The sequence below is a fragment of the Natrix helvetica genome (assembly GCF_964273705.1).
Source record: "Natrix helvetica genome assembly, chromosome: 5".
Taxonomy (NCBI): domain Eukaryota; kingdom Metazoa; phylum Chordata; class Lepidosauria; order Squamata; family Natricidae; genus Natrix; species Natrix helvetica.
The window spans coordinates 150,505,424-150,750,895 of record NC_138551.1 but is presented as its reverse complement, the minus strand read 5'-3'; the positions used below and the strand labels follow the sequence as shown (position 1 = coordinate 150,750,895).

Below are 245,472 nucleotides of genomic sequence, written 5' to 3'. Positions count from 1 at the left end.
GAACTGACTGACAAACTGGTTGTTTAAGAGAGTCACTGACCTAAAGTCACCCAGCAGGCTTCGGTGCTTAAGGCAAGCAAAAATGACTTTTTTTTTCCTGCTGTTCCTCTTCTCCGACTCCCAATTCGGACAATTTCCCAGGCGGCCAGGTTGAAAAACAAGGGAGGAGCCCAATAACGTCCTATAATTCTGTAGCTCTGACTTCTTTTCTTTTTTTCCCGGTTGATTTTTCCACTTTTAATTCCACTTCTTTGGAGGGCAGAACTCAATGCGTCAAACGGCTTCTCAACGGGGGGGGGGGGGGGGGAGAGAACAAGGCCTCAAGGGAACCAAAGGTGTTTTAAGAAAAGGCAACTGGACTTTTCCCCCCCTCCCCTCCCCATTTAAAGACGTTTCATCCGAGAAGCTTCTTCGGGTCCGACTGAATGATGGGGAACGGGAGGATTTAAATGAAGGCTTTAAATTCAGTTTGATTTGACGGATTCCGATGAAATAAATTTAAATTTCAGGATCCAGACTTCGGTCAGAACCGAGGAAGCTTCTTGGAGAAGTGAAATGTCTTCAAGAAAAAAAAACACCAAGAAAGCCCATCTGCCTTTTGGAAAAGCAAATGGGAGAATATCAGTTCCATATATAAGATAAAAGGTTCCCCTCGCGCATATCGTGCTGGTCGTTCCCGACTCTAGGGGGCGGTGCTCATTTCCCTTTTCAAAGCCGAAGAGCCAGCGCTGTCCGAAGACGTCTCCGTGGTCATGTGGCCGGCATGACTCAATGCCGAAGGCGCACGGAACGCTGTTCCCTTCCCACCAAAGGGGGTCCCTATTTTTTCTACTTACATTTTTTACATGCTTTCGAACTGCTAGGTTGGCAGAAGCTGGGACAAGTCACGGGAGCTCCCTCCGTTATGCGGCACTAGGGATTAGAACCGCCGAACTCTCTGATCAACCACCGTGTCCCTATAGTTCCATATATCTATCTAGATTGATCTATCTCTCTATCATCTATCTATCTATCTATCTATCTATCTATCTATCTATCTATCTATCTATCTATCATCTATATCTCCTATCTATATCTTCTATCTCTAACTATCTACCTATCATCCATCTATCTATCTATCTATCTATCTATCTATCTATCTATCTATCTATCTATCATCTACCTACCTACCTACCTATCTATCATCTATCTATTTATCTATCTATCTATCTATCTATCTATCTATCTATCTATCTATCTACCTATCTACCTATCATCCATCTATCTATCTATCTATCTATCTATCTATCTATCTATCTATCTATCTACCTATCTACCTATCATCTATCTATCTATCTACCTATCTACCTATCATCTATCTATCTATCTATCTATCTATCTATCTATCTATCTATCTATCTATCTACCTACCTACCTACCTACCTACCTACCTATCATCTATCTATCTATCTATCTATCTATCTATCTATCTATCTATCATCTACCTACCTACCTACCTACCTACCTACCTACCTATCATCTATCTATCTATCTATCTATCTATCTATCTATCTATCTATCTATCTATCTATCATCTATCTATCTATCTATCTATCTACCTACCTACCTACCTATCATCTATCTATCTATCTATCTATCTATCTATCTATCTACCTACCTACCTACCTATCATCTGTCTGTCTGTCTGTCTGTCTGTCTGTCTATCTATCTATCTATCTATCTATCTATCTATCTATCTATCTATCTACCTATCATCTATCTATCTATCTATCTACCTATCATCTATCTATCTATCTATCTATCTATCTATCTATCTATCTATCTATCTATCTATCTACCTATCATCTATCTATCTATCTATCTATCTATCTATCTATCTATCTATCATCTATCTACCTACCTACCTACCTACCTACCTACCTACCTACCTACCTACCTATCATCTATCTATCATCTATCTATCTATCTATCTATCTATCTATCTATCTATCTATCTATCTATCTATCTATCTACCTACCTACCTACCTATCATCTGTCTGTCTGTCTGTCTGTCTGTCTGTCTGTCTGTCTGTCTGTCTATCTATCTATCTATCTATCTATCTATCTATCTATCTATCTATCTACCTATCATCTATCTATCTATCTATCTATCTATCTATCTATCTATCTATCTATCTATCTACCTATCATCCATCTATCTATCTATCTATCTATCTATCTATCTATCTACCTACCTACCTACCTACCTACCTACCTACCTACCTACCTATCATCTATCTATCATCTATCTATCTATCTATCTATCTATCTATCTATCTACCTACCTACCTACCTACCTACCTACCTCCCTACCTACCTATCATCTGTCTGTCTGTCTGTCTGTCTGTCTGTCTGTCTATCTATCTATCTATCTATCTATCTACTTACCTATCATCCATCTATCTATCTATCTATCTATCTATCTATCTATCTATCTACCTACCTACCTACCTACCTACCTACCGTCTGTCTGTCTGTCTGTCTGTCTGTCTATCTATCTATCTATCTATCTATCATCCATCCATCCATCCATCCATCCATCCATCCATCCATCCATCCATCTATTGCTATAATCAAGAGCATAGAGCCAAAGCTTGGAGCTCTACCCACTCTGCAACATCCTAGGTCACACACCAATTTCAGCACCGTATTTTCCCTCTGTTGTGTGTTGCTTTCCTTCACATGCCCAATCCTTGCGTGCACAGAACTCTGGTTATGAAAAGGGGGAGTTCCTAACTCCTCTGATTAAATCCTTTATCCAAATTCAGCTTCCAGCGTATCTTATCGTGGCGGTGCCCAGCTGCGAGGGCACTGAGCCCTGTGGCGAGATGCCTGAAGGCCACACGAGAATTATCTTAAGCCACCGAAATAGCTTTCCAGCTTGCAAGGCCAACGCTTCGAGGAGGCCCACGTCCCGGGATGGACGGTGACATCCAGCAGCCCCCAGACATCAGTGAGGGGACAAGCAAGCGGCAAATGCGTTCCTCCGATGCTCGGAGGAGTGTGGAAGACGCCAGAGGTTGCAAGAAGTGGGGGAAACTTTGCACAGAGTCCAGGATTCTGCTCAATGGAAGAGGGAATTCTGGGATTTGAAGTTCGCACGTGCTCAAGTTGAGAGAGAGAGAGAGAGAAAAAGGATTTTTCTAAAAAGCTACCTTCACCGTCTCTTCCTGCTGGGCTGTTATAGGAGTGTTAAGGGGACCTGGTGGCTCAGTGGTTAAGATCCCTACTAAGGACTACGTTCAAGCGTGAAAAGAGGATGCCAGAAGCTGTTACCCCCAAAAAATTATGGGTGGGGGCCAGGACCAAAAATTATTACGTTTCTTTCCAGTTCGCCCACACGGATGTGTTATTAAAATGAAGAAAAAGGAATTACTCTGGCCATGCATTTAAAGTAATTTCTCTCTCCCTGCCACAGTAAATGTTGTTATTTGGACAGTAATTTAGGGAAGACTCTGGGCGTGATTTTATTTATCTTCCTTTGTTGTTGTTAGTTGCGAAGTTGTGTCCGACCCATCGCGACCCCATGGACAATGTTCCTCCAGGCCTTCCTGTCTACCATCCTCTGGAGTCCATTGAAGCTCACGCCGACTGCTTCGGTGACTCCATCCAGCCACCTCATTCTCTGCCGTCCCCTTCTTCTTTTGCCCTCCAGCATGAGGCTCTTCTCCAGGGAGTCCTTCTTCCTTCTCATCAGGTGGCCAAAGTCTTTGAGTTTCCTCTTCAGGATCTGGCCTTCTAAAGAGCAGTCAGGGTGGATCTCCTCCAGGACTGACCGGTTGGATGGCCTTGCAGTCCAAGGCACTTGCAGGATGGATGGATGGATGGATGGATGGATGGATGGATGGATGGATGGATGGATGGATGGATGGATAGATAGATAGACAGACAGACAGACAGAGTACTAGTTGCTAGTTGTAAAGTTGTGTCCAACCCATCGTGACCCAATGGACAATGTTCCTCCAGGCCTTCCTGTCCTCTCCCATCCTCTGGAGTCCATTCAAGCTCACACCGACTGCTTGGGTGACTACATCCAGCCACCTCCTTCTCTGTCATCCCCTTCTTCTTCTTTTGCCCTCCATCTTTCCCAGCATGAGGCTCTTCTCCAGGGAGTCCTTCTTCCTTCTCATTAGGTGGTCAAAGTCTTTGAGTTTCCTCTCCAGGATCTGGCCTTCTAAAGGGCAGTCAGGGTTGATCTCCTCTAGGACTGACCGGTTGGATGGCCTTGCAGTCCAAGGGACTCAATGCAGGAGTCTTCTTCTACAGCACCTGAGTTCAAAGGCCTCCATTCTTTGGTGCTCAGCCTTCCTTGTGGTCCAACCTTCACAGCCATCCATTGCAACTGGGAAAACCATCGCCTTGACTATACATACTTTGTTGGCAGAGGGATGTCTCTGCTTTTTAGTAGGCTGCCTAGATTTGCCATCGCTTCCCTCCCCAGGAGCAAGCCTCTTTTAATTTCTTGGCTGCAGTCCCCATCTGCGGTGATCTTGGAGCCCAGGAAAATAAAATGACAGATTTTACTGTCATTTTAACATTTCTACCGCCATTTCTTCCCCATCTCTTTGCCAGGAGTTGAGAGGGCCGCATGCCATGATCTTAGCTTTCTTAATGTTGAGTTTGAAGCCAACTTTTGCACTCTCCTCCTCCCCCCGCATCAAGAGGCTCTATCTTCCTTACCCCACACTTCATTCTGAGCTAAAGAGCTCAGACTGCCACCACCTCTTGACGGGAAGTATGTTTTAAAATACAGTTATTCCCTTACTCGGTGAAAACATAACAAACAATTACTTTTTGGAAAACACATACACAATCTTCTCAAAGACAGAAAAATTAAAAACGCCAAGGAACCAAACGCCAAAGTTTTAAACCGTTAAAAAAAAGGGTTCAAAGCATTTCCTGAAATGCTTTAGTTTATGGAAAAGTCAAGAGCTTCCTTCGAGGCGAGACGTTTTCACGGCAAAGACGCGAATTCGAAAGAGGGCCCAGTCTGCTGCCATGGGAGAGATTTCCAGAGTTTGAACCCCGAGAAGGGTTCATCCTCAAATCCCACCGTAAGAAAAGGGTTGACAAGGAAACGTCAGCCTCCCTCAAGAGTGAGTGGAGTGAGTACGGGTACTTTTCACAACTGCGGGAATCTGGTAAGGGTCTTTTGGGAGCTAAAGGTAAAGGTTCCCCTCGCACATATGTGCTAGTCGTTCCTGACTCTAGGGGGCGATGCTCATCTCCATTTCAAAGCCGAAGAGCCAGCGCTATCCAAAGATGTCTCTGTGGTCATGTGGCCGGCATGGCTAAATGCCGAAGGCGCATGGAACACTGTTCCCTTCCCACCAAAGGTGTTTCCTATTTTTCTACTTGCACTTTTTACGTGCTTTCGAACTGCTAGGTTGGCAGAAGCTGGGACAAGTCACGGGGGCTCACTCCGTTACGCGGCGCTAGGGATTCGAACCGCCGAACTGCCGACCTTTCTGATCGACAAGCTCAGCGTCTTAGCCACTGAGCCACCACATTGGGAGCTATATGGCTCCCCAAATGTGGGGATTTCCCCCTTCTATAGCCTCTCTGGCTCAGAAGCCCAACTGCCATGACTGAAGTCTCAACCTACAGCTAGCATCACAACTGAGCCCAATGTTTTCCGTCGTTAAGTGAAACATGGGTCGACGGAGTTTCTGCCCCATCTTACCACCTGTCTGGCCTCCGCTGTTAAAGTCGATCGGCGCAGTTGATAAGTTACTAAGTCAGTCGCTAAGCGGATATGCCTTCCCCATGGAATTGGCTTGTCCGAAGGTCACAAAAGGGGGAATCACGTGCCCCCGGGGGACACTGCCACCGTCCTAAGTACAAGTCAGTTTCCAAGCATTTGAATTTCGATCGCGCGATCGTGGGGATTCTGCAGAAGGTCGTAATGATTGAAAAACGGATCCGAGTTGCTTTTTCCCCCCAGTTCCCATCGTAACTTTGAACGGCCACTAAATGAATCTTTGTCAATCGAGGACCACCTGTTATTATTAGACCTTATACACCAAGTTTCCTTCTCCCCCCCCCCCCCCTAGAAGTGTGCAGTTCAATTCTTCTTCTTTGGACCTCCTGAAGACAAGATTCTTCAAACTTTAAAAAAAGAAATGAAACTCTTTATCACAAGCCGGGCCGAGAAAAAACGTTATCGTCTTACCTCATCTCAACTTTGCGCTCTTTCTCTCTCTCTTCTCTTTGGGTTTCCAGGCAGTCCCAAGGAATGCCAGACTTCAGAAGGGATGGCTTTTCAGAAAGACAAGAAGAGGAGGAGGAGGAGGAGGAGGAGGAGGAGGAGGAGGAGGAGGAAGTGGTAGGCCTGGCCTCTTCCCTGCAGAGAGAAAGAAGGTAACAAGTTTAAAACGAAAGACTCCCAGCTCGGCAGAGTTCCTCTTGTCTCCAGCTTAAAGCGAACAGGGAAACAGGCAAAGCATTGGCAAAAGTCTAGTTAGGCGAGCAAGAAACGGCATGCATGAAATACCGAATCGACGAGACATCTCGGCGGGATGCTGTCTTCATGCTCTCGTTTGCTATCAGATCCGGAGCAAAGGAAGAGAGAGAGAGACACAGAGAGAGAGAGAGACAGAGAGAGAGTCAGAGAGAGACAAAGAGACCCAGAGAGAGAGACAGAGAAAGAGAGAGACAGAGAGAGACACACACACAGAAAGACAGAGAGAAAGAGAGACAGAGAGAGAGACAGAGAGAGACAGAGAGACACACAGAGAGAGACAGAGAAAGAGACACACACACAGAAAGACAGAGAGAAAGAGAGTGAGAGAGACAGAGAGAGACACAGAGAGAGAGACAGAGAGACACACAGAGAAAGAGACAGAGAAAGAGAGAGAGACAGAGAGACAGAGAGACACAGTGAGACAGAGAAAGAGACAGACAGAGAGAGACACACACACAGAAAGACAGAGAGAAAGAGAGTGAGAGAGACAGAGAGAGAGACAGAGAGAGAGAGAGACAGAGAGACACACAGAGAGAGACAGAGAAAGAGAGAGAGACAGAGAGACACACACAGAGAGAAAGACAGAGAGAAAGAGAGTCAGAGAGAGAGACAGAGAGACAGAAAGAGTCAGAGAAAGAGAGACAGGGAAAGAGAGAGTGAGAGAGACGGAAAGAGAGACACAGAGAGAGACAGAAAGAGAGAGAAAGAGAGAATCAGAGGCAGAGAGAGTCAGAGAGAGAGACAGAGACAGTGTCAGAGACAGAGAGTCAGAGAGACAGAAAGAGAGTGAGAGAGAGAGACAGAGACAGAAAGAGAGAGAGAGAGAGACAGAGAGACAGAGACAGAAAGAGAGAGAGAGGCAGAGAGAGGCAGAAGTAAAATGCTGTTACAACCTTCAAAAGCTGCAGAACTCTTCCTGTAGGAGCTTGTTGGAAGTTGCCCAACTCGCTTTGGCTTCAAAGCCAGGAAGAAGCCTTAGTCCTACAAAACCTAGGAGTCTGAGGAAGAAGAGGAGGAGGAGGAAGAAGAGGAGGAGGAGAAGGAGGAGGAAGAGTGGGAAAAGCAGGGAGGGAGCCTACCTCGAGTTTCCCAACTCTCTCGCCTCTCCCCTTGGACAGCTGCAACGTCTCTTGCCTTCCCCCCCCCCTCCTCCCCAAACCTCCGTCTGCCTGCCCAGTTTCTCCCATACAGAAATCTCCAAACGGCACAGCCCCTCCCAGCCGCGCGCGCTTTACATAATGACGGGGCCTCGAGATTACAGAGCGGGCTGGCCGTTTTCAGCCTCAGCTCCAAGGTAACAAGTTCAAAGGGAGGAGAGGCAGCCAGCCAGCGGCAGGGGAAGCCCGCTGGCCTAAGACGGACTTCTGTGTGTATCTTGTTTAAAACAAAAAACAAAAATCCCCCAAAAAACTTGTCCTTCAGGTTGGAAACACAAAGAAATCGATTTATTGCTGTGTTTTGCACACTCCCTGGTTTCCCCCCACCTTCTTTTTCTCTTGAACAGACCGCTGATAGGGAAAGGTAGGCTCAACGCAACGTACCTGCCCAACGCAGGTTAATTATTAGCGAGTCGAACTGCATCTCTTCGGGCTTCCGGGATGCCTCATCCTGTACCTGTTGCGGGGAAGGTAATGACCCAAAGTCTCCAAATCTGTCAGAGAGAGGAAAAAGAGGGTGCCGTAAGAGAAGGGGGTTGGACTAAATGACCTCCAGGCTCCCTTCCAGCTCTAGGGAGTCTAGGATTCCACACCAAGGCTTCATCTATTTTGCACGCAATGGAAATCTTTGGCAGGTCTGAGGCCAGACGTGGTATGGACCTCAACTTTGGATAATCAGGGGTGAAATCCAACAGTTTCTGAAGAATCGGCAGCGGAAATTTCGAGTAGTTCGGAGAACCGGTAGTGAAAATTTTGAGTAGTTTGGAGAACCGGTAGCGGAAATTTTAAGTAGTTCGGAGAGTAATTCTTTTATGCATTTCAGAGTTTCTCCTCTGGCTGCCCCACTGACAGCTGAAAATCCATGGCGTGGCAAAACACACATGGTCCAAATTTCACTTGACTTAGGTTCCCCTCGCACATATGTGCTAGTCGTTCCCCACTCTAGGGGGCGCTGCTCATCTCCGTTTCAAAGCCGAAGAGATAGCGCTGTCCGAAGACGTCTCCGTGGTCATGTGGCCGGCATAACTCAACGCCGAAGGCGCATGGAACGCTGTTCCCTTCCCACCAAAGGTGGTCCTTATTTTTCTACTTGCATGTTTTTACGTGTTTTCGAACGGCTAGGTTGGCAGAAGCTGGGACAAGTCACGGGAGCTCACTCCGTTACACGGCGCTAGGGATTCGAACTGCCAACGTTTCTGATCGACGAGCTCAGTGTCTTAGCCACTGAGCTACCGCATCCCTTACTTGACTTAATAGTGCCAAAAAAACCTGTGTTGTGTGTCTGGGGGAAGAGGATTGAAGTGGTCAGTCCTGGATGAGGTTTTTTTTAAACTCATTCAGACCTGGCCACTTCAATTTTCTCCCCTCCCCACCCCCACCCCCTTCCCCACATATTTTGATCATATGTGCAGAAGAATGCTGCCATGGTGATAAGTGTTACGGTGATGACATCATGGCTTCAAACAGTCCATTAAATGAACTGCTGTTAAGCCGAGGACCACAATTTAAAGGAAAATGGACAAAAACAATCATCACACCAATAACGTCCAAGTTTATCTCTTTCCACCCTGCAGTTCCCTGCAACACACATTCCAGATACAGAGAGAGAGGCAGGGAAAAACGAGTGGTGTGCATACGTTGCGCTTCGTGGATTTCCTATGGAAAAATCTGAACCATACGAATGTGGCCAAACAATACTGAGAATACTGTACAATATTGCACCACAAAACTCAAAATCGCACCGCAAAACTCAAAGAGATCACCAGGAAAAAGAACAATGTTCTTTTATTCCCCCAAGTTTCCCCACGCATTTTCTTCTGCAGGCAGTGTCTTGCCTACCAAACATCGGCTGCGAATTCTTAGAGCTTCAATCTAAATTCCAAAGTAAAACCCCGGGGCAGTCGAGGGAATACCGTGTTGGAGAAGGTATGATTTCTCAGAACTGTATATAAAGTACGGTGATATCTCGGTACTCCTCGTTTGCTGGTGGCAGGAGCTGCGACGAGTAGCGAAAACACCCGAGTACCAAACTAATTTTTCCCACGAGGAATAATGAAAGTGAACCACGAGACAGCTGACAGCGACAAGTTCTAGCTCGCGCGTCACGTACCAAACAAACGACGAGTACCGGGACCAAATTTTGTATCAAAATGCGTCGAATACCAGACTCAATGAGTTTCAAAGCAGTTGAGTACCACTGTACAGAGGATTTTGTTATTTTTCTGTTCAATCAGATACGCCCGGTCTTAATTCTCTGACGGCTTGTCAAGTTTTGCAGGAGAAGGTTGGACTTTCAGTCGTAGATTTAACCTCAATCTATATGTATATAAAAGGCAAATACCACTCATTCATCACGAAATCTCTAGAACCGTAAAGCCTACAAACTTGAAATTTGGCACGTTATGTTCCTCTTGGCTTCTAAGTGCTCGCTAAGAAAGGATTTCTCTGTCGTATCATTGTATTTCTTATACAGTAATTAACACGCTCTGATGCTAGGGAGTTCTACTCCCACTCCCCACCTGAAAAGAACTCTGTTCTGACTCCCAGTTGCCTCACATTCCGTTTCCTCAGTTCCAACTGGCAGACGTTGCACTCCTTCCCTCAGGAGTGGTCTGGGGCTCTTTACAGTACTAAATGCCGGTACCTCACCATAATGTCTACGCCTTCCACCTATGGAACTGCTTCCGGAATCAAGGCGGCAGAAACAATATTCCCTTCTGTGTTTCAATCACCGACGACCACTGAGCCAACGAATTGAACTGGAGTGAACCGGATTTCTCCTGCATTTCCTGATCACAAAGTTTCAACGGGTATCCAGATATATACATACATACATACTAAACATCATATGAGATCTTGAGATCTGCAGAATTAACCATGCAAAGTTTTCCACCCTCTTTAGAAGTGATAAAATTAAAGAGGAGGAGTCATTTTGCACTGTCTCCTTTGTGACAAGAGTACCTCCCTAAACTGGTTAAAAAGATATTATTTTCTCAGGAAACAACTCATCCTAATGGAATGGATCAAGGGAATGAACAGTCAAAATCTTTGGTTGTTCGGGTTTTCTCCCGCGTAGAATTGGAAGTATCTTCACGACGTTTCGATGAAGTCTCATTCATCATCTTCAGGCTGCTGCTTCCGGCTTGGTGCTTCCGGCTTGGTGCTTCCAGGAGCAATGTGAGATCTCAGCCGGTTCCTCTTTTTAACTGCCAGTGGGGGTTTGTGCTGATTGGGTGGGAGCTTGGCTGCATTCTGATTGGGTGGAGGTGTATTCTGATTGGTAGGGGGCTTGGCTGTGCTCTGATTGGATGGGAGTTTGGCTGTGCTCTGATTGGATGGGGGCGTGTTCTGTTTGGGTGGGGGCCTGGTTGTGCTTGTGTTAGTCTGAGTAGCAGAGGGATTTGAGCTGGTGAGCTGCGTTACTGTTGTTTGGCTTCGCGTTTGTGGTCATGCCACATCTCCGTGGTGGGCATCAGTTTGCTTCATGTATGGATTGGAGGGGTTTAAAGTGGCTAATAATGCAGCTGTGGTCTGGCTTCTGGTTTGTGGTCATTATCGGTGTGGGTTTGGGCTTGCTTTTTGCGTGGATGTGTGATAGTGACATCCTGTGTGGTTTTCGTGAGTGTGGGTCTGGTATCATTCTTAGTGTTAGGGACTCGTTTGTTAGTGAGGGCGGGTTTCCAAATGGCTGGTAGGCGGGAGGTATCATCTCGTTTATTCATGCTGTGTGATACCTCCATATATACCATATAAACCAGCATATATATATATATATATATATATATATATATATATATATATATATATATATATATATATTAATCTTAATCAACTCCAAGTTCAACAAAGCTGAAAAGCTCGTAAGAATTTGGCAAGGCTAATCCTAATAAATTGGCTCTTACGCTGTGCATCTGTCAATCCACTTGAGTTGGAGGAGAGGGGGAAAAAATCCCTCTATCACCATCAGTTTCTCTCCCTTTCTATTTTTTTTCCAGTCTGGAATCGCATTGCCTTTCACCCACTTTTCACATCTGGTGGTTGCACATTTTTAAGGCCCCGCAAAAAAAAAAATGTGTCTTGCTTTTGGAGCTTGGCTTTTAATGTGCTGGGTTGTTTTCTTCCTGCAAGCAACTTTCTCTCATGTGCTACATTCTTAGATTTCGATGTGCACCAACATGTTATGGTGGTGTTACATTTTTCTCTAATTTAAACTCTTTTCTAGGCATCCTTTTCGACTGAGATGCTGAGCCCCTGAAGCCCACTCCTCATAAGGTCTGTTTTATTCACATTTTGGTTCAAGGAGGAGGAAGAGAATCAGCTGTAAGATTCAAACAATGTACTGCAAAACCCTCCATCCATCCACCTGGCGTTCCCCATCCTTGGCTTTCCCGCCATCGCAAAGCTACGAAGCGTGAGTTGTTAGCACAGGCGGCGTTCAGCCGGTAGCGGAAATTTTTGGCTCATTTTTGCCCTCCCCAGCCCCCAGGAGCGCTCTACAAGTCTCCCAAACCCTCTGCATGTCAATTTTTGTGAAGGGCGAGGGGTTTCAGGAGGCCAAAAATACTGTATTCAGTATATAAGACACGCCCAAGTTTTCATGCTTCTTTTTTGGGGGGGGAAGGTGCGTCTTATACTCCGAAAAATACGGTAAGTCAAAATCAACACGAAGCACCCTGAAGGCTTGGTCCCACGTACGAAGCCACAATTGCAGGCTGAAGCTCTGAAGCAGCCGCGTGGTTGGCCGCCGTGGCTCCGTTTCAAACTCTGCGAAATGTGGCCAATGAGTAATTTTTTTACTCACTGGCTTTTGCAGGAGAGGTGGAGGATGTGGTTAAGGAACACCCTGAGCCCAAAACCTGTTTCCTTGGAAGCTTTGTCCTTCAAAAGGCAACTTTTAATCACACCTCGCACCTTTGTTGAAAACAGTCTGCAAAAGTGCGAGGAGACAACATCTGCAATGCCCCAGCAGGGCTCCCCGTTCCAATCCCTTGGCACCATCTGGATTGGCCAGTGATGGAGTAGCCACAACGTCTGGGGGCCAGGAGTTCCACTGATTAATTGTTCTCACGGCCAGGAAGTTTTCTCCTTAGTTACAGGAGGGATCCTTCTCTGACTTAATCCCCAGCCAGCATGCTTTAAGATGGTTGAATATAGAATCTTAGAACTAGAAGGGACCTTGGAGGTCTTCTAGTCCAACCCCCACCTGCCTGCTTAGGCAAGAGACGCTACAGCATTTCAGGCTATCCAGTCTCTTTTTTTTTCTTAAGTCTAATACATCTTATTCTTTTAACTTTAACATACAAGCTTTAAACTTCAATATTGCATTGAGCTCCCTCCGCCCAAACTATCCTTATAGAATATTTTTTTTTGTATAAACATATTTTTTAACATATAGAGTTTTTCTTTAAACTGATACCTCATTGTCTTTTACTTTCTCTTAATAGAAGGTGTCAGGGGTTGCCCCAAAGAAGAGGGAGTCAAACTATTCTCCAAGGCACCTGAGGGCAGGACAAGAAGCAATGGGTGGAAACTAATCAAGGAGAGAAGCAACTGAGGAAGAATTTCCTGACAGTGAGAACAATTGACCAGTGGAACAGAATTTGCCTCCAGAAGTTGTGAATGCCCCAATGCTGGAAGTCTTTAAGAAGATGCTGGATAGTCATTTGTCTGAAACGGTATAGGGTTTCCTGCCTAGGCAGGGGGTTGGACTAGAAGACCTCCAAGGTCCCTTCCAACTCTGCTATTGTATTGTATTAAGGTAATTCTCAAATACATTTTCAGTAAGTTCTACCTACTTTAAGAGTTGCATTATACATACATACATACATACATACATACATACATACGTGTAAAAAAAAATACATTTGCAAATTTTCAATTCAGTTGCACATCTGAAGCAAAGAAAACGACATCCTGATTCCAGTTAACTCCTTACGTTTAAATCACACCTGGCTGCCCAGTCTCTTCTTAAAAACCTCCCGTGATAAAAGCACCCACAACTTCTGGTGGAAAGCTGTTCCACTGGTTAATTGTTTTCACTGTCAGGAAAGTTCTCCTTAGTTCTAAGTTGCTTCTCTCCTTGATTAGTTTCTACCCATTGCTTCTTGTTCTACCCTCAGGTGCCTTGGAGGATAGCTTGACTCCCTCTTCTTTGGGGCAGCCCCTGAGATATTGGAAGACTGCTATCATGTCTCCCTTGGCCCATCTTTTCATTAAACTAGACATACCCAGTTCCTGCAACCGTTCTTCATATGTTTTAGCCTCCAATCTCCTAATCAACTCTTCTCTGCACTCTTTCTAGAGTCTTTATTTTTTAAATGCTGGATTAAAGGGAAAGGAGATTTTAGGTTCTAATTTGCCCCTGAGCCATTGGCGCCTCCAGAGGTGACTTTGGGCCAGTCCCTCGCTCGTTCTCGGTCCAACCTGCCAATCAAAATAGAAAGAAGTTGTGCTGTGCTTGTGTTACCTGGACCTCAGGTACAAAAGCCGGAAAACAAATCCAAGAAGCACTTTTTATTTTAATGATGCGCTCTCCAAGATCGCTGTCGCACACACTTTTGACTTCGGCGGCAATTAACAGCAGGGATTCGCACAGTGGGTTCTGAGATGCGTGTGTGTGTACATCACAGATAATTAAAGTCAGTTAACCGGGTTTGCCCCTACTGGCGCTGCTCTTTATTTTGGCTGCACAAGCCCTGGGGGTCCGGGTTCGAGGACTGCATTCGTACCTATCCTTGTGATTAAAAATCCGTGCTATTTTTTCCTTTCTTCTGCAGCCCCCAAGCCATTGTTAGATTGGTAGCGAAATTCTCAGAAAACGAAGCGGTTCAGAGCTTGTGATTTGAGGCAGGCCTGCCACCTAGTGAGATATTTATATATTTTGGAAGGTAGGTAGCGAATTGTCTGCGGAAATTCTCAACCATCCAAGTCACCGTTGTCTCAAAGATGCTTCCCCCCACTCCAAAAAAAAGGCAACTAGACTTTCTTGGTGGGTTTCTTTTTTTCTTTGAAAACATTTCGCTTCTTGGTAATTTTCCATTTGTGCACCTAAATGAGGGGAGTGGGATATGAAACTGGCGGGCAAATGCCAAACACAACTCCCCCAGAAGATATCCAGGGATAACCGCGCTTTTGATAGATGGGTGGGTTTCGTGGTTTGAAATGAAAAAGAAGTACCCGTCATGCCTGCAAGCCATCATTCCTTTTTGGGCTTCAGGCCTGCCGCTCTTTCTACTGTGGGAAAACGGGAGTCGGGTGATAGGTAGCCATAACAACATTCTTCTTAGAAACTCAAGGTCATCTTTGCCTTTGCACCTGGCTGAATCTGGATGGGAGGAATCTTGTCTTCGTGGCAGTGGGAGATTGGACCGTGGGATGGACTTGTGGGTGTGGGGGGGCAAGATCTTGAACTTTCAACTGAGTGGAAGCTTTCAGATTCGGGTTTTCCCAGATGTGCCAACATGGCTCTCTCAATAAATTGGAATTTTGAGGAACCTTTTGCCTCGGATTTCTTATTTCATCTTGGATGCTATTTGGAACCCTGACAGTGCTACTAGTAATAGCAGATTTATATACCGCTTTACAGTTACTCATTGAATGGATGTATTACTTGGAATCCTGACATGCAGTTCTCGCTAAGCGGTTTAGAGAGTCAGGATATTGCCCCCACCCCCACCCACCCCAACAACCAGGATCCTCATTTTACGGACTTTGGAAGGATGGAAGGGGCTGAGTCAACCTTGAGCTGATCAGAATCGAACTGCTGGCAGTTGGCAGAGTCAACCTGCAATACTGGAATCTAACCACTGCGCCACCACAAATTGCATTAAACTCCGTTCAAATTAAATTAAATGTTTACCTGGCCTCACCATTTTTTTTTTTTTAATAATACATGCAACGACTTAAATTCCAAGTTTCAGGAGGACCATTGGGACATAATAAGTGGAAATTGCCTCCTGCTTCTTGTCGTTACGGATAGTCCTTTAGAGTGTGTTTTTCAACTTGATAACTTTAAGATGCCTTCAGAAATCGTGGGCACTCCATCACTGGAGGCTTTTAACAAGAGACTAAGAGTGTCACTTGTCTGAAATAGCAATAGCACTTAGACTTATATACCGCTTCATAGTGCTTTTACAGCCCTCTCTAAGTGGTTTACAGTGTCAGACTCTTTCCCCCAACAATCCGGGTCCTCATTTTACCCACCGCAGAAGGACGGGAGGCTGAGTCAACCTTGAGCCTGGTGAGATTCGAACTGCCAAATTGCAGTCAGGAGAAGGAGCCGACCGTACTGCACTCTAACCACTGTGCCACAGAGGCTCATAAATGGTATCGTTCTCCTTGAGCAGGGGGCTGGACTAGAAGGCTTCCAAGGTCCCTTCCAGATTCTATTCTATTCCATTACATTCCTCTATTAAATTCCATTCAAATATCTATTCTATTGCATTCTATGCTGTTTTCTATTCTATTCTATTCTGTTTTCTATTCTATTCTATTCTGCATTCTATGTTCTGTTCTATTCTATTCTTACTCTATTCTATTCAAGACCTGGTGGCTAAGGAATTATGTGAGTTGCCAAGGTCAAGTAACGCCGCTTTGGAGTTTCAAAACAAGGTATTTTTACAAAGAGGAAGTGCTAAATCTGATAGGGGTGCAGTGGCCTAGAGGTTGGAGCTCTCGCCTGACAATCAGGAGGCTGTCAGTTCGATCCTAGTTAGAAGCAGATATTTCTCTCTCTGGGCACAATGAGAATATATCTGCTGGGGAAAAAAAAACTCCGCTCTGGCAACAGGAAGGGCATCGGGCCAGTAAAACCCTCAGCTCCACTCAGTTGCCCAGACTCCACCCTGGTGCAAGGGATTATGGGGTCGTTAAAAGAGGATGAGGATGAAGTGCTACATCTGAAAAGGCATGCCGCTGCTTGATCGCGTTATAGCAGAACAGAGACTGGGTGCCGCCTGCCTGGCAGCGTGAATTCTAGCTTCTCCTTCAATATCCCAATTATATCCAGCCTTGAGAGCATTAGACTGGTCTTTAATTGCTTGAATGAGCCTTTTTTTTTTTGGCCTCACATAAGGTCGAGAGGGAAGGATTTTGAAGCTGCCTTCCTGGAAGGGAAGCGTGTCCCTTCCTACCTGCAACTGTTCAGGTCAACAGGGACCTCATCAAAGCCAACAAATCGCCAACAGTTCGATGTAGCGTCTCCGATCTCGCAGGACTCTGGGATCCAGCATGCATAAACTGAGGATTTAAGGTGTGTGTGAGAAAGGTAAGTTTATTAGGTCTGACTGTGTTACTGTATCTATAAAACAAGGGGGTGATGTGATAGCAGCCTTCCGATATCTCAGGGGCTGCCCCAAAGAAGAGGGAGTCAAGCTATTCTCCAAGGCACCTGAAGGCAGGGCAAGAAGCAATGGGTGGAAACTAATCAAGGAGAGAAGCAACGTGGAATTAAGAGGGAAATTTCCTGATGCTGAAAACAATTAATCAGCGGAACAGAAGTTGCCTCCAGAAGTTGTGAATGCTCCAACACTGGAAGTCTTTAAGAAGATGCCGGACAACTGTTTTGTGTGAAATGGTACAGAGTTTCCTGCCTAAGCAGGGGGTCGGACTAGAAGACCTCCAAGGCCCCTTCCAACTCTGTATATTCCACTCTGTTCAAAAACTACCTTTGAGAATTTGCTTTTATCAGGAGCTATTTTGAAGGATGCACAAGATTTTTTTAAAAAATAGAATTCCACAACTGGAAGGTATGGAATAAGACACCTAATTTGGATTTTATTCCTTTTCTCCAACAACCAGCTCACGTTAGCTTTCCGACACTAAACTCTAACCCTTCAAATAACTCCTGTCTTCATATGACACGCCCGCTTCGGTCCCTCCCTCCTCTCCCCACACAGAAGGGCGAGATGAAATCCATATACAGCCATACTTTGCTTGCATCTAAAAATCATATCGCATTCAGGTTTGGTGACCACAATGTAGAAAAGATGTTTGAGACTCTGGAAAGAGTGCAGAGAAGAGCAACAAAGAGGGACTGGAGACTAAAACACATGAAGAACTGTTGCAGGAACTGGGTATGTCTAGTTTAATAGAAAGAAGGACTAGGGGAACATGATAGCAGTCTCCCAATATCTCAGGGGTTGCCACACAAAGAGGGAGTCAAGCTATTCTCCAGGGCACCTGAGGGCAGAACAAGAAGCAATGGGTGGAAACTAATCAAGCAGAGAAGCAACTTAGAACTGGGGAGAAATTTCCTGACAGTTAGAACAATTAATCAGTGGAACAGCTCACTTCCTGGAGTTGTGGCTACTTCGTCACTTGAGTTTTTCAAAAGTAGACTAGGCAACCCTTTGTGGTTTGCAGGTTTGCAGATTTACAGAATTGGAAGGGACCTTGTAGGTCATCTAGTCCAACCCCGCCCAAACAGGAGACCTCCTGCCTTCAGCCCTATGATACTTTATTCAATCCAAGTCTTTGTATTTTCTAAATTGGGAGAATCAGTTACCAGATGACGACATTAGAGTGGTGCAGTGGCCTCGAGGCAGAGCTCTGGCCTCACCATCAGGAGGCTGTGAGTTCAATCCTAGGTAGAGGCAGACATTTCTCTCTCTCTCTCTCTCTCTGGGCGCAATGAAAATATATCTGCTGAACAAAACTCCGTATCGGCGACAGGAAGGGAATCTGGCCGTTAAAACGCTCCGGCAGCTCCATTTTATTGCTCAGACTCCACCCCGCAAGGGATTGTGGGGTCGTTAAATGATGATGAGTTACTAGATGACATTTCGCCTTGAATTGCACTGGATAAAGTTCTGAGTTTCTAAGAAGGTAGCAAAAGCACCCCTGAGTGCAATTTCTCACTGCCACATTGCGGTCATAATAGAAACACACACAAGCACACACCAGCAAAAACCTTGTTCTATACTTAATTATAAAGGCAATCCCTTTTCCCCCCACAACGGTGACACGAACTCTGTCAATGCAAGCGCTTCGCCCTGCACTTTTATCTGAGGCTGAATAAAATTCTTTGGCGTTTTATCAGGAGAGGGGAAGGGGAGGGAAAAACACACACACACGCACACACCACTCCATTCACCAGGACTTAATTTCCATCTAATAAACATGCTGAGGACTGCAGCCCAAAACATAAAGGAATCCTATCCAAAGCCTGGGAGCACTAAAGCGAGCCTATTCACCGAGAGCGGGCTTCGTCCTTTCGTTTATTCTTTTCTTAGCTTCGGGAACAAGTTGTGCCTCTTTTCTCCCTCTCCTTTGTCAAGTGTTCCTAGCATTTTAATTCTTTGGACATGCACTCAGATGTCTTACTGAGCTGAAGCGAGCCAGCCACAGCTACCTTGCCTGAAAGGTTAGGGGGTTGTTGTTGTTTTTGGCTTGGTGCGGTTTCATTTTGCCCTTCAGCCAGGATGCGAAGATATCACCCAGCTTTTTTTTGAAAACACTTTTGCCACTTTGCCTGGATTACTTCAAAAATCAAATTACTCATCTCGGGCATGTGAGAGTGATTTAACGGGCTTTCCCCCCCTTTCTTTCACTCTCGCTGAATAAAAAGGTAAGAAGAAAAGAGGAGGAGGAGGAGGAGGACATAATTGCGAAGTGTGAATCAGCTGGGAAGGATAATTAATTCAGCCTTGGAAAGAAACCCACAGCATTAACTAACCTGGGGGTTTTTCCTCTCCCCCCCCCTCCCGCAAAAAAGGAAAAATAGTAAATTTCTAAGACTTGGTAAGGAGATCAGAAATTCTGCAGGCTATCCTTTTCATCCATTCAAGAAATCTGACTTCCATTAGGAAAAAAATCCAAGTCTCTAAATCAGGAGGGAAAAAAATGCACAATCACTCAATTGGTTTGAAGCTAATGTCTAAATCCTTTCTGAATTAAGGTAAAGGAAAAGGTTCTAGCCGTTCCCGACTCTAGGGGGCGGTGCTCATCTCTGTTTCAAAGCCGAAGAGCCAGCGCTGTCCAAAGACGTCTCCGTGGTCATGAGGCTGGCATGACTCAACTCCGGAAGGCGCACAGAACGCTGTTCCCTTCCCACCAAAGGTGGCTCCTATTTTTCTACTTGCATTTTTTACATGCTTTCGAGCTGCTAGGTTGGCAGAAGCTGGGAGAAGTCACGGGAGGTCATTCCGTTACGCGGCGCTAGGGATCCAAACCGACGAACTACCAACCTTTCTGATCGACAAGCTCAGCATCTTAGCCGCTGAGCCATCACGTCCCTTCCGAATTGCAACCCCCTAAATCCTGTGCAAGGAGTCTCGTACGGTCACGAACCAATGAAGCGAACGAATTGTCTCCTGCAAACTCCACTCCCCCGTCGCTCCCCTTTTATTTCCTCTGGGAGAGGCCATTCACTGTCCACCTGTGGCCTTCCTCCCAAGTCGACCCGTTCTTTAGCTCTTCCCTTCGTCTGTCCACTCTGTGCATGCACATGGGAACAGGGTCCAGCTGTTCTTCTGCCTCACTGATGTCTGACTCCTAAGGCAGCTGATAACTGGCATAAGGCTCTGGCCCCCTCTCTGCCTCCGACACAGAGCCCTCATCAAGCCTTCCCCAGACTCCAGGATTGGCCCATCTCCCTCCCCAACCTCCTCACTGTCCGAATCTGCTGCCAGCTCCGCAGGCCACTGGCGGGCCACCACAAATACCAAGCAGAAATCTTACCCAAAATTTGAAGTAGAACAGGCTTCTCCTCGGGCATTCACACCCTCGACCTTGCTTCATCTTTCAGGGCAATCAAAGATGTGCTTTTGTTATTTTTGTGTTTGTTTCTTTCTCCTCCTGCCACTGATTATGTTGCTGTTCCATCACTGAGAAAAAGAAAGGCAAGCACGTTTTCCAAATTATCACTGTGAAAAGGCGAGAGGTGTGCTGTGTTGTGCAATTAATTCAGGGGGAACTATAAAAAGGGTTTCCGCAAAACTATCCTGTTACAGGGAGTCCTCGACTTACAAGAGTTCATTTAGTGACCATTCAAAGTTATAGTGGCACTGAAAAAAGTGACCAGCTTTCGTACTTACCACCGTTGTAACATTTCCCAGGGACATGTGATTAAAATTCAGACGCTTGGCAACTGACTCATATTTATGACGGTTGCAGTGTCGTGTGTGTGTGCTGTGACACGATCCCCTTTTTGCAACCTTCTGACAAGCGGAAGCCCGATTCACTAATTTCACAACTACACTGATTAATTTAACATCCGTGGCAAGGAAGGTCGTAAAATGAGCCAAACTCACTGAACCAATGTTTCACTTAGCAGCAGAAAATTTGGGCTTGATTTTTGTCATAAGTCAAGGACTATCTGTAATTTTTTTAAAAAAAATGCTTTGAAAGCTCATTATTCATGGATCATTAAAGCGTTGCTATTAATACAATTGTCACCTCTTCTCTTTTTTAACCCATTGGGACGTTTCATGAGCCCATGTAATGAATCAGTTTGGTGTAGTGATTAAGGTAGTGGTTTAGAAACCAGGAGATGCGAGTTCTAATCCCAGCTCAGTCATGAAAGCCAGCTGGGTGGTTTTGAGCAACTGTCCAACCCCACCTCACAGGTTTGTGGTTGGGGGAAAAGAGAAGGAAGGAGTACAGGTATTCTTCAACTTACAGCCACAGTTGAAGCCAAAATTTATGTTGCTAAGCGAGACATCTGTTAAGAGAGTTTTCCCCATTTTATGACCTTTTTGCCACAGTTGTTAAGTGAATCGCTCCATTGGCTTTGCCTGTCAGAAGGTCACAAAAGGGGATCCCCCTGACCCCATGACGCTCTGACGATTCATAAATACGAAACCAGTTGCTAAACATCTGAGTTTTGTATAACACTTCCAATGTTAATATAAATAGTATCGGGGAGAGTGGGCATTGTGTGCCTTTTTATATTAAAATTCTCCATATAATCCCCATTGACTATTACTTTTGCTCTTTGCTTATAATATATTGTCTTAATCATGTTTACTTCTCCCCAAAATTCATATATTCTAACTGCCGTGTCATGAATTGCCAATTTACACTGTCAAAGGCTTTCTGTGCATCTAAAAAGATCAACGCCATTTGCTTTCCCAGGTGTGCTTCATAATATTCCAACGTGTCCAGAATAAATCTTACGTTATTTTTGTCTTTTTGGTAGAAATCCATTTTGATCCGGGGGAAACGAATTCATTCAGAAATCTTTTTCATCTCTCTGCCATTCTCGATGCAAAAATTTTACCATCTGCTTTATCGGTCCTAAGAGTAAAAAACGGTCATGAGTCACTTTTCCCAGCGCTGTTGTAACGTCAGTCGCTAAACGAACTGTTGTACGTCGAGGACCAACTGCATGACCTGTAATAAAGGCAGGATTAAAAATCTAATCAATAAATAATAAAGGAATAAAGGCAGGATAAAGGGAAATGCAAATAAGTACATCAGTTCAAGGTAGCTTCCATGGGGGTTTTAGCCCCAAGGACCCCATGAGGTCAGCATGACTGCCAGGAAGCACCTCCACATAAATTCTCTTTTTTATGACTTTCCATAGGCGTGGCTGAACTTGAATCCAAGCCTCCCTATTCTTAAATAAACATTTTTAGCCCTTAACACCAAACTGGCTCTCAGACTGACCCAACTAACTCCATTTTGCTGGCTTCCCAGGTCCCTGAAGCCCAGATAAAGCAACATTCAGCAAACCTGCATTCCCACTAACCAGGGTTAGTTGGTTAACCCAGTTTAAAGCCTTCCACAAGCCCAACTCCAAGGAAAGGAGACAAAAGGCCTTCTGCTTCAACCTGCCTCTTATAATTACCCCCCAAAGGGTGAAAACGACAGCCCACCACCTTGGCAGCCATTTGTTTTACAGGCCCCAAATGAATAAACACTCAAAACACTTCCATAAATAAAAATTTGGAGGGAAAAGGATATCCCACATTTCTGTAGTACTGGTGAAACTCCGCCAACTTGTCGCTCTTAAATTTCCTCCCTTTCTAATTTTATTTTATTCGCATTGACCCACGTCGCGCCTCCTTCGCCTCGCGTAGGCCTTAAATTGGCGGGAAATTTTCAGGTTGCCATGGCAATGAAGCCAACGCGCGAGTGCGCAGGCGCCTAGCGGTCGCCGTGGCGGCCAAGCTAAAAAGGAATCATTTTCGTGAGTTAGGCCGAAGAGGGCGCGCTTTTCTTTAAAGTCGACGACGGCTGCGCGTTCTGATTACGTTTTTAGCACGATAGATTTAAGAAAATAATTGAGTAGAACAGTTTCTATAATCATATTCCGAGTTCACTCAAGGATTTTTTTTTTGTTACCATCGCAGAGTTTTCGCGCTGAGATTAGTATACTGGTCTGTACATTATGAGGATTATATGTCATGTAAAGCTTCTGGAGGTCAATGGTACAAGTCGTTTGAACGCGAGACCCAATTATTATTATTAATAATAATAAAAATAATTCTTTATTATCAGTGTACAACATTATTCGAAGTTAGAGGGGATTTTCCGGAATGTATCTATCTATGGGGTCGGGAAAACTCTACACCGGCTTGATGGGCCATAATCCAGCAATTAATTTCCTAACAGACAGACGTGCAATTGATCTGCAGTAGAAGAACGCTACAAACGACGTTCTTTGCTCGTAGGAAAAAAAAATTCACTCCTGACCCCGGAAGTCATTTCTCTGAGCATTTCTCTACTTTCGTCATTCTATAAAGGGGAAACCGCTTCTGATGACGTCAGGAGCCGCGCCGCGGCGGCAGCGGATGACGTCTGAATCCGAGCGACGATGACAGAGGCGAAGCAGCTCTCCGAGGCGTCGCGATGCCGCTGGAAGCCGGGCCGGCTCGCCTGGTCCGCTCGGCCCAGAAGGACGAGCTCTACCGGGGAGCGCTGAAAAACAGGGCCGGCGCCGTCTTGTCCGGCTTGGCGGGTGAGGGAGCGCTGAAAAACAGGCCCTCCGCCTACTCTCCTCCCCCATCCCGAAGCCTTTTCTGGGCGTTTTGCCTTAAAATTCAAATTTAAATGGAAATAAATAAATACTTATACGTGTTTTAATAAGATGCCAGGTTGGTTTATGAAACAACATTCAATAACTTCATGTGAGAAGGAAGAAGCGAGCTGTTTTCAAAGCTGCATATTTTGTCATTTATCAGTAACACACACACACACACACACACACACACACACACACCACACACACATATATGTTTTCGTAGATTTATATATAAATGTATATGTATAAATTTATATATATATGTGCAGGGGGTTTTTTCCCCTTGTAAGATTGACAGTATCATATATACACACACATATACACATACACACACACGTACCCACACATATATACATATATACATACACACACACATGCACATGCACACACATATACATACATACAATATATATATCTATATCTATATACACACACACATATATACACACACATATATACACACATACACTATATTTATCAGCACAAATACAACATTATATATGTATGTATGTATGTATGTATGTATTTGTGTTACAACCCCTGGTATGCCTAAATATGGGAGGAAGGTCACTACTCCCTCATTTTCTGTCCTTTGGCTTATCACAGAAGACCATGCAGGCAGAAAACCATATTTTTATTTTTAATGTTGCCTTTTTATATTTGTGTTGTATTTGTACTGATAAATAAATAAAGGGAGACTAATATAGATCTATTTCGAGCTAATTAGCTCTCATCAGCTAGCCATACCCTTACTGGGATTTGAACCTGGGCTGTATTATATCTCAGGCAGGAGTCTTAGCCACTAAGCCACAGGCTCGCCTCCTCATCAGTTGAGCCAGGGAAATAGGTATGTATTTGTGTTACAACCCCTGGTATGCCTAAATATGGGAGGAAGGTCATACATACATACATACATACATACATACATACACACACACACACATACACACACACACATATACACACACATACTAATATATATATATATATATATATATATATATATATATATATATATATATATATATATATATATATATAATAATAAGTAATTCAAGGGGGTGAAACATATACACACACATACATACTATGTATATATATATATATTATAAGTAATTCAAGGGGGTGAAACATATCAGACACGCTATTCTTTTTTTTTTTTTGTGTAATCCACAAGAACAACAGGTGGGCTGGGCTGAGAGTGTGTGACTGGGCCAAAATCTGGCTTTCGTGCCTAAGTTAACCACTAGACCAAACTGGCTCTGTTGTTGTTATTATTTATCATACTATTTACCTGTTATTAGCCAACGTGTAAAAAGCTGTATTAAAAAGTTGCATACGTTCTACTAAGGTTTATATATATAAAAATATATGTATGTGTGTGGAGAGAGACAGACAGACAGACAGATGTACCATATATGTATGTATGTATGTATGTATGTATGTATGTGTGTATGTACACACATATACACACACACACATATTCTGAAGGGATGGTGGTAGTCATTTTAATGATAGAAATATGCTACCTGACTCTCCTTTCAAGTGTCACGTCGGATAAAAATGGAGCAGTGTTGCTTTTTCTTCTCGTGTAATTCCATCTATTCTGGCTCCTTTAGGTGCTAAACTTTGGCTGGGATGGCAGAAAGAGATCGAGCTGCTCGCCGACATTGCCTATTTCACCCTTACTACCCTTTCAGGTAATCATTCTACCCAAATTTGCGCTAAATTCCTGATCATTTGAAGTTTACTGAAAATTAGAGGGGGCCGTCACGTCTGACCCTGCGCTTGGGGCAGGAATCTAAGATTAAAGCGGTTGGAATAGATGATTGTCCAGCCAAAACTGGTTCCAACTTTGGATCCTAATTCGAAGCAACTTAGGAACTGAGGAGAAATTTCCCGACAGTGAGAAGAATTAGACAGTGGAACAACTTGCCTCAGAAGTTGTGAATGCTCCAACACGGGAAGTTTTTCAGAAGATGTTGGACAACCATTTGTCTGAAGTTGTGTGGGGTTTCCTGCCTAAGAAAGGGGTTGGACTAGAAGATCTCCAAGGTCCCTTCCAATTCTCCATTTCTATTATTTCTCTTCTATTCTAAAGCTGTGTTTGTAATCATCTCTTCGGGGTTTCTATCATTGATTGCCTCCCCCCCCCCCCCATCCACCTTTTTCAGGTTATCAAACCCTTGGTGAAGAATACGTCAACGTGATCCAAGTAGACCCGTCGAAGAGGAAGGTCCCTTCATTAAGACGCCGGGCCGTTTTGGTTGCTCTGCACACCCTCTTGCCTTACTTGTTAGACAAGGGACTGACTACGCTTGAGCGGGAGCTCGAGGCAGTCTCCAGCGGGTTACAGACTCTGCCCGGCCGAAATTTAAGCGGGTTGCAACGCCGGGCGCTCCTACGAAACTGGCTGCAGAAACGGGTCAGGCGTCTAACCGAGCGGCAGAGATCGTTTCTCGCTCAGGCTGTTCATATCGTCAAGCAAAGCATCCCGTTTGTCCGGAGGCTGCATTTAGCTGTCTTTTATATGAAGGGCATCTTCTACCATTTCTCTAAACGGACCACAGGGATCACGTATGTGAGTGGCTTCCCGTGTGCTTCTAAATTGGGCACCGTCAGAAATGTGTAGAATAGTGATGACTAACCTTTTTGTCCTCGCCCGCGTCCACCCACAATGCAACGCGCCCTGCCACCTTGCGAATGTGTCTGCAGCCTCCTCTCTGCATGACCTACTCGGCCTCCTGGACCTCGCCCGGGGGGGGGGGACACATTTTCCCACTCCCCAGGTTTTCCTTGAGCCTCCGGGATGGTGAAAATGGCCTCACCCCAGACTCTGGAGGCTCTCCCTGAAGCCTCTTGGCACCAAAATTAGAGCGTGGGGAGGAGGATGCACCGGGAAAGCTCCCACATCACTAAACGAATCTTCTGGCATAAAAATTATCGAGGGATGATTTGGAGAGCCAGTTTGGTGTAGTGGTTAAGGTGCCTGCTGATCTAGAAACTAGGAGACTGGGAATTCTAGTCCCGCTTTACAGATGAGAGCCCATCTAGGTGACTTTGGGAAGAGTCTCTTTCGCCTCAGCCCACCTCACAAGGGTGGTGTCGGGTTTCCGAAAAATGCCCTAATTGATTCATGAGTATCGAGCCAAGTTTCAAAAGAAAACTAGTCATTTATTAGGAGCAAGACTTTTTTTGCAGTCAGATCTGAGCCTCATTTGAATTATAGCTGAACTTTACCCATTCCTAACCTCCCCTCAGTCTGTGGAGAAGGCAGTGTCATAAATCACATTTCCCCAACGAGGTGCACCTCTCCCAAGCCTGCTGTAGTAATCTGAGATCCGACTCTAGCCAAAAGTATGCATGGAATGCGCTCCCTCCCCTCCCCCTTTCCTTACCTTGCAACTTTATGAGTTGACAAGCAGTTGTGGGGAAAAGAGGAGAAGCGAGGAGTATTAGTTATGTTTTCATCATCTTCATTTCATCACTTGGGTGGAGTGTGGGCAACTGAATGGAGCTAGCAGTGTTGAATGGCCAGATGCCTTTCTTGTCACCAGGGCGGAGTTTTGTTCGGCAGATATATTCTCATTGTGCCCAGAGAGAGAGAAATATCTGCCCCTACCTCGGATGGAACTCACAGCCTCCTGATTGTGAGCTGAGAGCTCCACCACTAGGCCACCCCACCACTCCCTAATATTAGGTATGTTTGCTACCCTCTGAAAAAAATAATGAAGGGATAAAACTCGAATAAATAAAAATAACAAACATTTCCTTTATTGGAGGCATTCTACAAGATGAAACCGAACACCCCAAAGCACTTACCTTTCTGCAGGCGGCTCGTGATTTTAAAAAGATATCCTTTCTCACACGCGAGAGACACTTGATCAGAACTCCTTCGGTGACAACATCTTGAGGCATTTTATTATTAATTTACCTTCCTTTGATGGGCTCTGCTTGATTCTTCTCTTCTCCAGTTACGCTCGACGGGTTTCACCGAAGACGACCAAAGCATTCGGTCCAGTTACAAGCTTCTTGGCATCGTTTCCTTCCTGCACCTGGGGCTGACGCTTGGCATCGACGCGTACAACCTCCGACATCGGCAGAGGACGCAAAAAGAATGGACGCTACACCGTAACCTCTCCCATCAGATGTATAAACTCTGGGTTTTCTTTTATTTAGAGCAGGGGTGTCCAAACTTGGCAACTTTAAGACTTGTGGACTTCAACTCCCAGAATTCCCCAGCCAGCATGGCTGGCTGGGGAATTCTGGGGGTTGAAGTCCACAAGTCTTAAAGTTGCCAAGTTTGGACACCCCTGATTTAGAGGGAAAGAGAATTGAGGGTCAACACGTGGCACCTCAGCGGCATTTGAAATTTAGCTTTTCACTAAATTAAGAGTAAGGTGGTATTAAGAACATTAAAAATGACTAAAACATACACCCCAGAAATATAGGTTTGTAGGTATTTGTTTAAGGCTTCCTTAAAAGCAAGAAGCAGAGTTTTGGTCCGGGCAAAACCTCTTTTTATTTACACGGCTATGAATTCCTTTCATTCACAGTCAGCCAGGCTTAGCAAACAATCTTTCAAAGGAATGTTTATCAACACGAACCTTATCTCGCTTGGCGAGATGCCAGATAACTCGTTTCCAAACATAGGGCAAGGCCACACTTGGCACAGAGTCTCTTATCGTCACAAACAGAACTTTCCACTCTTGAAAGGGCCAAAGGAATGAATTGTTTCCTGCAAAAGCCCCCTCCCCCTATGCTCCTCTTTTGTTTCCCATGGGAGGGGTCATTCACCTCCAAGGTGTGGCTTTACTCCCAAGTCGACCCTGCTTTCTGAGTTGTTCTTGTCTTCCGGCAGCTCTGCGCATGCACACACTGTGAACAGGCTCCAGCTGTTCTTCTGCCTCACTGCTGTCTATCTCCCTCTCTGCCTCCGACACAGAGCCCTCGTCTGAGCTTTCCTCGGCCCCCAGGACCAGCCCATGTTCCTCCCCCAGCCTCCTCACTGTCCGACTCTGCTGCCAGCTTTGCTGGTCACCAGCAGGCCACAATACTTTAAAAAGTATTTAAGTATTAAATACTTAAGTATTTAAAAATACTTTAAAATATATTATTCCAAAAGGCTTTTATTGTGGCGCACAACCTGAGCTTTTGGCCTATGGAATAGTGAGCTTTAAAGCAGTAAAAATATATGACCAAAACACATAATGTAAGACCAGAAAAAAATAGAAATGGCTATATTTATATATGACCATGATTGTAGATTCTGAGTGGAGGGAGATTCGTAGTTTCCTAAAACTTATTTCTTGCAAAGATCAGTCTCTTTTTTGGAGTGGTGCAGTGGCCTAGAGGCGCAGCTCTCACCTCGCAATCAGGAGGCTGTGAGTTTGATCCTAGGTAGAGGGAGATATTTCTCTCTCTGGGCACACTGGGAATATATCTGCCGAACAAAACTCCGTGCTGGCAACACGAAGGACATCCGGCCAGTAAATGCTCTGCTAGCTCCATTCAGTTGTCCAGACTCCACCCCGCAAGGGATTCAGGGGTCGTTAAACGACGACTATCAATCTCTCTCTTGGAATCGCCTTTCTCGCCGCAGAAGAGTAACTGTGTCTCATGTCGTTTCCTTCAGAAGCCAACCCGAAGAGAAGATACTTAGCCGCAACTCACGTTGCTCGTTGTGTTTAGAAGAACGCCGACATGCCACAGCCACGCCCTGCGGGCACCTCTTCTGCTGGGAATGCATCACTGCGTGGTGCAACACCAAGGTGTGTGTTGCCTCCCTCAAACTTTGCCCAAAGTCTGCACGCAAATTTTTTCTTACCGTTGCAAATTTCGACAGCATCGTATATTACAGGGGTTAGAATTCGGCTTTTAGAAACTCTCTTAAGTAAAATAATTTGATAGGTGAGATATTTTTTACATGCAGAGTTTTGATTCTCCCCAAATCTACAGCTCAAGCTTGCAAAGTAGTTCTGAACAGCTTTGCAAGACCAGTTTTATAATTTTATTATGCTTGAAACCCGAGAGTCACCCTGGTTTATACATTAACTCGTGTCAAAAAAAAAGTGGATTATTTTATGCTGCCTTAAAAGACAGGGATGGGTTTTTTTTAATAAAGAAGTTGTTTTTTTTAAAATTCTCTTACATACCATTGTAAGTATACATTCCCATAATTGTTATTCTTTTTTACATTTGTCTTTTTATACATTTGTTATTCCATTTAATAGGTTATAATGTACAATTTGGGTTGCTTTATTTACCATCCCTTCCACCTGTTGTAGCACCCCCTTATTTTCCCTTTCTTTTCTCCTTCCCTCACTCCCTTTTCTACTTCCTTCCTTCCTCTCCTTCCTTCCTTCTTCCCTTACCTCTCCCCTACTCTTCCTCTTTCCCTTCCTACCCTCTCTCCTTCTTTCCCTCCCTTCCTCTCCTTTCCTTTCTTCCTTCCCTCCTCTTCCTCTCATCCTCTCCTCTCTCCCTTTCTTTTTCTGTTGTTATAGGTGTCTCTTTCAAATCTCAATTTGTGTTTTCTTGGGATGGTATTTCCGCAAACCCAAATATAGTTTAATATCATTTCTTATTCCCTTACCTTGGTTAATCTATCCTATGCTTTTTCCCCCCTTTTATATCTCGTTCTTGAATATATATTTGTATATTTACAAATTCTTTTCTGTTTTTCCCCCTCTTCCCCACCCCTTCCTCATTTTATAGTGTAACATCTGGGTTCTGTATCTTATTTATTTATTTATTTATTTTATTTACTGAGCGCTTATAGACCGCCCCCTCTCCCGAAAGGGACTCCCCTTACTTTCCCTTACTTCCCCTTACTTTCTTTTCTAGCTTAGGCAGGGATGGTTTTTAAAGGAATTTTATATGTTTACATTTCCTAATACTGATTTTTTTTTCCTTCCCACAGACCGAATGTCCTCTGTGTAGAGAGAAATTTCATCCCCAGAAGCTGATTTATCTCCGACACTTCCGGTAAATGGATGCCGGCTGGATTGTGAACTGCGACAAGCCAAACGAAAACGCAAGCTTTGAACGAGTGCGAGATTTTGTTTTGATAAATAAATTGCTGCGATCAAACGGAAGCCAAAGCATTTTTGACTTTCAATGCCTCTACAAGAAGATGCAAATTTACATCCGTTTAAAACAAACCGTAGCTTATCCACTTTTATCTGAGAGGTTTGAGACTTGGTTGGTTTTAAAATTCAGTCCCTCGGCGCCTCTGAAGCAGGGGCAGCCCCCTCAAATGTCACTTGGCAAAGCCCAAAGAGCAGATTCAACAACTGGTACCGAAGTTTACAGGTCCATCGGTCTTACTGTATTGCCAGCTTCCGAGCTTAATGCGCCTTAAGCTGGATAGAGGGACACGCAGGGTGGCTTAATGGCTAAGACGCTGAGCTTGTCGATCGCAAAGTCGGCAGTTCGAATCCCTAGCGCCGCGTAACGGAGTGAGCTCCTGCTACTCGTCCCAGCTTCTGCCAGCCTAGCCGTTCAAAAGCAGGTAAAAAATGCAGGTAGAAAAATAGGGACCACCTTTGGTGGGAAGGGAACAGCCTTTCATGCGTTGAGTCATGCTGGCCACATGACCACGGAGACATCTTCAGACAGCGCTGGCTCTTTGGCTTTGAAACGGAGATGAGCACCGGCCCCTAGAGTCGGGAACGACTAGCACATATGCGCAAGGGGAACCTTTACCTTTAAGCTGGATAGAGCTTGAGAGGCAAATATTGATATTAAGACATCATAAAAGTGCAGCTTTCTACAGATACTTGTGACGTACAGCCCTGGGCAGTTAAGGTGCGATCTTGAAAATTCAGTTGGAAGGCCACACCTGAGGTTCCAACACAGCCCAGCCCAATTAAAAAAAAAAAACCCACAACATCGGTGAATTATGTTCAAATGTGTTAAAGCTTATACCCAGATGGTATAATCAACCTAGGATCTATTGTGTGTCTCAGTCTGGTTTCAACGTTTACTTCCAAGAGCTTTTTCAAGACCCTTATTTTTAAATGATGGGAGGGGGGCATTGGCACTGTGCTGGGAATGAGGTGAAAGGATGGATGGAAGGAGATGGGAATCGGAGGGCAAGGAGGGTGGGAAGGAGATGGGAATGAGGGGGGAGGGGAGGAAGGAAGGTGAATGAAAGAAGGGGAAGAAGGAAGGAGATGAGTATGAGAGGGGAGGGAGGAAGGAAAAGAAGGAGCTGGGAATGATATGGAAGGAAGGAGATGGGAATAAGAGGGAAGGAGAGGAAGGAAGTGAGTGAAAGGGAAGAGGAGGAAGGAAGGAGAGGGGAATGAGATGGAAGGCAGGAGATGAGTATGAGAGGGGAGAGAAAAAGGAAAAGGAGCTGGGAATGATATGGAAGGATGGAGATGGGAATAAGAGGGAAGGAGAGGAAGGAAGTGAGTGAAAGGGAAGAGGAGGAAGGAAGGAGAGGGGAATGAGATGGAAGGCAGGAGATGAGTATGAGAGGGGAGAGAAAAAGGAAAAGGAGCTGGGAATGATATGGAAGGAAGGCGATGGGAATGAGGGGAGGGGAGAAAGGAAGATGAATGAAAGGGAAGGGGAGGAAGGAAGGAAGGAGGGGAATGAGGGAAGGAAGGAAGGTAGGAGCTGGGAATGAGATGAAGGGGGGGGGAAGCTGGGAAGAGAGACAATTTTAAAAGGAAGCAGAATTTCCTATTCCCATAAAGAGCGCACAAAAATATATAATGCTGTGAAGGAGAAATGGACTTCTATGGCCCAGAATCTGTTATGTTATCCCTCTGCCAAATAAAATGTAAATATTAAACTGGTCAACAGCTATTTTTCCTTCCAGATAATGTGGGGTCACAACTGTGCAAAGGGCCGCTTTTATTGAGACAGCGAAAATACAATATATGCGTTTGAAGAGGGCAGGGCGGAGAGAAAACTTTCAACCCTAATACACCACTGTTTACATTTGTTTGATAAAAGACAGCTGAGCCCAAGAGCGGGACAAGGTCTTCGTTTTTAATGAAACTTCTTTTGGGGGGGAGGGGGGAATTTAAAAAGCCGCTTCATAAAAACTGCAGGTAGCTCGATCGCATCGAAAATTGATTTTTTACACCCAGGTTTTTTTAAAAAAAGATTTCTCTCTGTAGAAAATTAAAAGCTAAAATTAAAATTCAGCCTGCTAAGTCCAATCTAATTGGCATTTTTGGAAAGGGCTGTGAAGGAAACTTTTTAACATCAACAAAAAAACCCTTTATCAGAGAAATGTGTCAAAATATCATCTGTACGTAATTTTTATTCCAGGCTTTTTCCAAAATTAAAAAAAAAAAGGAATTATTACAAAACAACTGACGACGGAAAACCTCAATACACACACACACACACACACACACACACACACATATACCACCCAGTCCATCTTCCACCTCTTCGTTCTGAAAGCCAGGCTTGATTCTGTCCGTCAATCAAGCCAGGTTTAATCCGAAACACCCGTTTAAAAACGAGGAGGTATAGATGGCTCAAATCTGAATGCCGATCACCGCATCCCATTCTCCTCTTCCTGTGATGGCGAACCTATGAGACACGCGGGGCCGTCCGCTCCGGGGCGCGTGGGCAATGCCGGCTTTTGGCTGAACTTCCGGTACTTCTATTTCCGGAGGAAATACCAAGCTCAGCTTGGAGGCGAGCAATGCGGTGTGCGCGCGGGGTGGGGGGGTGGCTGTTTGCGCATGCACCTGTAGGAGCGTGCTTTGCATTATGGGTGCCGGCACGCGCTTGCCCTTTTGGCGGCCAACAACAAAAAGCCTAGCCATCCCTGTCCTGTTGCAATTCTCTCAGCAAGGTACAGCGGGTTGGAGAATTAAAAGAAAGAAAGAACAGATGTCCTTTCCATACTAGCTGTCGGTCTTCCCGAAGAGTATTCCGATTTTAAATTCCCTACCGCAGCGGTTCTCAACCTGTGGGTCGGGACCCCTTTTGGAGATTGAACAGCCCTTTTCACTGGGGTCGCCAAAGACCTTCGGAAAACACGTATTTTGGGGGAAAATACGGAAAACATAAAAATAATTTTATGGTTGGGGGCGGGGTCACCACCACATTAAAGGGTCGCGGCATTAGGAGACCCGCTGGCCTACCAGTTTTGTCCCGCGTGGGAATCCACACGCAGAGACTCACGTACCTAGGTGTAAAAACATGGGATAACTGCCAAAGGGGAGCGGGTGGTGTGGGGTGGGTGGGAATAAAACAAAAAAGGGGGGAGGGAAAGAGGCTGTGGACGGATAAAAAACAGCCTTGTTCCCACAGATAAAAACGAAAAAAAAAAAAAAATCAAAACCCCAGAAGACGCGGTCAAAAAGGCAGAATTCTGCGGCGGACACGGAAAAGCGTTAGGGAGCCAGACACACACAAACACGCACCTCTCCAATCCGTACACGAATCCTCCGGATCGCTGGCGGACGCCCGATTAGGAAGGACACAGGCGTCGTTACAATGGCTCAAAACCAATCTTTTTAATTATAACGCTGGGGGGGAGGGACGGGAGGGGGGGGAGAGAAAGGTTGGTCAGCAAAGGTTTGAGAGGGAAGGATTCTAGCTAGCAAAAGTTTTCCCTGGGTCTTCTTTCCCTTTATATCTCCTCTTGCCGTGGGTGAACGGTATATATCGGTATTTTATCATATGCTGGAACGGAAAAAACAAAAACGACAAGAAAGAAAACAGGTCTTAGGACGAGGACGCCTCCATTTCGTTCCCCCTCCTCCCCCGTCTCTCCCAAAGTTTTCCGAGCACCGGACGAGGGTCATAAATTAAGCCGCAATCCTTGGGCTTTACCGTGCGTGAACGGTATATATCGGTATTTTATCATATGCTGGAACGAAAAAACAAAAACGACAACAAAACAGGTCTTAGGACGAGGACGCCTCCATTTCGTTCCTCCTCCAGCTCTCCCAAAGTTTTCCGAGCACCGGACGAGGGTCATAAATTAAGCCGCAATCCTTGGGCTTTACGTGCCTCTAGGGGACGTGGGTAAATAAATAAAGGCTCGCCCAACAAGATCGAGGTTACGACGATCGGCGGCTTGGCAAAGGGTGAGGAGCAGCTCCAAACAAGCCACCTTTTCGTGATGGTGGTTATCACCCTTTGGGCAATGAAGCTTGATCCGCACGGCGTGGAAGCCTAAATGTTGTCCCTTTTGATATAATCCACCTCTGGCTGCATTCGCACCTTCCTTAAAACAGGACAATTGCACTTGAGTGTGCCAATAAATACAACTGACCTGGTTAGTTGTATTTATTTTGCTTCCCAGGGCCCCCAAAGGGGTGAATTCAGTGACCAATTCTAACACTGGCTGGGATTGCAGCATCTCCACTGTCCCCCCCCCCCCGGCCGCCCACCTGATTTCAGGGTCAAAAGCAGTGGTGTCCCACCTTGGCCATGACTGGTAGACTTCAATTCCCAGAATTCCCCAGCCGGCACACGGTTGGCTAGGGAATCCTGGGAGCTGGAAGTCCACAGGTCTTGGAAAGCTGCCAAGGCTGGACCTCCTGGTCCCTGAAAGCCTTCTCCACTCACCTTGATTTGCCTCTTCATCGTGATGCAGAAGAGCATAATGAAATACATCACCAGGATTGGCCAAAAAACTGGAACATTGAAAGCTTCAAAGAATGTACAGGTCATGGCAACCAAGATGCCCTTCGTGGCAGAATGCCTGTGGGGAAGGAAGCAGAATGGGGGTGAACAGCGTTGGAAGGGACTTTGTAGGCCATCTAGTCCAACCCCCTGTCCAAGCAGGAGACCCTACACCGCTTCTGACCGATGGCATCCCGATATTCTCTTGAAAGCCTCCAGGGATGAAGCTCCCACAACTTCCGAAGGCAACTTCTGTTCCATGGGTGGATTGCTCTCACTGTCTCCTTATTTCTAGGTTGAATCTCTCCTGGGTCAGTTTCCATCTATTGTTCCTTGTTTGGCCTTTGTGGAAAATAGCTTGACCCCTTTCTCCTCTCTGGGGCAGCCCCTCAAACATTGGAAGGCTGCTCTACTGTCTCCTCTGGTCCTTCTCTTCCCTAGACTAGCCAGGCCCAGTTCCTGCAACCGTCCATCGTATGTTTTAGCCTCCAGTCCCCTCATCATCCTGGTTGCTCTTCTCTGCACTCTTTCTAGAGTCTCAACATCCTTTTTATAATGTGGTGACCAAAGCTGAATGCAATATTCTAGGTGTGGCCTTTATAGGGTGGTATTAGCACCTCCCTTGATCTTGATTGTATCCCTCTGTTAATGCAGTTTAAGACTGCATTGGCTTTTTTGGCTGCCGCTGCACACGGCTGGCTCCTATTTAGCTGGTTGTCCACTAACACTCCAAGATCCCCGTCGCAGTCCCTGCTATTAAGCCTGGTTTCACCGAGTCTATATGTGTCCTTCTGTTTTTTCTTGCCTAAGGGTTAAGACTTTACTTTTCTCTACGTTGAATTTCATTTTGTTAGATAAATTAACGGGTAGAGACAATTGCACCCCAGTCTCTAATCTTAATCTTTTACGAAAAGCTGCTGTACATGTATGTCAGAAGAGGGAAGGAAGGAAGGAAGGAAGGAAGGAAGGAAGGAAGGAAGGAAGGAAGGAAGGAAGGAAGGAAGGAAGGAAAGGGAGGGAAGAAGGAAGGAAGGAGAGGAAGGGAGGAAAGAAGGAAGGAAAGAAGAACGGTTGCAGGAACTGGGTAGGTCTAGTTTAATGAAAAGAAGGACTAGGGGAGACATGATAGCAGTGTTCCAATATCTCAGGGGTTGCCACAAAGAAGAGGGAGTCAAACTATTCTCCAAGGCACCTGCGGGCAGGACAAGAAGCAATGGGTGGAAACTAATTAAGGAGAGAAGCAACTTAGAACTGAGGAGACATTTTCTGACAGGGAGAACAATTAATCAGTGGAACAGAAGTTGCCTCCAGAAATTGTGAATGCCCCAACACTGGAAGTCTTTAAGAAGATGTTGGATAGCCATTTGTCTGAAATGGTATAGGGTTTCCTGCCTAAGCAGGGGGTTGGACTAGAAGACCTCCAAGGCCCCTTCCAACTCTGCTACTATATTGCATAAGAAGGAAGGAAGGAACTAAAGAAGGAAAGAAGGAAGGAAGGGAGGGAGGGAGTTGATCTGAATTCAACTCACCAGAACTTGAATTCTGGCAGCCTCCGGATAAATGGCCGGAATTCTTCATTCTGTTTTGTCGGTAATGAAGGACCTTCATCTACAAAGAGGAAAAGAAATTATTTGCTAATTTAGGAATTTTAAAACAATTGCAGCTTGCTGACATGGCCCATTCAAGGCAGACAAAGGGTCTGGTTTCAGAACCTGAATTTCTTTTATTGCTTTGTAGAACGTACGTTGCAAGTCCCGGGACACCCCTCCCCCCCTCAAAAGGATATCCATGGCGCTTCTCAAGGACGACCCTCATACAAAGGGGGGAGTCGTCCTATTTACGACCACAATGGAGCCTCAAAGGGCTGCAGTTGCTTCGTAACACGGTTGTTAGGTGAATTTAGCGTCCTCGTCGACTTTTGGCTCGTCGGAAGGTCGCAAAAATGGATTGCCTTAAACCCGGGACGTGGCAACCGTCATAAATACGAGACAGTTGGCAAAGAGTCTGGATCTCCATCACGGGTTATCAGTGTGGAAAAACAGTCCCTTTCTTCAACGCCACTGTCACTAAACCAATAGTTGTGAGGCCAAGGACCACACCTGCAAATTGGCCCGTAATCTACGGAACAAGGGCGCATAGAATCAAGCACGAGCGGCTGTGATTATACAGGAGACTAAGCCATAAACCAGGAATTAGCAACCTGTGTGGCTCTGGAGCCGCGTGTGGCTCTTTCATCCCTCTGCTGCGGCTCCCCCTATCGCTCAAAATACATGCGCCACAATCGCCAATGCGCGACACCCGCTGGCATGTGATTTATTGAGCTTTTCCAACCATGGGTATAAATCCAAGGAAAGAAAAGTTTCAGAAGAAAACAGAACGTTGAATTCAACTACATATACTAATTTTGCGGCCGCTCAGGAAATACCGTATTTCTCGGAGTATAAGACTCACCAAGATTTTGAAGAGGCAAATAAAAAAGGTTCTGCACTCTGCAGACCTCCCCAAAATGACCTGTTTTCTGCAAAAACGAGCACGGTGTTTTGTTTTTAAAAAGGGCATGGATAGCCTTTAGGCGGCTTATAGAGTGCTCCTGCAAAACGAGCAAAAAACGGCCCTTTTCTTGCTCATTTCTGCCCTCCCAAGCCCCCAGGAGCACTCTACAAACCTCCTAAAGGCTATGCATGGCCATTTAGGTGAAGGGAGCGGGGTTTCGGGAGCCAAAAAGGCTGTATTCAGTGTATAAGACATTCCCAGATTTTCAGCCTCTTTTTTGAGGGAAAAGGGTGCGTCTTATACTCCGAAAAATACGGTAGTCAGCATGAAAAGAGTTTTTGTAGCTCCCGCTGTTTTCTTTTTGGTGGGAAACGGTCCAAATGGCTCTTTGAGCGCTTAAGGTTGCCGACCCCTGCCGTAAAATCCAAGCACAGGGGTACGCACAAGATACTTAAAAACACAATGCCAAAGAAAAATCACCTTGGACGAGGCGCGTACCCAAACCACCCGGCCGAGGTATGAGCAAGATTTCTAAATTTAATCCAACCCATTCCTAAAAACCAACGGCCTCTGGGGTAGAAAGAGGCAAGCACGTTGACCCAAATTCCATCTTTCATATACCTGAATCTTCCATGAGCGAGGGATCGACCTTTGGCGACAAGAAAGCTATGAACAGGTTTAGGTGGTAGATACCCAAGGCGTACGTCACGATATACCAACCCTGGGGACGAGAAGAGAGAGTCAAGAACCAGGAGGTCAGAGGGGAATTTAAGTTTTTTTTTTTAAAAAAAGAACAGGAATTACAAACTCTGAGGATCCATCATTAGCAATGCACAGGGGATTAATCAGAAGTCAGGAGAGGGCCTACAAGCAGCATGGTTGCACGAGCCATACTCCAAAATATTGGGAGTGTCACTACGTTAAAAAGTTTGCTAGACATGAACTGACTGAACTGACACTGAAGAGTTAAACTGAGAAAGAGTTATTGCGCAGGTCATAAAAGTTCTTATCTGACAATGATTTATTGCGCATGTCTTCACACATTCCAGAAGAAGGAGAGAGAAAGAGAAAGCTACTGCTGAACTTTTGTCCGCCTGCCAGAAAGCTGGCAGACGGAACCTTTATTATCAAAATGTAACAATTAGTTAGTTTTGTTTTATTTCCATTTATTATTTTTGTATTAAAGTTTGTTTATTAATTAGAATATGCTTCTCAAGACTTTTTATTCTTTTTCTTCACATCTTAATGCATATGCTGTTGGGAATCAGCCCGATCCTAAACCTCACTTTCTTCAGGGTGAAATTTTTTCCCTGACAGGGAGCCCGTGAACCAGGAAAGAACGGGTAATAGTGTTGCGGTCTATCAGCCACCGATCCCTCCAGTGGCTGAATCGGAGGAGGAGGAGGTGTGGGAGTGAGGGTCAGCCTCAAGGCAACCTGAGAGCTCCGAGGGGGACGAGGGAATGGAGCTCGCAGAGACAGAGCGTGGGCCGTCCGTCAGCCCTCCGATGGAGGGTCAACAGCCCCCAGGTCTGGAGGTGGCTGATGAGGAAGAGGAGGAACAGTGCCTGACGCGCGGCTGTGCAGAAAGCAGAAGAGAGGAGAACAATGGAAATCTATGGGCCGGTCCTTGGGACAGAAGAGCCATCGCTGCTAGCAAAGCCTCACCCTAGCTCTGGGAATCAAAGGCAGGGGGCGGAGATGAATAGGAGTGGCAGGCAACTATTCGTCTCCCTGCCGGACAGACTTGTTAGCCTGCGGTGAGAGAGAAACTTTTCGCCGGGGTTGGAATCTTTGATTTAACTACAGATGCTTTGTTGTGTTTGGGCCAGAACCAATAGCCGGAGATAACAGAAGAACCAAGAGGGAAAATGTCTATGGAGATTCTCCATCATCCAGGTCGTGGTTGTCCCAAAAGGGACTTTTTCCCAAAAGCAACTGGTTTTTCTTTCTTTCTTCGAAGAGGTTTCACTTCTCATCCAAGAAGCTTCTTCAGTTCTATCTTCTCATCCAAGCTTCCCGGATGAGAAACGAAACGCGTTCCATGTTTATAAAGAAAAAAGAAAGTCTAGTGGTCTTTTTTTCGGGGGGGGGGGGGGGGAAACCAAATCTTTGGGACAACCCACAGGGCAATGTTTCTCAGCCTTGGCAACTCGAAGACGCGTGGACTTCAATTCCCAGAATTCCCCAGTCAACAAAGCAAGCTAAGGATAAACGGCCTAGGAAGAAGGAGTGTGATTTACAAACCCAACTTCAAGCCACAGGCAGTAAATTCTCCATAGCAAGATAAACCAAGAAAATTCTTTGTGGACTATTTTGGGGCTAATTTTCCTCAGCTTTAAATAATTTTTTTGGGGGGGGGGTTGGGGGCAAGTGCCAAAGATTGAAGCTGAAAAACACCTTTTAACTGGCTAAGATAAAAGAATAAACATAATGGGTATAGCAAGAGGCTGCCAATAATTGGCAGTGTGTTCATTACTGGCAGGGTTTTTTTCCTTACCTGCAGTAAATAAACTCTAATCATGTAGATAAAACTTAAACCCAATGTTACGACCCATCGGATTGTTGTGTACGGAGTAGATTTGTCTAGCCAGGACTGGTAAATCTAAGAGAGACACAAGATTTTCAGCATATTAAGTGAGGGTTGAACATGGTGAGCCTGCAACTGGAATACAGCTAGAAGAAAGAAAGAAAGAAAGAAAGAAAGAAAGAAAGAAAGAAAGAAAGAAAGAAAGAAAGAAAGAAAGGAAGGAAGGAAGGAAGGAAGGGAAAATGGCAAAGAAGGGAGGGTGAGAGAAGGGAGGGAGGAAGAAGGAAGGGGCAGAGAGAAAGAAAGGGAGGGAAGGAAGGAGGGAGGGAAGGAAGGAGAAAGCAGGAGAGAGAGAGAGAGGATGTGAGCGAGGAATGAGGGAAGGAAGGAAAAAATGGCAAAGAAGATAGGGAGGAATGAAGGGAGGGAAGGACAGTGAGAAAGAAAGGAAAGGAAGGAAGGAAGGAGAAAGCAGGAGAGAGGGAGGGAGGATGTGAGTGACAAAATAGGGAAGGAGGGAGGGAGGGAAGGAAGGAAAAATGGCAAAGAAGGAAGGGGGAGAGAAGTGAGGGAGGAAGAAGGAAGGGAGAGAGAGAAAGGGAGGGAAGGAAGGAAGGAGAAAGCAGGAGAGAGGGAGGGAGGATATGAGTGAGGAAAGAGGGAAGGAAGGAAAAATGGCAAAGAAGATAGGGAGGAATGAAGGGAGGGAGGGACAGTGAGAAAGGAAGGAAAGGAAGGAAGGAAAAAGCAGGAGAGAGGGAGGGAGGATGTGAGCAACCGAACAGAGAAGGGGGGAGGGAGGGAAGGAAGGAAGGAGAAAGCAGGAGAGAGGGAGGGAGGATGTGAGTGAGGAAAGAGGGAAGGAAGGAAAAATGGCAAAGGAGGGACGGGAAGAGGAGGGAGGGAGGAATGAAGGGAGGGAGAGACAGAGAGAAAGAAAGGGAGGGAAGGAAAGGAAGGAAGAAGGAAGCAGGAGAGAGGGAGGGAGGAGGATGTCAGCAAGGAAGGATATTTTTTTATAATTAAATAAAATTAAGCCACAGCTAGTGGGATTCATCCAACACACTCCTTCCCACTTCCCAGCAGAGGCAAGAGAAATCACTTTTTAAATTCCAACTGTTTTAATCAGACCTGATGAAATACTAATTTAATTGGAGATGCACCAACGCTCCCCCACCCCGGGAGAGGTTCAGGGATCCGTTCGCCACAGGCGTGAAACTCACCTGTCCAAATCTGGTGAAAAATCTGTAGACCACGGAGGTTTTGCCATGGATTGACTCACCGCTACTGTCCCCTTCTGACATTGTGGCTGTAGGATGGGAGGAAAAAAACATGAAGAATTCAGCACACCACCCTTGCAGTACAAGCTCCTAGGACATGTCCCTTGCCCGACGTGACGTTATGATTCATTTAGTGACCGCTTGAAGTTACAACAGCATTGAAAAACAGCGACTTGTGAAGGTGTTTTTTTTTAAAAAAACTTTACAACCCTTGCCACATCCCCGTCATCACGGGGTCAAAATTCAGACGCTTGGCGACCGACTCGCATTTACGATGGTCGCCGTGTCCCGGGGGGAGGGGCTCAAGGGGTCCCCTTTTTATGACCTTCTGACAAGCCACGGGGGAGGACCGCCAGATGGTTTTGACTTAACTTCACGGCCGCAGCGATTCGCCGAACCACCGTGGCAAGAGAGGTGGTAAAACGGGACGCAATTCGTCCCACTCCGCCGCGGAAACGTCGGGCTCGATCGTGGTCGTAAGCCGAGGACTACCCCATAAAAAAGTGTTCCCACTTTGTAGAATTGGCGTGGATTGATGCTGGGGGAGGAGTTGGGATTGCAAGACTGGGTGGAAAAGCCTTTTAATAAATCCTGCTCAATTCCCACTGGGGTTTCGCAGACCAGGTGAAACTCACTAACACCTTACACCAAATTTTCTATTGCCGGCTCTATATTTTACTCAGAGGTGTGTTTGTAGTCTGCTTCCTCTTTGGAGGAAGGCTTCAAAGCAAAAAAATAAAAAAATCCCCTTTTCATTCCACAGGGGGATGAAACTTGATCTACCGACTCTCCTTTCTTACAGAAGAAAAAGAATCTTCAATAACTTAAGTCTTCTTGGCCCACAAATGAACAAGAAAGGCTTAGAAGGACTTTCTACAGGGGTTCTTTTGGTGAAAAGCTTGCATTTCTCTTTAAGCCTCTCAGGGGAATGAATAGCTGGAGCTGCTGCCCTGCCACATCAGCGAAAGCATGACACAATTTCCTGGTACGCCAGGAGGGCGGGGAAAAATGGAAATTCACTTTTTTTTTTCCTTCCAGGAACAGGGAAGCGAAGAGGGATTTTGGCAGGACAGTGGGTGAAGTGCTGCTTGCAAAGAAAATAACAACCGGGAAATCAGGAAGGGGAGGGAAACAACCTTTTGACCAGGAATTTAGAATCTGTTGGAAGGTCAAAGAAGAATATTAGCCTAAGGAAATAGTCAAAAGATTTTCAGCAAAGGTGAACTCAAGTTTTGTGATTTTTAAGGCACCCCCTGACAAATTCCCACGCTGGGCATCGGTGAGAATATTCTCAGCATAAAACGGCGAGGAGGAAGCACAAGGCGGGGGGGGGGGGAGAAAGAAAGAACTGATAAACCGCCACAATAATAACCGAAAGTTGAATATAGTTGATCTCGCCTTGATATCCAGTGAAATCAACCAAGCCTCAAAAGTCACACATCCCTCCAAATTACAATTTTAACACTGGCTCTTAGGTCCACCCGCCATCACTTCAATGAGTTTTAAACCGAAGCTAAAAGAGTAAGTTTTAGCAGAGTGGGAAGTCACTAAAGGATGAGAATAAAAAAACGGAGATGCTATTGGGTTAATCTGGGATCATCTTAAATTTTAATTCGATCCCAAGGACTTTTCTGGATGTTACTTTTGACGCCACATTGGAAAATCCAAGTCAAATCCCAGTAGGACATATAAGGCAGCTGGGTTTGGGGGGGGGGGGGGAGGAAGCAGGAAGGAAACAAAACCTAGAATTTCTCTCCAGAAAGTTCCACTTTTCAAACAAACCGAACTAAAAGCTGGAAGGGCTACATACAAAGGGGTTAGCTTTCAAGGAAGCTGTTGGTTCACTAAAACACTTGTAACAAGGGTGCACAATTTTGGCAACTTTAAAACCTAGGGACTTCCATTCATTTCATGGCTAGGTGGGGGAATTCTGGGATTTGAACTCTTGGCTTAAAATAGCCAAGCCTGGCCACCCACCTTTAGTCTTTGCATGCTATCCTTTCCAGTCCAAGGGAAGTCCAGTTTCCCATATTGATTTTAGAGGCAAATTCCAGCCAGTGAAACTAACCGTGTTTCAGTGTTGCGAACTCTTTTATTATAACCCGTGCCAAAAATTATAATTTATTTCTTCCCTGCCAGACAAGCAAGCGGCAGAAATTGCAATTCGCCGATTCTACAAAACCGAGACTAGAACGACAAATCCCTAACGACAGAATAACAGAGCTGGAAGGGACCTTGGAGGTCTTCTAGTCCACCCCACCCCTGCTCAAGGATGGAGACCCCATGCCATTGCCGACAAGTGGCTTCTCCGGTCTCTCCTGCGACGGAGCGCCCGCAATTTTGGGAGGCAAGTTCTCAAGAGAAGCCAAGCGGGGACAAGAATCCTAATTTACAAACGTCGCGAGGGAAAAAGATTCCGCTTGGCGCAGGGTTTCAAGCCTGAGGTTTGTTTCATACCATATTCAAAGCAATTATTTAAAGTTTATGAATGCCAGTGGCTGCATTTTCACCTAAAAGCGGATTTAAAAAAAAAAAACTTTAATTACGGCTTAGGCTGTTACGTGAACAGAACTGCCAAGGTTTACTAAAGGGGAGCAAAGCAGAAAGGATGATTGACACTTAACTAGGCGCGCCTTGAATAAAAATTCAAGGGGGGGGGAACCGAAATGTCTCCTGGCTGATGCCTGTCATTCAGCTATTTGATTAAAGGAGATATATTATTATTTTTTGAATAATTATGTCCCAAGTTCAACCAACTTCTGAATTTTCTCCCGTGAAACTGGTGGGAAAATGAGGATTTTCTCAAGCCATCTGGGTCATCACACCCAAGAAGGATAGAGATGTAGTAGCTACACCCCTAATCTTAAATTAATGGTTTATCTCAGTCCTTGCAAACCACGAATGTTGGCTCAGTTCCTCCCTTGGGCTAAGCCATGATTGAAGGAAAAGGCACCACCAGGTGAGCGAAAGGCAGAGGATTGGGTTGTGAATGGGGATGATCTTGAATGAAGGGGAGGAGGAGGAGAAGGTTCCAATCTCCCCATTAGAAACTTAAGGGTGGATCTGGGTGCGAATCTTCACGCCGTCGTAAAGCTCCTTGACCAACCTCACAAGGGCGTTGTAGGATAAAAATGAGGGACCACCCCAACCCCAAAATAGATCGGCCAGAGGTCGAAGAGGCGAAAACGGGGCACACGTCCCACCGTACAGCTAGTCCTCAACGAGACCAACACTTCCCTTGCTAAGCGAGGGTCGCCCCATTTTACGACCTCTCTCTCGCCTCAGCTGTTAAACGAACCGCTGCCGTTGCAAAGTTGGCCACGCGTTTGTTAAGCGAATCTGGTTTCCCCCCCTTCCCCCGGTTGATTTTGCTGATCCCAAGGTCGCAAAAGGGAGGGGGGAGTCCCGCGATTCCGGGGAACCCTGCAACTGTCATAAGTACAAGTCAGTTGCCAAGCGTCTGGATTCCGATCACGTGACCCCGGGGGAATGCTGCAAACAGTTGTCCAATGTGAAAAGGGGGTCCCAAATCAGCCCCCCCGCCTTTTCTCCCCCAGCGCGGCTGTCACTTTGAACAGTCACTAAACGAACCGGTCACTAAAAGGACCGTTGTCAAGGACCACCTGCACCATGGGTAGGCAGCTCCCTAATTCCAAACCAGCACTCTGAGTACATCCCCCCCACCCCAGCCCCTCCTCTAGTTCCGGACTACAGTTCCCATTCTCCTGCCTGGGGATGATGGGAGGTCGGAGTGCAAGAGAATTTGATGGAAGCAAGGCCTCCTTATGCCCAAAAAAGGGGGGATGCAGAGCCCATCCTCCACCATCCCCCAAATGGGGGGGACTCCATTGGGGAAAACAGGGGAGGGGGCATTAGAGGCCCATTGGACGACCCTCCCCCCCAAACACACACCCGCCCTGAGGCCAGTAATTCAAGTTGGGGTCCTCCCAAGCACCGCCCCCCCATGTCTCTTCCGACCTGGAAGGCCTGGTTGCCAAGGCAACGGCCAGGCCGCGGCCTAGTCGGGCCGGGGGCAACTCACCAGGCCGCGCCGGGTGTCCCCTCCTTCCGCTTCCCGCCCCGCCTGAACAGGCAGAGGAGCCGCCGCCGACTCCTCCTCCTCCTCCACCTTCCGAGATGGCGGAACCGCGCGGCCGGCAGGAGAGCTTCCGCTACCGGGGCGAAGAGGAGGAGGAGGAGGGTGGATGGAAGAAGGGCAAGCAGCCGGGAAGCCCCCGCGGGACAAAAGGCCTGCTGGATTGGAGGAAGCCTGGCCTCGGTTAGAAGGCCCTCAAGTTCGGGGAACTACAGCTCCCAGAATGCCTCCGCTTAGCTACTCGCCCCGCCGCGTTCGCCAAGCAAGGGAAATTACCGCTCTCAGAATGCCTCACAGCCACCCCAGCCTTGGCGCGCCGCCAAGGTGGGGAAACTAACGCTCCCAGAAGGCCTCAGGCAGCCGCGCCGCTTGAGGCATTCTGGGAGTGGTAGTTCCCTGCACGCAGAGTTCGTTGGATTCTGTATTATGCCCTAGGGATGGGCGAGCCCAGCGGACTGCAGACCTTTGGCCCAGCTGGCACGAGGGTGGGGCGGAGTTATCCCCGGCCGGACTTCCTGCTGCGGCTTAGGGGATATGTAGTCCCCCAGTTTGCCAGCAGCAGATTGTCCATTCTTACCGGGGTGGGGAGTAGGACAGATAGATCAAAGGGTTGATTGATGGATTGATTGATTGACACAGCCTGCATTTCTCGGCCCAGGACGCAGCCACCACAGCCTCTCTGGCAGGGATGTTATTTTTTTAAAGGGTCGTCTTCTCCACCCGGCCTACCTCTCAGGGCTGTTGTGTCGATAAAGCGAATTATACAGAGATAACAGTTTTAACTACTCGGGCATCCAGCTTGCTTTCAACCACGTGCCACGGCCCAGACTGGGTGGGGTAGGGACTGCAGATCCCATCATCCCCAGCCCCTATGGTTAAAAGTCAACTAACAGGAGTTGGAAAGGACCTTGGAGGTCATCTAGTCCTGCCCCCTGCTGGCTCAACAAGCCATGATGTTTTATATAGCCTTTATGTGTAAAATCCATCCTGCGTTAGAGATTCCAATCTCCGCGAACTCCCCGGACCCTGCGGACTGGGGATCATGGGATCTGCAGTGCCTCTCCGACTCCTAAGCATTAAAACCACCTCTAGTGGCTTCTCTTATCCCAGGGAAACGCAAGCCTGCCCGCGCATGCGCGCAACGCAGAAGCCCGAACCTCTTACCTCTCTCCCCTCCGAGGGGGGAACCCCCCCCCCACAAGAAGCCTCGCCTCCTAGCAACGCGACAGCCAATCAGCGGCGCGATCCGATGGCGGCAAAAACAGCGTCCCTTGAGGGGAAAATGGCGGCTGAGGGAGCCGCTTACTGTGGGGAGATGAAGGACCAGCGGAGGAACGGTGAGGGGGGTCACGGCTTTCGTGAAGGGTTGGCTGAGACGACGGGGGGAAAAGGAGGCCGGGAGAGAGGCGTGTCCGCGCGAAAGGGGGCTCGGTTGGCTCCAAGTGGAGCCTCCTGAGGCAGGAGCAGTCTACCGGAATGCGCGTCCGAAGGCTGGAGGGACAAGGCTGTGGTTGGCAGGTGTTGCCCTGGAGGAATTGGATGTTCTCGGAATCCCCTGTCCCTCTTGTTGTTGTTGTTGTTATTGATTGTTATTATATACATGAAACTCAGTCAACTGAACATTAAAAATGCATCGCAAATACCATTGGTTGGCGCTGAGGATAATTTCTCGATGGTCTTCGGTTGTTCTGGCTTCTTCTTCTTCTTGTTGTTATTATTATTATTATTATTATTATTATTATTATTATTATTATTATTATTATTATTATTATTATTATTATTATTATTTACTTTATTCATGAAACATGGAACTCAGTCAACTGAACATTTAAAAAATGCATCGTAAATACCATTGGCTGGCGCTGAGGATGATTTCTCGATGGTCTTTGGTTGTCCTGGTTGTTTATTATTATGTGGTTAACCTTTGGTGAGATTCACAGCCTTTGGGGCTGGTTGGTAAGCCACCTCTTTCAATTATCTGGCCTGGCTCAACCGTAAACTTTTCTTACTCCTCCTGACAGTTCTTTTAAATTTTAAAAACCTTAAATTTTAAATTGTGTTTTACAATTGGGGTATTTTTAATGGTGACTTTTAATTGTCCAATGTGATGTAATTTGTTACCTCCTCCGTGTATGTATGTCCTGTATATATGTATGTTTATGTGTTGTATATGTTTTATATGCTCCACTGTACGCCGCCCCGAGTCCTGTCTGGAAAGGGAGCGGCTAATAAATTTAAATTTATTATTATTATTATTATTATTATAAGAGCTGGAGTCCTAACCAAGGACCTAGGAACTCTTAAGGTAACGTTGAAGGATATAAGCTGTTAGGTGTGGCTCCAAGGACTCCAATTAACAATTGGGATAACACTCAATTTCTTTTTCCACAGTCGCTCAACCTCAATTTGTAAGTCCCGGTACTTTGTGATTTTTTCTTGTTGCTTATCTTCAATTCGTGCATCACCAGGTATTGCAATGTCAATGAATCATACTTTTTTCTTTTCAATTTTTGTTATGTCAGGTATATTGTAGGCCAGGTGCCTGTCAGTCTGGATTCTGAAATCCCACAAGATCTTGACTTTCTCATTCTCTAAAACCTTCTCAACCTGATGGTCCCAGTGGCTTTTGGTGTACTCAAATCCAAACTTTTGGCACAATTTCCAGGGAATGATCTTAGCAACGCGGTCATGGCCTTGTAGGTAGTCAGTTTGTGAAATTTTGCTGCACCCGCTGATCAAGTAGGTCGACTGTCTCATCTTTCTCATTACAGAGGTGACATTTGCTGTTGGTGGTAACATGTTGAATTTTTGCCTTCAAGCAGTTTGTGGCTAAGGCTTGTTCTTGAGCTGCCAACATAAAGCCTTCTGTTTCTTTTTTCAGTACTCCTGATCTTAACCAGTTCCAAGTTAGTTTTTGGTCAGCTTTGCTTTCAATACTTTTCAAGTATTGGCCATGCATAGCTTTGCTTTTCCAATTTTCAGTTTGCTTCTCAATTACAATACAATACAATAATAGAGTTGGAAGGGACCTTGGAGGTCTTCTAGTCCAACCCCCTGCCTAGGCAGGAAACCCTATACCGTTTCAGACAAATAGCTATCCAACATCTTCTTAAAGACTTCCAGTGTTGGGGCATTCACAACTCCTGGAGGCAAGTTGTTCCACTGATTAATTGGTCTAACTGTCAGGAAATTTCTCCTCAGTTCTAAGTTGCTTCTCTCCTTGATTAGTTTCCACCCATTGCTTCTTGTTCTACCCTCAGGTGCCTTGGAGAATAGTTTGACTCCCTCTTCTTTGTGGCAACCCCTGAGATATTGGAAGACTGCTATCATGTCTCCCTTAGTCCTTCTTTCTCTTAAGCTAAACATACCCAGTTCCTGCAACCGTTCTTCATATGTTTTAGTCTCCAGTCCCCTAATCATCTTTCTTGCTCTTCTCTGCACTCTTTCTAGAGTCTCCACATCTTTTTTACATCGTGGCGACCAGAACTGAATGCAGGATTCCAAGTGTGGCCTTACCAAGGCCTTATAAAGTGGTATTAACCCTTCACGTGATCTTGATTCTATCCCTCTGTTGATGCAGCCTAGGACTGTGTTGGCTTTTTTCGCAGCTGCTGCCCACGGCTGGCTCATATTTAGATGGTTGTCCACTAGGACTCCAAGATCCCTTTCACAGATCCCTTTTTACTTCTTTCTTATATTCAGCTTTTAACTTGGTTGTCTTCAAAAGGCCTCCTTTATTTGCTTCCTTAATCATTGGTTCTTCACTTTTCTGGATGTAATCATTCAAGCTGTGTCTTTCTTCTTCCACAGTCTGCTTTACTTGTAGGAGTCCTCGACCACCTTCTGCTCTTGGTAGATACAATCGGTCAACATCACTTTTAGGGTGCAAAGCATGATTCATTGTCATAAGCTTCCTTGTTTTTCTGTCCACATTGTTCAGCTCCATCTGGGTCCAGTCAATTATTCCCGCAGAGTATCGAATTACAGGTATAGCTCAGGTATTTACGGCTTTTATGATATTTCCTCCACTCAGTTTGGACTTTAATATCTTGCGAATTCATCGAATGTACTTGGCTGAGGTTAATTCCTTGACTTTATTATGCATTAAGTCAGAGGCCTCTAAAATCCACAAGTACTTGTAGCCTTCTTCTGGTTTTACTGCCTTTTTATCATTTCTTCATTCTCAAGTTGTATTCCATCATCTTCTAGGACCTTGCCTGCCTTGGTTGCCATTGTTGCACATTTGTCAATTCCAAACTGCACACCAATGTCTTGGCTAAATTCTTTTGTGCTTTCAATTAATAAATTCAATTCAGCTTTTGTTTTACCAAACAGCTTCAAATCATCCCTGTACACCAAGTGTGAAATTTTCAGTCCTTTCCTTGCAAGTTCATATCCACAGTTCACCTTCTTCAAAATGGTTGTCAGTGGTAGCATTGAGAGTATAAAAAGTAGGGGTGAAAGGGAATCCATTGGTCCATTAGCCTTTGTTCACTGATATCACAGTCCGTGTGGTTCACCTTCCAAATCTGATACATTCGTTTTTTGAAATCCACGTTTTTCTGGCTCAGACTGATAGTAAGCTTCCATAATAGAGATGTTTTCTTCCCTAGTCCAGATTTTTCGCTTTTTTGCTTTTTCTTCCAGTAGCTTGTCAGCTCCATGCCCTGGTTGCCTAGCAGAGGGAGCTGAGCCCTCTAGCTCATTTTGCGCAGAATGCCCAGGAGCCATAGCATCCATCATCATCATCATCATCATCATTATTATTATTATTATTATTATTATTATTTACTTTATTCATGAAACATGGAACTCAGTCAACTGAACATTTAAAAATGCATTGCAAATACCATTGGCTGGCGCTGAGGATGATTTCTCGATGGTCTTTGGTTGTCCAGGTTTTTAATTTTTATTATTATTATATACTTTATTCATGAAACATGAAACTCAGTTAACTGAACATTAAAAAATGTGTCACAAATACCATTGGCTGGTGCTAACGGTTGATACGGGTTGCTGGAAGCCAACTGGGGATGTCACCGACGGTGGTCACATGATCACAGGACTCTGCAACCAGGGTAAGGACATGTCAGTTGGATTTTGATCACATGACCATGTTGATGCTCTGATGGTCATAAGTGTGAGGACCGGTCATAAGACACTTGTTTCAGTGCTTGTTTTAACTTAACTGGGAAACTTGCTAGGTTATTTTAATCAAATCGTCGTCCTTTCACGATTGTATTTTTAATATTTTTGACTTCTCTTTCCTTTAGGTTATGGACTTTACATTTACCCCAATGCCTTTTTCAAGTACGAAGGACAGTGGAAACGAGGGAAAAAACATGGTAAGGAACCAAAAGGTTTCTTTCCTCGTGTTTTATTCAGCAAGTACTTCGGTTATTTTGTATTTTTAAATAAATAAATTTATCCCGCCTTTCGTTGTTTTTATAAATAACCCAAGGCAGCAAACATACCTAAGATTCTTTCTTCCTCCTATTTTCACCACAATACAAACTCTGTGAAATGAATTGTTATGTCGAGAAATAGCATCTTAGCTAAGGTCAGCCAATACACCGATTGGCTGAAACACATTTCTAGACTCCCAAGCAGGTCTTTGAATATTAATTGCATATTAATCTGCATTTATACTCTTGTTATTAAATACAGGTAGTCCTTGACTTACGACCACAATTGATTATGGGGATTTTGCAAAGTCATAACTGAAAAACGGTCGTAAGTCACTTCTTTCAGTCCCATTGTAACTAAATGAACTGTTGTAAGTTGAGTGCCACCTGTAATTAATACATTTTTAATTATTTAATTAAAAAATATGGAGAAGGAGCAGCAGATTAAGAAAAAAAACACTGAAAAGACTGCTAAAAACATTCTGGTTTCTCTGTATAATATCTTTCATCTTTAGTATAATCACTTTTTTGCAGTTGATCAAGATTCCAAATGCCTGTTTGATCCTCAAAAAGGAAGCAAAGAATGACCCGGTTTTGTCATTCAATATTTCCAAAATAAAATGTATTTGACGGAATATATTTTTACTCTTGTCCATTAGATGGCATCAGAGTGATAACTTTTCCCACCTACAGTATTTCATAATCTACAGTAATGGGCTAAGATAGTTTTTAAAAGGCTACAAAACTTTTTTTTCCCCCAATAGGCTAATTTGACCTCCTTGCTGGAAATATGGAAAGCAGGTCCATGCAGTATAAAGTATGAAGTATCAACCCCCCTCCTCTCTGTGGCAGCCCCTCAAATATTGGAAGCCTGCTATCATCTCATTCCTAGTCTTTTTGGTCGTTAGACTAGATATCCCCAATTCCAACAACCGTTCTTCCTGTGTTTTAGCCTCCAGTCCCCTAATCATCTTTGTTGCTCTTCTCTGCACCCTTTCTAGAGTCTCCCCATCTTTTTTTGTCTCATGGTGACTAAAACGGGACGCAATATTCGAAGTGCGGTCTCACCAGCCCAGTATAAAAGGGTACTACTAACCCTTTCAACTTTCTATCTTTATTAACCATCAGCTATCAGCTTTATTAGCGGCTTCATTCCCAGAAACCTTTCTGAAGATTCTCCTTTGCAAAGAGAGCTCAATAAATTTTAAGGTTTCAAACCCATCAAAGGTTCTTCTTTTTACCCAGAATGCATTTAATTGATCTTTTTTTTTTTTTTTTTTTTTTTGCAGGACATGGGAAATTGCTCTTCAAAGATGGAAGTTATTACGAAGGTGAATTTGCGGATGGCGAAATTGTTGGCCATGGACTCAGATACTGGGCATCAACGGGTTAGTTTTGTGATCGGTGCCTGTTACAAAACAATAACAAAAAAACAACACAATCTGTTTCTGTTAGTGTTCCATTCGGTGTCTCCAACCCCACCTTGGTCTGTTTTGTTCCATTCTCCCCTTTTATCGGTTTTCTATTTCTTACCCTCTTGGTCAGCCAACATAAGCATGTTTTAACCCATATCCAACGTTTTGGAGTCTTTTCTGCCGTGTTTATTGTTGCCCTAATTTTTGGCATTCTGCTGAGGAAGTCAACATTCCCCTCTTGAAGGAACGATATGATGTGGGGCTGGGGGTGGGGGCCTCTTTTATTGGAGGGGCTAAAGCATATGAAGAACGGTTGCAGGAACTGGGTATGTCTAGTTGAATGAAAAGAAGGACTAGGCGGAGACATGATAGCAGCATTCCAATATCTCAGGGGTTGCCACAAAGAAGAGGGAGTCAAACTATTCTCCAAGGCACCTGAGGGTAGAACAAGAAGCAATGGGTGGAAACTAATCAAGGAGAGAAGCAACTTAGAACTGAGGAGAAACTTCCTGACAGTGAGACCAATTAATCAGTGGAACAGAAGTTGCCTCCAGAAGTTGTGAATGCCCCAACACTGGAAGTGTTTAAGAAGATGTTGGACAACCCTTTGTCTGAAGTGGTGTAGGGTTTCCTGCCTGAGCAGGAGGGTTGGACTAGAAGACCTCCAAGATCCCTTCCAACTCTGTTATTCTGTATTCTGTTGCATCCAATGGATAGGATTATGTGTGATAAGAACCTTCCCTCCAGGTGTGAGAGCTAGAACTGGTAGGACATGCAGACCGACACAACTTGGGGAAGCCTGACTTATACGATACAATGCAATACAATAGCAGAGTTGGAAGGGACCTTGGAGATCTTCTAGTCCAACCCCCTGCCTAGACAGGAAACCCTATACTGCAGACAAATGGTTATCCAACATCTTCTTAAAAACTTCCGGTGTTAGAGCATTCACAACTTCTGCAGGCAACTTCTGTTCCACTGATTGATTGTTCTAACTGTCAGGAAATTTCTCCTCAGTTCTAAGTTGCTTCTCTCCTTGATTAGTTTCCACCCATTGCTTCTTGTCCTGCCTTCAGGTGCTTTGGAGTATAGCTTAGCCCTCCTCTTCTTTGTGGCAACCCCTGAGATATTGGAAGACTGCTATCCTGTCTCCCCTAGTCCTTCTTTCTATTAAACGAGACACCCCCAGTTCCTGCAACCGTTCTTCATATGTTTTAGTCCCCTAATCATCTTTGTTCCTCTTCTCTGCACTCTTTCTGGAGTCTCCACATCTTTTCTTATAGAAAAGGACTTCAGAGTAAGAGGTTCCGTTGCTGTGAGCTAACAATAAGCGTTGAAGCACACCATCCTTCCCCATGTATTCATGTTTGTTCAAAACCAAAACTGAGCCTAGACCTCAGAAAGTCCTGGACCTCTCACACCGAAGACTCAATTTTGTTGCTTTTTAGCTAGAAAGGTGAATGTATACTTAGTCCTTGACATTTGGCGACCATTCAGAGGCAATGAAAAAAAAGTGACTTATATCCTGTCCTCACACTTACGACCATTGTGGCGTCCTCACAGTTGATCAGAATTCAGGTGCTCGGCAACCGGCATGTTAATATAACAGTTGAAGCATCCTGGGGTCACGTGATCGCCATTTGCTAGCTCGTGGATCAGAAAAGGTCGGCAGTTCAGCAGTTCGAATCCCTAGCACCGCGTAACGGAGGGGACCCCCGTGACTTGTCCCAGCTTCTGCCAACCCAGCAGTTCGAAAGCACGTAAAAAAATGCAAGTATGCAAGGGAACAGCATTCCATGTGCCTTTGGCCTTTAGTCATGCCAGCCACATGATGCAGACTGAAGACGGCATTTCACTTCGTTGTACGCAGTGCAATGACAATAAAGTGAAACTACCGACTATGTGAAGTGGCTAAAACGCCACCTCATCCTTGGTAGAATTACCTTGAGAGGCACTTTTGCTTTGTCCCGAAAGATTTAGGATTCTCTTTTAATTATATTCAGCCTACCTCCCCCTCTGTAAAGAATTTTGAGTGAACGTACGCCATCAAAAAGCTGTTAAGTTGTCTATGAAATAAAAGTACTTCTTCATCTCCTGAACCATTTAATAAAAAAAAACAATCTCTGAAATCTCTTTTGTTCTTTTCCTCCCCCCTCCTCTTCCCCCCCCCCCCAACCGCAGTAGCAGTAACATCTTTTTAAGGTACCTCAGTATCAAAGACCTGAAGGAATAGCGGCTCTGATTCCATTAGTTTGTAAGATAAAGACCTAATGAACGCTTCCTTTGTTCTTGAAGCTGTCCTGATAATAATAATATAAAAAATAAAACAGCTGGTAATTATTCAGTTGGAATGTCTCATGCTGAGAAAGGCACCATCAAAATCTTTATGGGAATAGCAAGGATTATTAAACGGCGTTTGCCACAGCCTCCCCCTGAGTTTTACCGTATTGTATTTTTTCCAATTCAAGGGAATACTTATTCCGGCCAATTCCTCTTCGGTGAACTTCACGGGCACGGTGTTTTTCATTACGGCAACGGTGGCAAATACGAAGGAGAATTCTCCTACGGCATGCGAGAAGGTAAAATGGGATCTAGGGTGGAGATTCATATATCAAGGGCTTTATTTTAACATGTTTGCTCAACAAGCTGTAGTTTGCACACACGGGGAAGCCATTCAAAAATTGGCACATGCCACCAATGACATTTGACACACCCTGCGAAAGCCCGTTCCAGTGGCGTGAACCCAAATTAACTGAAGTGGGAAAACCCTGTTGGTCGATCTGCAAGACAAAATAGTTTCGGCCTAGGAGCATTGCATTAGCGCTCTAGTCTGCTCAAGATTTGTGATCAGGGTAGATAAAAATAAATGATTTTTTTAAAAAAAGAAATGAAAATAAATAAAAATCGGATTGTTGCTTTTAATTCAAATCAGATTTTTTTTTCCATTCAAACTGGATTTTTCAAAATCAAATTTATTTTAATAAAATGCTTTTGCGGTAAAAAAAAATCTATCTAAAGGTAGTTTTCTATTTAAGGCGCATTAATCATTTAGTTTATTCAGCATGAAATGGAGCTTAGTCATGTAGCATGAGGCTGTACATTCTGCAATATTTACATTTTTGGGGTACACTCATTCAAGGAATCCAAGCTCTGCAAGCTGAGAGAACATGCACTGTGTTGATGCCTTTGTAGAATTTCACAGTAGCCGTGACATCAATCATAAAACAAAGTTCAGTTTAGATTTGTTTTTGCAAATCTAAATCGACTTGATTTTTAAATCAAACCATCCTGAAGGGAACACATGTGTGAAGCAGAACAGCAGAGCTGGAAGGGACCTTGGAGGTCTTCTAGTCCAACCCCCTGCTCAAGCATACTTCCCAGATTTGATCATCCCTTCCACAAGTGTTAAGACAAAAGACAGCACTGTCTGTCCCAAAGTGGAAGGACAGCAAAACAGTGACACAAGGACAGTGTTTTGATGCAAGCGCATAAGTCGTGGCCTTTTCCCTTACGGTGTCATGGGCATGCCCCACCTTTGCACTGTCCAGAGGGGTACAGTTACTGCTGTCCATCTGTGTTTGGGATCAGTTCAGCCGCCTAGTTAGTGTTTTCTCGTGGTCAGCACAAATGCCTACAATTCACCAGAGCAAGTCATTTTCTTCCAGCAACAAAACATAAAACAATCAGCATAAAACAGTCCGTTTTCTTTACTCTCCTTTTCCCCAACAGCTTTTAGTTTTAGCTTTCAAATCAGCCAAAAATATCACAGTGTTTATGCAGGAATTTGTGATTTAAAAAATAAATAAATCATCTTTTGGCATTGTTTTTCTCTATATATAACGCAAAGTCTTCTTCATAGGCCATGGGTCACTGACGGAAAAGGATGGCGAGACTTACGAAGGAAGCTTTCATAACAACAAAAAACACGGAGGAGGAAAAATGACGTTCCCGTGAGTTTCTCTTGATGATTTCCTTGGGCCTTTAGTTGGATTCAGCCTAGCAGACTTTTTCAGGAAGGAGCAATAACCAAGATCCGTAATGAGTCACAGAGCCCTGGAAGAGCCAAAGCAGAAGTCCATGCACCAAGTCACCTAAAATTATTCTCTTTCTTTTTAGAAATGGAGATAAATTTGTAGGGGACTGGATCCTGGATCAAAGGCAAGGCCACGGAGTACTTCAATGCCCGGATGGGACCGTGTTTGAGGTATAAGAACGTCTCTCTTGGTTTTCCTTTAAGTCTCCTAGCTATTTAGACCCTCTTCCCAGTGGCTCCATTGACACAGCATAAACTCCCAGGCACAACTGAATATAGCTACAGTATTTGCGATCCTGCGATGTGCTAAAAAGCTGGAACATTGAGTCCATTCACCACGATTCAGCTTGATAGGGACTAGCCTGATTCATGAAAGCAACAATGGCTTAATCTGCTTTGTGCTTACTTTTAAACTGAACTCCTTGTGGCCCCCTTTTCCTTCCAAAAAGCTTGAGGGAAAACTCACTTAAATCCCTTCAAAACCATCACACCATTTGTCTTTCTGAGCCATAAATGAACTGTCTATCTAAGTTTTTGCACGTAGGTTGTTTTGATTCCTAGAATTTGCTAGAAGGTTGTGTGTAGGTAATGATACATTTTTATCTATCGATCTTACTCTATCATCTATCTATCTATATTACCTATCTATCTATCTATCTATCTATCTATCTATCTATCTATCTATCTATCTCTATCTATCAATCTATCTTTCTGTCTATGTCTATCATCCATCCATCTCACTCTTATCTATATCCTATCTATCTGTCTGTCTGTCTATCCCATCCATCCATCTATCTCTATCATCCATCCATCCCATCCATCCATCTATCTCTATCATCCATCCATCCCATCCATCCATCTATCTAACCCATTCATTTATCTATCTATCTATCTATCTATCTATCTATCTATCTATCTATCTATCTATCTATCTCTCTATCATCCATCTATCTATCCATCCATCCATCCATCTATCCATCCCAGAGTTCCATTGGTTAAATGGGCAATTGGGCACATTTATTGATCAAACCATCAATGAATTCCCTTGGCTGATGCTGTAAAACTGATGCTTCAGCTGTAATCGAATCTATCTGGTATCTCAACGCCGAAATTCTGATACTTTTAACAATTGCGTTTACCTGGACTTGGAATATTATCTGGTTTGGGATACTAGTGGATTCCTGTTATGTAGGCAGCTCTCCTTATTGTAACCGAGGCTGTTTCAAGTGTTTATGCTTGAGTTGGGCCACTCCATGTTCTTGCCAGGTTTTGGACTACAACACCCCATCTTCCTGTGCCATTCATCCTGCTGTGTGGATCTGTTGTGAGCTGGAGACCAAAGTTTCCTGTTTAGTGCCGAGTGATCCAGAAATTGCCATTTATTTTGTGTGTGTGTGTGAGAGAGAGAGAGATTAAGATGCCTTTTCTTTGGCATCCCCTTGCAACACATGGCTTGTCCGGTCTCATTATTCGGAAAGTGCATAAATGGCAATCAGGCGTAATAATGCAGGAAATTAAAAAATAGGCTCCCACTGATGATCTGTCTGCTAAGATATCAGATGCTTTCAGACCAACGCTTCCAAGGCCGGCTGAGTAGCCATCGATCTAAGACGACAGAATTTCACAGCTTGTCGTAAACCTTTGCCAAAACGGAAGGGTTTACTCCAACTGATTCGCAGCCCTTCTCCAAATTGCCCCCCAAAAACCGGATTGACAAGGAAGCTGCTTTTCTCCCTGACTCCCTGAAAGACAGGCTGAATAAATATGACAAGACAATTGAGGCTTTCTTAGAGCAAGGCCTCCCAACTGCTGGTCCGTATACCGGCATCCGTCTGCGGAATGCCGGAAACTGGTCCATGCAACGAAGTGAAGCCCCATCCGCGGGCAACTGTTGTGATGTCAGGATGCTGGTGTTGGACTAGGTAGAATAGGAAAACCAGATTCTACTTTGTTTGTTTGTTTGTTGGATTTATATGCCGCCCTTCTCCCAAAGGACTCAGGGCGGCGTACAACATTTTAAAAAAAACACATATTACAAAAGTTAAAAAGGAAATTAGATAGAGTATCCAACAAACCCAATTAGTATGAACAATAACATTTTTAAAATTGGATTAAAATTAACAATTAAATCAAGCATTTATTTTATTTTGTTCAGGCCAGGCCGGCTTGCTGGAAAAGCCAACTTTTTAGGGTGCGTCAGATGGACCGGAGGTCGGGGATTATGCGAAGCTCCGGGGGCAGCTCATTCCAGAGGGAAGGCGCTCCCACAGAGAAGGCTCTCCCCTCGGGGGTCGCCAGCCGACTGTCTGGCCGACAGCACCCTGAGGAGGCCAACTCTGTGGAATTGCACTGGACGGTGGGAGGCTACTGGTGGCAGTAGGTGGTCTCGCAGGTACCCTGGGCCTAAGCCATGGAGTGCTTTAAAGGTCATAATTAATACCTTGAATCGTACCCGGAAAACAACCGGCAACCAGTGCATGCCGCCTAAAAGGGGTGTAACATGGGAGCACCTAGGTACCCCCATGACAACCCGTGCGGCCGCATTCTGGACCAGCTGAAGCCTCCGGGTGCTCTTCAAGGGCAGCCCCATGTAGAGAGCGTTGCAGTAGTCCAGGCGAGAAAGGACGAGGGCATGAGTGACTGTGCACAGAGCATCCCGATCCAGGAAGGGGCGCAACTGGCGTACCAGGCGAACCTGGTAAAAGGCCCCCCTGGTCACGGCCGTCAGGTGTTCTTCTAAACTAAGCCGCGTATCCAGGAGGACTCCCAGATTGCGAGCCTTCTCTGAGGGGGCTAAAATTTCTCACCCTATCGTCAAAGATGGGACAAGATGTATAAATCGGGATGACGGAAACCACAGCCACTCAGTCTTGGTTAACTCGAAGACTTTGACGCAGCTTTCCACCTTGCAGGGATGCTGCTATGGGGAAAAAGGGGAGTCCTATGGCAATGCAGGTTTTGCGTTCAATGTACCCAGCCAGCCACTGAGGCTCCCTATAAAAGCAAAATACTTAACTTTTTCTGTCCTCCAAAACGGAGCCTGTTTGGCTCGTAACAGTCTTCAGATCTTAATTCAGGAAATCAATACGTTGCGTCTGTCAGAAATCTAAGGAAAATGTTCTGGGTGAAACATTTCTTTGCCTTGCCAAGGAAAAAGTTTTCAAGGAAGTTGGGAGAAGTCAAAGAGCAACGCCCAATCTCACAAGCTTCACACTGTGGTTTTTGTTGTTGTCTGGCTTAATTCAATATCTGAATCAGTCAGTTGTGATATACTGTGTTTCCCCCAAAATAAGACAGGATCTTGTTTTCTTTTGACAACACCTCCCCCCCCCCCACCGAAATAAGTGCTTGGCCTTATTTTTGGGGAAGTCTTATTAACCTAGAGAAGGCCACTAAGAGAAGGGGCGCGGTAGCTAGGGTTTGCGGGTGCAGCCTCCGCGAGGCCGGTCTGCGTGGATGGCAGGTACATGTGGGTGCATGAGGCTTGCCCCCCCACAGGAAATGATGGGGACCAGGTGCGCATGCATTTAAATATTTTCAGGGAGGGCTTATTTTAGCGCATGCGCTCAAAAGCCCGATTGGGCTTATTATCCGGGGAGGTCTTATTTTCGAGGAAGCAGGGTGTAAGCCGTGATTTAACATTCAGCGTGTTGTCTGAAAGGGTTAGAGGAAGTTTCCACACTAAAGGGCAAATCAAACCCTTGACCTCAGTTGTGGCAATGTGAAAATATTACACTGCTCCTGCCTCTGCGCCTGATTAGGCACTGAAGCTGAAGTCATATTTCGTTAAAACTTACTTTTTCTAGCGTTCCGGGCTTCTTCCTGAGCTCCTCGCGCTTCTTGTAAATTCTCAGACCAAACACCGCCAGTAATTATAGATCTGCCCTTGCGAGATCAATCTACTGACATTTCTTAAGAGGCTGCAACATTTTCCAGTTGTCGCTCTTCCCGCCATAAGCTGTTAGCTACGCATGGGAATGAATCCGGTTTCGACTCTTGTTTTCTACTTACCCTTATGAATCCTGGACGTCCCTGCCTTTGGCTTTTATCTTTTTAATTTTAAGGTAACATCATCAAACGCTGCAGATGATTGTTGGATCTTTTTCACAGCCACCCTCGGTGTAAGTAAGCTAAGCTTGGCTCTGTTTATAGCTACGGCTGTTTCTTTTTTCCAGTGAGCGACTGAAAGTTTCAGTGCCATCGTTCTGGATTTTGGCAGTTTAGGAATAATAAGTAAATAAGAAGAGGCTGAGGTTAGGCGTCAGGAGGAATTTCCTGATTGTATAGGACAGGGGTCAGCAACCTGTGTGGCTCCGGAGCCGCATGTGGCTCTTTCGTCCCTCTGCTGCGGCTCCCTGTTGCCGGTGGGCTCCACAATGGATAGGGCTTTCGGTTAGGGCAGGTAGAGGAAAAAGGGCGCCGTGCTAAGAGGAGACTCTATGGTGGAGGAACCGGACTTCCGGTCAGGAGAGGAAAAAGGACGCCGCGCTAGGAGGAGACTCTATGGTGGGGGAACCGGACTTCCGGTCAGGAGAGGAAAAAGGACGCCGTGCTAGGAGGAGACTCTATGGTGGGGGAACCGGACTTCCGGTCAGGAGAGGAAAAAGGACGCCGCGCTAGGAGGAGACTCTAAGGTGGGGGAACCGGACTTCTGGTCAGGAGAGGAAAAAGGACACTGCGCTAGGAGGAGACTCTATGGTGGGGGAACCGGACTTCCGGTCAGGAGAGGAAAAAGGACACTGCGCTAGGAGGAGACTCTATGGTGGGGGAACCGGACTTCCGGTCAGGAGAGGAAAAAGGACGCCGTGCTAGGAGGAGACTCTATGGTGGGGGAACCGGACTTCCGGTCAGGAGAGGAAAAAGGACGCCGCGCTAGGAGGAGACTCTAAGGTGGGGGAACCGGACTTCTGGTCAGGAGAGGAAAAAGGACACTGCGCTAGGAGGAGACTCTATGGTGGGGGAACCGGACTTCCGGTCAGGAGAGGAAAAAGGACACTGCGCTAGGAGGAGACTCTATGGTGGGGGAACCGGACTTCCAGTCAGGAGAGGAAAAAGGACACTGCGCTAGGAGGAGACTCTATGGTGGGGGAACCGGACTTCCGGTCAGGAGAGGAAAAAGGACACTGCGCTAGGAGGAGACTATGGTGGGGGAACCGGACTTCCGGTCGGCTCCAGAATTGAACGGGGGCGTTTCCAGTTAGGACCTTTATGGCTCTTTGAGTGTTTAAGGTTGCCGACCCCTGGTATAGAGACTGTTAGTCAGTGGAACGGGCTGCCACAAGACATAGGGAGGCCTCCTTTGCTACAGATCCGTAGGGAGCGATGTCCTGATTGATTTTAGACTACGCAGGGGGAGAGTCAAGATGACCTCTAGCTTCTCTTCCTGCTTTATTTAACTTATTAGATTTTTAATTCCACCATTATTACCGTATAAGTAACTCAAGTGTGCCGAATATTCCTCCTTTCTCCCCATTTTCCCCACAACAACAATTCTGCGAGGCGAGTTGGGCTGAGAGGAAATGAGTGGCCCAATGTCACCCGGCAAGCTTTTCATGCCTCAGGCGGAACTAGAACTCACTGTCACCTAGTTTTTAGCCCAGCACCTTAACCATTAACTAGACCTACCCTTCTGTGCACTTCTAACTCAGTGTGTTTTTTCAAATTTGGAAGCTTTAAAAGATGTGTGGACTTCAGTTTCCAGAATCTCCCAGTCATCATGTTGAGAAACCCTGCTCCAAATCTTTTTTATTTATTTATTTATTTTCTGTTCCTAGCCTTTTAAATATAACGTCGTGTGGATGGGATTTTTTTTTTGTGTGTGTGTGAAAGCGTCACTTATGTTTCTATTTTTTAAAAAAAAAACCACTTTTCTACATTCTTGTTTTCACGGCAGCCTTAATATTGACAGATGTTTCCACCCCCTGTTGGCCTTGTACTACTGACGTACCATATTTTGTACCCAAACAAGGATCGTAATCCTTATAATCTAGTGAGGATGAGTTTTTTTGCCAACTTGAATTCTTGGAAAGACATAATAAAAATAATTTAAAGAATAATAAACAAAGAAAGGGATAACGATTCCCTTGAACGCAGTTTTGTGTTTGCGTGTAGTACAGTCCTGGCGACATCTTATTTACTGAAATACTGAGTTGGCAGCGAATAAATTTAATTCATAAATAATGTTGAAGCATTGCTAAATGGCAATGGGGCAACCCGGTTTTAAACTATCCCCTAGCGTTGCTGTCTTGTTTTCTACCACTTGGTGTCTCCCTTACAATTTGTTTAAAAGTTTTTGAATAGAGCCTTCCCCCCCCCCCCCCCCCACACACACACACACACAAAATGCCATATCTAAATTCCTGGGATCTTTCTGCATTTGAAACTGAGACTGGAGGCAGGTAAGGCCAGGGGAAAAGAAAAGAAAAGAAGAATTATCTTCTTTTCAGAGAGCTATCTTAAATTACTACATAGCTTCCTACAATTCGAAACCAAAATGAATGGCTAGTGGAGGAAAGTTACATCAAAGAAAGAGAGAACTCTGGGCAATGAATTTTGTTTTTCCTCTAAAGAGCTCGGGAAGGCAGGGCAAATCTTTTCCTTTGGCATCTATTTACCGCTCATAACAATTCCGTGACATAAGTTTTGGCCAATTCCAGGAGCAGAAGAGAGACTGGCTAAGAAAAACCTTTTCAACTTTGCTCTCTCTCTCTCTCTCACTGCCTTTGGGCATCATCTTAGGGTGAACACGAGGGGGGGGGAAATAGCCAAGTTCACTTCCAAAAGTCTATCTACCCCCCCTCCTCCCAAAGGCCACCAAGGTCGTATGGCTTTTAAAACTGTGAATTCCCACGAGTTCTTCCTGATCTGTATCCGTAGTACTGCACGTCACTGCAAGCGAGCGCAAGGTAGTAGATAGGCTGCTAACCCCTCTGAGGTATATGGTCCTCCATTTTCGGAAAATGGAAGAGAGGTTTTTGGCAGGTGGACTGACCGGGTACAATTTCGAGGCCAAGATCTAGCCCTCTTTTGGCTGAACGAGCTGGAGAGGCCCAGTCTGCCAGAAGACTCTCTTCCCATAAACCACCGCCTAAAGTGACCTAGTGCCCCATCCTCCACATCCAGTAGATAAAGGGGGAGCATTGATGCTGGTAGGATAATAGCTGTCGACCCTGAAGATGACATAGCAGACTTTTAAAGAAAAATGGATGCCTTGGACTTTTATTCTGGGGACGTATTACTTGGAAACTTGACAATAGCAGCATAAAACCCAACGATCCGTTAGAGAAAGAACACTCAATTTAAAAACCACTGGAGAACTTCCCAAACTGTTATTTTATCCCATTGATGAGTTCTGTCACATCGGAATGTATGTAAGCTAACTCTGCCAGCAGGAATACTTGGAGGATTGCTCACGGGGAGGGGCAGGAGAGAGAGAGAAAGGTCTTACCCCAGTCTGTTCCTTGAATTCAAAGTCCATAGGAGGGCAAGCAAGCGGGGGACCCCAGCAAGACTGTCCCAAAGATGCAGTATTTCTCAACATTGGCAACTCTTAAGACGTGTGGACTTTAGCTCCCAGAATTCTCCAGCCAGTGGTGAAAACAGGCAGTGTAAACTCTGAGTACATCAGGTGAGGGGAACCCGTCACTTCGCCAGATAAAATTTCTCAGTTCCTTCCAATCCTCATTACAGGAACTTAGTTTCCAGTCTCCTGCTTATATATAGGGGGTATGCATGTATGTATGTATGTATGTATGTATGTATGTATGTATGTGCCAAATACCACTCACTCATCACAAAATCTCCAGAACCGTAAAGCCTACAAACTTGAAATTTGGCATGCATGTTCCTCTTGGCTTCTAGGTGCTCACTAAGAAAGGATTTTTCAAAATGACCATTGGATCATTAATATTTCTTATACAGTAATTAATACACTGATGCTAAGGAGTTCTACTCCCCCTCCCCACCTGAAAAGAACTCTGTTTCAACTGCCAGTTGCCTCACATTCCATTACCTCAGTTCAAATTGGCAGGAGTTCCACTCCTTCCCTCAGGAGCGGTTTGGGGCTCCTTACAGTACCTCACCAAAATGTCTACGCCTTCCACCTATGGAACTGCTTCCGGACTCAAGGTGGCGTGAGTGATATTCCCTTATGTGTTTCAATCACCGACCACCACTGAGCCAACAGATTGAACCGGAGTGAACCAGATTTCTCCTGCATTGCCCGATCAACTAGTTTTGTCATGAAGCACCAGTATCCAACTAGTATTAATATAAGGCAGTTAGTTTCCAGTCTCCTGCTTATGTATAGGACATATATACATAAGATAGTTAGCGTGTGTGTTTTTAATATATAAATATATACTGCGTATACACAGAGAGAGAGAGAGAGAGAGAGAGAAATGCCTATAAGTAGACAAAATTTTCAAGGACAACCTTCTATATCTGAAGAGAAAAGTTTTTGATTTGTATGCGCTCTAACTTATGCCGGCGAAACATGGACACTAACCTCACAATCCATACAAAAACTACGAGTGCCACAAAGAGCTCTGGAAAGATTTATCTTCAGCATCACAAGGCCAGATAGAAAGACCTGTGTGTCGATTAGACAAACAAGCGAAAGTATATGATGCCATCCAAAGAGTAAAAGGATTGAAAGGGAACTGGGCCGGTCACATGAGAAGAGCCAAGGGTAGGTGGAGCCAGCGGTGTCACAGAATGGATCCCACCTGATCAAAAGCACGTAAATAAAGCAAGATGGAGTATTTGGCCATATTCACGCGGGGGAATTCCCTGGAGGAAGCAATTTAGGTTGGGAAGAGTTACCGGCGAAAGGATACCAATCCGTCAAAGAAGACGGTGGCGGGACAGAATATTGAGCGAGTCAAAGAAATGAGAAGACAGAAGACTCAAAGGATCAGAAGATGTAGAGACACCCATCACCCATAGAATCACCAAGAGTTGGACCCAACTGAATGGATCATATCCACATCATCATCATTTATGGAATCCATCTGGAGACGATGAATTGGACGAATTGATTGGAGGCAGAATTTCCCAACAATTTTGAGAAATGTTGTTTCAACTGCCGTTGGCTTTCCTTACCGCCATGCCTCACTCTTGGCTGTAGCTTTCCCAGATCCTTTTTTTTTGCAACTAGCAAAATAACCTCACACCTCCATCACACCAGCTGTTCGGTTCTGCAGATACAGGCCCGTCTCTTCCAGCGCTCCCCGTCGTCAACATCAAGCGCCGTTGCTTCGATTACTATTAGCACATTTTTCCAGATGTGTTTGAAGTGGCGGAGGAGTGTTGCTCCGTTAGAAACCTCGCCCTTGTTTGCATTTATTTACGTTTTTGAGAGATGAGCCATTTCCAGCTCTCTTAGTCATGCCCCTTGATGTCTTCTTCTACCGTCTGGAAGTGTGATCTACAGCTCGGAAAGGCGGCCAAGCGCACTAGCTGTTTGGGATAGCGGAGGGAGGGAAATTCTTCTCTTTTGGAAATCAGCGTTCGTGTCACTGGAGAGACTTGAGGAACGGGGCGAGTCGGGGTTTCGTGCACGTCCAGATTGTTGGTTTCGCTTCTTTGTAGCCTTCGCAGCTTGGAATCCGCTCTAGAGGACAGGCCTCCTGTGGGATGTTTATTTAAAAATATATCTGGCATCTTTCTGATCCACTTGGCTGGGCGGAGGTGGGGAAGATGGGAGTACATCGGTTTGAACCTAACCCAGCATTTTGGCAGGTAGAGAGTGTACTTGGTTCAGTCTAAAGCACATTTTTCAACCTGGGCAAGGTTAAGAGGTGTGGACGTCAACTCCCAGAATCCCCCAGCCAGCATGCTGGTCTAAAGCATCTCTTGTTCAAAGCACTTGGGGCAGATAGCAGAGATCTTTCCCTGCCGAAGACCGAGATAAAAATGGAATCTAGCGTTCTATACTTTCTTCTTTTTCTCTTCCAAGAGTCATGCTCGTAGCTTACCCCTCCCATTTGCCTTCCCAAAGACCCCGAGGTAGACTATGCTGGGCACGGAAGGACTGAACGAGTCCGAAGGCAGCCAGGTTGGGGAGCATAAAGTGGTATGGATCAATGACCCTGACTTATAATGCAGTTTGTTTGCCTTTAGCCTAGTTTAATGCATGACGTTAGCCCCTGGATTTTTCTCCACACTACCAGTTTTGTTTCCTTAAACCACAGTTTAATAATAACTGGTTTGTTTTATTTTTAAATTCTCCTTTTTCGGAAATGTAACTTTAATTACCGTACTTTTTGAAATATAAGACACACTTCCCCCCCCTCCCAAAAGAGGATGGAAAATGTCGATGCATCTTAAACACTGAATATAGACTTTTTTGGCCTCCTGAAACCCTGCCCTGTGCATCCATTTTCACCAAAAACAGACCCGTTTTTTGCAGAAACAGGGTGTGCAGAGGATTTGGGGGGCGTGCAGAGTGCTCCCAGGGGCTGGGGAGGGCAAAAACTGTATTTTCTTCCCATGTTTTCCTCTTCAAAGTCTTGGTGCGTCTTATACTCCGGTGCGTCTTATACTCCGAAAAATACGGTACTGGGGCTTGTTTAACAAAGCAGAATTAAGCCAGCCAGGCCTTTAGCATAGTACATAAACCAGCAATTTCTTACATTCCTGATTTTCCACTAGCAGAATTTAAACAGCGTTTTTCAAAGCTTTTCCAAATTCCATTTCTCTCAGCGGCTGTTTCCTTCCGCAGAACAAGTGTCGGGACATTCCTCCTCCATCCCCCCCCTCCCTCCTTATTTTCTGACAACATTTCTCTCCTTGCAGGTGGGGAAAAAGCCCATAAGGTGACCCACCTGTTTTGGTGTTGCTAACAGGTGTCTTAAGCAGCAGGTCTTCCTTTGGGAGGAGGATTTTTTTTTTTTAAAAAAAAAGACAAACGTGGCCTAGCCAAAACACACAAAGATGTACAAATACCACAAAAGAAGCCAGCAAATAGGAAAATGCCCCCAAGCATTTGCTAACAGAGAATTGCCCGCCGAAGCCAGCGATGAGGACAATACTCTCAGGCAGGGGGACAGAGAGGTTGACAAAACCCACTAATTTTAGGAACAGGGCACCTGCTTCTGAATTATGTCCCCGCTGTCTCCAAGCCTCTTGAGGTCTCGGGGAAGAACTGACAAGTTGAAAAGCGAGGATGGAAATTACAGGCTTGCCGCTTCCACGCACCCGGAAAGCAGCCGGAGAGAGGGCAGACTTTCAGGCCTGCCCGTTTCACCTCAAACCCCCCCCCCCCGCCCGCTTGTCAGCAGAGTCTTTTTTTGGGGGGGCAAAAGCGAAGATGTGTGACGGGGTCGCAGCCAGTTAATGGCGCCTTGTTTGTGCGCAGGATCAATCCCGAGCGAGCTTATGGAAATGATACGCCCTCGGAGGCTTCCGACGAATGACCCGAAAATGAATGGCAATAAGAGGTATAATGGCTGCTAAGGCTAAGGAACAGAAACGCCATCAATTAACGGGAAAATTGCTCCCTCAAAAGATCAATGCATGTTTCTTGCCTTTTCATTTCACACCTTTTTCTTATTTATAAGCAAGGGAGGCTCCCTAGCTGCTATGCACAGTGCACAGTGCACAGTTCTGAAAGATAGCAGTGTGTGTGTGTGTGTGTGTGTGTGTGTGTGTGTGTGTCTCTCTATCTAATCTCTATCTAATCTCTACCTATTTAATCTTTATCTATCTATCTATCTATCTATCTATCTATCTATCTATCTATCTAATCTTTATCTATCTATTATCTATCTATCTATCTATCTCTATCTATCTATCTATCTATCTATCTATCTATCTATCTATCTATCTATCTATCTAATCTTTATCTATCTAATATCTAACTCTAATCTATCTACCTATCTAATCTTTGTCGGTCTATCTATCTATCTAATATCTTTCTATCTAATCTTTGTCTATCTATCTATTTATTAACTATCTAATCTATCTATCTAATACCTATCTAATCTTTCTCTCTATCTATCTATCTATCTCTCTATCTAATCTTTGTCTATCTATCTATTATCTAACTATCTAATCTATCTACCTATCTAATCTTTGTCTGTCTATCTATCTATCTATCTATCTATCTATCTATCTATCTAATATCTTTCTATCTAATCTTTGTCTATCTATCTATTTATTAACTATCTATCTAATCTATCTATCTAATACCTATCTAATCTTTGTCTCTATCTATCTATCTATCTATCTATCTATCTATCTATCTATCTATCTATCTATCTAATCTTTGTCTATCTATATTATCTAACTATCTAATCTATCTACCTATCTAATCTTTGTCTGTCTGTCTATCTATCTAATATCTTTCTTTCTATCTTTCTATCTATCTAATCTTTATCTATCTATTATCTAACTATATATCTAATCTATCTATCTATGTAATCTTTGTCTATCTAGATATATATTATCTATCTAATCTATCTATCTATCTAATCTCTATCTTTCTGTGCCTGTGTGTATTAGATATTTCACACGCATTTTACCCATCAGAACGGGGGGGGGGGGGGGGGGAGGAATCAGTATAATTGCCCCAAATACAATACCGTACAGCTGCCTTTCAATAAGGCAGCGTAATAGTTTCCCATTCATGGCTCTTAATGCAGTTAGTTGTAAATATGTATTTATATCTCCATTTAAGGATTCGAAAGCAGAACTAACCAAGGCAGCTGGCCATCTTTTTTTTAAAAAAAAATTAAAAAAAAGATTACATATATTTGAAACAAAGGAAAATGGCTGCTTTAAGAAAAATGGAAAAGAAAGCTGGAGGCATTTGTCTCTGCCCAATTGGGTAAGATTTAGGCAGGTGAAGGCATCCCATGTCCTAATGCATCCAATAGATTAGGTTCCAATAGATCCCAGTACATCCAAGCCAGGTCATAAACATTTACCTGCATTGGAAAGCAGATCTTCCCTTTTGCAGCACCAGCCCTCTACAGATAGGATTCCTCCTCTCTCATTGGCTCCCACCCTAATGATGTCCCCAAAGTCTGAGAAACTCAGTCTGTTCTTCCGGGCCTTGGGGTAGCCTGGTTTTAAACTCCCATGGATGTTTTTATCTTATTTTATTTTTACTTGAAGTGTATGATCTTTTTCCCTTGTGGGTTTGGCGCATTCCGTTTTTCTGTTTTAGAATGTCCTCCTTTCCAAAGCCAGCTAGAGTGGTACAGAGCTGAGCAGCTTCTAAATCATCATTTAATGACCCCATAATCCCTTGCGGGGCAGAGTGTGGGCAACTGAATGGAGCTAGCAGCGCGTTGAATGGCCAGATGCCCTACCTGTCGCCAATGCGGAGTCTTTTTTTCAGCAGATATATTCTCATTGTGCCCAGAGAGGGAAATATCTGCCTCTACCTAGCTGTTCATTTTGGTTCATCTTGTGTCAATAAAGGCACCGAGAGACCGAAGCGATAGAGGGGATCCCTGTGATTTAACTGGTTCCAGATGTTGGCAGCATTCCCGTCCTAAGAGCAGGAGAAGGACGGGGGCCTGGTTGGTTGGGCCCAAGCTGCATTGGTTAGGTAGTCAGAGTGCGGAGAAGGGCAACAGAGATGATGAAGTGCATGGAAAGCGGTATGTCTACCTCCCTAGTGAAGAGATGGATTAAGGATGACTTGATAGCTGTCTTCCAATACTTGAGCAGCTGTCGCATAGATGAGGGGTTCGACTTATTCTCCAAAACCCCTGAGGGTAGGACGAGAAGCAACAGATGGAAACTAATCAAGGAGAGAAGCAACCTAGAACTGAGGAGAAATTTCCTGACAGTGAGAACAATTAATCAGTGGAACAGAAATTGCCTCCAGAGCAATTGTGAATGCCCCAAGGTTGTGAAGATTTTAAGAAGATGTTGGATATCCATTTGTTCAGGATGGTATAAGGATTCCTGCCTTGGGCAACGGGTTTGACTAGAAGACCTTCAAGGTCCCTTCCAGCCCTGTGACTCTATGTTCTGGTTGAGTCTACATAATTCCCATTCCCAAGTGGGATTCTGTCCCAGGTTCAGATCCCGAGATCTTTTGACATCACCTCTGGTTTTGTGCTCTTCGATTAGATGTGTGTGTGTGTGTGTGTGTGTGTGTTGGGGGGGGAAGGGGGGCTAGAAACATGCTTTGGAGGCCAGCCCCAAGCGGATAGCAGCGTGCCTAGAGCCTTTGCTTGACCTTTAATTGGTGTTGGGAAAGACCAGATGGAAACCAACAATTGATTGACTTTAATTGGAAATCCGCAGCGGGAGATTGGCCAGCTAAACAAAAAGGTTGCAGCGGCTGCTGCTTCGCTGATTCTTTTTTTTTTTCCCCACTCCTCTTTTTCTTTCTGTCCGGAGAGAGTGAGGGGCTTAAACCACAAACCCCACCTTGCCCCAAGGGGGTCTTTTGTGCGCTGCGTGGTTATTTAGTACGTTCAGCGCCCTTCTCCCCACCCTCCCCACGCACACGCTTGGAGGAATTTCAGCCTTCCAGACGTCTCCCTGTGTTGCATTGCTAAGCAACTTTTGGAAACATTTACAACCTCCCCCCCCCCCCCCGCCCTCTACCCACCCATCCTTCTCGCCACCTGGAAAAAGAAGACGACGGGGTGGATTTAACGGAGAAGGAAGCCACGTTGTACGTCGGGGGAGCAGCCCGTGATTCAACTAATATATAAACGTGTGAAGACGTTGCAAAGTCAAACTGGTTGTTTTTTTTTTCTTCTTCAAAGAACGATGAAAGGCTTATGACGAAAAGAACACCGGCGATGCACCACTTGGCTCTTTTGCCCACCGGCGGTCTGTCGCCGATGGGCGCGCATCCTCCAGTCTCAAATGGCCGGCTCGTGAGGACGCAGCTGCCTTCCTTTTCAGTGGGCTAAGGACCAAACTGCAAGGAGGGTCTCATCTCAGGACGGATTGGGACACAAGCCTCCAGAACCTCTTCCCCAACCCCCACCCCTCCGTCATTCCAGGATTGCCTCTTCCTAAAGGAGGCCTTGGACTACACGTCCCCTCGTCCCCAGCCAGAAATCCCGCCCCATAAGCCATCCATGTTTGCGAGACTGTCTGGACGGAATGGGAGATTGTCTGGCTTGCATTGCTGATGTAAAAAACCCATTTCTAGGTGGGAGGCAGAGGTGAGCTACTACCGTTTCGGTGGAAATGGCGACTGGGTCTCCAAAACAGTGAGGACAGCGTGCTCGCCACGCTCCCAGACCTCTTCCCCCCAACATCTTTTTTTTTTTTTTTTTTGACCTTTGCACGGAGCAAAATCGCCTGCATACCGAACCGGTGGTAATGCCTGGCGGGAGGGATGTAGCTTAATTCCTCGACCCGGGTTTCCGCAGACAGCCATTCGGCCTGATTCTTGAACTAACCCCCATCCTGGGGTCCTCCAGCATATCGATTCTTAAACTAGCATGCGAAGGAGGATGCTTGACCAAGATGAGTAAAGTTTGAAAGTCTCCGGTACTTTGGCATTTTTTTTTTAAAATTCACGGCCCTCCCACGGGGGGGAAACGAAGGGACTGGCCAAAGATGAGCTACTTTATATCAGGATTGCTTAACCATTTTTGCCCCCTTCTGACCTTTGTTTTCCTCCTGGGGCCGGGTCTCATTGCAAGATGTAGGGCTGAAACAGCGGCGTTTGCGGTGCAGAGACACAATAGTATTTTACAGCATAATATAACTTATTTATGAAACTAAGGGAGCCAAAATGGACTGCGGGGGGGGGGGGTGAGGGCAAGCCCCCAAGATGCAATGCAATTCGCCATCCCGGTTCTAGGACCTTCAGAGAAGGGGAGACCCACAGCTTACTCTTCACAGCAGGCTTGTGAGTGATTTCTTTGGAAGGCTGACGGAAGAGCGATGGGGCTTGGGGGGGAGAGTGCGGAAGGAGCCCACTTGCTGAATCTTCTGCCCCCCCCCGCCCCCCCCACCCCCAGTGTCTGCTTTTCAATGGCTTGGGCAGCTGCTCCCCCTCCTCTCCCCGCGGCATTTCCTCCCTGCCTCCCCCTCCCACTATTTTGGGAGACAACTTGTTGTGAGCGTCAAGGAGAGAGCGCGGGTGGCAGAATGTTTTTTTTTTTTTTTTTTGAGTCTTTTGGATCCATCTGGGATTTGCTGGCAGCTCGGATAAATTTAGAGTCGTAGTAGCACTTCGTTCCACACGAGAGCCACCCTTCCGTCAGTCGTTCAGCGCCTGCATCCCGGCTGTCACTCTCTCCTGCCCACCCACCCATGCGCCAGCACCGCCCCGCCGGTCTTGAAGTTGCCACATGCCGTTGCCGGAGAGCCTTTGCCTTGCCGCCCCTCTTCTGACTAGTAAAGCGACTCGCCCACGGGAGGCGAAGAGGGAATCGTCTCCCACGCTCAGATTTTTCTAGCTAGCCGTTCCCGACTCTAGGGGGCGGTGCTCCTCTCCGTTTCAAAGCCGAAGAGCCAGCGCTGCCCGAAGACTCCGTGGTCATGTGGCCGGCATGACCCAACTCCCGAAGCCGCATGGAACGCTGTTCCCTTCCCACCAAAATAAGTGGTCCCTATTTTCCTACTTTCATTTTTTACATGCTTTCGAACGGCTAGGTTGGCAGAAGCTGGGACAAGTCACGGGAGCTCACTCCGTTACGCAGCACTAGGGATTCGAACCGCCGAACTGCCGACCTTTTCTGATCAACAAGCTCAGCGTCTTTAGCCACTGAGCCACTTCTCTGGGCTTTTGCAATTTGCAACCCAGTCTTAAGTGGCCTGAAGTTCTCAAGAGTCATAACCTCCGAGGACAAGCTCTGGCCCTCTGCGAGAGCCACCCTAAATTGCAGGGTCAAACCAGGGGAGTCCTTTTCCCTGGCCCTACCTGCCCCTAAAGCAGCCTGTCCCTCAATGCTGCCCCTTCCCTTTTGGAGCCCAGAAAGCAGCTTCTCCCCCAAGAATAGAGGAACATTGTTCCTCTTCGCTGCCCCTGTCCCATCGACCTCATCATCCTGGGTGTTTCTTTGGGTGGTCTTTCCCCACATGCCCCTCCCCCACTTCCTCACCTGCTTTTCCCAGTTGAAGATTTTCACCCACCCAAACCTCCCCCTCTCCAGGCTTTTCCATAGCCACCCACTTGCACATGTTTGGCTTACCATATTTTTTGGAGTATAAGACGCACCTTCCCCCCCCCCCCCCGCCAAAAAAGAGGGCGAAAATCTGGGTGCGTTTTATACACTGAATACAGCATTTTTGGCCTCCCAAAAGCATCCCGTTTTTCACAAAAGCGGACGTGCGTAGGCTTTGGGAGGCTTGTAGAGTGCTCCTGGGGCTGGAGTGGGGGGGCAAAAACGAGCAAAAAACTGGCCGTTTTTTCCTCGTTTTTGCCCAGCCCCCAGGAGCACTTTGCAGGCCTCTCAAACACTCTTTGTGCCCCGTTTTTCACCAAAAACGAGGCGCGCAGAGGGTTTGGGAGGCCTGCAGAGTGCTGAACCTTCTTTTTTTTTTAAATTACCTCTTCAAAATCTCGGTGCGTCTTATACTCCGGTGCGTCTTAAAGTGCGAAAAATACAGTAATTATATTTTCTTCTTCCTCTAGAGTTACCAGCCAAGTTTGAAACCCGATGCTCGCTTTCTTTCTTTTGTCCTGTTTTCATTCATTCCTTCCTCCTCTTCTCCCCTCCCCCCCACCCTCCCCTTTTATCTGTTCGAAGGGACAATGGAGAAACGATATGTTCAATGGGCAAGGCAGCATGATCCATTGTTCGGGCGTCATCTATGATGGCCTCTGGCATAACGGCTCTCCTCTCGGTACGTGCTTGGGATTCAGTTACAGTTCGGTTCATCATGAGACACACACACACACGGAATAATGCCCTGCCTTTCCCCTTGATTTGCTTTGACTAGTGCCGGCCTCAATTCTGCTCTCCGAACTTGTCAGGCCAAAGAGTTGAAGAACAGCAGCGAATCCGCGGTGGGGCTGGGGAGAATTCTCTAGGCCGGGGAGAGGAAGTTGTTTGCAGCATACTGGGGTGGGGCGTGGGGAGTCCCCCTTTCACAGATGTTCCCCCTTCCTGCCATGGGAAAAGGAAAGGAAAGTTTAGGAAAATTGCCAGGAGTTTGTGGTGGTCTCAGCTGGGGAGCCCTTTGGTGGGCAGTAATGTAGGGTAGGTGGGTAGGTAGATACATAGAGAGGGATGGATGGACGGACGGACGGACAGATGGCTATAGATGATGATAGATAGATAGATAGATAGATAGATAGATGATAGATAGATAGATAGATAGATAGATAGATGGATGATGATAGATGATGATAGATAGATAGATAGATGATAGATAGATAGATAGATAGATAGATAGATAGATAGATAGATAGATAGATAGATGATAGATAGATAGATAGATAGATAGATAGATAGATAGATAGATAGATAGATAGATAGATAGATAGATAGATAGGAAAAGGTGGATGGGTGGATATGGATAAATAGAGTGGGTAAGCAGAAAAGATGGATGGATGGACAGATGGACAGATATATAAGCATAGACTAGATAGGGATGGATGGATGGATGGGCAGAGGTATATATCCATAGATAGGGATGGACGGACAGATGGACAGAGATATATTTTTGCATAGATAGGGAAAGATGGATGGGTGGATATGGATAAATAGAGTGAGTAAGCAGAGAAGGTGGATGGATGGATGGACAGAGATATATATGCATAGATAGGGAAAGATGGATGGTAGGATATGGACAAATAGAGTGGGTAAGCAGAGAAGATGGATGAATGGATGGAAGGAAGGAAGGAAGGAAGGAAGGAAGGAAGGAAGGAAGGAAGGAAGGAAGGAAGGAAGACTGACAGATTTGCCCAACGGGCTGCCATCACGCTGTGCCAAAGTTCAACCACCACCACCCTTATTTTATTTCACGCATGTTTCTTTATAACTGAAAGGTTCCTAAGAACGGCTTGATAAACAATTAATACAAATGAATTAGGTCGGATGCTCCCTGTGGATTTTGGGGCCTCACACAGAGGGACGAGGTAATAAAGGAAATGGGATGTAAGAAAAGAAAATGCAGGCTCTAGTTTTTAATGCTGTGTTTCTCAGCCATGGCTACTTTAAGATGCTGGCTGGGGAATTCTGGGAGTTGGAAGTCCAGAGATTTTTAAAGGGACCAAGGTTGAGAAACGTCATCAGAATGTCGCAACCAAAGAATCCAGTGTGGGTTTTGAGGGGAGGCCCAGTTGGTCAATTAACCGTCACACGCGCATCCAGTGATGGCGGTGATTCTTACAATACCGCTGACTTCAGCCCATCTAAAACCAGCAGCGAACAGCAATGGGGGGGGGGGGGGCGGAAACCTCCTTATTATCTCCGAGGATGCAGAACTGATGACTTAGCAGCTGCTTCTGAGCTGTAAGACCATCCTAGCTAGTGCTGAAGAATGATGGCAGTCGCGGGTCACAACACCTGCAGGGCCAATGCTTCGTCTTCCTGCCCTGGAAGGAGGACGGAATAGGAAAGAAAGGCCTTGTGAAGTAAAGCCTTCTACTACCAGAAGGAATCGGCACGTCAAAGATATTGGCGGGAAGTCAGCTTCAGAAGGATACGAACTTGAGACCTAAAGGTTCCCTTGTTGGGTTATCATAAAGGCATAGGACGAGATCTTCACTTAGTGTCCTGACTGAGGCTTCCCAGGAGCATGAAGCAAACTCCTTGTTGTCCCAACAAAAAACCCTTTTATTCATTGACTGTGAATTCTGCTCCTTCACATCCAGCAAAGTCGTTCGAGGGAGGATTTACAGTCACAGACCTTATCTGGTTTGGAGAGCTGCCAGGCCGATCTCTGCAGAACTTGGCCAGGAGTTTTGGAGAGTCAGGAACCAATTAAGCGAAATAATTGTCTCCTGCAAGCTCCACTCCCCCTTTGCTCCGTTCCTCTTTTATTTCCTCTGGGAGGGGCCATTCATCGTCCACCTGTGCTTTTACTCTCCAGTCGACCCTTGTTTCTTAGCTGTTCCCTTCGTCTGGCAACTCTGCACATGCGCACACTGGGAACAGGCTCCAGCTGTTCTTCTGCCTCACTGATGTCTGACTCTGAAGGCAGCTGATAACTGTCATACGGCCCTGGCCTCCTCTCTGCCTCCGACACAGAGCCCTCGTCCGAGCCTCCCCCAGACTCCAGGACTGGCCCAGGTTCTTCCCCAACCTCCTCACTCTCCGAATCTACTACCAGCTCCACTGGTGGGCCACAACACGTAGTGTAACAGGGAAACCTACTAAGGTTTGCCAAGGTACTTTTGGTCTAAAAAAAAAAAGATTTCCACATCTGGTGGAAGCTGCTATGAAACTAATTTCATTTCCTTCCCTAAACTTAGAAAATCGAAACTTTTTTTGAAGTAGAGCAGAATAGACAACGCTGCATACCTTTGCTACAAAATATGCTCTATTAATTGCCCGTGTTTCGAGGCCCCCACTTGTGGGAAACATTTTGCCAATGTCCCGTCCCAGACCCCTACTTTTAGAAAAGAGAATGATGTTTAAGTGTTTAAAAGATAAAGCTTGTCTTTTGAAGAGGGGTAACCCTCAAGTTCTGTTGATCATTTTGCAGGGCAAGCAAAGACAATGGTGATTATAGGACCAGAGGTGATTGACCTGAGTCTAGGATCGGTTCTTACTTTTCACGTCCAGCTTCAGACCGATAATGGAGAAGTTTCTAAAAGTAAGAATCCTATTTTTTAAAGCTTTGCGGCACTCCGTAAAATAATTTCTATGGGTGATAAGAAAAAATAGCCCTTTTCATTTCTGTACTATTTCAGACAAATGGCTATCCAACATCTTCTTAAAAACTTCCAGTGTTGGGGCATTCACAAGCTCTGGAGGCAACTTCTGTTCCACTGATTAATTGTTCTCACTGTCAGGAAATTTCTCCTTAGTTCTAGGTTGCTTCTCTCCTTGATTAGTTTCCACCTGTAGCTTCTTGTCCTGCCTTCAGATGTTTTGGTAAATAGTTTGCCTTCTTTGGGGCAGCCCCTCAAATACTGGAAGACTGCTATCATATCTCCCCTAGTCCTTCTTCTCACTAGACTAAAGGTAAAAGTTCCCCTTGCACGTATGTGCTAGTCGTCCCTGACTCTAGGGGGCGGTGCACTGTCCGAAGACGTCTCCATGGTCATGTGGTCAGCATGACTCAATGCCGAAGGCGCACGGAACGCTGTTCCCTTCCCACCAAAGGTGTTCCCTATTTTTCTACTTGCCTTTTTATGTGCTTTTGAACGGCTAGGTTGGCAGAAGCTGGGACAAGTCACGGGAGCTCACTCCGTTACGTTGCGCTAGGGATTCGAACTGCCGAACTGCAGACCTTTCTGATCGACAAGCTCAGCGTCTTAGCCACTGAGCCACCTAGCCCTTTCACTAGACTAGACATACCCAATTTCTGCAACCGTTCTTCATCTGTCTTCATGAAAGTTGTAAAGTGTGCCCAAGTTGTCAAACCCATGAATAAAAAGTATTCTAACCCCCATCTCCAATCTGTGATCTCCGACATCCATTCCCGAGGCAAGAATGCAAAAGGGTAGCTTTGTGGGACATTGCAGCAGGAGTACTTTAATGTGGGATGCAGTGCCTAACATGCTGAGCTTCTTGGTCAAAAAGGTTGGCAGCTCGGCGATTCAAATCCCTAGCACGGCCTAATGAAGTGAGCTCCTGTTACTTGCCTCAGCTTCTGCCAACCTAGCAGTTCGAAAGCACATAAAAATGCAAATAGAAAAATAGGGACCACCTTTGGTGGGAAGGGAACAGCTTTCCGTGCGTCTTCGGGCGTTGAGTCATGCCGGCCACATGACCACGGAGACGTCTTCAGACAGCGCTGGCTCTTTGGCTTTGAAACGGAGATGAGCACTGCCCCCTAGAGTCGGGAATGCCTGGCACATATATGCGAGGGGAACCTTTTCCTTTGTCTTCCTTTAATGTGGTCTGCCATTTGAATTCAAACCTTTTTAGACCGATGGGCCGTTCAGTCCCAGGAGCATCCAGCTTTTTAGATACAAATTCCTCCTTTCCCATGTCTTGTTTCCTGCCCAAGTTTCATTCTTGACACAGGTAACAATTCCACAGCTTTCCACTTCCTAAAATCGGAGCAACTATGAGCTTGTGTACAAACTAGCAGATTAGACACTGGGCCAATTCAAATCCAAAATCATCCTAGATCATCTTCTTTTTAAACAGAAAACAAGGTTCTCATTTTTCTTGCGAGAGGCTCCAGAGAACCAATCCTGCTCCCACTCAGCACCTAAGCAACCCCTTTTCTTAAAGCCTCTTTGTTAGGATCCCCTGGTGGTTTATCCTCTGGGCTTCCTCATCATATTGCTAATTTCCTCTTAATCCCAGCTAACCACAGCCACACGTGTTCCTGAGTTTCCTTCTTAGCTCTTTGCTAATTATTGATTGCAATAAAAAACAGGAGAGGTGGGGTGGGGGAGAAAGAAAGAGCCTTTTTAAAGCTGCAAGGGGAAGCCTTGATTTTAGAAAAGTTTTCTGTCGATGGCAGAAGACTTGCGTGGACCTCCTAAGCCGTTTTGTTTCAAATGACCGCCGGAGAAGTCAAGGCCGCCTGTAGCAGGTGGCAGTAATTAAATGATTGTTAGCTGCCTACGTGGTTCCGGGTGACGCCTGTGTTTGTGGGCTTATCGTGGAATGTGCTGTTTGTGTTGCTGCTTCTCCTCTCTTCTCCCCGTTTCGAAATAAAAATCGGACCACGTTCTGATTTCGTCCCGTGGGGAAACAATCTTCTTCCATCTTTGGCTGCAGCGCTTGACATAGAAATATGGACATGCGACAAAGAAAATCTCTATAAAATGTTTTGTGGATGGCATTTGCCTCCACTTGAACCCAGAACCTCTGTTGCCCTTGAGACAGGCCACTCAATGAATTTTGCTGCATTTTGCGTCCTTTCTTGCCACAGCTGTTAAGTGAATCACGGCGGTTGTTGAGTGAATGGACTCTGCTTGCCGGAAGGTCGCAAAAGGGGACACTGTGACCGTCATAAATATGAACCACTTGCCCTGCATTTAAATATTGATCCCGTGACTACGGGGATGCTACAATGGTGGTAAGTTGTAAGGTTGAAAATGGCGCTAAGCCATTTTTTTTCCAGGGACGTCGTAACTTGGAACCGTCACTAAATGAGCTGTTGTAAGTTGAGGACTACCTGTACATACAAATATTCTAAAGGTGGACGTCTTTACACAGTCGTGGCTCTCGAAGAGACAGTTAACCTTCTACTCACACTTAGTCCTAAATAGGAGGCTCCAGAAATCTTTGCTTCTTTGTAGAACCTAACCTTGATCCAGGTGTGGAGCAGGAGATGAAATCATGGTTTCTCTTGCCTTGTTCTTTGATTTCCTAGACGAAAAGGGTCGATTGCTGAGGATTACGGCCAGAAAGATCACCTCTTCGGAAGGCTGCTCCCAGGAATCGTTGGCGGCAACTGAGAAGCAACATGTTTTGTAAGTGGCAGGGAGAACGTCAGCGTTTGCCTCTTCTCGGAGCCTCCAGTTTCGTTTCGTTTCTTGTCGGCGCATTCTAGATGTCCAGGACTGTCAAGCCATGTGTTGTGGCCCGCTAGCAGAGCTGGAAGCAAGATTCGGAGAGTGAGGAGGTTGGGGAGGGAGATGGGCCAGTCCTGGAGTCTGGGGAAGGCTCAGATGAGGGCTCTGTGTCAGAGGCAGAGAGGGGGTCAGAGCAATATGCCAGTTATCAGCTGCCTTCAGAGTCAGACATCAGTGAGGCAGAAGAACAGTTGGAGCCTGTTCCCAGTGTGCACATGGCCAGAGCTGCCAGACGAAGGGAAGAGCTAAAGAACAGGAGTCGACGGGAGGAAGGCCACAGGTGGACGATGAAGGGCCCCTCCCAAGGGAAATAAAAGAGGAGCAAAAGGGGAGTGGAGTTTGCAGGAGAAAATTAGTTCGCTTAATTGGTTCGGGACTCTCCGAGACTCCTGGCCAAGTTCTGCAGTTCTCGGCCTGGCAGCTCTCCAAGCCAGATAAGGTCTGTGACTGTAAATCCTACTTTGAAAGACTTTGAAAGTACTGGACATTCTAGATGTCCAGGACTTTCAAGCCATGTGTTGTGGCCCGCCAGTGGAGCTGGTAGTAGATTCGGAGAGTGAGGAGGTTGGGGAGGAACATGAACCAGTCCTGGAGTCTGGGGAAGGCTCTGAGGAGGGCTCTGTGTCGGAGGCAGAGTGGTGGCTGAGGCCTTATGCCAGTTATCAGCTGCCTTCAGACATCAGTGAGGCAGAAGAACAGCTGGAGCCTGTTCCCAGTGTGCTCATGCGCAGAGTTGCCAGACGAAGGGAACAGCCAAACAGGGGTCGACTTGGGAGTAAGGCCACAGGTGGACGATGAATGGCCCCTCCCAGAGGAAATAAACGAGGAGTGAAAGGGGAGGGGAGTTTGCAGGAGACCATTAGTTCATTCCTGCATTCTTGCCACGTATTGCGGCGGAGTCTGAAAGATATCAGCCTGGCCACTCTCCCAGCCTGATAAAGGTCGATGATTGTGAACTCTCTTGAAAGACTGTGGGAGAGGAAAGACTTTGCTGGAGAGGAATTCACTGTCAATTCAATAAAAGAGGTTTCTCGGGACGAGGACTCGGCTTCGTGCTGCTGGGGAAGCCTAGGTCAGAGCACTATGTTATGCTTAATCAGAGTTGGGTGTATACGGCACAGATGATTAATTCAGTGAAGCCTTGCACTGTGATTGGCAAACTTCAGTCAATGGGTTCAAGTCAACCTGAGCAATGCCATCGCATGAGGAAAGGCGCCCATCTGGACCTCTGCAATAGGATCAGAGTGGGTTACCACATCTCCTCAAAACACTCCTTCATACCCATGTTAAAGTACTGCCCTGTTTATTGAAATTTAACAGAATGACAGAGATGGAGGGCACCTTGGAGGTCTTCTAGTCCAACCCCCTGCTCAACAGGGGACCCTGTAGTATTCCAGACAAATGGCTATCTAATCTCTTCTTAAAAACCTCCAGTGCTGGAGCATTCACAACTTCTGGAGGCAAGTCGTTCCACTGGTTAATTGTTCTCACTGTCTGGAAATTCCTCCTTAGTTCTAGGTTGCTTCTCTCCTTGATTAATGGAGAATAGCTTGACTCCCTCTTCTTTGGGGCAGCCCCTGAGATATTGGAAGACTGCTATCATGTCTCCCCTGGTCCTTCTTTTCATCAAACTAGACACCCCCAGTTCCTGCAACCGTTCTTCCTATGTTTTAGTCTCCCGTTTGGGGCGTAGCTCAACCTTATGGCGTGTAAGCTATGGTTGATGGCTTAGCTTCTGTATGAACATAGATTGCTGTCACTTTGCCAACAGGCCACTCCTAAAACTAACCATAGCTTTCCACAGGGTAGGCAGCCTGGTGCCCACGAGCCTCAGGTTGCTCTGGTCTCTCCTGCCTGCCTGCCTTTTAAAAACCTTTTGGAAATTAAAATAATTAAACAACTGGAACAGTGCCAAGCAGTGCACTATATTCTCTGGCAATATTTGTTTCCAGGAATGTTTTCTGGCAGGTAGCTGGGAACTATGCTCACTGTGATGGATATTTTATGAATAGAAACTTCTCCCTTGGCAGCACTTTGGGTCTGTGCTCTCTCTCTCTCTCTTTCACACACACACACACACACACACACACACATCCATGCTTTCCAAATTCTGAATGTGCTCTCAGTCCAGAGGACGGACTACTTTGGCCCAATTGACCTATTATCTGAGTTTCCTTTGCCACGGCCAGCTTGCAATTCTCTCCTACGATCAGAGCCACTTTGGATTGGGGCCTTTGTTTCTCTGAGCGGGATTTGGAAGCCACTTTCCTGCTACCCAGAGGGGTGAAGCTGAAAACCTGCAGAGGCTGTAACCCCGGAGAGATAGTATACTTCGATGCTTTCCCGGAAAAAAAAAACCCTTCAACTGGACTGCCCGCTCATCAAGTAGGTAAAGGTTCCCCTCGCACATATGTGCTAGTCGTTCCCGACTCTAGGGGGAGGTGCTCATCTCCGTTTCAAAGCCGAAGAGCCAGCGCTGTCGGAAGACATCTCCGTGGTCATGTGGCCGGCATGAATCAATGCCAAACGCGCAAGGAACGCTGTTCCCTTCCCACCAAAGGTGGTTCCTATTTTTTCTACTTGCCTTTTTTACGTGCTTTTGAACGGCTAGGTTGGCAGAAGCTGGGACAAGTCACGGGAGCTCACTCCGTTAGGCGGCGCTAGGGATTCAAACTGCCAAACTGCAGACCTTTCTGATCGACAAGCTCAGCATCTGAGCCACTGTGTCCTTCAAGGCTGTAAAAACCCTGAGGGGACAGTCTGTTTTCCAAAGCACCTGAAGGCAGGACAAGAAGCAATGGATAGAAACTCATCAAGGAGAGAAACAACCTGGAATTAAGGAGTAATTTCCTGACAGTTAAAACAATTAACCGGTGGAACAGCTTGCCACCAGACGTTGTGGGTGCTTTATCATTGCAGGATTTTAAGAAGAGACTGGACAACCATTTGTCTAGAATGGTAATAGGGTCTCCTGCTTGAGCAGGGAGATGGAGTAGAAGACCTCCAAGGCTCCTTCCAATTCTGTTAGTCTTTTAAGGCAGTACTCTACTCCATGGAGTAGATGGCCCTACCAGAATGACGGGAATTGTGTGTGTGTGTGTGTGTGTATTTTAACAGTTTATTTATATATTTTCACCTTACATACCTAGGTGCTTAGTGAAAAGCATATTGTCTGGATCGTTTCATTTATATATAATAATACTCTTCCCCTCGCCTAATTTCTACCTCTACAACCATTTGTAAAACAAGTCCCACGTTCAAAAATACTCAGTGTCTTCTTTTTCTTTTAATTTGAGCGTCAGTTTGTCCATTTCTCCACAATCTAAAGCATTTTTTCTATTACAATTGTGTTTTTATGGGGAATACCTGGAGAAGGGTTTGGTTTAACAAGGTTCTCACAATTGTTCCTCTGTCCCTCTCTGCCTACCTGTAGGGATTGCCCATCTCACTCAGAACAACAATACTTTAGCCCAGGGGTCGGCAACCTTAAACACTCAAAGAGCCACGAAGGTCCTTACCGGAAGCCCCCCCCCCCCCCCCCCCCGCTCAATTCTGGAGCTGACCGGAAGTCTGGCTCCCCCACCATAGAGTCTCCTCCTAGCGCGGCGTCCTTTTTCCCGTACCTGTCCTAACCGAAAGCCCTGTCCATTGTGGAGTCAACCAGCGACAGGGAGCCGCAGCAGAAGGAGGAAAGAGCCACATGCGGCTCCAGAGCCACACAGGTTGCTGACCCCTGCTTTACCCAACAAAATTGGATCTTTTTGCACAAGAGACCAGTTAGCCCAGCCGGCCTGTTTGAGCCGCCTACTGTCAGCGTTCCAAATATCATCCAGGATTAAATCAGAGTCCAAGGCAGAGCTTTCCTCAAAGTTCCAATTTAATGAGAGAGACGTGTTGGCTCATCTGTGGAAATGAAATCACCATCCCTTCGCCTTCCAAGCCAAGCTCCAAGTACCCGAAACGGGGGAGGAAGGGGAAGTTGAAACGGTCGCGGACACCGGTTGTACTCGCTATTGGGTTGTCTTCGGCATTTTCCTCCTCCGAGGCCCCCCCCCTTGGTAGGACTCTTCGTCACCTTAGGCTGGGGATCCTCTTTCTGAGGTTGTTGGCCCAGGCGACTCTTTTCCGCTGGCTGGTTTGAATTCCCCATTTTGATAGGGAAATCTGTCTTCATCTCAGCCAGCAGTAAAGAGAAGGCCCCAGAGGCCACCAGAAAAGAGTCGCCTGGGCCAACAACCTCAGAAAGAGGATCCCCAACCTAAGGTGACGAAGAGTCCTATGAAGGGGGAGGCCACGGAGGAGGAAAATGCCGAAGACAACCCAGTAGTGAGTGCAACCGGTGTCCACGACCGCTTCAACTTCCTCTTCCACGGCTCTCGATCCGTAACTGTTGTCCCTTGTTTTCACAAATCCTTCTTGAGGCAGCAGCATTTGCCCTCGGCTCGTTTTACTCACAAAGAGGCCACCACCAGCCAGTGAGAACGTCGTCCTACTTCTTTTGGATTACCGTTTACTGAGAAAACCTCTCTTGGCGCTGGCCAGCCTCCCTTTTCCATCACAGGGAACATTGAAGCTTTCACATCCTATCAGCTGCCTTTGCCTCTGTGGCTTGCAAACCCGTTAACATCTGCGCCCGAGTCAATCTTGGTTCTGTTTTTCCTCTTTTCTTTTGGCAGGAAGCATGGGGGTCCAAGTTCCCCTTTGATGACGGTCACGTCTGCAAGCCAACTCCCGCAAGGCGTTCCCTCGGCTGTCAGCAAATCAACACACGCCAGGCCCGAAGCGGTAACCTCCCACGAAAAAAAGCTGGGCCTTGAAACAAAGGACAGTAAGTAACCAGGATGAAGTCGGTTTGAGCGCAAGGTTTAAGAAACCGGGGGCGGGGGGGATAAAACTTGTGGAGCCCTTTGTACGCTAATGGACAGTTGTGAGAACATTGGAAGGGCGCCTGTGAAGTTTGCACTGGCATCCTTCAGAAGAAATTAGTTTGATTTCCAAATTCCTCAGGGGCAGGGGGGGGGGAACCATGTATTAAACAGCTTCGTGGCAGGGGAGGGATGGAGTTCTTGGATCAATCTTAGCCTGCTTTTGAGACGGAGAGAAGTGCTCGGTGGTTGCATTTCAGCTGCTCTTTTTGCCAAACAACGATGCCCCGTCTTTCAAAAGGAGAGAGAGAGAGAGAATAAAAACCACTTAGGAGGAGAGAAAAGTGGCATTACCAGGTCGCTGACACTTGAGTTGCAAGCTAAGGCATGACAGTTTCTAGACCCAACCCTATCCTGTTTTGGCAGTCTCCTAAGCTTTGTGTCACTCAAACTCTGCCGCGGTGTTCTGAGCTAGGCTTCCCAAGAGCATGAAACAAACTCCCGACAAAAAACCTTTTTATTAATTGACTGTGAATTCTGCTCCTTCACATTCAGCAAAGTCTTTTGAGGGAGGACTTACAGTCACAGAACTTATCTGGCTTGGAGAGCTGCCAGGCCCATATCTGCAAAACTTGGCCAGGAGTCTCGGAGAGTCCCGAACCAATTAAATGAACTAATTATCTCCTGCAAACTCCACTCCCCTTTCACTCCTCTTTTATTCCCTCTGGGAGGGGCCATTCATCGCCCACTTGTGGCCTTACTCCCAAGTCGACCCCTGTTCTTTGACTGTTCCCTTCGTCTGGCCACTCACACTGGGAACAGGCTCCAGCTGTTCTTCTGCCCCACTGATGTCTGACTCCGAAGGCAGCTGGTAACTGTCAGATGGCCCTGGGCCCCTCTCTGCCTCCGACACAGAGCCCCCCTCCTTCCCCAGACTCCAGGACTAGCCCATCTTCCTCCCCAACCTCCTCACTGTCCGAATCTCCTGCCAGCTCTGCTGTTGGGTCACAACACGCGGCCTGGGTCCTTGTCACCGAAGGAGGCAAGACGTCGATAGGGTAAAACCTTCCTTTCACTCCCTTTGTACCTCCGCTCGGCTGCTAGATGCTCAAAACCTTCTCAAGGACCTGCTTGATAAGATCAGGGCGCAGGAAACCACTGTACGTGCCTTTTTAATCTTCCAGGACTTGAATCCAGGCCAAAGGAAGGTTCACTCGAACGCATATCAGATGGAATTAATTAGCCAGTGGAACAACTTGCCTCCAGAAGTTGTGAATGCTCCAACACTGGAGGTTTTTAAGAGGAGATTGGATATCCATTTGTCTGAAGGGGTGTTGAGTTTCCTGCCTAAGCAGGGGGTTGGACTAGAAGACCTCCAAGGTCCCTTCCAACTCTTGTTATTTTATAACTAATGGAACAAGAATTCAGCCTGCGCGAAAAGGAGCTGACATGAGATTTTTTTAGATTTGGCCCCGAGTTTGAAGACTGCCTTTTAGCAGGGGCTTCATGAGCTTTGTACAGCTAGTCCTCAACATACAACAGTTCATTTAGCGACCATCCAAAGTTACAACAGCACTGAAAAAAGTGACTTCTGGCTGTTTTTCACACTTACAACCACTGCAGCATCCCTGTAGTCATGTGATCAAAACTTGGCAACTGATTCATATTTATGACGGTTGCAATATCCCAGGGTTGTGTGTTCAGCTTCTGACGAGCACAATCAGAGGGGAAACCAGATCCACTTAACCACGGTGTTATTAACCTTACAACTGCAGCAATTCGCTTAGCAACTGTGGCAAGAAAGCTTGCAAAACTCACTGAAGAAGTGCCTCGCTTAGTGAGATCACTTTGCGGCTCAATCCCGGTCGTAAATCAAGGACTACCTGGATTATTAAACCATTTTACTGAACTGACTAGACTGTCAGGTCTGGGAGAGAGTCTCTGAACTGAGATTAAACTAAGTTCAGCAGATGTGACTATGTCTCAAATTCTGTTGGGCCTCCTTTATAACCCAATTGGATCTAACAAATTTAATGTTTTCCTGAGGGAGTTGATGGTTCTGGTTCTGGTTCGAATTGGAGAGAGAAAGAGTGGTGCAGTGGCCTAAGAGGTGGAGCTCTCGCCTCACCATCAGCGGGCTGTGAGTTCGATCCGAGGTAGAAGCAGATCTTTCTCTCTCTGGGAACCGTGAGAATATATCTGCCGAACAAAACTCCGCCCTGGCGACAAGAAAGGCATCTGGCCATTCAACACTGCTAGCTCCATTCAATTGCCCACACTCCACCCCGCAAGGGATGATGGGGGTCGTTTGATGATGATGATGGTTCAAACTGGAGAGAAAAAGCTGTGTAATCCCTATATTATTCCATTTTTGGTTTTAAGTGGAATACAAGAAAAGAATTGCAGAGGAAAAGGGGAAGCAATTTTGGAAAAGTGAGCTCTCTCTGCTTTCCCATCCCCTGGCCAAGTTGGTTGTCTCCACCTCGTAGGGGCCTCTCTTTCTCTCTCTCTCTCTCTTCCTTTCTCTCCACCTACTCAGAGCTGTGTCTCAAGGTTTAATCTAATCCCAATGAGTCAAAACTGCCAACTCATCCTTTGTATAAATATACATTCACTACCTATATATTGTTATTTTGGCTTCCTCTAAAGGGCTATGCTGACAGATGAGCTGACGCTTTTTGTCCCCCCCCCCCCCTTTCATTAAAAAAAAAAATACCCGGGTATCGTTTTACAGGCCACTGATTGATGGAAATTATTCAATGGAAACCCCGAACATTTGAAATCTTGGGAGTTGAATCTGAGTCGAATCACTTCTGGGTTTATTGTGAGCCCTAATATCCCCCCAAAAAACCATATCACTTGATACATTTGCAAATATACAATCTGAATCTTAATTTGCTCGGCTCGCTAGACAGTTTAGCGGGGCTGGGGGGGGGAAGCCTAGCGGTTGTAAATACAACCTCTCTATTGGCGCTCCGGGAAAGTTTATTTTGATAGCCCCAATGTACGCAAAATACTTCGTTTGTCCTTTGTTTTTGTTTTTCCCCCCTGTTTTGGTTTGTATTAAATTTAGTTAGACTTTTTTTGGGGGGGGGGTTGTTTCCACTCTTCCAAGCAAAATATGTTTATAAGGGCCCTTACGTAACACCTGACCTCCCCCCCCTTGCTTTAAGTCACCAGAAGATTTAGGAATAGTAAATAAACAAACCTCTTTTGGGGAGTTTTTCCCCTTTCGGGAGAGTTTCTGTTGTAATATTCCTGCGTTTGAACGGAAAAGAGATTGGAGAAAAAAATAGGTTGAAAGCAAGCCAAAATGGGTCAGATTCCCTCATCCAGCTGGTACTACAGTAAAATGACATTTGGGGAACAGAGGGGCCTGTAATGAATACTTGAGCTCCGGCTTGTTGTAGCAGTGAAGTAGCTGGGCCAGAAACAGGGTTGAGTGAGTTATAGTCCTCCTTGAGGTGAGAAAGTCCACCAAGAGGAAGAGTCGTTCTCTCTCAATGCAATCCACCTTCACAGGGTGTTGCTGTTGTTGTGGGGGGGAACAGGAGAAGGGAGCATTAAGTACATTAGTAAGGTCATATACACATCTGATAGTAATAGTAGTAATTCTAACAGCTCCAAAAATTTCAGCCAGTATGGTCCATAATGGTCCTGATGACATCTGAAGAGCATCAGGTTGAAGAAGGCGGCGGTTTTGATGTTAGAATGAGACTTTGATTAGCTGATAAAATGTTATAGCTGTCCCTTCCTTCCTTCCTTCTCTCCCTCCCTCCCTCCATCCATCCATCCATCCATCAACACCCTGCCTTCCTTTCTTCCTTCCTTCATCCCTCCCTCTCTCACTCCTTTGACTCTCTGCCTTCCTCCCTCCCTCTCCTTCCTCCCTTCTCTCTCTCCCCTCCTTCCCTCCCTTCCTCTCTCTCATTACTTCCTTCCCTCTCTCCTCCCTCTCTCCCTCTCTTTCCTTCCCTCCCTCTCTCTCATTCCTCCCTCCCTCTCCTTCCTTCCCTCCCCCCCTCCCCTTCCTTCCCTCCCTCTCTCTCCTCCCTCCCCTTCCTTCCCTCCCTCTCTTTCCTCCCTCCCCTTCCTTCCCTCCCTCTCTCCTCCCTCCCTCTGTCTCCTTCCTTTCCTCTCTCCCTCCCTCTCCTTCCTTCCTCCTCTCCCTCTTTCTCCATCCATCCATCCATCCATCCTTTTTCCAGCAAAGTTTTGTGGCTGGCTGCTTGAGCAAAAGGTTGGCCCAGGATCAAAACACCTCAGGAATAAGTTCTGCTGATGGGTAAATGACTGAGGTCCTTGAGGCTTTTGCTTCTCCCCCTCCCCTCCTCTTCTTTTAACATGGCAGTAATAACCCAATGATGGAAAGGTACCCAGTCCTATGAACTATTGATGAAGAGCCAGCCAAATGGAATTCTGAGAGCTGCTTGGGGCATTTTCCCTTTCAGAAGTAGATGCGCTCGGCTCTCTGGTTTTGAAGCCGGCGTAATGACATCGGAAGCCGGATTAAAAGTCACTTCAGGGGAAGCTCCTCCTCCCTTCTTAGCAGCAATTGACCGCTTGCTTCTTTCAGAAGAGGGAGATTTTCCAACAAAGGCAAATAATCTTTTCCTTCTCTCCGTATTTTCCATTAGCATCTTTGTGATGCCAAGTGACACAGCAGAGGCCCAGGACCACTCACGGTTTAATTTAACTTGGACCGGTGTTGGCAAACCTTTTCGGCACCGAGTGCCGAAACAGGAGCGCGCATACGGGGGAGACCCAGAAACCGGAAGAGCAGTTCCCTGGCGCGCATGTGTGCGCCGGGAAGCTGAGCGTCTGGTTTCCAACGAGCGCAGGCACGCCAGTCGCCTGGTCTTCCTGTTTCTGGCATGCATGTGTGCCAGGGAGCTGCTCTTCCATTTTCCGGTGCTCCCACGTGTGTGCAGGCCAGCTGGAGGTTGCGCCGGAACCTGGAAGAGCAATGGGTGGTGTTCCCGCTAGGCTCACCATCACGGCCTTAGACCCTCATACTTACCCGCAACGATTGTTCCTGCAGGTGCCTCCAGATTGGACTAAAATACCAATCCAGCTGGGATACACCAGGATATAATCAGGAGCGCTTGGCACTGTGGAATCCAAAGGCAGGGACAACTCTTTTAGAAAATAGCTGGCAGGCAGCCCTGACCATCCAAAGAGGAAGATGGCTTCCGGGCCTGACAAATGGCTTTAATAAGAGAACAAAATTTGCAATAAATAAGAGAACGATAGCTTTAATAACAATAGTTTGACAATAGGCGGCTCAGCGGTCAGAGTGCAGTACTGCAGGCTCCTTCTGCTGACTGCCAGCCGCCTGCAGTTTGGCAGTTCGAATCTCGCCCAGGCTCAAAGTTGACTCAGCCTTGCCTCCTTCCGAGGTAGGTCAAATGCGGACCCAGATTGTTGGGGGCAAGAGGCTGACTCTGTAAACCGCTTAGAGAGGGCTGTAAAAGTCCTGTAAAGCGGTATATAAGTATTAAGTACTATTCCTTCCTTCCTTCCTTCCTTCCTTCCTTCCTTCCTTCCTTCCTTCCTTCCTTCCTTCCTTCCTTCCTTCCTTCCCAATGGTTAGAATACATTATTTCAGGCTAACACTGCCTACTGCCAGCAGTTCGATCCTGATCAACTGGCTCAAAATTGACTCAGCCTCTCGTCCTTCCGAGGTGGGTCAAATGAGGACCCAGATTGTTGGGGGCAAGAGGCTGACTCTGTAAACCGCTTACAGAGGCCTGTAAAAGTCCTGTGAAGCAGTATATAAGTATTAAGTACTATTGCTACCTTCCTTCCTTCCTTCCTTCCCAATGGTTAGAATACATTATTTCAGGCTAACACTGCCTACTGCCAGCAGTTCGATCCTGATCAACTGGCTCAAAGTTGACTCAGCCTTGCATCCTTCCGAGGTGGGTCAAATGAGGACCCAGATTGTTTGGGGACAAGAGGCTGACTCTGTAAACCGCTTAGAGAGGGCTGTAAAAGCCCTGTGAAGCGGTATATAAGTTTAAGTGCTCTTGCTATTTAATAAGGCAACCAAGATTTTTCTCCCTGGAAAGTTGATATCCTGGGCTATTGAATTTCTGCATTGGGCATCTAGATGCCTTGCAAGACTTCAGCCCATGCTGGGTATAAATTCTCCAATTCCCCAGCATTTCTGCATCCTTTCTGATCAACGCTTAACCACCGGCCAATTTTAAGTAAAGCTTCTTAACGTCTGGACTCGGAGCAACAATGCAGGCGTATCTGGCTTAGCCTGACATCGCTCCTGTGGAATGAGACGCCTGTTCCGCCATGGCTGATTTCCCCCATGCGGCCTTTGTGTTTTTGCACCGCAAAGTACAACAACTCAGCCCGTTTCCAATCACTGACAATAGCAACCTCGTTGTTATTGGCTGCCCGGTTCCTCCTCCGTCCATCTGTTTTAAAAGTTTGCTTCCTATCGTCCCGTGTTTTTTTTTCTGCCGCTTCAGCTCAAATGCTTCTCATTCTTCTGGGCAAGAAGTTGGCTCTTTCGTTACATGTCTCAAACTGGGTGGAATTTATGAGATGGGGAAATAAAAGCTCAGTGGGAATCAGGCCTTCGAAACATGCGTAGATTCAAAATCCCCCTTTGAGCTGGATTTTGCAGACGGTTTTTAAAGGCAGGCAGTTTGGGAAACGTTTCCAAAGAACTAAACACCCTCCAGATGGGCCCTGAGCGATATCAACCATGATGGCTTGGTCCTTCTAGCTTCTTAAAAGTCACAGGAGCATTCCCCCCCCCCCAGTCTCAAACGGGGTAATCAATGAGCTCCACCACCCTAAAAACAGCTTGCCAAGTTTGAGAAGACATCTGGAATGGCAAGAGTTTTGGTGACCTTGAATGCGGGTGGTCCTCGACTTAACAACAGTTCATTCAGTGACTGAAGTTACAATAGCACTGGGGGAGGAAAAGTGACTCGTGTTCCTTGTTCAGATTTACGATCATTGTAGGATCCCCACGGTCACATGATCAAAATTTGGACACTGGGCGACTGACTACGACGGTCATGCTCTTGGCGTTGACAGCAGGCTGGGTTTTCCCAGGTCAAGGAAAGAATAACTGGCAAGGAAAGAATAGCTGGCAGGTTTTTCACAATGCGCTGAGCTTAGCAAGCTTCAACCTTCAGTTGGACTTTTTGGCAGCTTAGCCCTCAGTTCAGGAACCAGCAAAACCCATGAGGCAAATGGCGCTATAATGTCTGAATTGCCCGCACAGTATTTGTTTCCAGAGAGTAAGTCATCTGTGTACTGAGTTTGGTTGAAATTGCTCGAGGCGTTCCAGGGTTATGCTGGAAGGAGAAGAGGAGGAGGAGGAAGAAGAACGAGGAGGAGGAGGAGGAGGAGGAGGAGGAAGGGGAAGAAGAAGGAGAGGAGGAGGAGGAGGAAGGGGAAGAAGAAGAGAAGGAAGAAGGAGAGGAGGAGGAGGAGGAGGAAGAAGAAAAGGAGGAAGAAGAAGAAGGGGAAGAGGAGGAGGAGGAAGGGGAAGAAGGAGAGGAGGAAGGGGAAGAAGAAAAGGAGGAAGAAGAGGAGGAGGAGGAAGGGGAAGAAGAAGAAAAGGAAGAAGGAGAGGAGGAGGAGGAAGGGGAAGAAGAAGAAAAGGAAGAAGGAGAGGAGGAGGAAGGGGAAGAAGAAGAGGAGAAAGGGGAAGAAGAAGAGGAGAAAGGGGAAGAAGAAGAGGAAGGAGAGGAGGAAGAGGAAGAAGAGGAGGAAGGGGAAGAAGAAGAAAAGGAAGAAGGAGAGGAGGAGGAAGGGGAAGAAGAAGAGGAGGAGAAAGGGGAAGAAGAAGAGGAAGAAGAAGGAGGGGAGGAAGGGGAGGAGGAAGGGAAGAAGAAGAAGAAGAAAGAAGATGATGATTGAGTGTTGGAGAACTCATTGAATTCCTGGGACTCCTAAGGAAAAAAAACCCAAGTGGGCAAGGCTCCAAAGACCAGATGGAGACATTTTGGGGGATTCGGCCTCCTTCCAGATCCTTCTGTGGACTCCTCCATTGGGGGGGAACCACGACGGGATCAGCTTCTGAAAAAAAAGCACCCTACAGTCGCGGAATGAAACATCTGGATGGCGCTCGTACATGCGCAGGACTTGGAAACTGATGACTTTCTTCCCCATTTGGCCACTCGAACCTCGACATGTCCCTCGCCCGCCTTTGCATCCCGTTTAATGGGTGGCACAACCTCTTCCTCCATCCCCTGCCTTGAATCTAATGCGAATATTTGGCCGTTGGAGGTCTGGAGCCCAGGCTGCCTTCATCCCAGGCGGCCTCGTTGTGTCTAAGCCTCCGTCCCTGCCCGTCCGTCTGCCTTTCTTATGTTTCTTTTTCCCTTCAGCCCATTCGAGGGTTAAGAAGTTCAGCTGCCATCTGCGATTTTCTTGGCGATGACGTTGATTTAAGTCGGGGAGGGCAGCATCATCATCGTGCCGGGAAACCTCTCCATAGCAGGGAAGCCATCTGCCCGAAAAGGGAAAGGCATGGAGGTTTCGGTCTCGAATAGGCCAGAGGTCGCGGGGTGGTTCCGTCCTTCTCTTGCTGAACTGTCTGAAGGGATTAAACCTGGTGAGGCCCAGCGTGGTTCTCACAACACTTGTGGTTGGGCTCGCCTGCGCTTTTCCCTTTCGTTTGACGAGAGACGTCTAAACAAGCTTTGCAAGAGTTCCCCAGCCTTCAGCCTTTGATCTGTTTGAGTGACCTCCTTCCCCCCCCCCCCACCCCTTCACCACCACCGAAACAATGCCAGAGAGAGAAGGGGGGGAGGGAGAGAGGAATCGTTTTCCTAATTTTCATAATGAAGACCATGGGACGCGGGGGCTCAGTGGCTAAGACGCTAAGTGGCTAAAGCACATACGATCCAGACAATACGCTTTTCACTAAGCACCTGGGTATGTAATGCGAAAATATATAAATAAACTGTTAATACACACACACACACACAATTCCCGTCATTCTGGCAGGGCCTCTACTCCATAGAGTGCTGCCTTAAAAGACTTAACAGAATTGGAGGTCTTCTAGTCCATCCCCCCTGCTCAAGCAGGAGACCTCATTACCATTCCAGACGAACGGTTCTCCAGTCTCTCACTGTGATTGGCAAACTTCAGTCAATGGGTTCAAGTCAACCTGAGCAATGCCATCGCATGAGGAAAGGTGCCCATCTGGACCTCTGCAATAGGATCAGAGTGGGTTACCACATCTCCTCAAAACACTCCTTCATACCCATGTTAAAGTACTGCCCTGTTTATTGAGATTTAACAGAATGACAGAGATGGAGGGCACCTTGGAGGTCTTCTAGTCCAACCCCCTGCTCAACAGGGGACCCTGTAGTATTCCAGACAAATGGCTATCTAATCTCTTCTTAAAAACCTCCAGTGCTGGGGCATTCACAACTTCTGGAGGCAACTTCTGTTCCCCTGGTTAATTGTTCTCACTGCCGGGAAATTCCTCCTTAGTTCTAGGTTGCTTCTCTCCTTGACGGGTTTCCATCCATTGCTTCTTGCCCTGCCTTCAGCTGCTTTGGAGAATAAGACTTTCCCCTCAGGGTTTTTACAGCCCAGTCTACTTGAGGGACACGATGGCTCAGTGACTAAGACGCTGAGCTTGTCGATCAGAAAGTTCGGCGGTTCGAATCCCTAGCGCCGCGTAATGGAGTGATCTCCCGTTTCTCGTCCCAGCTTCTGCCAACCTAGCCGTTCGAAAATGCAAGTAGAAAAATAGGAACCATCTTTGGCGGGAAGGTAACAGCGCTCCGTGTGCTTTCGGCATCGAGTCATGCCGGCCACATGACCACGGAGACGTCTTTGGACAGCACTGGCTCCTCGGCTTTGAAACAGGGTTGAGCACCGCCCTCTAGAGTCGGGAACGACTAGCAACCTACGTGCAAGGGGAACCTTTATCTAAAATCATGTTGCTCAGACTGGCTTTGTTTTAGGCTGGCTTGACTCTCGTGGCAGAGAAACGTACAGTGGTTGCAGGACTGGGAACCCGAGATATAAGCAGGACATTCATGTTAAGCTGCCCTTGTTTAAACCCGGGGTGAGGTTGGCACTGCTGCGGGTGAATCCAGCCAGTTGGGCTACTTTGTGTTCCAAAACACTGGATGCCGATAGCTTAACCCTAAACCCAAGGTAGCAAAACAATGCCCACAGCAGAACAGTGCCCACAGAACATGCTAAGGCAAGAGCTGAATTTCCCACCGCACACAAACTACCAAATCCTACTTAATCCCTAAGTCTAGTGAGCCAAACCCTCCCCCCCCCCAAAAAAAAATAGGTATTTAGAATACTAAACTAACCTGCTAAATGGCCTTTACTGGTAGCATAACATGATCTAAATGGCCTTTACTGGTAGCATAACATGATCTAAATGGCCTTTACTGGTAGCATAACATTAAGAACCTCACTCAGCTTTTTGAGATGGGATTCGGGCGGATGGTCAGTTCGGACGCGTTCTTCCTTTCTCTGGGCGACTTCTGAAACACAGAGGCAGGAATGCTCGCAATCCGCCGAGCCAAGAGATAGCTTGTTTGTGGCTGATTTGTCATTTATTCACTAAACCACAGTTAAACAACCCGGGGCTTTAATGCATTGCTCGTACGCGGTCTATTGCCTGCAGAAAGCCGAATTAATTTAAAAGATCTTGCATTGTTTGTCCTTAGCGGCAGTTCCCAGATCTCCTGCATAAAGGACTTCCAAGTTAAGCCTTCCTATTTTTCGGGTGCCCCAAGACTGACCAGAAGAATGATGTTGTTGTTTTAAGTTGCAAAGTTGTGTCCGAGCCATAGCGACCCCATGGACCACGTTCCTCCAGGCCTTCCTGCCCTCTACCATCCTCTGGAGTCCATTGAAGCTCACGCCTACTGCTTTGGTGACTCCATCCAGCCACCTCCTTCTCTGCCGTCCCCTTCTTCTTCTTTTGCCCTCCATCGTTCCCAGCATGAGGTCTTCTCCAAAGGGTCCTTCTTCCTTCTCATCAGGTGGCCAAAGTCTTTGAGTTTCCTCTTCAGGATCTGGCCTTCTAAAGAGCAGTCAGGGTTGATCTCCTCTAGGACTGACCGGTTGGCTGGCCTTCCAGTCCAAGGGACTCAGTGCAGGAGTCTTCTTCTCCAGCACCATCCTTCAAAGGCCTCCATTCTTTGGCACTCAGCCTTCCTTATGTCCAACCTTCACAGCCATCCATGGCAACTGGAAAAACCATCGCCTTGGCTAGACGCCCTTTTGTTGGCAGGGGGATGTCTCTGCTTTTTAGCAGGCTGCCTAGATTTGCCATATAGCTTCCCTCCCCAGGAGCAAGCCTCTTTTAATTTCTCGGCTGCAGTCCCCATTTGCGATCATGTTGGAGCCCAGGAAAGTAAATCTGTCACTACCTCCATTTCTTCCCCATCTATTTGCCAGGAATGGAGAGGGCCGGATGCCACGATCTTCGTTTTCCTAATGTTGAGTTTCAAGCCAACATATGTAAAAGTTCCATTCTACAAGCGCTCATATCTTTTTGCCCTTTGGTTTTCGTGGCAAAGATACTGAAGTGGGTTGCCATTTCCTTCTCCACTCGATCACACTTTGATCACGTTGGAGAGTTGGGGAAGATCAAATAATCCGGGAGGATCGAGTAATCTCTTAGCTTTGTTCCAAAGTTGACGGGAACATAAAGGAGAGGTTTTGTTTTTTTTAATGATTCAGAGTGTGTAATTCCTCTCCCTGCTATTTCAAACCAGAACCTAAATCTTAACCTTGAGTTAAGAAAGAATCGAGTTGGGGGGTGAGGGCGGGATGTGGGGGGGGGGTGAGGGCGGCTGGCAGCGCTTATCTTTCCTTTGAGACGAGAGTTAACATGAAACACATCTGGGCTGGAGCCCAGGCAGTGTTGCCAACATCTCTGCAAAAAACACACACACACACACACAAAACCCCACGCCTTCGGAATTTAATGCCTCAATGCCTCCCACATCTGGCGCAGATCGGGTGGGTGGGTTGCGCATATTTGTGCCACCCTCAGCCTTACTCAGATGTGCGTGCGTGTCTCTCTCTCTCTCTCTCTCTCTCCTACCAGTCAGAGTGTGTGCACTTTGCTCCAACCCAGAGGAAGAAGTTAATGGCGCACCAATCAATTCTTCCTTTTTTTCTTTTCTTTTCCAAGCAGGGTTATTATAAATAACGTCGGAGAGGATGGGATAGTTGCTGCCAGCATTATGGGAAGAACCTCCGCCCGAAAAATCCTAAATAAACAGGATGTGATAGGACAACGATGAAGATTAATTAGCTTATCTCCTCTTTCTCTCTCTCTCTCTCTCTCTCTCTCTGTCTCTCTCTCTGTCTCTCTCCCTCCCTCCCTCCCTCCCTCCCTTTTCGGGCAGAGGTTCGTTCTCCAATTGGTTCTCCTACATCTGGATCCTCTCCAGATATTTTTTTTTAAAACCCTATTTGGTTAAATTACAGTACCCGGGTTTCTTTTTTTTCCTCCCCCTAACAAAACGCATTGATTTGATATTCAGAAACATTTTTATATTTAGTCTGTTAACCTTTTTGTAATTCCCACCCACTGCTTTTAAACTGCAGAATGTGGTAGGGCTTTTCTTTCCCCCCCCCCTTCTTTTTTCTTTAATGCTAATTGTTGTCAGTAGGGTATCAGCCACGAGCCCTTTAGCAATTTAAACGCATTGAATTGTAATGCAGGTGCCTTTAATTGGAAGGCTGCTATTGTTTTCCTGGCAATAGTGAATATGTTTCAAACAATTCCTTGCAAATTGGATTTGAGACCATTTTTGTTTTCAAAGAAAGAGAGAGAGTGGGGGGGGGGGGGAGAGTTTAAAGATAACTTTAGCTTCCAATTTAGCCCGGAAAAGGAGAAGCAAACTGCAGGAGAGGCTTTGTCTCTCCCGTTTAGGCCGTATGGGGGGAACCCGCAGTGGCATCTTTCAAGCCACAATGGCAGTACTTGCACGGGTGCAAATTTGCACGCTCCCACTAGCGCGGACCTCATGTCGGAACGGTTAGCCAAATCACCAGCTTGTGTAGATGAGATGGGCACCGTAGTGGGAAACCCGAATCGGTGGTGCAACGCACATCCAGTCGAGTTACGTCCTATGTTTCCACAAAGAAGGATTTTTTAAAAAATTAAAAATTCTATTTTTGCAGTTCCTTCCATCAGATGCACAGGGCAAAACCCGAGGCCTTTTGGTTAAACGCAGCCAGAATAGCTGCTAGTAGACTTCTAATTGTTTGCTCCTGAAGTTGCAGGGAGGTCCGTTATTGGCTTCATTTAAAATCATCTTAATTGAAACTGGAGGTATTTATGGTGGGAACTCAAGTCTCCTCTCTTGCCAGAGATGCCATAACTACAAAGGGAAAATGATTCATTTAGCAATAGCACTTAGACTTCTATCCCGCTTCCCAGCCCTCTCTAAGTGGATTACAGAGTCAGCATCTCTTGCCCCCGACAATCTGGGTCCTCATTTTACCCACCTCGGAAGGACAGAAGGCTGAGTCCACCTTCAGCCAGTTGATCAGGATCGAACTGCTGGCAGTGGGCAGAGTTAGCCTGCAATACTGCATTCTAACCACTAGGAAAGAAGGAAGGAAGATAGCAATAGTACTTGAGACTTATATACCGCTTCACAGTGCTTCACAGCCCTGTCTAAGCGGTTTACAGAGTCAGCCTTTTGCCCCCAACAATCTGGCTCCTCATTTGACCCACCTCGGAAGGACGGGAGGCCGAGTCAACCTTGAGCCTGCTGAGATTCGAATTGCCAAATCGCAGGCAGCCGGCAGAAGTAGCCTGCAGTGCTGCACTCTAACCACTGCGCCACCACGGCTCATTTAAATTTAAAAAGATTAAACATTGTAATTAAAAACATACAACTCAACGACCGCGACCTGAGCCCAACATTCATGTTATACTAAGTGAGAAATTTGTTCGGTGAATTTTTGCCCCGTTTTTACTTGCCAGTTTTGTTAAGCGAATCGCCTCAGTGGTTAAATTAGTCACACGGTCATTCAAGTGAATCTGGTCTCCCCCCCACGGACTTGGCTTGTCAGACGGTCGCAAAAGGGAATCGCACGACCCCGGGATGTTACAACCGTCCTAAATGTGAGTCCGTTGCAAAGCATCTTGAACGCAAATCGCAAGGCCACAGGGATGCTGAAAAGTGTGAAAAATCTTCATAAGCCACCGTTGCTCTTACCGTTGCTACCGGTACGCTGCTCATAGGGCCGCATGTCCTGTTTGGGCCCATGCACAATCCACCGCCCCTGCGACACCCAGCTGCTTGTTGGGGCTCGCGCAGGCGCTGCACCCTGGCCGGTTGCTTTATAAGCAAGTATAGAACGCGGGCGGGCAGGTGGCCCAAATGTCAACTGCTCCTGGCTACTACCGGTACGGTCTTACCGGACTGGGAGGAACCCACCACTGCACTCTTGTAACTTCGAGCGGTCACTAACCAAGCCGTTATAGGTCAAGGACTACCCGTATATCTGTACCCTGAGCTCATGGGACTATCCTAACTTGGAAATGAAAAGAGAAACAGAATTGTGGGCTGGCCAAATTCAGACTGGCTGGAAAGAGGCACTCTGAAAATGGCAGGGGCGTTGCTATTTGCTGGGAAAGGCTTCCCACGGTGATGGAGCTGATCGGCCAAAAGTAAAAAGGCTAGATTGAAAAACGGGGAGGAGAAAATGAAACAAAAGCAAAAACTGGAGCATAAGTGATCCTAATTGCCCGTCAGGAGAACTGAAAGACTTGGCAATCGGATAAGGCATTGAAGAGAGCAGCAAGCCGTTCTCTGGGAGTAAATCTCTTTTATATTAATAAATGGGAACCGGCTAGCCTTGGGGATCAAGCGGGATTTTGTTTGTTGTTTTCATAGTAGTTTCAATAAACATTGCAGATTTTTTTTAAAAAAAGAAACTAATGCAAAGACATGAAAGGAGAAAAATAATAATAGTGTAGAAAAGAAAACCTTAGTAGAAAAAATAGAAAAAGAAAGCAAAATAAGAATATGTCAGAGAAAAAGGAAAGAAAGATATCTATATCTATATTTATATCTATGTATCGCCATCTATCTCAATTATCTAGCTATTTATAGCACTCTACCTACCTACATACCTATCTATTTATCTATCCTTATCTATATCTATCACTATCTATATATGTATATCTATATTATCTATCTAGCTATCCATCCCTATTTCTATCGCTATCTATATTAGCTATCTAGCTATCTACCTACCTACCTATTTATCTGTCTATCATCTATATCACTATCACTATAGATAGATAGCTAATATAGATATATCGCTATCTATATTAGCTATCTAGTTATCTATAGCTATCTACCTCCTATCTATCTACTACCTACCTATTATTTATCTATCTATCCTATCTATCTATCTATCTACTACCATCTATCTATCTATCTATCTATCTATCTACCTACCGTATTTTCCGGCGTATAAGATGACTTTTTAACCCCAAAAAATATTTTAAAAATCCAGGGTCATCTTATACACCAGGTATAAGAAGGGCCATACCAAAAAACCAAAACAAAAGAAAAAGCAATGCCGCCAAACAAAAAGCCGCGCCACCAGTGCAGACGCCAGCCTTTCAATCGATAACCTCTGCGCTCCTCGCCTGGGCACATGGATGGATGAGCGCTGGGATGGCTTAGTAAGATCTGGCTGGCGGTCTGGAAGAGGAAGGCGCTGAGCTCAAACTACGAAAGCCCGGCAGCGCAGAGGCCTTCAGCCTGCTCGCGGGCACCTGAAAGTAGGGGGTCGTTTTATACGCCCAGTTGCCTTATACGCCGGAAAATATGGTATCTTATCTATGATTTCAATGAGGGGAAGGCGATTTAGATGAAGGGATAGATGGGGGATTCATTAAATTTGCAGATGACACCAAGCTGGCAGGAATAGCCAACACTCCAGAAGACAGGCTTAATATATAGGTGGCACCTGGCTCAATAGCAGTAACTGCGAGAGGGATCTTGGGAGTCCTAGTGGGGAAAGAATTCATTTACAGTAAAAAAAAATTTTTTTAAAAAAGATTACAATTTTAATTTATACAGTTCTACTCCAACGCCGGGTGGAGATACCCAGCTGTCCTTTGCTGGGGCATCTAATATCCAAGATCAGTCTGACCCACAAGGTTTTAACCTTCTTCGCTGTAGCTGCAGAATGACAGGCCTGTATTAGGTTAAAGGCTGATCCAATGCGGCTGGACATTTTAAAAGTGCGGTGATCTCCCAGATCCCTAGAGCTGGCAGAGATCTCATTACTCCGAGGGTGTGTGCGTAAAGAGAGCCTTGCCTCTTTTTCAATCAAGCAGTTGCTTTTTTAAAAAAAAATCCTTTCTCCAGATGTGGGAAGATTGCAGGGTGAACACATTCTTGCAGAAGAGCCAAATTTCTGCATTAAAAAAAAAAAAACTAGCAAGTCAGCAAAAAGCTTTCTCCTGGCCATTGGAGGTTTTAATATGATTCTTTCTTTCTTTCTTTCCTTCTTTCTTTCTTGATTAACCATTTGGAAAGTGTTGATTTAATCTCTTCCCACCTGGGCATTGGAGGTTTTAATATGCTTCTTTCTTCCTTCCTTCCTCCCTCCCTCCCTCCTTCCTTCCTTCTTTCCTTCCTTCCTTCCTTCTTTCTTTCTTGACCATTTGGAAAGTGTTGATTTAATCTCTTCCCACCTGGGCATTGGAGGTTTTAATATGCTTCTTTCTTCCTTCCTTCCTCCCTCCCTCCCTCCTTCCTTCCTTCTTTCCTTCCTTCCTTCCTTCTTTCTTTCTTGACCATTTGGAAAGTGTTGATTTAATCTCTTTCCACCTGGGCATCGGAGGTTTTAATATGCTTCTTCCTTCCTTCCTCCCTCCCTCCCTCCCTCCCTCCCTCCCTCCTTCCTTCCTTCTTTCTTGACCATTTGGAAAGTGTTGATTTAATCTCTTTCCACCTGGGTATTGGAGGTTTTAATATGCTTCTTCCTTCCTTCCTTCCTTCTTCCCTCCCTCCTTCCTTCCTTCCGTCCTTCCTTCTTTCTTTCTTGACCATTTGGAAAGTGTTGATTTAATCTCTTCCCACCTGGGCATTGGAGGTTTTAATATGCTTCTGCCTTCTTTCCTTCCTTCCTTCCTTCCTTCCTTCCTTCCTTTCTTGATTGACCATATAGAACGTGTTGCTTTAATCTCTCTCCACCTTTGCTTGCAACCTAGCATGTTAAATACAGGGGTGGGATTCAGCCAGTTCTGACCGGTTCGGGTGAACTGGTAGCTCCAACGATCAGCTGGGGAGAGAACCAGTTCGCTCTGATGATGAGGTGGGCCTGTCCACCTGCCCCTGCATTTTACTTCCCTATATCCTCTCCGCTGATTCGCGCGGCAGAGCAGATGCTGAGCCTCATCTGTATTACTCCCCAGAAGTAGCATGGAAGATAACTTTCACTAAAACTGTGCGTGTGCGTGGAGCCGGCATCAGGCGCGCGCAAAGCACACGATCACCGAACCGGTGTAGGATCCCACCACTGGTTATATATGCTTCTTCGTTGAAGTCTGCCAATTGTACATCCTTCATTTGCGATAGATTTCTTTGCCTCCAGTGGTTTCCAATGTCCATATGTTCATTAAGATCCATGCAGACCGAACATTTGAGGATGGAATCAGAAGCATTAGCCGTTCCTGTTCTCTCTCTCTCTCTCTTTCTCTCTTTCTCTCTTTCTCTCTCTCTCCTAGAAATGGGGCTGCTCCTTCACTCCGATACACCCCCGAGGCTTCGTTTTAAGTTTACAGATGTCAGCTTGAATGGATGCCGGCATATTTCTAGAAGGACATTAGACTGATATCTTGGCCTTCTTTGCTTTGTGGGGGTTTTTTCCAGCCAGCAGTGACAAACCAAGGATTAGTTAAATCCTTACTCTCTATATACCGTATTTTTTGGACTATAAGACACACCTAGATTTAGAGGAGCAAAACAAGAAAAAAAAAGTTTTTCGCCTCCACGTGTCCGGTTTTCGCCCTCCCCAGAAGCACTTTAGGGGCCCATTTTTGCCCTCCCCAAACCCTTCTGTGCATCCCGTTTTCATCAACAACGCGCCCGTTTTTGGCCTGCTTCAGGGGGACAGGGAGGATGAAAACGGGATGCGTGGAAAGTTCGGGAGACCAAAATGGGCCATGAGGAGCACTGCAGAGAGCTTCTGGGGGCCGGGAAGGGAGAAAACATGACATGCAGAGGGTTTTGGGAGCCCCAAAACAGGCCCATAAGACTCACATAAATTTTCACCACTTTTAGGGGGGGGAGCAGTGGTGGGATATGACCGGTACACCCCAGACCTGGGAGCACCAGGTACAGTTTCGGTACGGTGCTCCGGAGGGTCCGCCCGCCCTCCTGACCTGTATTTGAGCCAATCAGGACTTACACACACGGACCGTACGGCGCTTGCACAATGCTCCGCCAAGCAGCTGGAGCATCGTAGAGCATTGTGGGCGGTAAGTATGCATGAGTGCGCCGGACGCCCTGCCCCATTGCACCATACCAGTTGCAACGGGATCCGGAACCCACCACTGGCCGGGAGTGCGTCTTATACGCCGAAAAATACGGTATTGTTACATAAAGGGGAAGGTTAGGCTTTCCCATCTGGAAACTTGGGTTTCCTTCACGTAGAGCTTTGCTGTTTTGCTTCAACCGTCCTTCATTAGGGGGATTACAAACACAACTTGTAACCATATGTTCTGGCCATCCTCACCGCCTGGAGTGTCGATCTCTTCATGGCTTCCCCAGGAAGTTCCTTTCCATCTCATTAAACATTAGGACAGTGGGTTTTCTTCCTCCCCTCTCCCCAATGGAGGCCAAATATTTCGTGGCTTCTGGTATGTCAAGTTTTGATGGAGCTTTGTATCGTTGTGCGTGTCTCCTTTGGCGGCCTCAGAGTCGGCGTTCTCCGAGGGAGCATTTGCCGTTTTTAGGTTCATTGTTGTTATTTTGATGTCAGGCTAAAATTCATCCAGCCCTCTTTCCCCAGATATATATTGCGTTTACCAACTTTAGCATTTTTCCAGATGAGATGAATGGAAACCAAAAAGACAGCTACCTCAATTTATTCCTTATTCTGAGGAAGGGTGAGCCAGCACATTCCCTCCCCAATCTGGGGCCAGCCAGAGGTGGCATTTGCTGGTTCTCCGAACTACTCAAAATTTCCGCTACCGGTTCTCCAGAACCTGCAGGATTTCACCCCTGGCTTTTGCGGGAGAGGCTGTACAAAGTTCATACCCAATGAAATGAAATAAGAGCTCCCTGAAAGACTCCATAAGGGTATTCACGGCCATTTTGGTGAAGGGGGCCGGGCTTTGGGAGGCAAAAAATGCTCTATTCGATGTATAAGACGCACCCAGATTTTCAGCCTCTTTTTTGAGGATAAGAGGTGCGTCTTATACTCCGAAAAATACGATATCTTAGAAAGAAAAGATTTCTCCAGGTTGTGCTTGCTTCAAGGGTCGCCTTTTAATCTCGGTGGCATCGTGGCATCGTAAGGGCTGAGATGAAGAGGTCTTGAGGGAGTCAGCATTGCAGTTGGGCTCTAACATCAGATCTCTCTCTCTCTCTCTCTCTCTCCCTCCCTCCCTCTCTCTCTCTCTCTCTTTTCCCTTGGGGAAAACTTATCTGTAGGGACCGGAGCCAGAGGGCAAATCTGTTCTCTTTTGCGGAAGGAGGGGTTTTAAAAATCGCTCCGCATAAAAGATCTGGTGTTTTCCCCTCTCCTCCCCCCTTTCTCGGGCACCGGTCAATTTTTAAAGATTTTTTTTTGTGTGTGTGCTTTGAAACTAGTAGGAGAAGTCCTCGATTTAACAACAGTCCGTTTAGCGACCGTTCCAAGTTACATCGGCACTGGAAAAAAAAGGGACTTACGACCGTTTTTCACACAACCGTTGCGGCATCCCTCCCGCGGTTATGTGATCAAAATTCAGACGCTTGGCCACAGACTCGGATTTATGACCGTCGCGGTGTCCCGGGTCACTCAATCCCTTTTGCGACCGTCTTGATGAGCCAAGTCAGATGGGGGAACTCGATTCACTTAACAGCTGTGGCAGGAAAGGTTCTAAAGTGAGGTGAAGCTCACTTGACTGTCTCGCTTAGCCACAGAAATCCAGGGCTTGGTTGTAAGTCGAGGACTACCTGCTGCCACCTGATTGCTCCCAGGAGGGAAGCACAGACCATCCCGTTTCATTCCTGTGGATGTCTTGGCTGTGTGGAGTCTCAGCACCTTCCCCACACTTGCCTTATTAATTACTGACATTTATTGGTAATTGAATTGAGCATTAAAAGCTAATGAATGGTGTCTGGTCACCTTTACAGGGGAATACCGCTGGCAGAGCTGAAGGCGCCCCAAGCAATTTTTTTCTTCTTTTTTTTATGAAGAGAGAAGCCGGTTTTCTGGCGCCGAGGTCAGCCAGGATGGGCCCATAACTCTTTGTGCCCATGATTAGAAGCCCAGCCTGTAGACTGACAATAATCCCCCTTTGTCATTCTCGGTTGCAGGTGCTTACTTACGGCTGTTTTTTCCCTTCCTCTCTTTTTTTCTTCTTGGCAGTGCCCTACACAGGCGATTAGCGCGTGTCGTAATTGAGCTGCTTGTAAAAAAAAAAAAAAAGAAAGATAATTAATTGGCATTTCACTCCTCCGGAGGAGGTCAAACTGCCCCCATCTTCGGTTATTACCCAACTAGTCATCCCCGCTCCAGACTGCCGTGTTCTTTCCCCAAGGTGACAAGATGATCTTTATCTTTGCTGATCAAGAATAACATTGCTGTCCTAATTAAACGAGACACGGAGGGAGGATTTGAGGGGTGACGCCCGAGTGGCAGGATTGATTAGATCCCAGTGCCTGAGCTGATATAAAAAATAAAAAAAAAGACCCACTACAAGTAGAACCACAATTGAATCCAAAATTTCTGTGGTTAAGCGAGATATTTCTTGAGTTTTGCTCCGTTTTACCTCCTTTCTTGCTCTTTGGTTGTTACGTTCGTCACGTGATCAACCATTAAGCGAATCTGCCTTCCCCGTTGACTTCGCTTATCGGAAGGTCGCAAAAAGGGATCGCATGACCCGAGGACGCAGCCATGTTCCTAGCAATAGCCCTTAGACTTATATACCGCTACACAGGGCTCTCTAAGCAGTTTATAGAGTCAGCCACTTGCCCCCAACAATTCGGCTCCTCGTGTTACCGACTTCAGAAGGAAGCAGATATGAATTGTGACCAACCATCTGAATTTTGATCCCCTGATCACGAGGATGCTGCCAAGATCGTAGCTTTGAGAAACAGTCCCAAGTCCCTTTTATTCATGCCGTAGTAACTTTGAATGGTTACCAAACAAATTGTCGTAAGTTGAGGACCACCTGAATTAACCATCGTACGGGAGAGCTACAACACATGTCAGGATTCCAAGTAATACACTCATAGCAAGCAGAACTCCGAGGCAAGTAGATTGCTTAAAAAACAGTTTTATTGGACATATATTGGCACAGACTGGTGAAAACCGACTCTAACGATTCCCGTGGTTTTCACATTTAAAAGTAAAAGTTTTTCCCCCTTTCCCAACTCATCAGTCACACGGCCCAATCAAGATGCTGTCCAGTTGTTTGGAAACTTCACTCCTCCTCTCTTCAGCCACCTGTGGGAATGACCTTGGTTCTCAGGGGAAACTATTTTGCTTTGGCTACAAAACCCCAGCTATCTCTATTCCCCCCCTCCCTAATCCCTCAGCACCAGTGTGTCAACGCTGAAGGGCTCCAAGATGGCCTCATTCAGGCCAGCTTCAGAGTTGACCCCGTGATTTGACTCCATATGAAACGGCGGAAAAAAAGCTGCAGCAGCAACTCGGAAAGAAATCTTGGATTCTGCAGTTTGGAGGTCGGCCTTTGCGGGCGGTGAGTGGGCTGGGAGAACGTCGATGGAGCTGTCCATCCGAGGTCACAAAACACCCCGGAAATTCCCCTGTGTCGACATGCACTTTCCGTGCCCTCACAGGTCAGCCCTCGGCAGCTGCAGTGTCATTATTGAAAACTATTAGTGCATTAAGAGATTGGAAATGATGCTATAAGCAGCAATTTGCTTCCCCTTCGAACGCGCCAGTGCAGCAAAAGCTAATGAAGAGAGAGAGAGAGAGAGAGAGAGAGAGAGAGAGACGGGTGTTAAGAACTCACGTCCTTTGTCCAGGGCCCAAGGCCGACTTGCTCAGCAGAAGGCCGTTTTCACCATCCAACAGAAAGTGCCAGAGGAAAGAAGCACAGCTCCAGGCAAACACCGTTGTCTTTATGTCGCGAGCAGTCCTTGACTTAACAGACTTTCGTTTAGTGGCCGTTCGAAGTTAGGCCGGCACCCCCCAAAAAAAACCGACATGATGACCATTTTTCACATTTAATACCGTTGCGGCATTCCCCCAATGGTGACATGAATGAACCTCGGCAGCTGACTCGTATTTATGACAACGGCAGTGTGACGGCAGTGTCCCCTTTTGGGACCTTCTGACCCGCAGAGTCAACGGGGAAACCACTTAACGACCAAGTTACTAACTTAATTTAAGAACTGTGGCGAGAAAGGTCATAAAATAAAGCTAAACTCACCACCACCCCGACAATCTGTCTTGTTTAGCAACATGCCGTATTTTTCGGAGCATAAGATGCACCAAGGTTTTGCACTCTTCCAAAAATGGGCAGGTTTTTTTTTCAAACAAAAAGGCAGGAGGCTTGTAGAGTGATCCTGGGAGGTGGGGGTGGGCAAAAACGAGCAAAAAGCAACCCGTTTTGCGAAAACGGGCCTGGTTTTTGTCAAAAAAAAAGGGCATGTATAGCCTTTAGGAGGCTTATAGAGTGCTCCTGAGGGGCTGGGGGGCAAAAAAACACCCCATTTTTCACTCATTTCTGCCCTCCCCAGCCCCCAGGAGCTCTCTGAAAGCTTCCTAAAGGCTATGCAAGGCCATTTTGGTGAAGGGGGCGGGGGTTTCGGGAGGCAACAAATGCTGTATTCAGTGTATAAAACGCACCCAGATTTTCAGCCTCTTTTTTGAGGGAAAAAGGAGTGCCTTACACTCCAAAAAATGCGGTAAATCATCATCTCCTTTTAACAACCCCATAATCGCTTGCGGGGTGTAGTCTGGGCAACTGAATGGTAAACTGAGTGTTTACTGGCCCGATGCCCTTCCTGTCAACAGAGCGGAGGTTTTTTTTCCCAGCAGATATATTCTCATTATGCCCAGAGAGAGAAGGAAATACCTGCCTCTACCTAGGATCGAACTCACAGCCCCCTGATTGTGAGGCGAGAACTCCACCTCTAGGTCACCGCACCACTTTGCTTAGCAACATAAATGTTGGGCTCCATTGTGGTCGTACATCGAGGACTACCTGTAATGGGAGGCGATCTAGGTAAACATTGCAGTGGAGACCTGGGCCTTTTTCCAAACGTAGCTCTGAATGTTTGCTTACTGGGCAGTTATGACCAACATAAGATAATCGGTCTTGGCCCCAAGGAGGTTACAATTCTCCTGTTCTTCCTATTCAGAGACCCCAAAGAGAAGGAGGGAAGGAAATAGTAGAAGCAGCCTGCGTTTGCAAGATAGTGCCCATACATACCTCCTCAGAAATGTGGTTTACTCAGAGGTAGGGTTAGGATTGTGCAATGGTCATGAAACAGACACAAACTTCAGAGGATAATCAGAACTGCAGAAAAACAATTATTACCAACCTGCCTTCCATCGAGAACCTGTATGCTGCACAAGTCAAAAAGAGGGCTGTGAAAATAACTACAGACCCCTCTCATCCCAGACGTAAATTGTTTCAACTCCTACCCTCAAAACGATGCTATGGAGCACTGCACACCAGAATAACTAGACACAAGGACAGTTTTTCCCCCCAAATGCCATCACTCTGCTAAACAAATAATTCCCTCACCACTCTCAAACCATTCACTAAGGCTGCATTACTACTAGTCTTCTCATCGTTCCTATCGCCCACCTCCCACTTATGACTGCAGGACTGTAACTTCGTTGCTTGTATCCTTACGATTTATATTGATATTGATTGTTTCCTGATTGCTTATTTGTATCCTATGACTGTCACTAAGTGTTGTATCTTATGATTCTTGACGAATGTATCTTGTCTTTTTATGTACACTGAGAGCATCTGCGCCAAAGACAAATTCCTTGTGTGTCTTATCACACTTGGCCAAAAACAATTCTGTTCTATTCTATTCCATTCCATTCTACATTCTATTCTATATTCTATTCCATTCTATATTCTATTCCATTCCATTCTATATTCTATTCTATTCCATTCCATTCTATATTCCATTCTATATTCTATTCTATTCCATTCCATTCTATATTCTATTCTATTCCATTCTATATTCTATTCTACTCCATTCCATTCTATATTCTATTCTATTCCATTCCATTCTCTATTCTATTCTATTCCATTCCATTCTATATCCTATTCTATTCCATTCCATTCTATATCCTATTCTATTCCATTCCATTCTATATTCTATTCTATTCCATTCTATATTCTATTCTACTCCATTCCATTCTATATTCTATTCTATTCCATTCCATTCTATATCCTATTCCATTCCATATTCTATTCTATTCCATTCCATTCTATATCCTATTCTATTCCATTCCATTCTATACCTTATTCTATTCCAATCCATTCTATAATATATTCTATTCCATTCCATTCTATATTCTACTCTACTCCATTCCATTCTATATTCTATTCTATTCCATTCCATTGTATATCCTATTCCATTCCATATTCTATTCTATTCCATTCCATTCTATATTCTATTCTATTCCATTCCATTCTATATCCTATTCTATTCCATTCCATTCTATATCCTATTCCATTCCATATTCTATTCTATTCCATTCCATTCTATATCCTATTCTATTCCATTCCATTCTATATCCTATTCTATTCCATTCCATTCTATATCCTATTCCATTCCATATTCTATTCTATTCCATTCCATTCTATATCTTATTCCATTCCATTCCATTCTATACCTTATTCTATTCCAATCCATTCTATAATCTATTCTATTCCATTCCATTCTATATTCTACTCTACTCCATTCCATTCTATATTCTATTCTATTCTATTCCATTCCATATTCTATTCTACTCCATTCCATTCTATATTCTATTCTATTCCATTCCATTCTATATTCTATTCTATTCCATTCTATAATCTATTCTATTCCATTCCATTCTATATTCTATTCTATTCCATTCCATTCTATATTCTATTCTATTCCATTCTATATTCTATTCTATTCCATTCCATTCTATATTCTATTCTATTCCATTCCATTCTATATTCTATTCTATTCCATTCTATATTCTATTCTATTCCATTCCATTCTATATTCTATTCCATTCCATTCCATTCTATATCCTATTCTATTCCATTCCATTCTATATTCTATTCTATTCCATTCTATATTCTATTCTACTCCATTCCATTCTCTATTCTATTCTATTCCATTCCATTCTATATCCTATTCTATTCCATTCCATTCTATATCCTATTCTATTCTATTCCATTCTATATTCTATTCTACTCCATTCCATTCTCTATTCTATTCTATTCCATTCCATTCTATATCCTATTCTATTCCATTCCATTCTATATCCTATTCTATTCCATTCCATTCTATATCCTATTCCATTCCATATTCTATTCTATTCCATTCCATTCTATATCCTATTCTATTCCATTCCATTCTATACCTTATTCTATTCCAATCCATTCTATAATCTATTCTATTCCATTCCATTCTATATTCTACTCTACTCCATTCCATTCTATATTCTATTCTATTCCATTTCATTCTATATTCTATTCTATTCCATTCCATTCTATATCCTATTCCATTCCATATTCTATTCTATTCCATTCCATTCTATATCCTATTCTATTCCATTCCATTCTATATCCTATTCTATTCCATTCCATTCTATATCCTATTCCATTCCATATTCTATTCTATTCCATTCCATTCTATATCCTATTCTATTCCATTCCATTCTATATCCTATTCCATTCCATTCTATATCCTATTCCATTCCATATTCTATTCTATTCCATTCCATTCTATATCCTATTCTATTCCATTCCATTCTATACCTTATTCTATTCCAATCCATTCTATAACCTATTCTATTCCATTCCATTCTATATTCTACTCTACTCCATTCCATTCTATATTCTATTCTATTCTATTCCATTCTATATCCCATTCTATTCCATTCCATTCTATATTCTATTCTATTCCATTCCATTCTATATTCTATTCTATTCCATTCCATTCTATATTCTATTCTATTCCATTCTATATTCTATTCTACTCCATTCCATTCTATATTCTATTCTATTCCATTCCATTCTCTATTCTATTCTATTCCATTCCATTCTATATCCTATTCTATTCCATTCCATTCTATATCCTATTCTATTCCATTCCATTCTATATCCTATTCTATTCCATTCCATTCTATATCCTATTCCATTCCATATTCTATTCTATTCCATTCCATTCTATATTCTATTCTATTCCATTCTATATTCTATTCTACTCCATTCCATTCTATATCCTATTCCATTCCATATTCTATTCTATTCCATTCCATTCTATATTCTATTCTATTCCATTCCATTCTACATCCTATTCTATTCCATTCCATTCTATATCCTATTCTATTCCATTCCATTCTATATTCTATTCTATTCCATTCTATATTCTATTCTACTCCATTCCATTCTATATTCTATTCTATTCCATTCCATTCTCTATTCTATTCTATTCCATTCCATTCTATATCCTATTCTATTCCATTCCATTCTATATCCTATTCTATTCCATTCCATTCTATATCCTATTCTATTCCATTCCATTCTATATCCTATTCCATTCCATATTCTATTCTATTCCATTCCATTCTATATTCTATTCCATTCTATATTCTATTCTACTCCATTCCATTCTATATTCTATTCTATTCCATTCCATTCCATATTCTATTCTATTCCATTCCATTCTATATTCTATTCTATTCCATTCCATTCTATATTCTATTCTATTCCATTCCATTCTATATTCTATTCTATTCCATTCTATATTCTACTCTACTCCATTCCATTCTATATTCTATTCTATTCCATTCCATTCTCTATTCTATTCTATTCCATTCCATTCTATATCCTATTCTATTCCATTCCATTCTATATCCTATTCCATTCCATATTCTATTCTATTCCATTCCATTCTATATCCTATTCTATTCCATTCCATTCTATTCTATACCTTATTCTATTCCAATCCATTCTATAATCTATTCTATTCCATTCCATTCTATATTCTACTCTACTCCATTCCATTCTATATTCTATTCTATTCCATTCCATTCTATATCCTATTCTATTCCATTCCATTCTATATTCTATTCTATTCCATTCCATTCTATATTCTATTCTATTCCATTCTATATTCTATTCAACTCCATTCCATTCTATATTCTATTCTATTCCATTCCATTCTCTATTCTATTCTATTCCATTCCATTCTATATCCTATTCCATTCCATATTCTATTCTATTCCATTCCATTCTATATTCTATTCTATTCCATTCCATTCTATATTCTATTCTATTCCATTCCATTCTATATCCTATTCTGTTCCATTCCATTCTATATCCTATTCTGTTCCATTCCATTCTATATCCTATTCTATTCCATTCCATTCTATATTCTATTCTATTCCATTCTATATTCTATTCTACTCCATTCCATTCTATATTCTATTCTATTCCATTCCATTCTATATTCTATTCTATTCCATTCCATTCTATATCCTATTCTATTCCATTCCATTCTATATCCTATTCTATTCCATTCCATTCTATATCCTATTCCATTCCATATTCTATTCTATTCCATTCCATTCTCTATTCTATTCCATTCCATTCTATATTCTATTCTATTCCATTCTCTATTCTATTCTACTCCATTCCATTCTATATCCTATTCCATTCCATATTCTATTCCATTCCATTCCATTCTATATCCTATTCTATTCCATTCCATTCTATATTCTATTCTATTCCATTCTATATTCTATTCTACTCCATTCCATTCTCTATTCTATTCTATTCCATTCCATTCTCTATTCCATTCTATTCCATTCCATTCTCTATTCTATTCTATTCCATTCCATTCTATATCCTATTCTATTCCATTCCATTCTATATCCTATTCTATTCCATTCCATTCTATATCCTATTCCATTCCATATTCTATTCTATTCCATTCCATTCTATATTCTATTCTATTCCATTCCATTCTATATCCTATTCTATTCCATTCCATTCTATATCCTATTCCATTCCATATTTTATTCTATTCCATTCCATTCTATATTCTATTCTATTCCATTCCATTCTCTATTCTATTCTATTCCATTCCCTATTCTATTCTATTCCATTCCATTCTATATCCTATTCTATTCCATTCCATTCTATATCCTATTCTATTCCATTCCATTCTATATCCTATTCTATTCCATTCCATTCTATATCCTATTCTATTCCATTCCATTCTATATCCTATTCCATTCCATATTCTATTCTATTCCATTCCATTCTATATTCTATTCTATTCCATTCCATTCTATATCCTATTCTATTCCATTCCATTCTCTATTCTATTCTATTCCATTCCCTATTCTATTCTATTCCATTCCATTCTATATCCTATTCTATTCCATTCCATTCTATATCCTATTCTATTCCATTCCATTCTATATCCTATTCTATTCCATTCCATTCTATATCCTATTCTATTCCATTCCATTCTATATCCTATTCCATTCCATATTCTATTCTATTCCATTCCATTCTATATTCTATTCTATTCCATTCCATTCTATATCCTATTCTATTCCATTCCATTCTATATCCTATTCCATTCCATATTTTATTCTATTCCATTCCATTCTATATTCTATTCTATTCCATTCCATTCTCTATTCTATTCTATTCCATTCCATATTCTATTCTATTCCATTCCATTCTATATCCTATTCTATTCCATTCCATTCTATACCTTATTCTATTCCAATCCATTCTATAATCTATTCTATTCCATTCCATTCTATATTCTACTCTACTCCATTCCATTCTATATTCTATTCCATTCTATATCCCATTCTATTCCATTCCATTCTATATTCTATTCTATTCCATTCCATTCTATATTCTATTCCATTCCATTCCATTCTATATCCTATTCTATTCCATTCCATTCTATATCCTATTCTATTCCATTCCATTCCCTTCTATGTTCTATTCCATTCCATTCTATATTCTATTCTATTCTAAACAAGATCGGAGAGATGCTTTAACTACAGATGATGATGTTTTTTTTCCACAGAAGGAAGCCATAGCTTCGGTCTCCCCCATCTTCAAAGGAGCAAGCATGGCCTGGTCACTTTCAGAAACATCCCCCTCGCCTCTCTTCTGGTTGATCCGCACCCTGATCCACAGACTGGCCAGCTGCCTGTAAGAAAAGACCACATATTCAAGGGGGCAGGGCATGGACCCCCTTTGGGGGGGTGGGGGGAGAAAAGCACTTTCCCCTTTTCTCACCTCCCTGAATGTCCCTTGAGATTTTCTGCTTGGAAGGGAGAAGCCTTTCCTCCACCCTTCTCTCCTCCTGGTTACATCCCTGCCAGGATCCTCTCCAAGATGCGTAAGGAGGATCTGATGGCTTAGAAACTCCCCCAATCCAACATCCTCATAAGTCTCAATCCGGCCAGTTTCTGGCACCTGCCCTCAGTCATCCTGTATCATGAAACAAAAAAGATTTCTGTACTAGAATTGCCAACATCTGGAATGCTCAACTGGAATGATCCAGTTGTCTCAGCTACAAATTTTCACCATTTCAATCCCAAGTTGACTTCCGTGGACCTTAAGTTCATACATAAGTGGCCAGTACTGGGGGCGTGCATAAGTTTACTAATGTGCCTAACGTCCCTGTGATTGTATTTTTCTTTTCTTTTATTGTTGCTCTCATTTTTGTTTGACAAATTCTAATAAATAAATAAAATAATTTTGCTCCATGTGATGTGGATGGGCCAAGGTCTCATTTCTCCAGAGTATCAGAGAATACCGAGATGTAAAGGCGTCTGAAGGCCAAACCATATGATGAACAGTTAGATACAGATACAGAGTTGGAAGGGACCTTGTGGGTCATCTAGTCCAACCCCCGCCCAAACAGAAGTCCCTACACTATTTCTTTTTTTTTTAATTGAAAAAGTTTTATACAAACAAATTTTCCCCCTTTTAACCCCCCCACCATACAGTATAAATCTCATACAGATACTATGCCCCCTCCCCTCCCCCCACCCCCACCCCCAAATTCTCATTCAAATATTATACCAAATACTTTACCCCCTCCCCTCCCCCCGTCTTAAAGTAAATTACTCATTCACCTATTGTACCCCCTCTCCTCCCAACAATCACAATATAAGTTTCTCTTAAAGTAATAATAGCCCATTAATCCCATCTTCTAAGCTAATTTAACATATATAAATCATAATATAAATTTCTCTTAAAATAACAATATTTCATTAATCCCATCTTCTAGTTTATTTATACATATATATTGCCCCACCCTTCACCCTAACCCACCCCCACCTCCCACTCAACCCCCCCCCCCCGACTTCCGCTATACACCACTCTAACAATTCCAAGCATCCCATGTATTGTTTACTCTGATCAACTATCAGTCTAAACATTCTTATCTAAAGGCTACATAATACCTCCTAGTCTGGTATTTATTCTGTATATAATCAATCCATTTTACCCATTCCTACACTATTTCTGACAAATGGCAGTCCAGTCTCTTCTTGAAAGCCTCCAGTTGTAAGTGTAGTTAAGGGAACTAGCTATCTTTAGCCTAATGATTAGAAGGCTCAGGGGAGACATGACTGTAGCCTTCCAGTACTTGAGGGACAGCCATGGAGAAGAGGGGGTAGGCTTATTCTCCGAAGCACCTGAGGGCAGGACAAGAAAGAACAGATGGAAGATCGTTAAAGAGAGATCCAACTAAGGAGAAATTACCTGACAGTGAGGACAATTAATCATTGGGACAGCTTACCTCCCAGAGTTGTGAATGCTCCATCACTAATTTCAAAGTAATTGGACCACCATGTATCTGGGATGGGTATAAAGTCTTCTGCCTTAGCCAAGGGGTTGGACTAGAAGACCTCCAAGGTCCCTTCCAGCCCTGTGATGATACAAATCTCCAGACCTAATCAATCAGTTAACGGATGCACCCTTTTTTTTAAAAAAAAAACTGCATTGTATTCCAGTACCTCTTTAATACCGATCTACTGTTTTTCTTCCTCGCGTCTCCCATCCCTACAGAGAGAAGTTGAAAAGCAAAGTCCCAGGGCCTCCACAGAGCAAATGGAAGCTTCCCCCACTCTTACGCCCAGACGTAGCAGGTACGTTCATCTTACCTCTTTCTTAAAAATTGGAGCCGGCCCTGCTTTTAAGGCAAACGGGCTTGGGTGGGAAGGAGGTGCAAATTTGGCTGAAATATGAAAGGACCAAAATATACTTTTAACTTATTATTAAAGCTTACTTCCTTACCATTTTTTAAAAAATTATTTTTTTTTTATGCTTGGTGAGTCATCCTGTGTTTATTGGTTTCTATAATAAGAGTGTCTTTTATCCACCTTTCCAACTTCTTGGAAAGGTCAAGTGGGATTCTTGTGAAGTGTGTTTGTGACATTTCTCCATCTTTGTAATCTCTTTTTCTTTCTTTCTCCCTCTCTCCTTCCTACATTTTTTTTCCTTTTTTGGCCGACAAGCTTGTTGTCACTCCAGTCATATTGATGATTAAATACTGGGTATGCTTTTGTTAACATTTTCACCTGAAATCTCAGCTTCCACACACGAAGCACAACCTTCACCTCTTCTTCGCCATGGGACCTTTTGTGCTCGTCATCCCGAGAGCTGTGAAATTTTTGCCAGAAACAAGAAAAACTGTCTGGGGAAAGAGTGAAAAAAAATGCGATGATAGCAAAAGAGACTGACTCTGGTTCTCAACAAGCAAACACGTGACACAAGGTAGCTGCCAGCAGCACAATTAACTTCGGGAGTTAATTGGCACCTTTGCAGAAGTTACATAGTCAGATGTTCGACCCGTTTTAGGATCTTCTGCACGACAGTCAGAATTCTTTCCCTAACCAGAGATACTTTCCCATTGAACAGAGAAACCTGGGCTATTCCAGAACGGAATTACCTATTTTGTTTGGCCGCAGTTTTCCAGCATTTCTGAGAAACGCCATTCCCATTGTCAGGGTTCCAAGTAATACACCTGTAGCAAGCAAAGCTCTGAGGCAGGTAGATCTCTCAAAGAATAGCTTTACTGGGTATACCATATTGGCACAGTTCTGGTGAAAATCAACTCTGAAGGTTCCCACGGTTTTCACCTAATTAAAAGTTTTTTCCTAGGGGTGAAATCCAGCAGGTTCTGACAGGTTCTGGAGAACCGGTAGCGGAAATTTTGAGTAGTTCGGAGAACCGGCAAATGCCACCTCTGGCTGGCCCCCAGAGTGGGGTGGGAATGGAGACTTTGCGGTATCCTTCCACTGGAATGGGGTGGGAATGTAGATTTTGCAGTATCCTTCCCCTGCCACGCCCACCAAGTCACACCACGCCCACCAAGCCACACCCACAGAATTGACTTCACTCCTCCTCTCTTTCTCTGGCCACCTGTGGGAATGTCCTTGATTCCCAAGAGAAAGTATTTTGCTTTGGCTACAAACCCGCAGCTATCTTCATTTCCTCCCCCCCCCTCCTCCATCTCCACCATGACAGCGCTGGAGCTTCAAAATGGCTGGGAACTGGGAAGCATCTGTTGGCATTCGCGGACACGGACCCCCCCCACCCACCCCCGTGATGATATTGTGCCCTCTCCCCGGGGTCAGTAGACCACAGGTTGAGAACCACCGTCCTGCACCATCCTTACAAACTAGTTTTTTCTCAAATTCTGCCCGTTTGTCCTAGCGATGCTCATTTTTTGGATTGTGGACCCATCGCAATGGAAAATCCCTTCGTTTTTGTTTCCAGTCTCGCGCTTAGGGGCATCACGCAGAATTCTCTCCTCCTCCTCCTGACAAGTTAATCTTCTAAACGGAGGGCGATTCATTCCTTTATCACATGAAGATGCATCCTGCCAGGGATACCTTACAGCAGGTGGAACTCTCTGGAGACCCTGGGGCTGGAGAGGCCTACACACACACACACCCTCCCCACCAATCTTTCCTTGAGTCCCGTCGCACACTGCCAGGAGCATCTAACTGAACTAGGAAGAGAGAAACAAGTATTTCTTACCAAAGCACTTTTCAGCAGCAGCCTCGTCGTCTTTTTGATCCCGATACCCACAGGAATGCTGCCTCGCGGCCCTGCAGCCACGCCAGCAGATACTGAGAGCGACTGGTTTAGAGGGGCAAGAAAACAGCAGGAAGATTAGCCATTACGGCTCACTTTGGGAGGAAGAGAATGAGTGACCGGTGTGGCTGGAAGAAAGAGAGGTGAACCACCAGGGAGAGCTAATTGGTTTTTCATCTGAGTGACAGGTGCTGTTGGAGAGGCCTCGCTTTGGCACAAGCAAAGCCAGTAGTTTGGGTGCTCAGCCTGTCGGTGTGTGTGTGTGGAAGAGAGGCCCACCACCTCTGCTGCGATAAAGGGAAGGTGGTTGTGTCAGGGTTCCAAAAGTACACCAGAGTCTAGAAAAGATGGCCTGACAGGTTGGTTGGTTGGTTGGCTTCTTTATTAATTTAGCGTACGGCCTATCATACTGTTCTGACCGAGGCTTCCTGAGAGCCTGAAGCAAACTCCTGGTCCCGACAAAAAACACTTATATTAATTTCCTGTGAATTCCTCTCCTTCACATCCAGCAAAGTCTTTCAAGGGAGGATTTACAGTCACAGACCTTCTCTGGCTTGGAGAGCTGACAGGCCGAGATCTGCACAACTTGGCCAGGAGTCTTGGAGAGTCACGAACCAATGAAGGGAACGAATGGTCTCCTGCAAACTCCACTCCCCTGTCGCTCCTCTTTTATTCCCTCTGGGAGGGGCCATTCATCATCCACCTGTGGCCTTCCTCCCAAGTCGACCCCTGTTCTTTAGCTGTTTGTCTGGCAGCTCTGCGCATGCGCACACTGGGAACAGGCTCCAGCTGTTCTTCTGCCCCACTGATGTCTGACTCTGAAGGCAGCTGATAACTGGCATACGGCCCTGGCCCCCTCTCTGCCTCCAACACAGAGCCCTCATCCGAGCCTTCCCCAGACTCTAGGACTGGCCCATCTTCCTCCCCAACCTCCTGACTGTCCGAATTTGCTACCTGCTCCACTAGCCGCCGATGGGCCACAAGAAGCAGTGGACTAGACTAGAAAACCTCCAAGATCCCTTCCAGTTCTATTCTATTGATCTTATGTGAATCAAGCTACTTGTGGCTTACAACCCTCGTCATTGCTTGTCACATGCAATACTAGTGCAGGCTTCTCCCAGGAGCTTGACAGAACGGAGGACCCATAGGCCATCACCCAAGAGTTGTGGCCGCTGGAATACAAGGCGGTTCCGCTTCGTAATAACGTTAAACAAACTATGAGGCATAAGCCCCAATTTGAGCCTTTAAATCTGCTTGGCTGAGGTAATGCTCAACAGCTGGGGAAGAAATGGAGAATCCCTGCAGTAGAGGAAATGGCCAAACCCACGATCTCTCCGGACCATCAGAGAGAGGAAGAAATCAAGTTTGCAAGGGAATCTGGCCAAGATAAAAAAAAATCACTGGAAGAGTGATCACCGGCTTTTTTTTATTATTATTATTGCATGTAGATTATCCCACAATGGTTTAAAAGTATAAAAACGCGCACACACAAGCTACAGGTTGGAAGATGAATTGGGAGAGCATAAATAAATGAGAAAAAGCAGAACCGTCACTAAGAGCAAGAATGCTATTTAAACTTTTTTTTTTTTTATAAAAAAAGGAGGAATGTCAAACATTAGGAAGTTTAGACAAGCTTGAGTCAACTTTCTTCTCTGTCAAGAGTTGGTCTTTATTTTGTTTTATTTTATTTCTTTGGATGCTCTTCAGGACTCAGCAGGTGTAGGGGTGCTGTTCACCTTTATAAATCGGGCTTCATTTAATAATTTGTCCTTTCATATCTTAAAGTCCCTGTCTCGGTCTCTCAAAGACCCATCTGTCAAGGGTCACTAGTTCAGCAACATTATACCAGTATTCCTCAACGTCCGACCGCAATGGTGCCCAAAATCTTCTGTGGCTAAGCGAGACGGTTGTTAAGTCAGTTTTGCCCTATTTTGTCACCTTTCTTGCCACGGTTGTTAAGTGAATCTCCGTGGTTGTTAAGTTAGTCACACGGTTGTTCAGTGAAACCGGCTTCTGTCAAGAGTTTGTTGCAAAAATCAAATCCCGAAAGCACACAGGGAGAACCGATTCAGCAGGATCCATTCACTTCTTTATATACATAAGAACACATGAATAAATGGACAATACCAACAGCAGATTCGTCCAACGTGGTAGAGAGGAAAGATTGTAAGCAGGTTCAAACACAGACAGGCTACACAGAGAATGAGTTTGTTGTAGTTTCAGTTCAGAGCTAAGCCACACCCGGACTCCAAACTGTTTCAGCTCCCATTGGCTGACTTTGTTACTAAGCCTTATTCATTGGCTGACCTTGTTACCATGTCTCTGCCGGTTCATGAATATTCTGACAGCTTCCCATTGGTCACAAGCACAGGGACGCTGCAACTGTCATAAACGTGAGTCAGTTTCCAAGAATTTTGATCGCGAGACCACGGGGGTTCCATAAGTCACTTTTTTTTCTGCGCCACTGTAACTGAACGAATTGCTCGTTATAAGTCGAGGAGGACCTGCATTGCTGTTGAGCCGGGAAACTATCGCCAAATACCGTAAAGAAACATGAGAAGTCCGCCAGCGCCAGCGGGGCAACATGCTGGAAAAGTCAATGAAAGCAACTCGGCTTGGCTGGAACTGATGACCTCAATAAGGTCAAGGATCCCAACAGAGAAAGGGGGAAAAGAAGAAAAAGCTTTTGAAAGCGGGCCAGCTTCCCGAAAGCAGGCTCGCTTTCAGCGCACACCCACTTTTTCCGGTCCCCGTTTGGAAAAGCAGGCACCGTTCTAACGTCGGTCACAGATGACTGGGCCGTTGGCATCGAACCGTCTCCCCTTCCCCATCGGCTCTTCAAAATAAAATAAAAAAAATATGTATTTCTGGATGGGAAGAAGCTTGGGGAATTCCCACCCCATTCCCCCCCACCCCTCCATATATTGTTTTAAGAAAATTGGATGCAGCTGTGGCAGCTGAGGGCATTTGTTGTTTTTTCCATCACAACGATCACTAAGCATCAGCTTTGCGAAACGGGGAGCCAATAAAAAACCCCGAGGCATGGGGCTCAAGCTTTACGCTGCCACCTTATTGTGCCTGAAAATGTGATCTATCTCCCTCCTCTCCCCCCCTCTCTCTTTCTCTCTTCCCCCCCCCCTCCCCCCATACAGACATCAAGCACTCTGTGGAATTTTTGAAACGTGATCAAGATCCCAGCGAGTTCCTGAACAATGTTCGGGGAGCAGCTGCAGCGGCTGTTCCGAAGATGATTTAATGAGCCAGACTTGGGGGAGTGAGGGGGAGATGGTGGCACATCCCCCTCCGCTTCTCATCTCAACCTGGTTTATCAAGCCTTCCTGGATAGACAGTGCACCTGCATTTGAACCCATTGGTATCCTCCAGTCTCAAAAGACGATGGTATCGTACTCTGGAAAGAGGTCAAAGCTGGAGTGTCCTCGCCAGAGCACGAGGCCTAGGTAGATTACCGTAGTTTTTGGAGTATAAGACGCACCTTTTTCCCTCAAAAAAGAGGGAAGAAGAGCTGAAAATCTGGGTGCATTTTTTGCCTCCTGAAACCCCGCCCCTTCACCAAAACGGCCATGCATAGCTTGTAGGAAGCTTTTAGAGAGCTCCCTGGGGTCTGGGGAGAGCTCCCTGGGGTCTGGGGAGAGCATGGCTGCATAAACAACTATCTGACAAACTGAAAGACAAAAAAAGTAAGTATAAAAAGTGGAAGGAGGGGGACATAACTAAGGCAGAATATCAGCAAATAGCCCGAGCCTGTAAAGATGAAGTGAGGAAAGCTAAGGCTCACAATGAAGAAAGGCTTGCCACAAAAGTAAAAATTAACAAAAAAAGCTTCTTCCAACATGTTAAAAACAAGAAAAAAGTTAAGGAAACAATTGGTCCATTGCTAGGAGAAAGTGGCAAGAAGGTGACAAGCAACAGGGAGAAAGCAGAACTATTTAACTCATGTTTTGCATCTGTCTTTACACAAAGGGATAAAACAGTCCAACCTATCAAAAGCAGCACCACAAAATTAGGAACACAAATTGAAATAGGGAAGAAAATGGTAAGTGAGCACCTGTCTACCCTAGATGAGTTCAAATCACCAGGACCGGATGGATTACACCCCAGAGTTCTGAAGGAACTAGCAGACGAGATCTCAGAACCACTGAATTATATCTTTCAGAGATCCTGGAACACCGGGGAACTACCAGAGGACTGGAAAAGAGCTGATGTGGTTCCCATCTTCAAAAAAGGGAAAAAATTAGATCCAGGAAACTACAGACCTATCAGCCTAACCTCAATACCAGGAAAGATTCTGGAAAAAATAATCAAGCAACGAATTTGCGAACACCTAGAAGCAAACAAAGTAATAGCCAAAAGCCAACATGGATTTGTCAAAAACAGATCATGCCAGACTAATCTTATTGCATTCTTTGATAATGTGACAAAATTAGTGGACCAGAGGAATGCCGTTGATATAGTTTACTTGGACTTCAGTAAGGCTTTTGATAAGGTAGACCATAACCTACTACTAGATAAAGTAGAAGAATGTGGGTTAGACAGCATCACCACCAGATGGATTGGTAACTGGCTGACCAACCGCACTCAACGTGTAGTTCTCAATGGAACTGCATCTACATGGAGGGAAGTATGCAGTGGAGTACCCCAAGGCTCTGTTTTAGGCCCAGTACTCTTCAACATCTTCATCAATGATTTGGATGAGGGAATAAATGGGGAACTCATCAAATTTGCAGATGATACCAAGCTGGCAGGAATAGCCAACACTCCAGAAGATAGGCTTAAGATACAGAAGGATCTTGACAAACTTGAACATTGGGCACTATCTAATAAAATGAAATTCAATGGTGAAAAGAGTAAGGTTCTACATTTAGGCAACAAAAACGGAATGCACAGGTACAGTATAGGTGATACCATACTCAGTAGTAGTAACTGTGAAAGGGATCTTGGAGTCCTAGTGGACAACCATTTAAATATGAGCCAGCAGTGTGCAGCAGCTGCCAAAAAAGCCAACACAGTTCTAGGCTGCATCAACAGAGGGATAGAATCAAGATCACGTGAAGTGTTAATACCACTTTATAATGCCTTGGTAAGGCCACACTTGGAATACGGCATTCAGTTCTGGTCGCCACGATGTAAAAAAGATGTGGAGACTCTAGAAAGAGTGCAGAGAAGAGCAACAAAGATGATTAGGGGACTGGAGACTAAAACATATGAAGAACGGTTGCAGGAACTGGGTATGTTTAGCTTAAGAGAAAGAAGGACTAGGGGAGACATGATAGCATTATTCCAATATCTCAGAGGTTGCCACAAAGAAGAGGGAGTCAAACTATTCTCCAAAGCACCTGAGGGTAGAACAAGAAGCAATGGGTGGAAACTAATCAAGGAGAGAAGCAATTTAGAACTGAGGAGGAATTTCCTGACAGTGAGAACAATTAATCAGTGGAACAGCTTGCCTCCAGAAGTTGTGAATGCCCCAACACTGGAAGTCTTTAAGAAGATGTTGGATAGCTATTTGTCTGAAACGGTATAGGGTTTCCTGCCTAGGCAGGGGGTTGGACTAGAAGACCTCCAAGGTCCCTTCCAACTCTATTATTGTATTATTAGTATTATTAGAAATGAGCAAAAAACGGCCCGTTTTTTGCTCAATTTTGCCCCCCCCCCCGCCCCCAGGAGCACTCTATAAGCTTCCTAATGCCTTTTTTGACAAAAATGGCCCCGTTTTCACGAAAAATGGGCCAATTTTTGCTCGTCCCCCCCCCCAAACACTCCACAAGCCTCCTAAGGTCTATTCATGCCCTTTTTTGGAAAAATAACGGGCCCGTTTTCATGAAAAATGGGCCTTTTGGGGAGGTTTGCAGAGTGCAAAACCTTTTTTTTTAAATTTGCCTCTTCAAAACCTTGGTGCGTCTTATATTCCGGTGCGTCTTATATTCCGGTGCGTCTTATACTCCGAAAAATGCGGTAATATGGAGGATAGACTGTTACCCAAGTGGCAGGTCCCCCCCCTCTTCACATCGCTGAAATAGTCTAATGGAACCGCAGAGCCGATACGATGGGTTCCAGCTGTATCACAGGAGTTACCAGATCGTGGTTGTACACAGTCACGAACTGCTTCCGGGTCTCCGGCTCCGGATTTTGCCTTGAGGTTGACTCCTGAAGCCAGGGGTGGGGAACTGTGGCTCTTTTGCGACTTGTGGACTTCAACTCCCAGAATTCCTGAGGCAGCTATGTTGGTTCTGGAATTCTGGGAGTTGAAGTCCACAAGTCGCAAAAGAGCCACAGTTCCCCACCCCTGCCTGAAGCCTTTTCCAGTAGTGGATAGAGCCACAAGGCAGTGGAGGTTTGTAATCCGAGTTTCCCTTCTCCTAGAACATGGTTCTGCCTCTTCCATCTTCAAAACCGTTGGCCGTCTTCTCCTGTAATCCTGGAAAGGGGCCCTTATGAGGTGCTACCAGCTGGACTAAGGTTTTTTTAAGGAGGTATTACTCCTCCATCACTCACCCTTTATCCCGGATTGTGACAGGCAGAGCCTGGCTTCCCAAACATTGGGCCCAGGATGGCGGGTTTGTATTTGAACCCAGGCCCAGCTAAAATGGGTTGGTGTGTGTGGAGGCTAGATCTGGGTGTCAACTCTGAAGCGAAGGTGGCTGGGGCCGTTTTGGAGGCTTCCGGGTTGCCACAATGCGAAGAAGGCATAAGGAGTGAGTGGGAAAGTAGCTAGATGGGGATTTTGTCAGCCAAAACAAAATAGTTTCCCATGGGAACCAAGGACATTCCAACAGGTGGCTGGAGAGAGGAGGAGCACAGTAACCAGGCAACCAGGCTGCGCCTTGATTGGTATCGTGCGACTGATTGTTTGGGGAAAGGGGGAACTTTCGCTTTTTAATCCAGTGAAAACCGCGGGAACTTTCAGAGCCAGTTTTCACCTGTCTGTGCCAAATATGTTATCTCCGAAAGAATCTTTCTTTGAGGAATCTGCCTGCCTCGGAGTTCTGCCTTCTATGGGTGTATATTACTTGGAACCCTGATGCTGGGTTTCCATCCTTCTCCCATCTGGTCCTCCCTGGTCTCCCCTGCTGCCTTCGGTGCCTTATCAGGGCAAGGCGGGAGCCCTTGTGGGTCTTCTTGAAGTGGCTTTTGTGAGAGGCGACGAGACGTGGGTTGTGCGTTTCCTGTGCTTGTTGTTGACACCCTGGGAGGCGGAAGAGCAGCCGCGAAAAGCCGGGATGAGTCCTGAGCAAGGATACGGTCCCTTGCCAAGGTTCAACGCAAAGTCCTCCTTTGGCCTCTGCGTTATCCTCTCCGTTGTTACTGCCGCACTACAGTGGCTCTTTCTATGGGGAGCTTTAGAGGTAGTCCTCGACGAGAAACGGTTTGTTTAGTGACCGTTCGAAGTTACAACGGCGCTGAAAAAAGCGGCTCAGGACCGTTTTCCTGAGCTTACGACTATTGCAGCATCCTGGTTGGTTGACCTGATCAAAATTCGGACGCTTGGATTTATGACTGTGGCAGTGTCCCGGGGTTGCGTGATCCCCTTTTACGACCTTCTGACAAGCAAAGACAATGGGGAAGCCAGATTCACTTAACAACTGTGTTGGATAGGATAGGATAGGATAGGATAGGATAGGGAATAGAATTCAAAATAATAGGACAGGGTAGAGTAGGATAGGATAGGATAGAGGATAGAATTCAAAATAATAGGATAGAATTCAAAATGATAGGATAGAATTCAAAATAATAGGGGTAGGGTAGGGTAGGATAGGGAATAGAATTCAAAATAATAGGATAGGATAGGATAAAATGCAAAATAAAATAGGATAGGATAGAATAAGGAAAAGAATTCAATAGAATGGAATGGAATAGAATGGAATGGAATGGAATGGAATGCAAGATAGGATAGAATAGGATAGGATAAGGAATAGAATTCAAAATAATAGGATAGAATGGAATAGAACAGAGCAGAACAGAATAGTTGGAGGGGACCTTGGAGGTCTTCTAGTCCAACCCCCTGCTCAGGCAGGAAACCCTATACATTTCAGGCAAATGGTTGTCCAATCTCTTCTTGGAAACTTCCAGTGTTGGTACATTCGCAACTTCTGGAAGCTAACTGACTAAATCAATAGCTGCAGTGATTCCCTCAACAGCTGCGGCAAGAAAGATTGTAAAACGGAGCAAAAGCTCCCTGTAACAACTGTCTCGCTTAGCCACAGAACCGTTGGGCTCCATGGTGGCCGTAAGTCGAGGACTGCCCGTCTCCTCGTGACTTATTCTAGCCCGCTCGACACATTCGCCCCTTTCCTGAGGATTTATCCGTTTACCGATTACCAGCCAGATTCCCTTGACATGCGGAGCCCCAGGCATCTCGTCCTCCCTCCCGCCAAGATCCACCCGCGCAAAGCTTAGCTGGTCCTTCCAAGGGCTTATCCCTAATCCTGACCTGTTCCGCGTGTTGTGTGAACACCGCCAGGGAGAAGGGGGCTTTTGAAGATAGCTCGCCCAAGGGCACCTCCTATCTCTTCTCCCGCTAGCTTCACATCAAACCTTGGCAAGGACAGCCGTCTTTCCCAAGGCTGTAGGGCCAGCTGGCTCTCGACAGCCCCGGAGGATTTGCTCGTCCTTGGCAGACTCCGATTACCTATTTTGACTAGGGAAGGAGGGGGCTGTCTTTTGCAGCACCCCCAGAATCTCATCCAGCCTGCTGACCCGCCTCCCTTCGCGGTCTCAAAGCAAAATCCAGAAAACAACCTTGCGTGGAAACGACTGGTGATTATCACTGCGTGTGACGCCGAAGAAATCTAACACACAGCGTGTAAGGCGTTATTAATAAATGCTTTCCTCTCCTTCGTCCTTTTCACCCCTTCCCCAGACTCTTTTTTGCTCAGGGAGAAGAAGAAAAAAATTAATTAAGACTTTCTTGATTAGGCATTTAATCAGTCCTTAAATCAATACAGATGGAGTCAATTAGATGGCTGTGCTTTTTTTTCCCTTTCTTTTTTGAACTTTTGAATAGATACTTGATGCTACCCTCTCTCTCTCTCTTTCTCTCTCTCCCTCTCCCTCCCTCCCTCCTGCTTGAGTCTCAGCTGTTAGGCTGGAAGGAACAGAACAAGAATTTCTGCTCCGAATTGCTGAACTGAAGTCTTTATTTTAAAGCCGTCATCCATCTGAGACCGGATCAATTGATGTGTTTATATTAATGGTCTCACCCTAAAGAGCTTTGTTCCACATTCCCTGTACTTATTGGCCAGCTCTTTCTTCCAGAAATAGAATAACAAAGTTGGAAGCCACCTTGGAGGTCTTCTAGTCCAATTCCCTACTCAAGCAGGAATTCCTATACCATCCTGGTCAAATGGTTGTCTAATCCAGGGGTCACCAACCTTCCGGACTTCAGGGACCACTAAATTCATAATTTCAAATCCCGTGCACCACTAATATGTATTAGTGACATGATGGGGTCCTTCAGGAACTTAGCTTGACCGCCTCTTAGTGGAGAGAAGCGCCTGGGGTCAACCCTAGGTTTGCTGCCCATTGCATTTAGGAATCTCAAATATGGCCAAGAATGAATGTTTGTCTTATAGCCAGCCCAGGCGCTAGATTGGCCCCCTGCAAACTCTGTCTTCCGTGGAGTCCGGCCGAAGTTTCGCGTGCTGCTCACTGAAGCGCCTGGACTCTTAGAGAGGGAAGGCCTGGAGCTACTAAACAGGCAGCCAAACTAAGTGCCTGAAGGACCCCATCCTGTCAGCGAGCGGGAGTAATGACCTCAGTGGGCCATATCTTGAGGATCCCTGATTTAGTGTAATGTGAAAAATGCAAAGATTTTCTGCGAATCACCAAAATTTTACCTGCAGACCATCAGTTGGTGACCGCTGGTCTAATCTATTTTTCAAAAACCTCCAGTCATGGAGTGCCGGATGCTATTCAGCCGGTTCGGACCGGTTCGGGCGAACCGGTTGCTGATTTTACATCTGGTTCGCCAAAGGACTGGCTGGCCCCACCCACCCCTCCCAGGAGTCTCCATGGGGCCCGTTTTGGATGCCAGATAAGTGCAGGGCCCACATAGAGTCTCGGAACTTCCGGGAGACCAGTTTTTCTGGTCTCCCGGAAGTTCCGGAAGTCCGCCTTCAGAATCTGGGGTGGGCAAAAATGCCCCGCCACGGTGCAGACGGCTAAGTAGGCCATGCCCAACATGGCCACGCCCACCCAGCAACTGGGCAGAGAACATGTTGCTAAAATCTTTCAATCCCACCCCCTGTGGGGAAAAAGGACATTTGGATAACGCCAAACTATTCTGTTGCTTGAACTAGAACAGTGAATAATTCCTCACTTATCTGAAGGTGTATCCAACCGAAGAGAGCCAAGTTATTTTGGCACATGAGGCAGAAGAGAACACAAACACACACCCCGCCCAAAAGACTTTTCTCTCTTCTCTGCCGGTCACGATACAACCATGATATCTTCACTTCAACAGCGATAAAGAGAATAATCCCATTTCGGGGCCTTTCCAAGAACACTTGGAGCAATCGTCTCGTCGGTAGGATTGGGGTGAGACACACACACACACACCCTGGTCTAACAGGACTGAAGGAACCTTCCAGAAGAAAGGCATGGTGTGTGCTGATCATCTTCCTTATTGGGATAAAGAACTGGAAATGTCGCGGGGGGGGGGAGGGAAACGCTTACAAAAATTAAAACGGTACGACAGTGGACGCTGCCAGTTGCCTCAACGGAAATGTACAAGAAAGTAGCCAGTCATTCTTTCTCTCCATTTGTTCACCCATGAGCAACGCATGTTGTTTGCGGATACCCATCTGCTGTGTTCTTGTTTCTGAACAAAAAAAATAATAATACTTTAAAAATAAAAGTTGGATTTTTTTTTGTTTTGTTTTGTTTTGCCCAGTTGTTTGGGATCTTCAAATGCAGCATTCCTTCCTTTTCCTTTCTCCGTTTTTAAGAGGACATCCAGCTTGGTAGCTCTCGCCTCCCAACGAGGAGGTTGTGAGTTCAATCCTAGGAAGAGGCAGATATTTCTCTCTCTGGACGCAATGAGAATTTATCTGCTGAACAAAACTGCTGGTTGGCGACAGGAAGGGCATCGGGCCATTAAATCACTCTTCTAGCTCCATTCAGTTGCCCAGACTTCACCCCACAAGGGATTATGGGGTGGTTAAAAGAAGATGATGAAGATGGAGAGAATGTCCAGCTTCAGTCACTTTCTTAGAATAATAGGATAACAGAGTTGGAAGAGGCTTTCTAGTCCAACCCCCTGCTCAAGCGGGAGAACCTATATTCTGGCAAAATGGTTGTCCAATCTCCTCTTAAAAACCTCCAGTGTTGGAACAGCCCACAACATCTGGAGGCAAGTCGTTCTACTGATCAATCGTTCTCCCCGTGGGGAAATTCCTCCTTAGTTCTAGGCTGCTTCTCTCCTTGATTAGTCTCCATCCATTGCTTCTTGTCACCGTCATTGTTGTAATCTCCCTTTCTCTTTCCTTTCTTCTCCTTCGTTGCCATCTGTTTTTTTAAGCACCAGGAAACCCTTCAAAGAAGTGGTTTTGAACCAGATGTGTTTCTCCTAGACATGAAATGTTATATCGGGTGATTTTTTTCCCCCATTGAAAAAAAACAACTACTTGTAGCTCAGGGTTCAAATGAGCAGTCCTCGATGCTCTCTCTGAACTTGGCTGTTTCCTTGCAAACATTTCATGACCCAAACTAGGTAACATCATCAGTGCAAGTAGGGAGGGCGGTTTGCTGTCAGTTTATATTCTGGTGGCTTGCCTGTACAGAGTTGGTGGAAGTGGTCTCAAGAGAGTCTTTGGTTGATGTTGACTTCTTTGGCAGTTCCTTGATTGGGATATGGCTTCCCTCATTGTTGATCTGATGTTAACCTTGGAGTTAATCTATGCCAATCTGGGTGCTGATTGCTGTTGGAGAGGTATTGGGGTCTTTTTGTTCCTTCTGGGGGTGATTGTCTCTTGCGTAGTATGTAGATTGTCAACGTTTCAAATAGCATCCAAAAGTAAATCCTAGTCCAAGGCAAAATATTGCTCAAAGTTCCAATTGATGAAGAGAGCCATGTTGGCACATCTGAGAAAAACTGAATCTGAAAGCTTCCCGGTTTTCCCCACCTGGTTGAAAGTTCATGATCTTGCCCCCACACCCACAAGCCTATCCCATGGTCCAATCTTCCACTGCCATGCTGGCAGCTTCCACCCATCCAGTTCCAGTCAGGTGCAGAGATGCAGAGAGAAAGGATGACCTTGGCTTTCTAGAAAGAATGTTGTTATGGCTACATATCATCTAACTTCGTATTTTCCCACCATAGAAAATGCATAGTAGAATATTAGAAAGTGTGGCAGGCCAAAGATCCAGAAGGAAAGATGGCTGCAGGCCTGACATAGATGTCATTAAAGTCTATGTGTCTATTGATGGCTAATTTGTCAGATTGCCAGAAATTCCCTGGCATCTTTGGACTTGGCCGGGTCTCTAGTATGGTAACCAGTGGTAGTATTCAGCCGGTTCGGACTGATTCAATGGCCACCTGTGGATGGGCCCGTCTACCCGCCCTGGGTCTATGTCATCCTATTTAGCCACACTTTCTAAGCCGCTCACATGCGTACAAGATGTGTACGGGAGAAAACCACATGCGCGGAAGGCGCACGCTCACAGTTTCGGTGCACGGCGAACCGGTGGTCAAATTATGTACAGCCCACCTCTGATGGTCCCGCATTCCCAATTGGAACTATGGAGAAATCTGCTTATCTGTTGTGAAATTAAAGAATATTCATCCTGTCTTGTGACTGGCAGTTATCGTTCGTGGATGCGTTTTGTCGGTCTTCTGCCTATTCGTCCGACATAGTGATGGTTGCAGTCCTTAACATTGTATGTTGTAGATATTCCTGGTTTTTTTTTTCCCTTCTGGGGTTGCTCGGCCTTTTTGTTTGCGTGGGATATTTTGGACCATGAAACGTCGGCAAGAAAACAAGAGATCACCAAGGACCTCTCACTTCAGCTGAGTCGCACTGACCCAACTGGCTCCGATTTCTTCCACTTCTCACTGGATCCCGAGCGCCCATCGTGTCAATCACTCTTAAAATCTCTTCTTGGGAGTTTCATCTTCCGAGCGAGGCTGAAGGGAACTTGAAAGAATAGATGATAATGACCATATCTCTCTCTCTCTCTCTCTCTCTCTCTCTCTCTCTCTCTCTCTCTCTCTCTCTCTCCCTCCCTCCCTCCCTCCCTCCCTCCCTCCCTCTCTCTCTCTCTCTCTCTCTTTAAAAAGAAACCCCTGCCTTTATATACTTTTTTTTCGGGAAGAGGTTGAAAAATGAGCCATGTCTTGTCTAAGCAAGGAATAATAAATACAAGCAGGTGTGAAAGGTTGGAATTGAAAACAGATGGGTATGACGGATACGATCTGATTCCCCCACAGCATCGGTCTTTAATCCCTGTGGTTTAGTGCGAATGCTTCCCCCCTGACGCAATGCAGGAATAATAAATGGAGCAGCTCACGAGGAGTGGGGTTCTCTCAATGGTGGCTTGGTGAGGGGCAGGGATTCGTTATTGATGGGGGGGGGGGGAATCGGTCTCAATTGACCAGCTGCTCAACTCCCCTCGTCCGCAGAGTCGTTTTTGAACTGTGCCTCTGGCTTCGGTCTTCCCGATCCTTAGTGACACTGAAGAAGTGACGGAGGAAGGCACTAACGCTGCATTTTGCACGTCGAGTTAATTGGACCACGGTATGAAGCCCAAGATATTCCACCTGATCGTATCTTGGGCTTCGATAACTTGGATTTAAGCTCATGGGCCTTTGGTGAACTCAAGTTTACCTCTGAATAAGTTTGCATGGCAACGCTGAATTGGAGACTTTATACACACCCACACTTCTATCCCTCCCCTAGATCTTAGTAATTTTGTGCAAAATGCCTCTGGATTTGAATCCTGCATGATTTCACTCAAAGGAAAAGTTGGCTTTGCATGTAAAATGAGTAACTCGGCTAACTCCGTGAAAGGAAAGCAAGTTCCATCTCTTTCAAGGCTCTTTTCAAAGGAGTTGAAAAGTGAGCATAATAAAACCTTGCGTTAATCCTGCCGGTAAGTCCGATCCAGGCGGCAGCTAATATTCCTACTTATTGCCGCCGTCTCCGCCTGGAAGGGACCACTCCTCTCTGAATCCTACCCACCCAAGGTAACGGAGAATAAACCTGCTTTTTGGAAGAAAAATTAATCCCGGAGAAGGGAACACTCAGCATTACATCACGAGAGAGGCCCCGTCCATTCTTCACAGATTCCTGGATTGTGGAGCTTTACGTTTATAATGGGCTTCAATAGGCTGGATGATAACAAACGCAGCAAAATGTTCCCGTCGCGAGGATTTGCCATGATCAAAACCATTTCCCGTAGCACCCACGCGACTTCCCTTTTCTTGTTTCTCAGCGTATTTACCTTCTGACTTACCCCGTCAAAATTTATCAAGGCGCTTCCAAGAGATTCCTGCGTCAACTCCCCAACACCCCCCCCCCCAAATTTGCTCATGGTACAAATTGCCCCAGATAAAACGCAGTTACAATTTGGGCACACTTGGTTGGAAACGCTCTCAGTGGCCACTAATAAATAGTGCAGTCTTTGGAAGTCCTCCTTCCAGTGTTGGGACATTCACAACTTCCGGATGCACGCGGTTCCGTTTTTTAATTGTTCTCACTGTCAGGAAGTTTCTCCTTGGTTCTAAGTTGTTTCTCTCCTTCATCAGTTTCCCTCCTTTGCTTCTTGTCCTCTGCCCTCAGGGGCTTTGGGGAATAGTTTGACTCCCTCTTCTTTGGGGCAGCCCCTGAGATATTGGAAGGCTGCTATCATGTCTCCCCGGTCCTCCTTTTCATACCAAATTCCTGCAACCATTCTTCGTATATTTTAGCCTTCCGTCCCCTAATCAAAATAGAGGAAGAGATTAATTTTCTCTGTAAGCTCCCCATTATAAAACCTCAGTGCCTCACACCATTGAAAAGCAAGCAAAACACATACTCAAACATATATACTCATGTAGACATATCTCTTATCTATCTATCTATCTATCTATCTATCTATCTATCTATCTATCTGTCAATCTATCTATCTGTCTATCTGTCTATCTATCTAACTATATCATCTATCTATCTCTACCATGTTTCCCCGAAAATAAGACAGGGTCTTATTTTCTTTTGACAACCCACCCCTGAAATAAGTGCTTGGCTTTATTTTGGGGGAGGCCTTATTATTTTTGAGGTGCAGGAGGCCCCTTAACCTCAGCCTATGGCCCGCAGATCAGCTGACCCAGAGAGGGACGGTTTCTGGCACACTCTTGCCAGCTTTAGCGTCGCTGGGCCTGCCGCTCTTTTTGCGGCCGCCACTAAGAGAAGGGATGCCGTAACTAGGGTTTGAGGGAGCGGCCTCCGTGAGGCCGTTCCGCGTGGATAGTAGAAGCATGTGGGGTGGGTGGAGCATGTTCCCCCCTCCACCCCCAGGAAACAGTGGCGACTGGCTGCGCCTGCGGTTAAATATTTTAGGGGAGAGCTTATTTTAGCACAAGCGCTCAAAAGCTCAATTGGGCTTATTATCTGGGGAGGTCTTATTTTGGGAAAAACAGGGTATATCTGTCTGTCTGTCTATCTATCTTATCTTACCTATGCCAGTAAGCCCCCGCGAAGTCATTTATTTCCATTCTCAAAGTTGAGAGACCTAGGACATTTGATGAAAGACGCAAGCGTCCTAAAAGGAGGGTTACGACTTGCGCTCTTAGGGAAAGAAACAGATGCTTCGTTTAATTGTTCTCATTCTCTAGCGCTTCATAAATAAGGGCTCTTGAAAGCCTCATTATCCCTTGAGGCGAGGAGCAAAATACGGAAGTCCTCAGCCACTCTTCGGGAGCAAAAGAAATAAAATTCCAGAGCCAGAACATCCTGAGATCCAATTTTCTTGCGTTTATAAAACCGACAAGAAACAACGAGGCCAACCGTTCCGATTCTTCCCCCCTCATCCAAGCGAAGGTGTTTGAACCGAATTCTTTCAGCAAGTCTCCTTCACAAGATCGGGATGGAAGTTTACAAATGAGAATAATAATTTTTTTTTTTTAAACCTCGAATCCTTGTGAGGTAGATAAATAGATGCAATTGGGGAGGAAACCTAAGGGTTTTTATTTATTTTTAATCCTTTATACTTCACTAATTCATGTCGCTTTTGAACCCTTCTTGTTTTGTATTTGTTATTTTTAGACCCCCGAGGTTCTGTTTGTTTTTGTTTTTAAAAAAAGCACTTTCATATAACTTTATTTCTTCTAAGGTTGGCAAAGTATGAAGCCTGGGTTATTCTTAGTGCTAAATTATTTATCTTTGTGCCTTTTCTAATAAGCAGGATTTCTGATTCTTTTATTTGTTCTCCTGGGAGCCTGGTTGCCCTCAGTGCCGAGAAAATCTGAATAAATATTCAATATTGCCACGGTTGTTAAGTGTACTACTGCAGTTGTTAAGTTAGCGGCACGGTTGTTAAGTGAATCCCCCATTGGGGGGGGGATGTGGCTCTCCCATTGACTTTGCTTGTCAGAGAAGGTCACAAAAGGGGGTCGCGTGACCCCGGGATGCTTCGCCCGTCGTAAATATGAATCAGTGGCCAAGCGTCTGGATTTTGATCACATGACCATGGGGATGCTGCAACGGTCGTAAGGGTGAAAAAACGGTGAGAAGTCACTTTTTTTTCAGGGCCGTTGAAACTTTTGAACAGTCACTAAGCAAAATGTTGTATGTCATCCACGCATGCAGTGGCAAAATTCTGTGCTTCCACAAGGAAAAATTCGGTTACAGAATTACAGATGTCAATTTGCGCTAATATTTTGTAGATATCTCTTACAATTTTTAGAGGAATCATATTTACACACCTACTTATCTGCTCTCCGATCATGTCAACCAGGGCAGGGGTCAGCAAACTGCGGCTCCGGAGCCGCATGTGGCTCTTTCCTCCCTCTGCTGCGGCTCCGCCACCGGTCGGCGCCACAATTTTGAGAGGAGCTTCCGGTGGGGGGAGAGAGGAGGGAGAGAAGCAGAGTGTGCCAGAAGAAGACTCTATGGCAAGGGGAGGGTTTTCCAGTTGTCTCCGCAATTGATAGGGCTCTCGGTTATGACAGGTAGAGGGAAAAGTACGCCACGCTAGGAGGAGACTCTATGGTGGGGGAACTGAACTTCCGGTCAGTTCCAGAATTGAACAGGGGGCTTCCGGTTAGGACCTTTGTGGCTCCCGGAGTTTTCTTTTCTGTGGGAAATGGGTCCAAATGGCTCTTTGAGTGTTTCAGTTTGCCGACCCCTGAACTAGGGCATGATCCAAACTGTTTGAGACCATGTATTTTATTACCATGGATGTTGTTATCCACTACTAGCTGATAAACCGGCATTGCCTGGGTATTTATTTATTGGGGTGGGGGGGAAGAATGTCCGAACCAAACATAATTCCTAATGTTCAATTTTCTCCCTTATCAGAGGGAGTCCCCTTGTGGATTACTGTGAAGCCATTACCATGGCAACTCCACTGCTCTGTACAATGGAAGCCATTTTACGGCAGTACAATAGAAGCCATTTGAAGGCACAACAGGCTGTATCTTAACAGAAGACACACCCCGAAGGGTTTTAGGGGTGTCTTACCCCAACAGTATTTTTTTTCCAGAGAGTAAGTCATCTGTGTACCAAGCTTGGTTGAAATTGCTCGAGGCATTCCAGAGTTATGCTGGAACACACACATATACACAGCCATTTTTAGATAGGAAGAATAATATTATTAGTATTACCTTTTAACACTTTTAAACAGCGATGATTCTTGCCTGTTGCTGGTCTATGACCACAATAAAGTTCTATTCTGTTGCAAATCAAGGATTACCTGTATTCCCGTACTGATTTTCAAAACGGTAATGCCTCAAAAGTGACGCAACGCATTGATCTCACTTCCTTGGTCTCTTCTAGATCAGGAATGGCCATTGAAGGGCGGAGGTCCAGGGTGAATGAAAGCTCGCCGAACGTCACACCACCTCCACCAGGTAAGATTGCCCTGGTTTTACCTCCTTATGTAGCTGCAGGTGTCAGGCCCAAAAGTCACAAAGGACCAAATATTCCTGGGTAAAAAAAAAAACTATTTTTTTATCAACCCAAAGGCTGCGTTCCACAACTTGGTGGCTTTAAGACGGGTGGAATTCTGGGAATTGAAGTCCACCCAGGAGGAAGAGGCTGACAGCTTGGGGAAGGCCCGAATGAAGCATTTGTCAGCTCGGTCAGAAGAATGGGAAGCCACAGGGTAGTGCTCGGCTTAAAACCACAATTGGGACCAGAATTCTGGCCGTAAGTCAGGCACCGCCTGACCAGATCCAATCTTTCAATTGTTGGTATGGTTATTAAACAAATCTCGTAGTTGTAACTGAATCCCCTTTGAGCATTTTTTTTTTTTTTGCCGGTAACATAAGTCAAGGACTTACGTTATACCCTCCAGGACCTCGTGCAATGAAATTACATGCCATCTTCAGTGTACATTATACATAAGAAAACTATAAAAAGCAAAACGAACACACATCCTTCACATCCTATACAATTGAATTGAAAACCTCTGATATTGCATTACTATTGCACTATACCGTAGAATTCAATATAGTTACTGCCCTGCCTCTGAATTCTGAAGCCATCATAACATGTTGGAAGGAAAAGCTAATTCAAAAACACGCATCATGATTTCTTGGGAAATTACCAACCTGTTAAACAAGATTGTGATGTTGGCGCCTTGGTGGCGCAGTGGTTAGAGTGCAGTACTGCAGGCTGCTTCTGCTGACTCCCAGCTGCCTGTAATTTGGCAGTTCAAATCCCACCAGGCTCAAGGTTGACTCAGCCTCCCCGTCCTTCCGAGGTGGGTCAAATGAGGACCCAGATTGTTGGGGACAAGAGGCTGACTCTGTAAACCACTTAGAGGGGCCTGTAAAAGCACTATGAAGTGGTATATAAGTCTAAGTGCTATTGCTAAGTGCTAAAAAGCACGCAATATTGTGGAAATGAGTAGCGGAAAGTGGAAACATGAGAGTTCACCAGGCTGATATTATATGGAACAAAACTGACTGAATCTGTTCTGCTTCAGATACTATGAAGCCTCTTCTTGGAAGGTAACAAGGAAAAGGAAATTTAACCACCAATCCCTGCAGAGACAACAAAGTTGGAGACTGCAAACACGCAGCTTTGAATGTGGAGAATGTGATGAGCAAGTGGGTGGCAAGCAATAGTAAGAAATGTGTACGCTGCTACTCTGACAATACAGATTCCTGAGTTAAGCCTGAATTCTGGTTTTGAAATCCCGCCTCCTAAATGTTTAAGGCAACATACAGTACATGCAAGTGTTTAAAAAGTAATATCTTCCTTCCTTCCTTCCTTCCTCCCTTCCTCCATCCCTCCCTTTCTCCCTGGCTGCGTATAGATAGCTGTGACTTGACGTTCTTTCTCTCCCTGTTTTTTAAATGTCAGTCTGTTTTTGGAACAGATGGGTGGGGAAGCAAGGGAGAGGAAGGCTTACTGCAGAATGGGAGGTGAAACAGTTGATAAGAAAGACAGACAGACAGACATATTGAGATTGGAAGGCACCAAAGCTCCACGCTGGGTCTTGTTCCAGGAGCCTTCTCCAGAGAGCTGGGTCTTCACAATAATGTGTCTCCGGAGTAGGATCATTTGAGCCTGATCATGTGTGCTTCAAACCAGACCTCTGGGGTGGATTTCTTTGATGATCCGTTTGTTTGTTATCTCGGCTGTCCACGGTCTTCTGAGGAATTTCCCAGCACCCGAGTTCAAAAGTGCATCTACTGAATATACCTCACAGTAAATCCATCTCTACCTCCAGGTGACTCTGTCATCAGTTCACAAGTACCATATTTTTCGGGGTATAAGACAGATTTTTTTCCCTCCTAAAAGAGGCTGAAAATTTGGGTGCGTCTTATACTCCGAATGTAGCCCCGCCCACCCACCAGCCCCTACCCGTCGGCCTCCGCGCATCCTCTTCCTGGCTGCAGAGATTGCCACCGACAATGACTTGTGTTTTTCGGCTACGCGCATTGCGTTTTCAGCCTCCAAATGCTCGGCGCGCAGTGCCCAAAATGGGTACCCAGAACAGCTGCTGCCTTCTCTTACCTCTCCCCCGCTTTGCCTGCTTTAGTCACTGGAGCTCCCTCCAAGGATCAGCTGTGCTTTTGAAGCTGTTTTCCAGCCCAAACATGAGCTAAACGATCTTCCCTGCTTTGCCTGCTTTAGTCACTGGAGCTCCCTCCAAGGATCAGCTGTGCTTTTGAAGCTGTTTTCCAGCCCAAACATGAGCTAAACGATCTTCCCTGCTTTGCCTGCTTTAGTCAATGGAGCTCTCTCCAAGGATCAGCTGTGCTTTTGAAGCTGTTTTCCAGCCCAAACATGAGCTAAACGATCTTCCCTGCTTTGCCTGCTTTAGTCACTGGAGCTCCCTCCAAGGATCAGCTGTGCTTTTGAAGCTGTTTTCCAGCCCAAACATGAGCTAAACGATCTTCCCTGCTTTGCCTGCTTTAGTCACTGGAGCTCCCTCCAAGGATCAGCTGTGCTTTTGAAGCTGTTTTCCAGCCCAAACATGAGCTAAACGATCTTCCCTGCTTTGCCTGCTTTAGTCACTGGAGCTCCCTCCAAGGATCAGTTGTGCTTTTGAAGCTGTTTTCCAGCCCAAACACGAGCTAAACGATCTTCCCTGCTTTGCCTGCTTCTCTAATTGCTGCTCCCTCTGACAATCAGCTGTGCTTCAGGAGTATAACCCTCACCATCCCCAACCTCAAAACCAGTGAGCGAACTGATGTGCTGAAGCTGACCAGACTAAGGACGCTAGGCAGATGAATACCTGGTAGGCAGAATTCCCCCACCCGACCCCCCATTTTCCTCCCTCAAAACTAAAGTGCGTCTTATACTCCGGCGCGCCTTATACTCCAAAAATACGGTAGGTCTTCTGGCACAGACGTTTATCTTCCTGGGACGCAAGGAACTGCGCACACCTCACATGCCTTGGAAACAGAGACCCTCCTCTAAAAAAATCAGAGCCTCTAGGACCACAGCCCAATTTACCGTATTTTTCGGAGTATAAGACGCACCTTTTTCCCCAAAAAAAGAGGGAGAAAATCTGGGTGCATCTTATACACTAAATGCAGTATTTTTGACCTCCCAAAACCCTGTCCCCTTCACAAAAATGGACGTGCAGAGGCTTTGGGAGTCCTGCAAAGTGTCCCTGGGGGCTGGGGAGGGCAAAAACGAGTGAAAAATGGGCCATTTTTTGCTCGTTTTTGCCCCCCCCCCCCCCAGTCCCCAGGAGCACTTTGCAGGCCTCTCAAACTCTCCGCGTGCCCCATTTTTCACAAAAAATGAGGCGTGCAGAGGGTTTGAGAGGCCTGCAGAGTGCAAAAACTTTTTTAAAAAATTACCTCTTCAAAATCTTGTTGCATTTTATACTCCGGCGCATCTTATAGTCCTAAAAATACGGTAGTTCTTTCCCACCCCCGCCCCCCCAAGGCTAATCTATGTTGAGCAACTCCATGTACACTTTTCTCTGTTGGATCTGGGCCTTGTGTCAGGCTGAGCCTTCGTGTGGAAAAAAATCTTCCCAAACTTGGCAGAGCAATCACTTTTTTTTGCTATTTCACCCTAGACTAAAGAAGAACCCCCCAAAAAATTATCTCCTTGAATGTTTCCCTTTTAAATTCAGGGGCCGCTAATCCAGGTGTCCTGGCCCCCTTCCAGCTCCGTAACGACCTGCTCATCACGTTAATCCCTCCGAAATACCGAGGGCTGCGCTGGCTTATCTTCACGGAAGGTTGAGAACCCTTCTGTCAAGTTGCCTTTTTCCACCCAAGTTTCACCCTGTGCTTAAAACCTCTTGTCAAAAACGCTGACAGCCTTCAGCGGAACAACGCGCCATGGATCTCTCTGGAATGACTGGTTCCCCTCGGTGCCCGTTGGCAGCTTGGAGGCTTGCACGCCAGGGTCCTGGGTGTTGGACCTGCTCCGTTGATGCAAAATACTGTATCTCCTGCCTTTGAACGTTGCATTTGAAAACGAGCGGGCAGTTAAGCCAGAGAGGTCTCCATAAAAAGGCAAATTTTCAATCATCAAGTTAGCAGGCAGAGATGTGTACATTTTAATCCATGTGGGATTAAAATCACCTTCCAGCCACCGGAATGTGCCCACAGAGACAGGATCCATGCTTACTTATGCAGGGCCTTGCATGGTCAGTCCACTATCTAGATTCTAAAACCTCTGTGGTTTGTCAGAAGCATCCTCCTGGGGCCCTCTTGTGGCCCGCCAGCGACCAGAGGAGCTGACAGCAGATTCGGAGAGTGGGGAGGAAGATGGGCCAGTCCTGGAGTCTGGGGAAGGCTCTGATGAAGGCTCTGTGTCGGAGGCAGAGAGGGGGGCAGAGCTGTATGCCAGTTATTAGCTGCCTTCAAAGTCAGAGATCAGTGAGGCAGAAGAACAGCTGGAGCCTGTTCCCAGTGTGCACATGGGCAGAGTGGCCAGACGAAAGGAGTAGCTAAAGAACAGGGGTCGACTTGGGAGGAAGGCCACGGGTGGACAAGGAATGGCCCCTCCCAGAGAAAATCAAAGAGGAGCGAAAGCGGAGTGGAGTTTGCAGGAGACCATTAGTTCCCTTCATTGGTTTGTGACTCTCCGAGACTCCTGGCCAAGTTTTGCAGAGATCGGCCTGGCAGCTCTCCAAGCCAGATGAGGTCTGTGACTGTAAATCCTCCCTTGAAAAACTTTGCTGGATGTGAATGAGCAGAATTCACAGTCAATTAATAAAAGGGTTTTTTGTTGGGACAAGGGAGTTTGCTTCAGGCTCTCGGGAAGCCTCAGTCAGAACAGTCCCCCTCGCAGAGCCTGCTTTTAAGGTACCGGTTAATCCAGACCCCCTCGGCTAATTCCCAGCCTTCCTTTTCTATCTTTCAGGTGAATATGTAATTACGGTCCTCGAAGTGACATCACCTCCGTTTCTAGGCCAACTTCTCCCACCTGTTTTCAAGCTTTTAAGAGTCCTGCCAAGGAAAGAGATAATTCTGGCCTCCGGTAAAGACATCCAGAAAGATCTTGGCAGTTAAAGGGAGAGGAAATTGATGGACCGCAACCAAGCTCTCTTCCCCCTCCTCCCCCTGAACTCTGGGGGAGATATACTGTATATATATATATATGCCCTTCGCTGGGAATTATTCATCTAATTTCACCTCTCCATAAAGTTCTCTCCAAGAGGATCATCAGCATGGGAACCAAACAGCAAAAGAAACGAAAACCCACCCGTCTGCTTTTGTCGTTTCTTCCAGCCCACCTCAATTCCGATGAACTCTAGATAAATTTAATTTTCCCTTCGGCGGAGGCCAAGCCATCAGTCCTGCTGGCCTCGACCGCATCGCGTCTCTCTAAATCAAAATGGACTTTGCGCCTTCGACGACGACAACAACAACTAAAAAAAAAAAGATGAACACCATGCAAGCGAGGGAGTTTTTTTGCAATAGTTCGCCGAGATGTCCCTAACAAAGTGGATGAATCAGCCAGGTCCTCTTAAATGGCCGAAAACGCACGTCGCAAACTATATTTATAACGGCGGGACTCATTTGGCGGAGGGTCCGTTTATGATTGGACCGCTCGGCTTTGCGTTTGTTAGAAAGGAACTCTTCTCTGACCAGTACATTAAGAAATAAAAGAGAAGGCGTTTAAAATTCGCCCACTGCAAGCAGGAAAACGGAAAAGTGTTGATTATTTGCAAATAAAGCTTTAGTGGCACAGGCCAGCCAAGGAGCAAAGCTTGGAAGAGGGGAGGAGGAAGAGGGGGAGTGGATCTGTTGGAAAAACAGTTCTGACTGGTGGCAAACTGGGATTGGAGACACAGCGTGATCCGCCCTGGGGGTGGATCCACCCTGAGGGCATCTTTCCCCCTGAATGCCTTTAGTGTCGCAGACTAGGGGGATTCTGAGACATCTCTTTCAGGGGTGAAATCAACTTACCTTCGCTACCGGTTCAGGCAATGTGAGCGTGCCCGTGTCACCTCCGCACATACACAGGACCTTTGATTTCCGCCGATCAGTTGTGACGCACAATTTAAATTCGCTAGAAAGTAGGAAATCCCACGATTCTAGCTAATACAAATTGTGTGTCACAGCTGATTGTCAAAAATATTGGTTCGCCCGAACCGGTAGCATTATTTTTTTTTTTACTATCAGTTCAGGCAAACCGGTAGCATTTTTGCTAGCGGTTCGGGTGAACCGATCCGAACCGGTAGCATTTCACCCCTGATCTCTTTGAAGGGTGGCGTTCTCTCGGAAACCCCGCGTCCTTCATGAGTCAGATACCACAGTCTGTGGAAGCAGCCCTCTCTTACCTTCTGTTCTGGGCTAAAAAAAAGAAGATGGGGTATCCTTTTTAGACGTCCAATATCTCACTTTGTCCAGGCGTAGCTAAACCGAACCACTGCATTTGGCAGTCTGTCTGTCTCTGAAGGCAACAATGCCAAGAGAAAGAGTAACATTGCTTTCATTCTAGACTCTGGGCTCTGCTTTCTTGCTAGCCACCGTGAAATAGATGTCCAGATAGATAAACTTTTAGATGTATAATTTATCTTCCTTCTGTCCTTCGTTCCTTCCTGGTTTCTCTCTCTCTTCTTTCCTTCCTTTCTTCTTTGTCCCTTCCTCCCTCCCTTCCTTTCCTCTTAGTTTTTCTCTCTCCTCCTTTCTTTCTTTCCTTTCTTCTTGGTTTCTCTATCTTCTCTTTTCCTTCCCTTCTTCTTTCTCCCTCCCTCTTGGTTTTTCTCTCTCTCCTCCCTCTTTCCTTTTTTTCCTTCCTTCCTTTTGTCTCACTCTCTCTCTCTCTCTCTCTTGGGTTTCCCTCTGTCCACCCTTCCTTCCATCTTCTTTTTCTTCTTCCTTCCCTCCCTTCCCTCTTGGTTTTTCTCTCTCTCCTCCTTTCTTTTCTTCCTTCCTTTTTTCTCCCTCCCTCCCTCTCTCTCTCTCTCTCTCTCTCTCTCTCTCTTGGTTTCCCTCTCTCTACCCTTCATTCCTTCCTTCCCTCTTCTTTTTCTCCTTTCTCCCTTCCCTCCTTTTCTTCCCTCTTGGGTTTTCTCTCTCTCCTCCCTTCTTTCCTTAATTTCTTTCTTTCCTTCCTTCCTTCCTTTTCTCTCTCTCTCTCTCTCTCTCTCTCTCTCTCTCTCTCTCTCTCTCTGTTTCCCTCTTTCCACCCTTCTTTCCTTCCTTCCCTCTTCTTTTTCTCCTTCCTTCCTTCTTTCCTTTTCCTTCCCTCCCTCCCTCCCCTTTAGAAACCCCCAACAATTCCTATTTCTTTTTCGTTTTGGGGGGAGCCTGTCTTTAAAATCCAAAACGCGAAGAAAAGATGTGTCAATTTTACAAGACTTCTGCAGGATTTCAGGAATGCCGAAGGGAAGTCAAAATCCATTCCCGCCCTTCGGTGCCACAAAAGGAGAGCCAATCAAACGAGCAATCCTTCTTTGGCAAAGAGATGGGAGTTTTATCCCACCTCCCTCAATGGCGTGTGGCAACCCGTAAGTTGTTGAGCATGAACAGGTGGGCTTGCCTTTTGTGGTCCGTCCCCTGCTCCCTCGCAAGTTATTTGCGGGGGTGTTTGAGGAGAAAGAAACACCTACGATATTGCCTTGGTAGTTGTACATGGTTTTCAGATTCTCCTGGCAACTAGATCGGTGTGGTTTTTTTCAGTTGTCAATGTCTCCTGTTGGAATATACATGACTGGTTGGAAACAATGGGATTTTTTTTTTAAGGGGAAGAAACTTAAAACCCCCTGACTACAAGGCAAAATATGCTGACTTATCCAAAGATCTGGGGCACGTCCCAGAGTCTGTAACTTTTCTTGAGCACATCAAGAGTAGATGTTGCAGTGTCGATTCGTGTTTTTTGTGAAAAATAGGGGAAATAATTTCCTAAACGTTGATATTCCCATCCCTCCCCCACAGGAAAAGCAAGTCCAAATCGCTCAATCGCGTTTGGTTTTTTAATTTAAATTTTCCAGCCCCGCCACAATCCGTCGTTGTGAAGTACAGTGAGGGACGTTTGACCTTACCGATTTTGCTCAACTATTTTACGAATACAGGGCAGTCCTCGACTTTACAACAGTTCATTTAGTGACCGTTCTTTTCGCTGTGTACCGGGCAAACCGGTAGCTCCGACGATCAGTTGAGAGTGAGCAGCTGATTTAGTGACCGTTCATTTGGTGACCGTTCTTTTCGCCGTATACCGGGCGAATCAGTTCTCTCCGACGATCAGCTGAGAGCGAACCGGTTCTCTCCAACGATCAGCTGAGAGCGAACCGGTTCTCTCCAACAATCAGCTGAGAGCGAACTGGTTCTCTCCAACAATCAGCTGAGAGCGAACCGGTTCTCTCCAACGAACAGCTGAGAGCGAACCGGTTCTCTCCAACGAACAGCTGTGAGCGAACCAGTTATCTCCAACAATCAGCTGAGAGCGAACCGGTTCTCTCCAACAATCAGCTGAGAACGAACCGGTTCTCTCCGACGATCAGCTGAGAGCGAACCGGTTCTCTCCAACAATCAGCTGAGAACGAACCGGTTCTCTCCAACAATCAGCTGAGAACGAACCGGTTCTCTCCAACGAACAGCTGAGAACGAACCGGTTCTCTCCAACGAACAGCTGAGAGCGAACCGGTTCTCTCCAACAATCAGCTGAGAGTGAACCGGTTCTCTCCAATGATCAGGTTGGCCCACCCGCCCTCACGCTTCACTTACCTATATCTTCTCAGCTGATTGCCGTGCCTCAGCTGTGTTACTCCCCAAAAACTAACGTGGAAGGTAAGTTTTGATCAAACTGTTTTCAGGGCATTTGGGGGGCATTTTTGGCCTTAAAAAAGGCCTGTTTTAGGGTCATTTTCAGGCTGTCTTCAGCCCAAGAAACAGCCTGAAAATGCCCCCCAAAACAAGCAGGATTTTGGCCATTTTTCGGGTTGCTTTCCGGTGGTCCAGCACCCGTAAAGACCAGCTGACTGGCACGTATGCGTACGCTTTCCAGTTTGGGCACTTGGTGACGAAAAGGTTTGCCATCAGTGCTATAGGGGGAAAATAGTTCTTTGATGATGATGATGATGGAGGGTAGCGTTCAACTTTTTCTGGCCCCTGTTTTATACCCGGGAAAAAGAGAAACGTGGCGAGAGAGAGAGAGAAAAGAGGTGGAAAAAGAACCTCTCCATGCCGTTCAGGGAGGATTGTGTCTTGAAAGACATCCCAAACCTAACAGCTCTTCATCCCCACTTCATCACAAAAGTCAGGGCAACAACTTCTTTTTCTGAGAATTTCACCCATTTATTTTTGTTTGGTTTATAATACAATAGTAGAGTTGGAAGGGACCTTGGAGGTCTTCTAGTCCAACCCCCTGCCTAGGCAGGAAACCCTATACCGTTTCAGACAAATGGATATCCAACCTCTTCTTAAAGACTTCCAGTGTTGGGGCATTCACAACTTCTGGAGGCAACTTCTGTTCCACTGATTAATTGTTCTCACTGTCAGGAAGTTTCTCCTCAGTTCTAAGTTGCTTCTCTCCTTGATTAGTTTCCACCCATTGCTTCTTGTTCTACCCTCAAATGCCTTGGAGAATAGCTTGACTCCCTCTTCTTTGGGGCAGCCCTTGAGATATTGGAAGACTGCTATCATGTCTCCCCTGGTCCTTCTTTCTCTTAAGCTAGACATACCTAGGTTTTTTTTTTGAAGTGGGTGAGTGGGCTGAAGGAACCAACGAGAGGGTGTTTTTTTTTGGGGGGGGGTGCTCCTTAAAGGAAACGAAAGCGTTGGCACAGCCAGACCGAAGAGATGGATAATGGGGCGTTGATTCGTAAGAAGAGAAGGGATGTTGAAAAACTAGTAAACAAGATGTTGCGAAACAAAACAAAAAAAATTGACTGTGTGTGTGTGTGTTTCCCACACGGCAAAGCTTTTTGTCTCTTAGGTAGCACATGGACACTGTGGTTGCCATGGTAAGGTACATGGGCTTTTTTTTTTTTTTTAAAGAAATTATAAGCACTATAAATAGGCATTTCTCTTTTCTTGGCCAGGAAGAGAAGTGAGAAATTTTATTCAAGCAGGTGCCCCAGCGGTCAGAATTATGAAAGGACAAAACGCACGGCTGTTGACCAAAAATGCCAGCGATATTGGACAATGAGTGCGTCAGTGGCGATGCTCTTTCTGATAGAAGGGCCTGGAGGAGGCCAGCCAAGGAAACTGCCCATGGTGGCACATTGATGCTGAGACTCTAGAAAGAGTGCAGAGAAGAGCAAGAAAGAGGATTAGGAGCCAGGGAGAGAAGCACTAGGGATGACATGATAACAGTCTTCCAATATTTGAGCAGTTGTCAGAGAGACGAGAAGATTGTCCTATTCTCCAAAACATGAGAGGGGGGACAGGAAAGGGAAGACGGAAGAGAGAGGAAAGAGAAAAGGAAGGAAGAAAGAAAAAGGGAAAGAAAGACAGAAAAGAGAAAGAAAGAAAGGGAAGGGAAGGGAGGATGGAAAGAAGGAACAGAAAAAGGAAGGAAAGAAAAAAGGAAAGAAAGAGAAGGGAGGGTGGAAAAGGGAGGAAGAAAAAGGGAAAGGAAGAAAGAAAGAAAGGGAAGGGAGGATTTAAAGAAGGAAGAAAAAGGGAAGAAAAGAAAGAAAGGATGGAAAAGGGAGGAAAATAGAAGGAAGTTAAAGAAAGGAAGGAAGGGACGGGAGGATGGAAAGAAGAAAGGAAGAAAAAGAGAAGGAAAGAGAAAGGAAGAAAGGAGGATGCAAAGAAGGAAGGAAGAAAAAGGGAAGGAAAGAGAGAAAGAATGGAACGAGAAAGAAAGGGTTTGGAATTTGTTCCCATATCCAAGCAGAGATTTGGGAAATCCGAATTCCTCTGCTCTCATCCCGAGACCCTTTCAGCCCCCTGCAAAATCCCATCCCAGCTACAGCAACATCTGTAGAGAATTTGAGAAAAGTATTTGCTACAGAAACATCGGCTTAAATCATTCCATCTCTCTTTCTCTTCCTTTCCCACCGTTGGAGACGTTGATGAGAAAACAGCTTGCCTCAAGACTGTGATGCTGTGTGTGTGTGTGTGTGTGTGTGTGTGTGTGTGTGTGTGTGTGTGTGTGAGCGAGAGAGAGAGAGACACACACACACATGGAAGGGGTCCCGGCCCCGAAAAGAGCTGGAGTCCTGCTAGAAAAACATGGGGTGCATTAAAGCCAGGAATGTATCTAGGAGAAGTTGAAAGTAAAAACCCCGTCAGCTTTTAGAAGTGTAGAACTTTTCCCAACGTTGAGGCTGGCACAGTATCTGTGGCCCCAAGACCAACACACACACACCTCCAAGAATACAGGTGCTCCTCGACTTACGACTGCAATGGCATCCAAAGTTTTTGTTGTTCAGTGAGTTTCGCCCCATTTTACGCCATTTTCCGGCCACCGTTGTTAGGCGAATCCCTGCAATTGTTCAGTTAGTCACACGGCCGTTAAGTGAGATCCGGCTTCCCTGTCGATTTTGCTTGTCAGAAGGTCGCAAAAGGGGACCACGTGACACCCCCCCCCACACGCAACCGTCATAAATATGAATCAGTTCCCAAGCATCCAAATTTTGAGAATGCGACAACTGTCGTAAGTGTGGAAAAGAGTGGTGAGTCACGTTTTTGCAGGGCTGTTGTAACTTTGAATGGTCACTAAACGAATCATTGTAAGTTGAGGATTGCCCGTAGCGCATTGCCGTAAACCAAGTCCGATTGATACACGGGCTCAATTCACAGGTAGTCCTTAACTTACAGTGTTCATTTAGTGATCATTTGAAGTCACGACGTCCAGTGGGAAAAAAACATGACTTATGGCCGGTCCTCACACTTAGGACTCCCATGGCATTCCCCCAGTCAGGTGATCCAAATTGGCAACTGACAGTGGCAGTGCCCACGGGGTCTCATGATTGCCACCTGCGACTTTCCTAGCTGGCTTCTGACGAGGAAAGTCAATGGGGGAAGCCGGATTCGCTTAAAGACCACATGATTCACTTAACAACTTTAGCGACTTGCTGAACAACCGTGGGAAAAGTGGTTGTCATTTAACAACATTTAGCCATGGAAATGTTGGTTCCAATTGTCGTCGTAAGTTGAGGCCTCACTGGATTGGCGTTTGGCTTCCCAAGAGCAGGAAGCCAACTCCTGGTCCCGACAAAAACTCCTTTTATTCATGGACTGTGAATTCTGCTCATTCCCATCCAGCAAAGTCTTTCAAGGGAGGATTTACGGTCACAGACCTTCTCTGGCTTGGAGAGCTGCCAGGCCGATCTCTGCAGAACCTGGCCAGGAGTCTCGGAGAATCACGAACCAATGAAGCGAACTCATGGTCTCCTGCAAACTCCACTCCCCTGTTGCTCCTCTTTTATTTCCTCTGGGAGGGGCCATACATCGTCCACCTGTGGCCTTCCTCCCAAGTCGACCCCTGTTCTTTAGCTACTCCTTTCGTCTGGCCACTCTGTGCATGCGCAGACTGGGAACAGGCTCCAGCTGTTCTTCTGCCCCACTGATGTCTGACTCCGAAGGCAGCTGATAACTGGCATACGGCCCTGGCCCCCTCTCTCTCCCTCCCTCCCTCCCTCCCTCCCTCCCTCTCTCTCTCTCTCTCTCTTATATTTTAAATTAAACTTTCTAGCTGGAAACACATTCAAACCTTCAAACTCACATGTTTTTCCTGTTGTTGATTCTTGCAGTTCTAGCCGATCCCCATTACTTTCCTTTTTTTAAAAAAAAAATACCAATGAAAGCCCAACAGAATTATTAGTCACCTATTTTGTCCTGCTGGACATTTTTGGTGCCAGTGTAAATTTCCCAAATCTAAAAAGAAAAAGAAAAACAACCCAACCCAGGAGGTGAAGTTTTATTTATGCAAAAGGAGCGGGGGGGGGGGGGGAAACCTCCTCCTTTAGAGCACAAAGATCATTTTCCATCTTTCTTTCTACAGATTTTTGATTTGTTCCAAACAAATAACTTTAGCCTGAATCAACAGGCTACAGCGAGATTTTCTTTTAAAAATATATATATATATATTATTATTATTATTATCCGACTGTGTTCCTGGAAAGATTGGCAAGAGTTTGTTTTCTTTTTTGTGCTTTCGTAACTGTTTTGGCTCACCAAGCCATGTTGTTAGAAAGGATCATATAATATTAACATTTTAAATCAAAGAGATGGTTATGTATAATAAAACATACTCTCCAGAGATTCTGATGATACATTAATTGTAACTGTATAGATAGAACACCTGCAGAAGATCAGGAGACTTGGGATATATTTTGCAACCTCTTTGTCTTTGGGGGTAGGGGAGGAAGGAAGAATGGAGAGAAGGAGGGTCATGGAAGAGGGAGGAAAGGAAGGAAAAATGGAGAGAAGGAAGGTCATGGAAGGAGGGAGAGAAGGAAGGAAGGAAAAATGGAGAGAAGGAGAGTCATGGAAGAGGGAGGGAGAGAAGGAAGGAAGAATGGAGAGAGGGAGGGAAGGAAGGAAAAATGGAGAGAAGGAGGGTCATGGAAGAGGGAGGGAGAGAAGGAAGGAAGAATGGAGAGAGGGAGGGTCATGGAAGAGGGAGGGAAGGAAGGAAAAATGGAGAGAAGGAGGGTCATGGAAGAGGGAGGGAGAGAAGGAAGGAAGAATGGAGAGAGGGAGGGTCATGGAAGAGGGAGGGAAGGAAGGAAAAATGGAGAGAAGGAGGGTCATGGAAGGAGGGAGAGAAGGAAGGAAGGAAAAATGGAGAGTAGGAGGGTCATGGAAGAGGGAGGGAAGGAAGGAAGGAAGAATGGAGAGAGGAAGGGTCATGGAAGGAGGGAGAGAAGGAAGGAAGGAAAAATGGAGAGTAGGAGGGTCATGGAAGAGGGAGGGAGAGAAGGAAGGAAGAATGGAGAGAGGAAGGGTCATGGAAGGAGGGAGAGAAGGAAGGAAGGAAAAATGGAGAGAAGGAGGGTCATGGAAGAGGGAGGGAGAGAAGGAAGGAAGAATGGAGAGAGGAAGGGTCATGGAAGGAGGGAGAGAAGGAAGGAAGGAAAAATGGAGAGAAGGAGGGTCATGGAATGAGGGAGAGAAGGAAGGAAGGAAAAATGGAGAGTAGGAGTGTCATGGAAGAGGGAGGGAAGGAAGGAAGGAAAAATGGAGAGAAGGAGGGTCATGGAAGGAGGGAGAGAAGGAAGGAAGGAAAAATGGAGAGAAGGAGGGTCATGGAAGAGGGAGGGAAGGAAGGAAGGAAAAATGGAGAGTAGGAGGGTCATGGAAGAGGGAGGGAAGGAAGGAAGGAAGTCTAATTCAAAGTAATCAGCAATGTAAGATTCATCAAACAGAGACAGGATGGTGATCGATTAAAAATGCCCTAGTGGATCCTATAGTAAACCCTCTGAAGTCCACTCCAGAAGCAGATTCCAATTTAAAATTACACTTCTCAATATTAGCTGCCCTCTTATATTCAAGATTATCCCAGACACTCTGGGAGGGCAATGAACGTTTTTCTTGACCTACAAAGCATTACCGTTTTTGAAGCAGGTGGATGAGGAAGAGAGAGAGAGAAAGAAAAATCAGGATTTATTTGGACCCTGGACTTTTGCACTGCACACATCCATTTGCTCTTTTTAATTATTACATACCAAGCTGCTACCATCTTAGGGGCTGGCTGCCTGTCGGGCCTGCCTCACAGCTCAATTGCGAAAATCACCAACACCCACCGCCAATATAGAGATTATACAAGCAACCCCGATTTTGTGGGTGAATTTGTAGAAAAGTCTCCATTAACTAGCGGAACACCCTTAAAACAATTCACAAAAGAACCGTGTTGCTTTAGCTGGGACCTTGTTTACCAGACTCACACACACGCACACACAAATACACAAACATGTGCCTTTTCGTGGACTATAATTTGGTGACTTTTTTGTACTCTGTAAGCTGGAAAGTCAGAAAAAGCGGTTGGCTGATTTGTTAGCTTATTACAATATCCCTTGGGTTTTCCTTTCCTTTTCTTTCTTGTTTAGACACTCCCCTTACATTTTCCCAAAAGGTAGAAGGCATTTTCTAAACTGTCGTCTAAAATCTGAGATATATATATATATACATTTTGGGAGTTGCCATGGATATTAATGGCTTTCTCGCATGTGGGTATGTTTTTTTTCCCTCCCAAAAATTAGCAGGAGGAAGGAAGGAGGGAGGGTGGATATGGAGAAGAAAGGAAAGGAGGAGAGAGAGAAGAAAAAGGAAGAAAGGGAAGGAAGGATATGGAGAGGGGAAGGAAGGAAGGAAAGGAAAAAAAGAAAAGGCAGGGAAGGAAGGAAGGAAGGAAGGAAGGAAGGAAGGAAGGAAGGAAGGAAGGAAGGAAGGAAGGAAGGAAGGAAGGACAGACATGGATAGGGGAAAGAAGGAATTTTACATGTCATTGTTCTTACGCAATGTATCCTGAATCCATCTCTTTGTGTTTTCCTTTGCCATTGGTTAGAATGCACTATTGCAAGCTAAGTCACTGCTCACTTCAGGAGTTCGATTCTGACCGGCTCAAGGTTGACTCAGCCTTCCATCCTTCCAAGGTCAATAAAATGAAGACCCAGATTGTTGCGGGAGATAGGCTGACTCTGTAAACCGCTTAGAGAGTGATGTGAAGCCCTATGAAGCGGTATATAAGTCTAAAAGCTACTGCTACCTGGATTCCCTTTATCTCGCCAAAGCGACTCTAGGCAGCTTACAGTCATCGGGAAGGAACTTCCAGTTGGCCCGTAGGGGGCGTTTTTCACCCTCCCCAGCTTCCAGAGGTTTTCCCCGAACCTGGGGAGGGCAGAAGCTGCCTCCCCTGGCCCTCCAGACGAGTGAAAAATCAGCTGGCCAGCGCACACGTGAGCACTGGAGCTGCCAGCAAATATGGCTCTGCATGCCACCTGTGGCATGCATGCCATGGTTTCACCATCACGGCCATAATCCCTTTCAGAGTAGAGTGTGGGCAACTGAATGAATCTGAGTGTTTACTGGCCCAATGCCCTTCCTGTTGCCAGTACGGAGTTATATTCAGCAGATCAATTCTCATCGTGCCCAGAGACGGAAAGATCTGTCTAGGCAGCTTACAGTCCTTCCATGAAAATACCATCTAAAACAGGGTTATCCAACTTCGGCAACTTTTTAAGACTCGTGGACTTCGACTCCCAGAATTCCCCATCCAGCATGACCCAGAGACAGTTGAAAGTGTTGCGGGGATTTACATCCTAAAAGCCGCACTTTGGGAGAGGCTTAATCCATCGTGCACCTGACTGCTTCGCTTCCTCACTTCTTTCTATTTCCCATTTAAAAGAGAGCTCGGCCCCCTCCCCGCAAGGCTTCCCGAGATTTCAAAGGGGGCTGGAGGGGGAGAAACATCTGCCAGCAGAAGTCCTGTGTCAGCAGACAGCACCAATTAAGTGCAGCCTGCGCAACAGCTTAATTACTGATGAGACGATTCTCCTGACAAACGGGAGCCACTGCCTGCCGTACGAAAATCTCCAGCCCCGGGGAAGGCGGAAGGGCGGAGGGAGCAACGTTCTCACTCCGGGCCTCGGGAAGTGAAACCCAACGGAAGACAAAGGCACACACATACACACACGATCTGAAAGGCGCTGGACCGCGAAGCTAAACAGCTGGCGCACAACGGGCAGGAGAAAAGGAGGCTGGAATTTACTTCTGCTCTGCTTTCTCTCTCTGCGTTTGGGTCAAATGGCACACGGAGCAACCCGTAATTCACGCTTGTCCTGTGCTCTGGCACCTCAGCTCTGCTCTGAAGCTTCTGAGATCATCATCATCTTTTAAGGACCCCCATAATCCCAGGGTGGAGTCTAGGCAACTGAATGGAGCTAGCAGAGCGTTGAATGGCCAGATGCCTTTACTGTCACCAGAGCGGAGTTTTGTTCAGCGGATATTTTTTCTCATTGTGCCCAGAGAGAGAGAAATATCAGCCTCTACCTAGGATCGAACTCACGGCCTCCTGATTGCGAAGCCCCTGAGATGGCCCAACTGAACTCCAACAAGGTTCATGCGTAGCTGTTATTCTTCACTCAAGGAGAAGACTTCTGAAAGTCCGAATCAACAGAATAGCAAAGTTGGAAGGGACCTTGGAGATCTTCTAGTCCAAGTGGAGACTCTACACCTGTGATGGCATATGTGCCGGAAGTGGAACGCAGAGACATCTCTCCGGGTACGCCAGCCATCCCCCGTTGCTCTTCCAGGTTCCGGCCAGTTTTGTCTTCTCGTGCACGGGAGTGCTGGAAATCGGAAGAGCAGCTCCCTGGCACCCATGCGTGCACCAGGAAGCTGAGCTTCTAGTTTCTGGCACACCCAGGCGTGCCGGCCAGCTAGTCTTCACGCACACATGCATGCCAGAAACCAGAAGACCATGTGACCAGTGCGCATTTGCGTGCCGGAAACTGGAAGCTCAGCTTCCCGGCGCTGCTCTTCCAGTTTCTGATGCTCCCGCCTGCATACGCTCCCGTTTCGGCACTCGGTGCGGAAAAAGTTCGCCAACACTACCCTACACCATTCCAATTTATCCTGTTGAAAATCTACAGGGATGGGACATCCACAACTTGTCCCACTGATTGATTATTCTCATAATCGGGAAATTTCTCCTTAGTTCTAGGTTGCGTCTTTCCTTAATTAGTTTCCACCCTTTGCTTCTTGTCCTGCCTTCAGGTGCCTTGGAGAATAGCTTGACTCCCTCTTCTTTGGGGCAGCCCCTGAGATATTGGAAGACTGCTATCATGTCTCCCCTGGTCCTTCTTTCTCTTAAGCTAAACATACCCAGTTCCTGCAACCGTTCTTTGTATGTTCTCTAAATTGTCCTGCTGTTGGTGACCACGTTGGACATTGCTGGAAAGTAAACAGGGCACACCTTGGACAAAAAAAACCCCAGGTAGGTTTAGAATTGTAACTAAATAAAGAAGGCTTCGAGTGTTCTTTTCTCCATCTTCTCCTTCAAGACTTGTCTAATGTGAAGAGACAGCGTTTCTGCAAACAAATTGATAATCCATGCCTGGAAATGAGCAGAGACAAGAAAGTCAATAGCTTAAAGAAGCCAGGTTTATGATAGTCCTTAAACCCTCCAGCACGCTTCATCCCTTCCTGAACATATCTAAATGCTGACACACACACACACACACACACACACACACACACACACACACACGACCCGCTTCTCTTGGGCTAATCCTCTCAGCAGCAATTCCTCTTGGGTAGATACAGATCAAATGGCATTGTGTTCATTAATTGAAACACAACCGAGCAGGTTAGCTTTCTATGTGTATTGTCAAAAGTAGCCTAGAACGTAGCTCTTTCTAACGCTATTCTATGCCGTTCCGTTCTGCTCTACTCTTCTCTACTCTTATTCTATTCTCTGTTCTACTCTACTCTACTCTACTCTACTCTTATTCTATTCTCTGTTCTACTCTACTCTACTCTTATTCTATTCTCTATTCTTCTATTCTATTTACTCTAATCTTATTCTATCCTATTCTCTATTCTACCCTACTCTATTCTACTCTTATTCTATTCTATTCTCCATTCGATTCTACTCTATCTACTCTGCTCTAATTCTATTCTCTATTCTCTATTCTACTCTACTCTACTCTAATTCTATTCTCTATTCTACTCTACTCATATCCTATTCCCTATTCTATTCTATTTAATCTTATTCTATCCTATTCTCTATTCTACTCTACTCTTATTTTATTCTATTCTCTATTCTACTCTATTCTACTCTTATTCTATTCTCTACTCTACTCTACTCTTATTCTATTCTATTCTCCATTCGATTCTACTCTATCTACTCTACTCTTATTCTATTCTCCATTCGATTCTACTCTAGCTACTCTACTCTTATTCTATTCTCCATTCGATTCTACTCTATCTACTCTACTCTTATTCTATTCTCCATTCGATTCTACTCTATCTACTCTACTCTTATTCTATTCTCCATTCGATTCTACTCTATCTACTCTACTCTTATTCTATTCTCCATTCGATTCTACTCTATCTACTCTACTCTTATTCTATTCTCCATTCGATTCTACTCTATCTACTCTACTCTTATTCTATTCTCTATTCTATTCTACTCTACTCTTATTCTATTCTCTATTCTATTCTCTGTTCTACTCTACTCTAATTCTATTCTCTATTCTACTCTACTCTACTCTCATCCTATTCCCTATTTTTCTATTCTATTTACTCTAATCTTATTCTATCCTATTCTCTATTCTACTCTACTCTTATTTTATTCTATTCTCTATTCTACTCTTATTCTATTCTCTACTCTACTCTACTCTTATTCTATTCTATTCTCCATTCGATTCTACTCTATCTACTCTACTCTTATTCTATTCTCTATTCTATTCTACTCTACTCTTATTCTATTCTCTATTCTATTCTCTGTTCTACTCTACTCTAATTCTATTCTCTATTCTACTCTACTCTTATTCTATTCTATTCTCCATTCGATTCTACTCTATCTACTCTACTCTATTCTACTCTTATTCTATTCTCTACTCTACTCTACTCTTATTCTATTCTATTCTCCATTCGATTCTACTCTATCTACTCTACTCTTATTCTATTCTCCATTCGATTCTACTCTATCTACTCTACTCTTATTCTATTCTCTATTCTATTCTACTCTATCTACTCTACTCTTATTCTATTCTCCATTCGATTCTACTCTATCTACTCTACTCTTATTCTATTCTCCATTCGATTCTACTCTATCTACTCTACTCTTATTCTATTCTCTATTCTATTCTACTCTACTCTTATTCTATTCTCTATTCTATTCTCTGTTCTACTCTACTCTAATTCTATTCTCTATTCTACTCTACTCTCATCCTATTCCCTATTTTTCTATTCTATTTACTCTAATCTTATTCTATCCTATTCTCTATTCTACTCTACTCTTATTTTATTCTATTCTCTATTCTACTCTTATTCTATTCTCTACTCTACTCTTATTCTATTCTATTCTCCATTCGATTCTACTCTATCTACTCTACTCTTATTCTATTCTCCATTCAATTCTACTCTATCTACTCTACTCTTATTCTATTCTCTATTCTATTCTACTCTATCTACTCTTATTCTATTCTCCATTCGATTCTACTCTATCTACTCTACTCTTATTCTATTCTCCATTCGATTCTACTCTATCTACTCTACTCTTATTCTATTCTCTATTCTATTCTACTCTACTCTTATTCTATTCTCTATTCTATTCTCTGTTCTACTCTACTCTAATTCTATTCTCTATTCTACTCTACTCTACTCTCATCCTATTCCCTATTTTTCTATTCTATTTACTCTAATCTTATTCTATCCTATTCTCTATTCTACTCTTATTTTATTCTATTCTCTATTCTACTCTTATTCTATTCTCTATTCTACTCTACTCTTATTCTATTCTATTCTCCATTCGATTCTACTCTATCTACTCTACTCTTATTCTATTCTGTTTCCCTGAAAATAAGACCTCCCCTGATGATAAGCCCAATCAGGCTTTTGAGTGCATGCACTAAAATAAGCCCTCCCCAAAAATAAACCCTCCCAGAAAATATTGCAACACAGCAGCAGCTGTGAGGTGACCACGCTCTCGGCCTACCGCACCTCAAAAATAATAAGACTTCCCCAAAAATAAGGCCAAGCACTTATTTCGGGGGTCAAAAGAAAATAAGACACTGTCTTATTTGCGGGGAAACACGGTATTCTATTCTATTCTATTCTAGATCTCCAAACTGGTAGGGATGGCATGCTTGCCACGCCTCCGAACTGGTTCCCTGATCGCCATGACATCTTTTTTTGACCTTTTTAAAGAAAGAAAGAAAAAAAGAAAGAAAGAAAGAAAGAATGAATACAATGCAATACAATACAATACAATAGCAGAGCTGGAAGGGACCTTGGAGGTCTTCTAGTCCAAACCCCTGCCTAGGCAGGAAACCCTATACCATTTCAGACAGATGGCTATCCAACAAAGAAAGAAAGAAAGAAAGAAAGAAAGAAAGAAAGAAAGAAAGAAAGAAAGAAAGAAAGAAAGAAAGGAAAAGAAGGCCAGGTGTTGCCAAGGGTGGAAATGGCAGACGATAGATGCTTTCAAGAGAGAGAAGAGGGCAGTTGGGCAGTCGGCCACAGTTTGACTTTCATCCTGGGCAAGAGACAAAGGAAGACGTGGCAGAGAGCAGAGTGCCTGGTTCCAGATTGAGTTCCTGGCATCTTCCCTTAAAAGGATCAGGTCAAGAGGGGGGGGGATGAGCGCCCTGCCTGGGTTAAAGCTCCAGAGAGTCATTACCAGGAACATTCCCGAGCTGGAAACGCCTGGGCCAGTGGAGAAATGGACTGGAGCAGAAGACAGCTTCCAGCCTTCTGCTGGATCTATTCATGGAGAAGAGCCAAGGATCAATCGCGGAGCATCTGTTCCGCCGGCAGGAGCTCCCAGCTCTCTGGCTAAAAATCGCCGAGTGTCTTGTAGAGCCCAGCTGAGGGAAGTGGGAGGCTGGGAAGTGGCGTAGCGAGTGAAGCTGGCAGAACATCTGCTCTGAGGAAGCATCCAGAGGACTCAAGGAACGCAACTTCCTTTGCTAGAGGATGGCGGAAATCCTGGTCGGATCAGAGCGTTCGAGTTACGGATTCCCACCTTGGGGGACAACACACTACGGCAGTGATGGCGTATCTTTTTCCCCTCAGGTGCCAGTCTTTCAAGGGAGGATTTGCGATCACAGACCTTCTCTGGCTTGGAGAGCTGCCAGGCCGAGATCTGTAAAACTCGGCCAGGAGTCTCGGAGAGTTAGGAACCAATGAAGCGAACTAATGGCCTCCTGCAAACTCCACTCCCCTTTCGCTCCTCTGGGAGGGGCCCTTCATCGTCCACCTGTGGCCTTCCTCCCAAGTCGACCCCTGTTCTTTGGCTGTTCCCTTCGTCTGGTGCTCTGCGCATGCGCACACTGGGAACAGGCTCCAGCTGTTCTTCTGCCCCACTGATGTCTGACTCTGAAGGCAGCTGATAACTGTCAGACGGCCCTGACCCCCTCTCTGCCTCCGACACAGAGCCCTCATCAGAGCCTTCCCCAGACTCCAGGACTGGCCCATCTTCCTCCCCAACCTCCTCACTGTCCGAATTTGCTCCCAGCTCTGCTGGCGGGCCACAACACCTGTAAAGGACAGATGTTCTACAATGTGCTAGTGAATGATATAACAGACTGTGTGGTTTTCAGTAGAAACATACCTATTTAATGCATCTTTAACTTTCTTGGCCCCCTTTTCCGAACGGAATCAGCTCACCTGTTGGCTCATCGGAAGGTGCAGCAGGACTATCCGAACAAGAAAATGTAAATACATTTTTATTTTTTTGCCTTCGAACGTTGGCATCGCCATTCCCCCCCCCTCTCCTTCTGCAAATGAGAAACATATGGCCTTGCAGCTAGAATTAGCAATATTTGGAAGGAAGTAACTGAAGTCCTAAGACAAACAATATCTGGATGAATCCTACTAAATGCAATAATTATTTTTTTTCTTACTAGAATGCACGAAGACCGGAGGAGTGCCAATTTATAAAAAAAAAAAAAAAGAATTTCGATGCGTCGGTTCATTTCCTCGTGGCGAAAGAAATTTAACCGGATTTGCAAGCCAACGAGGTCATCAATCTCTGGTTAAACCAGAGCTGGAACAATCTTAGTTCCTTGGATACATGCACGCATTTCGAACTCCGGGGTGGGGAGGAAAGGATTTCTTGGCGCAGCATTTCAACTTGGATCTGTAAAAAAAAAGGGGGGGGAGGTATCTTTAAAAAAAAAAAAAACAACCACCACTCTTTCTGTCAAAAATCCTCCTTTGTTGATGTGGGGTGATTAGCGATTCAAAGCGAAACCACTGTGCGAATACGGCAATCGTCAAGGTTTAAAACAAAGACAAAAATGTGAACCCAAATTTGGGGATTTTTCCTAGAGTCTACGCATTTTTTGTTTTCAATCCATTCATCCTCCTCCCCCGAAATTCTCTTGGTTGCTTGGGATCCAGTTTTCTCTCTCCCATCATTTGTCTTTCCTTGTGTTGGGACTCTGATACCTGGGACCCGGTGTGTATATTTGTGTGTGTTGAAAGAGCCATTTGTAACCCCTTAAATCTGAGCCTTGTGGGATAAAAGGGGGGGGGAAAGTGCCCTTCCGGTATCCAACCATCACGGAGATTTCGGAGCTGGGGGTCTCCGTTTTTTTTCCCTCCCCCCTCCAACTCCCCGATGAAAAGTTCCATTGTGTGCAGCCCAGCGCTGCGAAATATCTACTTGCTGAATGACAGTGAGTGGATGAACAGCTGGGAGAAAGAGGAGGTGGGCACTCGTATTAAATCTGCTCTCCCACTCGCTCCCACCATACTTGCAAACGGAACCCGCGGGGTGGAAGAGGCAGTGAATCTCATCAGAAAGATCCGTTGGGTTGAGAGCTTCTCAGGCTTGGCAGCCTGTCAATGTGTGGACTTCAACTCCCAGAATTCCCCAGCCAGCCTGATGTGGTTTCTATGAATGCATCATGAAGGGGGGGAGGGGGAGGGGGAAGGGCTCTAATAATGGAATTGAAATCAGTACCAACTGAAGTGGCTTAGATTTCCTCTCTTCCTAGCTTTTTCGCTCATGGCCGGACAGGTAGAAGCCTTCCCAAATGAACCCCGGTGCTCTCTGAGCTCGGTTGCTTTCTTGCAGACGTTTCATGACCCAACTAGGTAACATCATCCGTGTTAGAAGGGTCTGCGGAGAGGAGGAGAAAGAGCAGGAGGAGAAAGAGAAGGAGGGATGGAAACTCCCTAGGTTTATATACGGTCGATGAGAGTGCTACTGCATTCTGGGGAAATATCTGCCTTTTGGGTGACACACCCAAAGGAAGGATGCAAACTTGGAAATAAGCCCTTCCTTCCATCCTTCCTTCCTTCCTTCCTTCCTTCCGTTTTCTGAGATCAGGCCAAGTTGGCTTAGTGCTGCCACCTGCTGTGATGACCTTGGTATTGCTTCCTTAGTTCCAAAAGTAGGATCCGGTTGATTAGGATGAATTAAACTCCCAGCATCTCTCCTCCTCCTCCTTCTTCCTCCTCCAACTCCACTCCTTTCCAGCACTGATGGTGTTCCCTAGCAGGGTAATGAAATGTCTGCGAAAAAAAACCCACCAAGCTCAGAGACCAACAAGGACCTCACAGTCCTCCTTAAACCCCACTCCCTTCTAGCACTGAGGATGTTACTTAGTTGGGTAATGAAACATCTGCAAGAAAATAAGCAAGCACAGAGACCAACAAGGACTTCACACTCCTCTTCCTCCTCCTCCTCCTCCTCTTCTTATTCCTCTTCCTCCTCTTCCACTCCTCTTCCTCCTCCTCCTCCTTTTTAGAAACTAAGATAAAAGTGTATGTCATTGGGGCTGGTTGGTGGGAAGAAGCTCACGTATCCACCACCGCCGCCTTGACTGCCTCTCCTTTTCATGTGGCTAAATTGCTTGATTAAGCCAGCCCTCCAAAAAGAAAGGAAGAAGGGCGAAAGAAGTGGGATTAGCTTTCCTTCCATCTTCCCCCCACCTAGGTAAATCTCCGGGGATCTATTACGGCGCAGAATGCGCAACTGCCTCTCCTTCTGGATTTGTTTGAAGCCGTAATCCATTAATCTCCATCGTGCTAGTCAGTTGCTTCGCCTCCCATGGCACTCCTTCCCTTCCAGGTGAGTCGCGCAGCAGCATCGGGCGTGCCCGTGATCGCTCTCTGGGTGGCCGGCTGACACCAAAGAGTGGCCACTTTTTTTTTCTCCTCTGTGCTAATTACCCTAATCCCCCCTCCCTTCCTCTCCGACTTAATATTTTTGCATTTCATATTTTTTTCCCCTCGCAAGCAATGCAATTGCACAAAATTCCGACCTAGGCTTCCCCAAGAGCATGAAACAGACGCCTCGTCCCGATAAAACCTCTTTTATTTAGGTTAAAGGGAATTCCTCGGCAGCAAAGTCCCGGCCAACAGTCTTTCATGAGATTTCACAACTACAGACCTTGATCGGGCTTTATGGAGAGCTGCCAGGCTGATACCTTTTAAACGCCATGCTGTAGCAGCAATTCCTTGGCAAGAAGTCAGGGACAGATCTTCATTGCCTTCTGCAAACTCCACTCCACTTTCGCTCCTCTTTATTCTCTATGGGAGGAGCCACTCACCATCGAGGCTTCCCGAGAGCATGAAGGAAACTCCTGGTCCCGACAAAAAAAAAACTTTTATTAATTTGCTGTGAATTCTGCTCCTTTACATCCAGCAAAGTCTTTCAAGGGAGGATTTACAGTCACAGACCTTATCTAGGTTGGAGAGCTGCCAGGCCGATCTCTGCAGAACTTGGCCAGGTGTCTCGGAGAGTCAGGAACCAATTAAGCGAACTAATGGTCTCCTGCAAACTCCACTCCCCTGTTGCTCCTCTTTTATTTCCTCTGGGAGGGGCCATTCATCGTCCTCCTGTGGCCTTTCTCCCAAGTTGACCCCTGTTCTTTAGCTACTCCTTTCGTCTGGCCACTCTGCACATGCACACACTGAGAACAGGCTCCAGCTGTTCTTCTGCCCCACTGATGTCTGACTTCGAAGGCAGCTGATAACTGGCATACGGCTCTGGCCCCCTCTCTGCCTCCAACACAGAGCCTTCCTCAGAGCCTTCCCCAGACTCCAGGACAGGCCCAGGTTCCTCCCCAACCTCCTCACTCTCCGAATCGGCTGCCAGCTCCGCTGGCAAGCCACCACAGAAAAGAATTCCAATTATTGCTTGTTTCCGAACACTTCCATTTCATCCATTCTTTTGGGGGCTGGTTTTGGGGAAACGCTCTATTTTGCATGCGCGAAGGGGTGTGTGTGTGTGTGTGTGTGTTGCCTTTCTGGTTCGTTTTCTTGGGAGAAAAGAAAAGGCGTCGTTCTTTTATTGCTCCAGCGGATAAGCGGAGATTTAGGAGCCGCAAAGCAGAAAATGTGGCACATTGTCTAGCAGAGCGGGAATCAAACCCAGCCAAAACACAAGGGGGGAAAAGGTGGCATAAATATTCTTGTGCATGGCGTGGGGTGAGCAGAGGAGTCACTTCCTGATTGCATTACTTGTGGGAGGGGGGGCGTTTGGGGGGGGCTGCAACGGGCATGATGAGGAAAACTGAGGTCTAGGTTGGGAGGGGCTCCATCTTCAGAGGAGAGGGTGTTTTTGTCTTTTATTTTAACTGTGTTATGGCTGCCATCGGCATCCCTAATGCTTTCCATGTGTGCCTTTGACTCAAACCATTTGAAGGATGAGAGCATGAATGGTTTCCAGCAAGTGTGGTTGGGGTGGGGGTGGGGGGACAGGGAGAGGGAGGAAAGGAGGAGGAGAAAAGAATTAGGGAGAGGAGGAGAACGAGGGGGAAAGAAGGAGGAGAAGAGAAGGAGGAGGAGAAGAAAAGAAGGAGGAGGACGACGATGACGAAAGAATGTTGTGGCCTGCCAGCAGAGCTGGAAGCAGATTCGGACAGTGAGGAGGTTGGGGAGGAACATGGGCCAGTCCTGGAGTCTGGGGAAGGCTCGGTCGAGGGCTCTGCATAGGAGGCAGAGCCAGGGCCATCTGACAGTTTTCAGCTGCCTTCGGATCTAGACAGCAGTGAGGCAGAGGAACAGCTGGAGCCTGTTCCCGATGTACGCATGCGCAGAGCTGCCAGAAGAAAAGAACAGCTCAGAAATCAGGGTCGACTTGGGAGGAAGGCCACAGGTGGATGGTGAATGCCCCTTCCCAGAGGAAATAAAAGAGGAGCGAAAGGGGAGTGGAGTTTGCAGGAAACAATTCATTCGGTTGTTAGATTCGTTTCAGGAGTGTAAAGATCTGTCCGTGAATCTGAGAGACTCTGTGCCCAGTCTTTCATTGCACAGCACTGCGTTGGGAAAATATTTACATGGCAGCTTTCCAAGATCGATAAGGTCGGTGGTCATAAATATTCCTTTGAAAGACTGTTTGCCAGGCCTTGGCTGAATGTGAATGAGAGGAATTCAGATTCGTTTAATAAAAGGGTTTTTGTCGGGACTTCGTGCTTTTTGGGGAAGCCTAGGTGAGAACAGTCCCTTCCAACTCTATTCTAAATTCTAATATGTCTTCTTAACCTATTCGTCTCGAAGGTGCCACGGGACAACTACCCTCGCTTTTCTTTCTTTACGGTTTCTGGCGGTATCTCAGAGGGCCCCGTGGCATCTATTATCCCGCTGAAATCCCTGCGCATTCTCCCACGTAAAGTCCTCGCTGGCTGGGCGCCATCCCAGAGGCTGTTTTCAGAAGGAGCGTAAATAGGGAAGCCTTACAGATTTTTCTTCTTCTTCTTTTAAGTCTCGGCCTCCTGGTGGGGACAAAACGCAGCTCCGCTCCTATCATAGGACCTAATAACTTGTTCAAGGCCCGCATAACATAACAGCACACCAGGAATGGAAAGGAGGAAGATGACAAGCTGGAAACCATATAAAGAATTCACATAATAAGAAACATGTGGCTGGGCTGTTTGTTGTTTCCGGCTTTGATGAAAAGGTGGGGGGGGGGGGAACCAGAGAAAGCCTGACCCAAAGATGCTTTTTTCAGGAGGCAACTGGACTTTCTCTTTTTTTTTTCTTTCACTTCTCCTCCAAGAAGCTTCTTCAGCTCTGACTGAATGGTGGAAGATGGAAGGATTTATACTCCTTGCTGACAGAGCTGGTCATTTGCATCCTTTTAGAGAGCCGTTGAGGCCATTTGGAGGTTTATCTCTGTCCCAAAGGCGCTTTTTCAGGAAGCAACTGGACTTCCTTTGATGCTTTCTTTGAAGACATTTCGCTTCTCATCCAAGAAGCTTCTTCAGCTCTGGCTGAATGGTGGAAGATGGAAGGATTTATACTCCTTGCAAAGAGCTAGTCATTTGCATCCTTTTAGAGAGCCGTTGAGGCCATTTGGAGGTTTATCTCTGTCCCAAAGGCGCTTTTTCAGGAAGCAACTGGACTTCCTTTGATGTTTTCTTTGAAGACATTTCGCTTCTCATCCAAGAAGCTTCTTCAGCTCTGGCTGAATGGTGGAAGATGGAAGGATTTATACTCCTTGCAAAGAGCTAGTCATTTGCATCATTTTAGAGAGCCGTTGAGGCCACTTGGAGGTTTATCTCTGTCCCAAAGGCGCTTTTTCAGGAAGCAACTGGACTTCCTTTGATGCTTTCTTTGAAGACATTTCGCTTCTCATCCAAGAAGCTTCTTCAGCTCTGGCTGAATGGTGGAAGATGGAAGGATTTATACTCCTTGCAAAGAGCTAGTCATTTGCATCCTTTTAGAGAGCCGTTGAGGCCATTTGGAGGTTTATCTCTGTCCCAAAGGCGCTTTTTCAGGAAGCAACTTGACTTCCTTTGATGTTTTCTTTGAAGACATTTCGCTTCTCATCCAAGAAGCTTCTTCAGCTCTGGCTGAATGGTGGAAGATGGAAGGATTTATACTCCTTGCAAAGAGCTAGTCATTTGCATCATTTTAGAGAGCCGTTGAGGCCACTTGGGGGTTTATCTCTGTCCCAAGGGTGCTTTTCAGGAAGCAACTGGACTTTCTCATTTTTTTTCTTCGAAGACATTTCGCTCAGATTGTGGGAGCTCCAACAATGGAGGTTTTAAAGAAGAGACAGGACAGCCACTTGTCTGAAATGGCATAGGCAGGGGTCGGCAACCTTAAACACTCAAAGAGCCATTTGAACCCATTTCCCACGGAAAAGAAAACACCGAGAGTCACAAAACCCTTCCGGCGCCTGACTATTCCCTCAGCGGCTACAAAACATGATTATGTAGTTGAAGTAAACGTTCTGTTTTTCGGTGTTTTTGTTTTCTAAAACTTTTCTTTTCTTGGATTTATCCACGGTTGGACTACCGGGGTGGTCGAAAAGCTCAATAAATCGCACTCCGGGTGAGTGTCGCACATTGGCAGTTGGGACGCATGTTTTGAGTGACAGGGAGCCGCAGCAGAGGGATGAAAGAGCCACATGCGGCTCCAGACCCACTTGCGGCTCCAGAGCTAAGGGTTGCTGACCCCGGGACTAGAACTAAGTCAAGAACCTACAGCAGGGGTGTCAAACCTGGAGCAGGGGGTTGGACTAGAAGACTTCCGAGGTCCCTTCCAACCCTGCTGTTCTGTTATTTCCTCTAGCAGGCACGCCGGCACGCCGGCAGGAAATCTTTGGAGGATTCGTGGGCAACCGGCGTCGAATGGATGAGAAAACCTCCGCGTGGGGCAGGCAGGGTTGTGTAGACCATAGAAAGGAGTGTCCTTGAGTTTTTGAAGTCTTTGCAGTCACCCAGCCATCCTATCTTGCTCGATTCTCTCCATCAACTGTCTGGATTCCCCCCCCCAAATATACCACCACCCCCAAAGATGGGAGAGGGGGAATATGAATATATCCACGCTGCTTTCTCTCAGGAGCTTTGGGTGTGGTCCAGATGGCGGAGCAGTTATTTGGCGAAGAGTGGGAGTCTTCCCAAAATCTCGAGGAAACGCTCTTTCACTAGTCCGGAGGGAAGCGCTCTGCTTTCCCCGTCGCCCTCGCCAATTCTTCGCCTACAGCAAAGAAGACCCCGAGAGCTTTTAAAAGCTGAATTATGATTCCCCGTATACCCCTTTGATTTGACCCAACGGCAGATAGGTTTTCCAGCAACCTCCGAAAGGAAACGGAGAGGCCCCAAAATATGAAGGCCATATTTAATTTCCAAAGAAGGAGCCTCGCAACTCTGCCTCGACAGGTTGTCCTCGACCCCAACCGAGCCCACATTTTCCGTTGCTAAATGAAACAGCTGCGAAGTGAGTTTTGCCCCATTTTATGCAGAATAACAGAGTTGCAAAGGGACCTTGGTAGTCTTTTAGTCCCATCTCAAGCAGGAGACCCCCCATACCATTTTACGGTAGACAAACGGTTGTCCAGTCTCTTCTTCAAAGCCTCCAGTGATGGAGCCCCCCACAGCTTCCAGTGGCAAGCAGTTCCACAGGTGAATTGTTCTCACTGTCAGGAAATTGCTCCTTAGTTCTAGGTTGCTTCTCTCTTTGTTCAGTTTCCATCCCATCGCTTCTTGTCTGGTGCTTTGGAGAATAGAATAGAATAGAATAGAATTATGAATATAGAATAGAATTATGAATATAGAATAGAATTATGAATATAGACTAGAATTATGAATATAGAATGGAACTGAATAAAATAGAATTATGAATATAGATAGAATTATGAGTATGGAATAGAATTATGAATATAGAATGGAATAGAATAGAATAGAATTATGATTATAGAATAGAATAGAATTTTGAATATGGAATGGAATAGAATTATGAATATGGAATAGAATAGAATAGAATAGAATTATGAATATAGAATGGAATAGAATAGAATTATGAATATAGAATAGAATAGAATTATGAATATGGGAGGGAATAGAATTATGAATATGGAATGGAATAGAATAGAATATAATTATGAATATAGAATGGAATAGAATAGAATTATGAATATAGAATGGAATAGAATAGAATAGAATTATGAATATGGGATGGAATAGAATTATGAATATGGAATGGAATAGAATTATGAATATAGAATAGAATAGAATTATGAATATGGGATGGAATAGAATTATGAATATGGAATGGAATAGAATAGAATAGAATTATGAATATAGAATGGAATAGAATAGAATTATGAATACTGTTGTTATATGAATCTGGCTTCCCCCATTGATTTTGATCTCAAAAGGGGATCACCTGGCCACTGCAGCCGTCATCATAAATATGAGCCAGTAGTCAAGCATCTGAATTTTGATTGCTCAACCATGGGGATGCTGCAACCATCGTAAGTGTGAAAAACAGTCACAAGTCACTTTTTCGGTGCCGTCGTAACTTCAGATGGCCCCTAAATGAACTGTTGTAAGTCGAGGACTACCTGTAGACTCTATTTGCCCTCCGTTGGAGCAATTTGGAGGGGGGGGGCAGGAAAGGCCTCCAAACCAAGTTGTGATCACTTCCTTGAGTCACGGGTCAATTTGGGAAATTCATCCTGTAGATCGGGTGTCAACCACAATTTCATCAAGGGCCACATCATGGCCGTGGTTGACCTCAGGGGCCAGGTGGGCATGGGCAGCTTGACGCCACTCACTGGGCGTGGCCAACTGGGTGGGCGTGGCCAGCTAACACGCCACTCCCCAAACTGCTGGCATGTTTCCTGTTTTGCATTGGGTAGACAGGGCCAAAGCCATGCAGGTAGACCATGTCAGGGGAAATTTCACCCTGAGCTAATGAGGTGTAGACCGTCGGCTTTCCTAAAAAGCATATCTTCAGAAAAAGCGAAAATAATACCCGAGAACATGTTCTAATGAAAAACAAAATTTAATCTGAAAATAAAATAAAACAAATCTATCTAACAATTACATTTTTGGCAAGAGCAATTGTCGTCCACCTTCTTGGCAGAGGAACAGAAGATCAAAAGTCTCTGGAATGTGTGATGTATTAAGAAACGTGTTAAGAAAAACTTCTCTACAGTATAACTCATAATAGAGGCTCAAGTAGACAAACAAAATAACGTAGTGACAGACCAGGCCAAAGCCCCACAGATCTGACCACATCATAACCCGGATTTGGCCCATGGGCCTTGAGTTTGACACCCCTGCTGTAGATGGAGATAGGTTCTTGACTTACTTCTAGTCCCGGGGCCAGCCACCTGTGGCTCTGGAGGAATGGAATAGAATAGAAGGAAGGAGAATAGAATAAGAAAAGAAGGGAGGAGAATAGAATAGAATAGCTTCCAGTTAGGACCTTTGTGGCCGAGTGTTTAAAGGTTGCCGACCCCTGTTATCAAGACCTTTTAACGTCCAGATTTATGTGGGGTGGGCTGCTATTAAGAGCGAGAGCAAAAGTAAGCCTTCTCCATGATGCCCCTCAACCCCCAAGGAGCCGTAAGGTTAGACCCACTCTTCTTAACGCCACGAAGGGAGCGTGGGTCAGGAGCCCCTTCAGCAGAAGACAACAGGACGCGTGGCTCCGGATGGGCAGGCGTTGACTCATCCCCCGCCAGGGTTTGCGTTGGCAATCTGCTTCTTCCTTGGTTTTACTTCGCCTCTCCCGCACGACAAATAAACCCCATCACCAAGATGAGGTGGCGCGCGAGCAAATGCCAAGAAAACAAGGGAAATGTCAGCCTTCGCATAATTCACCGGGAGCTCTCGTGAAATCTCTGCAAGAATGCAAGATGTCACTTTGCAACCCCTCTTCTTTTGTTTCTATTTTATTTATTTTAAAAAAACTGGGTCTCTGGAGGACGTCCTTGCTCGTCCGACCGGATGGCCCAGCTTCGGAGGAGAAAGGAAGGAAGGTGTGCTTAACTTGCAAATACTTTGGGGGAGAATCACAAGAAGTGTTTGAGATGAGATAATCTGCTCCAAGCATCTTTCCTCTCTCTCTCTCTCTCTCTTTCTGTCTCTGTCTGTCTGTCTCTCTTTCTTTCTCTCTGGGTGTGTCGCTCTCTCTGTCTCTCTCTTTCTGTCTCTCTACGTCTCCCTCTCTCTGTGTCTTTCTCTCTGTCTTTTTCTCTTTTTGTCTCTCTTCCTCTCTCTCTCTGTCTTTCTCTCCCTCTCTCTTTCTCTCTGTCTTTCTCTCTCTCTCTCTATTTCTCTTCCTCTCTCTGTCTTTCTCTCCCTCTCCCTTTCTCTCTGTCTGTCTCTCTCTCTGCCTCTTTCTGTCCCTCTCTCTCTTTCTCTCCATCTCTCTTTCTCTCTGTCTCTGTCTGTCTCTCTCCTCTCTGTCTTTTTGTCTCTGTCTGTCTGTCTCCCTCTCTCTCTCTTTCTGCCTTTCTCTCTTGGTGTCTGTCTCTCTGTCTCTCTCTTTCTGTCTCTATGTCTCCCTCTCTGTCTTTCTCTCTGTCTTTCTCTCTGTCTTTTTCTCTTTCTGTCTCTCTTCCTCTCTCTCTGTCTTTCTCTCCCTCTCTCCTTCTCTCTGTCTTTCTCTCTGTCTCTCTCTGTCCCCCCCTTTCTCTCTCTGTCTTTCCCTCCATCTCTCTTTCTCTCTGTCTCTGTCTGTCTCTCTCCTCTGTTTGTCTGTCTCTCTTTCTCTTTCTCTCTCTGTCTTTCTGTCTCTCTCTGTCTCTCTCTCTTTCTGCCTTTCTCTCTCGGTGTCTGTCTCTCTGTCTATCTCTTTCTGTCTCTCTATGTCTCCCTCTCTCTGTCTTTCTCTCTGTCTTTTTCTCTTTCTGTCTCTCTTCCTCTCTCTCTCTTTCCCTCCCTCTCTCTTTCTCTCTGTCTTTCTCTCTGTGTCTTTGTCTCTCTCCGTCCCCCTCTCTCTCTGTCTCTTTCTCTTTGTCTCTATGTCTTTCTGTCTCTGTCTGTCTGTCTGTCTCTCTCTCTCTCTTTCCTGCTTCACACTTCAGTCTCTTGGCAGCCGCCCTGTTTAGAAAATTATACCAAGCTGGAGACATAAGGCAGACATTGCCAGGAGCTCTTGTTTGCATTCCTGCCGAGTGGCTTGCCATAAAAACTGCCAGAACGCACCGCGTACACTCGGAGGGCTGAGAGACATTTGTGGTTTGCAAGGGGGGCTGGGGGGGGGGCTTTCTTTTTTTCCCTCCCCCATTTTTTCTGGGTTTGCCTCCCCCCCCCCCCCGACGCTTCGTCAGATGTGGTCGGATGCCAATGCCCATCGTGGAGACCCCAGCTCTGTTTCTTCTGTGCTCCACGGTGGGGAAAATTAACCCCAGTTGTGGGGGTCGGGCAAAGGCAAAGATTTTGCTTTCTAGGTTTAGCAGAGCGGAGTAGTTTTGGTGGCTGAAGGAGGTAGGCAAGATAGATATCAGATGCTTTTCTTCCTGATTGGAAGGGATTTTTATTTTTTTTTAAAAAGACGTGGAGACTCTAGAAAGAGTGCAGAGAAGAGCTACAAAGAGGATTAGGGGACTGGAGACTAAAACATATGAAGAACGGTTGCAGGAACTAGGTATGTTTAGCTTAAGAGAAAGAAGGACTAGGGGAGACATGATAGCAGTCTTCCAATATCTCAGGGGCTGGCCCAAAGAAGAGGCAGTCAAGCTATTCTCCAAAGCACCTGAATGCAGGAAAAGGAATGATGGATAGAAACCGATCAAGGAGGAAAAGCAACTTAGAACTAAGGAGAAACTTTCTGACAGTGAGGACAATTAATCCATGGAACGACTTGCCTCCAGAAGTTGTGAATGCTCCAACACTGGAAGTTTTTAAGAAGATGTTGGATAGCCCTTTGTCTGAAGTGGTGTAGGGTTTCCTTCCCAGGCAGGGGATTGGACTATTCCATTCCATTCTTATTCTATTCTATTCTATTCCATATTTCCTATTCTTTTCCATTCCATTCTTATTCTATTCTTATTCTATTCTATTCCATATTTTTTATCCTATTCCATTCTTATTCAATTCTTATTGTATTCTATTCTATTCCATATTTTCTATTCCATTCTATTCTTATTCTATTCTATTCCATATTTTCTATTCCATTCTTATTCTATTCTATTCCATATTTTCTAGTCTATTCCATTCCATTCTTATTCTATTCTTATTCTATTCTATTCCATATTTTCTATTCCATTCTTATTCTATTCTATTCCATATTTTCTATTCCATTCCATTCTTATTTTATTCTATTCTATTCCATATTTTTTATTCTATTCCATTCTATTCTTATTCTATTCTATTCCATATTTTCTATTCCATTCCATTCTTATTCTATTCTTATTCTAGTCTATTCCATATTTTCTATTCCATTCTTATTCTATTCTATTCTATTCCATATTTTGTATTCTATTCCATTCCATTCTTATTCTATTCTTATTCTATTCTATTCCATATTTTTATTCTATTCCATTCCATTCTTATTCTATTCTATTCTATTCTATTCTATTCTATTCCATATTTTCTATTCCATTCCATTCTTATTCTATTCTTATTCTATTCTGTTCCATATTTTCTATTCCATTCCATTCTTATTCTAGTCTATTCCATATTTTCCTGTCCATTCCATTCTTATTCTATTCTATTCTATTCTTTTCCACATGCTAGTTCTTTCTTCTTCCTCCTCTCCTTTTTCCTCCTCTTGATCGCGTTCCTTGAGTGCAAACCACTCGAAAGCCGACTGGGTCATCCTATTTTTTTGACCCTCTGAGTCAAACGAATCTGTAATATGACGTCGTAATATGAGGACTGCTTTTTGGCCCATTTGCCGTCAGCGGTCTGAATCCGATTACAGCCTCGCCATCCTTCTCTTGCCTCCTAGCGCTAAGTTTTGTCTGATCCTTAGACTTTTCAGCCCTAGTGTGGAAGGATTCCCCCTCCCGATCTCTCCAGAAAGCCACTGGATTTTAAGCGACGAGAATCGTAAGCCAAGCTTATTGATTATGGGAGAGGGGGCAGACGTAACTTACTAGTTCGTTACGGGCGAGAACGATGGGACACTGCCAGCTCTCCCCCTCCACTCTACTCATGGCTTACGGCGCCGGTCAGAAATCTCCCTGACTCTTAGAAACATACGGCTACTCAACCGCAGCTATAACCTTGCTCTAATTTGAGTTTGATTGCCTATTGAGAGCGTCTGATTATTCTTTAAGAGTCACTTTGGAGTGCAGCCTGAAGGTACAATATAAAATAATTGAAGGGAATGTAAAATCTCCAGCTGGCAGCTTTGTCAGCCAGTCGAGGGGAGGATGTGTCTTCCCCTCCATCCATTCACACAGCCCCAGATGTGGAAACGGAGCCTCACCAGCTCCTCCTCCTGTCTCACCTTTTATCAAATCCGTGAGATCCGTAAAAATGTCCCGACCCCCCCCCCCCAAAAAAAAAAACCAGATCATTTTTGCCCCTGAATTTCCTGGTGCAAATTTGGGGGGGAAAATAAAATAAAATAAATAACTCTCCGTACACGTTAGATGCGAACGCGTAGCCACGAGGACGGCAAATGAAGGAATGGGTTTTCTTCCCATTCCAACAGATCTGCTTTTGTTATTTATTCATTTCGGGGCTGTTGGATTGAGGGCAGTTGGATGTGTGTGGAAATGGTCCTCCCCGATCTTGGCTGATCTCTAATAATAACTTGGGAGTCTTGTAAACGCTTTAATCCTCAAACTAAGGCCCTGGGGCCGGATATGGCCCACTGGTCATTCATCCGACCCACAGAGGACCACAAGGCTGCCCCACCCACATCACCCCACCTACCCGTCAGCCCCCACCCACTTTCTGGAGGCCAAGGAGGCCAAAAATAGGATGCACAGAGGCCTCAGGAGAGAGAGATGCAGGGAGGGAGGGAGGTATATATACATACATACATACATACATACATACATACATACATACATACATACATTTGTAAAGAGTTTCAATCTGATCTTTCCGGTTTTCATTTCACCTTTTGAGGTACCTGCTTGTGATTACCTCTTCTTACCGAGGCTTCCCAAGAGCATGAAGCAAATTCCTGGTCCCAACAAAAAACCCTTTTATTAATTTGCTGTGAATTCTGCTCCTTCATATGCAGCAAAGTCTTTCCAGGGAGGATTTATGGTCACAGACCTTATCAGGCTTGGAGAGCTGCCAGGCCGATCTCTGCAGAACTTGGCCAGGAGTCTCCGAAGAGTCAGGAACCAATTAAGCGAACGAATTGTCTCCTGCAAACTCCACTCCCCTTTCACCCCTCTTTTATTCCCTCTGGGAGGGGCCATTCATCATCCACCTGTGGCCTTCCTCCCAAGTCGACCCCCTGTTCTTTAGCTCTTCCCTTCTCCTGGCAGCATGCACACATCGGGAACAGGCTCCAGCTGTTCTTCTGCCTCTCCGATGTCTGACTCCGAAGGCAGCTGAAAACTGTCAGACGGCCCTGGCCCCCTCTCTGCCTCCGACGCAGAGCCCTCATCAGAGCCTTCCCCAGACTCCAGGACTGGCCCAGGTTCTTCCCCAACCTCCTCACTCTCCGAATCTACTACCAGCTCCACTGGTGGGCCACAACACATAGTGTAACAGGGAAACCTACTAAGGTTTGCCAAGGTACTTTTGGTCTAAAAAAAAAAGATTTCCACATCTGGTGGAAGCTGCTATGAAACTAATTTCCCCAACGTCCTCACTGTCTGAGTCTGCGGCCTTCCATAGGAGGAGGAAGGAGAAGGGAAGGGAAGGAAGTAAAAAAAGAGAGATAAAGAAAAAGGGAAGGGAAGGAAGTGAGAAAGAGGAAAGAAGGAAGGAGAAGGGAAGGAAGTAAAGAGAAAGAAAGAAAAAGGAAAGAAGAGGGGAAGGGAAAGAAGTAAAAAAGAGAAAGAAAGAAAGAAAGAAAGAAAGAAAGAAAGAAAGAAAGAAAGAAAGAAAAAGGAAGGGGAAGGGAAGGGGAAGAAGTAAAAAAGAGCGAGAGAGAGAGAGAAGAAGGAAGGAAGGAGAAGGGAAGAAAGTAAAAAAGAAAGAAAAAAGGAAGGAGAAGGGAAGGGAAAGAAGTAAAAAAGAGAGAAAGAAAAGGGATGGAAGGAAGAGGAAGGAAGGAAAAAGGGAGAGGGAGAAAGGAATGAAAGAAAAAAAGAAAGAAAGAAAAATTAATCCAAATGTCTAAATACCAAAAGTTTTCTACAAACCGCAGGCCCAACACTGCGTTAATGTGGTGTTTTTGGATGCCTCCTTATTTAGTAAAAACCTTTGGTGGGTTGCTAAGAGGCGAAACCGAAACACAGAAACAGCCGGCCCGCTTTGGCTGGCAGAAAAAAAAGGTCTTTTTTTTTTAACCAAGGCAAAATAGGAAGTAGGTGGGTGCGAGAGAGAGAGAATTCTGCCCCCAAATCGTCCCCCCAACCCTCCTCCTTCTCTCCCCGTCCCCCTGCTCCCAGTTTGGTTTTTTGATTCTCTCCTTCTCCTCCCCCAACTTTGAAAAAGCCGAGACTGCCAAACCAAACTCCTGCACAAAAGGCACAGCTTTCACAGGGGGGGAAAAAAAGGAACATTCTGTTTTTTAGGCCGAGATTTCAGCTTTCACTGTGGCCTCCCTCTGCTTTTCCCAATCAGGAAACAGACCCTCAGACGTGTCCTTCTGAGTTTAAATCATACCCATTGTTGCTTCCTCTTGGATGCTTCACTTTTATTTATTTTATTGCATTGCATTTCTGTTTTATTGCATTGCATTTCTGTTTTATTGCATTGCATTTCTGTTTTATTTTATTATTCTGTTTTGTTTCATTTTCTTTTATTTTTTGTAAAGTTTTTATTTTTATTTTATCTTAATGCAAACATACCACCTTTCGTTAAACGGTGCGTCGTCTGGGTACAAATACTTTGTGCAATAATACATAAAACGACAAGCAATATTCATCATTTTAAAGTAAAGGTAAAGGTTTTGTTTGTTTTTTCAAAGGGAGGAAGTACAAAGAAGAAGAAAACAAAGTGGAAGCTAAAAGAACAAGAACGGAGAAAACTAAAAGAAAAATAGAACAGGAAAAAACAACGATACACAAAAGTGACTTCCAATCTTCTTTAAGGTAAAGGTTCCCCTCGCACGTATGTGCTTGTCGTTCCCGACTCTAGGGGGCGGTGCTCATCTCCATTTCAAAGCCAAAGAGCCAGCGCTGTCCGAAGACGTCTCCGTGGTCATGTGGCCGGCATGACTCAATGCCGAAGGCGCAAGGAACGCTGTTCCCTTCCCACCAAAGGTGGTGCCTATTTTTTCTACTTGCATTTTTTACCTGCTTTTGAACGGCTAGGTTGGCAGAAGCTGGGACAAGTCACGGGAGCTCACTCCGTTACGCGGCGCTTAGGGATTTGAACCGCCGAACTGCCGACCTTTCTGATTGACAAGCTCAGCGTGTTAGCCACTGAGCCACTGAGTGCCCTCTATTCATTATTTTATCTATTCTTAATACTAATACATAACATAATATTATAACAATCCCTTGCGGCAGTGAGTACAGTGAGAATAATTTGCCCTCTAAAAGTTGTGGGTGCTGTCATCACCGGAGGCTTTTAAGAAGCAATTAGAGAACTGTTTATCTGAAATGGTATAGGTGTGGACTAGAGGACCTCCAAGGCCCCTCCTGTTTAATCTTTTTAACTCATCATGGTCAATTTTCTTAGTCTCAGCGATTCAAAAATGGACAAGAAAAGTCCATTCCATTTTAATTTCACCTTAGCCGGCCAGCTCCAGCGTGACGGTCAAAGCCACAGAGGAACAGAACAGAATAGAATAGAACAGATTAGAATAAAATAGAATAGAATAAAATAGAATAGTAAAAAAAGAATCAAATAGAATTAAGAAAGAATGGAATAGAATAGAAATAGAATAGAATAGTAAAAAGGTAATCAAATGGAATTAAGAAAGAATGGAATAGAAGAGAAAGAGAAGAGAATAGCGGAGAACAGAATAGAATAGAATAGTGAAAATAATCAAATAGAATTAAGAAAGAATGCAATAGAATGGAATAGAATAGTAAAAAAATCAAATAGAATTAAGAAAGAATAGAATAGAGTAGGAATAGAATAGTAAAAAGAATCAAATAGTATTAAGAAAGAATAGAATAGAAATAGAAATAGAATAGAATAGAATAGTGGAGAATAGAACAGAATAGAATAGAATAAAAGAGAATAGTAAAAAGAGAATCAAATATAATTAAGAAAGGATAGAAGAAATAGAATAGAATAGTGGAGAATAGAACAGAACAGAATAACAGAGTTGGAAGGGGCCTTGGAGGTCTTCTAGTCCAACCCCCTACTTAGGCAGGAAACCCTACACCACTTCAGACAAATGGTTATCCAACCTCTTCTTAAAAACTTCCAGTGTTGGAGCATTCACAACTTCTGGGGGCAAGTTGTTCCTCTGATTAATTGTTCACACTATCAGGAAGTTTCTCCTTAGTTCTTAAGTTGCTTCTCTCCTTGATCAGTTTCTGTCCATCATCCCTTCCCCTGCCTTCAGGTGCTTTGGAGAGTAGCTTAGAACAGTCTTCTTCAGACCGAAACTCTGCTCGTCAGGTTCCCGACAGCCTCATTTTTTTTTGTCATTCTCTTCCCCATGGATGCTCTTCCCTGCCTACAGCCCTGGACAACCAGAGACCTTCCCCCTAAATCTTCACCCTCCCCCCCACTCAACCATGACGGTCCGAGGACGTTCTCCACTCTTGCTTGGCTGGTCTCCCAGCAGCTCCACCTTCTCTCGTGGAGCCCCTTCCGAGGCAACCAGCTGCCAGGCATTCCCTTGGAGGCTGTGAAACCCACCTCCCCTCCATCCCCACCCCCACCCCCGCTTGACTGCCCCAGCTGGCATTTCTTGGAAGCCTGCCCTGGGACGCTTGCCATTTCCCCCTTTGTTCCCCTGCCATTTGCAATTCCTTCCACAAACCCATTCCATTAGTGGCTATTGTTCCTCTTCGCCATTGTTAATTCCAGCTTGTTTGGCTGCTTTTCCCCTTCTCTCTCCTCCCCCCCCCCCATTCCCCACTTGCTTCCTCCTTCCCTCCCCTCCCTTCGAACTCTTGTCTGCAAAGGTGGGCTTCTTTTGACATTTGGCCAGGGGTCGTTCGTTTGTCCCACCCAGACCTTGCGTCTTCTCGCTGTCAAACTGGGGTCCCACAGCCCATGTTCGGCAGCCACACAATACACACACACACACACACACACACACACACACACCTCTAAAACAAAACCCCAACATTTATTTATTTTCTTTATTTAGCTTGTCAAACATGTAAAAGATAAGAGGTATAAGTAAAATAGAATAGAATAGAATAGAAGGAGAATAGAATAGAATGGAATAGAATAGAATAAGAAAAGAAGGAAGGAGAATAGAATAGAAGGAAGGAGAATAGAAGGAAGGAGAATAGAAGGAAGGAGAATAGAATAGGATAAGAAAAGAAAAGAAAAGAAAAGAAAAGAAAAGAAGGAAGGAGAATAGAACAGAATAGAAGGAAGCAGAATAGAATAGAAGGAAGGAGAATAGAATAGAATAGAACAGAATAGAGTAGAATAGAATGGAAGGAGAATAGAAGGAAGGAGAATAGAATAGAATTAGAAGGAAGGAGAATAGAATAGAATGGAAGGAGAATAGAATAGTATAGATAGAATAGAATGGAAGGAAGGAGAATAGAATAGAAGGAAGGAGAATAGAATAGAATAGAATAGAATAGAATAGAATAGAATAGAATAGAATAGAATAAGAAAATAAGAAGAAAAGGAAGGGGAATAGAATAGAATAAAATAGACTAGAAGGAAGAAGAATATAATAAGAAAAGGAAGGAGAATAGAATAGAACAGAATAGAATAACAGAGTTGAAAGGGACCTTGGAGGTTTTCTAGTCCAACCCCCTGCTTAGGAAGGAAACCCTACACCAATTCAGACAAAGGGTTGCCCAACATCTTCTTAAAGACGTCCAGTGTTGGGGCATTCACAACTTCTGGAGGCAACTTCTGTTCCACTGATGAATTGTTCTAACTCTCAGGAAGTTTCTCCTCAGTTCTAAGTTGTTTCTCTCCTTGATTAGTTTCCACCCATTGCTTCTTGTCCTGCCCTCAGGTGCTTTGGAGAATAGCTTGACTCCCTCTTCTTTGGGGCAACCCCTGAGATATTGGAACACTGCTATCATGTCTCCCCTGGTCCTTCTTTCTATTAAACGAGACACACCCAGTTCCTGCAACCGTTCTTCATATGTTTTAGCCTCCAGTTCCCTAATCCTCTTTGTTAAGTATAAACATGGACATGAATAAAGGAAATGGGATGAATAAATGGGGACAGTAGGACAGGGACAGAAGGCTCGCTGTGCTCTTATGCACACCCCCTTTTACGGACCTCTTAGGAATGGGGCGAGATCCACGGTAGACAGTTTGAGGGGAAAAGTTTTGGGGGTTTGAGGATGTAACAACGGAGTCGGGTAGAGCATCCCAGGCGTTGACCACTCTGTGGCTGAAGTCATAATTCCTGCTAATTGAGGGTGGAGCGATAAATGCAAAATCCCTTTTCGGATTTTTCAGGAGAATGGAGGAAATCAATCAATCAATAAAACGGGACATCTTTAAAAAGCAAGAGAAAGGGATAGGTTCTTCCTCTCCCTTCCGCTGTCTTTACCACGTCCGCTATCCTAATTTTTTCGTCTTTGAGCGAGCCCTTGGTGCTCTCTGAGCTTGCTGGTTTCCATGACCCTTACTAGGTAACCTCATCAGTGCTAGGAGGAGGTGGGGGACGGGGAAGGAAGAGGAGGAGGACCGTGGGGTCCCTGGTGCTCTCTGAGCTTGGTTGTTTTCTTGCAGGCGTTTCATGACCCAACTAGGTAGCAACATCAGTGTTAGGAGGAGGAGGACTGTGGGGTCCCTGGTGCTCTCTGAGCTTGGTTGTTTTCTTGCAGGCGTTTCATGACCCAACTAGGTAGCAACATCAGTGTTAGGAGGAGGAGGACTGTGGGGTCCCTGGTGCTCTCTGAGCTTGGTTGTTTTCTTGCAGGCGTTTCATGACCCAACTAGGTAGCAACATCAGTGTTAGGAGGAGGAGGACCGTGGGGTCCCTGGTGCTCTCTGAGCTTGGTTGTTTTCTTGCAGGCGTTTCATGACCCAACTAGGCAGCAACATCAGTGTTAGGAGGAGGAGGACCGTGGGGTCCCTGGTGCTCTCCGAGCTTGGTTGTTTTCTTGCAGGCGTTTCATGACCCAACTAGGCAGCAACATCAGTGTTAGGAGGAGGAGGACTGTGGGGTCCCTGGTGCTCTCTGAGCTTGGTTGTTTTCTTGCAGGCATTTCATGACCCAACTAGGCAGCAACATCAGTGTTAGGAGGAGGAGGACTGTGGGGTCCCTGGTGCTCTCTGAGCTTGGTTGTTTTCTTGCAGGCATTTCATGACCCAACTATGTATAACATCACCCGTAGGAGCAAAGAGTGCTAGTAAGAAGTGGGAGCAAACCCCACTCTTTACTAGCACGGATGATGTCACCTAGTTAGGCAATAAACGTGGGCAATAAAACAAGCAAGCTCCGAGACCACCGAAGACCCCGTCCCCTTCATTTTTCAACCCTGAGCTGCAAAGATTCCCCTTTATTTTTCTCCTTTCTCATCATCTCGCTGCACCCAGGGCGAAACTCCCCAGATATACGGATCCTCCTGCCCTCCTCTTCCTCCTCCCATCTGCTGGCACCCCAATTTCCGAACCAGTTTCCACACCGCGCTAAGCGTTTGCACGTGGCATCCCACACACCCGCTCTTTTTTGTCCAAGCTTTTATTTCCCGGTTTAATTGCTATGCGTTGAAAGGCCTTGCAGCTGGAGTTCGCCGGAGAAAACGATCACTTTTTGCGCTTTCCAAGATTCCGGGAAGACTGGGGAAGAGTCCCGTTCTCTCGGCTTCCTCCGGGCCCATCGTCTTCCTCCGTGGCCCTTGGAGAGATTGCGGTGCCAGCCAGGGATGGGCATGAAAGGAAGTCTCGAGAGGGGTGGTGAAATTAGAGTCAGACGTGGTGAAAACATCTGGAGGAGGAGAAGGGAGGGAGGGAGGGAGGGAAGGAAAAGAGGCTGGCAAGGGTGAAAAGAGGCTGAAGAGAAGAAAACCAAGGTCTCCCCCATGAATCACGAGCTACAAGATCTGTGAAAGAATAGAAGCTTTAAAAGAGAGAGATAGAGCAGCCGTTCTTTAAAAGAAGAGGGTTGGGGGGGGGCAAATCCACCACCTGCTTTCTCCTCCTTTTCCCCCATGCAAAAATGGGCATACCTGGGTGAATTGGGAATGGCTTGGCTCCCTCATCCCTTTTTGGATACCTGGAAAAGCTTGTTGTGGCCTGCCGGCGGCCTGCGGAGCTGGTAGCAGAGTCGGACAGTGAGGAAGTTGGAGAGGAAGATGGGCCAGTCGGAGGCAGAGAGGGGGCCAGGGCCATCTGGGAGTTATGTGCTGCCTCCAGAGTCAGACATCAGCGAGGCAGAGGAACAGGGGGAGCCTGTTCCCAGTGCGCGCATACATAGAACTGCCAGAAGGCAAGAACAGTTAAGACAAAACGGGCGACTTGGGAGTAGGGCTTAGAGGTGATTGGCCCCTTCCATAAGACATAAAGGAGGAGCAAAGGTACGGGAGCCTTTGCAGGAAGCAACTTTGTTCTGGTCGGTTTAAAGTCTGAAGCTCTGTTTTGACTCTGTGCTCCGTGGGGCCTTGCAAAGCTAATTGGCAATTAGGTCTCTGGCAGCGTTTCAAGGGAGATAAAGGTGGGTGCTTATCAGCCTTATCCCGAAAGACTTTGGCAGACTTCTGTCGGACTCTTTACAAACTATCTGTGACTCATTACGGGCTATGAATGAACATAACTCACAGCCGTTGAAATAAATACGGCTCTCTGTCTCTATCTCTCTTTCTGTCTCTGTCTCTCCTTCTGTCTCTCTCAGTCTTGTTCTGCCTCTCTCTCTGTCTCCTGTCTTTCTGTGTGTCTCTCTGTCTCTCTCTCTGTCTGTCTGTCTCTCTCTCTGTTGTTATCTGTCTATCTCTGTCTCTCTGTCTCTGTCTCTCTCTATCTCTCTGTCTATCTCTGTCTGTTTCTCTCTGTCGCTCTGTGTCTTTATGTCTCTCTCTCTATGTCTCTGTCTCTCTATGTCTCTCTCTGTTTCTCCGTCGCTGTCTTTTTCTCTGTCTCTCTCTCTCTCTGTTGCTGTTTCTCTCTCTCCTCCACCCCACTTTCGAATCACGAACGATACCCATGCTTTGGCAGTCCCCAAAATGCCAACAGATGCATAGGATGGTGAGGGACAGGTGGTGCCGGTGCGTCAGGAACTTCTTCCAGAAACATGGCGACGTCTCTCCGTCTTCCTCAAAGCATGGCTCTCCCTGCTCCCTTCCACAGGCGGTGCCTTCCCAAGGTGCCTCAATAGCTTTTATCTCCAAGGCAAACACACACACACACACTGAAGTTGTAGCTCAGACAAGGTCTGCTGTAGCAATAGGTTCCCCACTTCTACTCAAGGTGGATGGGCTTTGCTAACTCCTACAGGGCTGAGCTGGGGTTGGTATCTCAGGATGCCCCCCCCCACTTTCCCCCCCCCCTCCCTGTTGCTCCAACACTTGGAAGAATAGCCAGGGGGAAGGGATTTGCCCTGATTCTTGGTCAAGAGTCCAAGGTGACCCTTGAACCAAGCTCCAACAGGCCTCCTTACCACACTGGGTCTAAAGGTCTTGCCATCTCTTCCTCCTCCTCCTCCTCCTCCTCCTCTCCACAAACCCCATTCCCTTCTAGCACTGATGAAGTAACTCGGTTGGGTAATAAAACGCCTGCAAAAAAACACCAAGCTCAGAGAGCCTCCACATTCCTCCCCCTCCTCCTAGCACTGATGACGTTACCTACTTGGGTAATGCAACATATTCTAGAAGAAAACCACCAAGCTCAGAGAGCACCAAGGACCCCACAGTCCTCCTCCTCTCTATAAACCCCACTCCTTTCTAGCACTGATGAAGTTACCTACTTGGGTCATGAAATGTCTGCAAGAAGACCACCAAGCTCAAGAGAGCACCAGGGACCCCACAGTCCTCCTCCTCCTCCTCTCCGTAAATCCCACTCCTTTCTAGCACTGATGAAGTTGCCTAGTTGGGTCCATGAAACGTCTGCAAGAAGACCACCAAGCTCAGAGAGCACCAGGGACCCCACAGTCTTCCTCCTCCCCCCCCCCAGGTTCTTTGCTCTGCTCTTCATCTTCTCCGCCCTGGTTCCCGGAGGGGGGCTGCCAGCTGTCCCAGCTGCTGCTCTTGTTTTACGAAAGCCCACCCGCTTTTTACGGCCTTGAATGGTTCCAGGAACTGCAAATAAAAACAGCAGAAGAAGAGAGGATTCCTGGCGTTCTCCGAACAGTGAAGAGCAGCATGTCGTTTCCCACCCGCTTCTCTCTCTTTTTCTTTTTTCTTCTCCTTTCCCCAAAGCTCTCCGTTCTTTTTTTTTTTTCCCCACTCATAAAGACTTTTATTTTTATTTTTATTTTAAAAAAATCAGTTGCTAAGGCAGAGGCTGCTCCGAAAAAACACCGTGTTCTTTTTTCCCTTTGGCTTCTCTCTCGCTTCTCCTGTTTATGAGTAGGTGGGGTGGAAATAGCTTGTTTTCCACACCAATAGGTAAAAGGAGGGAGGCTGGCAGGGAGAGAAAGGGGGAGAGAGAAAGAGAGAGAGAGAATAAGAGAGATAAAGAATGAGAGAAAGAGGAGATACACAGAGAGAGACAGAGAGAAAGAGACAGAGAATAAGAGAGAAAGGGGGAGAGAGGAGAGAGACAGAGAAGAAAGAGAATAAGAGAGAGAGAGAGAAAGAGAGAGAGAGAGAGAGAGGAGCCCCCATGCTCCCCCCCTCCGGGAAGAGGAAAAGTGGGCCTTGAGTGGTCAAGACCATCCCGCCACTTCTATGACGCCAAGACCAGCAAAGCAGGAGGCGGATGAGATGCTTCAGCCGGACGCTGAGATAGAAAGGACGAAGCATCTGCGTTGAAGGACAACGAGCGAGGAGCAAGGCTTCGTTTGAAGGTCAAAGCCGTACGGGGAAGGAAGCCGAAGCCACACGTTTCCTTGTCTCTCACCGAACAAGGCCGGACCGAGCGAACCACAGTCTTCTCCTCCTCCTCCTCCCGCCCCGCATTGCACCCGAGCTCGCTTCTCTGCCAACGACGTCATTCCCTTGACATCGGTGTGTGTTCCCAACAGCTCCGACGTTTGGCACGGCGTGTTTTCGCCATGTATTAGACACATTTGCTCTGCGGAGGAAAACAAAAGCAGCTGAGCCGTGTGGGAGGAAAATGAATCACTTGGGGGGGGGGAGGGGGGGGAGCCCAAGTGTGGGTGCCTCTGTGTGTGTGTGTGTGTGTGTGTTTGTGCCAGTGTGTCGGGAGGCTTATTGGGGGAGAGAGAGAGAGAGAGAAAGAGGGCTTAGCATTTTTTTGAAAAGACAGGATGATACGGGAGCCCCGGGAATAAGATCACCCTTGGAGGTCCCAAGATCCTACTTTGGAGGCACGACGAAGTTTGTTGATGGAGCCTGGATCATCTGGAGTGGATGGATGGATGGATGGATGGATGGATGGATGGATGGAGAAGAGAACAATCAAGGGAGGGAAAGGGACTCAGTTTTGGTGTTGATGAGGGCACCTTTGGAAGATCTGAAAGTCCAGATTAGATCATCACCAAGGAATCCTATGTGGTCAGGAAGGGTTGACAGGGACTTGATGTCCATCAGTCAATCAGTGCAAAGACCCAGCTCTCTCTGGAGAAAGCTTTGATGGAGCCTGGATCTGGAGAAGAAGGAAGGAAGGAAGGAAGGAAGGAAGACAACCAATCACAAGGTGAAGTTTTGGAGCTCATGAGGGCACCTTTGGAAGATCTGAAAGTCCAGATTATATCATCACTGAGGAATCCTATGTGGTCATGAAGAATTGACAGGGACTTGATGTCCATCAGTCAATCAGTGCAAAGACCCAGCTCTCTCTGGAGAAAGCTTTGATGGAACCTGGATCTGGAGAAGAAGGAAGGAAGGAAGGAAGGAAGGAAGGAAGGAAGGAAGGAAGGAAGGAAGGAAGGAAGGAAGGAAGACCAATCGCAATGTGAAGGGACTTCGTTTTGGTGATGATGAGGGCACCTTTGGAAGATCTGAAAGTCCAGGGTAGCTCATCACCAAGGAATCCTATGTGGTCACGAAGAGTTGACAAGGGACTTGATGTCCATCACGACGAGTTGACAGAGACTTGGTGTCCATCAGTCAATCAGTGCATAGGCCCAGCTCTGTGGAGAAGGCTTCGATGGAGCCTGATTGGATGGACAACTTTTAAAAAACTTTTAATGCATTTTTTAACTACCAGTTCTCCCAAAATTAAAAATGCTAAAAAAAAGTTTAAAAAATAAGTTCTGACGATCGCGCGGCATAGCTGATTGTCACACAGCTGATCGTGGGAACTTTTTAAAAAACTTTATTAAAGCATTTTTTAACTCCCAGTTCTCCTGAACCAATCATTTAAAAATGCTAAAAAAAAAAAGGTTTTTAAAAATTCTTACGACTGCACGGCACAGCTGATTGTCTGAACTTTTAAAAAACTTTTTTAACCATTTTTTTTTTTTTTTTGACTACCGGTTCAGGCGAACCGACCCGAACCGGTAGCATTTCACCCCTGATACAGTTCCGGTTCTTAAAAGGCTATAAGAAGAATTATTGGGACAGAATTAGAGGAAACTGGGATAAGGTTTGCGAATATTATTCGTCTCCCCCTCCCCACTTTGGTTTCCATGCAATTTTGATTAAATATTTTTAAAAGGGAGGAAGTACAAAGAAGAAGACGACAAAGTGGAAACTAAAAGAACAAGAACGGAGAAGACTAAAAGAAAAATAGAACAGGAAAAAACAGCAATACACAAAAGTGACTTCCAATCTTCTTTTATGGTAAAGGTTCCCCTTGCATATATGTGCCAGTCGTTCCTGACTCTAGGGGGTGGTGCTCATCTCCGTTTCAAAGGCGAAGAGCCAGCGCTGTCCGAAGACGTCTCCGTGGTCATGTGGCCGGCATGATTCAACGCCAAAGGCGCACGGAACGCTGTTCCCTTCCCACCAAAATTGTGGTTCCTATTTTTCTACTTGCGTTTTTTACCTGCTTTCGAACTGCTAGGTTGGCAGAAGCTGGGACAAGTCCTCCGTTAGGGATTCGAACCGCCAAACTGCCGACCTTTCTGATCGACAAGCTCAGCGCCTTAGCCCCTGAGCCACCGCGTCCCATAATCTTCTTTATAGTAGTTATAAACATTTACCTGTTACCTTGGGTTTCCATTACAGCATAATTCTCTTCTCTCTATGATTTATCCTGTCTAGTCATCACAACCATGAATCACGAATGCACTTTTTAAAAAAAAAAACCTGTTTTACACTAAAATGTTTATAAGGGGTTTCCAGTCGGTGATCAACACAGAGATTGTCTTTGCTCGGAAGGGGAAAAGAAAAGTCAATTTAACCATCTCAGCAAGTTCCCTCTGCTTCTTTCATTGTGGGTTAAGGCTGAATCTTTCCATCTTTGTGCACATAATAATCTCACCGCCATTATCGTGTTCGAAAGCAGAAACCTTGCCTTTTCCTCCCCAACTGTTTCTTCACTCTTCCCAATTAACCTCTCCTACTTCTGTCACTTTAGCTCTCTGCTAGTAAGCTCTTTCCAATAATCCACTCTAAAGTACCGACTTGGCTGGGGCGCTAAAACTCTTCCTGAGTTCCCCTTTTAATCTTATTTTTTTCTTGCCATTTCTACAGAGTCAGGAGTCAGTTTCTTTCCGTACATCAGCCTCAGCATAGAGAGGAAGTCTCGGTTACATTTTACCCTTGCAAATTCTAAAAGTATGCCACCTACTTTAAAAAAATAAATGGGAAATAGGAGTGCAGAGAAGAGCAATTGAGATGATTAGGGAACTGTCTTTCTGATCTATAATAAAGACAGAGTTAAAAAATTGGGGCGTGTAATAATGTATAACTGTTAAATATTTTGATGAGAATAGCTGGAAATTGTAACCACGTCTACATTTCGGCCAAAAATAAGGTTGGGGGGGGGGTTAAAAATATAATTGCTATATATGTATACTTTTTTTTAAAAAAAAAGGAGGATATATGTTAAAGTTAAAGATGTTTATTGGAATTAAATTACTAATACCATCAACGTAAAATGGAGCTCGCTTAGAGGCTGAAATACACCAAATAAATGAGATGAAGAATGGGAAGTAGAGGAGAGAAGTAAGGGAAGAAGAGAGGAATAGAAGAGAGGGCGGGGGGGAGGAAGAGGAGGAGAAAAAGGAGTGGGAAGAGGAGAAGGAGAGAGGAAAGGGAAGTAGAGAAGAGAAGGATGACAGAGGGAAGAAAGGAGGTAGGGAGGAGGAGAGAGGGAGAAGAAAATGGTGGATAAGCTACAAATATGGTGTATGTATGGAGAGCAGAAGAGCCAATAATAGTTTTTGGGAGTTGATGAATTGATGTCAACATTTAACAATATAATATGATGTTGGTTATGCAATAGTAGACATGTGGTTATTTGTTATGAAAATGAAAAAAAAACTTATTTTAAAAAAATGGATGGAAACTAATCAAGAAGAGAAGCAACCTATGCAGAACAATCACCCCGTGGAATAATTTGCTTCCAGAAGTTGTGGATTTAAGAAGAGATTGGAGAACCCTGTGTCTTGCCCATTGCTTCTTGTCCTGCCCTCAGGTGCCTTGGAGGATAGCTTGACTCCCTCTTCTTTGGGGCAGCCCCTGAGATATTGGAAGACTGCTATCCTGTCTCCCCTAGTCCTTCTTTTCATTAAACTAGACATACCCAATTCCTGCAACGGTTCTTCGTATGTTTTACCCTCCAGACCCCTAATCCTCTTTCTTGCTCTTCTCTGCACTCTAATTCTCTATCCTTCTCAGCCCACCTTAAGGACAGCCAGCATTGGGGGAAATGCACATGATAGTTAGAGGGCCTTGCATTGTTTGAACAGGGCAGGCCTGGAAGAGAGGAAGCCCCCCCCTCCCCCGGAGAAATTGGCCAGCCTCCCATCAAATCGGTTTCCTTTTTGGCCCGGCCTTGCCCTCGCTAAATTTACAGCTATTGGGTTCCCCGGCCGAGCTTTTGTGTGCAACGAAGAAAACCCTTGCAGTAAAAATAAAAGCTTTTTTTCTAAAAATGACCCCCCTCTCCTGGCTATTTTAGAAGCCCGGAATAGCTTTCCCCTACAACCACTGCCGCGTATATCTCGAGCCTATTTTTAATTTCTCTGCAGAGAGGAATTGTCTTCCCCTCTGTTTTTGCAAATGGTCATTCGTGGTGAACTGGGATTCTTTGTTTGGCCTCGGTTGTGTACAGCAAACAAAACCAGTGTGTGTGTGTGGGGGGGGGTTGTTGGTTTTTTGCTGGTTCTTTTTGCTGGTTTGCAGGTACGCAGTCTTGGCTGCGTACCTGAAAGAAATGAAAGAAGAAAATTTGTGGAGAGGTGCTCTCTCTGTAGATCACCTGTCCACTTCTCCAATGTTATACATCTCACTCCAGGTTTCCAGCCTCTGCTTTTTTGCTGAACTGCTTCCTCTCTAGCTGTTAGGGTAATCCATGGAGGTTTTGGTACTCTACTTCCTTCTTCTTCTTTTTCCTCCCTCCCCTTGTTCCTTTCTCTCCTGCTGTGCTTCTTAGCACAATTGTTCCTGATATTTGCCACGGGTGGCTGCTCGTTTCCCACAAGGACAGAATCAAAATTCCTTCAATCAGTCGCATAGAATAGAATAGAACAGAATAGAATAGAATAGAAGAACATGGTTGGAAGGGACCTTGGAGGTCTTCTAGTCCAACCCCCTGCTTAGGCAGGAAACCCTGTACCACTTCAGACAAATGGCTATCCAACATCTTCTTAAAAACTTCCAGTGTTGGAGCATTCACAACTTCTGGAGACAAGTTGCTCCACTGATTAATTGTTCTCACGGTCAGGAAATTTCTCCTCAGTTCTAAGTTGCTTCTCTCCTTGATTAGTTTCCACCCATTGCTTCTTGTCCTGCCTTCATGTGCCTTGGAGAATAGTTTGACACCCTCTTCTTTGGGGCAACCCCTGAGATATTGGAAGACTGCTATCATGTCTCCCCTGGTCCTTCTTTTCATTAAACTAGACACACCCAGTTCCTGCAACCGTTCTTCATATTTTGTCCCTTCTTACAGCCGACACTGGCATTTTCTTCTGGGAAAGCCATGAGAGTGACAGTAGACAGATATACAAATTGACAGAGTTGGAAGGGACCTTGTAGGTCATCTAGTCCAACCCCCCCTCCCCCGAGCAAGATCATTGTCTCTTGCTTATCCTTCTGGAACTTCCTAAATAAACCTTAAGTTACTCTAACGAGGGTATCCCTTCGGCCAAACAAAAATCCAACAAAAGGAAATTCAGTGGTGAAAAAAAGTAAGGGTCTACATTTAGGGAAGAAAAATCAAATACCCAGTATAGGTGATACTTGGCTCAATAGTAGTAACTGTGAGAGGGATCTTGGAGTCCTAGTGAACAATCATTTAAATATGAGCCAGCAGTGTGCAGCAGCTGCCAAAAAAGCCAACACAGTTCTAGGCTGCATCAACAGAGGGATAGAATCAAGATCACCTGAAGGGTTAATACCACTTTATGAAGCCTTGGGAAGGCCACACTTGGAATATTTGCATTCAGTTTTGGTCGCCACGATGTAGAAAAGATGTGGAGACTCTAGAAAGAGTGCAGAGAAGAGCAACAAAGATGATTAGGGGACTGGAGACTAAAACATATGAAGAACTGTTGCAGGAACTGGGTATGTCTAGTTTAATAGAAAGAAGGACTAGGGGAGACATGATAGCAGTCTTCCAATATCTCAGGGGTTGCCACAAAGAAGAGGGAGTCAAGCTATTCCCCAAGGCACATGAGGGCAGAACAAGAAGCAATGGGTGGACACTAATCAAGGAGAGAAGCAACCTAGAACTAAGGGGAAACTTCCTGACAACTAGAACAATTAACCAGTGGAACTCCTTGCCTCCAGAAGTTATAAATGCTCCAATACTTTTAAGATGTTGGATAACCATTTGTTGGAAGTGGTGTAAAGGTTTCCTGTCTTAGCAGGGGGTTGGACTAGAAGACCTCCAAGGTCCCTTCCGACTCTTCTCATTCTATTCTAAACTGCCCCATGGTCCTCCCTCCCTCCCTCCCTCCCTCCCTCTCTCTCTCTCTCTCTCTCTCTCTCTCTCTCTCATTCCACTTTCCTCGTTGGCTTTCGTGCACTTTCCTTCCCCTTCCAAGTTTACACAGCCCACGCCTGTGTTTCCGAGCACAGCCAAAAACCTTCCCCTACGCCCACCCACCCACCCACCTTACCCCTCGCAAGCCTCCCCTTCCGGCCTCCCAAATTGGAAAGCGGCCCTCCCCACTTGCCTTCTACCTGCCCTGCTGCCGATTCCCCCCACGTTCCCCCCTCCCTCCGTCCTTTGGTGCCTGAACAGATTGGATGTCAATTAGGCACAGCTGAGCTCAGTGGGGGAAGACAGACACATATGCGTGAGTGAGCATACACACACACACATTCTTAGTAAGAGCAAGGAGAACAGCAGACTGGAGGCAGGGGGGGAAATTACCTTTTTGCACCCTTGGAACTGAGGTTGCTATTCTCTCTTCCTGGCTCCTGGCGTCCTCCTCTAGTTGCCCCACCTGGGGGGGGGGGAATGTGTGTTTGTGTGAAAAACCTCTTCAAAGTTTTCTTCGTCACCCCTGTCGGGAGAAGAGGATGACCAGAAAATGACGCCTGCCAGCATCAGTCCAGTTTAGGGATTCCCCCCAACTTTACCAAGGTGGCTTATATATATATATATATATATAGGCACAAGGGTGGGCGGCTTCGCTCTCTCTCTCTCTCTCTCTCTCTCTCTCCTTCGCTCTTTCTCTCTCTGTGGTCTCTTGTTCTTTCTCTCTCTTATCTCTCTTTCTTATTCTCTCTCTCTCTAGCCCTTGCTCTCTCTCTCTGCAGTTCTCTCTTTTTCTCTGTCTCATCTCTCTGCAGTCTCTCTCTCTCTGCCGTCTCTCTCTCTCTCCTCTCTTATTCTCTCTCTCTCTAGCCCTTGCTCTCTCTCTCTCACTCTCCAGTCTCTCTCTCTGTGTGTGGTCTCTCTCTCTTTCTCTCTCTCATCTCACTCTCTCTCCTTCGCTCTTTCTCTCTCTTATTCTCTCTCTCTCTCTCTCTTATCTCTCTTTCTTATTCTCTCTCTCTCTGCAGTCTCTCTCTTATTCTCTCTCTCTAGCCCTTGCTCTCCCTCTCCCTCTCCAGTCTCTCTCTCTCTCTGCGGTCTCTCTCATCTCACTCTCCTTCACTCTTTCTCTCTCTTATTCTCTCTCTCTCTTTCTTATTCTCTCTCTCTCTTCAGTCTCTCTCTCTCTTATTCTCTCTCTCTAGCCCTTGCTCTCTCTCTCTCTACGGTCTCTCTCTCTCATCTCTCTCTGCAGTCTCTCTCTCTCCGCCATCTCTGTCTCCCCTCTCTTATTCTCTCTCTCTCTTATTCTCCCTCTTTCTTATTCTCTTTCTCTCACTCTCTGCAGTCTCTCTCTTATTCTCTCCCTCTCTCTCTCTCCCTCTCCCTCTCTTATTCTCTCTTTCTCTATCCCTCGCTCTTTCTCTCCAGTCTCTTTCTCTGTGGTCACTCTCTTTCTGTCTCTCCCCTCTTATTCTCTCTCTCTCTCTTATTCTCTCTCTCTGTGTGTGCAGTCTCTCTCTCTCTCTTATTCTCTCTGTCTCTCTTCTACTCTCTTTCTATCCCTCTCTCTCTCTCGCTCTCGCTCTCCGGTCTTTCTCTCTCTCTCTCTCTCTCTCTCTCTCATATTCTCTCCTCTCTCCCTCTCTTATTCTCTCTCTCTTATCTCTCTTTCTTATTCTCTCTCTGTGTGCAGTCTTTCTCTCTCTTATTCTCTCTCTGTCTCTTTTCTCTCATATTCTCTCCTCTCTCCTTCTTTTATTCTCTCTCTCTCTCTCTAGCCCTCACTCTCTCTCACTCTCCAGTCTCTCTCTCTCTCTCTGGGGTCTCTGTCTCTCCTCTCTTATTCCCTCTCTTATTCTCTCTCTCTCTCTGTGTGCGGTCTCTCTCTTGTTCTCTTTCTCTCTTTCTCTTATTCTCTCTCCCTCCCTCTGGTTAGCTAAAAAGGTCCAGCATCCATGCTTGGCAATCTCTCACCTGCCCTTCCCCCAAAATGTCCCATCCCTCAAATCTTCTTGAGTCAAGCTGCACTTAGAATTTAACCACGCCAAATGCACATTGCAGGCTGAAAACCTTCCTATTCAGAAGCATCAAACCTTCAGATTCATAAAATCCAGGTTTGTGCTACCTCAGAAGCAACAGAGGGCCTGTTGCGTCGTCGTCCTGGCAAAAAAGGGGAGAGAGAGAGGGAAAAATGGGACATTTTAAATTTAGCTTTGCTTTTCCTTCCTGACCACCCTATAAAAAAGAGGTGGAGACTCTAGAAAGAGTGCAGAGAAGAGCAATGAGGATGATGAGGGGACTGGAGGCTAAAACAGACGATAGACGGTTGCAGGAACTGGGCCTGGCTAGTCTAGGGAAGAGAAGGACCAGGGGAGACAGGAGACCAGTCTTCTAATATTTGAGGGGCTGCCCCAGGGAGGAGAAAGGGGTCAAGCTATTCTCCAAAGCACCTGAAGGCCAAACAAGGAACAATGGATGGAAACTGAACCAAGAGAGATTCAACCTGGAAATAAGGACAGTGACAACAATCCACCTGTGGAACAGAAGTTGCCTTCGGAAGTTGTGGGAGCTTCATCCCTGGAGGCTTTCAAGAAGAGACTGGACTGCCATCTGTCAGAAATGGTGTAGGGTTTCCTGCTTGGGCAGGGGGGGTTGGACTAGATGACCTCCAAGGTCCCTTCCAACGCCGTTAATCTGTATCTGTGTCTACCATTATTCTGGGAAACCCCGTGTGATGCAAAGATAGCTGAGCTGCTTTGCCATTCCGATGAATTCCATCCTTTCTCTCTCTCTTTTTCCCAGGAGATTTTTCCAGGCAGGCAGCAGATCAGGAAGAAGAAAAGGGCAGAAGGACAGATTTCCAGAGAGGCAGCGGAAACGCCGAGTCTTTTGCGGCTAACCGCCGAGGGGACCGTGCCAGGGTTTTCCGTAGCTGGCTTTCCCTTGGCTGCTCTCCACGGGTGAGTTTGCGGCCAACTCTTATCCAAGGGTCCTGAGACAAGCCCTTTTTCCCACAGTCCCTGTCGTTGAGGGAGGTCAAAGGCCGGTGCTTTCAATTAGGCGGAGGGGCTGGCCCGCTCTCCGCTTCATTTTCTGTCCCACATGGAATTCCAGTGGGAAAAACCACGCTGGAGGACTTACTTCTCCCCTACAACCACTGGGAAGTGGGACCCACAAACCAAGGGGAGTGAATTTCCAACCCCTCGCTATCGTCATCGGTTCCCATAATGCCCCGTAGGGCAGAGGTCGGCAACCTTAAACACTCAAAGAGCTACAAAGGTCCTAACTGGAAGCCCCCCCGTTCAATTCTGAAGCCGACCGGAAGTCTGGTTCCCCCCACCATAGAGTCTCCTCCTAGCGCGGCATCCTTTTTCCTCTACCCGTACATCTGTCTACTTCAGGACCTGACCTTCTAAAGAGCAGTCAGGGTTGATCTCCTCTAGGACTGACCGGTTGGATGGCCTTGCAGTCCAAGGGACTCAATGCAGGAAGTCTTCTTCTCCAGCACCTTAACCTAAAAATTGGTGGTTTGGGTGAATGGCTAAAATTATGCAAATTCTTACCTATCTAAAGGATGGCAAGTCAACATTGGCTGGGTTTTTTTTTTAGATTGTATTTTTTTTTAAAAAAAAGCATATATCTTGCAAATCACTCCGGGAACCACTGTTGCATTGTGGGGAAGGAAGACTATTTTAAAAAATGCTTTTAAGGAGACCTGTGACAAGAGACAGGTAATTAACAAAAGAACGGAGGTGCTTGCTGAAAGTAATCTGATCAGGAACAGATAGCAATTCAGTTGATTAGAAGAGACAAGATAGAGAGAGACTAAAAGAGAGAGAGAGAGAGGAGAGAGAAAGAGAGAGGATAAGAGAAAGAGAGAGAGGAGAGAGACAGAGAAGACAGAAAGAGGAGAGAGAGAATAAGAGAGAGAAAGAATAAGACAGACAGAGGAGAGATAGAGAGAGAATAAGAGAGAAAGAATAAGAGAGGGAGGGAGAGGAGATACACACAGAGAGAAAGAGATAGAGAGAAAGAGAGAGGAGGGGGAGAGAGACACAGAGAGAAAGAGAATAAGAGAAAGAATAAGAGAGACACGCAGAGAGAGAGAGACAGAATAAGAGAGAGAGGGGAGTGGGAGAGAGGAGGGAGACAGAGAAGAAAGAGAGAATAAGAGAGAGAGAGAATAAGAGAGAGAGGAGAGACAAAGAGAAAGGAGACAGAGAATAAGAGAGAGAGAGCAGAGACAGAGAGAGAAAGAGAATGAGAGAAAGAGGAGATACAGAGAGAGAGACAGAGAAGGAGACAGAATAAAAGGGGGAGAGAGGAGAGAAACAGAAGAAAGAGAGAATAAGAGACATAGAGAGTAAGAGAGAAAGAATAAGAGAGAGAGAGAATAAGAGAGAGAGGAGAGGGAGGAGAGAGACAGAAGAAAGAGAGAATAAAAGAGGGAGAGGAGATACACAGAGAGAAAGAAAGAGAAAGAGAGAATAAGAGAGAGAAAGAATGAGAGAAAGAGGAGATACAGAAAGAGAGACAGAGAGAAAGAGACAGAGAATAAGAGAGAAAGGGGGAGAGAGGAGAGAGACATAGAAAAAAGAGAGAATAAGAGAGAGAGAGAGTAAGAGAGAGAGAGAATAAGAGAGAGAGGAGAGGAAGATGGAGGAGAGAGACAGAGAAGAGAGAGAGAGAGAGAAAGAATAAGAGAGAGGGAGAGGAGATACACAGAGAGAAAGAGAGAGAGAGAGAGAGCACCGGCTAAATTTAGTCTGAGACTGTACAAACACACCCGAGTCCTTATCGGAGTCCTTATCGAGGAGTTCTTTTGGTCTCTTTACGTCTCTCTCTCTCTCTCTCTCTCTCTCTCTCTCTCACCTCTCCTCCAGCTATGTGGATCATGGATCCTCAGCTGGGTGGCACCAGAACAAAAACATACCCAGGTTTTTTCCCACCACAGCTAGTCCTCAACCTATGACACCCCTGCCCCCCCCATGGAGCCCAAAATGCATTGTATGTTGCTAAGTGAGACGTTCTTTTAAAGTGACTTTTGCCCTATTTTACGAGCTTTCTTGCCGCATTTCTTAAGTCAGTCCCTGCCGTTGTTAAAATTCATCACACGGCCGTTAAGCGAATCCGGCTTCCCCATTGACTTTGTTCATCGGAAGGTTGCAAAAGGGGGATCATGTGTCACACACACACACACACACACACACACACACACACACACACACACACACACACCGGGAAAGTGCTACGGTCATAAAGTTGAGTCAATCGTTGCGCAGGTAAATCCCTTGACCCTGGGGATGCCGGCACCCTCATAAAGTGTTTAAAAATGATCCAAGTCATTTTTTTCAGTGCCGTTGTAACTTTTTAAACAGTCACTAAGTGAGCTGTTATAAGTCAAGGACTGCCTATATTTTCATTCGGTCCTCCAAAACAGTCCTCCTGTCCTCCAAACAGAGTGGAGAGGAAGTCAGCCATGGTGGGAAAGATCGGTCAGGGGAAAATCCTGATTAGGAGCATAGTTGCACTTAATAACAATTTAAAAAGACAACACACTGTGAAGGTCTCACTTTAGGATTCAGAGGTTTATTACCGTGTTTCCCTGAAAATAAGACAGAGTCTTGTTTTCTTTTGACCTCCCTCCGCTAGTATTTTGGGTGTAGGAGAAGAAGCCAAAGGAACTTTTGAATGAAGTCACTTGGTTTCGAATATCACCTCCAAGTGATACTCATTTATGGCCTGGCTGTAGAGACATACCTGGGGTCCTTAGGTGGGAAGCTGCCCAGAAGACCCATCAAGACGATTTTGTTCCGACTACGCTTCCTTTATCTTCCTTGAAACACTGCCAAAGACCTAATGACCAATTAGTTTTGCAAGGCCAAATGGAGCACAGAGTCAAAGCAGAGATTCAGAGTTTAAACCCGACCAGGACGAACAAAGTTGCTTCCTGCAAAAGCTCACCTCCGTCGGCTCCTCTTTTATGTCTTATTTGAGGGGGCCAATCATCTCCAAGCCTTACTCCCGAATCACCCCTTTTGTCTTAACTGTTCTTGCCTTCTGGCAGCTCTGCGCATGCGCGCACTGGGAACAGGCTCCCCCTGTTCCTCTGCCTCGCTGGCGTCAGACTCTGGAGGCAGCACATAACTCCCAGATGGCCCTGGCCCCCTCTCTGCCTCCAATGCAGACCCCTTCCCCAGACTCCAGGACCGGCCCATGCTCCACCCCAACCTCCTCACTGGCCGACTCGGCTGCCAAGAAAAACAGGAAGACAGATTACAGACAGCTTTGGTGCCCACAGGTGGCAAATTTCCCTGTTCTGGAGTGAAACATATTCCAGTAGAAATACTGAGGGCTGAATTTTGAATTTCTTGCATTTTTAGAGTATGACTTTCCACTGAACCGGTCTTAACCCTCCTCGGTTTCAAACCGCCTCCAGGTCCCCTCTTATTTTGTGTGTGTGTGTTTGTGTGTGTTTGTATGTTGCAGTACAGTTTCATAGTGAGGGTTTCCTCCCCACCTTCTTTAAAATCCCTCCTTCTGTTTAGAGCGCTGAAAGAAAATTCCCCCATTTTGGAGGAGGCGGAGGAGGGAAAGGCGAAATATATTTAATCCCTTTAATATTTTAAAATTTAATTATTTCCAAATTGGGTTAGCCAGCCTGACAAGCGTGCCACATTCAAAACACCGAGAGCCCAGAGGCAGCTTTAGGAATTAGATGAGAAGAGAGAGAGAGAGAGAAAGAGAGAGAGAGAAATATGACTTATTTTTTGCCTTTAAGGCGAGAAGTTGAAGGACCGACATTCCATTACTCCGTCTGTCTGCCGAATTCATTTAACATCTGTGGCTTAAATGGAATAGCTCTAAAGAGACCGTCTGCAGGCTGTGCTTGGCTTGTTAAGGGATTTCTCAAACGTGATCAGGCTGTTGCGGTGGAAATAATGCCAGCTTACTAAAGCAGAGTTTTGCCCTCTACTGCTTGGGTTTAGGAGCGAGCAAGTTTGTCGAACCATGATTGACGGCTTAGCACAGGGGTCAGCAACCTGTAGCCGTATGTGGCTCTGGAGCCGTATGTGGCTCTTTCGTCCCTCTGCTATGGCTCCCTGTTGCCGGTCGGCTCCACAATTGATAGGGCTTTCGGTTTGGTCAGGAGAGGAAAAAGGATGCCGTGCTAGGAGGAGACTCTATGGTGGGGGAACCGGACTCCCGGTCAGGAGAGGAAAAAGGACGCCGCACTAGGAGGAGACTCTATGGTGGGCGAACCTGACTTCCGGTCAGGAGAGGAAAAAGGACGCCGCGCTAGGAGGGGACTCTATGGTGGGGGAACCCGACTTCCGGTCAGGAGAGGAAAAAGGACGCCGCGCTAGGAGGGGACTCTATGGTGGGGGAACCGGACTTCTGGTCAGGAGATGGAAAAGGACACTGCTCTAGGAGGGGACTCTATGGTGGGGGAACCGGACTTCTGGTCAGGAGAGGAAAAAGGACGCCGTGCTAGGAGGAGACTCCAGTCGGCTCCAGAATTGAACAGGGGGGCTTCCAGTTATGACCTTTATGGCTCTTTGAGTGTTTAAGGTTGCCTCTCACCGGCCAGCTGGTCTTCGGGTCTCTACTGCATGGGGGCAGGGCGCATGCACGCATGAGCGCCGGGGCGCATGCACAGGGGGCGCTCGCATTGCATTTGGGGGGCTGGCGCAGCGCCCCCATGCCCCGTTTTGGCTTCCAGGTTGGTACAGGAGTCCTTCCAAGGCTCCTGCCCCAACCTGGAAGCAAAAAATGGGCGAGGAGGGGTGGGGCGCATGTACAGGAGGTCAGGGAAGCGCAGGGGGCATACACATTGCGCTTCTTCTCTGTGTGTTTCTCGCTATGCTTTAACCGCGCATTCTATTGTCTGCGGATAAACCTTGGGAGATCCCTGGAAGACTGCTGCGCCTCCTTGATCTTGGTGGGTGGTACTGCTGGTTACCTTTCATCTCCAGATGTTGCTGAAAATGCCCAGAAGTGAAACATTTGTAATTAAGTATGAATCTTTTGTCTTCCTCCCCATCCCCACCCCCCCTTTTCCTTCCAGTTGTCTGCCGGGTGTTTACAGCAGACCGAGGAAGGAAGCGCCTTCTCAGCCTCCTGTCGGATTTGGATGGCCAAGAATTTAAGCCAGGTTGAAACAGAACAATATTGTTGTGGCCCACAAGCAGCAAGCAGAGCTCCCAGCAGATTCGGACAGTGAGAAGGTTGGGCAGGAACCAATTATTCTATTCTATTCTATATTCTATACTATTTTATTCCATATTCTATTCTATATTCTATTCTATTCTATATTCTATACTATTTTATTCCATATTCTATTCTATATTCTATTCTATTTTATTCCATATTCTATTCTATATTCTATTCTATTTTATTCCATATTCTATTCTATATTCTATTCTATTCTATACTATACTATTTTATTCTATATTCTATTCTATTCTATTCTATTCTATTCTATTCTATTCTATATTCTATTCTATTCTATATTCTATACTATTTTATTCCATATTCTATTCTATATTCTATTCTATTCTATATTCTATACTATTTTATTCTATATTCTATTCTATTATATTCTATATTCTATTCTATTCTATTCTATTCTATATTCTATTCTATTCTATATTCTATTCTATTTTATTCCATATTCTAATTATTCTATATTCTATTCTATACTATATTCTATTCTATTCTATATTCTATTCTATTCTCTTTTATTCTATTCTATTCTATACTATTTTATTTCATATTCTGTTCTATATTCTATATTCTATTTTATTCCATATTCCATTCCATTCCAATATCGATTCTATTCTATAAGTCTAATTGCTATTGCTACGGACCATGGTTTATGAGAGTTAACCAGCTACGGGGATCGTTGTGACACCTGGTTTGAATAAAAGCTCCTCTCGGAGTCCTTCCACGTATGCCGATCTGGGAAAAGGTGCGGCAGGAGCAAAGCAAAGGCGTAGGAAGCGAAAACGAGGCCTCGGTCTGTCTGTGTTCCACCATCCAAGCTGGCACAGCTGGTGAGGTGGCACGCCGGTTGCAGCCAGCGGGTGCCAAAAAAACGTTTGCGAAGGCACACTGTGAAATGGGGAATGTAAGCTGATGACGGCGCGTGTTTTCTGGAAAGGATGGAGTCAGCTGGCCAAGAGAGGCCACAGATGGCAGGAAGGGAAAGAAAGAAGACCTCCCCGCGTTGTTTGGGGATGTGAAAAAGCACACAGCACACGCAGCTCAGATTGTTAAAGGCCTGTGATTGTGTGTGTGTGTCCCTAAAGGTTTCCTTTCATCCATCGCTGGGAACCTCTCTGGAATAAAGGACAGGAATATTAGCTAGGGAAGCTACCTCGGTGTGAACTAAGTTGTCCCCTCCATTCGTTTGTCTTTTTTACGATCCCCCTCTCTTGCACTCTCACAAGTGCCAACAGGTGACACCAAAGTGGCAGGAATAGCCAACACTCCGGAAGACAGGCTTAAGATTCAGAAGGATCTTGACAAACCTGAACATTGGGCATTATCTAACAAAATGAAATTCAATGGTGAAAAGAGTAAGGTTCTGCATTTAGGCAACAAAAACGGAATGCACAAGTACAGTATAAGTGGTACCTTGCTCAATAGAAGTAACTGTGAAAGGGATCTTGGAGTCCTAGTGGACAATCATTTAAATAGGAGCCAGCCATGTGCAGCAGCTGCCAAAAAAGCCAACACAGTTCTAGGCTGCATCAACAGAGGGATAGAATCAAGATCACGTGAAGTGTTAATACCACTTTATAATGCCTTGGTAAGGCCACACTTGGAATACTGCATTCAGTTCTGGTCACCACGATGTAAAAAAGATGTGGAGACTCTAGAAAGAGTGCAGAGAAGAGCAAGAAAGATGATTAGGGGACTGGAGACTAAAACATATGAAGAACGGTTGCAGGAACTGGGTATGTCTAGTTTAATGAAAAGAAGGACGAGGGGAGACATGATAGCAGTCTTCCAATATCTCAGGGGTTGCTCCAAAGAAGAGGCAGTCAAACTATTTTCCAAGGCACCTGAGGGTAGAACAAGAAGCAATGGGTGGAAACTAATCAAGGAGAGAAGCAACTTAGAACTGAGGAGAAACTTCCTGAGAGTTAGAACAATTAATCAGTGGAATAGAAGTTGCCTCCAGAAGTTGTGAATGCCCCAACACTGGAAGTCTTTAAGAAGATGTTGGATAGCCATTTGTCTGAAACGGTATAGGGTTTCCTGCCTAGGCAGGGGGTTGGACTAGAAGACCTCCAAGGTCCCTTCCAACTCTACTATTGTATTGTAAACTTCTGGGGTTGTGTCTGCCGTGCAGGTGAGATGTACCATGACAAGGTTGCCCCAAGTTCTGTGTCACTTCTGAAGGTCTATATGGGAATGAACCCAAGTGACAGAAGGAGGGCCACAGACTAGATACCGGTCAGATAAGAGGCAGAGGCTCTGACCTAGGCTTCCCCAGCAGCCTGAAGCCGAGTCCTCGTCACAATAAACCCCTTTTATTTCATTGACAGTGAATTCCTCTCCAGCAAAGTCTTTCCTCTCTCACTGTCTTTCAAGATAGTTCACACTTACCGACCTTTATCAGACTTGGAGAGTGGCCAGCCAGACCGATATCTTTCAGACGCCGCAATACTTGGCAAGAAAATGAACGAATGGCCTCCTGCAAACTCCACTCCCCTGTTGCTCCTCTTTGATTTCCTCTGGGAGAGGCCATTCATCGTCCACCTGTGGCCTTACTCCCAAGTCGACCCCTGTTCTTTAGCTGTTCCCTTCGTCTGGCACTCTGCACATGTGCACACTGGGAACAGGCTCCAGCTGTTCTTCTGCCCCACTGATGTTTGACTCTGAAGGCAGCTGTTAACTGGCATAAGGCTTCAGCCCCCTCTCTGCCTCCGACACAGAGCCCTCGTCTGAGCCTTCCCCAGACTCCAGGACTGGCCCATCTTCCTCCCCAACTGTGCCAATTCTCCTCATAAGTCCTTGACTTACAACCGTTCCTTCAGTGACCGTTCAGTGACGTCTAACTGCTTTTCACACTTACGACCGCTACAGCATCCTCGCCATTATGTGATCAGAATTCAGACGCTCGGCAATTGACTCGTATTTATGACGGATGCAGCGTCCCGGTGTGTGTGTGTGTGTGTGTGTGAGAGAGAGAGAGAGAGAGAGAGAGAGAGAGACGTGATCCCTTTTGCGACCTTCTGACCAGCAGTCACCAGGTTCACTCAACAACCGTGTGACTAACTTAACAACATTGGCAATTCACTTAATGACGGTGGCAAGAAAGCTCGTTTAAAAAGGGGCCCAAACTCACTTTTAACAACTGTCTCGCTTTGCAACTGAAATTTGGGGCTCAATGGTGGTCGTAAGTCGAGGACTGCCTCCTTGTGAGGCCTGGGCCATCCTAATTTCATAAACTTTCCCAGAAAATGTTAGGACTGGCCAAAACTTTTCTCTGGGAGCTGCTGGGTAATTAATTCTGCTTGTCAAGGTTTCTTATTATTGTTATTTATCGTCATTTATCTTATCTCCATCTATTCATCCGTTGAATGTCAGAATCTGTAGGCTTAGCTTTCCTAATAATTCATGTTCTAAGCCAGACCCCAGGCTCTTTATTATTACCATTATTACAATTACTATTGTTCATAATCCATTCTTGTTCAGGATTGATTCTCAGCATGTTTACGGCAGCTTCACTCTGTTCTGTTTTGAAACTTGTCTGCAAGTAATATTGATTTAATTTTTTTAATACACCTGTAAACAAAAGCAACCAATAAGATGTGAAAAATATTCGGAAGGGGGAGGCAAATTCCCAGTACGGCCACCTGCCTCTTAGCAGCCGTAATCGATAGTTTGTTTGGAGTTTGTTCAATAAATTGATTTAAATTTGAGAGCAGTGGCTTAACTGTACTTCCCCGGTGCTTTTTATGTTCAGCCAAATTTACCTGCATCGATCAAACCACACATTAACCCAAGCCAGGTTGAATTCTTCCTGAAGAAAAAGCTAGTCAGGATTAAAACTTCACTTTGGGTCAAAGTGTTGTGTGAATCCAGTTCTGGGTTTGAAAAGGGATGGAGCAGCTGCATTAACCATCATTAAACAACCCCATCACGGAAACTGGGCATGGCCAGTCTAGTGAAGAGAAGGACCAGGCGAGGCAGGAGAGCAGTCTTCTAATATTTGAGGGGCTGCCCCAGAGAGAAGGGGGGAGTCAAGCTGTTTTCCAAAGCACCCGAAGGCCAGACAAGGAAGTATGGATGGAAACTGACCAAGGAGAGATTCAACCTGGAAATAAGGAGACAGTGAGAGCAATCAACCCATGGAACAGAAGTTGTGGGAGCTTCATCACTGGAAGATTTAAAGAGGAGACTGGACTGCCCTCTGTCAGAAACGGTGTAGGGTCTCCTGCTTGGGCGAGGGGTTGGACTAGATGACCCACAAGGTCCCTTCCAACTCTGTTAATCTGCATTTAAATGCGGCTCTAACTTAAAGTAAGTTGCTATATTAGGGTTGAGATTTAACTGGCTAAATTAAATCCACATGAAGGCATGGTGCATTGCCATCAGGTTAATCTGGAGTAAATTAAGACTTCAAAGCCGCACTGGTCCTATCGATGGCAGGACCTGGATATCCTGAAAGCAATCCCACAATGCAAAGCTGGCTCCTTCAGGAGAAAGCCGGCAAAATGGTTGGCTTACACCCCCTAACATCTGTCTCTTTCCCTGCCTGAAAAATCAAAGCCCCCTTCTGCCCTCCCTTTATATTTCTCTCCCACACCTGCCCTCCCCAACCATTCCCAGCACGAGAGTGGAAGCCTTCTTAAATTCTGAATATAAGCAAAAAGTTCCGATTCGGAGCACGGGCCAGGGGCTTAGACTAGCTGACCTCTTGAGTTCCCTCCCACCCCGGATTCTAAGAACTTGCATTTCACCTGTGCGTAAGGTAAAAGATAAAGGTTCCTCTTGTACATATATGTGCTAGTTGTTCCCGACTCTAGGGGGCGGTGCTCATCTCCGTTTCAAAGCCGAAGAGCCAGCGCTGTCCGAAGACGTTTCTGGGGTCATGTGGCCGGCATGACTCAACGCCGAAGGCCCACGGAACGCAGTTCCCTTCCCACCAAAATTGTGGTTCCTATTTTTTGCATTTTTTTACGTGGTTTTGAACTGCTAAGTTGGTCGAAGCTGGGATAAGTATTGGGGGCTCACCCCGTGATGCGGCACCAGGGATTCGAACCGCCCAACTCCTGATCTTTCTGACCGACAAACTCAATGTCTTAGCCACTGAGCCACCCCGTCCCACGTCACCTGTGCGTAGGAAGGGCCTTTTCAAACCAGACCCCTTCTGAATTCCGGGGAGGAGGAGAAGAGAGAAGGAGACATTTCCCTCCCGTCCTTGGAGGCCTGTTTCAACTCCGCGGAGATCGTGTGTTTAAGGCAGGAAGCGTCACTTACATATATTTGTTTGGTGCCGCACGCCTGTTTATGCCCAACTGTGTTTTTATTTGAGTAAAGCAAACACCGGCAAAGATGCCGTGCCTGCACCTAATTTGATTGCTCGCAGATGTCAGGTAATCTCCTTTTAGTAGAAAACGGATGCTCCTTAAACGCAGGAGGCGCCTGGATGCCATTTCCATAGCTTGCTCATCTGTTTCGGGGAGGATCTCAAAAGTGTTTTCCCTCGGTTTCGTCTCTTCCAAGAGGAGGCATTGCCGAGCGACAGGCTCGGGAGGAACATTAGAGGTCTTCTAGTCCAACCCCCCTGCTCAGGCAGGAAACCCTATACCGTTGCAGACAAATGGCTATCCAACATCTTCTTAAAGACTTCCAGTGTTGGGGCATTCACAACTTCTGGAGGCAACTTCTGTTCCACTGATTAATTGTTCTAACCCTCATGAAATTTCTCCTTAGTTCTAAGTTGTTTCTCTCCTTGATTAGTTTCCACCCATTGCTTCTTGTTTCAACACTCAGGTGCCTTGGAGAATAGCTTGACCCCCAAATCTTCTTTGTGGCAGCCCCTCAAATATTGGAAGACTGCTATCCTGTCTCCCCTAGTCCTTCTTTTCATTCAACTTTCCTGCAACCGTTCTTCCTATGTTTTAGCCTCCAGTCCCCTAATCCTCTTTGCGGCTCTTCTCTGCACTCTTTCCAGAGTCTCCCCATCTTTTTTTTTTATATCTTTTCTAGAAAGGTAGGCCTTGTGCGAAGTGCATCCTTGCAACAGGCTAACCCTGGTTTATCGTAACTTTGAGAAGGGGCCTGTACGATCCCTTCCCTGGCATCAAATTTAGCCCTCAGGGCATCGTGCTGGAAATTGGGTGGGGTGGGGTTTAAGAAGGCCGAGGGAGGCGGTGGCTTCAGTGGCTAAGACGCTGAGCTTGTCAATCAAAAAGGTTGGCGATTCGAATCCCTAGCGCCGTGTAACGGAGGGAGCTCCCGTGACTTGTCCCAGCTTCTGCCAACCTAGCAGTTCGAAAGCACGTGAAAAAATGCAAGTAGAAAAATAGGAACCACCTTTGGTGGGAAGGGAACAGCGCTCTGTGTGCCTTCGGGCGTTGAGTCCTGCCGGCCACATGACCATGGAGACGTCTTCGGACAGCGCTGGCTCTTCGGCTTTGAAACGGAGATGAGCTCTGCCCCCTAGAGTCAGGAACGACTTAGCACAGGTGTACGAGGGGAACCTTTGCCTTAAGAAAGCCAGCGCAGGGCAACAAGAAGCATTTCCAGGTTTTTTTCTGAAAGATCGCTTCTGCTTTTTTCCTCCAGTCTGACTAGTCACTGCTGGAATTTTAAACCGAGCAAACTTTCGGGAACACAATCCCATTTTTTGGAGGGTCACACTTGGCAAAATCCAGAAAAACTCTTCCTCCAAGTTGTGTGGCCCAATGCTCCCCAAATGCCCGTTCCCCCCATTCCCATTTTTCAGATGACAAACCCACATGTCTGACTCCCCCGCCCCCCCACTCCAATGGCCTTTGATATACGATGCTGCTGAAAATCTGGCCCTTCCTCTAATTTCTCCTCCTGGGCCTCCCTCTGGCCCAGCTCTCTTAATTCGGGGAGGAAGGCGCCGTGCAGATATGCGCCAGATGTGGACGTTTCACTCTATTTCGGCATGTTTGCCCCGATGGTGTTACTATGGTGATAGCAGATTCACGGAGAGGGATGAATTTAAATGGAACCTTGTCTGCGGTTACCATAGCACTCGTTCAAACAAACACTCTCTCGCACCCCACTTTTTTTCAATGACCTAACTGATGGCTTTACCACTTGCTTGTCACCTGGGGGGGGGGGGTGTTTTGTGCCAACTAAGCACATCGGATCCAATTAGATTTCTCTCTTTTCACCGGGGAGGGGGGAAAGTGTGCCTTTTTTGCCTTTTTTTTTTAAAGTTTCGCCTCTCCGTCCATCCATTCGTCGCACAAGCTGGTCTGTCTTCTCAGCTTCCTCGCACCCACTGCGTTGCCAGTCTCGACTCAGCGAGGTAGGGGGTCCCCATCAGACCCTCGTGCCTTTTCCAAATCCAGCGGATTACGTTCGAGACAGGATGGGCGGATTCACTCGCTCGAGACCTCCTTGCGGCCATTGATGCTTTCTTAACCAGGATTGATGGTTTCGTGTACTACAAGAACACAACCACTGCCTAACAGTGGGGAAAAAAAACAACCACAAAACTTCTACAGGTAGTTGTAGCAGTTCATTTAGGGACCATTTAAAGTTCCAGCAACACTAAAAAGAGTGACTTACTGTTTTTTCACAGTTACGGATCAAAAAGCCCTGTGAAGCAGTATATAAGTTTATGTGCTATTGCTATCTTCCTTCCTTCCTTCCTTCCTTCCCGCCATCCTTCTCTCCCTCCATCCCAGTGGTTAAAATGCAGTATAAGTGGCTAGAAAAAAGAAAATGGAGAACGTAAATATCTGGTGATATAAGTAATCAATATTATTATAAGTGTTAGCACTACGGTTGTTATATTATAGAACAAGGTTAAAGCAATGGGAAGGCAATGCAGAACGGAGAATTATAAAGGCTAAACAGGAAAGCCGATACAGAAGGCTGTATAATTACTTTATATAGTTAAGTATGTTTTGTGTTTGTTTTTTTCTTGTGGTGTTTTTCTGTTTTTAAAGATTAAAACATTCAATAAAAAAAAAATTCAAAAAAGAGATAATGGGAAAAAAATAGAATGCAGTATTTTAAGCGAACTCTGCCCACTGCCAGGAGTTCGATCCTGACCATCTCAAGGTTGACTCAGCCTTCTGCCCTTCCAAGGTGGGTAAATTGAGGACCCAGATTGTTGGGGGCAAGAGGCTGACTCTGTAAACCGCTTAGAGAGGCTGTAAAGTACTGTGAAGAGGTATATAAGTCTATGTGCTATTGATATTTTCCTTCCTTCCTTCCTTCCTTCCTTCCTTCCTTCCTTCCTTCCTTCCTTCTTTCCTTCCTTCCTTCCTTCCTTCCTTCCTTCCTTCCTTCCTTCCTTCCTTCCTTCCCAGTGGTTAGAATACAGTATTGCAGGCTAACTCTGCCCACTGCCAGCAGTTTGACCCTGATCAAAACTGGCTCAAGAGGTTGACTCAGCCTTCCCTCCTTCCGAGGTAGGTCAAATGCGGACCCAGATTGTTGGGGGCAAGAGGCTGACTCTGTAAACCGCTTAGAGAGGCTGTAAAGTACTGTGAAGAGGTATATAAGTCTATGTGCTATTGATATTTTCCTTCCTTCCTTCCTTCCTTCCTTCCTTCCTTCCTTCCTTCCTTCCTTCCTTCCTTCCTTCCTTCCTTCCTTCCTTCCTTCCCAGTGGTTAGAATACAGTATTGCAGGCTAACTCTGCCCACTGCCAGCAGTTTGACCCTGATCAAAACTGGCTCAAGAGGTTGACTCAGCCTTCCCTCCTTCCGAGGTGGGTAAAACGAGGACCCAGCTTGTTGGGGGCCAAGAGGCTGACTCTGTAAACCGCTTAGAGAGGGCTGTAAAAGCCCCGTGAAGCAGTATATAAGCCTAAGGGCTATGGCTAAGACTGCTGAATCCCCAGGGATCAACTTCCCACCCATTTAGGCGAGGGCAGCAGATTGGCGAAAGTCCATTTCCAACGCAAGAGGCAAAACGCAGCCAAATCTGGGTCAAAATTCCTGGTCCATTCCTGAAGTATCGCCAATATCTTCCCGTTTCCTCTCGGACTATTCCCAGAATAAGGTTGGGGCATTTCCCACCCCCTTAAAGTGCCACCCTCACCCCTAGGCCCCCTCCGTGCCCTTCTGCAATAGCTATAATTGCCCCCTCATCGTCTGCGCCCCGATGCGCCGGCGGCCCTCGCCAGACGCTTCATTGGTATTCAGAGCCGCTGCTGTGTCTGTCACTACTCTGCACGCTGCCGGGTCCAGGATCCTCAGGGAGTTGTGCAGCTGTCAAATTGACTTCCATCCTCCCCTCCCGGAAGCCGAGAGACAAATTATCCAGCCGGCTGTCAGACGAGACGAGGCGATCAAACCTGCAATTTCTAAGTGATTTTTTTTTTCTCTTCTTCCTTTTTTCCCCCCACCCTGTAAAGAGGAAACAGGAAGAAGGAGAGGAGTCAGACCTTCCACATGGAACTTTGCAAGCTTGACAATGGTGGAGGAAGGGAAGAGATTTCAATCCGTATTTTAAAAATGGGGAAAAAAAAGAATACAGGACAGGACAGGGCAGAACAGAATAGAAATAGAACACAGAATGGAATGGAATGGAATGGAATGGAATGGAATGGAATGGAATGGAATAGAATAGAATAGAATAGAATAGAATAGAATAGAATAGAATAGAATAGAATAGAATAGAATAGAATAGAATAGAATAGAATAGAATAATAGAATAAGAATAATAAGAATTTAGAAGAGAAGAGAGGAGAGAAAGGAGAATAGAAATAAGGAATAGAATAGAATAAGAATAATAAGAATTAGGAATAGAAGAGTAGAGTAGAGAAAAGAGAAGAGAAGAAGAGAATAGAAATAAGGAATAGAATAGAATAAGAATAATAAGAATTAGGAATAGAAGAGTAGAGTAGAGAAAAGAGAAGAGAAGAAGAGAATAGAAATAAGGAATAGAATAAAATAGAATAGAAATAAGGAATAGAATAGAATAATAAGAATTAGGAATAGAAGAGGAAGAAGAGAAGAGAAATAAGGAATAGAACAGAACATAATAGAAATAAGGAATAGAATAGAATAAAATAGAATATAAATAAGAAACAGAATAGAATAAGAATAATAAGAATTAGGAATAGAAGAGAAAAGAGAAGAAAAGAGGAAGTAGAGAAGAGAAATAAGGAATAGAATAGAACACAATAGAATAGAAATAAAGAATAGAATATAAATAAGGAATAGAATAGAATATGAATAATAAGAATTAGGAATAGAAGAGAAAAGAGAAGAGAAGAGGAAGTAGAGACTAGAAATAAGGAATAGAATAGAAAAGAATAATACGAATTAGGAAGAGAAGAGAGAATAGAAGAGAAGAGGAAGAAGAGAATAGAAATAAGGAATAGAACAGAACAGAATAGAATATAAATAAGGAATAGAATAAAATAGAATATAAATAAGGAACAGAATAGAATAAGAATAATAAGAATTAGGAATAGAAGAGAAAAGAGAAGAGAAGAGGAGAGGAAGAAGAGAATAGAAAAAAGGAATAGAATAGAATACAATAGAATAGAATAGAAATAAGGAATAGAATAGAAAAGAATAATAAGAATTAGGAAGAGAAGAGAGAATAGAAGAGAAGAGGAAGAAGAGAATAGAAATAAGGAAGAAAAGAGAAATAAAGAATAGAAAAGAAAAGAAAATCTTGGAAATTACTTCCCTTCTCACTTCTGCTGGGGTTACTTAAAATCCCATGGCTGAGGCCAAGGGGCTTCCTCCTCCCACCAAGTGGGACCAAGCGCCTGGAGCAGCCCTTCCTCTCAGCCTTCCCTTCCTCTTCCCCTCCTTCCCTTCTTCTTTTTTTTTTCCAAGCTGGCTTCCTCTTGCGCCTTTTTGTGAAAAGTAGGTCAGAAGCACCGAAAAAAAAGCCCCTCAACTCAAAATCTCTTTCCCGGCAGCTGCCATCTGGCCGACTTTCCTTAGGGCAGGAAGAACCAAAACATGGAAACTTCCATTGGGGTTCGCAAAGTCGGCCATCCCTCCACCCCTCCGGAGAATTTCGGGCAAGAAAGATGGGCTTCAGAGTGACGGGGAGGAATACACCTCGAAGAGGGGATCCAGAGGCCAACGGAAAGGCCTGCTTTTCGGGGTGCATTGGGGCAAGGGAGGCCTCGGTCCCCATCGTTGCAGGATCCCACGATTGAAATCGGTTGTCTGAACGGTTTAAGTGTCAGGGTTCCAAATAGCATCCAAAACTAAATCAGAGTCCGAGGCAAAGTATTGCTCAAAGTTCCAATTTATTAAGAGAGCCATGTTGGCACATCTGGGAAAACCCGAATCTGAAAGTTTCCCGGTTTTCCCCACCCACTTGAAAGTTCAAGATCTTGCCCCCCCACACCCACAAGCCCATCCCATGGTCCAATCTCCCACGGCCACACTGGCAGCTTTCACCCTTCCAGTTCCGGTCAGGTGCAGAGACAAAGGATGACCTTGGCTTTCTAGAAAGAATGTTGTTATGGCTACATAGCATCTAACTCCGTACAATTCCCCCCTCCCATTTTCCCACCATAGAAATTGCATAGTAGAATAAGAGGAAGTGTGGCAGGCCAAAGATCCAAAAGAAAAGATGGCTGCAGGCCTGCCAGAGTGGCAATCCCCATCGTAATTCATCCGATCAAGGTGCGGGAGCACCTCCTTCAACCAACTTCAAGATCTGTGAACTTCAACTCCCAGAATTCCCCTTCTGGCTTGCAGAACGGGGGATTCTGGGAGTTGAAGTCCACTCGTCTTCAAGGTCCCTTCTTTAAGGAAACACTCGTCTTAAACCAATCCATTTTCTCCCCGTTTCGATCAACTCCTAGTCCTCCAGGAAAAAGAGCTGGAAGGAAAGGGTGTTTCCAAAAGTCATCCTTTTTCCCCTATTGGCTGCCCAGAACACGCCTTCCAACACCGATTGGCTGCAGGGGGGCAAACTGCCACACCTACGAGACCTCTCCTCCAATGAAGAGACAAAGCTGCTCATTTGAATAGACTTCGGTGACGAAAAGCAGATTTTTCAGCGAAAGTTTGCTCTTCGTTTATTTATTAATATACTTCCCACACAATACTAACTTAGTTATTACATACTTTCCAAATTATAATCCTAAATCACAGCTTTAAACCTTTTTTTAAAAAAACGGTTCTCACCAACTCATATCTGGGGTCGCTCTACTGTGTCAAATCAGATGAGTAAATTAGATCCTCCCTACGCAAGAATCAATGACAATTTAATACCCACCTCTCAAAACCTTCGAAATCGGTTTATTATTATTGATCGGCCCTCCCTTCTCTTTTTCCCAGCATTAATTTTATTTTTTGAAAAGTTTATTTTTATTTTTCCATAACCACTCTTACATCATTAATCTTACAGTGTGTCATCTGGGTATAATTTTTGTGTCACCATCTTCAACAGTTACATCATTTTAATCTATTTTATCTTTACATTTACCTTTCAATTGCCTTTCAATGTCAGCTTGATAATAAGCATGGAAACGCTTTATATGTTGACATTCAGCTCCCCTCACTTCCCGAAAGCGACCTCCAAGGATAATGTTCTTTTTTGGGGAAAGTTTTTGCCGGTTTGAAAAAGGCGGAACGAGAGGCAGCTAAAATTGTATGTTGAGACCCAGCCATCGAACAAGGGGTCAGATTAGAAGACCTCCAAGGCCCCTTCCGGCTCTATGATCTTATAGCCATCCAACCCTCAAACTGCAACTCCCAGCATGCCTCACGTCACCTTTGCACTGCTGGGAATGGCAGGTGTGTTCACCCACAGATGGGCAGATGCCAGTTTCTCTGTCCCTGCAGAATTGGGATTTATTGCCAATTGCAAAATTGCTTTTCTTTTCTCCCTCCGTATTTAGACCAGACCAAATTAGTTCTGTCCTGCTGCAGCCTCCCCTGTGTGAAATAATCGGTATTTTCATGTCAATGGAATAATATTTTTGTTAGAAAATTGAGCCTTAGTTGTCAACTGCTCCACCCTCTTCCTTCTTCTTGATCTTCGTCATCTTGGCGTCCACCAAATATTTTTTCAGTCGGCCTTCCCCCTCCGATTCCGCCCAGTTCTCTCTACAGCCTTACCAGAAATTATTTATTTATTTTCATTTTCTTTCCACAGTTTTTCATGGCCGCATCAGCTTCTTCAAAGCGAAGAGGTGGTTGCAGAATGTCCTTCCTCCAGTAGTTGGAGTTAGGAATTTATCCAGCTAAGAACTGGAGTAGCACATCCATTCGCCTTAGGAGTTCATTTTCATCTAACAGAGTATAAGAGAAAAACGAAGTTGGAAGGGACCTTGGAGGTCTTCTAGTGCAACCCCCTGCTCAAGCAGGAGACCCTGTATCATTTCAGACAAATGGATATCCAGCATCTTCCTAAAAATGTTCAGTGTTGGAGCATTCACAACTTCTGGTGGCAAGTTTCCCCACTGATTAATTGTTTTCACTGTCAGCAAATTTCTCCTTAGTTCCAGGTTGCTTCTCTCCTTGATTAGTTTCCATCCATTGTTTCTTGTCCTGTCCTCAGGTGCTTTGGAAAATAGTTTGACCCCCTTCATCTTTGTAGGAGCCCCTCAAATATTGGAACACTGCTATCATGTCTCCCCTAGTCCTTCTTTTCATTAGACTAGACAAATCCCTTCCTTCCTCCCTCCCACCTTCTTTCCTTCCTTCCTTCCTTCCTTCCTTCCTTCCTTCCTTTCTTCCTCCATCCCTCTCTCCCACCTTCCTTCCTTCCTCTCTCCCTCCCACCTTCCTTCCTCCTTCCTTCCTCCCTTCCACCTTCTTTCCTTCCTCCCTTCCTCCATCCCTCTCTCCCACCGTCCTTTCTTCTTCCCTCCCTCCTTCCTTCCTTTTTTCCTCCCTTCCTTTCTTCCTCCTTCCCTCCCCCCCTTATTCTTCCCACTTCAGATAACCACGTGAGCAGCAATGTTAAAAACGGTGAGGTTTGCAAGAAGCCATCCATCATGGTACTTACAGGATCTCTCCCCCTGGCAAAATTTTTGCTGGGGTTTTTCATAAATAGCTGAAATATTTGTGGCTTGTCCCCATGCAGGTGGAGATTAGAACCAGTCGATCAAAATTGTACACACACATACACACATTGCACAGGTATGCACAGACCAATTTCCAGATGTGAATCCATGCTCGCTAGCAGGAGGCTGGAAATGCTCCAGAGAGGAATGATCATGGAAAGGGGAGGAGCAAAATATTAATTTTATCGATAACATGACATTGATAAGCCACTCAGCTCGCTAACATGAGACTCTGGGCAACTTATTTGTACCCCTTCGTTGTGAATTTGGACTCTTTCATTTGCAAACGTAGCCGTGGTGGAGGCATTTATCAAAATATAAATTTGCGGAGCGGCAGAGGTCCACTCACATCCTGTTTGATCATTGCTTGTATAAAACAGGTCCTTAGATCAAACAAATGAACCCCTTGGGATCCCCGTATCAAAACAACTTACTTTAGGTGCAGCCAGAAACGGAAAATAACATTTAACACAGCACAGTACTTAAAACAAAATGGTTCGGTTGAGATCTGCGTACGTGGGATTGCAAGGGTGACACCCAAATATAATTGCATCATATTTTATCTATATCTTAAATTATTTGTATTCTATTCCGGTTTTAGACTGTATTTTATTCCAATTCCATTTTAAATTGTATTTTGTTCTTTCCATTTTAAATTTTGTTTTATTCCATTTCAAATTGTGTTTTATTCCAATTCCATTTTAAATCGTGTTTTTATTCCGATTCCATTTTAAATTGTATTTTATTCCGATTCCATTTTAAATCGTGTTTTATTCCGATTCCATTTTAAATTGTATTTTATTCTTTCCATTTTAAATTATATTTTATTCCGATTCCATTTCAAATTGTGTTTTATTCGGATTCCATTTTAAATTATGTTTTATTCCGATTCCATTTCAAATTGTGTTTTATTCGGATTCCATTTTAAATCGTGTTTTATTCTTTCCATTTTAAATCGTATTTTATTTCAATTCCATTTTAAATCGTGTTTTATTCCAATTCTATTTTAAATCGTATTTTATTCCAATTCCATTTTAAATTGTATTTTATTCCAATTCTGTTTTAAATCGTGTTTTATTCCGATTCCATTTTAAATCATGTTTTATTCTGATTCCACTTCAAAGCGTGTTTTATTCCTATTCCATTTTAAATCGTGTTTTATTCCGATTCTATTTAAAATCGTATTTTATCCTAATTCCATTTTAAATTGCTTTGATCAAATTTTAGCCATAATTTGTTTCTGGAACTTTGCACTTTGATAGATAGCCCAAGGGCTAATCAATCAAGACTCAAAAAAATAGGGCAGCTCCTAGGTCAGGGATGGCTAACCCTTTTCTCCTCGTGCGCCGAAATTGTGTGCCCGCGCGAAATAGCGCATTTGTGAGTGTAATGCCCGCCCACTTGTGCATGCGCATGTGATAATCCCCCACATGCATTTGTGCGCGACACCCCCCTCCCCCGTGCGGCCTACTTGACCTCCTGCACCACCGCTGGGGCGGGGGGCATTTTTGCTTTCCCCAGGCCTCAAGTCTCCGGAGGCTGGAAACGGGTCTGTTTTTGAACTTCTGGAACTTCTGGGAGGCCCCTTTTTTCGCCCTCCCTAGGCTCCGGAGACTTTCCTCGAGGCTCTGGGAGGGCAAAAATGGCCTCCCCCAGGCTCCATAGGCCGTGCCGGAAGCCTCCTGGTGCCAAAAATGGAGAACGGGGGATTTTCTGCATTCCCCCTGCTCCCCCCACCCCCGGCATATGCACACACATCTCCCAAATGCGCAGCAGAGACCCGAAAATCAGCTAGCCGGGGGGGGGGGGCACATCCGAGGTGAAGCTGAGCTCGGCGACAGAGGGCTTTGCGTGCCCTCTGACCCTGTTTTATTTTCGGGAAAACATGGTATCATTTTGACGGGCAGAAGGTTCAGCTGATTAGGGGGCTGAAAAAAGGCGTGGGGTACAATTTTAATTTTCAGAGGCGTTGAGAAGCTCCTGGCTGGTTTTGTCTGATTTCAACTCCCAAGGACTGGCAACCCCAAAGCCTTGGCACCGCCATTCGCCTCCCCTTCCTGCTTTGAAAGGTGCGCTGTCTTTCCCAGACAGTCTAACATCTGTTTCGCAGACACCTTTACGACACAAATGTGCTAGGATTTATGCCAACTCTTCGCCTAGGTGTGAACCAAAACACACACGAGAGGCAGCTTCCGAATGGGCTTTTTCCAGCCCTCTGGTTGAATTTATCGAACGATAAACCCAATAAAACAACCATCCTTAAATCAACCCGGCAATTCTTCCTCCCGGAGCAGATGTGATCAAATGGAGACTGAGCTCAACACTCTCCTGCCATTTTCTTATTGGTTTGTTTTAATCCGTAACCTCCTAGCTGACTTTCAGAGAACTCAAAATATCACATACATTATTAGTTTTTTTCCTTTCTGCTTTTCCATGCAACAAATCTCCCTTTTTTTTTACTGTAAAGCCTGGTCCAAGGAAGCTATCTGATCTGAATCTCGCATGCCTTTTTAAAGTTACGTTGGAGGTTAGAGAGAGATGTAGGCCGGGGACGAATTCACTGGCAGCAGTTTCAAGGTTGGATGGGACAGCTGTGGAAAACAGCCCTTGCAAGAGTCTTCTGTCCTTCAGATACGTTATTTTCCAGTCATAAAGGAAGAACAACCATCTCTATTAAACCAGCCAACCTTTCTGCCCTAAACAAGAGGATAACCTAGGACCTATGGTTCTTATTTTCTTTTGACCCCCATAATAAGGGCTTGGCCTTATTATCCATGCAATACAATGCAATACAATAGCAGAGTCGGAAGGGACCTTGGAGATCTTCTAGTCCAACCCCCTGCCTAGGAGGAAACCCTATACCGTTCCAGACAAATGGTTGTCCAACATCTTCTTAAAGACTTCCAGTGTTGGGGCATTCACAACTTCAGGAGGCAATTTCTGTTCCACTGATTAAGTGTTCTAACTGTCAGGAAGTTTCTCCTCAGTTCTAAGTTGCTTCTCTCCTTGATTAGTTTCCACCCATTGCTTCTTGTTCTACCCTCAGGTGCCTTGGAGAATAGCTTGACTCCCTCTTCTTTGGGGCAACTCCTGAGATATTGGAACAATGCTATCATGTCTCCCCTAGTGCTTCTTTCTCTTAAGCTGAACATACCCAGTTTCTGCAACTATTCTTTATATGTTTTAGTCTCCAGTCCCCTCATCCTCTTTGTTGCTCTTCTCTGCACTGTTTCTACAGTCTCCACATCTTTTCTACATCGTGGCAACCAAAACTGAATGCAGTATTCCACGTGTGGCCTTACCAAGGCCTTATAAAGTGGCATTAACACATCACGTGATCTTGATTCTATCCCTCTGTTGATGCAGCCTAGAACTGTGTTGGCTTTTTTGGCAGTTGCTGCACACGGCTGGCTCATATTTAAATGGCTGTCCACTAGGACTCCAAGATCCTTCTCACAGTTACTACTACTGAGCAAGGTACCACCTATACTGTACCTGTGCATTTCGTTTTTCTTGCCTAAATGTAGAACCTTACTCTTTTTCTTACTCATTGAATTTCATTTTGTTAGATAGTGCCCAATGTTCAAGTTTGTCAAGATCCTTCTGTAGCTTAAGCCTATCTTCAGGGGGGAGCTTATTATTTTCGGGAAGGTGGCAGGTGGGGCGGGCGAGAAGTGAGACACGCGTCTTACCTTTCCAGCTCCATCGCGCTCTTCATTGTTGTGTCCAGGGAAACAGGTTGTTGGAAAAAAAAACTTCTTGCAAGTTCAACTTTTTTTTACAGATTTTTTTTTACGACGTGTTTTCCTGGAAACAGCGAGGAACCCGATGGAGCTGCCAGTGTCCGGTAAGATGTGTGTCTTGTGCTGGGGCGCAATTTGGGGGGGGGGGTGGCAGGCGGGACAGGGGGCAGGCCACAAGACGTGCCTCTTGCTGGACACTGACAGCTCCGTTGCATCTCTCCACCGGTCTGCGCAGGGAAACACCTTGCACAGTAAAGAAAAACGTCTCGCGAGTGCGAGCAATTAACAACTTCTCGGAATCGCGGGAAGTTTCTTCTTTACCGTGCAAGGGGTTACCCTGCACCAGTGGTGGATTCCGGATCCCATTGCAACCGGTATACCACAGGAACATGAGCCCGAATGCATCCTTACCTCCTGCGATGCTCCGCGACGCCTCTGCGACGCTCCAGCTGCTTGATGCACGGAAGTGTGCGTGCACGGAAGCCCCGAAGAGATTAAATACAGGTCAGGAGGGCAGGTGGGGCCTCCAGAGCACCGTACCGGAACGGTACTCGGTGTTCCTGGCTGGCACCGGTAACCCCGTATCAGGGCGTACCGCCTACAACCCACCACTGCCCTGCACAGACCCGCTGAGAGACACAACAGAGCTGTCGGTGTCTGGTAAGACGCACATCTCACGCTGGGGCGCAATTTGGGCGGTGGCAGGTGGGGGGGGCGTGGCGGGTGCTCTTTGCCGTGTTTCGGGGGGGGCTAATTTTGGGGAGGGATTATTTTAGCCCATGCCCTGAAAAGCCCGATTGGGCTTAGTAGCAGGATATGGAGGAGCAAAAGGGGAGTGGAGTTTGCAGGAGGCAATAGTATCCTATTTTGGGAAAAACACGGTACTCAGGCCTTGGGAGTGACTCCCAATTCTACCTCCTGCCATTATTCCACCTAGGTGAGGAAGATTTTGCCCTTTGTCTTCCTCCGCTCCAAAACTCCTTGGTAGTTTTCATCCCTGTTGACAGAACTGAATCCTTATTTAAATGAAGGGTATTGAACTTACGGAACTCTCCGCCACCAGATTTTTCAAAAAGGGCTAGGCAAATCCATGTATGCCAGATGAAAACCTCTGTGGGATAATTTTGTAATGCGGTGTAATCAACCTGCTTAAACCCCTTGTCAAATTTTCATGGCTGATTTTACAAGAGATGCCGGATTATGGGAAACTTTACTGGGTTCTCCCATTCTCCGTAGAATCACTTTTGCAAAAAGGCTTAATGAGGAAAAAACAAGATGCTTGTCCTTTTTATTTATTTCCCTTTCCATTTTCCGAGTAAGGAGTAAAATCCCCAAACAATTTGGAGCGAGGTCTGCGCTTCATTGAACTTGTTTCTTGAAATTTATCAAGTTCATTTTCTTTGAATCACGAAATCCCTTCCTACCTTAGAATGCTGTAATAATCGATTTACAAAATTTTTAAAAAAATATGTATTTGCAGATTAGAACATGCCATGGCTAAGTGGTGTTTAAAGCTTCTGTTAAAGTCACCTCCACTGAGAATCTCATTTTTGGGTGAGGAAAACGAGACGCCGTTTCTTGTCCTTCCCACCAAAAGAATCGAGAAGTTCACTGCGTTCAAATTCCATGTACTAAAAAAAAAATATCTACCCTTCATGACGTCCATATCCACTTCTCCAAAGGCTGGTGTTCCAATTCTCCCGGCAACAATCTCCCCAAATTGGCTCTTAATTCAGATTTTGCATCTCACCTACTGCCGAGAAGTATTATTGTGGTGGAACTGGCAGCAGATTCGGACAGTGAGGAGGTTGGGGAGGAACCTGGGCCAGTCCTGGAGTCTGGGGAGGGTTCGGATGAGGGCTCTGTGTCAGAGGCAGAGAGGGGGCCAGGGCCAGGGCTGTCTGACAGTTATCAGCTGCCTTCGGAGTCAGACTTCAGTGAGGCAGAAGAACAGCTGGAGCCTGTTCCCAGTGTGAGCATACGCAGAGCTGCCAGACGAAGGGAAGAGCTAAAGAACAAGGGTCAACTTGGGAGGAAGGCCACAGGTGGATGATGAATGGCCCCTCCCAGAGGAAATAAAAGAGGAGCGAAAGGGGAGTGGAGTTTGCAGGAGACAATTCGTTCGCTTCATTGGTTTGTGACTCTCCGAGACTCCTGGCCAAGTTTTGTAGATTTCAGCCTGGCAGCTCTCCAAGCCAGATAAGGTCTGTGACTGTAAATCCTCCCTCGAAAGACTTTGCTGGATGTGAATGAGCAGAATTCACAGTAAATCAATAAAAGGGTTTTTTGTCGGGACCAGGAGTTTACTTCAGGCTCTCAGGAAGCCTCGGTCAGAACAAATATTTTACCATCTAAACAAGGGTCGACTTAGGAGTAAGGCCATAGGTGGATGGTGAATGGCCCCTCCCAGAGGAAATAAAAGAGGAGCGAAAGGGGAGTGGAGTTTGCAGGAGGCCCTTCGTTCCTGCATTACTGCAAGTGTTGCGGCGTCTGAAAGATATCGGCCTGGCCACTCTCCAAGCCGGATAAAGGTCGGTAATTGTGAACTACTGTATCTTGAAAGATTATGGGCTGGGACTTTGCTGGTGAGGAAGTCACTGTCAAATTAAATAAAAGAGATTTATCGGGGGACTCAGCTTCATGCTGCTGGGGAAGCCTAGATCAGAAGAAGTATATTTATTTTTTGCCCCTTATTATATTGCCGTTGTAACTTCTAATTGTCATGAAAAGGAACGGTTGTAAGTTAAGGACTACCTGGAGAGATTTCCAAGTTGAAGAAACACCCATTTATAGTTGACTCCCAGTTTATGCCTCCCCAAATTGGGTTTGTTCTAAATCACATGGATAACTCAATGGGTGAGATTATATAAACTTTCTTTTAATAGTAAAAATAACATACTTTTTACTGGGTTTGGACTTAATTTTTCCGGACAATTTTATTAGCGATAAATGAGTCTATACACTGTACATTCAGTCACTCCGATGTATTTATAAGCATAGCTATTTTTTTATACATATTTTGATAAAAGTCCTTTATGTTACAATATTCTCTGTTTTCAGGTTGCAGGGGGAAAAAGGGAGAGAGAGGACGAAGGGTCAGCAATTTCTTTTCCTTTCTTTCTTTCTTTCTTTCTTTCTTTCTTTCTTTCTTTCTTTCTTTCTTTCTTTCTTTCTTTCGTTTCAATCAGGCAAGCACATTTAATTACATAAAAATAAGCCTAAAACGGGGAAGGCATCAAATTGTTAGCAGCAGTGGTGGGACCGAGGCAAAAATGCATTCAACTTTTTAAAAAAAATCTATTCAAAAATTGCAGTCGAGTCCCTCTGTTTGAAACTGGAATTATTTCATTTCTTCTATTTAAAAATAGCCTCTTTCTCTCTCGTACAGGAACTGCTTGAATTAGAGAGGGAAGCCTCCATTTTATTTTTATTTATTTTATTTTATTTTAAACCATAAAATACAATGAAGCAGGACTTATAAGATGCATATAATGGGACCAAAGATTTTTTTTTAACTGACGTTTGAAATTCCAAAAATAAATTGATATTTCTTGACAGTGGGGCTTTTTAACTCCCTAATAAATTTCAACTTTTCTTCATTTCAAAGCGTGAGTTGGAAAACAAAAGAAGAAAAGAAAAGAAAAAAAACCTCAAAAAGTGAAACTCTATATACACTTATTATACAGCTATAAAAAGTAATTACAGTGGTTTTTCTGCTTTTACTTTACATTGGGTAAGTTCCGTTTGAAAAAGCAGATTTTTTTTCTTTTTAATCGCTCTTGACTGCTCCATAGACATCAATATCTTGTGTGTGTGTGTGTGTGTGTGTGTGTTTTCGTAGATTTTCATGGGTACAGGTATGCAGGCCTTGGCGCGTATTCAGGTCTTTTTCCGTGTAAGATTGAGAGTATCTTTGCGACGTGTTGAAACGTTGCCAATATACTCTCAATCTTACATGGGAAAAGACCCAAATACGCCAAGACCTGCATATGTGTGTGTGTGTGTGTATGTGTATGCATGTATGTGTATATATATGTGTGTGTGTGTGTGTGTGTGTGTGTGTGTATATGTTGTATTTGTGCTGATAAATAAATAAAGGGAGACTTCCCTCCCCTTTATTTATTTATCAGCACAAATACAAAACAAATATAAAAAGGCAACATTAAAAATAAAAATATGGTTTTCTGCCTGGATGGTCTTCTGTAATGAGCCGAAGGACAGAAAGGAGGAGTAGTGAGCTCCCTCCCATATTTGGGCATACCAGGGGTTGTAACACAAATACATATATATTCATATATATATTCATATATATATTATATTAATATATAATATATAATACTCATATATATATATTCATCCCCGCCCCTTGTTAAAATGTAACTGGGTATTTCTTTAAAAATTGAATTAAACTGCATATACAATATTTAGATACGTTAGATAGGTATTTATATTTATGTATATTATATATGTAATAAAGCCCCTTCCCTTTTGCACACCAATAACGCCCCCCCTCCCCAAATTAAACCAGGTAACTAAGAGAGCAAAACCAGGAGGATTTAGACCGGTGTTGCTCCACCGTAGCCCTTTTAAGACGGGTGGACTTCAACTCCCAGAATTCCCCAGCGGGGGAATTCTGGGAGTTGAAGTCCACCCGTCTTAAAAGGGCTACGGTGGAGCAACACAAGGGAGACATGGGGCCCTCTGCTTCTCTCCAATTCTTCTCCACCCCGATGGTGGCATCTCAGGCTGAGGTTGGGGGTGGGTGGGGGCTTCCAAGCAAATCGTGTCCCCCCCCCTCCAAACTAGGGGCAGAAATCACACTCCTTTTCCCACATCTCCTCCAGGAAAGGCTAGGCGGGCTCCCTTGCAGCCCTCTTTTCAGCGCGAGCGAACAAAGATGCTGGTTTTAAAGCTGTCTCGAAGGGGCACGTAGCCACCCCTCGCCCCGCCCCCAAATGTACAAGGACACAAAATACACACACACATACACAATTTAGGAAGCAGCACCTTCCACACAGGTCAATTTCACAGGAGGGTGGGGGGAGGCGATGCTGCAAAACGCAAAGGCCCATCCAAAGTACACAGCTGTTGGGGGACGGATACCCGTAAAATATATATATATATATATATATATATATATATATATATATATATATATATATATATATATATATATATATATATATATATATATATATATATATATATATATATATATATATATATTTCCCCAGAGTTTTGGGCTAAAATGAGGGGAATTGAATTAACCAAGAAAGCGAGATGGACCTCCGGGATTAAAATTGCAGGGGTTTTTTGTTTGTTTTTCCCTCCAAGCTCAATTGCGTTGGGAGACCGTTACCTGGATTTTGCTTTTAATTTTAATTTATTTATTTATTTTATTTTTCAAGATTTATAGACCGCCCCCTCTCCCCGAAGGGACTCGGGGAGAGTCTTTCCCCCAATCAAAGGCTGCATGCCCCAGGTAGGAAATATTTTATAAACAGCCGCGTGGCAAAAGAGAACCTGGGGATGAAATATACCATCAATGGTTCCCCCCTTCCCCCCCCCCACAATTGCTCACTCTCAGGAGCTGCTCAACAGTCCCGGCACCCTCTTCGTCAGGAGTATCAATTTCTTTTTCAATCTCGGGTGGGTGGAATCCATGGGAAATTTCCTGCCCCCCCCCCCAAGACGGGGGTCAGCAACCCATGGCTCTGGAGCCGCATGTGGCTCTTTTATCCATGGAGGGGCTCCCTGTTGTCAATCAGCACCACAATTTTGAGAGGAGCTTCTGGTTGACGGGAGAGAGAAACAGGGCACGCCTGGAGGAGACTCGATGGCAAGAGGCAGGTTTTCCGATCAGCTCTACTATGGATGGGGCTTTCGGTTAGGACAGGTAGAGGAAAAAGGAAGCCCCGCTCGGGGGAGACTGTATGGTGAGGAAACGGGACTTCCGGTCGGCTCCGGATTTGAACGGGAGGGGGGGGGTCATCCAGTTAGGACATTCGTGGCTCTTTTGAGTGTTTAAAGTTGCCGATCCCACGAAAAGGGAAATGACTGCATTGACCTAACCAGCCTCATTTTTGCGTTGAGAGAGAATCCTTCCACCTTGATGGTGATTTTGCAGGTCAGCGGTTTAACCAGAAAGCAAGAGTGAAAATAGTGAAACTTCGAGACAGCCGAGGGGGTCTTTTGGGGGGGGAGGGGGAGGGGGGCAGACTGGGGTGGAGTGGAGGGGAAGAAACCTTTATGTACTTTTTACATAAGACACTAATAATGCCCGTTAGTTAATATACGTATGGTAAAAATTTTAATTTCATGCATATGTTTCTTTTTAATAACTGCAGGAAAAAAAAACATACAAAGAAGCGATTTCTTTTTTTAAAAAAAAAAACAAAAACCTCACGTTAAAAAAATAACTGCATAAACACAATCAATATTCCTTTTTTTTTTCTCTCTTTTTTCGTTTTTTTGCATTGCACTTTTAAGAGCCGAACCCATTCATTGCAAAAAGGAAGAAGGGCAGAGAGACCTCAAACTTAGACAAAAGTTGTATCATGCAAGCGAGTTAGTTCACTGAGCGGTTTTCGTGCTTTTCGTGTATTTTTTTTTTTTTTTGCCTAAGTAACCGATTCCTTTTTTTTTTTTAATTTCTAATAATAATTTTCCTTTGTATTTATACGGTTTGCTTAATCAGTCTCCCACCCAATTCCCCTAAATGTACTTTTCCTCCTTTTTTCAACATTCATGCTTACAATGGCTATTAGAATGGATAATAACAGCTTTTTTTAAAAAAAAATTAATACATTTTTTTTCCTTTAGTGTACTGCAAATTAATACTTTAATTTTAGGACAGGCGGCCGCAGTGTAAATACCAGAGAGAGGGGTGGGGGTGGGGAAACCACATCTCCCTTCTGTGCTTGAAGAACAGTGAAATGGTGAAGGAGAATTTGGACAATTTATTGGGTTAAGTGAGAATGTGGTTGCTTTAATTTGGTTTTGGCATCATTAAAAATGTTCAAGCAATGTGTGTGTGTGGGGGGGAGAAACAAGCCAAGTTTTGGTTTAGGCCAATAAACTTCAGTTTGAAACCCGGCTTGTTTTGTTCTCAGCTTCTCAGCTGCAGATATGGCTTTTAGGCAACGTGCAAAAGGGGAATGCAAACTTAGTTTTTTTGGCTTTCCTGGCGTCATCCTGGTGTGTTTCTCTGTCCTGCCCATCTCTGCAATCAAAGCGGGCCAAAATAAGCCAGCATGGAGGGGCGGGGGGAAAAGCAAATTGCACAAGCCAAGAATACGTGGCTCGCTTTTGCACGACTTATTCTTGCTTTAAGGCTTTGTGGGAATGCAGTTCCTTCATCCTGGCACAGGCTGGTCCTTACAAAACAGCCGTTGCTCCTCGGAATTCCGCCTAGCAAAGCAAGCTGGGATGTAGGACAGAACGGATTCTGGCTTAGGAGCAAACTACGGTCAGTGAGTGGCTTCCGACAGGCCTCACATCTCCCTCTCCGCCATCCAACTCCCCCAATCCTTTGAGTATCATGACTTGGCTCTTGGCGGCTCTAGAACTCGCCACGGTGTTTTCTAACCCGTGAGAATTCTGTAATATGGCAACCAAGGCGGTGTCCGATCCCCCGGGAGGGCAAGTTACCCGTATTCCTTGCACCCCCAGTGGCTGACAAGGCATTGCACACTTGCAGCCGGTCCTTTCCCAACCTCGCTAACTTTTAAAGACATGCGGACTTCGACTCCCAGAATCCCCCCGCCGAACCACGCTGGCTTTTACAAGTTGGGAGAAAAGGAGCCATGGGAGCAAACGGGACGGAGGGACTTCCAATTTCTCTCCACCAAAAATACGTGTGTGGGTGTGTGTGTTTGTGTGGGTGTGCATACGTGCGTCTTAAGATGGGGAAGCCTCCAGCCCGAGCATGATTCTGGCTGCACTCTGCTAGGACGCGGGAAACTGCCGGCACCTTCCAATCCCAAGATTAAAGCATTTGTCAGATGAGAAAAAACAAACAAACAAACAAAACCACCCCATGACCAACAAAAAAAAAAAAAAGATCCCGAAAGAATAAACAAAAGTCGGCTTATTCACAGCAGCAAAAGTCTTTTTGTCTCTTTTAATACAAAGGCGAAAGTCCCGTTTCGTTCAAAGGCTCTCCGGGCTGTGGCGTCAGATCCCGGAGAAGGAGTCCGTCAAACACTGCAAAATTTCGGAGGCGTCGTGGATCAAAAAAAGTGGAATGGATTCGCTGAGCAAAACGGAAGGCGGGTTTGTTTTTCTCTTCCCCCACGCCCCAAAAAATAACAACAACCCACACGCCATTCGCTCGTTCCCGCGTCTTGCTGACAAGGGACGGGGAAGGGGGGAAATCGATCCAGCTGTTCCTTTTTCAGGTTCAAACTTTCTTCTTTTCCTCTCGTTCTTTTTTTTTGGGGGGGGGGACGTGACGGGTGATGGTTTGCTTAAAGTCGGAAGTGCTTTGGAGTCAAAGCGAGTCTTTGCGAGGAACAAAAACACTGAATTTCGTAAGGCTGGATTTAGGACAGACCTCTATCCCTCTACTAGCTTTTTTTTTTTTTAATGATCCAACGTAGGAAAAAAAAAACAAAGAGGTTGAAACCTGGAGAAAGGGAGCGGGGGGGAAAAAAATCCCGAAACTTGGGAAATTCTCCTTAAAAAATATCCCTTGGTTTGAGATCATACATGGCTATTTTCTTTCCTGAAACACTTTCCAACACCTGTACCAATTTACACGTTAGGCATCAAAAGTATCCCCCCCCACCCCCGGCATTCATATATAATATATTTTATTTTAAAAAGAAAATCTTGTCGATGATTTGAATACATCGTCTTGACTTTCAACAATTTGCATTTTGAAATAGCTTATAAGAAAAGGGCTTATTGGGGTTTTGTGTGTCTATGTATGTGAGTGTATGGGTACACAAGCACACACATACAAATATATATATATATAGTATATATTTATATATACATATATAAATATATATATATACATATATATATATACATACACACATTTGTAGCAGCCCTAGAAGCTTGTCCCTTATTTCCATAAACGCTGCTGACCAGATGGGGGGTTTTTTTCCTTCCCCCCCAAGTAGAAAAGAAAAATACATTTTTAATTTTTTTTTCCTTATTTTTTTTCTTTTTTGCTGCAGGCTCAAAAGAGTAGATTTATAAACACTTTGTCACGTTATAGGCACAGGAAAATGTTGTGCTATACGGATTTGTTTTGTTTTTGCGATTTTTTAAAAAAAGAGGCAGAATTTCAGTGCTTTTCGTTATTAAAGAGTAACAACATTTGCCCTCCCGATTTAAGAACCACGGATCCGTGGTTTAGCCACATGCAGGGGTGGGGATGGGGAAACGCCTCTTCCACGCAGTCTTGCTTACTATGCACGGATCGGCCCTCGGGCCACAGGCAGGATTCCGCCGGTCTTGGGCCGGGGGTGTGTAGGTGGGGTGGGGTGGGGGGTCTCAGTTCTCGGGGTCTTTCGGGGTATGCACACTGTTGGGTAGGTCGTTATGCTTTGACCAGAGCTGCTCTTGCAGTTCCTTGACGGCTTTTTCCAAGTTCTCGCGCGCCTCGCGCTCGTGCAAGAGGTCGGCCCGCAGCTGTTCTCGATCCGCCTCTGCGTGCTGGAGCTTCACCTGCAGGTCTTCGATCTGGTGGGACGAGATGAGCAGAGCAGGAAGGTTAGCGGGGTCTCCCCAGAACTGCATAGAGGGATGGGGGGGAATGCAGGTGGGTGAGTGCCTCCCTCTCTCTCCTAACTTTTTGGATTCTTGTCCTTCTTGGTTGCGCGCTCTCTCTGTCTCTCTGTGTTTCTTCCCCCCCCCCTCTTTCTCTCGGTCATTGTGTCTCTCTCTGTCTCTGATTTTTTCCTTCTCTCTCTCTTTCTTTGTGTGTGTTACTTTCCCTCTCTCTGTCTGTCTCTCTCTTTCTTTCCTTCTTTCTCTTTTTTTCTGTCTCTCTCTCTCTCTGTTTCTTTCACCCTCTCTGTCTCTATGTGTGTGTCTCTCTCTGTCTTTCTGTCTGTCTCTGTTTCTTTCCTTCTCTTTCTCTCTTTGTGTGTGTCTCCCTTTCTGTGTCTCTCTGTCTGTCTCTGTTTGCGTGTGCGTGTGTGTCTGTCTCTCTGTGTCTGTGTGTCTCTGTGTGTCTGTGTCATGCCAAGCCCCTCCTCCCTCCCCTGCAACCACAAGAAAATTGAAAAGGGACAGAGCCACCTGCAAAAGCCCTGAAGAGGCAGCTGAGCCTCTGCAGGAAAAAGCCAGACAGTGTAATTCGGGGCTCCTGCCTGCCACATCCCAGCTGTGCAAGTGGGAGGCGACCACCTGGCGCACCCAGTTCCCATCTTAACGCTTCGTGGTGGAGATGCCAGGCTCAGAAGCCCCATGTTTGCATCCCTTTCTGCCTCGGCTCTCCTGAAGCTGGCAGGTAGACCAGACAGGAAACATGACTAGCTACGCTGATTCTACTTCGTTATCAAGCTACAAAGTGAACAGAATCTGGAACGGTTTTTTGTTTTCCTTTCCTTTTACAGCCCCCAATAAGGGTCCCTTCTGAGCCTGTTTCTCCACCCATTATATATCTGTGGGCTCTGCTGTCTCTTATCTATCCATTCTCTTGGCTCTGTCTCCCGAGGCCATTCCCGCAGACCATTACAGAGGCCTCTCAACCCGTAGCCTTTTCTGTTAACCAGGGGAAGCTGGGAAAGACACCCTGGCGGTGACAGGGCTCTCCCAAAAAGTTGATTCACAGTCCGACTCAAACCCGAGAACAGGAATCCGAACCCAAAATTGAAAAGGGGGGCTCAGAGTCGTGGGGCGTAGGAGAAATTTGAGTGCGAGATGCTCAGCCACCCGGAGTGTTTCCATCGAGCCTTCCCGCGAAGGGTTACGTTGAAAGGTCCAGAAAGCAGGGCCGCTAACCCCGGAGGCGTCCTTGATCTTTTAACTTTTGGGAGAGAGAGCAAAGGTCTCTCTCTTGAGCTTCATAAGCCGGGATGGGAAGAGAGCATCATCGCTTCCACACTCACCTGGGCTGAGTATTTGGCTCGTAGACGGCCGGCCTCACAGCCCTTGTCGCATACCCGGACCTGTCGGGCCTGCTCCAGTTCCCGCTTGAGCCGTATCCGAGACTCGTTGGCCTCTTTCATCTTCTTCTCGTTCTCCGCCCGGAGGCGTTCGATCTCCTTCCTCAGGTTGCGCTTGGCTTCCGTTGCCTCCCTCAACTTCTCTTTCTTGGCCACGCGGAGGAACTCCAGCTCCTGGGACAAAAAAGTGTATTAACAGCGTAAGGGCCCGGGGAAGGAGGAGGAAGAGGATGAGTATTGGGGGGGGGGGGGGGGAAACGCCCCTTTGGCTCACCTACAAATCTGACTTCCTCCAGGACGTTGCAACCATCATAAATATGAACCGGCTGTCAAGCATCCAAATGTACCGTATTTTTCAGAGTATAAGCATCCAAATGTACCGTATTTTTCGGAGCACCTTTTTCCCTCAAAAAAGAGGCTGAAAATCTGGGTTCATCATACACTGAATACAGCATTTTTGGCCTCCCAAAACCCTGCCCCCTTCACCAAAATGGCAGTGCATAGCCTTTAGGAAGCTTCCAGAGTGCTCCTGGGGGCAGGGGAGGGCAGAAATGAGCAAAGAACAGACAGTCCCCCCCCCAGCCCCTAGGAGCACTCTATAAGCCTCCTAAAGGCTATGCATGCCCTTTTTTTGGACAAAAAAATGGTTCGTTTTTGGGAGGTCTGCAGAGTGCAAAAGCTTTTTTTTTTTTTTTTTTAAAATTGCCTCTTCAAAATCTTGATGCGTCATATACTCTGGTGCATCTTATACTCCGAAAAATACGGTAAATCATGTGACGCTTTTTTTCAGTGCCGCCGTAAGTTCAAACAATCACTAAATGAACTGTTGTACGTCAAGGAACAAGGAACTGCAACGCAACCCCACCCAATCTGAGCTTCAAGGATCCAGGTGGACCATTCGAAGCAGCGAAGAGTTAAATTTATTTATTTATTTATTTTATTTATTATTCATGCTTCTAGACCGCCCCCTCTCCCAAAAAGGGACTCGGGGCGGTGTACAGTCCATGCAAAAATGGGAGTGCCGCCCCTCCCCGAGACTCAAATCTAGTGCCACGGGTTCCCCCTCCATGCCATGGGCTCCGGGGACGGGGGCATTACCTGGTGGAGACTGCGCTTGGCCTGCAAGGCGGCGTTGAGCTTCTCCTCCTGCTTCACTCTCATCTTCACCACCTCGTGGAGGAATTTCTCTTTGGCTTCTTTGGTGTCCAGGCCGCCATCCAAGGCCTGCCTCAGATGCTCCAGCTCAGCTTCCAGCCCGTTGGGCCCGTTCTGAGGCTCGGCGTGACTTGACACTTCAAAGACGGCGTTGCCGGCGGTGGGCTGGACTTGCAGGCTGGGGGAATTCATATCCTTGGCTGAACCCGAAGAGGTGAAGGACGGCGAGGAGAGCGAGGACAGGGAGGAAGTGACTGCAGAGAGAGGGAAGGAAAGAAGGCGTGGCAATGAGCCCCCCCCTTGTCCCCAGGCAATGTGTGGGGATTGTGGGGTGCATAAGTCAAACCCTGTTTCACCGTCATGCCCCATAACAGTGATGGCTAAACTTTTTGTCCTCGCGTGCCGGAAGCCCATAATACGAGTCCATGAATCCCCAGCCCTTCTGCACATGCGTACGCGACCACTTATGCACTCCACTCATGCATGCCCGCATGACCCCCCACGCTCCGTTTTGGGTCTAGCAGGCCTCCTTTGAAGCCCCCCTGTGCATGCGTACGCTATTACAGGTATTATATCGTCCTTGTATGCAGCTTTATTCCTCTCTAGCAGTCATCTCCATTGTTCAGTGATGCATTTCCTGCCCCTCTAGGATTTACCTCTATCTGCTCCTGCGAGGCACCCACCTGTGGCATGCGTGCCATAGGTTTGCCATCATGGCCCTATAACCATAAAGGTAGGGAGTGCGAGTGCAAAGAAACACAACGCGTTGGCTGGAAGCGTGTCGTGCACTTCTGTCCCTGAAACGGGACATATTTCGACTGTGAGAAGCTAAGACCAGCATTCTTTCAACCTTACAGAATTGTGGCGCTGAACAGCACTCAAGGGAAGTCCCGTTCTCTCTCTGGCCACCACCTCCAGATGGGCGTGAAGCCCCAGGACCGCCTTCCAAAGGCAGTTTGCTTTTTCAAAAGTTCAACCGATGGGAAGGATGGCTTGTAACGTGAAATTATTGTAGGAGACGACCAGGCTGAGCCCGAGGGAGGGAGGGAGGAGTCAAACGCGTCATCAGTCGTGAGTCCCTGCGCTCCCACAAGAAATCTAAGCCCAGCCCATCTTGAATTCCTTCTAATTCTTATCTCCCGCTACTTCCCCTTGACTGTTAGTAGTTCCGGTTCTTACAATAACATTTTATACTCATTTGAACTGCCCCGATCTCCTGATTTTTCCTTTACAATTATTGGAAGACCAAATTCATTTTTTTTCTGAGCCAAAGAGGCCAAGGATTTCCCCCCCCCCTTCTGAAAAAGCCCTACTTACATTCTTCTCGCGTTTCCACTTCTATCTCGGCTTCGGATTCCTTCTCTTCTTCTGTGGGAGGGACGGGAGGAACGACGGTGGGCACTGCTGTGGCGGGGAGTGTCGGTTCGGGCACAGCTGTGTGTTCGGCGACGTGTTTCCTTTTCCGGAGCTGGGGAGGGCTGCTGAGGGGCTCGGCGTTCCGCAAGGCAGCCGGGGGGCACAGAGGGTTGCTCACGATCTTTGGCTGAGGAGGGGGAGCCAGCGCCACGTTGGGTGCAACAGAGTTCTCAAAACTTTTATACGAATAGAAACTGTGCAAGAAAAGAAGGCTGGGTTACCTCACAGCCCCCACAAAGCTATTTTGGGGTGACTCATTGGAGGAAATCGCTCCTTGGGGAGGTTTCTCATTAACGCAATGAATCATCCAAAGGTTTAATTGCCAGTTTTTAAAAGTTCACTTCTTCACCGAGCAAACTAAGTCTTTATTTTGATGCTCCAAAATTTTGAAAAGACAAAGTAATATAGTTATCTTTTTTTAAAAAAATAATTAGGAAATATATAGGTAGTTCTGGTCACTGTTGTTAAGTGAATCACTGCAGCTGTTAAATTAAGAAGGTGAACCTGGCTTCCCCATTTGACTTTGCTAGTCAGGAGATCACATGACCCACCCCCACGCCGCAGCAACCGTTGTAATTTTGAGTCCGCTGCCAAGCAACTGCACAACTATGCGGGCATCACAATGTTTGAACATAGGTGGTTCCTATTTTTCTATTTGCATTTTTTACCTGCTTTTAAACGGAAACGGCTAGGTTGGCAGAAGCTGGGACACGTCATGGGAGCTCACTCTGTTACGCGGCGCTAGGGATTCGAACTGCCAAACAGCTGACCTTTCTAGTCGACAAGCTCAACTTCTTAGCCAGTGAGCCATCACGTCCCTCGGCCTTCTTAGAAGCTGGGACAAGTAATAGGAGTTCACTCCTTTAGGTGGCACTGGGGATTCAAACCGCCAATCTGCCAACCTTTCTGATCGACAAGCTCAGCGTCTTAACCACTGGCTAAGTGACCCTAGAGACAATTTATTCATCTGACCCATCAACTTCTCCAGCTCAACCAAGTGATATTATCCTACGCTCCCAAAGTCTTAATTTTATACCCCAGTTCTGTCTGTAGCATCTTATTCGTGCCCAGATATGAAGATCTTGTGGCATTGATGTCCTCTGTGGGACACTTTTCAGGTAACGCACCTGGCCACCTATTAAATTTAACGACCTTCAAATTTTGGCCCCCGGAAAAACTCTTCTTCTTACCTGTCTCTGATTAATGTCGGGATGTGGTTGGCGACGTCCTTCTCGCTGGCTGAAACGGCGGGGGACCAGGGCCGGAATGCAGAAAGACGCTGCCGCGGATGAAGACACCCAATATTCTGATTTTTTTTAAAAGAGAGATGAGGAAAAAAAAAAAACGTAAGAGACAAATGGATAAAACAAAGATATAGCGAATGACTGGCTGGAGGGGGACTGGAAAGGGATCGAGTTTTGTAGATCCGGGCTTCTGAATCTCTGAAAGGCTGAAAGCAGAAGGCTTATCCCTAGGACAGGGGTCAGCAACCTGCGGCTCCGGAGCCGCATGTGGCACTTTCATCCCTCTACTGCGGCTCCGAAGCCGGTTGGCTCCACAATTGATAGGGCTTTCGGTTAGGACAGATAGGGGGAAAAGGATGCCGCGCTAGGAGGAGACTCTATGATGGAGGCGGGCCGGGAGAAGGGGACGGACTTCCGATCGGCTTCCAGTTAGGACCTTTATGGCTCTTTTGAGTGTTTAAGGTTGCCAATCCCTGCTCTGGGTAAATGGTACCAAGGTTTGTGAGTGTTGCGTACCGCACAGAAGCCAGGGTGTGTAGAGTCTGCTGGGCCAACATCACACTCCAATGAATGAAGCCAACGCAAAGCTATCCCATCAGAAATCCAACCAAGGGATATTGGGGGGGGGGGGGTGCTGCCCCTTTCAGCCTTCAAAACCTGACAGCTTTCCCCCAAAACTCACCTTACTGGATGAATTGGACAAGGACCGTAGCCAGCTGGACTGCTTCTCCTTATCCCCAAGTAAGGGAGACTGCAGGGCATTGTCTGTTTTGGGTTTCTTGGGGACAAGCGGATCGGATGGGACCTGAAAGGGGGAAAAAACAACTTATTAAAAAAAAAGCACTGGCTATTTTCCACTGCATTAAAAAAAAAAAAAAGAACAAACGTCCGTCAAAGGAGGGCCGATATTACGACCAACCGGATCCAGTTTGTAGCCTCTTCCACCGCTTCACAAAAGCTGCTTTCCCCACCCCCTAATTAATAAAGGAACCCCCTTTTCCTCCTTCACTAGAAAACGGGGAACGAAGAAGAGAAAATTGAGGTTAAAACTCCAAATACGAGCAGGCTTCATCAGTCCCTGCGGGGTGTCAAACAAGATGTTTCCAAAGAGGTTTAACTAAAAATTCGACATGAAGTTTAAAAGCCTGAACTTGTATCGACGCTGCAAATACAGATATTTTGTTTCTTCTGTACCTGGCAGGTACAAAGAAAGTCCACTTTTGAGCACGAGAGAGGTCTCAAAACACATCGAGTCCAGGGATCGGTTCCGGCAGGCAGTACTGCCGGTTCGCTCGTGTGCGCATGCACAGTGCGATTTAAATTGTTCTTCGCATGAGCAGAACCGAAAAAGAAAGATGAACCGGACAACCCAGGCCGCCAAACTACTACTACCGGTTCAGCTGAAACGGTCCGAAACGGTAGGAACCCACGTCAGACTTCAAACCTTTGAAAGGATGTGTTTCGAACGGTTCCTAAATCTGAACTCCATATATATGGTAGAAAAAACAGCAGCAAACCAGCTCAGCTCACTGTCAAATCCCCTGGCAACGGGTCCAATCCAAGAGGAGATCTATTTAATTACATTTTGGCGGAAATTTGTACCGGAGAGGCCTTCCGTGCAGTTAACCTGACTTTTCCCAAAACCAAACACTTCTCAAAGATGCGTTAATAAAACCATCATCGTGAGGTTTTCCAGGAGATGCTTTTTCTTAAAGGATGAGATTTAAGGAGAGGGGGGAAAAACGGCCCAGCCAAAGAATTTTGCAAACTGCGTGCCTGGCTAATTGGAAAAGGAAAGGTGAGCCTTGAAGATGGGGCGGCTGGTTCTGGAATCGGAGCGGGGGGAATCGTGATGCCAACAAACCAGACTTTGTTATTCTGTTTGCAGCGGTTGTTAAGGCGATGACTTCACAATGCCGCAGCTGCAGCAGAATCTGCTGGCCGCTTGCCGAGATCCTGCTATGCCTCTTCCACCAGTCGCTCCACTCGCTTGGCCTATATATCACCAGGCCGGAATGAGGGGAGGGGGGGGAAGGGGAAGAAATCCCTCTGGCCCATCACCACCTCCGGACTTTTCCAGGGCCATTCCGAGGGTCTCTCCCTTCCCCCCCCTCCCCACTTGACTTGGGGTCTCTTGGGGCAGGAAGAAAATCCCCATCTGCTCCAACAAGGCGGGATCCTCGAGGGATCCCACCTACCTAAAACCCTCTCATTTTTGTCCCTCTCCCCTTTTCCTATTAGGAAGACCACCTGCTGGCTTTTCTGGATTGGGAGCCAGATCGGGTGGCCAAAGAAGCAACTGGATTCTTTTGAGCATCTACCAGGCCAAGGAAGCTCAAACCCCCTCCCCCCCTGCACCTCCTTCTCCCAAACTTGCCCTGTGGACTCGCAAGAGGTCCAGTCTAGGTTCCAGACCCCCTTGCTTTGATTTAAACCAGGGGTGTCCAAAGTTGGCAACTTTAAGACTTGTGGACTTCAATTCCCAGAATTCCCCAGCCAGCTCTGCTGGCTGGGGAATTCTGGGAGTTGAAGTCCACAAGTCTTAAAGTTGCCAAGTTTGGACACCCCTGATTTAAACCAACCAAGATGGTTTGCGTTTGCCCTGGAGTCCTGCACAGGGGATCTTTTTTGCTGCTCCTCCTCCTCCTGCGGCTGCATAGGAAAAAGGAAACGGTGACAGCATCCGAATGCTATTTGGCAAATGCTGCTGGTCCCAGCCCAGCCGGTCTGTGGGGATGGCTGAAGGGGGGGGGAGGGCGAGGAGGAGGGGGGACGGAGAAGCAGGTGGCGGAGCTCAGAACAGGGGCCTGTTCTTTCCTACCATCCCCTTTGGGGGAGGGGGGGAGTCTGACGCTCCCTCCCCACCTCTCTTTTTTCCCTCTCCATTTCTGCTCTGCAGGAAAGAGATTTCTTTTGCAGATGGGGGGGAGGGGGAGGCGAGTAGTTGGGGGGGAGGGTAGATGGCAGATCTCACAGCCTTGGCAAAAGAGCCCCTTCTGGGACGGATGGGTTTTGTTATTTATTCATTAAACTTCCCCGCCACCCACCCACCCCCGTCTCTCATCCATAAGGCGATTCCAACGGGTTTTCGAAACCGTTCGAAAAATGGTTTTTCGAAAAGGTGAATGTAGCAGTCAAGAAGAGGAAGACGACTTTTAAAGAAGAGAGAAAACCAATTAATTGCACACACACGCGCGCACACACACCGAATGCCAACCAACCAGGCTTTGGCAGGTAACCGCAAACTTTCTCGTGGTTGTTCCTTTCGACTTTGTGACATCCAAAGTTAAAATTTGTGGAAAAGTCAGGCTACCAATCAACGAGCCGCCAGTCACTTCTTTAGGTAAATAGCCATCCATCCAGAAAGGATGTCCGAGACCCCTTGGGAGAAGTCCCATTGTCCCCTCCCCATCAGAGAGGCTGGACAATTGGACACGCGCACAAAACAAGCAGGCAAGGTGCGTTTCCGAAAAACAATAAGACCAATGGTGCTGCTATCCAGCACACTGCAGTCCCCATCATGCACTTCCCAGAAGGGCATCATCGCCTCCCATCCCACAGATGTTGTGTTGTTCCCGAGCACACGGCTCATAACGGAGCCCGTAGCAACACCCCCCCCCCCACCTCGTTGACATAGGTTCATGTCGGACGCGCCTGGCAGGTCCTGCGTGACCGTGGCAAAGGCGAGTGTGGTCGGAGGCCAAGAGAGGCTTCTTCCCCTCCCCTGCTTTGGAGGGCCACCTCTACCCCCCCACCCCACCCCCACCCCGTCATCTTCAGGCCGAGGCCTAATCATAAGATCGGCAGGCAAGGTGATAGCAGAGTTGGCAGGAGTTCGAAATACATCAGCAAAAATGTCAAGGCCTAAGAGACCTTTCCACGCTCGGGGGACTCCGGTTGCCAGATGGCCTCTCGCCAACCAACACCCACCTCCCCCCCCCCGCAAAAAGCTCTTTCGCTACCAAAGCCCACCCACCCCCTCTCTCTCCCTGGGAGGACTACAATCCCTGGTATTCGTAGGCTGGGCGTTCCCTTTTCCAACTCCATCCTCCCCTTTGCAAATTTTTCTCCCTAGGCTGTGTAGTCCTCTTATTTTCTGCAGGAAATCTCACTCACATTTTCCCCTCTGCACTCAGTTCACGTTCCTTAAAAATGGTGGCCAGGTAGGTTTTCCCGTGTGCAGGTAAATGTGAGTATTGGTTAAAGGACTGTCCAGCTGTTTACCAGATTTTTCAGAGTATATGATGTGCCCTTTTCCCTCAAAAAAGAGGGTGAAAATCTGGGTGCGTCTTATACACTGAATACAGCATTTTTGGCATCCTGAAACCCACCCCCTTTGCAAAAATGGCTGTGCATAGCCTTTAGGAGGCTTCCAGAGTGCTGCTGGGGGCTGGGGAGAGGAAAAATGGGCCATTTTCTGATTGTTTCCCCCCCTCCCCCATCCTCCAAGAGCACTCTATAAGCCTCCTGAAGGCTATGCATCCCCCCCCCTTTTTTTTTGACAAAAAACGGGCCATTTTGGGGAGGTCTGCAGAGTGCAAAAACTTTTTTAAAAATTTGCCTCTTCAAAAACGTGGTGCGTCTTATACTCCGATACGTCTTATACTCTGAAAAATACGGTAATTTCAAAGCAATTTTTGTGCATTTCCCTTTACTCGGGGCAATGAGGCCACTGGGGAGGGGAGGGGGGGTGACACACCACCTACCCCTTGCCTCTGTCCCTTGCCACATTTCCTGAAAACACCTTTTTTCCACTTGCCAAGAATGTGAAGGGCCAGGCAGGTAAACAAACCTCCGTTATTTTTCCAACCGGAGTGACTCCGGGGCCGCCTGAAATGCACCCGACCTCTCAAGCATTTCCCAATCCATGAAAGCGCCGAGTTAATTACTTTGCAAACATGCAAAAACAAATCACACTTTCTGCGTCTGGCTGAGAAGATGGACTTCCCAGTGCGAAATCTGACTTCGGCAAGCTGGCAAAGACGATGCGGGAGAGACAGACAGACACCGCAGAGAGAGGGGGGGGGGGAAATAGAGAGAGAAGCTGCCCACCCTTGTGCCTTTGAAAGCATCTGACAAACCGAGCAGGTGCAACGGCCACCAACACACGAGACTTTATTGGTTCAACTTTTCCGTAGCAACCGAGAGGCTGGAGTGAAGGAAAACACACACAAGCACACTGCAAAAACCACAGCGCTTTCCCACCCAAAGGTTTTGGGCAGAGGCGGGGTGGGTTGTTCTTGTTGTTTGACCGAAGCTGGGAAGTCCTCAATTTGTGTAGCTGAGCCACGTTTCCCCAGGAACAACCTGCCGACGTGGTGAAGCTATTGGGAAGACGTGAGATGCATTTGGTTGGGAAAAGAATCTCTGGTTTGTGTGCGGACTGAAGTCCCTTATTTTATCCAAACAGAAATAAATGTCCCTCCGGTTCTGAAAAGAGAGAAATGTTCAGCTCTCTTCTCCCATAATCTGCAATGGGGGTTCAAGTCCCACCATTTTATGTGCCGTGTATAGTTTCCACAGGGGTGAGACTCAGCCAGTCCAGATCGGTTTGGGCAAACTGGTAGCTCCGACGATCAGCTGCGCGCTGTACTGACCTATATCCTCTCAGCTGAGTTGCGCGGCAGAGTGGATTGTGCGCCTCAGCTGTTTTCCTCCGCAGCATTAATGCGGAAGGTAAGTTTTCTCAAAGCTGCGCGCGATTACTGAACTGGTTGTTCAACCGGTAGGATCCCACCACTGGAGTCCACCATTCACTGGTTTGGGATAGTGGGAGTAGGAAACGTGCCCAGTCAAGGTGACGTCTCTCTCATGGAACATGACAAGATAACAGAGTTGGAGGGGACCTTGGAGGTCTTCTAGTCCAGCCCCTGTAAATCTAATCTAACATACATTGCTTAAACCGGGCAGTGAAATGAATTTTCGTGAAGCGTTTTTGCATGGATCCAAGGTGTTCGGAAAGGAGACGAGCATTTTATCATCTCTGCAATCATGAAAATCTGCCATCAACTTTCCTTTCTCCAATGTGGCTTCCACTGAGGGGTAGAAAAAGTCACCCCTGGGACATGGAAAACAAGCCAGAAAAGCAATTTTTTTGACCCAATCAAAGAACAATGAAGGTTGATATTGCCAAACATCGATGGTGCCATTTGCCAAAATACTTTACCATCTCTCTCTCTCTCACACACAACTTGTGTCTCACCCCACAGATTTCTGACAGTTGTGTAGCCTCACCCAACCAACACAGCCTATTCAATGGGTAAGCCAACGTAGGCCTTGTGAAGGGAGTATCAGGTTCGGCTAAAGCTGGGGCAAAGATATTTGCTGGCTTCGCGCCAGGCTTTCCCACGATCCATTAGGCGCGCGGACACAGCCCTTCCCCTGTTCAAAACTCGGAACACAACTTCTCTTACACCATTATCAGTCCGTGCCACGCCAGGTTAAAACCTGGAACACAACACACCATGGTGAGTGCCAACGCTAGCCAGGGCTGGACCGAGGATCAAACAGCGACTTCTGGAGACCTTCCACTATCAATGGCACAACTGAATGTGTTCTGCCTGAAATTGTCAATATTACAGTGGTGGTGGTGTGTGGGTGTGGCAGTGGTGGGCGCGTACCGGAGCCTGCCTGGAGCACCGGATACTGGTACGGTGCTCCGGAGGGCCCGCCCGCCCACCCAAGCTCTTTACCGGTCTTTTAAGGCTTCCGCGCACGGCGTCTACAACGCCTGCATGATGCTCCGCGGAGCAGCTGGAGCATTGCGGAGGCTCGCAGAGGCGCTAAGTCGCATGCGCATGCTGCACACGTCCATGTGGACGACGTTGGAACCCATCACTGGTGTGTGTGTGTGAGTGTGTGTGTGTGTGTGTGTTTAGGTTCTTCAGAAATGACGCCGATCTAAGCTGGTATCTTAGCTTTATTGATGAGCTGCGACGGAAAAGGACACGACAAACCACGGTGTAGGAGCAGTGGGTTGCGTTGCGCAAGCTTTGAGTTGCTATATTTACTGAGCGGCTTTGCAACGCGCCCCTTTCTCGCAGACGTTCTAATCTCATTTCCTCTGCAAAAAATATGTTTTCTTCTACAAAAAGTCTGCACGACGAAGCAAAAAATTCATCTGCTTCGCTCGGGGGGAGGAGGGGGAATCACAGCTGCGGCTCCAAATTCCGAACCTGGAGGAAACTTCTGTTTTGTTTTGTTTTTTTTTTTTGTTCTCTGCCTCGCTGCAACATTTTGACTGGGTTTTGGCCGAGGGTGGACTGTCAGCTCCCAACAGAGGGATATTTAGGCACGATGTTTCTAATGATTTCCCACGCTGTTTAACTTCGCAGATCTGTTCTTTCGAAACAATTCCTTCCCTTCCTTCCTTTCAGAGGTGCTTCCAAGAGAATAATTTCAGGTCGGCCCGCTCCTCAAAAAGTCTCAACATGAAAACAAGCTCTTTTCTCATCTCGGCTTCTGTGAAAAGCGCTTTTGTCTATTTTAAAAGAGATTAAAAACAAAAAAAAAGGCAAGCGGAAACCTTGCATCACTAGGAAACCGAATCTTAAGACACGAAATGGCTTTCCTTTGCTTGTGGGGGGAAGCAAATCTAAAACATGTAATAAACTGAGAAAAGCCACAGACTACAACGCTTCTAACCACACCGAGGGCCGGGGGCAACAGTTGTCGGTGCAGTGGGTTGTTGTCAGTGGGAAAACCAAAATACTGTAGGAATTATGTTTGCACCTGCCTCCTTCCCGCACGTTTCTCTGCTATTGGCTATCATCATCTCCCCCCCCCCCGCAATTGATTGACAGTGGGAGAAGCACATCACTCCCAGGTCCAGCTTCTCACAGTCCGGTGTCAACTGCAACACAACCTCGGGTCCCAACACCGTCTGCAAGAGGCGATCATGGAAGGCCGACGGGCTTCCCTCCTTCGACTCCCTCGATCCTCGTGCAACCAGGCGTCCTTTCTCCCAACTTTCTCTTGCTCTCCTGGGGAGACTTATTAAGCCACGCTCAGGAAGAAGGGACAACAACGTTCCCTTCCTCCTCTCCATTTTTCTGACACACACACACACACACTCACACATACACACTCGGGCTTTGCTGCCCCCCCCCTCCCTTCCATGCGGACGGGCGAGCAGCCAAGGAAGCGCAGCTACTCGGAAGCAGAGAGACCCAGCCAGGAAAAGGTCCCCCTTTCCGCTGGCAATTATCTTTGGCAACCGTTGTGTGGGAACTATTTTCAATTGGGGAGGTTGCGGAGCACGTGAGGGTGGGGTGGGGGATGTTCGGAACAGGGCGGCGCCTGGCGACCATCTTGAAGGGGCTCGGAAAAGACCCCTGAGACACCAGGAGACCGGAGGCGTATAAGGCCAATTCTTTTGACGTCCCGGGGGCTTAAGAAAATCGACGGGGCCTTTGTGCTAGAACTCTTAAGTTTGTTTGAGGAAGGCCCAGACACATTTTTCTGGGTCTTGTTAGGGTTTTGTGGTAGCAGCAATCCAATCTTTGCGCATGAAACACACACACACACACACACACACACAGGGCTTCCAAGCCAGAGTGGCTGAATCCAATGGAACGTCAACATGTTCTGCTCATTTTTCTTTTTAGAAAAGTTTTTTTTATATTTTTTTGTTCTCTATATACAATTATACAGTTATTATTCTTTTTTACATTTGTCGTTCTTATACATTTATCACCCCATTTACAGGGTTCTAACATATCATTTGGGTTGCTTTCTTTACCATCCCTCGCCTGCTTTGACACCACCTTCTTTTCCCTTTCTTTTCTCCCTCCCTCCCTCCTCTACTTTCTTCCTTCCTCCTCTCCTTTCCCTTCCTTCTTCCCTTCCTTCTCCCCTACTCCTCTCTTCCTCTTCCCCTTCGTACCCTTCTCTCTTCCATCTTCCTCTCCTCACCTCTTCCTTCCTTCCTCTTCCTCTCCTCTTTTCTTTTTTCTATTGTGGGTGTCTCTTCCAGCTCTTACTTTTTATTTTCTTGGGGTGGTATTTCCGCAGACCCAAAAATAGTTCAATATCATTTCGTGTTCCCTTCTGCTCACTTTTCACACGGACCCGCAAACTAGCCAGTGTCACAAGATGTTGCTTAACGCAGTTGACCGCAAATGTTTCTCCCTATTTGGGGGATCCAAAAGGCCCCCAAGTTGCTTGAAAGACTGAAAGGACTTTGCGGCTTGAACAAGTCAGCTTTTAAAACCGATCAGGGACCTCCAAACAGGAAGGAAAAGGAAAGTCGTGAATTTAAAAGAGAAAGAAAAAGGCAATTCTAGTTATAAATTGCCAGCAATTGGGTCTAGCGCCGCAAAACACAAAAAAATTCAGAAAAGGAATGAAGTCGGAAAAAAGAGATGCTCAAAACTTCAAAGCCAGCAACCAACCTAATTTTGAGATCTGTCTCTCTTACTCAAATTCGGTCTTGCACGCTCCAGATGGCGGAAGATGCTGGGAGCGGTTTTAACTCCCGCGGAGTTAAACAGGTGGGAAGTGTAGGTGTTATCCACCTGGATGAGAGCAGCTGAATTCCAGCATGACAGCTCTTTCCTTCCTCGGCGATGGATGACGGCCAATGCCAAACTCGGGCTAGTCAAGTAGCCGCATCCGTCCAGAAGAAGGAAGGAAGGTCAAGTTTGGAGAAACGGAACTAAATCCAGGATCCTAGTGCTGTGGCCCGCCAGCACAGCTGGCAGCAGAGTCAGAGAGTGAGGAGGGTTGGGGAGGAACATGGGCCAGTCCTGGAGGCTGGGGAAGGCTCAGATGAGGGCTCTGCGTCAGAGGCAGAGAGGGAGCGACAGCTGTATGACAGTTATCAGCTGCCTTCGGAGTCAGACATCAGTGAGGCAGAAGAACAGCTGGAGCCTGTTCCCAGTGTGCGTATGCGCAGAGCTGCCAGAAGAAAAGGACAGTTAAGAAATCAGGGTCAACTTTGGAGTAAAGCCACAGGTGGACGGTGAATGGCCCCTCCCATAGGAAATAAAAGAGGAGCGAAAGAGGAGTGGGCTTTTGCAGGAAACAATTCATTCGTTCGTTTCAGGAGTGTGAAGATCTGTCCGTGAATCTCAGAGACTCTGTGCCCAGTCTTTCCCTGCACAGCACTGCGTTGGGAAAATATTTACATGGCAGCTTTCCAAGCTAGATAAGGTCTGTGGTCACAAATTCACCTTTGCAAGACTGTTTATACCAGGCCTTGGCTGAATGTGAATGAGGGGAATTCACATTCATTTAATAAAAGGGGTTTTGTCAGGACCGGGACTCTGCCTCGTGCTTTTTGGGGAAGCCTAGGTCAGAATACCTAGTAAGCGGGGAAAGACAGCAGAATATTGGTGCATTGATGCCTCTGATGGAGTTAGAACATGGTGTGGGACAGGCTAAAGGAGGACATGGGTGGCTGGTGACTTCCCGGATGGAAGCTGAATCATCTCGCAAGTCCTGTTGGTGAAAATGACACACCCACGAAAACCTTTCTCCTAAAGCCACAGGAATGGCTTTTTATCTGGTGTTGTCTGAACTACAGGATGTGTCTCATTCACCGCCGCTGATCTCAGGAACGTCCCAGTTGAAGATAATGAAAACGGAATCACTCGTGCCAAACGCAAGCTGAGATCGCCCCTGGAAAACACACACACACACACACACACACACGTCTCTTAAATGCTTCCCACAACTCTTGATAGCGCCGTAAAAAATAATAAAAAAGATACCCATTGCACCTGCTGGTTATCACGACTGTGCTTTTCTTAATGGTTTTCGGCAGGGGTTTGCTCTCTAAGCTTTTCAGCTTCTGAACGTTACGTTACCAGGTGAGGTAACACCATCATTAGTCTGGCAAGGAAACATTTCAGAAACATAAACGGGAGAACAAACCACTGTCCAAATCTAACATCGGAAGTACAAGTATTTTCTGCTATTTTCTTAATGGTCTCCAGGGTCAGGAGGAGCACTTTCTGAGGTCCGCTCCGTTCTTGGTGGCGATCTTGTCCTCCCCTTCAGCCCAAAAGCCAATCCCGCAAGCTCTGCTCGGAGCAGAAACAAAGGGGGCTTGGCTACCCCATCCCCTTTCTAACTTTTCCTTCTGAAAACCGTCAAACCATCTCCCTGACTTGGGAATCCAGAAAGCATCAGCGGAACAGAAATCGTGCGCAAAACCGGCTCTGAAAATCTCCCTGCCAAACAAACAGACAAAAAATAAAATCCAAGGAAAGGCTCTTTGAAATGAAATTCCCCATGGGATTCTCCGGGGGGGGGTGTCCTGGGGAGGGGGGGGAAAGCCCATCATCCGCCAAGACTCGTCTGCATCACCTTGAAAAATCAGGGCTGTGGCTCTCTTTGCCACAGCAGGAACATCTGGAGAAGGAGGGGCACGGCAGAGAAGAGGCAGGGCTGGTCCATCTTCCCTTGCAAATGTCAACATGACTTGAATTAAGGGCTTTAAAAGCAGGGTGGGGAAAAAAAATCTTCTTGTTATGAGAAAGTTGGCCAGAAGACTGACTTCAGATAAAATTGGGTTGGGGTGATGGATTCAAATGCCTCATTAGTTCTTTATAGTATTCCTGAGGGCCAGAACCCTAATTCTCGATTTAAATTAAATTGTGAGAGAGACTTTCTGAGTTAGTTTTTTTTTTTACTTAAAAAAAAGTTAAAAAGATTTTAAGGCAGCATTTCTCAGGCTGGACAACTTTTAAGATGGGTGGACTTCAACTCCCAGAATTCCCCAGCCAGCAAAGAATTCTGGGAGTTGAAGTCCACCCGTCGTAAAGTTGCCCACGTGAGAAACGCTGCTTTGAAAGGTACTACAATTTTGCACAGAGAACTAGGCCGGAGCCCAAATTTGTCCTATTTTCAGTGTCCCTGGAAAGCTGCCCATTTGCCCAAGTCAAATGGGCAAACGGGGACAATCTGTTAGAGGAAGAAGGGGGGGCAGCCATCCCTCCCAGCCCCCATCCTTTTTTTTTTGACATACATACATTCACAAATATACATTCTCACAAATATTGTTGTTATTATGTGTTATCATTTAACACGCATAATTCCATTCTTTCCCTAAAGATTTCATAATGATAATCGAGATTGCTTTCCCGCCATCCCATGCATCCATCTTATTTTACAACCACCGTTCTTCTTCTTCCCTCTCCCTTTCTCCTACCCTCCTTTCTTCTTTCCCCCTCTCCTTTCTCTTTTCTTCTTCCCCTTCCTCTCCCCTCTTCCTCCCCTTCTTACCCTCTCTCCTACTCTTACTACCCCTCCAGTGGTGGGTTCCGGATCCCGTTCCAATGCGTATGTGCCATGCGTGTGCGAGGAAGCGTCAAAGGCTTTAAAGGACAGGTACGGAGCTCAGGCGGGTGGGTGGGCCCTCCGGAGCACTGTACCGGAATGGTACCCGATGCTCCGGGCAGGTTCCGGTACGCCCATACCAGAGCGTACAGCCTGCAACTCATCACTGTATCCCTCCCTTTCTTCCTCTCCTGCCATCCTTTCCTTCCTTCCTTTGAAGGTATTTTTTTTAAAGCACTCTAAACTCTGAGTTTTCATCTTCCCATTTCACACCAGAGAGAGAGGGGGGAGGGAGAGAGAGAGAGGGAGAGAGAGTGTAAAAGTAAGATATTTTGTCAAAGCACCTGGTAGGCCCAAAACATCTAATCATTCCCCTGGCTCAGCTGATAAGGGAGGAGAGCTCGTGGCCTAGAGGTTAATATAACTGCCTAACATATAAAATAGCCCAAGTTCAAATCCCAATAAGGGTATGGCTAGCTGATGAGAGCTAAATAGCTTGAAATAGATCTAAACTAGTCTCCCTTCATTTATTTATCAGCAAAAAAATGTGTATGTATGTTTTCATACATACATGCATACATACATACATACATTGTGATCTCCGGAACTGTTCGATAGGGAAGGAAGGAATAAGAGCATCGATTTAACATGCCTGATGTAAAAACAACAAAGCTAATCAGAGGAGGGAGGCAGGTGGATGGGCATATCACCCGCACAATGGCCAAATGGATTAATAGTGTATAAAGGCAGGTATCTCTTTAATGGTTTTTAACACTCTTAAAAATGTTAGCAGTGGCTAACGAAAGCTTAGTGAGCAATATATTTTTAAGTTCCAGAGATCGCAATGTCTGTTTCTTCTTTTATAACTACACCTGGAACTCGTATTTTTAGGATAATTTGCAGTGTGTGTGAGAGAGAGGGAGGGAGGGAGAACCTGGGCCCCATCTTTCAATCTCTGCTGTAATGTGATGGATTATGGGGAGGTTGTGTGTGTGTGTGTGTGTGTGTGTGTGTGTGTGTGTGTGTGTGAAATAGAGAACAGGGAAAGCTTCCATGCAGCGTGACTAATCCGCCCCATTAATAGGCTCTAACCGAGTGCAGGAAAGAAAAGGGCAGTTTCAGAGCCCCCCCCCCAGCTGTCACATCCAGGGGCAAAGGTGTAAATGTCCCCCCCCCGGACTACAATACCAGGGGACAGGCCACGCTCAGCCTGGCGGGGGGCTTGGGGGGAGGGGAGGGGAGTGGCAACAGAGAAAAGCCCCTCTCCCCAAATCAGGCCAAAGCTGGGCTTTTTAAGCATTGAGATCCGGGTGAAGCCAAGTATGTTTTTTTTGTGTGGCTGTCCCCCCCTTTGGTCGTCTTAAAAGGGACAGTTTGATAGCAGCCAGGGGTAGGGGCGCAGACTGGGGGTCCCAGAGGGAGGGGTTTGTGTAGACAGAAACCAGGAGGAGTCCAACTCATCTCCCCCAGCCTAGCCAGTTGCTCCTGTGGGTTGGCCCAGGGTTCTTTTTAGGCCTATTCTCTACGGGCAGCTGGCTCTCTGTTGGTTAGCAACGAAAATGGTAACGGTCTTGGATGGATCACCACCATGTAATCCAAGATCTCCCCGGCAAGATCTTGAGGTCACAGATAACAAAAAGCAACCATTTGATGTCCACATCCGTGGATCTAATGTTGTGGCTCCTATCGCATAATTACAGCTATTTGTTTCTTTGCCTCCAGACACTTTCTTTCTTTCTTTCTCTTTCCTTCTTTCTCTTTTTATCTCTGTATCTCTCTATCTATCAATCTATCTATTATATCTCTATCATCTATCTATCTATCTATCTAATTTATCTATCTATCATCTATCTAATTTATCTCTGTATCTATCTATCTAACTATAACTCTATCATCTATCTAATTTTTCTCTGTATCTATTTCTGTATCTATCTTATCTATCTATCTATCTATCTATCTATCTATCTATCTATCTATCTATCTATCTATCTATCATCTATCTATCATTTCTCTCATCTAATTTTCTATCTATCTATCTATCTATCTATCTATCTATCTATCTATCTATCTATCTATCTATTATCTACCTACCTACCTACCTACCTACCTACCCACCCACCCACCCACCCACCTGATCCAACCCCCTCTCTCCCCTCCCCACTCCTATCTGTTGTGTAAAGTTTTTCAAAAGGTATTTGTTGACTTGGGGGGGGGGGGAATAAAATGTTTAAAATGATATGACCTCAGGGGGCTTGGTGGTCTCGAACCATTTTTTTTTAAAAAATAGTGCCTAAAAAATTCACGGTGGACTTTATTCTAAAATCCTTTTGGGGTTCTCCCTGCAAAGACCCAGTCTGTTTCCCAAACTGAAGAAATGTCCCACGATGGAAACAAGGGAGTTCACCGAGGCTCAGGAGGCTGTCAGGTTTAAAGTCCCTTCTAGACCTTAATTCGGGCTGGGGAAAGCGATTTGAAACCAATTGATACGGCCGTCCAACTCGCAGACGTGACTTTTGGGCTAGTCCTTTCCTCTGCGGTTTGAGTGGCAGGAGATTAGAAACTGCATATCGCCCTCAACTTTTCAGTCTATATTCTTTTATTCATCTTCCTTTTCTAACCAATCATAGTATCAACCTCCATGCCTTGAAGTACACTGACTCCTCTTGATCTTTTATTCTCAATGTTAACCGATTCATTTCCGCACAGTCTAAAATCTTCTTTATTATCTCTCCTTCTGATGGGATTTTAACTGCTTTCCCCCGTTATAACATGCACAACCAAATATGTACCTTCTTTACTATATTTCTCTGGTAAGATGCCCAATAAGAATACCTCTGGCCTCAATGCTATACGTCTATGCAATATTTTCTCTAACCGTGTTTGTATTTTAACCCAATAATTCCTTGCTTCCGTGCATGTCCACCACATGTGATAATATGGTCTCGGTAGTTGATGATATTTCCATCATTTAGCAGATATATCTTTAGACATTTTCGCTATTTCGCCATCGACTTTTAAGGACCCTCCCTTCCTAATCTGTTTCAAATGATCACCTTTTCTCCCTTC

At 45.7% G+C, this 245,472-nt stretch overlaps 4 protein-coding genes across 7 annotated transcripts in view; 2 read left to right on the top strand and 2 right to left on the bottom strand.

The window, feature by feature from the left end:
• The first annotated feature begins 23,348 nt into the window (after positions 1 to 23,348).
• Positions 23,349 to 30,721, top strand: PEX10 (peroxisomal biogenesis factor 10). The gene is made up of 6 exons (XM_081955050.1): positions 23,349 to 23,561; positions 25,244 to 25,324; positions 25,799 to 26,205; positions 27,599 to 27,774; positions 29,260 to 29,395; positions 30,547 to 30,721. Exons 1-6 carry the CDS (start codon positions 23,453 to 23,455, stop codon positions 30,613 to 30,615), a joined length of 978 nt encoding a protein of 325 aa, XP_081811176.1. The 5' UTR covers positions 23,349 to 23,452; the 3' UTR covers positions 30,616 to 30,721.
• A 2,156-nt stretch (positions 30,722 to 32,877) lies between these two features.
• Positions 32,878 to 45,865, bottom strand: RER1 (retention in endoplasmic reticulum sorting receptor 1). Of its 2 annotated transcripts, none has more exons than XM_081954303.1 (7): positions 45,582 to 45,853; positions 41,483 to 41,568; positions 40,230 to 40,334; positions 38,352 to 38,451; positions 36,767 to 36,845; positions 35,181 to 35,316; positions 32,878 to 34,289 (listed from the first exon to the last, which is right to left on the bottom strand). In XM_081954303.1, the coding sequence occupies exons 2-7, from the start codon at positions 41,561 to 41,563 to the stop codon at positions 34,200 to 34,202; spliced, it is 591 nt and encodes a 196-aa protein (XP_081810429.1). In that variant the 5' UTR covers positions 41,564 to 41,568; positions 45,582 to 45,853; the 3' UTR covers positions 32,878 to 34,199. The 2 variants fall into 2 exon arrangements, with proteins under 2 accessions (XP_081810429.1, XP_081810430.1); XM_081954304.1 differs by lacking the exon at positions 32,878 to 34,289 and adding an exon at positions 34,325 to 34,476 and having other exon boundaries at positions 45,582 to 45,865.
• Positions 45,866 to 46,840: 975 nt separating this feature from the next.
• MORN1 (MORN repeat containing 1) lies at positions 46,841 to 142,782 on the top strand. Of its 3 annotated transcripts, none has more exons than XM_081954969.1 (14): positions 46,841 to 46,972; positions 50,909 to 50,980; positions 52,330 to 52,428; positions 54,924 to 55,034; positions 56,315 to 56,405; positions 56,572 to 56,659; positions 74,173 to 74,269; positions 77,078 to 77,188; positions 79,874 to 79,973; positions 84,752 to 84,903; positions 114,424 to 114,551; positions 116,421 to 116,500; positions 136,442 to 136,515; positions 141,452 to 142,781. In XM_081954969.1, the coding sequence occupies exons 1-14, from the start codon at positions 46,885 to 46,887 to the stop codon at positions 141,598 to 141,600; spliced, it is 1,440 nt and encodes a 479-aa protein (XP_081811095.1). In that variant the 5' UTR covers positions 46,841 to 46,884; the 3' UTR covers positions 141,601 to 142,781. The 3 variants fall into 3 exon arrangements, with proteins under 3 accessions (XP_081811095.1, XP_081811097.1, XP_081811096.1); XM_081954971.1 differs by lacking the exon at positions 141,452 to 142,781 and adding an exon at positions 137,595 to 137,725; XM_081954970.1 differs by lacking the exon at positions 77,078 to 77,188 and having other exon boundaries at positions 141,452 to 142,782.
• Positions 142,783 to 221,479: 78,697 nt separating this feature from the next.
• SKI (SKI proto-oncogene) overlaps positions 221,480 to 245,472 on the bottom strand; it is a 146,190-nt gene continuing 122,197 nt past the window's right edge. Inside the window, exons 2-7 of the mRNA XM_081954941.1 lie at positions 230,807 to 230,929; positions 230,071 to 230,186; positions 228,782 to 229,074; positions 227,408 to 227,718; positions 226,253 to 226,483; positions 221,480 to 224,879 (exon numbers count right to left, since the gene is read on the bottom strand). Of these exons, the coding sequence (XP_081811067.1) occupies positions 224,691 to 224,879; positions 226,253 to 226,483; positions 227,408 to 227,718; positions 228,782 to 229,074; positions 230,071 to 230,186; positions 230,807 to 230,929 (1,263 nt within the window). The 3' untranslated portion in view covers positions 221,480 to 224,690. The remainder of the gene's footprint in view (positions 224,880 to 226,252; positions 226,484 to 227,407; positions 227,719 to 228,781; positions 229,075 to 230,070; positions 230,187 to 230,806; positions 230,930 to 245,472) is intronic.

What these genes read in the sequence shown, in the direction of transcription:
- PEX10 (XM_081955050.1), top strand. Translation starts at nt 23,453, where the DNA reads ATGCCGCTGGAAGCCGGGCCGGCTCGCCTGGTCCGCTCGGCCCAGAAG. An exon ending in CACCCTTACTACCCTTTCAG is followed by an intron (nt 25,325 to 25,798) that starts GTAATCATTCTA and finishes CACCTTTTTCAG; the next exon opens with GTTATCAAACCCTTGGTGAA. An exon ending in CGTAACCTCTCCCATCAGAT is followed by an intron (nt 27,775 to 29,259) that starts GTATAAACTCTG and finishes CGTTTCCTTCAG; the next exon opens with AAGCCAACCCGAAGAGAAGA.
- RER1 (XM_081954303.1), bottom strand. Translation starts at nt 41,563, where the DNA reads ATGTCAGAAGGGGACAGTAGCGGTGAGTCAATCCATGGCAAAACCTCC. An exon ending in TTAGAGTTTATTTACTGCAG is followed by an intron (nt 38,452 to 40,229) that starts GTAAGGAAAAAA and finishes TCTCGTCCCCAG; the next exon opens with GGTTGGTATATCGTGACGTA. An exon ending in CGATGAAGAGGCAAATCAAG is followed by an intron (nt 34,290 to 35,180) that starts GTGAGTGGAGAA and finishes TTTCCGTTCCAG; the next exon opens with CATATGATAAAATACCGATA.
- MORN1 (XM_081954969.1), top strand. Translation starts at nt 46,885, where the DNA reads ATGGCGGCAAAAACAGCGTCCCTTGAGGGGAAAATGGCGGCTGAGGGA. An exon ending in GAAGGACCAGCGGAGGAACG is followed by an intron (nt 46,973 to 50,908) that starts GTGAGGGGGGTC and finishes TCTTTCCTTTAG; the next exon opens with GTTATGGACTTTACATTTAC. An exon ending in CGGATGGGACCGTGTTTGAG is followed by an intron (nt 56,660 to 74,172) that starts GTATAAGAACGT and finishes ATCTGTTCGAAG; the next exon opens with GGACAATGGAGAAACGATAT.